At 40.0% G+C, this 240,196-nt stretch overlaps 4 protein-coding genes, 1 long non-coding RNA gene, 1 other non-coding gene and 2 pseudogenes across 14 annotated transcripts; 5 read left to right on the top strand and 3 right to left on the bottom strand.

Annotated features, from left to right (window-relative positions):
- Positions 1 to 3,802: 3,802 nt before the first annotated feature.
- GTF2E1 (general transcription factor IIE subunit 1) lies at positions 3,803 to 40,620 on the bottom strand. 6 transcript variants are annotated; one of them, XM_058731261.1, is made up of 5 exons: positions 40,509 to 40,620; positions 35,049 to 35,515; positions 16,796 to 16,997; positions 10,526 to 10,764; positions 3,803 to 5,520 (listed from the first exon to the last, which is right to left on the bottom strand). In XM_058731261.1, the coding sequence occupies exons 2-5, from the start codon at positions 35,494 to 35,496 to the stop codon at positions 5,093 to 5,095; spliced, it is 1,317 nt and encodes a 438-aa protein (XP_058587244.1). In that variant the 5' UTR covers positions 35,497 to 35,515; positions 40,509 to 40,620; the 3' UTR covers positions 3,803 to 5,092. The 6 variants fall into 6 exon arrangements, with proteins under 6 accessions (XP_058587244.1, XP_058587245.1, XP_058587239.1 ...); XM_058731262.1 differs by lacking the exon at positions 40,509 to 40,620 and adding an exon at positions 40,425 to 40,445; XM_058731256.1 differs by lacking the exon at positions 40,509 to 40,620 and adding an exon at positions 40,281 to 40,406.
- On the top strand, positions 40,543 to 78,788 carry RABL3 (RAB, member of RAS oncogene family like 3). The gene is made up of 8 exons (XM_058731263.1): positions 40,543 to 40,610; positions 44,987 to 45,078; positions 59,055 to 59,184; positions 62,703 to 62,817; positions 66,134 to 66,284; positions 70,460 to 70,531; positions 73,560 to 73,598; positions 74,165 to 78,788. The coding sequence occupies exons 1-8, from the start codon at positions 40,565 to 40,567 to the stop codon at positions 74,228 to 74,230; spliced, it is 711 nt and encodes a 236-aa protein (XP_058587246.1). The 5' UTR covers positions 40,543 to 40,564; the 3' UTR covers positions 74,231 to 78,788.
- Positions 51,161 to 52,343, bottom strand: LOC131512484 (glyceraldehyde-3-phosphate dehydrogenase-like; annotated as a pseudogene).
- Positions 78,789 to 82,184: 3,396 nt separating the features above from the next.
- HGD (homogentisate 1,2-dioxygenase) lies at positions 82,185 to 126,032 on the top strand. Its single transcript, XM_058731255.1, has 14 exons — positions 82,185 to 82,424; positions 87,941 to 88,012; positions 88,832 to 88,920; positions 92,844 to 92,949; positions 105,255 to 105,314; positions 107,005 to 107,096; positions 108,242 to 108,276; positions 109,088 to 109,167; positions 109,989 to 110,088; positions 112,163 to 112,287; positions 114,695 to 114,799; positions 117,524 to 117,650; positions 122,429 to 122,610; positions 125,686 to 126,032. The coding sequence occupies exons 1-14, from the start codon at positions 82,410 to 82,412 to the stop codon at positions 125,833 to 125,835; spliced, it is 1,338 nt and encodes a 445-aa protein (XP_058587238.1). The 5' UTR covers positions 82,185 to 82,409; the 3' UTR covers positions 125,836 to 126,032.
- Positions 121,034 to 150,628, bottom strand: NDUFB4 (NADH:ubiquinone oxidoreductase subunit B4). 3 transcript variants are annotated; one of them, XM_058731264.1, is made up of 3 exons: positions 150,327 to 150,628; positions 145,497 to 145,643; positions 121,034 to 121,243 (listed from the first exon to the last, which is right to left on the bottom strand). In XM_058731264.1, exons 1-3 carry the CDS (start codon positions 150,504 to 150,506, stop codon positions 121,091 to 121,093), a joined length of 480 nt encoding a protein of 159 aa, XP_058587247.1. In that variant the 5' UTR covers positions 150,507 to 150,628; the 3' UTR covers positions 121,034 to 121,090. The 3 variants fall into 3 exon arrangements, with proteins under 3 accessions (XP_058587247.1, XP_058587248.1, XP_058587249.1); XM_058731265.1 differs by lacking the exon at positions 121,034 to 121,243 and adding an exon at positions 141,800 to 141,883; XM_058731266.1 differs by lacking the exon at positions 121,034 to 121,243 and adding an exon at positions 143,105 to 143,226.
- A 93-nt stretch (positions 150,629 to 150,721) lies between these two features.
- On the top strand, positions 150,722 to 177,073 carry LOC131512487 (uncharacterized). Of its 2 annotated transcripts, none has more exons than XR_009262149.1 (3): positions 150,722 to 150,887; positions 152,034 to 152,134; positions 175,248 to 177,073. It is a non-coding gene; the product is annotated as an uncharacterized LOC131512487 (long non-coding RNA). The 2 variants fall into 2 exon arrangements; XR_009262148.1 differs by lacking the exon at positions 175,248 to 177,073 and adding an exon at positions 154,800 to 154,811 and having other exon boundaries at positions 150,725 to 150,887.
- A 3,360-nt stretch (positions 177,074 to 180,433) lies between these two features.
- LOC131513156 (small ribosomal subunit protein uS2-like) lies at positions 180,434 to 183,067 on the top strand (annotated as a pseudogene).
- TRNAQ-UUG (transfer RNA glutamine (anticodon UUG)) lies at positions 181,802 to 181,886 on the top strand. The gene has a single exon. It is a non-coding gene; the product is annotated as a tRNA-Gln (tRNA).
- Positions 183,068 to 240,196: the final 57,129 nt, after the last annotated feature.

Genomic DNA, 240,196 nt, shown 5'->3' on the forward strand with positions numbered 1-240,196 from the left:
TTCTCTCAACACAATACCAAAAATTGTTATGAAACATTCAATTATTTCCTCCTCAGTCATTCAGATGATTAGAAGTGAAGTACCAAAGAGAAACCTAGTTACTAATGTTTAGGATGAAGTTGGCTATATTTTAAATACTAAACCTGCCAACTACACCAGTCCTTCTTTTGATATATCCTTCACCTGGTTTGAATTGCTGTTGCTCATCAGAAGGCTTTTTGGTTTTTGTTATTAGGCCTCATTTAAAAATCTATTACCTACCACTTACCTCCATAAGATATCAGAACAGAAAGGAATCACTGTGATCCTAGCATAATCCTCTCATTATTGACAGCTGAGAAACTGGCCCAGAAAGACTGCCTCAGGTAACAATGTCACTATGTGTCTGTTTAATTGGAGCTGAGACTAGAACCTACTCTTCTGAGTTCCAGGCAAGCCAAATTGATTTATTATTTAAAAAAATTTTTTTAGTTTATTTTTCTATTTTGAGAGAGACAGAGACAGCACAATTGGGGGAGGGGCAGAGAGAGGGGAGACAGAGAATCCCAAGCAGGCTCCACACTCTCAGCGCAGAGCCCAATGAGGGGCTCAAACTCACCAAATCATGAGATCATGACCTGAGCCAAAATCGAAAGTTGGCTGCTTAACTGACTGAGCCTCCCAGGCACCCCTGGAAAAAATTTTTAGATAATTTAAACTTAATACTCCTTAAGTATAAGCAATATCCCATAAGTACTATTTGGGGAAAGCAGGCAAGTAAATAAGAAAAAGGCTTCAGGGGCGCCTGGGTGGCTCAGTCGGTTGAGTGTCCGACTTCAGATCGGGTCATGACCTCGTGGTCCCTGAGTTCAAACCCCACGTCGGGCTCAGTGCTGACAGCTCAGAGTCTGGACCCTGCTTCAGATTCTGTGTCTCCCTCTCTCTCTGCCCTTCCCCTGCTCATGTTCTGTCTCTTGAAAGAAAGAAAGAGAAAGAAAGAAAGAAAGAAAGAAAGAAAGAAAGAAAGAAAGAAAGAAAGAAAGAAAGAGGCTTCAACTTCAAGGGCAGACAGAATTAAAGCAGTTTTCTACCAGATATAAGGTAATGGATCATCTGAAGGCCAAGATTGTTATTCATCATGTTATTCATTTGACTTTTGGCAAAGTATAATGAATAATATTTTTTAGTGTAGTGGAAAAAGAAAAATGTTCCTTTTAGAGCCAATTAACCTCTTATGCTGACACTTAGCAATGGGAAGATGGCCCATTGGTTAGGGAACCATCTTGGATAGGCCACTTTGGATATAAGGGCTTTCAAGGCACTACTTGAAATAGGAATAAAACAAGTAAGTTATTTTCTCTAATACATTTATAACTTTCCAAGACCTTTGGAAAAAAAGGTGTGATGAAGAGAGGGAAACAAGAAGCTGAAATTTCAGCAAGATTTGAAGGCAGGACTTGGGATGAAACAGGTAAGGATGGCAAAAACTCTTTAAGAACAAGGATATATATGATCTACTCTTATATTTGACACTGCAGTGCTGAGATAAAACGCCCTCTCATTGCCCAGCTCCTTCCCACTACTGTAAAAACTTCAGTGAGTATCTGCTACATGGACTTGTGTTGCTGGCACTGTGGGAGTTGGTATAGGTGGTGTGGAGGAGATGTGGAGAAGCCAGGAAAGCAGGGAGGCAGAGCAGGAGAATATAAACCACACTAGCCCCCTCCACAACTCTCCCCACTAGAAAAAGAGAAACGGTATTGTAAGAAGTACCCCATAATATTACAATAAAAGTGTTCTTTACTTAAATCTTAATGGACAGTGAAAGGTTGGGACACCTGTGCAGCTGATACTAGAGTTATAATAACTCACTCAGAGACGATGAGTTCCTGGCCAATCCTTATTACAGGCTGTTGAGTGTAACAATTCCAGCCATCCTTAGGTCAACAGACACTGACTACATCTATCAACCAACTTTGCTGGTGAGCCTGCCCTTACTACAGCTTCAGAGGCTGATAATTGGCAGGGTTCCCATGTTTGGTCATGCTGTCACTGACTGGCTTTTCTCACCAGATTATTGCGCAATTCAACACACATAAATCTGTCCAATGAAATCATATCAAACTCTATCAAATCCCTGTGTATATTATAGAAATAGGGGGTAATGTCCAAAATGTTACACATTAAATTATATTTTCCCATTAATTTTGGGCATAAAATCAGAGATATTTCTCTAAGGAAATGATAAACCCAGGATTTTAAAAAAGTAAGTCAGGGGGGCGCCTGGGTGGCGCAGTCGGTTAAGCGTCCGACTTCAGCCAGGTCACGACCTCGCGGTCCGTGAGTTCGAGCCCCGCATCAGGCTCTGGGCTGATGGCTCGGAGCCTGGAGCCTGTTTCTGATTCTGTGTCTCCCTCTCTCTCTGCCCCTCCCCCCTTCATGCTCTCTCTCTGTCCCAAAAATAAAAAATAAAAAAAACGTTGGGAAAAAAAAAAAAAAAGTAAGTCACACCTAAAAATCCTAGTCTAACATAAAGTTTGCTTTTGCCACTCTATTTCTTTAATTCTACTGCATATTTTCTACAAGAGCTTCTTTAAATGTCCACTTGATTCTTTTTACAAAATGGGAATATCTTTTCCACTATAACCCATTAAGACCACAGTAACTGTCATCGCTTATTATATGTATCTTTGAATACAAATATCTACCTCAAAAGTTTGTTATAAAGGATTAAATGAGTTAACAGATGTAAAGCACATAGTAAGTATTATATGTTAGATACTTTCTTCTTTACACATACACATGTAGAAAACCAGAATCCTTCTATACTTAACACATAATGAATATCTTTGCCTATCAATACATTCTCTTTAATGGCTACAGAACTTCATGAAAAAATGATTTAATTCCTGATCGATGCATATTTAATATATTTATGTATCTATATTTTATTTCAAACACTGCTGCACTAGATACTTATTCATACTTGTGTCTTCACTTGTGACATTCTTCTGTAACACAAATTACACACACACACACACACACACACACACACACACACACACAAAGAACTAGGCCTTGAGTTATGCTTAAAGATACAACATAGATACAGCAGAGGAGGAAATAAAGTCTGAAGACTGAGAAAGAATAGCCAATGAACTAAGGAGATCCAAGACAGCATAATGGCTAGGATGTGAAAATGTTTCAAGGAGAAAAGATGGATTACTGAGAAATAAAGGGCTGTTACACTGGACAAAGCCATTTCAGTGTGGTATAGGGAAAAACACAGACTGTAAGAAGGAGAGGAAAGAAATATGCAACTAGTCTATGATTCTTTAAGAGGCTGGTAGATAACAGGAAAGAAAAACTAGAACAGTAGCTCTCAAAAGTAGAACATGCAAGTTAGATTCAAGAAAAAATAGCAAGAAACAATCATTCATTGAAATAAAGAGCTGACAGTTCACTTACAACTATGTTTTAAAACATCTGATTAGGGGCACCTGGCTGGCTCAGTCGGAAGAGTGTGTGGGTCTTGATCTTGGGGCCTGCGAGTTCAAGCCCTATGGTGGGTATAGAAATTACTTAAATAAAAATAAGTAAGTAAATAAATAACCTGATTAATATTTTACTTAAATGAACTTATTCCTAGAACTATGAAAGTTTAAAAACAATGTTTAAAAGGGTAAGAATAGGACCATATATACAAGATACATACATAAAAGTCATTCGTAAGGCAGCTTATTGCCAGAAAAAACTTAGACCACATACAACTGTATCTGTTATTTGAAAGAGAACTATTAAGAGAAAAAAGTCTGAAACACTGTTTTAATGGGAAGAGTATTCATTTTAATTATGCTCCAAGATGTTACAGAGCTAGAAATTAACAAATTTTGGTCGGTATAAAATAGATTTATTGTCAATATTCAATCATTAATACAACCCAAGTAAATGAAACATCACTTCATACAAGGCTCAGATACTCTAAAATCTATCTTCACACGTGTACTATAATATGATAAATACTTAAAAATTATAATGCAAGGAAAAATATTACAAAAAAAATACAATTGCTATAGACCCTTGCATGAATATTCTTTATTTTTAAAGTTCTGCCTTAGGGAATAATACCATGCTATACATCAGAACCAGAAGTAAGCTACATTCCTTGCGGTTACAATGTTCAACGATGCACTAGATGCATTCTAAAACACCATATCGGACAAGAATCAAAAGAGAGACAAAGAAGGCCTTCAATGATGTTGAGAAAGGAAAAAAAAGAGAGGAGTAATAATTTTTATATGCTGATTTCTGCTGGAATGGCCTCATTCAACAATTTATACCACTGTAGAAGATAGGAAAAAGAAGGGAACCAGTCTCAGCTTTCCATAAAGGATGTCCAAATCAGCACAAATTCAGGCAATTCTAAAAGGCACTGTTCCCAATGCTCTCCACTCTTCAACCCTGTACAGGAACTCGTCCTACATCCATGTTTTTTTTCCTAATTTCACAAGGGCTTACCAAGTATACATTCTGTTTTCTATCATCCAACAGCCAAACCAAAAGGCATGAAGCAAAACAACACACTATCAGTCAAGTCAGCTCGAAAGACACAAATTTTCATCGGAGTCTTATATATTGACTCCAATCCTCAACTGTGTGGCAATAAGAAGTTTTAAGATTTTTTTTTCTGTCACTCATCATTGATTCGCCTGTTGCCAAACTTCTTGGCAGCAATACCAGGAACTGTCGGGAATCCTTGGTGAGAACAAAACGGAGGTGATCAGTGAATTCGTATAACCTGTCATAGTGGGCTTCTACAGGCAGACAGGAAGACTGCCTGCATTCATTTCAGAAGGGGAGAAAAATGGGGCAAAGATTAGGTAAATTTGAAATACAGCAAGGTATTAATACTGTAGTAATAACAGGGAAAGAAATGCTTATAGCCAACCTACCTTTGGGGAAGCTTCTGGCATAAAAATCAAACTTTCTCTCCCATTATTCTTGAGCTCTTTACTTCAAGAAAGGCAGAACACCACTTAAACACTTTTCTTCAAAGGTAGGGAATTTCTTTTTGAAATTAGCATTGGAGAAAGGAAGAAAAGATAGGGAAAGCTCACTCAAAGAGGTCCTCAAACATGCGCTGTCCCATTGCTATGTATGCTTCCTTCTCCTCTGGTGTCATCTGGGCCACTAGCTCTGGCCGCTGGCTCACTTCACTGTAGGAGAATGGTCGGCCAGCCACCATAACAACGGGGTCATCTGCTACTTCCTCAAACTCATCGTCCTCCTCGTCGTCCTCGTCCCGATGATGCACTGCCACAGCTGCTGGTCGAGGTGGGGAGTCATCGTCTGACTCACTGGTCTCACTCTCCGAGTCACTGCCATTGGCAGCAGTGACAGGAGCAGCCGCCCCCACTGAGCCTGCTGTGGCAGAAGGGGTCTTCTTCTCATGAATGAGCAGTGCTCGCATGACCTCCTCGTTATCATCTGGCCCTGCACGGCCCTCCTCACGCTCCTGAAACGCATCTATATCTATGCCACCTGGAAGGAAAAACCCAGAAAATCAATATCCTTAAATATACAAGGCATTCCTTTATAACGAATAAAATATGTAATATTTTAATATTTAAATACATTATTATAAAGTAACACAGACTTCACTGGTTCCAGTTTTTGAACAACTGTCCATAAGAGATTCAAAATGTTTCTCACAAACTGGAATTTAAGTAGCATGGTTTAAGTGCATGGGTTCTAAGAGTAACACAGTCTGGATTCGAATCCTCATTCTTTTACATGCAAGCTACACTGCTTTGGGCAAGTTTTTAGTCTCTGAACTTTGGTACCTTTTCCTGTAAAATGGAGTGATAAAAACATCTATCTTACAGGGCTTTGGATAAGAACAAATGTAATTATGTCTATGAAGGAACAAGCACAGTAGCTGGCAAAATAGGAAATCACAAACGTGGCTTCTCATCTTGCTTAGAAAGTAAAAGCCAAAAGCTTTACAATGGTGTTTAAAGTCCTACGTTATCTGGAACCCCTCCTGCTCACTTACTTACCTTTTCTCTTTCCCTTTGCTCATTCTACTCCTGCCATAGTAGCCCCCATGCTATTCCCTGCACATACCATACTCACTCCTACCTTAGGGCCTTTGTACTGCCTGTTTCCTCTACCTGGGATATTTTTCCTCTATGTATCTACATAGCTGAATCTTTCATATCTTTTATGTTTTCATTCAAATGTTGCCTTCTGTTAATTCACCCCATCCTATACTCCCAATGCTTTCTTCTTTTCCCCATAGCACTCATTTTCCAACATAATAATTTATGTCTATTGTCTTTGTCACCTCCTTTCCCAGGATGTAGGTTCTCCACAAGCAGATATTTACTTTTTTTATTCAATGATATATTCCATGCACCCAGAATAGGGCCTATCACTTCTTAGGCACTGAATTAATATTTGATGAATTGGTGAATAAATGCAGCTTTATTTTTCTGAAACAAACTAAGGGTACTTTGAACTCTTTATAAAAAGGAATCTAGTCTTAGGAACAAAGCTTCTCTCACCACATACCTATCACTTTGTGTACACATCATGAAAAATTACACATAAAAAAATTAAAGAAAAACACTTGTATTCTGTATTCTGAATACCAAATATACTACCATTTAAAAAATATAAAAGAATTAGGGACACCTAGGTGGCTCAGTTGGTTGGGTGTCCAACTCTTGATTTTGGCTAAGGTTGTGATCTCATGGTTCATGGAATTGAGCCCCACATTGCAGAGCCCACTTGGGAATTTATCTCTCTCTCTGCCCTTTCCCCTGTTTGTGGGTGCACTCTCTCAAAATAAATAAATAAACATTAAAAAAATTGGGGCGCCTGGGTGGCTCAATTGGTTAAGCGTCCGATTTCAGCTCTGGTCGTGATCTCACGGTTCACGGGTTCGAGGCCCACATCGGGCTCTGTGCTAACAGCTCAGAGACTAGAGCCTGCTTCAGATTCTGTGTCTCCCTCTCTCTGCCTTTCCCCTGCTCACGCTCTGTCTCTCTCTCTCAAAAATAAAATAAACATTAAAAAAGTTTTTTTTAAATAATAAAACATAAAAGGATTAAAAATATTCTTTGGAACCTAACTCTCTGATTCAAATCTTGACTCTAACAGTTATTAGCTGTATGATTTTGGCCAAGTTACTTCATCTCTCTCTGCTTCAATTTTCTCAAGTATAGAGAGGGAAAAAATAATAGTATATCGTCACTGGATAATTGTGGGGATTAAGTGAATATCTTAATATCTGTGAAGCGCTTAGAATAAACTTGGCACTTGGATTAGTGTTATCTATCATCATCATCAACAACAAAAAGCCCAGAAATGGGGCACCTGGGTGGCTCAGTCAGTTAAGTGTCTGACTTGGCCTCAGGTCATGATCTCATATTCATGAGTTTGAGCCCCTCATTGGGCTCCACACTGACAATGTGGAGCCTGCTTGGGATTCTCTGTCTCCCTTTCTGCCCCTCCCCCAACTGTGTATACATGTATGCTCTCTCTGTCAAAACAAATAAATAAACTTAAAAAAAAAAAAAAAACCCAGAAATGACCAACTCCGGCCATGAATGAAGTGAAAGCATCTTCTCATTAACACACTAGGATGGATTAGTGTAACCCTGGACAATTTAGAAAGTGTAGAACTCCTGAGAGAAGAGAATAGGCAACTAAGAGACAGAAAGGGAAACAGGAACTGAGAAGTTAAAAGTTCAAGTTAGAGAAAGTTCAAGAAAAGTTCAAGAAGTTCCAAGTTAGAGAAAATAGGCTTCTAGTATCATGGATGTAAAAATGAGAATTAAAGTCAAACTTCACTACTTTAAAACACTGCCGAAGGCTGAGGCTCCCCTCCGCCCGCAGAGTCCTTACTGCCAATGCAGTATTTCGATAGGAAAAAAAAGACAAGGAATTGTCTCTAAAGCAATCATTGCTTTGATAAGAATTTTCCAATAAGCTTAATATTATTACCAACATACGATTTTGATTAATGTTTAAAGTAAATATAAAATTAGGGGCAAAGCAATTTAGTTTCATAAACTAAATAGTCACATCTAAAAGATTTATGACAAGGGTCTTGAGAGGTTTGGGGGAAAAAAGGAACCATTCTGTTACAGATGAAGACAGAAAGAAAATAAGGATAAATGAGCAAATTTCTGGATGGTAAAGTAGAAACACTAGTTCCAAGCACAGTCTTATTTAATAGAGTTATAAATTACAAAGAAGATGTATATAACAGGAAATTGTCAAGTTCACTGATGATGCTAAGCAATTCTGGATGCTTAAAGGCCAAACTAGTGGCAAAAAAAACATACATAAGAGGAGCTGAAAGTTGTATAAATGGCAGAAAACTGGCGGATTTCTTTTTATACCGGCAAGTGTAAAAAATCTGCCCACAAAAAAATAATCTAAAAGATATTGAAAGACCTGGTCCAAGCTATCTGATACAGGGCAAGGGAGGGTCTTTAAAAATCCCTGCACATGTTTCTGAAGTTGTTGGTCTTAATATGCTTCTAGACACAGAGCAACAAGCATCAGGTAAAAATCAGGATACTGGAAGTAAAACTCAAATCATTAATGATGAATCTATGCATGGACAACATATTTTGTTCTGGTCGCTGGATATTAAGTATATTATGGTTGGAAAAGGTCCAGAAAAAGACAATTAAAATAAAACAAAAAAATGTAGATGAAGGTGGAATGGGGGAAGAGGACTATTTATAAGGAAAGCAGCTTTCAGTATACTAATGAGCACCTGATAGAATCTATAAAATTCTGAAATATATTAAAATGACTTGAAGTCCGAGGAAAATTAAGTGTTGGACAAGGGGCACCTGGATGGCTCAGTCAGTTAAGTATCCGACTTCAGCTCTGGTCATGAGCTCACAGTTCATGAGTTTAAGTCCCCCATAGGGCTCTGTGCTGACAGCTAAGAGTCTGAAGCCTGCTTCAGATTCTGTGTCTCCCTCTCTCTCTCTCTGCCCATCCCCTGCTCACACTTGGTCTCCCTCTCTCTCTCTCTCTCTGTCTCTAAGATAAAATAAACACTTTAAAAAAGTGTTGGACAAAGAAGACTCACTTCACACTCACTAGACAGAGCCTATTCTGTCATAAAACTTAAAGAAGACAAATTTAGACATCTTAGTATCCATTTTATATAGGAAGAAATATTGACAAGTCTAAATTGGGTAAACTATGACTTTTTAAAGGCCTTTATAATTCAAATTCTATCATTCTAGGAACTGAACACATCGAATGTTAAGCTTATGAGACTTATTTTATTCAATTTTGTTTCTAAGTTCAAAGAAAAGGTTTGGTAGCTTTAAGAACAGGCAGGAGGCCAAGTTGGAGAAAACGAGACTCCTCAGTAGTTCACAGCCTCACTCCTATATAATCTAAAACAATTTGAATCAAAATAACTGAACACCAGAGCTAAGCTAATCAGCAGGAAGGAGCTAGAGAGTGCCCTATGGTTCCCAAGGAAAACTTTTTTTCCAACTAGAATTCAAACACCAAAGAGAATCACAGTAGAGGTATTAGCTGATTTTACCATCACCACCCAACTCCACACTACTTTTTTAATTATTTGCATACACAGTATGCTATAATTAGTAAAGAAATGCAAATCATAAAGGGAAAAGAGGTTAGAGAAATACCAAAACACAAGAGGTTTTCAGTTACTGATAATTCTTTACCATTACAGAACAATACTCAGATGATATGTTAGAAATGATGCATAACCTGGGAATAGAATCACATAGATTCTAATGCTGATGAAACATAACCAGAGGTACAGACTCCTTTTCATCTCTGCTTCCCAGTTTCTGAGTAATCTTTGTCCAGTCTGAGTCTTGTATTTTCTATATACTCCCAAACATCACCACCCAAAGTCTTTGAATCCTTAAAGTTTTAAAAAGTAAAATGCTGTAGTTTTCAAACTGCTGGTTATTATGTAATTTTCAACCCTTTATGGATCACTGAGATTTCTAAAATCTAATATGGAGCTCTGTCAATCTTCTCGGATGGTAAGAATCCATAATCCTTTACTCAGGTAGCTTCTTTTTTTATATTTCAGGTAGCACAAACTCCTTAATGTTCATGAGGAGACAACATATAAGAGTCTGGACTAGTGTATAGTTTTGGCTCCCAATTCAGAGAAATAAAAATGCAGAAGTTAGGGCAACAAAAGAATAAAGAAGAGGTGAATTTGTCCACTTTGAACATAATAGCACTTTTCCACAAAATTAAGACAATGAAATGGTAATTTCTTAAATCTGAAAATGGAGATTTAAAAAGGGTCTACTTATCATTTCAACTAAGTTGAAGGGTAATACAAATATATATTTGTTGGTTTTAATGCTTATTGCTGAATTTCTTACTTCCTGCTATAATGCACGTTTTATAAAACAAACATAACGAATTACCAATAAAACTAAGAACTGCCCACTAAGTCAAGTTCATTTTCTACTGAACCCAAGATATTCATTTTACTGACTTCTACTCTTACCTTCCTTCATCTCTTCAGAATTATATGCTCCTTGGACAGTGCTCTCTCTCAACCAAATGGGTCTCTCTTTGGCAGATTTCCCCTCTAGTGAGGCTCGATGATCTTCTTGGTCGTCCATGTTAATGACAACATTCTGAGTGTATAAGTCCTCATAGGAGGGACCTTTGGTGGCCCATGCTTCCCGGTGGTGCCCACCTGCCAGGCCAGCAGCTCCAGCAGTGCTTGCTGCACGGTCCTTGCTATAAAAAAGATTAGAAGAGGGCAGAAAGAAGAAAAAGTAAAGTTTTGGTGTTGGAAAACAAGTGCAGTTGTGGGGGGAGGTGGGGTGGTTACTGAAGAATTACAAATAAATGCTATCTAGCAATCATGCACACATGCTTAAACAATTCTGAGAAAACTCTTATAACTCAGTGTATCATATTTGTATTTAACTTCCTCAAACACTAGATCATCTGATATATATACAAATTAATAAGGTTTCATAATTTAAGATATCTCAGTAAATCTACTTAAGGAGAAGAGACAATAATAAAGGTGACATAATCCACTTAAAGACACTAGTCTGGCAAAAATCCCTGTTATACCTTTCGTGAGTACTTTGTTTAAAAACAAAAAAAAAACCGAAACAAACAAAACATGTTACATTTTTAAAACACTCTCTCACCTGGACCAAGAATGATTCAAAGTGGTTCTGTGTGTTTTTCCTCTTTGTGTGCCGAGAAGCTAGCAAAGTATTCTACAAAACCAGCCTCAACTTAGAATTAATGTTCCCCTCTTGCTATTCACCAAATAAGGCATATCATTATGCACAATTAACCTCTTTTCTACTGAGTTGTATCTTTCCATTTCTGTACCTATGCTGACTCTCGTATCCATCCCCAACCATTATTTCTACCCTGCAGTAACCATGATCTATTTCTCAGTCTATTTTGTTTTGCTCTTTACCCCTGCCACCCATGATCTTCTTAGCCTGTTCCAGGCCTGATCATTCCTTATCTTTCTCTAGTCACTTATGTTACCTCCTATTAGTTAAGTTTTCAGTCTTTCTGCTATTCCCTGTTTTATCTGCTTGTTTCACTTTCAGTCCATTCCACATTCTTTTGAATGTACTTGATTGTGTGTCTAGGCTTATGCCTGGTCTTTCTCTGCCTGCTACTGATACTTTTTCTGCATCAGCTTCTATGCATAGATCTCCCTCCATCTCTGTTTAGAAAGCTATGTTTTATCCCTATGAACTATCTTCATGTTTCATGAACTACCTGCTTATTTAGTGCCTGCTCTGTATCTTTTCTGACACCTTTTGCTGTATTCCCTCAGGTATCTATTGACTGATTCTTGTAGCCCATTTTTCCTTTACTTCTCTTCCATTTTCCTCTGAATCTCTTCCATGGATCCTAGACTGTGTGGAGCCCTGTCTCATCTCAGCCTAATGAACACTTCTTCACTGGCTTTATGTCCTGTATTTTTCTCTCTCTCAGAAATCATTCACTATTTTCCCTTCTCTTTGGTCCTACATCATTTCTGCTTACTACATTGCTCCTCTTCCTGGGCCCGCTAACATCTACTTGAGTTTTTTGTTTGTTTTGTTTTGTTTTGTTTTGTTTTGTTTTGACTACATGCTTATGCGAGATTTCTGTGATGTAGATCTCCATCCATGTATCTGCTTGGCCCATTACATCTCAACCTAGGAACACTGTGTCTAATCACCCTCTGGAGGTAATCATGGGCTTATTCTATCCCTCCTGTTCTCCCTCTGGATATTTACAAGCTCACTGCCACTTTTGCTATCAAAAAAATGTGCTCTTTCCAGTTGTCCAAACCATGCTGATCCGTGCCTCTGGCTGTGCCATTCTGTCTCACAGACTTTGTCCCAGTTATCTGCTCTCCCACTCTGACTCTGGGCCTACTAGGCATCTCTCTGTACCCAATCCGTCTATTTGCACCTTATAGTTTAAAAGTCTTGTTACGGTTGCAATTAACTGGTTTCTTCCTACCTTTTCTTTCTTACTGCATTCATCTAATGTTACTTTTTGCACTCTACTATGTATGTCTCAATTTAATCCATATCTGTTCCTAGTCACTCTCATAGCTATCTCCTTCCTAGTTCCATGTTGTCTTCTAAAAGGCTATGTCACTGCCTTTGCTATAATCTGACTCTGCTTGCTCTGGTATATAAGTTGCTTTTTGAATTTTGGTCTCCCTTGTGCATATACTTTCCTTTCTCATCTCTTCTCTCTTCTCTGAATACAATGATCTTCATTTATATGTTTCTGTGCTCCCTCTATATTCTGACCCTCTCCTTTCTCACTTAGTTTCCTGGACTCCTTTTAATGTCTCTTCTGTCCTTAGCCAAAATCCTTATTTTGCTGTACTTTGCCGGTCTGTCCCAAACGTGCCTCCCTGAGGTAGCCTTATGCCTTTTCTGTCTCCACCCACTCAATTTTTCTCTAGCTCTGGTCTGGCCAACTATATCCCTGCCCTTATCTGTCTCCTTCATCCAGACTCTTAGATGATTTACTCTTTCTGAAGCTATTGTTTCTCGCTATAAAATCTAGAATACATAGTATTCATCTATGCTCTATCTTTAGCATTAAGTCTGAAACCTATCTTCTGAAGGTCAACAAGTATTCAGTACTTGAGTAGAGAAGAACAAGAAGAGTGAAGGAAAAGAAGAGGACATTTAAAACAAATATTAGCAGGAGATTACTTTTAAAAAGTCTTCGTTTTCAGTACTTCATTGTAGAAACTAAATATTGGTTTTACTCCAGTTTGAAGCAGGAAGTATTTGACCACAAGTTAAACCAATTTTTAAATTTGGAAAAAAAATTTTTTAAGGTATTTTTAACCAGGGAGAATTGACACTACAGATTTTTATCTCTACCTTCACTACAGTTACAGACAAATCTAAATTATCAGCAAATGTGACACTAAAGAAAACCCAGATGAGACAGGTAGGTTCACCTCTTCTGCATATTTAAATTTCGTCTATGGAAAAAATGTACACATTCTACTTAAAGATGACAAAAGTGACAATTCAGTTTTGAATCTTTTTACATTATCTAAGAAATTTTAGAACTTTCAAGACATATAACTCACTCGGGTGAGGGAGGACTATTATTTCAAACTAAAATTTTAAAGATCTTCAAGGTGACTGTTAGGTAACAGATGACAAAAAAAGAGATTACTGAAAAGAATTCCACTTAAGAAAGACAGAAAGACTTTAAATATCACCAATGGGTTGACTTGCTAAAGGGCTATAACCGTCCATCAGCTCTTAGGTTAAGTCTACCCACAGCCCTTCACAGGGGCCTTCGGTTTTCTAACATGGGGATAAGCTAGAATTTAGTTGGTTACAGATCAGTAACCAAACTAAATTAAGTCTTTTTTTTTTTTTTGATCAATGAATTACTATCATCTCTGAGTGCTCATGCCACTCTACTGATGTTTCTTTTCTTATGCCTAAGCAAGGCAAAACAGCTATTACAGAACCGTTATCCTCCAAAACAGATCCTACAGTACAGAAATGCTAAATCCATACCCCTTTCAAGATGTCATATCCAGGCAGTGGAGTTTGTCAAATGCATGGTGAGGCCATCTCCACCAGGGTAACACCTTTTAACCTAGTTCCAATGGTCCTTCTCCTGACCACATGGAAACAACTGGACTTAGTTCTGGCTGGCAGTTCCAGATATCCCATTCTCTCTCTCTTGCCTGCCCCCATTTCTGCCTTTCTTCTCTAGTGACCAACCTGTTGGAGAGCCTTTCCTGATCATTTATTTCCTTTATTTCCTGATCCTTCTTCATCCCTGAAGTAACCATCATTCCTAAGGAGAAACCACGTGACTAGATACAGAGCTGCTGTTGGGCCTCTAGCATCACTGTACCACTAAGATTTGTCTCTGGTATGGAGTGAGGGATATCTAAATAAATGTCCTGGAATGGAGGTGAATTGCAGTAGGAGGGGAATATTAGAGGCATGATGTCAGTGGTGGTGGTGAAAGAATGCTATTGTAGTGGGAAAGCATCTTCATAAACAGGAAAATAACTGTACTCAGAGGAGGAAGCACAAGAATAATCTGCAGATAGAATTACACTGTGTAGAAAACAATTAGAGAATGTTGAGGTATATTTCAACATGAAATAAGCCACAGGCTTAGAAAATTATGCTTTTGCAAAATCAATTTGCCTCATAGGCTTCTACATCAGAGTTACAGTATTACAGAAGTCAACAGAAAAAGATATACAAAATAAATACTTGATAAGAGACCAAAGACCAGTAACAAAAATTTAAGGCTATCTGTGATGTGGATGATACTAGTTGCCTACCAATTGTGGTTTCTCTCTTTGCTTATTGGTCCTATTCAAATACAGATGGCTGTTTGCTCCAAAGGACTCAGGGGCCTTCCCCAGCCCTAGGAGGTAAACCTTAACTAGTCTAAATACCAATCATGTGATCTCACTACCTTTGTCAGATTCTGGTTTAGAAATATACATATAAATAATTCTGGCTAGTGAGATGTTAGGATAGAGTAGGATGAAGGTTGTCCTCTGGGAAAGCCTTCTTCAATCTTAAATTAGGACACCAGGAAGAAACAGTCTCTCTTTCTACATTTGGACATTTTCTTCTACATGTGATACCCATAAAGACACAGCCATCTTAGGCTAGCTCCCCTCATGGTTCCATGACAACCAATAGGCCGAGTACAGCAGAGTATAAACATAGATCCTTAAGGATATAACTAAGCTGTGAAATTAACTGAACTGTACTACCTCAGCACTTCTGGTCACACTAGACAGATTTTTCTTACTGTTCAAGCTACTTTTTGTTTTGTTTTCCATAATCACAGGTAAAGGCATCCTAACTGATCCATGATGCCAGACTAGAAAATTAGTAACAACATATAAATACTAAAGTTTCTATACAATTGGATTGTTTTTTAACTATCCAAAAGAAACTCAATTTGCTCAGGACTCCAAAACTGGCTTTTCTATAACATTAGCACCAGAGCATATAAAATACTGAGAGCACTCCTGAACAGCATACAGTTATAATTGCTACGCAAGGGTATAAACTCTTAAGCCCTTAGGTGGACACTAGAAAGAAGAAAGAAATGTGGTAGAGTAGGAAAACACCCCCTAACTCCAATTCACATTTATGATTTTCTTATAAGAATATAAACCACTTTCTGTAGTATGCCAAAACTAAGGTTGCTTCTGTAATTCAAACATTAAGGTATACTAATAAAAACAGGGAGCCACAGTAAAAAGTATTAACACATTAAAAAGAAGGTATTATCTCATATGTTACACCTACTATACTTTACTTTCAAAGAAGTTGCACTGAAAACTAAGGAAGGCAAGAAATGTATGGTTAAAATGCTTCAAAGAGGGGCGCCTGGGTGTCGCAGTCGGTTAAGCGTCCGACTTCAGCCAGGTCACGATCTCGCGGTCCGTGAGTTTGAGCCCCGCGTCAGGCTCTGGGCTGATGGCTCGGAGCCTGGAGCCTGTTTCCGATTCTGTGTCTCCCTCTCTCTGCACCTCCCCTGTTCATGCTCTGTCTCTCTCTGTCCCAAAAATAAATAAAAAACGTTGAAAAAAAAATTTTTTTAAATGCTTCAAAGAAAAAAAAAAGCTGGGGCACCTGGGTGGCTCAGTCGGTTAAGCATCCGACTTCAGCTTAGGTCATGATCTCATGGTTCATGGGTTCGAGCCCCACATTGGGCTCTGTGCTGATAGCTCAGAGCCTGAAGCCTGCTTTAGATTCTGTGTCTCCCTTTCTCTCTGCCCCTCCCCTTCTCGTGCTCTGTGTGTCTCTCTCTCTCTCAAAAATAAATAAATATTTTAAAAAGTTTAAAAAAAAAAAGAAAAAGAAAAGAAAAAACAAATGCTGTATTCTTTAAAGAACTTCATCCTTCAGAACTTGGCTAGGAAAATTCAAATATCCCCAAGAGGCACCACCAATTTAGGATTAGCTAACAACTGGCTGAGTTGCAGCAGGTCAAAGCCGAGTGAATAGTTGAAGTCAAACTTGACTATTTAAAGATTTTGCCTAAGGCCCACACTGCTCTGCATTCAGTACAAACAACTTTCATCACAGGCACAATAAGACAAATGTGGTAGAGCTGAGAATCTACGTTAACGCGTCTTACTGCGTCTTTAGTCTCCTGGGTAGATTACTTACTCACTTCTGCTCCCCAAAGTACAGGTGGTTAAAACAAGGGCAAATTTATAAGTGTTCTTCATAAGAGCACAGGGCCTACATTCACTCACCTTTGTTTTAAGGCTGGTATTTCTGTGGGTTCTGGCTCAAGTATTTCATAGGCTAAGTTCACATCCTCTGTTTCCCGAAGCAAAGCATAAATGGGCTCAATTTGTTCATTAAATCTTGCCAAAAGTGTGCGTGCATCTTTTTTGGGCATTGCTGATTCATCTTCTTCTACCTCTGTGTGGCAAAAAGTACAGCGGAAAGTTCCTACAGAGAAAACAAAAGTCTCAGGTCAGGCAAGATAAATTCTCAAGACTAGCCTTTAGCAAACAGTTTATACCTCCATCCCCCTCTAGCATGTTATTATTAAAACCTTCAAATACAGAGAAGTTGAAAGAATTTTATAGTGAACATCCCCGTGCCCACTGAGATTCTACAATCAACATTTATCATGTATCTTTCCATCTATCATTTTTAAAATCCATTTTAAAGTAATTTCACCTTTAAATGCAGCACAGCAAAGTTTTTAATCATATTTCTAACATGTTTACACTTATTTTAACTTAAAACCAAAATCCTTACAACTGACCACTGAAACCTGCACCCTTCTCCAACAGCCTTCCTTTTGCACATTACAAATTGGGGCCTGCGTTATGAGGAAAGCCAGGTAAATATCTAAAGCCAAATCTCTAGGCATCCTGTACATTGTCAGAGGCTATTTCTTCAAACTTACTAACCATCTATATCTAACAAATTTAACCTATCCCTTTCCAAATTAAAGTTCGAGAAGTCTTTATTTTTCTTATTTCTATATCCCTCACATTGAACTTGTAACTAAATTTGTAGTAATTCCTTAGAATTCCTTAGAACATCTCAGATTTTTCATTTCTGCTGTCATTTCACTAATCTAGGCCCCCACTACTCAGCTTGAAATAGCTGCCTTGATCTGGTCTTTGGCCCCCCCACCCCCACGTTCTTGGCTCTCCAACTCCAAGAACTTTTGTCCTATGCCACCACTTTTGTCCTCTCATCCCCCTGCTCTTCTTAAAGTCTATCCAGTGTCTGAATTTCTAAAGTCCACAGCATCCAATCTAAATTTCTCATCCTAATACTCAAACCCTGTATAATTTGACCCCAAAACATCAAACCCCAACCACAGTCCTTGACCTCCCAAGTAAATTCAAACACTTGAGAGACGATATCCTAGACATTAATATTTATTTTATTTGTATAGTGCTTTCTGTATATAAAATGCTTCGTGTACACTTTTTGATCTTATACTAATTCTCTAAAGTGGTATCAGAACTGAGGTTCTGAGGAGTTTTGCGACTGGTCTGAAGTCACACAGCCAATAAAAGTAGTTATAGCAGCTGTTGTATATACCTTGTACTTACTAAATTATTGCCAACACTGTAAGGCTAGTGTAATTATTGCCCATTTAAATCTAAAATTCAGAGATTCTAAGGCGTTAAGTAACTCGCTCAAGATCAGACAACTACTAATTGTGTGTAGGGGGCAGGATTCAAACCCAAACTATTATGCTGAAACTTATACTCTTACACTACATAACAGTCCACACCACTAATCCCACTTGGATCTCCAGTTTGGTTCTTATTCCCAAAGCCAGAGATATGCATCCTTCATTTCTAACCCAATTTACTTGAGGGATTAAGAGAGATCACCTATGTCCTTAGTGCCTGGTGCACAGTAAGTACACAAACATTTAGTTTTAAAAAGCTCTGTATGTGATTGATACATAACCCCCTCCAACCCCTCTTTTCCTGGTAAGGAATAAGTAAACTAGGCATCTCTGCCTCAACATAACACTAGATCCTACTGACATATTTCAAGTAGAATAAGTTTCTTTGCTGCTCCTCACACACAAACAGCCAGTATCATGTAAATTCTTTGTTCACATACCCTGTCTAAAATACTCTTCATCCATCTTCCTACTGCCAAAATGGTACCCGATCTTTTACATCTATTCCAAATAAATGAGAAAGAGAAACAAAAGCAGCTCCTCACATCTGGGACGTGGCCTAGCACTCATAGCTAGGTTGTGATATTTTTCTGTCAAACAGAATCTCACAGATCACCAACATCAGACAAGGTCTTCTGTGTCCATGATGGGAGTGAGGCAAAACCAAGCCTGTCTGAGTCTGAGTCTGTCTGAGTACAGACAAAAGCAAGGTCTCTGTACAACCATAAAAAAATCCCACTAACATGAATGAATGCTTCTTTACCAATTACACTTCTAGCTTCACCCTGTCCTCTTCTCCTAGAAAAGATTTCTTAAGACACCCAATCACAGAATTATCCCTACTCTAGAACAGCACCCAAAGCAAAGCAAACCCCCACCATTTCCCTAATTCTCCCCAAATTACCTAACAAAAACCCAAATTCTCTAAGTCTGTCCAGCTTGGTCTTACTGAGACACTCCAAGGTTCCTCATGATGTATGGGTTCCCTGCTACAGAAAGCATCAATAAACCCAACTTTGTTTACCTATGGGTGTGCACCTGATGGTCTTTGACTAATGGACACCAGAATAAAGACTCTAGCTTAAGTAACTAGACAAGGATACTATTTACCAATTAAAGAAAGAGAGAAAGAACAGGGTTTTTTTGCTTTGTAGAGAAAAGATTAAAAGTTGCTTTTTATATCTGAATCCATATATACCAATGGCCACCAAAATGGATATGTTAGAAGCCAACTTATAATAACTGCTTAGAGCTCAAGAATGGGGGTTGGAAATTCTGACAGGAGAATCAACAACGTGGAGGTAACTAAAGCCATTAAGCAGATCTGAGTAGCCAAAAAGGGTAATAGGAGGGAGCAGCATAGAAAGTCAAGGTATAAACCCAAGGAAAGAAGAAGCCTTGAGACAAATGGTACAACCAGAGGGACAGGACAGTGTTTCAAGGAGGAAATGGTATGGTGTTAATTTTTCAAGATCAACAAGAATAGAAAACCAGCTTTTACATTTAGTAACAAAGGATAATGAGTAACCTTAGCTAGAGAGGTTTTAGTTGGTATGCTCTCTTATTCTCTGACTATTCCTGGCTGCCTCAGCCTCTTCTCTTCAACGGAAATATAAATATAAACTATGTGAAAGTGAAAAATCATTTAAGTGAGGTCTAAAATCAGCTCTCAAATTCTTGAATTAAAAAAAAAAAGAGGGGCGCCTGGGTGGCGCAGTCGGTTAAGCGTCCGACTTCAGCCAGGTCACGATCTCGCGGTCCGTGAGTTCGAGCCCCGCGTCAGGCTCTGGGCTGATGGCTCGGAGCCTGGAGCCTGTTTCCGGTTCTGTGTCTCCCTCTCTCTCTGCCCCTCCCCCGTTCATGCTATGTCTCTCTCTGTCCCAAAAATAAATAAAAAAAACGTTGAAAAAAAAAAAAATTTAAAAAAAAAAAAAAAAAAAAAAAAAAAAGAAAGAAAACCACACTCAGGGCACCTGGGTGGCTCAGTTGGTTGGGTGCCCCACTTCAGCTCAGGTCATGATCTTGCAGTCTGTGAGTTCAAGCCCCACACTGGGGTCTGTGCTGACAGCTCAGAACCTGGAGCCTGCTTTGGATTCTGTTGTCTCCCTCTCTCTCTGCCCCTCCTCCACTCACACTCTGTCTCTCTCAAAAATAAACAAACATTTAAAACAAAAGTTAAGGGGAAAAAACACACTGAAGTAGAACTTCCATCACTGTTGAAAGACTGGCACTTACAGAGACCACCACTGAGAACTAGAGAATACTGCAGAAAAATTATCTAATTCAGTAGCTTTCAAAATACTTTTAAAGGAAAAAATCCCCTTCCATAAGTCAAGAAGTACCTAACAGGGGCGCCTGGGTGGCGCAGTCGGTTAAGCGTCCGACTTCAGCCAGGTCACGATCTCCCGGTCTGTGAGTTCGAGCCCCGCGTCAGGCTCTGGGCTGATGGCTCGGAGCCTGGAGCTTGTTTCCGATTCTGTGTCTCCCTCTCTCTCTGCCCCTCCCCTGTTCATGCTCTCTCTCTGTCCCAAAAATAAATTAAAAACGTTGAAAAAAAAATTAAAAAAAAAAAAAAAAAAAAAAGAAGTACCTAACAGATAAACCTAAAAGCAAGTGCTCTGGTGGCGCAGAAAGACATTTAAGACAAATGGGAACACTATAAATCCTCTCAATATATGTCTTCAAAGCATCACTACCCAGCCTCCTCAATGTCTTGCACCAGACACTTTGTTTACTCCACATAGTCAAATGGCTAGTCTCCTAACTTAACTTCAGTTCTTTACTTAAACGTCACCTCAGTGAGGCCTTCCTTAGCCAACTGTATCTAACATTTCACCACTGCCCTATCCTTTTTTTTTTTAATTGTTTTTCTCTTTTTAATGTTTATTTTTGAGAGAGAGAAAGAGAGTGGGGGAGGGGCAGAGAGAGAGGGAGACACAGAATCCGAAGCAGGCTCCAGGCTCTGAGCTGTCAGCACAGAGCCCGATGCAGGGCTCAAACTCACAAACCACAAGATCATGACCTGAGCTGAAGTCGGATGCTTAACCGACTGAGCCACCCAGGCGCCCCATGCCCTATCCTTTTTTTCCCCTTAACATTTGTCACCGTCCAACACATATTATTTATCTAGTTTATTAGATTATTTATCATTAAAATTATCATGTTACAACCAGTTTTTAAAAAAATCCTCACAAATATCCCATTTCTTTTGAAGACAGCATATATATTCCAAACTTCAGCTTTAAGTAAACAAATCAACACGCTTGTCAGTGTAGCTCCTCCATATAAAATAGCAATGCTTTTATTTGGGGAAAAGAGAAAGAAAAAAAGATTACGGTTATAGAATATAATTTCAGAATAACAGTCTTTTAACCCCCCTAAAAGGGGGGAAAGAGAAGATAGTATGTAGCCATAAGGAATTCTAGCCTCATCCAGGTAAGTTTCCAGAGCCAGGCTTAATTGAAACCAAGATTTAACAAGAGTTATTTACAGCAGGGCTATTTTGCAGTTCTGAAAAGAGTGGCTTTTATATTACTGTCGAGAACTGTGGAAGATCTGAGATTTTTACCCTACTTGTAAGCTACCAAGTTACCCTGTGGTTTCATGGATGCTGGAGAAAGACATAAGACTTCTAGGTCAGAAACAAAGAACTTTATTACTCATGGCAATAGCAATAGCCAGTGTCAGCTTTTGTGCCAATTCCCTGAGCCCCAATTCCCACTGGGTGATGCAAAGAGGGCCAGGTGACAACTGTACAGGCAGTGGGTTATGTTACAGGAGACTCAGAAGTTCCTGAACTATTTTATATTGGGCAAAAACATGCCTGTCCTCTGCTCTAGAGGGTGATGCTATATTTATTATCTTGGATACTAAGAAAGCATGGTGTGGAGAAAGACTCTATTTTTATTATTCTGAACAATAAGCAAACTTACCCTTGCTAAGGAGAGAAGCAATATATATTCCAAGGCTGCTCACTATACAAACATCCATGGAAAAGATAGTCCCAAAAAAAGGCGGTTGGTACCTCTGCTTGGAAGACATGCATATCGTGACAAAATCATGAAGTACTGTTTCCCAACAATTATCATGTCTGAAAACATTACAAGAGGAAGAGTTGGCCTGACATCTTGAGTCCTATGTTTACCACAAAAACACAGTTGTAAACAAGAACCAGCCTGTCAAAAGCCAGGTCTGGGATCCAAGAAGAAAAATAAGAAATTCTGTATTTTATGGGAAAAGACTTAAGACTACCTTAACATACCAGCAACATTTTTATAAATTTCAGGACACATTAAAAAATGTAAATCAACTTTCCAAAAATCAGAGGTGGCAGTGGAGGAAGTTCGTGGGGGGTTACTTAGTACACTTAGTAGAAGGGTATTTCTGAGTGGGTGGTGGTAAACACACATTGACACAAAATCTACCCTCAAGAAGCTTAAAGTTTAGTAGAGATGAAAGATATCTGGAGATAAACATCTGGGATCAGTGTGAAAATAAAGCACATTAAGTGTCCCGGAGTTCAAAGAACTATGACTTCTAGCTGAGAGCACAATGGAAGGTGGACCGTTTAAGGTAGAATTTACAAGAAAAGCAATGGTTACAGAGATCAAGGGAAGGGGAGGAGAACAGGACATTCTAGATCATAAGAGAATCAGGTAGTTGAAAATAATACTCAACTGTAGTTTCAGTATAGTTAGGAACAGAGGTAATAAGAAGAATGGTAAAAAACAGAATTAACAAGATAAACTAGGGTGGTCATAGTGAATCTTAAACGTCAAGCTTCATTATGACTTTATTCTTGAGTAATAGGAAAGTGATCAAAAGATTTTGGGAAAGAACATGAGATCATCAAAACTAACATTTATAAATATTGATCTGTCTTAGTGGCTTGAGATGGTCTTCCAACAAGCAGCCAGTTCTTAACTGAGTATTAACATAAAAATTATTTTTAAATAATAATTATTTTTAAATAATACCCAGGCTCTGCCAAGAGATGCTGACTCAATAGGTCTGGAGTGTGCTCGGGAATATAAATTTTAAGAGTTCCACAAGGAATTTTAACACATACTCCTGGTGGAGAGCTGCTGTTAAATAATCAATATGATAAATACCCAACTCTTCTTGTAACTGGACCGCTCTGCACTATGTAGTGTGCACAGAAGGTACTACTTAAGCGTGAGAGAACAAGTTGAAACTCAGAGCTCTGCACCACCTTTCCTTTCAAGACCAAGGCAAAAATTGGCAACAGCAAACCAAGCTACATAAGAGAGAACATGCAAGCAAGATTTAAGAATGTGGCAAGAGGGTGAAATGAGTCCTCAAAGACTCAGGCAAAGCATGATAAATGATGGGATTAGGAGAAAAATAAGAGTTCAGTGATAACACAGTTGATCATCTACTCTTAGAAACTACAAAAGAACAAAGACAACTATTCACAAATATTCCCATGTGTTCATCACAGCCAAGTCTGTGACAATAGTATTATCCAAATAGAACATATGAGGGAATAAAGACTCAGAGTCTCAAGTTTACCAGGTCATAACTTAAAAATAAAAATCGCTCAGCTTGGATTCAAATATAAATCTCCGACTCAAAAAACTAAATGTACTTCACCATCCTGAATTACGTGTCCCTTTCCCTACCTTCTATTATCCCCGCTGGCTACAATTTAGCAAACTTCCTCCAGGTACATACATAGGCTCTAATTTCTTAAAATACAAAACAGAAGGAGAGAAGATTTGTAACAAATAATTTATTTAACAAACATTAAGTGCCTATCACATGCTAAGCACTTACTCAGCTGAGTCTTTTTTCTTCTTTTTTCTTTTTTTTAATGTTTATTTTTGAGAGAGACAGAGCGCGAGCAGGGGTGGGCAGAGACAGCCCTAGACACAGAATTAGAGCCCAGAGCCCCATTCGGGGCTTGAACTCACGAGCAGTGAGATCATGACCAGAGCTGAAGTCAGACACTTAGCCAGACTGAACCACCCAGGTGTCCCTACTCAGCTGAGTCTTAATGCATCAGCTTCACCAGAGAATCAAAACACATCCAGTTGTAGATAATAGGAATTGAAAGTATGGAGGAAAAAGGTCTTTTACAAATAGATATTTCAAAACTATATTTTAGGGTTGTCTATTTTATAGTACATGAATGACTCAATTCTATGACTCAGGGCTCTTCTAATGAAGTTATCACCCCAAAATGAGAAAAGAAATGGAGACCTAACTGTGGGCATGAGAGGGAGGAGGAGGAAGAAGGGAAAGAGGTGGTTTATATCATTTTAACTTTCTCCCAAAATAACAAAATGTAAAAACAAATATGAATTGAGGGCAGGGGAAAGGGTTAGGGAGGGGAGAGAAGGGCTGGGAACAAAAGGAAAAAAAACAAACAAACAATAAAGTTCAACAAAATTCAAACAACGTTTTTCTTTTGCTCAACACAGGAGAAAATTTATTATGCTGGCCAACATCTTCCACTTAACTGCTTCCAACACATTACTCATTTTAGCAAACATCATACTTATTTTAATTATGTGAGTATTCAACTAAGGGTACAGTAAATACAAATAAAACCAAAGTGAAAAAAATGTTTATCTTCCTTAGTCTGAAAAAAAGAAAATGTTTTGGAAATGTATCATAATTGAGGAAAAGGGCAGAAGATATGAGTCAACTCCCTAAACAATTAGACATTATTTAGGATTATGTTTTTTCCTTCTTCATTCTGGTATACATCATCAGTTTAATGCCCAGAATTTACTGTCAAAGATTTGCCATAGTATTAATTGCAACTGAAATATTATTCAGCCATTTTTCTATTAAAAAAATTTTTTTAAGTCCAATTGCTTTGATATAGCACAGGTGCTGCAGTACTGAAGCAGGAGTCATGTTGCAGCCCTCAAGGAGCTAGTCATGTTGCAAATCATGTTGCAAATCCTCAAGACTAGCCAAGGAAACAGAGATCAGGTAGGTATCTGCTGTGCACAGCCCTCACCGCACAGCCCTCACCCCAGCACAGTGGGACTGATGTCCAAAAGATTTCCTACCTTTTGGCCTTCCTAAGTCTAGGAAGCTGCTTTTGTAGAGCTCACATTCTAGTGAGGAATTAGTCAAGACAAAAAAAAATAATAATAAATAACATGAGGTGTTGATAAGTATAATAAAGAAAAAGCAAGAAAAGAGGATAAAGATAAAGGAGGGCAATGGAAAGGGGTATGCTCTATTACATATGAAACTTGAGGAAGGCCCCTCTGATACAGCAAGTGAGATGAGGTTTGAAACATGTAATGGAGCCAGCCAGTCATGCAGATATTTGGCAAGAGAAAATAGCATGAAAAAGGCAAGTAAGTTGTATTAAGGACTGTGACTTTTCTGAATGAGGGGAGAAGCCTTTGGAGGGTTGTGAACAGAAGAGTGATAGAGTCTAATATGCTTTTTAAGAAGGGTCGCTGGCTACTATGACAATCAGTCCAAATGGGCAGCAAGAATGAAAGCAAGAAGACTAAGAATGGTGCGAAATCTAAGCAAGAGATAATGGCTAAGATAACTTTTCTGGACAATCCTGTGAAAAAACTAAATAAACTCCTTTCTCACTCAAAAAACTTCCAGGAAAAAACAAAATAAAATAAGGGGCAATTAACAGTTCCATGTTAAAACCAAGTAACTAGTGAGATAAAGAGGAAACTACAAAACTTCAAGACATATCACTAACATATGGGATTAATTTTACCACGATGTAAGAGTCCAACCACCATATACCTTAGGAAGCATATTTGGGCAGTTTCCCTTCCCACTGAATATTTTATGGATTAAGTATACATGGGGAAAGGGAGTGAACTGGAAGCTTGGGAAAATAAAACTGACAAAAAATGTAAATATTATTCTCCATTATGCCATAAAGTGTTTCTGAAGATAGCATAAACAAAGCATATTTTCTACATGAACACTACTATAACCAATAGTTTCAATTCTTAACCAAGGGCTTTCAAATTAACCCAAAGTGACCAACATTATCCTCTAAAAGAAATGATAAAACCCTAGCCTCTATATACTTTAAAATATCAACTATTCGGGGCACCTGGGTGGCTCAGTCGGTGGAACGTCCAACTTAGGTTCAGGTCATGAACTCACGGTTCGTGAGTTTGAGTCCCCATGTCAGGCTCTGTGCTGACAGCTCGGAGCCTGGAGCCTGCTTCAGATTCTGTGTCTCCCTCTCTCTCTGCCCCTCCCCAACTTGCGTTCTGTCTGTCTGTCTCTCTCTCTCAAAAATAAATAAACATTAAAAAAAAATTCGTTTTAAATATCAACTATTCTCCAAACCAAAGGGTGCTCTGAAATTAGAGTTGAGAGGTTTCTCAACCATATATGGTATAGAAAAGACTGAACTTACCATTTTCCACATGCTAAAAAAAAAGGCCTAGAATGATTATAGGATTCACCCAAGCTAATAATTACTAACATAACCCAAGACTAGAACTCAAGACTCTGGAATCCTAAAACATTGTCATTTCACTGTTTTATAGCCATTGCTTAAAGAAACTAAACAAAACTTATGAAAAGGACACGGCAACTGAACACACTAATTTTGCAAAAGGACCCAATGTAATAAGTATCTTAAAAAACCCTGACAATACTATCAGAAGTTGACCAATATTTATTAACCATAAGCTGTTAAAACGACAACATACTTAATCACTTAAAAAAAAAAAAAAGAATCACTTTGCTTTCTTACATTTCAAAAGGGGTTGAGGCAGTCAGGTGGGGTGGGGTTGGGGTGTGAGGGAGAACTGGAAGGGTAACCACAAAACAATAGTTGTTAACACAATGAAAGGTGGTGTGAGTGGGGACTGGGTTGAGTGGAAGCGCACAGAGTGGAAAACCTAGATGTGCCATTTTATTTGACATATTTTTCTACTATTTGGATCCTTAATATGTTTACATTAACATATTAGTTATGTATTTTTAGAAGAAAGGAAACAAATGTTATTTTTAATCCTCCAAAACACTCAACTCCCTCTTAACTAATATGCAAAAGTCACACACTCTTGGGTTATTCTTTGAAAGCATCAAGTCCTTTGTTATAACTTTTATAACTCAAAATATTCAGAGGCAAATGCATTAAAATGCTAGTCTCAAAAATCACCTTTTATTCTAATTTCTAAACTTTTTTCATAAAGCAAATTTCTTCAGTTTAATTGGGCAAGGGGAAATGTATGGAAAAAGGAACTGCTATTATAAAATAGCAACAGACATAACAAGAACATAGTTATATATTTCCTATAATTATTTGACCTTTAATAAAAAGGTACTTAAAAAACTATCCTTTAACAATTCACTGCAGAACATGTATTAACGTTTTTTAATTTTTAATTAATTTTTAATTCAGAAGATCTCATTTTTTAATTTTAATTTTTTAATTTTTTAATTTTTTAATTCAGAAGATCTCAAACATATTTGTGATGTATCTAGTAAAACCCCACACTCTATAACTCAACTTATCAATGAAACTGGCTTCTGTCCTTCCATAAATGGGCACTTGTAGATTTGGTATAATCATACAATATTCTCAGATTCTGGAACTCACTATGAAGGGGAAAAAATATACTATGCCTGGGAGGGAAAACAGCAAATTGAAGTATAGTACTTACATAAATACTAAAGTCTGCAATAAATTATCTAAATTAGGCTTAAATCGAATCCATCTCAACATGCAGTGAGCAGGCAAAAAAATCTGTGGTTTTGATACAATTCTTTGAAAGACCATAATCAATAGGATATTATATGCCAGCATCAAACTAAAGTGCAACTTTTCACAAATTAGCTTGCATATAATCAGCATCAAAATACAAAAAGGATACAACTCACCAAAAGTTTTATTTAAGAAAAAAGCCCTCAAATCCTCATGATCAAAGCAACATAATTTTTTTTTTAATCAGACCTAAAGGTTTTGAAGAGGTGAGAAGGGTAAAAGAGAGAAGACACTTGTTTCTTTACTATCTTTTGTAACTTTCTGTAAATTGCTTTTATTTTTTAACTTAATAATCGCCTCCCCTTACCCAAAACAAATCCACACTTCTGAGTTTTCCAGTATGCTTTTCTAATGAAACTGTCCTGGGCAAGATTCCAAATCAGCAAATGAGTCAAATAATCCTAGAAATATTTGTGTGTGTGTGTGTGGTTGTGTTATTAGCATTTCAGGAATTGAAAATACTGCTTATAAGACATCTCCTGTCCTAAGTAGAAAGAAGTAAGGACAGGAAAAAGTAGCCTGCTGTATGAATATAAACATCATTAACAAGTCTTAAGGAGTCTCACAAATACAGGACCCTAACAGTTGAAAAATATTGGTTAAGGAAATTGAGGAATTTTAATGATATGGGGATCAAGAAACTGATCTGCTTATAAACCAAAAGCTTTACCTGCAGTCACAAGGCAAGAAAGGACTCACGATTTAACCCCAAATTTATATATGAAGATCCCAAGTAGATATGGAGTTTACTTGATATTCCAAGTGACCAGAGACAGTGGAACATTGTAGCTGTTTTTAAGAGTTATTTACCAGACACTTATTTTCTTTTACAGTTAGTTATTAAAGACTCCTTTAACACTAATCCGTCTCTTCTAACACTATTAATACTAATGTATCTCTATTTTCATGGAGCCACACAAAACAAGCTGAATATTCTTTCCTGATACTCATCCTACAACATCCTAGAAATCTATACAGCCCCAGATTTATTACTTGGTAAGATCCTCCAAACCCTAGAGTACAGCACAAGCATGTGTAAGTGTACCCACACACACATCATTAGATGAGTTGAGCCAGAAAAATTAATCTCTAAATTCCTATTTCTAAAAACATATTATATACATAGTTATAAGATTCTTTTTTTAATTTATTCAAAAGTTTATTTAAAATGTGATTCTCGGGGTGCCTGGGTGGCTCAGTTGGTTGAGCGTCCAACTTCGGCTCAGGTCATGATCTCACAGTCCGTGAGTTCGAGCCCCACATTGGGTTCTTGTGCTGACAGCTCAGAGCCTGCAGCATGCTTCGGATTCTGTGTCTCCTTCTCTCTCTGCCCTTCCCCACTTGTGACCTCTCAAAAATAAATAAATGTAAAAAAAAATTTTTTTTAATAATAAAAAAATAAATAAATAAAATGTGATTCTCAGTCTCTAGGTAAATTCAGTAATAGGGGCTTCCAAACTATTTCTAATTCAAACACTTAATTTATCTCCTTGGGGCGCCTAGGTGGCTCAGTCGGTTAAGCATCCAACTTCAGCTCAGGCCATGATCTCTCGGTTCATTAGTTCAAGCCCTGTATCAGGGTGTATGCCATTGCAGAGCCCGCTTTGGACCCTCTGCCTCTCTCTCTCTCTCTGTCTGTCTGCCCTTCCCCTGCTTGTGCGTGCCCTCTCTCTCTCTCTCTCCCAAAAATAAATAAACATTAAAAAATTTTGTTTTTAATTTACCTCCTACTGATCCCCGACAAAACTACAGTGCCACATATGCCTTTAAAGAAATACAAAAACTAGGGGAGCCTGGGTGGCTTAGTCAGTTAAGCATTTGCCTCTTGATTTCTGCTGAGGTCATGCATGATCTCACGGTTAGTGGGTTCGAGTCCCACATTGGGCTCCGTGCTGAGAGTCAGAGTCTGGAGCCTGCTTCAGATTTTGTGTCTCCCTCTCTCTCTGCCCCTCCCTGCTCTCTCTCTCAAAAATAAACATTAAAAAAATGTTTTAAAAAGAAGTATAAAAACTATATTCTTTCACTCACTATTCCCACTACTGAGAATTCTTCTCAAGGAAAAACTTAAACATTAAAATGCCATATACATAAAAGTGTTCAAAGCATCATATCTATATTAACAAAATATAGATAAAAACAAAGTGCCCAAAAGGGGTGGAAAGGAAAATGAGGGGGGAAAAAAATCACACCTAGTAAAGCATATTTTGAACACTAGATAGAAACAGGAGAGTTTGGTACATTAAGGAACCAAGAGATTACAAACTATTCTTGGTTACCATTATAATTATAGGTCATATGCAAAAGGATAGTGGTTTGCGGGTAATTTTTTTTCTCTTCAAAATTTTCTCTGGCATTATGGCTGCATTAATTTTTAAATGAAAAATATAAAACTACTTCCATATCATCGAATCTTAAAGGAGAATACAATCTTCCCCTTCCTTTTGGGGAAGCTTGTTGCTGACTTTAACTTAGAAGGGCCATTAACTGAGGTGCCTGGGTGGCACAGTTGGTTACGTGTATGACTCTTGATTTTGGCTCAGGTCGTGATCTCACGGTTTGTGAGATGTAGCCCTACAACAGGCTCTGCACTGACAGGTGCAGAGCCTGCTTGGGATTCTCTCTCTCCCTCACTCTCTGCCCCTCCACTGTGCGTGAGCACGTACCCTCTCTCTCTTAAAATAAATACACTTTAAAAAAAAAGTGCCATTAGCTAAATCACCCATGGTTGAGACTACTAAAGTAGAAATAGAAATACTAAATCTACCTACATGGCCAGAAAGCTTGCTAAATCTAAAAGATGCTATTTTGCTGATTTGAGGGATTTCATGTCGTATGGTCTTTGTTTTGATTACATAAAATTCCCATATTTCACTAAAAGAGCTGGTTTTGCCTGATTAAGCTTCTGAAACCACAGACTAATGGGCAAAGGCTAAGCCATTCCATTTTAATGAAATAAAGTATCTATACATACTGTAATGGAAAAACCTTAGCCTTTTTTCTTTCCATGTAGCAAGAAGCCCAGTTCTTCCCTACTGTGTATTTCTTCCCTGTGTGTCTCCTTTACTAGTCACACACAACACTTCACTTCTGACACTTCTGGTCCCCAAATGTGTGGAGGTTTTACCCCAAGTAATTCCCTGTGACACCAGCTGGATGTCCTAACATTCAACTCAGTTATGGCTACCTGGAGAGAGCATCAGAACCCACAGGCTGAGGGCTTAGTCCTACAAGACTGTCCCCTCACCCCAACTTCAGATGCCAGTCACAAGCCCAAGTTACCATGGGTGCTTCTGACCAACCAGCTATAGATAGAAAGTTCCAACGAACAAGCTCCTCCTTGGATTCAGTTAATTTGCTAGAGCGGCACACAGAATTCAGGGATATACTTACTTATGTTTACCAGTTTATTAAAGGATATGATAAAGGATACAGATGAATATCCAGATGGAAAAGATGTGTAGGGCCAACTATTTAGCAAAGCGTACCAGGCTTCCCTGTCCTCTCAGAGTGCATCACTCTCCCTGCACCTCCACATGTTCACTAACCTGAAAGATCCCTGAATCCCATACTACTGAGATTTTTATGGAAGCTTCCTCATGCATGGATGATCACTCATCAACTCCATTTTCAGCCCTTCTCCCTTCTCAAGAGAATAGGGGGTGGGGCTGAAAATTCCAAGCTTGGTCTTAGCTTGGTCTGTGACCAGCCCTCATCCAGGAGCCATCCAGGACCCACCCAGAGTGACCTCATTAGGACAAAAGACACTCTTATTACCCAGGAAATCACATGGGTTTCAGGAGCCCTGTGTCAGAAACAGGGGTCAAAAGCCAAATATTAGAATAAAAGATGCTATTTGTGCTCTTATCACTTAGGAAATTATAAGAGTTTTAGGAGCTCTGCACAAGGAACTGGGAGCAGAGATCTCACACAGACCAAGCATCAAACATTTGGGGAGAGTTCAACCCAAGAATACTAATGGCAAAATCTAAATGGGAAGTATGGAAAGAACCTAGAATCTTTAGGGAAAAGAGAAATGGGGTAAGGAAAGGCTACGAACTGAAGCAAAAAGATCACTGGCTTATGTGAATAAACAATGGTAAAACAATTCTTGCTGAATTCAGAATTTCCTGAGCCTAGAACTTCTGGATGCTCATCTAGGAGTCATTATCCTTTGTCCAGTGGCAGGGAGCTGCCCATACACTTGAGTTAAAAATTTTTTTCATGGAACTAATTAAGTCTAGAAAGCTTCAAATCTAATTCCTGAATGCCCCCTAATTACTGATATAAACCACAGTTCAACCTAATAATTGTTGAGATGGAAATGGAGACAGATGCCTATCAGATTCCCCCATCATTTACTCAGAAATATCATCAATCTCCAATAACAACCTGGAAGAAATAGAATAGCTTTGTACAAGACTGGGCTTGAATGAAAACTATAATTCTATCAATTTAAAGAGAGCATAAATATTACAATAGAAAAAGTTCCCTCCTTCTCCTCTGATACACATACCAAATGTTTATTTCCCATCTTCTTTAAAATGGGGGTGGGGCATGAATAAAACAGAGGAAGGGAGCAAAGAGAAAAAGAGACCAAGATTTCTCAAGGGAATGTATAACCAAGGGATGATGTCAAGGCATTAATAGTGAAAAAACAAAACACCAGAACTGACACAAAAACTGGGGCCTAATATCACCCAATCAGCACATTCTCTCCTTAAAGGCAAAGTCCACATGAAAAACCAAATTTTAATCAAAAAGCAGGTATATTTTCAGAATGAAGTTCCCCAATGACTACAAATTTTCAATCATGATACCTTAAGACACCTTCACTAGGAGACATAAATGGCAATTAAGTTGACTGTGCTGTCTGATCAGTGACTCAATATCCTTGATTCAAATAATCTTGACTATATTTTGATATTAGGCCATCTCCCACACAGTCCAACTATTGCTGACAACTAGTTTCATTCAGACACTAACCTTAAGCGAAATACAAAGAGCATTATAGATCAATCTCCTACATACTGATTTATAAGTAGTGGAAATACTTCCCTTTAGAAAGTCTCATGAAATTAAATAAGTATCATATGAATAAATGTAGAAGCACATTACTTTAGATTACCCTCTCTGAGGGACTGGATTACACCTACTACAAAAGTGACAAAGACAACCACTGTAACACCAATATCTGCCAAGAATCACAAAACCAAAACCCAGAGCTCCTTTAAGAAATCTGCTAGAGCGAATGGAAAAAATGATGAGAATTTTCTAGTCTATTCTGAAAGAGCTCCAGATACATTTTATAACATTCCTCTACAGCACACTCAAGCAATTCTTATATTCAGGGTGGTTGAAATTTTCTTACAACCAAGATCTCTTCCTAGTTAAGCCCTTTCAAGGTAAGCAGGCTCTGACAAATTAAACATTTAATACAAATGTGACTTCTTTAAATTACTTTTCATCTAAAATGACTGCTTCACAATAAATAAGAAAAGTCACCGGCTATTTCTAGTTCTTTAGGTTAATAATCTTAATTGATATTTGGATTATTTCTCATTAAAAAATAATTGCAAAATTCTCTTAAATAGACAATACATAACATATACAAAAATTAGAAAATTAAACATACATAAATCTTTTTTTTTTTTGCAATAGAACATTTCATGTGTGAAAGTTTACATTTTTCAGATAGTTTTTTAAAAGGCAGATCTATTATCTAAAAAGTACCCTATACTCCTGAATTCTACCATAACAAGGGGACAATCTAACTTACCAGCATTGGCTCTCTCTATAGATTTTTGCCTCTAGAAAATAATACAAAGTTAATCCACCGAATAATTACCAAAACTGTAGACTCTTTTCCAGTTTACAAATGACAACAAGACAAAATTACTATACAACCCAGCACTTTAAAGTTTCTGATGTTGGGGTACTTGGGTGGCTCAGTCGGTCAAGTGTCTGACTTCGGCTCAGGTCATGATCTCACTGTTCAGAGTTAGAGCTCCACATCAGGCTCCGTGCTGATGGCCCAGAGCCTGGGGCCTGTTTCAGATTCTGTGTCTCCCTTTCTCCCTCTGCCTCTCCCCCAGTCGTGGTGTCTCTCTCTCTCTCTCAAAAATAAATAAACATTAAAAAAAATTTAAGTTCCTGGTGTTAACACTAAGCATATTGTGTTTTTAGAAAATGCATGTTTTACAATCCTGTGTTGATAAGAAAAATCCTTAAAACCTAAAGCATTTAATTAGATGAAGCAAATTACAGATCATGTTGACAATTCTCTTCCACTAATAAACCTGCAAAAGGTGCCCCTCTTATTTCATCTGGCTGACCCTTATCTTTTAGGTCTCAGCCAGTACTTCTTCCAGAGGCCTTCCCCAAATGCAGATTAGAGGCCCTAGTTAAATACTCCTAATAGAACTTCGTACTTCCACTAACAAAGCATTTAGATACATTGTATTATAACTTTCTGGCAGTGACTGATACAAGTAGACATTCAAATAAATGTTGAAGGAAGAGGTCAAAGAGGTCAGAATGGCTTCAAAGTGGTAGGGAAGCCAACCCTTCAGATTAGGCTACAGCTGCAAATAAGGGGTGGGAGCAGAGGTAGGAGGGCCATGGGTGATAGAGGACACTTCCTTGTGAATGAAAAAGGCAAGCTTCTAAAAGTAGTATGACAGTCAAACAAGAAAGTAAGACTAAGAATGACCATACACGGACTTACGAATCCGTTCAATTTTATAATGATATGCATGACTGGTTCAAAAATTAAACCAGGGACGCCTGGTGGCTCAGTCGGTTAAGCATCTGACTCTTGGTTTCAGCTCAGGTCATCTCACAGTTCATGGGATTGAGCTCCACCTAGGGCCCCAGCTCCACATCGGGCTCCACACTCTCAGCACAGACCCTGCTTGGATTTCTCTCTCTTCCTCTTTCTCTGCCCTTCCCCAGTTTGCATGCATTCTCTCTCTCCCTCTCTCAAAATAAATAAATAAGCTTTTTGAAAAAATTAGATAAACCAATTTAAGAAATACATAGTTTATTTTTTAAAATTACTTAAAAGAAAGATTCATAAATTGGAAAAAAATCTCACCTGTCATAGGATCAAAGAGCTGATTAGCTTCTAAGTCCGTAAAAGTACTACTACAGACAGGACATTTGAAGGAAGCCCGGTTGGTGGAATCTCTCTCATCAGTTTCAATCCTCCTTCTCATGTGGTCCAATTTATATTTTACCACGTTAACAAGAGTACGATAATTAATAAAGTAGTAGTTATGGCGAGTGGTTTTCCCATCTGCAGCAGTCTCTACCCTCATTCTGCATTTGATGAACTTATCTCCCTTTAAATTATTCAAAACTGATCGAAGTTGCTTCCGATCAAACTTGAGCAGCTCCAACATATCCTCCTCTTTCACACAGGGGTTCCGGATCAAGATGTCCAAGGCCAAAGCATGCTCAATGCCATAAAACCCCCGGATCACGTACTTGGCTAGCCTCTTCAATGCTGCAGGAACTTCGGTGAGGACATCTGGGTCTGCCATCTTTAGCAGCAAACTTCAACTTTAAATAAACCAAATTCAGGAAAAAAAAAAAAAAAGGATCAGAAGGACATAGTAATCATTTTAAATCTAGAATTATCAACCCAATAGGGAGCTGGTAGTTACCACCCTTTGAAGTGCCACAAAGGTATCTGAGACATCGTTTTAAGACTTATAGGGGTGCCTGGGTGGCTCAGTCTGTTAAGCATCTGACTTTGGCTCATGTCATGATCTCGCGGTCTGAATTCGAGCCCTGTGTCGGGCTCTGTGCTGACAGCTCACAGCCTGGAGCCTGTTTCAGATTCTGTGTCACCCTCTCTCTCTGACCCTCCCCCATTCATGCTCTCCGTCTCAAAAATAAATAAATGTTAAAAAAAAAATTAAGAAAAAGACTTATAAAGCCTAAGCATTTAACAGAAAACAAGATTTTCCTTTACAGTACACAGATTATACTTTAAAAGCTTCACATATTCCTTAAATGGTCATTTTCATGATCTACTGTGCTTGATTCTAAAAAGAAACTTATTACCAATAGCAGTGTTGTATTATATCAAGCCCACTTTATTTCAGAAAAAGAAACAAAAAAGATAAATGAAGCCTCACTATTCTTAATGCTATAATCTTTGGGAATGCTGGGAAACCCCTGAAAAATCTATCAGCATATCCTTAAAGTGTCTCTATTTCTTTTCTTGAGAAAAATTTTCCTACCAAAATCTATTCTAGGAGGTTTTACATAGTCATGCTTTCACAATAAAATCACAATAAACCAATAAACACATAAGTAATCACCAGATGGGTGTTGGGCAAAATTACTGTTATAAATCTGAAAGAAATTAACACTTGGATCCAGATAGCTTTACCAACCTTGCAAAGTTAAATCTGATGATCAGTTGAGTAAACAGTCAAAAAAAAACAAAACAAAAACAAAAACAACTCAAGATATCTTTAAATACTGGATCCCTTCTTGCAGGACGAAGTACCCAGTTCTCACGTCATGACCCATAAGGCTATCTTCTACAAGCCCACACTGGCATGGGCTAGATTTTCACGTGGCTGTTAAACAGCCTGTGCATTGGAATTCAGTTAGCCTGAGTTTTAGTAGCTGTGTGATCCTGAGCAAATTCCTTAAAACAACTTCAAGCCACATTTTACTCTCTGAGAAATAAGGATATTAATTACCTCAGTGAGGTTATTGTGGTGAATAAATAAGAATGTGAAGCAATATGTGTATTAGGAAACACTTGTTGATAAGGGTAGCTCCCATGTTGGTTTAATCATTAAATCAATACGTGACAGCCAGGCTATCCACACAGACTATGTCAACATTTCCCTACACTATAGGGAAATTTTTAAGAGGCTATTGAACTCTTTCAATAGAGAATCACATTCTTTTATTAATATTAGTTTCTATTGAACCTTTTGTTTATAATCAGTGGTTATCAACAGAATCAGATTTAATACCTTTTTTAGAAGAAATGTCTTTATATCCACAGTACTATACTATCAAGGTATTCCTAAACAACCAATCTATACACATATTTTGGGGGGGGAAATATAATGCCCTATGTGTAATAAAGGAAAGATAAAAGGAAAGTCAGTTACAGTATTTCAGATTGTAAATAATCAGGCAGGAATGACTATATATAAGAGACAAAGCAGGACCTAGATCCAAACCTATTGTAGTCCTAAAACATTCCTGTCATCCCAAGGCTGAAGGATGCTGAGCAAGTACCTGAGTTGAACACAAAAGTAGTATCATAGCATACTACCAGACGCATTTTGTTCTCCTTTCCAATTTGACCCCAGTTTTTTGTTTGCTTTGTTTTACACGCTCAACAGTTGGCAAAACATAACATACAGCCTCTAAAATATCTAACAAACGAAAAATGGCAGACAAATGTCAAAATAAATTACTTTTCCAGTATTATTTCCTACTGTTATATTGCCCTCCCTGACCTCCCACTCCATAAGCTCCATATTCTAGACCAATGGTTCTCAACCCTGGCTGTAAAGCAGAATCATCTGGGGAGCATTTAAAAACACCCATCCTGGGCCCCATTCCCAGATATTTTGTTTCAGCTGGTCTGGGAGAGCCAGGTTAGGCATAGTGTTATTTTATTTATTCTGTTATAACCTGTTATTTATTCTGTGTTCCAACACACAAAGTCTCTGACCACTGTTCCTGACAAATTTGGTGAGTGGCTACTACATGTCCCCCCAATACACATTATCATTTTGCCTGTCTCCTTTGCCTGAAACACCTTAGTGGGCCCTACAGATTTAAGCAGGGAGTGACATGAGGGACTCTGCAGTACAATAGTTTTGGTTTAGAATCCCCGCTCCACCATTTCCTACCGGTGACGTTAGAAAATTCTCAGTTTCCTTATCTATAAGTGATTGATAGCACCCTCCTCGTAGATTTGAAGTACAGATTACCTGAGATAATTCACGTAAAGTGTTCTGCTTTCAGGGCTAAAAACAGAAAAGTGCCATTAAATACGGGCATTGATAATAATACCCTCTATTTAGAAAAGTGACTCTTGTAACAATATGAGAAATGGCCATAAGTATTGAAGATGGAGCCACTGCAAAGCTATTAAGAGCCATGATAACCAAGCCTAAACTAAGGAAGAAAGGACAGGATGAATGAAACTTACTACAAAAACAAAATTAAAAGAATCTGATAATTTATTGGAAATGAGTTACAGAGTGGGAAAATTTTAAATAGCTATTTGGGTTTGTTTGTTTGTTTGTTTGACAACACTTTTTATTATGGTAAAATACACATAACACAAAATTTAGCAATTAACCATTTTGAAGTATACTGTTCAGTGGTATTAAATATATTCATACTGTGGCACAACTATCCCCACCCCCCATCTCCATAACTCTTTGCATCTTGTAAAACTGAAACACTGCACCCATTAAACAACATACTTAATATTATTAAATGACATATAGTTATGTGCTTTGAGCCAGTGTAGCTAGGAAGAGAACACTACTACTAAGAAAAATGAGTTAACACCTGAAAGAGGAACAGGTTTGGAAGAAATGAGGCATTCACTTTTAGATGCTTGTCTTTGAGGATATACCACAGAATGTTCTGTGAAGATGTCCAGCAGGTAGCTGAACAAATGAAACTGGGGCTCAGGAAAGAAGTCATGCTGTTCCAGCTTATGCAAAATCTCTACATTCTAAAATCATCCTTCCTGACATTTTGTTCTCTCCTCTATCATTTCTACTTCCCCACTTAAGCTGAATCTCCTACTTAGTCTTTGGATTTATCATGTTACTTAAGTCAGAGGTCTCAAACTGGCAGCTTCTGTCACATTGTTTGACCCAAAGAACATTTTGAAGATTTTCTGAATTAGTCATCAACACTGAAAAATCGTGAAATTTCACATAAATTTCAACTTTAAGCTTGAAAGTTGGAAATATCTGAGGAAAAAAGTGAGATCATGTTCCCACAGGGAAACAATAACCTGAAGCTGAAGAACAGTTGATGGTTTTAAACAGGGAAGGAGCTTGGCTGGCCTCTGGAGACTTTTGAATGTGTGGCCTTTCGGCATCAACCTGTTTCTTCTTTTTTAGCCTCACAGTCCATCAGTCACCTCCCAGCCTCACCTACCTCCCTAACACAGTCCAGACCCCCAAGGGCAAGTTGGTTTGGTCTTTGAACAATGTATTCTCATCATACAAACATTTAGCCAGGCACAGAGTTGGAGAAACAAAGTTGAAATGCATCCCTTCTCTGCACTGTTGACCCTTGTCAGCCTCATCCCCAGCCACACTGGCATTCTCTCAATTCCAATTCCATAAGCCACACATGCTTTCTCCACTTCCAGGCCTTTGCACATACTGTTCATTCTGCCCACAAAGCTAAGCTCAACTCCCTTCTCCTAATCATCTTTCACATATAAAATGACGTTTCTCAGGGAGACCTTCCCAGATTCCCCCTAGTAGCTTAAATGTTCCCCTTTCACACACAGCGCTTCCCCTTTACTTCTTGCAGTAAATAGAGTTGTACTGTCTTCATGTCCGTCTCTGAGACCAGGGCCTTTATCTTGTTCACCACTTTCTAGCACCCAGCACAGCTAGTCTAGCACTTTCATAAAACTTCCAGGAAGTCTCCTAAGCACGTGTTCAAAATGCCCACCCTGCCAGCTTCCCCCAATTCACTTCCTCCACTGCTGCTTCCAGAGTAGAAAAAGACTACTGAAAACCCTCTCCTTTAACCTCAAGTGGTTTTAAGCAGGCGGTGACAGGATTGAAATTCGCTGTTTTAAAAGGTTATGCTACAGGATGTAAAACAAAGGAGAAAGGAGCGGATGTGGGAATCCAATTAGATTATTTCAGCGTACCACTATTCTGGTTCTAGAAAACCATGGATCCTATACGTCTGTGCTTTTTTTCAGTTACCATGTTCCATGGCACTTTCCATACCTTCGTACATAAAGCGGCATAATCACCGCAAAAACTGCAACCGGCTGCCCTCCACGAGCTCGGTTCTGTAATGTTCACTCCTCCCCGCTGAGAGCCCCCGAGCCCCTAAATTCCCTCGGACTGTGCCAGGTGAGTCCTGGGGCCACACTCGGCGCAGCCAAGCCCGTCCTACCCGAGGTCGCACACGGGCCGCTCCGGGGTCAATGGTTCTTTGGAGGACCACGTCAAGAGAATAGCTAAGGGGATGCGGGTAGCTAAGGAGAAAGGAGAGAAAAGGGGGAGAAACCCTGAAATGCGACGCCGGACGAGGGAATCGAGAACAAGGAACAGGGAGCAAGGTTTACCAAAACGAATCTTCGAACACTCCCACTACAGCTTCCCTCAGCGCCTCAACTACCGGCTTAAACGAGCCACGCCACTAGTGCGACAAAGACAATTCCTTATTCCTGCGACCAGCTTTGGAATCCACCCACCACTTTTAACCGTACCGGCCAATCAGCACAGTGAGGCCTCCGATCAAGACAGTCACACCCCCGATTAGCCAATGAAATTGAAGACTGTCTCTTCCATACCCAGCTCTGGTTGGCCTACCATCCCGGAACAGGCGTTAACTCCGGGCTGTGGCAAGATGGCGTCCCTGGATCGGGTGAAGGTACTGGTATTGGGAGACTCAGGTGAGCGGCTTAATCCACCTCTAGAGTTCCTGACACTGTTGAGTTATCTGATAACCCTCTTCCTTCGCTACTCTCCCGCTTCTCCAACGAACTGGCTCTGACCGTGGCTGAAAGCCCTCTCAAGGTCTAAAAACTACACTTCCCAGAGGACTTTGCTCTGACGAAGGTGGCGTTGCAGGTGGGGGGCGCGGAGCCCCGACCTTTCTCCGCCTTCGCAGCTTTCCAAGCCGGTCTCCCGGGCGACCGCATCCTAGCTTGTATTGCCGATTCCTTTGTTTTAAGAGATACGCAGACATTGAGTATTGTATTGGGCGCTGTAAGAAAGATACAGAAGCTGGGATCGTGCCTTCAAGAGAGTTTGTTCATTACGGAATTCAAACATGCACTAAGAAAAATGACACTGTTCCAACTGCTTTACAGATATTGACTCATTTAATGTGAGACCAGCCCTATTAACCCCATTTTACAGATGAGAAAAGTGAAGAGGAGAGATATAAATGACAGAAGCTGTTTGAACCCAGAGTCTACGCACTTAAACACTAAGTCATGTTATGAAATGAAATATTGGGTTGCAGTCCTGTTTTAGTCCTGTTTTACTCTCAGCTGGGCTTCTTGATTTCTTTGTTCTCTTTAATCCTAATTGAAAACCTATTATGTACTAGGTTGTAAGAAAAAGAGCAATTAAGATAAGGCTATATTATGAAACAGCTAGGATTTAATGCTGAGCTCAATTTAATTCTAGTGTTAAAATTCTTCTTTTGACACCTTGGACTTTTGAGAACTAGAAGTGAGGTCTGCATTTACCCCTCTCACCTCACTACCATTCTCTTTCTTACCATAACTTCCAGTCCTGTGCTCATTAAGAACTTGGAATAAATGCTAACCTTGCATTTCGTGGATGTCCTTTTCTGGAGTTGACCTCTGAATGTGTGCTGTAAGCAAAGACATTATGCAAAATGCATGGAAGATATACCATGGAGAGGATACACCCTAAACAACTTGAAAACTAGCCTTACAGACTGTAAACAGTTGTGGTGGAGAGGAGGAAGTTAAGAATGTTTCCACATTGCCTGAAGATTATTTGCATTCCAAAATGTTTTATAGATAGCATTATTTAATATCCCCTTAAGAAAGTTGCATTATGAAATTCTTTTCATATAATCCAAGTTATCAACTCCAGTTCTTTAGCTTGAAGTGATGCTGAAGTTAATGAAGTCACTCAGCTAGTAATAATGGTCTAATGGGACTTGGCAAGAGTATAAGCAAGTAGAATTTGAGACAAATTCAGAGCTAACGTGGTTCATGATGTATAAAGTGGGCTTTCTCCCTCATTTTTAATTCACTTTTCTATCACATCTAACCAACGCTTGATGTTCCATATTGTTGGAATTAGTCAGTTTCTTTCTTTTTCACAAAAATACTTAAGTACCTGCTACATAGCAGGCACTATAGTAAGTGCTGAGGCTGTAACTGTGAAATCAATGCATTACATAACAGGGTTGAATTGGCTGCTGCATTAAATGTGGAAAAATGATCAGGCAATTAGTAAGCTTTTCTTTTTCCTGATAGCCTGGTTGTAAAACAGAAGACACAGTCACGCCCACTTGATTGATCTTGTCACACGTTCACGGACATTAGGCTATGCATGCAAAGTCGGTTATTGCCTTTTTGTCATTTCCCTTTTAACACTGATTTAATAACAGGTAAGGATATGCTTTTTACACTTCATCTGCCTTTGTATTCAGACTTCAAAGTTTATTTTTGAATAAAGTCTTATTTCCCCTGTGAAATGTTGAGGATTTCACAAACATATAAAAGAATGACTTGAAATGTAGAGATTTGTTTTATATCCCCTAGAGATAGTTGATAATTTAGTTAGGAATCCTGAAAGTCTCACTAATACACACATACGTTTTTCCTCTTTGTTCTTTCAGAGATAAGAGATATGCTTAACACATTACCAGCAACTATATTTGGAACTGGCATTTATTTAATTATATTGGACTTTTTCCCCTAAGCAAATCAAGGGCATTCTTTTGATCTAATTCGATTCTAATGGTAAAAGCATAGAATTAGTACCTCCCAAAATTCTTAAAGAAATGAATAGTCAGCCAATTTTCTTGGCACTTCAGTAGTTCTTACTGCTGACAATCTATCCAGGGTTAGTCAACTCTTCCCACCCAAAGCAGTTAATTCATGGAGAGCTATACAATATTAACTGCATAGAGATGTTTGCTGACACAGTTAAGCTTAACTAGAAGCTCAAACCTTGCATCAGGCTGGTAACCAAGCGTCTAGATATATGTCTCCAACATAGACAACCTACATGGAAACACCAATCAACAATATGCCCTAAAGGTCACAGATGTCAAATGCAGTGCGGTAAATATAAAGACAGAGCCAAATTTGGGTACTCAAAAATCTAAAAGTCTGTGTTGAAAAAAATAAAAAGAATTAAAAGGAAACCTGAGAAAATGTTTGACTCAACTGCATGAGACAGCTAATATATAAAGAGGTTATGTAAATTGATAACCCTAAACCCATTAGATAAATGGGCAGAGAACATCACCAGATAATTTCGTAAGAGAGGAAAGACAACTGATTAACAAAGATTGTAATGGATATCTTTACCAGAAGGTAAAGAAATGCAGACTAAAGCAAGATGTCACTTTTTTTTTTTTATCAAATTAACATAGATGAAAAAGCAACAACATACATACTCTTGAGGTGCAACAGGATCTGCAGGCTTATATGTGTGGCTGGTGGCAGAGTAACCAGATGAAAGTTGTCAACATATATCAAGAACTTTAAATGTTCATTTCGCTTCTGGAAGGGTATACTATGGAAATCATTTTAATTTGAAACAAAAATTTAAACAAGTCTTTTCTTAGCATAGTGAAAAGTTCAAAACATATCTAATAATGAGGGAATGGTTAAGTAAATTGTTATGTCTACTCTCTGAACTACTATGGAGACATTAAAAATGTTTCTGAAGAGATACCTGGTTGGCTCAATCAGTTGAACATCCGACTTCAGCTCAAGTCATGATCTCAAGGTTCTTGAGTTTAAGCCCCACATCTGGCTGGCTAGCAATCAACGCAGAGCCCTCTTCGGATCCTCTGTTCCCCTCTCCCTGCCCTTGCGCTCTCTCAAAAATAAATAATTTTTTTAAATGTTTATGAAGATTCTGTAATAACATGGAAAAATTTAACCCCTAAATAAATATTAATTAAGGCACTGTTCTGGAGACTGGAGATGAAAACAATGTGTAAAACCTAGTCCCAACCCTCAAAGAACTTAAACTGAGTGAATAAAAACTATAAACAAAGAAGTGTAATAATATGTTTTTTAAGTGCTTTGTAGAAAAATGTACAGGGCACAGAGGAGACCCAGAGGATGGTGGATAGTGTGCTTAGTTCTACCTTTGTGTAGTTGAAGAAAACTTTAGAACTAGAAAGATGCTGAGTCTTGAAAGATTAATTCACCAGGCCAATTTGGGAGCGAAAATGAATGGGCAGGATGGGGAGAATATTTCAGACCAAACCAGCTATGTAAACAAAGGCGGGTATTGTCTTTAAGTTCACCATGTATATATTCACAATAACAACCTACTTTTAGAAACCCCCTGCTAATGGTATTAAATAAACCTACATGTTGCTATTTATAGGTCTCTTCAGGCCGTTTTTCCTTTTTTAAAATTCATTCCAGATTGTCTGTAAATATAACTCTTTATAATAAAAAATAAACATAATTAATAGGTTCATACACAGTAATGCACACAAACAGGTGGTCTAAATTTTTGATACAACTAGTGTTACATAAAGATTCACCAGCTATGCTTGTTACAGTGGCATCCCAAAATGCTATTAATTGAATGAGTGACTCTACATACAGGTATACAGAAGAACTCATTCTCTTTCTTCTTCATCTAGATCTCCAAATGCTACTTCTAGCATTAATAACTACATTATCTTGAACCCAGTGGGTCTACAAGAAAATAAAGTTATGCCTTAAGGTAAAGGACCATGATGTAGAAGAGGGAATAGAGTAGTTCTATTTTCCCAAAGGGTCAAGTCTGAGCCAGGTTGTTGACTGCCTTTTAGAAATCATTATATAGGAGAACTAGAGGGTCTAAATATGAAATTGTGAAATGGTGAGTCCCTGTCACAATATTCAAGTACAATTTGAGAGAACCACTGTCTTTAACCATCTTCTCTGTATCAATAAAGCTTATTAAGTGGTTGGTATGGTATGACTACCCTTCAGCCAACCATACTTTACCTATCATTATTACTGCATATGCTCAGTCTTACTTTTGTCATAAAGGATATTTCAGCATATCTCTTACATGACTAGAGTTCTTAAATCTTTTACAGGTGTTGGGAAATCTTCACTGGTTCATCTTCTGTGCCAAAATCAAGTACTGGGAAATCCATCATGGACTGTGGGCTGCTCAGTAGATGTGAGAGTATGTGTTTCCGATATTTTAGTTTTTCTTTAGTCATATTAAAGATCAGTCCTTCAAACTACATGATCAAATTATAGTACTGTAGTCAAAACTGATACTAATAGCTAGGCTTTATTAACTACCTACTCTGTGTTAGATACTATGCCAAATGCCTTGTATGTCTTTTCTTATTTAATCTTTTTTAAACTGAGACATAACTGGAGAAACTAAGACATGGAGAAGTAAACTACCTTGATCAAATTCACTCAGTGCAAAAAAAGCAGAGTTAAGATTGGATCCTAGACTTAACCCAGTCCATGGCCATACCACCCTGAATGCACCTGATCTCTATCTATCTAAATAGTCTTAATCCAGAGACTTCTGTGTTAATTACTGTGTTATATACCCAGAGTTCACTTAACATGCTCCATAAATAATTCTATCTAATCCTTTGGCACTAAGACTGACAACTTGGGGCTAGAAATATAAAGTCAAAAGCTTCTGGAGCCTTATGTCTGGGTCTTCTTCTCTTCCACTTCACATTTAGCAAACTTGGGTGCAGTTTCCTAACTCTCTATCTTCCCAGATACTGTTGGTCTTTGCTAATCCCAACTAGTCCTGTCCAAGTGTCTCTTCTGCTAGCATACATCTCTCCATTGACTTAAGAAATGAAAAGGGAAGGAATTGTAATTAGTTCAATTGACAGTTATTTTCCTTCAGTTCTTTGAAGCTGTTGTCCCACAGACTGTGACTTATATTTCTACTGATTAGAAATCTTTTGTCAGCCTAATTATTATTCCTTTTTAAGGTAATTTCTTCTCTCTAGTTGCTTTTAAAAGATTTTTTTTTTTTTGATGTTCTGTAGTTTTGCTAACTTATGTCTAGGTATGTGTTCATTTTAGTCATCCTGTCATAAGGTTGTGCCTCTCCTGTCTGTCTTTATTTTTCAAATTTTTTAGCCACTATCTGTTGTCTTCCCTCGTTGACTCTGTCTTCTCCTTTTGAACTTGTATTAGATTTTTTTTAATGTTTATTTATTTTTGAGACAGAAAGAGACAGAGCATGAGCAGGGGAGGGGCAGAGAGAGAGGGAGACACAGACTCCGAAGCAGCTCCAGGCTCCGAGCCGTCAGCACAGAGCCCGACGCGGGGCTGGAACTCACGAAGCGCGAGATCGTGACCTGAGCCGAAGTCGGACGCCCAACCAACTGAGCCACCCAGGTGCCCCAAAACTTGTATTAGATTTTTATTCTCTGTATCTTTTAATTGTACTTACATGTTTTCTATTTTTTGTTTCTCCTTTGTGTGTTCTGGATCATGTATTCATATCTGCCTTCCAGTTAATTAAGAATTTTTTGGGGCGCCTCGGTTAAGCGTCTGACTTCGGCTCAGGTCATGATCTCAGATTCGTGAATTTGAGCCCCGCATAAGGCTCTGTGCTGACAGCTCAGAGCCTGGAGCCTGCTTCAGATTCTGTGTCTCCCTCTGTCTCTGCCCCTCCCCCACTCACACTCTGTCTCCATCTCTCTCTCAAAAAATAAATAAACATTAAAAAAAAATTTTTAAAAAGAATCTCTTCAATTATGTCTAATCTGCTTTTTAATATATCCACCAAGTTTTTCATCTCAGTAACTATAATTTTTTGTTTCTAGATATTCCTTTTGGTTCCTTTTCAAATGTCAAAATCTTTCAAAATATCCTGACCTTTCATTATGGTTTTACTTTTTATTTTATTAACATAGTATTTTATGGTTTCTTTTGGATTGTTTTATTTTTTTCTGAGTGGGTGATTGATATTCAACTTGCTGTGTATGCTGACTATACTTCATGAAAATGTATGTCTTTGTATGGTTTATAATTCTTTGAAGATGATCACATCTTCAGCAGGATATTTTTTTTCTTCTTCCCTGTGGAAATTTTGTGTGCTTATTGTGAAAGTACAGTACCTTTTCATTTCTGTTGCTGCCAGAGCCCTAGGAATTTCAAGGGTACTTACAATTTTACAACTAGGAGTCTCCATGCCACCTAGATAATGTATATTCTTTAAGTTTCCGATTCTAGTACAGGCCTGTGGTTTTCATTTTTTGTGGACCCTCTATCTGTTCTGTACCACCCCTACCTGAAGTCCCTGACAGAAAGTTTTTCCTACTTTCCTGAACCAGTGGACAGTTCTTCCTACTCTCTTTGACTGGGCAGCTCACCAAGGGTCCAGATTTCACGAAGGGAACTGTAGTCTCGTCTTTGTCACCCACTCATATATATTCTGCCTTAGAAGCCAGAAAACAGGGGCACCTGGGTAGCTCAGTCAGTTAAGCATCCAACTTCATCTCGGGTCATGATCTCACAGTTCATGAGATTGAGACCCATGTCGGGCTCTGCACTGACAGCACAGAGCCTGCTTCAGATTGTCTGTCTCCCTCTCTCTCTGCCTCTCTCTCTCAGCCTCTCTCTCTCTTTCTTTCTCTCTCAAAAATAAATAAACATTAAAAAAAAAACAGAAAACAGATCTCTATTCCTGGATGGACACTAAAACTCCAGGGACCAGCCCCTGAAGCTGTCTCCTCTGAATCTGGGTCAGTTCCCACTTCTCACTCTAATTTTAAGTTCTTCATTTCTGGCATTTCAGGATTTCCCTTTCTTTTTCTTGAACTTGTCCTCTTTATTTTATAAAAATATTTTTATGGCATTTCTGTGAATTTGAAGTCAGAGGGGACCTGTATGTGTCATTTCATCCTGCTATGTTCCCAAATTCTTGGATATAGGAGAAAAACAAATACTAGATAATGAGTTCATTTGGCAACTTGCCAATAGCAAGTTCTGGACCGAATTTCCTTTTGGACTTTTCGCAATCCCTTTCTGTGGGAAAGCATAATACTGAAAAGAAACTTAGATTTAAACTCCCACTTCCTGGGTCAGTTCCCATATTGCCTTTTGCTTCCTCAAGAGTGACTTTAGAGTAATCAGTTTACTTCTCTGAGCCTTAGTTTATCCTCTACAGAATATAGGTAAATAATGCCTGCTTTAGCTAGCCTTCAGGTTTGTAGGTTATGTTATACTGTGACTGATTTTACTGGAATGAGTCTGGTACTAATTGACTCCTATAAAGCCAGGCTGGCCTGAACTGCATTATTGTTGAAGAATGGGGCATATGGAGGTGAAAGTTATAACTCTTCACTGTGTCTTGAGCTAGTTGGTCTCTGTCTTTCATCTTTGAGAAGAATGCATTTCTTGAATGACAACATAAGTGAAAGGCATTTGTAAATGATAATCTTAAGGAAAGTTGTCATAGACATGTAAATTGTTTTGACTACTGTTGTAATAAAGTAAACGGTTCTTCCCTCTAGCAAGAATGATTAAATCTGATAAAAACCATTACCTAAATAGCTTGGAATACTTTCTTCTGTAGCAGCTTTTGTATTGCAGTTATAGCTTCTATGTTATTGAAACCAGAGAGAGGGTATCTCCAGAATCCAGGTAGATGTGTTAATACACTCTTTTCAAAACTCTTAGAAACAATTGTCTGTTTTAGCTCATTTTACATCTAAGAGCTTACTAAAAATAGAGATAATAAAGGTGATAATGTAATTGTTTAATTCAAGTATTGGGTGAAACTAATGAGCTTAATGTATGTACTCAGTAATTACTAACATTTTGGATTTAGTATGCATTGGAGAGGTATTCATAACTGAATTGAAGGGAAAAGGGAAAAGTTTTATTTTACAGTACTCTTCATTCATGACTGTCTTCTAATTTTGTTGCCCCAAGTCTAATGGGACTAATATAAATGCATGGCTACTCTTAATCATGAAAACAAGACTTACAGAATTTTAATCTTTTCGCAAATTATAAATAAGGAAATTGACTCGTAATTTATTGTTCACTTTAATGGGATTTTAACTCTCTAATTTACACATTGCATACAATCAATATTTATTGACTTCCTCTTTGGGCAGCATAATAACGTGCAAGCACTGAGGAGAAATTTAAAAAGAAAAGACAATCTCTATCCTCACTAAGAATGTGAAGTAGGATCTAGTAGGTGGCACAAAGTTCATATATATGAATAATTTTAAAAATAACATACTGGGGTGCCTGGGTGGCTCAGTCGGTTAAGTGTCTGACTTCAGCTCAGGTCATGATCTCATGGTTCGTGGGTTCGAGCCCCGCATCGGGCTCTGTGCTGACAGCTTGCTCAGAGCCTGGAGCCTGCTTCGGATTCTGTGCCTTCTTCTGTCTCTGTCCTTCTGCCTCTTTTGCACTCTGTCTCTTTCTGCCTCTCAAAAATAAATAAATGTTAAAAAAAATTTTTTTTTAAAGAAATAAATAACAATAGTACTGAATGATGGCTTACTTTGCCTAAGCACCGATTTTACAAACTAATTCAAGTGATTCCCACAACAACCTTTCCAGATAGGTGCTCTTAGTGCCCCTATTTGATACATGAAGCAGTAGAGGCACAGAGGTGTTAAATGTCTTGTCCAAGGTCACATTGCTAGTTAGTGATGGGTTGGAATTCAAACCCAGGTGGTCTGGTTCAAGAGCCTGTACTCTTGAGCACTATTCTGTACTGCCTCATGTTCCAGAATGGTATTAAGAAAAAGTATTCTGCTGTTAAATACAGTAACCACTAGACTAATTGTGGCAATTTAAATTTAAATTAAATTAAATTAAAATTTTAGTTCCTCAGTTAAACAAACTAGCAACATTTGAACTGCCCAATAGTAACATGTTGCCAGTGGTTACTGTATTGGACATTTCCATCATTGCAGAACATTCTGAGACAGCACTGATAGACAACATTTATAGAGAAGGTTAAGTGTTAATAGCAGTTCAAGAGAAAAAGTTGAGGTGCTTGTAAAGAATGGAAAATTATATTGGGTGTCAATGATTGAACAGGTGGCCTGGACAATGGACAAATAGACTGACTATTCCTCAAGAAGGAGGATATATATTATAGGTGAAAGAGAAGTAAATGATAATAAATTCACTTCTGGACATGATGAAGGGAAGTATCTATGAGCTCTCCAACTGAAACTGTCCAGAAGGCATTCAGAGATGAGGTAGGGAAGCTTAAGAGAGAATTCTAAATTGGACTCATCTATATAGATATAATCCCAGACCGTGAGAGATGGTGAGTTTTTCCAAAAAGTGAATTTAGAAAGAGAAGACCTGAGAGAAAACCTTGGGGTATATTTGGAGAGTTGAAGATGAGAAGAGAGGTCAGAGAAAGATTGATCAAAGAGGTAAGAAGAGGGGCGCCTGGGTGGCGCAGTCGGTTAAGCATCCGACTTCAGCCAGGTCACGATCTCACGGTCCGTGAGTTCGAGCCCCGTGTCAGGCTCTGGGCTGATGGCTCGGAGCCTGGAGCCTATTTCCGATTCTGTGTCTCCCTCTCTCTCTGCCCCTCCCCCGTTCATGCTCTGTCTCTCTCTATCCAAAAATAAATAAAAAACGTTGAAAAAAAAATTTTTTTTTAAAATAAAAAAAAATAAAAATAAAAAAGAGGTAAGAAGATAGCCAAGATGATGAAATACCACAAGAGTAAATGGAGATGAGAATTTCATGAAGGAGAGAATGAGTTTTGATATGAAATGCTATAGAGGTGTAAGAACTGAGAGAGAGGGAAAAAATGGTGATGATGAAGTCATTCCTGACCTTTGACCTTTGACCTTGCAATGGAAAGTTAGTAGTAGAAACCAAATGATGTGAGTAGGCAAAGAGGAAATAGAGACAAGTTTAAATCCATCTTTCACAAAGTTTAGAGGTTAAATAAAGGAGTGAATGGGTACAGAATAGAAGGGAAAGCGACAGTCTTTTTTTTAAAAACAGTCTTTTTTTAAAAAAAAGTCTTTTTTTTAAATGTGAGCTTGGCTAAAGGCAAAATAAGATTACTAGAAAGGAAGAGGCAATTAGCAGTAACCTTTATATTTTTCATTCATCCATTTGTTCCTTTAGTACATATATTACATGCCTCCCGAGTTTCAGACACTGCAAGGAATTGGAAGCATAGCAGCAAATTAGACAAGTTTGGCAGTATACTTTTTTGATGGTACATGACAAGGTAGGGGTCCCCAAACTCCTCCCCTTCTTTGGGGGGTCTGGAATGGAAACTGTATAGAGGTCAGAAGATTCTCAGTGTGTTGGGGAATGGGTTGGGCCAAGGACTTCCCAGCAGCTGAGGGCCTCTCTCTTCTTGCTTTCATTGGTGCTGGTGGTCCAGGGAGCTCTTACTCCTTAGCCCATGTGGACCATAACGTCTACCACCCATTGCCATAGCCAAATTCATTGTCATACCAGGAAATGAGCTTGACAAAGTGGTGATTGAAGGCAATGCCAGCCCAGCATTGGAAGAGTGGGTGTCACTGTTAAAGTTGCAGGAGACAACCTGGTCCTCAGTGTAGCCCCAGATGCCCTTAAGGGGTCCTCTGATCCCTGCTTCACCACCTTCTTGATGTCATTGTGTTTGGCAGCTTTCTCTAGGTGGCAGGTCAAATCCATGACTAACACGCTGAGGGTAGGGACATGGAAGGCCATACCAGTGAGTTTCCCATTCAGCTCAGGGATGACCTTACCCATAGCCTTGGTGGTGCCAGTAGAAGCAGTTATGATATTCTGTGCAGCCCCGTGGCCATCATGCCACAGCTTCTCAGAGGGACCACCCATGGTCTTCTGGGTGGCAGTGATGGCATGCACTGTGGTCATGTGTCCCTCCATGATCCCACAGTTGTCACAGATGACCTTGGCCAGAGGTGCAAAGTAGTTGGTGGTGCAGGAGGCATTGCTAACAATCTCGACGGAGTTGTATTTCTCATGGTTCATGCCCATCACAAACTTGGCCACTTCAGCAGAAGGGGCAGAGATGATGACCCTCTTGGCCCCATCCTTCAAGTGAGCCCCAGCTTTCTCCATGGTGATGAAGACCCAGTGGACTCCACAACATACTCAGCATCAGCATCACTCCATTTGATGTTAGCGAGATCTTGCTCCTAGAAGACAGAATTAGGCTTTCCATTGATGGCAAGTTTCCCATTCTCAGCCTTGACTGTGCTGTTGAGTTTGCCATGGGTGGAATCATACTGGAACATGTCCATGTTGTTAAGGTCAACGAAGGGGTCATTGATGACAACAGTATCCACTTTGCCAGAGTCAAAAGGAACCGTGGTGACCAGGCGCCCAATATGGCCAAACCCATTTACTCCAGGCTTCACCATTGTGTCTCAGGGATGTGGCTGGCACTGCATCAGAAGATGTGGCTGTCTGTCAAAGGGGGAAGAGCAGGGGCACCTGGATGGCTCAGTTGGTTAAGCGCCTGACTCCTGGTTTCGGCTCAGGTCATGATCTTACAGTTTGTGCAGAGCCCGCTTGGGGTTCTCTCTCTCTCTCTCTCTCTCTTTCTCTCAAAATAAATAAATAAATAAATAAACTTAAAAAAAAATTTTTAAATAAAAGGGTGGAGGAAGAGCAGAGAGCCTCTTCATGCTTTATAAAAGTTACAAATAATAGGGGCACCTGGGTGGCTCAGTTGGTTGGGCATCTGACTTCAGCTCAGGTCATGATCTCACAGCTAATGGGTTTGAGCCCTGCATCTGGCTCTGTGCTGACAGCTCAGAGCCTGGAGCCTGCTTTGGATTCTGTGTCTCCCTCTCTCTCTCTGCCCCTCCCCAACTCATGCTCTGTCTCTCTCTCCATCAAAAATAAATAAACATTAAAAAATTTCAAATAAAAGTTACAAGTAATAGGTAAACTCCTCAAATGAGGTAAAGCCTTTCGTACTTAGTCTTGATATAGTTTCTAATAAAAAATCAAAAGGTGAGTAAATGAGAAGTACCAAAGTGACAGCAGCATTGAGGAGTCTGGTTCCTTTTCCCACTTAATTAGCAGCATATACTGTTGCTACATTTTGAGAAAATCCTTGCTTGCATAGTTGTCAAGTCTTTAATGACTTAAAGTATCAGATACTTGATGACCTGATTTAAATATAAAACATATTTCTTATAATTTGCCATTACTCTCAGTCATGCTGGGCTCTTAGCATTGCACCAACTTACCACTTACTGTATCCAGAGCAATACTTGTTGTAATGTCAAGTTTTCCCTTGGAGACCACTCACCCATATGAAAGATATGTCATAGCTACAAACTATAAGCCACTGGTTTAAAATTCTTAGGACTCATTCCATTTGAATTAAGTTAAGCTAAATATTAGTTGAGCAAGTTGGAAAGGAAGAAGGGTACCTTCTCTTGTAATTCTGGAAGGAGACAATGAAAGAATTGATTAGGGAAGGTATTCTGTGGTAGGAAAGAGTATAGATGAGGACATCCATGTGGCTTGGGAGTGAGTATATGTAGCCAGAGCAAGCTGGCTAACAGACCTAGTACATTGCAAGACTAAGAGGGCATGCTACATATGTATTACGTGATTGCTATTCTTGGAAGTCACTGTACAGTCTTTTAGGGGAGGCAACATTAGACATTTGAAATAATTTTAGAGAAAAAAAGTGATGTCCTGCATTGATTGCCAAACTTAATTGTATGTCAGAATCACCTAGGGATCTGTCTGTAAAAGTACAGATTTTTGAGCCCCATCCCAGAAGCTTCAGGGACAGTCTAAGAATCTAATTTTTGTTTAAGAAATCAAAAATGCAACTTGAATCTAATTTTTAACAAGGTTTCTATTCGTTCTGATTTAGTTTATTTTCAGAGTTGTACTTGAGAAGCACTGGAATTCAAATAAGAAATCCAATGTAATAAACCCTTGGAAGATGAAATATTCTGAATTTATTCATTGATTTAAACAAACATATCCAAGCATCTAATATGTGCCAGTTATTATGCTATTTTCTTGGTCAACTGATATGAATAATGCATGACTTCTCCCCTTAGGCTTACAGTCTAATAGAATATACATCAGCAGATAAATTATACAATATGGTTAGTGAAATGATAGATGGATAATAACTTCTTATCAGGGTGTTATGGGAGCAAATAGTAGTATCTAACTGGCTCTGGTTGGTTTTAGGTGGGGAAAGGAGGCAGAATCAAGAAAGGCTCACTAAAGTGGCTGAGCTTTTCAATAACAGATAATTGACCCTTTCCAGTGGCTTAGCGTGGAAATATTTATAAAATATACATTTCCCTGTGTTTTCAAACAAAACTCACATAGTTAAACTTTCTTTTAAGTTTATTTATTTCTTTGTTTTGAGAGAGGAAGGGTGGAGAGAGAGGAGCAGAGAGAGAGAGAGAGAGAGAGAGAGAGAGAGAGAGAGAGAGAAAATCCCAAGAGAATCCCACTGTCAGTGCAGAGCCCAATGCGGGGCTCAGTCTCATGAACCATGAGATCATGACCTGAGCCAAAATAAAGAGTTGGATGCTTCACTGGCTATTCCACCGATGCCCCTAGTTTAACTTTTTTATTGATGACTTAGCATGATCATGTATTATCAGTTCTTTCACCATACAGCAAAATAGTGATACCTTTTATCACAATATACAGGAGTAATTTTCATCATCCACAGGGCTGCCCAACTGCTATGATTTTGTTATTCTCATTTTTCTGTCCTATCCTCTTTGTTGTCAATCTGATAATGGTCTTCTCTTGTCAATGTGATGGTATGTAGAGTATCTTACTTAAATTTTTCCTTAAAAGTATTTGGACAAAAATATGTGAATAAGTAAAAAGTGTGATGCATCCTGTTAAATATATGAGTTTTAGTACATTTTATGACATCTATTTTTAACCACTTAGCTATCTTGCTTTTTATTATTTCACAGCCACTAAGTGTATATAATACAACTTCATTTTATAGGCAAAGAAACTGAGGATCAAAAATATCAGGGATAATCAGTGGCAATCAAGAGTACAATCTAGGCCTCCTGATAACCAAAATAGTTCCATTTTATAAAATCAGCAGTTCTTAACTAGGGGTTATGGCAAAATCATTTGGAGAATGGTTCAAATTATGTATAAGCTTGGGGCGCCTGGGTGGCGCAGTCGGTTAGGCGTCCGACTTCAGCCAGGTCACGATCTCGCGGTCCGTGAGTTCGAGCCCCGCGTCAGGCTCTGGGCTGATGGCTCGGAGCCTGGAGCCTGTTTCTGATTCTGTGTCTCCCTCTCTCTCTGCCCCTCCCCCGTTCATGCTCTGTCTCTCTCTGTCCCAAAAATAAATAAAAAATGTTGAAAAAAAAAAATTTTCAAATTATGTATAAGCTAAATCCCAAAGGTCCTGATTCAGTAAGTCTGGCTTATTCTTTTTTTTTTTTTTTTCTTTAAGGACTTTTTTCTCTCTCTCTTTTTTTTTCATTGTTACTGAGGTATAATTAACACATAAAATTGTAAGATATTTAAAGTGTATATCGTTGGTGATTTGATAGACATCATGAAAAGATTCTTCTCATCTACGTAGTTAACACATCTGTTACGTACTTGCTCACTTATTTATTTATGTATTTATTTGGAACATTTAAGTTCTCTCTTAGCTTATTTCAGTTATATAATACAAAGTTATCAATTATAGTTACCATGTTTTAAATTAGATCCTAAGATCTATTCATCTTATAAACTCTGTACCTTTTTCCCAATCTTTACCCATTCCCAACTCCTGGCAACTACGTTTCTACTGTCTGTTTCTAGAAGTTTGATTTTTTATTTAGATTCCATATGTAAGTAGTGCCATGCACGATTTGTCTTTATCTGACTCTTTTCACTTAGCGTAATTCCCTTGAGGCCCATCCATGTATTTGCAAACAGCAGGATTTCCTTTCCTCCTGGCTGAATAATATTCCAGTGTCTGTGTATGTGTATGTACACACCATATCTTCTTTATTAATCATCCATTGATTGACATGCACTTAGACTGTTTTCATACCTTGGCTATTGTGCAGTGAACATGAGAGTCCAGATATCTCTTCAGTATCCTGTTTTCATTTCTTTTGAATAAATCCCCAGAAATGGGATTACTGGATTATGTGGTAGTTTAGTTTTATTTTTATTTTTTTAAGGAACTTCCATACTGTTTTTCATAGTCGTTGTACTAATATACATTCCTACCAGCAGTGCACAAGAGCTTTTTTTCATCCACATCCTTGCCCACACTTGTTATCTCTTATCTTTTTCTGTTTTTAATTTTTTTTTATTTATTTTGAGAGAAAGATCAAGAGAGGGGCAGAGAGAGAGAGAGAGAGAGAGAGAGAGAGAGAGAAATCCCAAGCAGGCTCCACACTGTCAGTGCAGAGCCGGACATGGGGCTCAAACCCACGAACCTTGAGATCATGACCTGAGCCAGAGTCAATAGTCAGATGCTTAACTAATTGAGCCACCCAGGCACCTGATCTCTTTGTCTTTTTTATGACAGCCATTCTAATGGGTGTGAGGTGATATCTCATTGTAGTTTTTGATTTGTATTTCCCTGATTAGTGATGTCGAGCACTTATTCATGTACTTGTTGGCCATTGTCTTTTTGGAAAAATGTCTCTTCAGTTCCTTTGATCATATTTAAATCAGATTGCTTGTTTTTTTGCTATTTAGTTGTGTGAGTTCTTATATATTTTGGACATTAACCCCTATCAGATATATGATTGGCATGTATTTTCTCCCATTCCATAGATTGCCTTTTCACTTTTTTGATGGTTTCCTTTGCTGTGTAGAAGCTCTTTCATTTGATGTAGTTCCACTTGCTTATATTTCCTTTTGTTGGAACATATATATATTTTTTTTAATTCTTGGAAGATTCTGATGCACATCTCCCAACCACCACACTATAATCTGGCTCTTAGCTATATTTTAATACATATAGTTCCCATATATCAGAATCTATTTCTGAATAGTTATATAGTATAGTCAATAAATGGCTGTAGAGTCTAGATCATGAGAAAGGGAGAGACTTTATTTTTTTTATTAATGTTTATTTTTGAGAGAAAAGGAGAGAGAGAGGCACAGAGTGTGAGTGGAGGAGGCACAGAGAGAGGGAGACACAGAATCTGAAGCAGGCTCCAGGTTCTGAGCATCAGCACAGAGCCTGACATGGGGCTCAAACTCACAAACTGTGAGGTCATGACCTACGCTGAAGTCTGATACTTAACCAACTAAGCCACCTAGGTGCTCCTGAGGAAGGAGAGACTTTAGAGTTTACTCTAAGAATGTCTCCTAGAGGGTTTTTAGCAGAAGGGGATGTGATCTAATTTGCATTTAAAAGGATCACGCTAATTACTATATGAAAAACAAATGGGAAGAGGGGTGCAAAGGGGGGAGAAATGAGTAGGCAAGGCTGTAGTGGGGAGATCATTTAGGAGATGATTGCATTAATTCAGGCAAAGAGAAGGATCAAGGCTTTGACCTGGATGCTAATAGTGGAGATGGTGAGAAATGAACTGATTTTTGATATATTTTTAAGACAAAAGCAATAGGATTTTCTGACAAATCAGATATGCAGTATGAAATGAGTTAAAGATCACTCTTAAGTTTTTGGTCCTTTGAGTAACGGGAAGGATGGAGTTGCCTTTTACTGGGAGAAGAATAGTCTTAAGAGGAAGATCAGGAAATTATTTTCAGATATGTTAAATTTGAGGTGCCTGTTAGACATCCAAATTGTAGTCTAGTGGATATGGTAGCCTGAAGTTCAAGGGACTAGTCCAGGATGGATATAAATTTGGAATTCATCAACATAATGATGACATTTAAAATCATAAGATTAAATGAAGTTGTCAAGAGAGCCAGTATTGATAAAGAAAAGAGATCCAAGAACTAAACCTTGGGATGCTCCAACAATTAGGGAGGTAAAGATCACCCAAATGGAGACTGAAAAGGATTAGCCAGTGAAATGGGAAGAAAACCAGGAGAGCGCAATAACCTGGAAGCTATGTACTGCAAAGCCGAAGAGTAATTATTTGTATCAGTTGGGAAGGTAAGATGAAAACTGCTCATTCGTTGATCATTGGATTTAGCAATGTGGAAGCCATTGGTGACCTTGATAAGGAATGTTTTAGTGGAGTGATTGGGGCACAAGTGTGACAGGAATGAGTTCAAAAGAGAATGAATGTAAGGAAAAGAATTAGAGACTTGAGAATAGACACCTCTCTGGAGAACTTTTGCTGTAAAAAGGAATAGAGAAGTGGTATGGTAGCTGGAAGAGGACTTGAGTTCAAGAGAAGCTTATTTTAAGATGGGAAAAATTATGGCATGGTTTGTATGCTGATAGGACTTATTCAACAGAGAGGGAATATTTGATGATAAAAAGGAGAATTGATAGAGCTACACCTTTGATAAGAAAAGGGACATAGGATCTCAGGCATAAAGAAGAAAGGGATTTGGCCTTGGGGACACAGAGAGTTTCTCTGTAATGGCTGGAGGAAAAGCAGATTATATGGGGACAGATGCGGGGAGGTGAATAGATATGTGAAGAACAGGCTGTCGAAATTCTCTTCCGATTGCTTCTGTCTCAAGAAGCAAGGTTCTTACCTGTTCTTAAGGATAGGGAAAAGATTTTGGAAATTTGAAAAAGAAGAGAAATTGTGAAATAGTTATCTAGGAAAGGAAAAGAGGGAATGGACTATGAAACTTATTAAAGGGCAGCCCCAAAGGTAGGCTGGAATTTAAAATGAATCCAGTCAGCTTGAATGTGTATTTTTCTGAGTTTCACATTCAGCTAAGCTGGGTTACAGTTATGGAATTGGAGAAAAGGTGGATAGAGTCAAGGTTCGAATTTGGTCAGATGAACACAGTGCAAGAGAGGGGCAAAGGAGTGACTGAAGTGATGAATTATGGCATTTATCCACAGGAAGTGAAGATTTGGAAATGGAGGGAGAGCTGTAAATGTTAGGATTGTTGTATGAGAGAGTATTAGAGGGAGGACTCTTGAAAGACAGGAGGTGATCAGAGAGGTGGTATGAGAATGATACGAAAGAGCCATGCTGATACGGAATGTCCAGTGCTTTAAACTGGAATGAGGGTGCTCCTAGTGTCTTTAGTGGTTATAATAATTATTTTGATGGATTGATTTGTTAGGTTCATGACTACAAAGAAGGAACCCCAGAAGAGAAGACCTACTATATAGAATTATGGGATGTTGGAGGCTCTGTGGGCAGTGCCAGCAGTGTGAAAAGCACAAGAGCAGTGTTCTACAACTCTGTAAATGGTAAAAGCATTTTTTATTTCTACTGTACATTAATGGTCTAGGAGTACAGATAATCAGATATAGAATATGCTATGGGATGCTTAGACACGTCTTATTTTAAGGAAGATCTAATGTACTGACAACTTTTTAAATTTGCATATCACATTTTATTTTTTTCTTAATGTTTATTTATTTTTGAGAGGGAGAGATACCTGGAGCAGACTTCCAGGTGGAGGTGTATAATCAAGGACATAACTGGAATGCACAAAGCACCTACTTGTCAAGGGACTAAACCACTGAGAGCTATAATTTACATATAGAATTTTTTTTATCTTCTGCCCCTTTCTTAGTTCATTTTTTTAAAGCACTTTTTTTTTTTCCTTTACTGTGAAATATAATCCCAACTTGTCTTTGATGTACAAGATTTGGTGTCTCACGGGGCACCTGGGTGGCTCAGTCAGTTAAGTGTCTGACTTCGGCTCAGGTCATGGTCTCACAGTTTGTGAGTTTGAGCCCCATGTTGGGCTCTGTGCTGACAGCTCAGAGCCTGGAGCCTGCTTCTGATTCTCTGTCCCTATCTCTGTGCTCCTCCCCTGTTCTTGTTCTGTCTCTCCCTCTCTCTCTCTCTCAAAAATAAATAAACATTAAAAAAAAATTTTTTAAAAAAAAGATTTGCCATCTCACCCTTTTCCTTCTGGTAGATGCTTAGCTCTTAATTGCACCTCATTTATACTATGCTTAGATCACATTCAATATTAGGTAAACATTGCAATTATTCAGTACCTTCTTCGTTCTTATAGCCCCCTTTTAATATCTTATCTTCCCATATCATAAGGTGTTGTGGATACTACAACAAGAAGTAGAGATGGCCATTGGATACATACTATAAAATACAGGATGAGTTGTGTTCGTTCAGACCTGAAGTGTCACAATCTATTTGAAGAAACAAAACATTCATAAATGGAACAAAACAGTTATAAGATGGTGACACTAATATATGATATTGTCAGGCAAGAAAATACATGATAATGGCATATATTAATAGAATGTATATAAATGAGAAAAACAGTAAGGTCAGACTGGTGTAGTGTTCAGTGACTTCTTAGAGAACAGAAGAGAAGGAAATGAAACCTGGTTTAGATCTAGAATCAAGTGATAAACTTGGATTATATCAATCAAATGACTTGACAAAGTTGCTACCACTCTGATCTGGCAAAGCAGGTTTGGATATACAACACTTTTGCCGTTTAGATCTTTTTGAGAAAGAGTTAAGATCAAAATTATAAATACATAATAAAGACCATTTAAATCCTAGAAACTTTATGGAGTTCTGAGTTGTGAACTTATTAAGTGCTGAAGAAGTCCATCTAAATCCATATTTATTTATCTTTTTTATACCTACTATTCATTAGTGATTTGTCTCTTCCTTGAATATTATTGAAATAGTTGCATATATATTATGTTAATAATATATATTATGTTAATTTGTATATATGACAAAACTGAGATATATTCCTCTTTCTTAAAGTTTAAAAAGAAATCCCTGTTAAGAAAGGCCAATTTTTATGTTCTTTCACCTTAGCTCTGGAACATTTCTCTTGGTAGAAGCACTGAAGGTTCTTTACTCCATCTACCATCCTTGGTTTCTTAAGAAACAGAGCAGAAGGATCACTCCATTCAAATGCACAGTCTTTACTCTTAACAGTTGCTTTCTTCCCTCAAACCCTACCTTTCTCCCACTGTGATGAAGTGTCTGTGCCCCTTTTGAAGGTTAGAACATATTCTGATTAACTGTCACACTGACTTCTTTCCTTTGGGCCCCACTGTGGCCCTTATCGCCCATAATCTACCAAGAAAGAACTTTCAGCTCATTGGAAAATAAAGAAAAAGGGTGCTCAAATGTCCTTAAAAGCTCAAAAGCCTTAAAGAGAGAGCCTCCAAAAATAAACTCCTCCCTATTCAGCTAATAGCTCATCTAGGCCTTTGTAATCCTTGCATCTCCCAACCAAAAGCCTCACCCATAATTTTTTGATATTTATATCTGGGAAGTTAGGGAGAGAAGAAAAAGCCACTCCTTTGACTTAATTCTGCTTTCCCCCAATCTTTTGCTGTTAGATTACCTGAGTTCAAATTCTGCCTAACTCACTTACCATGTGATTTAGAGCAAGTTTCTCAGCCTCACTGAGCTTTAGTTTCCACACGTGTACAGTGAAGATGCTAATTCTTACCTAACATGAGGGATGTTCTGAAATCAAATTAGAGAACACATATAAGGCACAATGTGTAGCATATAAGTGCTGAATAGATATTAGCTATATTCTTTAATGGTAGCTCTTTTTAAATCTATCCTGTATCATGTGTCCTTAATGCCTAATAGAACCCATTATTGAGGAAAGTAGAGTGAGTACAATTGAATACAGGGCAAGTGTCAGATCTGTATTTCTCTATTTGTTCCAGATGCCAGGAGGATACAGATTTATCTGAGCAAGCTGTAACTTGCACAAGCACCTTATTTGCACAAATGTCTATAAAAATCGGAGAAGCCAAATAGTTCTAACTTTTCTGCCCTTCTTTTTCAAATTGACATATCTCACATCTTGAAGACAGAGGAATCATCAGTTTCACATCATCTCTTCATAGTAGAATCTAGGTAACATAGGAAATGGTTGAGGGTTTGAAAATCTGTAGTCTTCTAACCACATGATGATACTCTAAACTCTGCTATGCATTTTCCTCTTTTGTCTACCTGCTCTGCATTTTTGTCTGCTATACCTGATTCTATGTAATTGTATTTCTGAACCTCATTACATTTTGTTATTTTTCTCAATCTCTCAGAAGTCCACCTATTTTCTACTATTCATACTTTTTGACTGGCTTTTCCTACCTTCTTCTAGTGACATAGTTCTTTTGCTCTATTAACTATCTCATAGATATCAAGCTTTCATAGCTAGTCATTAATTCAAAGAACTAAAAGATTAGACTTTTGAGTTAATTAGGCTCAGGTGATTTACATTTTGTCAGCTGCAAAATAGCAATTATATCAAATTAAATAAATATATTTTTCATAAATTTTTATTATTTAATATTTTATTAAGTAGTAGTGTATGTGTGATATCTATGACGGTACTATGCACAGTGCCGAAACAATTAGCTTTTGTAGGAATATAATTTCTTAAATACTTGAAATAGTTTTGATTCCTTTCATTGATGAGGTAGTTCTATAGTTAGGACCAGGCAGAAGAAGCACTCATCAAGTGTTTAATAAAGAAAAGCAGAAAAGACATTTCTAAAAGTTTACTGACATTTTGCCAGCCCCTATAGAATTAAAAAGGGTTATATAACTGACAAAGAAAATTTTGTAATTAATGATTTGTAGAAATTTGTAGAGCAAATTTTAAATTAATTGTGCCTGTGTTTGTTAATCATCCTAGAATGCTAGGTTTATTCAGCAACCTTGTATTTACTTAGCCTCACTTTGCCAGTTGTAAAGTGAAGAGAAATTGTTGGAGTATTGACATGAGTTTCTTTGATTATTTTAGGTATTATTTTAGTACATGACTTAACAAATAAGAAGTCATCCCAAAACTTGTATCGTTGGTCATTGGAAGCTCTCAACAGGGATTTGGTGCCAACTGGAGTGTTGGTAACAAATGGGTAAGCCCAGATTACTTCACTTTTAGTGTGAAATGTTACAGCAATCACAGGAATATACCTAACACAATAACACTTTGTAAGATGTCTGATTCGAAATTTTTTTTCTCTCCGTCTATAGATTGTCTTTTTATTCTCTTACCAGTTATCTTTCAAGCATTAGTTTTTCGTCTTGATGCAGTCTGATTTCTCAATTTTTTCTCTTACATATTGTGCTTTGGGTATCAAGTCTAACAACTCTTTGCCTAATCTCAGATCATACAGGTTTTCTCCTGTTTCTTTTAGAAACTTTGTTGTTGAAAGTTTCTCTTTAGATCTGTGACCTGGTTTGAATAAGTTATGACGTGTGGGGTTTTGATTGAGGTTGACTTTTGTATATGAATGTCTGGTTTCTCCAACACCATTGGTTCAAAAGATTATCCTTTCTGCATTGAATGTCTTTTACTCCTTTGCCAAAAATCAGTTGACCATATTTATATGGTTCTATTTCAAGACCCTCTGATTCTGTACAATTGGTCTGTGTGTCTGTCCCTTCACCAATATGACATTGTCTTCATTATTGTAACATTATAGTAAGTCTTAAAAGTATATAATGTGGTTCCTTTTTCAGAATTGGTTAGCTATTCTAGTTCATTTGCTTTTCCATATAAATTGAAACCAACTTTCTATATTGACAAAAATTCAGCTTGGATTTTGATTGAATTGCATTTAATCTATAAATCAAATTGGAAAGAAATTTTGTTGCATGTTCCAATCCATGAACACAGTATGTCTCTCCATTTATTTTTCAAAGCAAATTCTAGACATTGTATCATATCGTCTATATATACTTCTGTGTATAACTTTAAATGATAAGGACTTTTTTAATATAACCAAAATATAATTGTTCCACTTAAAATTTAATAATGATTCCTTACTATTAAATATTATTTTAATTCCCCACATGTCTCATAAATGTTGATTTGCTCAAAATAGTATCTAGATAAGATCTATTCATTGTATTTTGTTTGTTAAGTACCTTTTAATCTTACATTCCCCTTACCCCCCCCTTTTTTTTCTTTTGCACTCTGGCAGTTTGTCTGTGAAAGATAGTTTGCTTGTCCTGTAGAGTTTCTTGTATTCTGGATTTTGCTGACTATATCCGTGTAATGTCTGTTTACCTTGTTTCTCTGAATCCTAAATCTTCTCTAAAATGATAGTTAAATATAAAAAGATGGTCTAAAAGATGCAGGGGTTTTTGTTTTTTTGTTTTTGCCTAAGTGGTATTATACATATAATTACAGTACCTGGTTGTCTGTCTCTTTGTGATGTTGACTTGTTACCAGCCATATCCATCCATGATAAAATTCCCCATCTGTTTTTTATCTAATGTTTTTTTTTAAAAAAAAGAGGTTTCGGGGTGCCTGGGTGGCTCAGTCAGTTGAGCGTCCGACTTCAGCTCAGGTCACGATCTCATGGTTCGTGAGTTCGAGCCCCGCGTCAGGCTCTGGGCTGATGGCTCAGAGCCTGGAGCCTGCTTCTGATTCTGTGTCTCCCTCTCTCTCTGCCCCTCCCCCATTCATGCTCTGTCTCTCTCTGTCTCAAAAATAAATAAACATTAAAAAATTTTTTAAAAATAAATAAAAATAAAAAATAAAATAAAAAGAGGTTTCAAGATCAAATTTCAAATTGGATATAAGATTCAATGAAAAAGCGAATAAAAAGAAAAGCTAAAAAGAGAAACAAGAGAATAAGTTAAATGTATATGGCACCATACATATGTTATGTTACATATAGAATACATGTATATGTTGATTCACAACATATATATTATGTGCGATGTATGTATGTTATGTTATATGTACAAATATTTGTTAATGTACAAAGATTATACAAGACTGCAAGTGACAGAGATAGATGTCTATCAAAAATGATGACTGATAAAATACATACAAAAGTTCGTATGTGAGCCAGAGTTAGTATCAGAAATACTCCTAAAGGAGGACACTCTGAAAATTTTATTCTGTAATAAACCAGATTTCAATTTTGGACTACATCTCCTAAATCAATGTCAGTGTTGGTAAGAAGAATCAAAGGCCTTGAACTCAAGCTATTATTGGCTTGATGCAGTAAATACAACGATAATATTTTTAAGGAATGGCAGGTTACATAGTTGAAAACACTTGTGTTCCAAGGCTAGGCAGTAACTGAAGCACTGTAAGATTATTGTGAAGGGCGAAAAGATGTGGTAATTTTGCACACACACTATACACCCCCAGTTTAGATTATTTAAAGAGAAAGACAAATAATGTCAAAGGAAGAAGAAAAGCTAAGCTCAACTGGGTTGTATTGATTGTATTGTGCAATATTGATTTGCTGTCATAAAGTGTCTGCAACCAGATTTTGCTGACTATTGTAAATTGAGCTTATAACATGTCAGGAATAAAACGTCTGTTTTATTTCTCATATGTGAATAGAATTTAATTGAACAACATTGGCTCTATATTCCTTTCAGTAATAGAAGGAACACCACTCTGTCCTTTGTGTAAAAAATTGAAAAAAAAAAAAAAAAAGGATTGTAATAGCCAGTCACCCAATACCACTAACCATGAGTGATCCATATTGTCTGTCCTCTCTTTCCCATGACTCTTGTGTCAGCACAAACAACTATTTGGCTTTTAATTCTTTCCTTTTACTTTTCGTTTTGCATTTCAGCTGTTTCTTTTCCTTTTCCATTTGTTGAATCCATCTTGTCCCAGGCATAGCATCATCTGTGGTCAATTTTTCTGGCCTTCAGCACCCTTGTTTCTTATTTTCCTGAAATGATCTATTTTTCTTTACTATTCATAGACAGAAATATGTATGGTAGGTATAGAGCTTATGCATGCCCAGAAGCTTGTCATTTTCCCCTCTGGCAAAAGGTTTGAGTGCCATGCTAGGTTCTTGCATTTTCATTCCATTGAGGTTTGAATTCACTCTGTGCATCTACCTAGAAAAATTCCTGAGCTGTTAGCCTGAGAATACAGAACTTTGGGAGAGGTCAAGTTAACCTACTTTCATATACCTGGTGGACATTCAGTTATTCAAGTAGTCTATAAAGATTCATGGAAACAAAATTTGAGTAGTTAGATGAATAGTTGGAACTCTATAGATGGTGAGGATGGATTGATAAATGAATAAGTATTTGGAAGAAATTGGGAGAAAAGTAGGTTTATAGGTGATGGGTAAGCGAGAGTCAGTGAAATCTCAGTAAAATAGCGTAAGCTACTTACATTTAAACATTACACATCTACATCAGAAGGGTAAATTCTATTCACCTCTTCATTATTACTTATTACAGGGATTATGACCGGGAACAGTTTGCTGACAACCAAATCCCACTGTTGGTAATAGGGACTAAACTGGATCAGATTCATGAAACCAAGCGCCATGAAGTTTTAACTAGGACTGCTTTCCTAGCTGAGGATTTCAATGCAGAAGAAATTAATCTGGTATGTGTTTTCACTCATGCATTTTTGTGTTATTGTTAGGCAAAGCCAAAATTGAAGACTTAGGTCATATATTCTCATGAAAGAAGTTTTATACTTACTATCAGTCATTTGGGTTCTGATCCAATATGTAGTGAAAATTGGAATCAACATAGACTGTCAGATAGGGAATAGTCAACTCAACCTTCTTATATGCTGATCTGTGGGAATGTTCAAACTTTGTTCTATGAATAATGTCAACCCTGGGCTTTTTCTTGAAAAGATTTTTTAAGATCATACCAAAATCAAAATAATTAAATTAAGGTAACAAAGGTCACTGACATCTTGATTATTCTTGCTTTAGAAAAGCCTCTCAGCTTCTTAAACTACAGACTTTAACTTCAAGAGCAAAGAAATAGATAAATGAGAAAACTACAAACTGTGTAAACTAGGAGTGCTTCATGAGCAGTAATTAATACAAAGAGCACTGAGTTTCTTCCTGAGAAAATTTAGCTCAATTTGAACTGGATGCTAAAAAGGCTAAGAGAAGTTTTCACATAAGCCAGATAATGTTGCCCAGAGAAGGATCCTGGCCAGCAGCTTCAGTCATGGTTTATATGTCATTGTTCACAAGTAGGATTTCTGTAACATATTCAGTGCACTGGCAATTCCAGACATATGGTGCTAGTTGTGGTTTAATAATACTAACGACTAGGGGCTCCTGAGTAGCTCAGTTGGTTAAGTGTCTGACTTTGGCTCAGGTCATAATCTCGTAGTTCAGGAGTTCAAGCCCTGAGTTGGGCTCTGTGCTGACAGCTCAGAGCCTGGAGCCTGCTTTGGATTCTGTCTCCCTCTCTCTCTGACCCACGCCTGCTCACGTTGTTTCTGTCTCTCTCTCAAAAAAAAATAAATAAATAAACATTAAAAAAATTTTTTTAACTAATGATAATGAGTAATCTACTGAGCATTTATTACATGCCACGTACCGTTCTAGTGTTTTATGTGCATTATCTCACGTTTGTCTTCACATCAACACTGTAAGGTAGGTACTGTAATTAACTCCATTTTAAAGATGAATATTAGAACCAGAGAGAGGTAACTAGGCCGTGGTTATACAGACAGGTCAAACCAGGCACTCTGACTCCAGAGCCAGTGCTCTGCAATTGAGCCTGTCTTCCACTTAATTATTCTCCAACTAACGTTTAGAATCTTGGAACTGAAAAAGCTCTTACAAATCATCTAAATCACTAATTACCCAAACCTGACTATATATTTATACTATCAATGTAGCTGTGAAAAAATTTGAATAAGTGCTCCACCACTGGAGCTTTTTATTCATAATATCTGACAGGAGGACCAGGGCTCTATAGTTTTAGCTAATGACTCAGGTCATTCTGATGCCCTTACTCAAAATCAACAGTTGTGAACACTGGTTGGTTCAAACCAACCTCTACCCCATAACTGAATCCACTTCTGCCTGCCATTCTGTTATTTTTACATTCTGCTTTGTGGTGGGGGTGCCTTATTTTTCTCACCTGCCACCATGGAATATTCACTGTCAATGCCCCAGCTAGTTGAACTGGACCATGATATTTCAGAGGATTTCTGCTACAGAGGATATATAATGTCCTTGTTGAAGAAGTGTTGAAGTTACTTTGTTTCAACATTATTTCCAATGGGAAATTTGCCATTGAATATACTTAATTTGTTCCAGTAATTACTTTCCATATATTTTGGAATCTATCTGTTTGTAGTACCTGTGGGTTTTTGTGACAATCACCCAGGTATGTATTTTTCCTACTTTACTTGCAAAGGCAGCACCATCTTTTAATTGTTAACAAGTTATAAAGGACTCAAGTGGTGGTACTTTGGCACACATGATCTCCACAGAGTTCACATACAGCATACTTTTGCCCTGTTATCAATGTACAGCTTCAAGAATACAACAGAAACAAGAGGGTTTTGAGGATTCAGGGCAGAAAAATGAGGAGGAAAATTTGATAGGAGTTTCAAAAAGAGATAGCAGTCAGAAAGACTCAGCAAGTAGATATTAAGCCTCAAGTAAAAATGTAATGTAACAATATTAGTTACAATATTGAATTCACTTAAAACTGTTTTAAAAATAAGAATCAACATAAATGTATATATCAAAGGTGGAATCAAAGTTACTATCTTGTGCCTGAAAAAAAGTAAATTGGTTTAAATTATAAAAAGGGAAATGATTACTTATTTTTTAAAATCCTGTTAGGCTTATTGTGTCTAGGACAGATTTTCTCTGTTGTGTGTTTACTTCAAAGTGATTATATTGAAGCATCTTCCCTAGTTTCCTTCCCTTCCTTTCTCAAGTTTTGACAAGCTATTTTAAAGCTATTAATCTTTGGTATTTGCCCCCAGCCATGGTCAATGGCAGATGGCTCTTTCAACTCTAAAATTGGCATCCTAAAATCATAGGGTGTCTCTAGCCTGGTCAGTGTAAAACCGTGACCCTTAGAATTAAGCTTTGTTTGCTGTTTGATTTAGGTTTTGTATTTAGCACTATAGCTCTATCTTGAATCATCTCTGAAGTCTTTTGACATTGTGATGACTATGTAATCAATATCCATTTTGGAAAACATGTCTAACATAAGTCTACCTAAGGTTTGTGTCTCATATGCCCCAACTGCTGTATAAATGTGTTTATACATTTTTTGAAGTACAACAGTTTCCACGATGATGTTTCAGTCTCTTTACCCCATACGTGGAATTAACGTTCATTATGTTAGGTGCTTTTGTGCCTGAAAATTCAATCTGATAGCATTTTCTTAGAATGAAGAGAGAACTAATATTTCAGTATCTGCTATGTATGTGCCAGACATGCATTATCTTATATAACTTTCATGAAAATCCTGTGGGGTAAGTATTGTTATGTTATCTTCATTTCACAAATTAGTAAGCTCAAGTTGAAAGGCTTAGTAACCTAACCAATGCTATACAGTCTAGAAATGTTGGGACAGATATTCAGATTCAAAACTTTCTGGCTAATTTACTGGTTTTTCTAGTACTCTGTGATTTTTGAAAAGCTTGTTATAGTTAGTCTCTTTTTTGGTGTGGTTTTGGAAAATGCATTATAGTTTCCAGCCAAAATGAAAAATGTGAGTCTTGAAGTGTTATATATGAGTGAAAGAGGTGATTATTACACAGTTTACTACAAAGGAATCATGTGGGTTTAGAGATTACATACAAAACAGAATAAATGCAACAGTAATTGCAGTAATTGCCCAAGGGACATAGACCATCTACAACTGAAATACAAATGCCATCTTTGTAAAGGAACCTGTCTGATACCCTTATAGTTTGGCCTTAGGTGGCATTTGAGGTAAAAATCAAAGTGCTCTATCTCTTGAGGTGGCAAGTTAATGATGACAAGCAAAGGCAGCTTGACACTGGAATTCCAGGAAAAGAATAATAAACCTTTTGAGATCTTTACTGATTATTGTAATGTACTAGTTATTTCATTGTAATGTTCCAAATTGTTTTGTCTCTTCTGGGCCCCATTTTTTTTTCCTACTTTTCAAAATCCTGTTAAATAGTAATAGATTGTTACTTAATAATAAACCTACTGTTTATTTTTTATTATCAAAAAATATATTTATTGTTTATTATTATCTTTATGGCTTACCAAGAGATGTAGTACTTTGCATTCAATGAGTGAGAAATCCCTGGCAACTGTTTTGTTTGTTCTTTGCTCCTCTAACTCCTGTTTTCATGATTCCCGCTTTGTGTATGAACTATATACTACTTGATTAGATGATGCTGTTGAGTAACTCGTACTAAAAAATGAAGTGTTAAGTTTTAAGTGTTAAGTGTTAAGTTTTTATTGGCTCTATTTCTGCTTTTAGGGTAAATGTAGGTAGGTCACATGATTAGTGTCTTGGTTTTCTTATTAGTAAGATTAGCAATCCTCTTTTCCGTTATGAATTATTTGATGGTGAATACATTGGTTCAGTGTGCTCTATCATAGCATAAATGACAAAAAGCGCCCTTATCTTCCTTTAGCACTTTCCGCTTAGCTTTGTGCATTGTAATTTGAAAATTACTTGAATATTTCATGAGAGTATTATGCCTAACATTTTACTGTAGAAAAGTGCAACAGGAACAGTAGTGACTAACAAGGAGCTGATGTTTCCTGACATATGTGGATCTTATGTTTTATCTTCTAGGATTGCACAAATCCACGGTACCTAGCTGCAGGTTCTTCCAATGCTGTCAAGCTCAGTAGGTTTTTTGATAAGGTAATAGCTCCAATTAAGTTATTTTTAAACTTAATTTATATATTATGGGAGTTTAAAGTTTTTGGAGAATGCTTTGCCCTTTTATTCCTTCATCCTGAACTTCATAGCCTGAACATTTGTGTTGATCTCTCTTATCTGTTGGTATAATTGCTCAAGGCCTGCTGACGTATTTATTTTATCACTAGTGTTCTCTAAGCAAAGGATGAAAGCTACTGGATTTAAATGAGTTATTTTAAAAGAAACCTAATTTCCCTCCTTAAAACAAATTACGTTTTCCTGTTTTCCAGCTCTTCTTGTATTTATTCACATCCTCTCAGCCCCCACAAAAGGCACAGAACCCAGGAGATTCTGCCTAAAGCCCTGCGTTCTTTTTGCTCTCCCAGCTGTTATTATTCTCCACACAAATGTTATTATTACTTTTAAGGTTATGTCATCTTGATTCCGTAATTTTCCCTATCAGAAACCTTTGCATTCCAAGTATTGACTCTTGCTAGCATCATCTTATTGTCCTGAACTGGAATGAAAATGTAGAATGACTCAGCATACTGGTAATTTAGAGCACTGTTTGTCCTTCCTTCGCAAGGCCATAGGGCTCCATTGCACATAGTATTGACCAAGTTTAAGTTGTTTGCCTCATGTTGACATTGCATAGTAAAGTTAAAGAATGTATTTCTGTATGTATTATTGAAAAAGATTGATTTGTGTATTACATTTCCTTTTAAGAGGACAAGAAAAACATTTCCCTCCTCATAGCTCTTCTTTGTGAATCATTTTTCTTTTATCTATTTAGGGATCTAATATTTGGCCCTTTTGTCCATTATGTCATAACAAGATAAGCCCCACACCCCTACCCGTTTAATACGAGAACCGTTTGCTTCATTGCAGAACTTCCCAGCTGGAGTGTGGCAAATATGGTACAAGTGTGCCGAGATAGTGATGCCCTCAGTCGAAGCAGCCAGAGCCCCCCAGGCTAACTGATCGGCAGCCTCTTTCATTGAACCCAGCGTGCTGTACAAATATTAGCATTTTCTAAATGTGCCATAACATGGAAAATGTTGGGAAGCAGTGCAAGGAACTGGATTTTCCCTCCACGTGACTTTCAAGCTTCAAACATAAGAACTTCCATTTAGTTTAGATCCATGGCCTCCATCAGATACACTGTTCTGCCCCGAGAGAAACAACTTACAGATCTTTGTCTGACACAGAAAGATCCCACAATATATTGCTTAATTTGTTAATAATTTATTAATTTGAAAATTGATGAAGGGGATAGAAAGGTACAAACTTTCAGCTGAAAATTGAGTAAGTCACAAGGATGAAGAGTACAGGATAGAAAATACAGTCAATAATATTGTAATATGGTGACAGATGGTAACTACACTTAATTGTAGTGAGCATTTTGTAATGTAATAATTGTTGAATCACTATGTTATATACCTGAAACGACTATAGTATGTCAACCATACATCAATAAAAAATAAAAAATGTTTTAAATGTTAATAAGTTAGACTCTAGAGAAACAATGGGTTATAGACTAGTGTGACCTGAGTTGTCAGGCAAGACTTTATTTTAAAAAATCAGAGGGAACTTGGTTCATTTTAAGAAGAGAACAATATTTGGTAAGAGAAAGACACTGCAAGTTGAGAGTAGGGAATTAGGAGCAAAAGCAAAAAGTAGCATCATTCTTCATCACCACAGTGAAAGGTATATGGATCAGGAAGTTGGCCAGACCTCCAGACTAACATGGTTGCCTCAAAACACGGGACCTGGCAACTAAATTTTGCCCAGTTTTCTACCATATCTTCCAGAATTTAGTATAAAGATTTATTTACCAACAGGGAATCTAGCTCCTTCTCCTGACTCCCTTTAGTAGTAATTCTTCCCCACTCTAGAATGATAGGGTTTTCCTGACCTGCTGTGGAGGAGTCAGCCTCTTCTTGGTTTTTGTGGGATCCAGTATTTTGATATATGTGCTAATCACAAGCCAGGTTTTCTACCTCTGTGGCCAGTGAATGCAACCTTACACTGGGTCTCTTGTGGCTAAAAGTAACCCATAGTCTCAACGGTAGAAAGAATCCAGATGATTTGGTTGTCAAGCCGGTGAGATCAAGGTGGCACAGCCCTGGAAGGAGACACCATGCTCTTATTCAGGGGAATTCTTAGCTTCATAATTCTGGATTCCAGTGTCTTAGAGAGTTAATCTGCATCTAATCTGTATTCTTATCCAATTGGCTTTTCTTAATCACAACAGCTCTGTGTAAAGAAAATCATACCGCCTTCACAAAGGCGGTTTCTCAAGTGTTAGAACAGAATTCATTATTTTTTAAAATTATTTTGTATCATCTGAAAACACGGTACTCTTAAATTATATTAGGGCATGTATTTTTGAGGGGTTTTTTTTTTCAATAGTAGTGATGGATTTGTGCGGATACATCCACTGTATTACCGCATTTCTCCTGCTGACCAAATACAGTTCTGAAACTACTGAATTAAGGATGCAGATTAAGTCCATAGAAAGAAGCTACTTGAATGCCTTTGATGTTGTGTCATCTGTCTCCATTGAGGACCTGCCAAATTTATCGCTGCGTTTACTCAAGGGATGTGGTGGCAGTTCACTACATTACACAGACTTGGCTATAAGGAATACCTGTACTATTGTAGTAGTAAAAGTGTTCTGCTTTTATCTTATGGGTTCTGTTTTGTATCTTTGAGCTAACTGCTAGGAAACTTTGAGCCAGATTTGCTTCCGTACACTGGGAACTGCATGGGTTATTATCCCATTCTCTTATGATTTAGCCACTTTTGTGTATTCATTTAATTTTTAATCTATTATTAATGCCTTTGGGAATAAGGCAAGCTTTTATGGAAATATGCCCACAATCCTGATCTTACTAGCATGAGATTTAACTAGATGTCCATAACTATTGAAAAAACTCTTCATTTGGGTATATGCCTTTTCGTCCCATTAGTGGTAACCACAGTGAACCACTTTTGCTAAGCCCTTAAAATCTTTATTTGTTTCTCACAGGTCATAGAGAAGAGATACTTTCTAAGGGAAGGTAATCAGGTCTGTATCTATTCTTGACAAAGTGGGCTCTTAAATTTGAAGAGAGGTGATTTCCAAATTTATTTTCAGAAGTGGCTTAAAAAAGGGTGAGGCGGGGGGTGGGGTGGGGATCCTTTGTAGGCAAAAGCATTTTCTTCTGTCCTGCTAAATACAAAAGCAAAAATATCAGATTAAGGGAAAATAAGGTTCTAAGAAACAAAAAGAATGCAGGGATAAGGTTATATTATAAAATCATAGGAGAAAATCATTTGCTTAAGACTCCAGAGGGTACATATCCCAGACCTATCACAATGTGGACAATTCATGTAAAAGTCCAGTAGGCGAATGTTATGAGATTCACCTTCATCTTCCCTGATTTAGATGACACTATCACCAATTTGTTGGCAAATGTTTTCCATTTTGGGAACATTTATTTTATTATTTGAGTAAAACCTCAGAGAGATGATTCTGTAAGGGACAACAGGGTGACATAAAGAAACAGAAAATAAGGGGAAAAATTTATAAGGCTATTAGCACTTGAACTCTGCTTGCTTGAGACTTAACGTGATTATCTTTCTTGCCAACAGATTCCAGGCTTTCCTGATCGAAAAAGGTTTGGGGGAGGAACGTTAAAGAGCCTTCATTATGACTGAATTACGCCCATCCTGGAAGAGTGAGCAAGCGGTGGCAGTTCTGCACAGCTTTCTTCTTGCTGTGTTGATTATTAATATTTCAGCCTTTTAACAGAATCATCCTAAAATGCCACCCTTCAGCCTCACCCTTTAATGGAAAGCTGAAAGGAAGTGACAGCGTGGGAGGTCCAAACTTTGTCCCCATTCTGTTCCTCACCTTTCTGTCCCTGTTTATAGATTATGTAAAAGCCTTGTGGAAATATGAGATGTTGTCAAAATGATGCAGTAAATGAGCAGTGACAGAGTGCTACAGAAAAAATTTACTCTTCCCAGAATTGGAAGGTTTTTTATAGGTCTGTAACTTTCCCACACTCCTTGCTGAAGGCTTAATTAAGTACTTCAAAAATGTATCTCTGTTGTTTTACCTTCTTGAGGGGAAAGGTTATGTTAACCAGCCCTGGGTTGTCCACCCCAAACAATCTCTGTCGTTTTCAAAGAAGCAAAATGGTGTTATTTAATTGTCTCCACTCTCATCACACACAAGGATGCCTAATAATAGCAGCCCTTGTCTCCCTCTCCTCTCCTTTGCAAATGGTTCAGTGGCTAGAAGAGGCAGACTAATAGCTGGAGTTAAATATAAATAGATTAATAATACATAGAGAACAGCAGTACCAGCAAAGGAGAATTCTCCGAGAAATTGACAGCTCACTAAATCCTTCACTCTGGGTTACAGATGTCTGCACTGTCTTATTGTTTTCTATTTGGAAATAGGCAGGGTGAAATCTAAGACCTGTTCAAGGGCAGTAAGAGAGATTTACAGCCTCTACTGTTTTTATTTTTTTAAAGGAAAAGTCAACTCCTGAAATGTCTCTTAACTGTAGTCGGTAAACTAAGAATGTTATTTTCTGTGTCAACAATGTATTTATGGAGAGAAGTAAAAATAAGTTCTACAGCAACACATTTACATGAATTATGGACTAGGATTCTTAGATTTCATAATCCAACATTTTGTGAGGGTGGTGGTGTATGTGCGCGTATGCATAATTGTTCATCGTTCCTTTTTTTACCCATCTTTTTTGCTTGTTTAATTCTCTCTGCCCCGGTTCTTCTTTAATATATAGACCTGGTTTCCAAAAACTGCAATTTGCTGCCTTATTCAGCACCACCTTTTTACCCATAACCGCTCTCTGGCTCTGAGGTAGGTCTTTGCAGTCCTGATTTTGCTCCATATTAGAAAAAAATAGTAAGTATACACTTTCAGCTCCTCATTTTAAAACTAGGCAAAAAACACTAAGTTCACTTTCTATTCCATTTTAATTAAATTTCAGAAGTACTTTGGAAATCAAGGTATGCTACCAGAAGATCTTAAAATAAGAAGGTTAGCCAGTGCTTTTAGAAAGGCAGTTGTAGGAATTTGGGGAAGGATTTTTAAAACACTTTTGATCAGCTAGCATATTCTCCAGTCTGTCTTCATATCCTCAGCCATAAAACCGAGGCCTGATTTCTTTTTTGACACAAAGTAGAGCTATGCAAATCAGGATCTGTACGTGGAGTATGGCACAAGCGAGTTGTGACAGAGGCTGCACAAATGCATGCACAAAGACCCAACTAAAGCTCTTTGTAAACAATCAATTTAAAAAAATTATACATACATTCTGAAAAAATAAGTAAGTAATACAACGACACAGAAGCAAAAATACATATAACCCTTTCCTTCTCTCCCCTTTCTTCCTCTTTCTTTCCCTTAATTAAAAACCCTCTCTCAATTTCTTTATTTTCTCCCTTGCTAAAAAATAAAAATAACCCATCACTGATGCCTTTCAGGGTCAGCCTTGAAAACTTAGCAGTACCCCTCAACTCCATTTCTTCTTGCTTGTGAGGCTTGACTGAATTATAGTTTTCTGAGAAAAAATAATTTTTAATAATCTAAGGTAAATTTGTTGCAAAGTATTAGTAGCAGCAAAACAAAGCTGTTTACCAAGATGAATGTTATTAGCCAAAGTTCTTGAAAATGAATGTTTTGAAGAATAATTTTTGCTGGGATTTCCTGAGATCCGCTCATCAAAATTGCTTTTGGATAATCAACAAATGTAAATACCAAAATACTTCCTAAAGAGTATTAATTAAATCTTTAATTTTCTTTATGGAACAGGTAATTAGCAATAGAGGTTTTTTGGGGGTTTTTTTCCTGTTGTGATTTAGATGTCTAACCAATGTTATTATTTATCATGGAGGCAACCAGACGTGAAGGCATACAGTCATTCATCTGTCGCTCAGGTGGCAGGGCTCTTCGTTAAAATCCAGCCCAAGATTTGGGTTGACCTCTCCACTTCTGTGCTCTGAAAAGAATTGCTGCTCCCAAAGGGGTTGATCCGTATCACTTTATCTTAGGTTCTCAGAAGTCCCTAAACTTGAGGCATCCATAACATAATCCGTGACAGTGCCTTGACACTGCTATTTTTCTGTCCATTCTGAAAATGGACTGCGTGGAACTGATATGCTGGGCCATCAGACGGAGATGAAGAGCTCCTCACTGCTGCTATGACCAGAGCTTTTGAGTGTCCATTTCAATAGTATATGCCATAGCACCCAACCTAGGGAGGACCTTGTGTGGGTTTTTAATAAATGTTGTTCAATTGAAATTTTTAAAGCACAGGTAGCATCTATTTTAAGAAGTTTGAAGGTGTTACAGGATGTCTGCATTGATTTAATATCTGTTAAAATTCAGAGGAGGATACTGTTTGCGGGGAAGGAGGAGAAGGAAATAAAAAAATCCATTCCTCTGTAGTCCCCAGACTGAGTGAAATCACTATGGTAGGAGAGGAAAGGTTCCAGGCAATCTAGCCCTAGGAGAACCCTGAGCCTCAAATATTCCACAGTATGTTTGCCTGATGCAAAATTGGAGCTGAAGCCTACCAGGGCTGCTCCATAGAGTAGGAAGGGGGTCCGACTTCCAGTTACTATTAGTACCTCCATTTAAGGACTTAAAGCAGTGGCTTTCGGACTCAAATGTGCATAAAAATCCTCTGAAGTGCTTAAAAATGCAGATTCTGGGATTTTATCAGCCCCCCTCTCCTTGCCCAATTCTATGTATATAGGATAGAGCCAGGATTTTGTATCTTTAACAGACAAACCAGGTGATTCTGCAGTGAGTGGCCTGGGATCCACACTCTGAGAAAGATAATAAACTCCTATCATAGAGAATATGCGGAATGTACTTAATGGCACCATTATATAGTTCATCAAAGTTCATCTTGGGCTTCCTTAAATGATTTCGCCTTCATGAGCTGAGCCACTCTTCCCTCTCAAGGTGATACATGCCACAGCAATCATGACATGATTGTCCCATTCTCTATTGGCAAAACAGGAGATGTTTGTTTTTAATGTACTACTGTCATTTTTACTACCACCATGTTCTGCATTCCAGGTGTATTTATTTCTAATAAGATGCCTTGCCATCTCATACACGGTCCCTCACTTGTACCACATTTGTTTTCTCAGCTGGCTAATCACTAAGCCTTACCAAGGTCATCAGTAAGTATTGGTGAAGGATGAAACAAACCCCTGCATTCCAACAAAGACATAAAATCTTGCTCAGTACCAGCAAGTACATTTATCAATTCCATCTTTTTTTTTTGGAGACCCTCTAACTGTAACTTCTCTAACTCCATCCTGGGGTGATTGCTCTCCAGACCTGTCACACTCCTTCACATTACCCTGTAACACTACCCCAGCTCCCAGGATGAAATGTTTGCCACTTTCTCAGTGTGGATCTGTGGTCTTCCAACTGGGATGGGTACACATGTCCCCTCCAAGAGGTGCATGGACACACACAGTTTTAGGGGAATCATTTTCCAGGTCATCCATCTCCATTATGTATGTTAAAATTGTTCTTCTTGTGAATGCAGCTCAGTGCTAGTTCTTACTTCCCACCTGTGCTTTCTTTCACAATTGTCCTTTTCCCACAGTGGAAAAGGAATCTTGCTTATGTAGGAATGTGGTATATTGGCCCAGGGTGTAAATGTCTTAGGATGCCAATAAAAGGACAATTCTAAATATTAGTTTTATTTAAGGACTTTTTTCCACTCACACAATTATTAAAAAAAAAAAAAAAAAAAAAAAATGGCAGACCTCTAAAGGGAGCGGTTCCTGAGTTCCTGAGAACACAGCAAAGAGAGTTTTGGTAAGAAATAACCAAGGCTATGGCACATTTCTTCATGGCAAGTCTTCTTGCTTGGTCTATCAAAATATCAAAATAACATTTTTGTGAAAAATAATTATACAGGCAAAGGAATATAAAATTAACATTTATTTTCTCAACCCTTTCTAAGTAAAATGACTTAGAAAAGGCACATCTAAGTGAAAAGGTAACATTTAATTAAAGTCATTGATTCCAATAGCTGGGTAACCAAGCCTTTTCCAATCAGATTCCCAATTATTTCCTTGCAAAAAAATTAAAGGAGAACCTGAGTTGTTGATAGGTTACTAAAAATGATGTTTATGATAGATTGCTATGTGAGTTTTGATATTTGATTCAGAAGGAGAAGTGAGGTAATAAAATTCCTTCCATTCATATCTACTTATCTATGTGAATGAATTTTTTTTAACATGTCTTAAAACCAAAAAGTAGGATTAAATTATGTTGAATCATGTCTTATTCTGGAAATAAGAACTATAAATGAGAATTACTAATTTGTGGATATACGAACTAATGGGGGAGGCATCCACTTATTAAAAGAAGCATTTCTGGAAAGACTTTACCTTTTATATTTATCAAAATATCCAGTATGTATGGATTACTGTCCTAGAGAAGAATCTTTCCAGTCTCCTATCTGGAGGGTGAAACGTTTCCTGATAGCATTCTCAGGAAGTGCAGTGGAAGAAGGAGGCTGGAGGTTTCATCACTTACCTACACGTGGTTTTGGTCCTACTCTCCACAATCTGGTGGTGTGAATCTGGAACTCCTCTGACTTTTCTTCTGAAGCTTCTGCAGAGGGTAAACCTAATTTCTACTAGAATCTGGGAGAAGCAGATACCTGCTGTCTCCACTTCCTGGTCCTTTTCAAATTCTCCCCCTCACGCGTTCCCTGTATTGTTTCACCGAATCTATCCTCCTCTGCTGGTTTTTAGCATCTTTGTTCTTGTTGCTCACAACTTTGACAGCGTGACTCTGTTCTGATCCAGTGTGTGTTTGCCTTGTCCCTACACAAACTTCTCCCTCCACTGGGTGTCTTTTTGACACCTGCCCAGATGGCATCCCTCAATCCCTGCTTCAGATGTCTGCCAAACTTTCCCTTCCCGGTCTTCCCTCACTAGACCCCTCCACTCTGCCCTAAACACAGCACTTTGAATGCACTGCCCTTCCACTTTTCTGTGTTTGCACACGCTCTTTCCTCTGCTCAATGCCCTATCCAACTCATCCTGTGAAGCTTGGCTCAGTTATCGCCTCCTTTGGGAAGCCTTCCCTGCCCTCCTGCTGAGGACTAGGTGCCCTTCAATCCCTCCTGTAGCACCCTGCGCTCATCTCTGTCACAGCAGATACGGTTCTCTGTTGTAATAGCCTTCTCCAGTATGCTGCACTAGTAGAGAACAGGACTGAGTTAGTCATCTTTGTGTCCCCTACATCTCACACAGTCTGGCACATAGCAGGTCCTCAATAATCGTAAGATAAAGAAATGAGTGTGTGATTACATTAATTAAAGTGGAAAACCATCAGACCTCAAATCAGAGCTGTTGCTGAGTTTTATTTATTCTCCTATCCCTTGTGTGTATAAAGCACAGTGCCTGGCACATAGTTATACAAAGCAAATACTTGTTTTATGGAATCACGTTTATAAAAACAAAAAAGAAATACAGTTAAGTCAGGAGAAATCCATAAAGTTTGGTGATAGGTTATTCAATTTCAAATATTTTCAAGCTCCTGAAAGTAATTTTCATCCAGTCAAGGATCTGTGACCACTTTCCTACTTTTTCTCTTTTGTAGAAATCTCCTACACCCTAGGAAAGAGTTTAAATGCTTCTTGAATTTGCCTTCAAAGCTGATTCAATGGAAAGAACATAGGAAGCCTATGGAAAAATAAAGCAGTAAAGCTTTTCCCTTGTCTTTTATTGACTCCCATTCATTTTTTCCCTCTAACCACCAAAGACTCACTTCCAGGATAGATAGATTGAAGACTCAAAGTACTCATAAACTCAGATGTAAGAAATATTTTTTCTGGAATTTATTTTTGATTTTGAGTCTGCATACTGCAGGAATAACAAAAACTTAGCCTCAGTAAAACCAGGGCCTCCCCCAACGCATACCACTTCCTCCAGGGTTTGTATATAAATTCCAGGGAAGCAAGCTTACGTAATACCACAGTGTCATCTGTCTATGCTGACATATGCTGAGATGTCCTATAACTGTCTGGAACTCAGGCATCAATCCACACAGGTTGGTTTGCTACCAACCTGTCATTTTTTTCTGGCCCTCTCTGTGCTAACACCTCATACACAGGCAAATCATCTGCTGCTACTGCAGTATGTTGGAGCCTAGGGACCTCTGGCGATAACTTAGACCCATTTAATATAGAGCAGAGGGTCTAAGCTGATGGCCCATGACCTTTTCAAATCTGCATGTATGTTTTTTATATCAGTGTATCAGTTATCTCACCAAACCACCCCATTAAATACCATAAAATACACCATTCTATTTTCCCACAATTCTGTGAGTCAGCAATTTGGACTAGGTCTTGCTGGGGGTTCTTCTGCCATTTTCACCTGGGATCATTCATGTGTCTCCAGTTATATGACAGCCAGACTGCATCATTCAACATGTCCGGCAGTTGGTGCTGGACTAACTTCTCTCTTCATGTGGTTTCTCATTCTCAAGGAGATTTGCCCAGCTTCTCTGCATGGTAATTTCAAGTAGTAAGAAATGGACAAATCCTAAGGCACAAGCACTATTCACGCCCCTGCTTGTGTTGTGCTTGCTATTAACCAAAGTAAGATTCAAGGAGGTAAGAAAAAGACTACATCTCTTTATGTGAAGAGCAGCAAAGTCCAACATTACAAAAGAGCATGCATACAAGGATGGGAGAAAATTATGGACATTTTTGCAATCTACCACAATGGTTTTATCTAGTCATTCACTCATTCATTCATTCGCATGTTCTAGTTTCCAGTGTTTAAAAATCGGAGCTTCATTTAGAAGTCTTATCTTGAAATACCACCTAGCCTACATTTCCTGCCTGGTCTGTTGCACTTAAGTTTGTGATGATAAAGCCTAGTTTACAAGACTGTTCTTGTGAAATTAAATGAGATAATTTCTATGGAAAAACCTGGCATGAACAGGCACTCGATATATAGTTTCTTTCTTCCTGAGTACAATTAGCCACAAAGTGGATATCTAACCATGGCTAAGGAGAATAGCCAAGATGAAGGGCAAGGGAGTCATGGAAAAGGTGGCTGGAAAGTAATTTCTTGGTCTGCTTTTAGAAGGATAAAGGTATTAGAAAACAAGATTTTTAAAGAATTTATTTTTAAAAACCACTAAATATATTTAAGAAATGAAAGGAACAATAGCAAACATCTCCGTTTGCTTTAAGTGAAGCACTTCAGACTCTGGACAGTTCACCCAGCTCATCCCTTGGAGGCACCTCTGGACAGCTGTCCAGACTCAGTCCCTGTTTCAAGCAGCTGTGTGTAAACACCTGTGCCAGAGCACAATTCATTTTGTCACTGCCCAGCAGAGAATGAATACCCTGCCCTGTTCCTTCCAGGCCTGAGTCAGGACTGAGGAGAGAAGCCTCTGCCGCACACAGCATGCCTTAACTACCACGGTTCCTTTCCCAGAGAGCTTTCCATTCTCTGTCTTCAGTAATAAGCCTCCTTCTTTTCACTGGGACACATAATTGGCTAATCTTTACCTCGGCTGGAGAGGAGATAGGCTCTGCAAACTCTTCCAGAAACAGCCTAGATTTAGTGAAAACCAAAGACAATTGCGTAAGCAGTTTGAAAACAAGCATGCTGGACTTTCTTCCTAGTTGATCAGTTAGGCAATTTTTGTGGCTGGTTTGAGCCGCCTGCTAACCAGTGAGCACGGTGAAGTGGTGGGAATAACATTCAGAGGGTGGATTGGAGGAGAAACAGAAGCATTTTAGCTTCATACCCTCTCTGGGCCTGTGTTTCCTGAAGTCATCACACCTGCAGCAGAGGGAAAATGGCCGAGTTGAAGGTAAGAGACTATCTGCCAAGTTTGCGGTGGCTTCTTCAGCCAGAATTTATGGAAGCTTCTGAGAACCCCAGAGTGTCAGAGTCAGGAAGGATCTAGAGAGGCCATGTTTTAAATCCCTGTGTTCAGAGGTTTTGCCATGGTGTCCACAGGCATGGCTGGAGCTGGGGGTGTTGATGGAAAGGTGGTAAAGAAAAAAGATGAAGCCTTCATTGTCCATTTTTTGCCTTTGTTCATTTCAAATATTGTCTTGGGAATCTGTAGACATCATAAGGGCTCCCCGCCCCCCGCCCCCCAACGACCATGGGCAGACACATATCTCACTGCCTGCTTCCCAGCCCCTACTCCCTGATATCTTCCTGTTGCTACAGCTTCCTGGACTGCCTCCAGCCAACCAATTAGATCTGCCGTATCTATTCAGTTATTTTGAGGATCCACAAATTGGCCCTTGGCCAATAGAAGCCCTAGCAATTCCTCTAGGAAGTAATTCCTTTTTATTATTTAATGTGCAATTGAAAAATATGTGTGGGTTATGTGCTATTAATGAATTAACTCATATTGTAATCCTCAAAATAGATCTGAGATGTAGGCGCTCTTGTTTCTATTTAACCAGAAAGGAAAAGAAAGTTTGGAGAGATTAAGTGACTTGCCCAAGGTCACTGCTTATAGGTGACAGAGACTAGATCAGAACCTGGTTTGTCGGAATCCAAATCCCAAGTTCCAAAAGGAGATTTAGTGACATCTACTGGACCGTGTGCCTTAAGTCCAGGGAAGGGGACTGTTTTCCCAGTGTCTAAAACCACACCTAGTGTCCAGCCTGGGCTATATCAGTGCCCAACACATGCATGTGGAACTGAGGAGAACTTTCCAGAACTTGACTCAAGTCAGGTGAGCCACACTCCGGGCTTCTTTCAGGAATGCAGAATTTGAACACTTTCCTAATGCCCTTCAACTGATGCTGAGTTTGAAGAATCAAACATCGCCCCAGTTGATAGGGATCCTGAAAACACACAACACTGAAGTAAACGTTTGTTTCTTTACCTTCATGTGTGACCAAGATTCGGAAATGCTGAGAAAGAACTCTCTTGCATTCAGCAAATATTATGTGTTAGTACTGATGCCACAGGTTGATACTGTAAAGGAACCGAGTCTGGGCTAGGTGGGGTCAAGAGAAACTTCTTGAAGAAGGCTGTTCCTCAGCTGAGTCATAAGAGAGAAGTAGAAATTGGCTAAATGAAAAGAGGTGGGGGGCAGAGAAAAAACAAGTGCAAAGGCACAGCATACACAGACAGCCCAGCATATTCTGGGAGCCAAGAGAGTTTCAGCTAAATTTGAGCTGCTGCAGGGACAGCCAAGTTGACATACCCAGGAGGCAGTGGGATGTATGGATCTGGATCTCAGGGGAAGGGGTAGGGCCAGGTTAATAGATACAGGAGGTCATTCTATCAACGGTGGCAGCTGAAGTTCTGGGAAAGGGAGAGTGCCTAAGAACTTTGTTTCCTGATGAAAATCCTATGGGAGAGTTCAGCAGGGGCTGGAAACATCCTTACCATTTATAAATAAATTATATCTAAAATCCTATCCTGCTGAAATTTTTAGCAACTTATTATGCACAGCACCAGCAGACCAATGTAAATTGCATGCTGGTCTTTGTTCTCAATTTCAAAGGCTTTCTTCCCTGCCTGCTGTCTAATCTGCACGAGCAAAGGTTAGCTCTAGAGATCAGGAATCCAAACACAGAAAACCAGATTGCATCATTCTAATCAATAAACATTACATAAGTTAAAAAATATACTTCTCAGCTTTTATGTCTTCATTTTAACAGATATATCAACACAAAGCCTAAAAGAAATCACATTTATGTAAAAGCAGCACAACTGGGGGAAGAAAATTCAAAAGAGAAAATAATAAGGTTAAATTTCAAACAGACTATTCCACATTCTTAAGTCCCTTCACTTCTACAAGTCTTGATTTCCTCATTTCTAAAATGAAGAGCTGTTCAATATCCAGATTTTGGGCCCCACTACCAAATATTTTCATTCACTAGGTCTGGGTGTGTGTTTGATAAATTTCTGGAGGTGATTCTAATGATTAGCCAGAGACGGGTCCCACTAATATTGTGATTGTATTTGTTTCCTGTTTCTGTTGTAACAAATTACCACAAATCTAGTGGCTTAAAACCACACATATTTATTCTCCTACCGTTCTGGAAGTCAGAACTGTGAAATCAGTTTCCCAGGGCTAAACTCAAGCTTCCCCAAGCTGCCTGCATTCGGTGATTGAGTCTCCATCTTCAAAGCACATCACTCCAGCCTCTGCCTGTCACTGCACTGCCTTTTCCTCTTCTGTAGCTGTATATCCCTCCACCTCCCTGTACTAAGGCACTTGTGATTACATTTGGGGCGCACCCAAATCATCCAGGATAATCCCTCATCTCAAGATTCGTACTTCACTCACATCCTCAAAGTCTCTTTGAGTGTAGGAAGTTCCCAGGGATTCAGACATGGATATCATTGAAGGTCATTATTCAGCTCTACCACAATAACCTGCAAGTTCCCAACAATCTCCGTTCTCTGTTCCCAGCACAGTTCATTAGAAATACTGGACTCTTGCCACAGGAACAAGGTAGCTATCGTTCCATCTCCACCCTGACTTCTATCTCCTTCCTTTATGCTCAGTGAAAAGCAGTGAGGTGCACCATCTGCCCGTCCCATCAGGGCATTACCCAGAATCAGAGTTGGGAGAAAGCACCTCATAAGCCTACTCTGACACAGAGTACGTCCCAGGGACCAGGCGAGGATTAAAAAGCGGTATGGTAGGCAGCTGCCAGACAACTGAAGTTATATGGAGCTTGCTAATTTGTTCTTTTGTTTAGAAAGGATTCATATCATTCTCTTGGAGAAAAGTGAGATCATTTTTTTATGTTGGATCAAGTTATTCAGAAATCTGGACTGAAGAAAACATACAAACTCACTTGCTTAATGTTAGATTTTCTTTTCTTCTTGCATAAGGAATATTTGTACATAGTCACTGAACCAGCTGGAGTTGCACACTTGGATTTTCACAGCTGATATAAGCAGAGTTCAGATTCTGCCCTTGATCTCAGCAGCTTGGGAAAGCACCTGCTGAATACTGCTTCCTCAAGTCAGATACCTTCGGCAGTAAGGGACATGGCATTTGAAAGCTCTAATAAACTCATCTGTAAATTCTTCTCTCCGAGGATTAGGAAAACCGACTGACTGGAGAGTGAGTCAGCATTTTCCGCCTCCTCGTCAGCCAATGCACCACAGCTAAGATGCAGAAACAGGCTCAGAACTCACACCTCTCTCAGAGCTGGGTGGCTCCCTTCCAAACCACCAGCTGTTCTTTCTACTTTCTTTTCTATTTTTTAAAGCAGTCAGAAGCAAATGCTTCAGAACTACATATACTAAGTCTCTTTTCCCTTGTGCCAAAAATACATAGAACCCTGGACTCTGTTCTGAGACCAGCAGTTGCAAAGAATGGGGAAGGTTAATAAGTAAACCCGCCCATGACTGGAGAAGGTTCAGCTGTATGCCTCAACACTTAAAACTCCCCGGCCTCTCTTGCAGAGAGAAACAATGTGGCAGTTGAACAAAGAAAGTAAGGGCGCTGTCATGCTCAGTGGCTTGCTTCAGTCACAGATTGGTCTAAAATTCCATTCCACAGAATTGAAGATAATTTGGGGTCATTACCATTTCTCAGCAACTCCAATTCATTCCTGTTGACAGTGAGCGTGAGGCCCATTCTGAGAGAAGAAAATTGTACTCAGTGGAGAGTCGCAATGCTCTACCATTTCCCCAAAGAAATCAGTCCAAACTGCATGTCGCTGCAGTTAACCTATCTGTGTATAATATAACTCAGTGTTTTTAGTGCTGATAGATTTTCCAAAGTACAAAAAAAAAAAAATTGTGTCTGAAGGCAAAAAGAATAATTTCACTTCCATTGCTTTCTAGGTCATAACATTTCACATTTGATATTCCTTCCAAATATAGCAGTTATTGGCCTGATCGTTGCTCACACATCCAGGCATATTGCATTCAGCTCATCCGTCTCCATGCTGCTGAGAACTCTGGAGGGCTCACCCTCCACCCACTAGCATCCTTCTTATATCTTTTAAAGACATGTGCTCAGATGGTGGCATTTCACTCAGAGAGCAAGGCTGCACTTTCATTATCCAGAGCTAAAATTAAGTCCGTTTTATTAGGAACAACTATGGGCAGAAAATAGCCATTTTTTAAATATTTGAGTTAGAGAAAAGGGGGTTCTAACCCCACTTACAGCAGCATACATACACTCAGAATAGGCTTTAAGTGAAAGGCTAAATCAAACAATAGGTATCTATTGAGTACCCTCTGGTAAATCAGGCACAGGGCACATCCAGGCGAACAAGACTGCTACAGATTTCATGGGGCTTACCAACTTGCAGAGAAGCCAGACAGTGAACAAGAGCTCACAGGTATGCTAAGTGCTGTAAGAATAAATTTCAGGGGCTCCCATACTTTACTTTGTTGAGAAAGTCTTTAACTTTTTTTCCCTCTAGGTATAAAGGAAACAGCCAGCAATCAAATAGACTCCATTGTACCACTGTGGACAGACTCTGGTCTGGCACTTGTGAAAGCCACCCATATCTTCAGATTTTGGTTCCATGTATCCACAAAAATACAAATATGTACACAAGTGTTCCATAGATGAATCAGAAAATATAGGCTTCTGCCTCTCAGCAAGGCTAGTTTGGAGATCTTTCCCTCAAGCATTCTGCTGTAGACTGGATCCACATGCCTATTTTTAGTTGCTTGTTTCAGAGCATGGAGGGGAATGGAGCTCCACACACAGGGAGGTTGCAGTCTAGGCCCAGCAAGATCCTACTAATCTGGAGTTGAGGTGATGCCTAGTTATCTCCTTTCTCCAGAACTCCCTGGCAGAAAGATAATTTAAAAACCTGTTCTTGGGGTGGAATAATTAAGAACAAACCCACAAATCAACTAAGTATAGCTAAGGGTGGAAAGTCTATGCAATATTCAGGAGTCTTCTCCCAATTAATTGGTGGTCTTTTTTTTTTAATTTAAAAAAAATTTTTAATGTTTATTTTATTTTTGACAGAGAGAGAGACAGACAGAGAGACAGAGCATGAGTGGGGGAAGGGGCAGAGAGAGAGGGAAACACAGAATCCGAAATAGGCTGCAGGCTCTGAGCTGTCAGCACAGAGCCTGACACGGAGCTCAAACTCACAGACCTCGAGATCATGACCTGAGCCGAAGTCGGGCGCTCAACCAACTGAGCCACCCAGGTGCCCCTAATTGGTGGTCTTTAAAATTCACACAGAGCATATTTTCTTTCCTAGATGGTCCACATGCCAAGACATAGCAAACATATTACATATGGAACATCATACACAAACACATGTCCTTATAGAAATTCTTACCTTCATTAGACTATCAATGTTGTGAAATGCTCTTTAAATACTTTAATGACAGCCTTCGTATCTTTGTCATATGCAGTACATTTCTGGATTCGGGAATGAATGTGCCTCAGAGGACCCTCGCTGCCCAGGTGCGCTGCCAGAAGGACAGGTATGGATGAATAGAATATCAGCTTAGAGAGCTCTGATTTGTAGGAATGAATAACCAGCCCTCAGGCCAAAGTGCATCTACTCACCATTGTTCCTGGGAACTGTCTAGGAGTTTCACAACTCATTAAGATACTTGGGATACACAACAATGCCAATACAAAGATTAAAGTGGGATGGTGGTTACCTATGGCAAAGCACCCAATCTGAAATAGCAAGACTAACTGTAAGACTTTCAGGAGGATCCCCTAGGCTCAAGGTTAAGAGGACTTCCTTATAGTTCTTTTAAATGGCATGAGTTATGACAATGATGAGAAAATAATCAGTCCTAAAAAATGGATCCACAAAGATGTTTACACTAGTGTTGGTTACAATAACAAAAGTATGGCAAACAAAATATTTTCAAAAATTTTAAAGAATATTTTATGGCATGAAAAAATTGCTCATGATATAGTGTTTCTTCCAAAAAAAAAAATTCCGTGATCATTATAGGACTACACACATCATCCATCATTGGATCCTTATTTTGGAGGATAAGAATGGAAGGAAATGTACCAGTGTGACAACATTGGGTTATTTCTGGATGGTGAGATCATGGGTTATATTTTATAAATGTTCTGTATTACACATGTATTGCTTTTCTAAACACGAGGAAAGTCACCTAAACAGTTGTTACAAAAAGTATATATGGGTTGAAGATGGTCTTGTGCAGTGGACCAGAGCATCCTCATCCAGGACAGAATTCCCCCCACTGAATTGTTTGCAGGAAGGTGAGATGCTTTTCTGATTGGAGTGATGTTGTTTATTGCCTCCTTTGTTTTAGAACAATCCTCAAGTCTGCCCTTATAACCTGTATGCTGAGCAGCTCTCAGGATCGGCTTTCACTTGTCCACGGAGCACAAATAAGAGAAGGTACAGGATTAGATTAATTCTGACCTGAAGACTGTGGGATTTATGACTAGTACTTAGTGCTGGCTCCTACATCTGGGCCATCGCTTCCCAGGGCTGCCGAAGATTCTGCTTTTCACAGGCTGTACTCTGGGTAATTGTGAGGGGAGGCCTTGTCTCCAGCTAGGATCAAGTCACTGTTAGAAAAAAGTAAGGAAGCAGCTGCACAGAGTCTTGGAAAACACACATGTCCAGCTCCATTTACAAATTATCACTTGTCTCCAAAGGAAAATGTCCCCAGTAGGTGCATGGGTGGCTAAGTTGGTTGAGCATACGACTTTGGCTCAGGTCATGATCTCGCGGTTCACGGGTTCAAGCCCCACGTCAGGCTCTGTGCTGACAGTTCAGAGCCTGGAGCCTGCTTCAGATTCTGTGTCTCCTTCTTTTTGTGCCCCTCCCCCATTCATGTGCACGCACTCTCTCTCTCTCTCTCTCTCAAAAATAAGTAAGCTAAAAAAAATTTTTTTTAAAGAAAAGAAAATGTCCCCAGTAAACTGGCCTTCCCTAAAGGGTTTTCCAGTTGAATTTTCAATTTTGATTTGTTTGTTTGTTTGTTTTTAAATAATGAGTAACTCAAACTTACAGATGATTCCGTGTAATATCTTCTTCAGCTGACTAGAAATATTATTTCTTTGCATGAAAATATTGGATAACTAACCTCGGGCAGTTGAAAGGTCATCTATTATGGCCTCTTGTGGTTTGAATTAATAAGGTTTTTACTCTTTGGAATTTGCCTTTGCTGGAAACCAGCACATTCATTAGCAAAATGTGTCATGTTGCATGCTTCCTCTAATCCCACAAGCCAGGTCAATGAACTCACTCCCTTGATTTACTCCCATGGGGCAGGTTGAACGCAATAGATGTTGTGGTTTGGGGAGGCAGTAAGTGTCGTACTTAAACAAGTAGTGTCAAACTATAGGAATGTCAGGCTAGGGCATCTGTGGAGAGGAGTGCTCCTAATTTTGGAGACTTGGGGAGGAGGGCAGTTGGTCTGGTACTGCTTAGTGGATGAGACTGGCTTTACCTCCACAGTCTCCTCCTAGGGAGCAAATGAGGTAGTGACTACGACAGCACAATGGACCACACGAACGATAGGTTGTTGTCTTCAGTGGTTAATTATGCCCACTCTGGAGTCAGGTCCCCTGAGTTTAAATCATGCCTCCTTCTCCTTTAAGCTGTGTGACCTTGAGCAAGTCATCTACCCCCCTCAGAGCCTATGGTTCCTCATTTGTCAAAGAGATGACGATAGTACCTATTTCATAGTTGTGGTGAGGATTAAAGGAAAGAGTGCATATAAAGTACTTAGCACATTGCCTGGCACATGGTGAGTGCTCAATTAACATTAATTATTCCAATCACCATTACTGTCAGCATAGTAGTATTTCTCCCTCCAATACAGGGTAACCCTAGGAGGCTGTTAGAGAACTGAGTGTGAGCTATGGCATCCATAACAATACTGCTTCTGTCTTGGCAGATATGTGCATGGAGGGAAGAAGAGATCGTTTCCCATACTTGTCAAAACTCAGGGGTTAATTCTATTATCGTTTAATCACCTCTCTCTCTCTCTCTCTCTCTCTCTCTCTCTCTCTCTCTCTGCAATTCCAGTCAAGGTAAGGAAGGAACACTGACAATTCCTGTTCATTTTAATTTATGACAACCTAGCCTCCATGACTATGTTCTTGACTTTATGGCCATTCAATAATGGGACACCTGGACTCCAGATTCTGCTGCCTACCCCCATTATTCAGTGATATCTTCAGCCAGCAGGAGCTTAGCTCTCTTCCAGGAGGCTGAAAAGGAGCTGTTGGCATTTCATTAAGAAGCTGGCACCATTCCTTGAATCAGAATTAAATTTCTGTCCAGGGTAATGTAGTGCTGCCTGGGGAGTTTTATAAACAGCTAAAAAACAAGGGACACTAGGCATGGCTCACCCATCTGTTTAGAACTCTCCAAAGGTATCCACAATAATTTTTGTGAAAATGCTCAAAATCCCCAGTGGAAAGATAGAACCAGGTAAGCCTGGAATTCTTACAGTGAGTCACTTCTCATTTAAATCACAGAGTAGAGGGCCTCACAAAACTCTCAGAGTAATACCTATCAAGGGTTACTTTTTATCAGATTGTTAGCTAATCCCTCAGGTACTGAGGGGAGAGTCAGGACAGAGAATGTGGAAAATTTGGACCATCTTAAAAACCCAGATGATTAGGGGTAGGCAGACAATTCAACACACATTTAGTAAGTGAGAACTTACTATGTTCCAGGCACTCTAAATACATAAACTCTGAATCCTCACAATAATCCTAGGAGATAAGGTTGAGAAACATAACTTGCCCAGGGTCACACAGTTGTTTCTTAGATATGTATGCATGCCCTTAACTACTAGAAACTACAGAGGCTTGGTTTATTCATAAGCATAAAGTCCAAGGTCAGAGGTCACATCATTTAGAACTGGAGGAATCAAATGGAACCTGGACAATCTAGTCCTTTTATCTCCCAAATGGTTCAGTGTAGGGCCAGGCAAACTCCACCCCTTGAAGTAGACTGTCCTAGGGTTTAAGGGGCCAGAGGCTGTTTAAGCAGGTCTAGTCTCCCATTGTCAGAGGTAGTGTTCCTTTTTGTTCTGTACACTGCCAGAGTAATGGTCTCTGAAAGGACTTGGGTCCCACTTAGCAAGTTCCAGTGTCCCTCGCAACTTCTGGACGGTTCTTCTCCTGGTGCTCTTCAGGATTCCTGCATCTTCTCTTCCTGAAGCCTGAGATCTGGGTACTGGCAGGGAGATCTTTGGCTCAGACCTTGACATACACAGATAACAAAACTTGAAAAGGAGAAAGAAAGAAAGAAAGAAAGAAAGAAAGAAAGAAAGAAAGAAAGAAAGAAAGAAAGAAAGAAAGAAAGAAATTACTAACTGTAAGACTATATGGACAGATCATCTTATAATTTTGGAGTACAGAGTGTTAATGTCTTAAACCTCTTACAAATTAGTATCAAAAAGATACATAACCCAATTTAAAAAATGGTAAATGACTTGTACAAGTAATTCATAGAAAAATTACAAAGAACCAATAAACATACAGATTCTTGACCTTACTCATAATAAAGGAAATACAAAATAAAAATGAAATACTATTTTTTGCCTATAGGGCCAAAATCATTTTTAATAATGCCTCCTGTTTGTGAAGACACGAGCCATCAGTCACTCACACAGTATTGTTGTGAGAATAAAGTGGTACAGTGATTTGGCAATTTTGTTTATATATGCACTGGTAATATCTGAGAGAATATATAAGAACATTGTTAGGCTCTGATGCTTCTGATAATTGGCCCTGAAGAAATTGGAGGAGAAATTGGAAGAGCCATTTACCCTTAGGGACTTTTGAATTTCTTGAATTATTTCTACCATAGTCATGTGTTGCTTTTATAATTTTAAAGAAAAAATTTATATTTCAAAAATAACAAAAAAACACCCTATATTCTCTTGGTCTATGTAGGATTCATTGTCCTCACCTTCCAGAATAAGAAATAGTGTCCAATGACGTATATACACTAATGCTTTTCTTGGATTTTCCTGTACAGATATCCCTCAAGATACTTCCCCTTCCTTAATAGTTGTCATTGGAAAAGACAATTCTTTATTTTTTTGTCAGTATGGGAACAACCAAGAGCCAGAGGCTCAATTTGAAGAGTAATGGGCAGAGTGGAAAGGTGGGAAGAGGCCAGGGCTATGGGCAGCAGTGGCTATTAAGAAGTGATGCTGTGTCATTGCTCCTCACATTAAAGCCCACAGATCGTTGTTGACTTGAGCATCTTCCTGATGGTACTTCCTGAGCCAGTCTGCGTATCCCTAATAACACCACCCTAAGGCTTATGTGTCCTTGTTTCCCCCCCAGCTGGCTGTATCGGATTCTACCTTCAGTTTCCCACAAGCCCTTTGAGTCCATTGACCAAGGCCATGTCACTCACAACTGGGATGAAGTTGATCCTGACCCTAACCAGGTAAAATGGTCCTGTGAATTGGTGCATACCAGGTATCCAAAGCCTTGAATATAAATATTTAAGTCAAACCTTGGTCTTTGAGAAATTAGACACTTTGTAAAAAATAAATGCTAAAGTGTGTCTCTTCTTTTGCTCATACTTGGCTGGGAATTTTGGAATTGTTTGCTGGGAAAACTGGAATTCACATGCATGAATGAGTGTGTGTGTGTTTATATACCCAGTTTGCAGTAATGAGATGGACCCAGTGCTATAGCGGACTGAGCTCTGTTTTTGTTTTTTTACCTTTGAGAACTCTAGTATATTCCCATTGTCTCTGAGCTTGGGTACATGTCACTGATACCAGGTATATAATGCAGGAAGTAAAACGTACTTGGGTTTGCATCCCTGCTCCTCTACTTACTTGCTGGGTCTTTGAGCCATGGTATCTCACCTGTAAACTGGGGTGATCACAACATCTGCCATGCAGTGCTGTTGTGACGATTACATGAAAGAACAGGTATGAACATGCTTCACACAGTACATGCCTGGCACACAGGAGGCAAGACCCATGACTCTGATATAGCCATTTTGATATATTCACTTAAAGGCACCAGTGGTACATATAAATCTCGGGTTTTATATTCAGGTAAATTTGTTTTTTCATTTTATGTTATTTTAGGGGTGCCTGGATGTCTCAGTCAGTTAAGTGTCTGACTTGATTTCGGCTCAGGTCATGATCTCACCGTTTGGTTCAGTTCATGAGATTGAGCCCCACATGGGGCTCTGCCCTGACAGTGCAGAGCCTGCTTGGGATTCTCTCCCTCCCTCTCTCACTGCCCCTGTCTCTCTGTCTCTCTGTCTCTCTGTCTCTCTCTCTTTCTCTCCTTTCCACAGCCCTAGGAAATCTGTGACCTCCTCTTGGGTTACCAAGACATTATGTCTGTACCTACAAACCGCCTTCCCTTAAGTGCTTTTATTTTTTGTGGGAAACAAAAGCCAGAATAGCCATAGTTACTTTTGGTTTCCTGCTCTGCTCCAGCTTTTCCCTCATTATGGAAATCTCAGGGAACTGAGTACCTGCTTGAATGCTACTCACCCTTCTCCAACAGGGACAGGAAGGGAGGCATTCGGAGTGGAAAACAAAATGTAAGTTAACAAAAGTTTAGCCATCTCACAGCCATTTTGCAACCAGGATATGTTATCTAAATAATTGACCCTTAAACTTGCGTGAAGTTTAATGCATGTAGCAAATATCCTCCCCATTCACCACGGGCCAATTTTTGCCTCTCAGCATATGGGAAAGGTCAGCCCCTGCTCCAACCCCCAACCCTGCAGACACAGTCCCCTGCCAAGACCCAAAGCCAGATTTTCCTCTCCTGCCCCTTCCCTCTTCCTCCAGCCAGGGCTCTTGTGCAGAACACAATTTGCACAACCAACGTGGGGTCCCTGTCTCCGTCTCCGCCTCGTCGTTGAGTCTCACCTGGCCTCCTAATCCAATCCCATTTGACCACTTTCTCTCCCATCCTCAAGTTAGGAGTGCATCTGGCAGATCATCCTCATTTAACCATTTACCTCACACATGTAACGATTTAGTTCCCCCACTCATCTCAGAAAGGGCCAGAAATCATTCTAGCAAAAGTCACCGCTCATTTTCTGGGAATCTACTTGATTCCTCAATGGGTTACATCTCAAATTCTCTAATTTCTCTCAGAGTTACAATGGTCATGCTTGTTTGTTTTTGACCAATAAATAGACCTGATTACTTAATAATGGAACTCTATCTTCTAATATAAAGGACAGATACCTGTACTTTGGTAGGATTCCTGGTCAGGCTAAATAAATTAAGCATTTAATATACACTAGTTTGGGAAAGTTGAAAGGGTATTTGGGCCACAAAAGTTTCCTTATTCTTTTCTTCAGGCAACATAGGGAATAGCCAATTAAGTTTCTGACAGTTCTCTCAAGTAGAGCCAACTTTCATATCATACAAAGGAACAGGGTGGTTGTAGAATCAGCAAGTAAGACAAAAATTAAGGGCAAAATCCTTGAATTACCCATAAATTAAAGGATACATGGTTTCCTGTATGCCACCCCATATGGTCATTCTTATGTACACTAAATTTGAGAACAAACTACACTAAATTGAGTAAACTAAAAGAAGGATTATAGAAAAAGGCCATAGGTAAATGTTTGGGAATTCAAATCATGGGGCCTTTATGGTAACTGTCAAATAACTAGTGGTAAATAAGGAGGGGTGGGAAGTTTCAGTGCCCCTGACTGCTCATATCATCCACACCAGTCATCAAAACCTCTAAAACCTTAATACGTCTTTATAGATTGGCTTATGGTTATTTTATATAGTTTATTAGGGGTTGGGGGTTAGGTTTTAAGCCTAACCTAAGGAAAATGCGACACTGATATGTAACATTCTCAGTAATATCCTTTTATTAGACATTATTATTTCTATAACTATTAATGATACATTTTCTTTTTCTTTAAGTTTCAAGGGAGAGGGATAGAGAGTGAGGGAGGAGGAGGGTCAGAGACAGAGCGAGGCAGAGAAACCCAAGCAGGCTCCAAGCTGTCAGCACAGAGCCCAATGTGGGGCTCAAACTCATGAACCTGTGAGCTCATGACCTGAGCCAAAGTCAGACACTTAACTGACTGAGCCACCCAGGAGCCCCAATTATTGATACATTTTATTTAACATGAATACACCCCGTTACAGTGATTATTTTGTGGCACAGGTGGCTTATCTATGGAAGCTAACCGCATTCTGATAGATTTTTCTGGTTTTGTCTTGTTAAAAACGTAATATATACTTACAAAGCTTCAAATGGCGTAGAAATTCACAAAGTAAAAATGGAAGTCTCTCGTCATAGGTGAGCATCAAGTATGCCATCTGTGTATATTATTTTCTTTTTTTTTTTTAATTTTTTTTTTCAACGTTTTTTTTATTTTTTTATTTTTGGGACAGAGAGAGACAGAGCATGAACGGGGGAGGGGCAGAGAGAGAGGGAGACACAGAATCAGAAACAGGCTCCAGGCTCCGAGCCATCAGCCCAGAGCCTGACGCGGGGCTCGAACTCACGGACCGCGAGATCGTGACCTGGCTGAAGTCGGACGCTTAACCGACTGCGCCACCCAGGCGCCCCTATTATTTTCTTGTTTTATAACTAGTTAGCACTTTGAGAGGGAAGTTGGAGGCAACTACATTAAAAAGTCTGAGTTAATGTAGAGGCATCAACAGTTTCTGCTTGCTTTGTAGTAGACACTCAATATGTATTTGTTTCCTCTCCCTTGTGTTTCTCATTCTAGCATCCCTTGAACTTCTCCTTGAACTTGATACTTTTTCCCTGTTTTGAATTCCTTCAAACACATTCTGTATGGTGGCCACTGAATGACTTTCCTCTCCAGTATTTCCTCTTTTCCCATTTATGACCTGTGCTCACACACGGTGGGACAGCTGTGCCCCCGAACTCACCAGTGCCTCTCTGAGCGCCAGCTCCAGCAAGGTAGTGGTTTATCATCCTCTTGTTCCATGACTTACCTCCCCTGCCATCCTACTTCCTTTGCCCTGATACACACATCCTAGCTGTTCATGCTGCACCGATCTTTTTGTCTTTTCATTTGCACCTTCTTGACAAGTTAACATCTCTTTCCAATTACGCTTCATTAATAACCACAGCAATCTGCATTCATCACTTTTCCCGTCTTATAACCTCTTCCAAATATGGACACTAGACTCATAAAGAAAGTCTGAGACAATTATAATTAGGTACCCATCTGACAGTCCTTTCCCATTGAAGTCTGTATTGTAGGTATGTCTTCACCTGTCACAGACCAAAATAAATAATTCATCAGCTTCACCAACTCCCCATATTAGTCATCTCTGGGAATTTGAAGACTTAAGAATTACCTAATGTTTCCTCCAAGAGAGCATCGTGGGATATGCTATCATCACTGTCATTTTTGATACCTACCCAGGAAGATTGAGGACGATGTTCCTCAAACCTTTATTTTCCCTTAGCATCTATTTAATCAATTGTCTAAGAATTAATGCACACTTCTTTTGAGTGTACTTAGATTCAACCTGTGGACATAACACATCCAATCCATTAATATCTCTCATAAGAAATATACCTAATTTTGTTCATCATGTACCTTCCTCTAACTTTGAGAATATCAGAATTTAACAAAGAAATCTGCATCCGATTTAACTGTGATTTTGCAGATTTCAATTCGCATTCCTGAATCAACATTCCCCTTTAAAAATCAGAGTCCTTTAAAGTTTATCTTTCTTAATACTGCAGCCCTAACCTTTGGACTTTTGGAAAGCCAGACTGGAGCCAGTTAAGCCTCAGCTGAAGGAATTACTCTTAGTTCTCATCCAGTATAATTTGGACCAAGTGATAAACACCTCATAGCTAATTGAAGACCAAACCATAAAATTTCCTTTGCCTCCAAGACATGCAAATTACCAAAAATGTTTCCAAAACCTATACCCTCCCAGGGCATTTGCTGTTTAATTTGTTAAACTATTCAGATCTCACCATCCTAAAAGCCCCCTCTCTGCAAAAATGTCTTGGGTTTCCCACCTCTTTAAGTTTTTGACCAAGTCTCTCCTATTCACACCATATTTCTTGCACTTTATCACCCCCACTCACTCCTTAACCCTTTGCAGTTCAGCCTGCCCAGACCACTCGATTGAAACTACTTATATCATATATGTTATATTATATATTTTAAACAATAATGCACCCCCATTAATATATTCAAAACCTACATAAAAGTGTTAATGCCCAATAATCGCACCAATGCAGAGTTAACCACTTCTAATGTTTTGGTTTCTTTCTTTTCAGTTTTTTGGTTTTGGTTTTGGTTTGGTTTTTGTTTTGGTTTGGTTTGGTTTGGTTTGGTTTTGGTGCATATATGTAAATAAGATCTGGGTCCTATGCAGCCAGAAACCAAAAGTAATTGAAAATAATTCCAATCTTCATTTGCTTCTCTGGAGAGCATTAAAGAATACCCAATATGTGACCTACGAGAACACTTGGTAAACTCCCCTTTCCCAGTTTCCCCAGACTCCCGCCCCCTCCATCCAGAGTCCTCTCTCAGCTACCGCTCCCCAAGCTCCTCAGCCCCACCGCTGGTTCACAACTCTCCTCTTCCTCCCCTCCCTTTTGCCTCTGGAGCAAGAACGGACAGTGTAGGTCTCCACCCCCTTTCCTAGGAAACTCCCAGGAAAGATGGATCTGTATGATGAGGCTGCAGTTCACCAGACCCGAGAGGAGTGAGGATGGGCAAATCAATTTTCCAAAGGAGCAGGGAAGGGCAGAGGAAGGGCTGTAAATAATCTTGTATCAATGCTGTTTAAGAAATCAGTTATACAAACAAACAAAAAGCAGAAACAGACCCATAAATACAGAAAACAAACTGATGGTTGCCAGAGGGGAAAGAGGTGGGGGAATGGGCAAAATGGGAAAGGGAGGAGCAGATATAGGCTCCTAATTATGAAATGAGTAAGTCACAGGGATAAAAGGCACAGCATGGGGAACATAGTCAATGGTATTGTAATAGTGTTGTATGGTGACAGATGGCAGCTACACTTGCAGCGAGCATAGCATAACACATAGACTTGACAAATCACTAGGTTCTACACCTGAAACTAATGTAACGTGTGTCAACTACACCTCAATTGAAAAAAAAATCAGCTACGTATATATTAACTATAATGAAATCATGCTGTAATACAGTTTAACATTGTGTTTTTTTAATTTAAACACATTTTGTGCCTTTTCTCATGTCTTTTTAAACTCCTTGAGTATAGATAATTTTTTGAAATTATTTATTTATTTATTGAGAGAAAGAGAGAGAGAGAGAGTGTGAGCATGGGAGGTGCAAAGAGAGAGGGGCACAGAGGATCCAAAGAAGGCTTCGTGCTGCCAGCAGAGAGCCTGATGCAGGCAGGGCTCAAACCCATGAACTATGAGATCATGACCTGAGCCCAAGTCAGAAGCTCAACCAACTGAGCTTCCCCAAGTATAGATAATATTTTTAATTTTGTTTTTTAATATTTATTTATCTTTGAGAGAAAGACGACAGAGCACGAGCCGGGGAGGGGCAGAGACAGAGAGAGACACAGAATCTGAAGCAGGCTGCAGGCTCTGAGCTGTCAGCACAGAGCCTGACGCGGGGCTCGAACTCACAAACCATGAGATCATGACCTGAACTTAACTGACCTTAGTTGGACGCTTAACTGACTGAGCCACCCAGGTACCCCTAGATAATTTTTAATGTGGCATCATAATCCAATGTATGTTTATAAGATAATTCCTCTATTGTCAGAGTGTTTCCATTTTTTCTATTATAATCATTATGGCTAAGTACAATCCTCATCTCCTCAATGTCCCGAGCCGAAAACAATTGTCTTCCCTCTTTTCTTCCTGTACAGGCTTCCAAGATAGGCAATTAAGAGCCCTAATTTACTATCATATCTTTCAAATCCTCCACTTTCTTTAATATCCCCTACATACCAGCCATATTGGAACTTCTGCCATTTCAGGGCAATACCCTAAGTTTTTCTTCCGTAGTGCTTTATGCTCTTTCATCTACCTGGAATTTTCTTTTTCCCTCACAAATATTCACTCATCCAAATCCCACTCATAATTTAAGACTCATCTTAAATACCACTTCCTTCATTTATCCCTTTCAATATTTCCCAGAGTATTTGAGAATAGGATCTATGTCTCCATCATCTTCATATGACCTGAAGTGTTCAGCACATGCCTTATTCCAAATAGTAGAATCACAAGCATTTATTGACTTGACTCCCTGATAGTTCAGATCCCATCATCCTATAAACAGACTAGATTGCATTTTTCTAAATTCACTTACTTGTGTTTACCAATATTACAGTGCACTTTGCTCCCTTCAGCCCTTTGGGACAGCTTGCTGGCTCTTTTTAGAGTACATCTGCATCAGCCTACATTTCACTCCTTGGAAAGCTGTTGGAGCTTTCTGAAAACCAGATTATTTCATTGTGCATATCTTTTATTTCCCATGTATAAGAATGTTAAATAGACTCTGTGTCAGGAAACATCTTTGAGTGAACATTCCTGTTTATATTTCTCTTCCAAAGTCCTTTCTACTTACCTATTTCCTTATTTTCCTATCAGAAAGTGCCCACACTTCCAGGGTCTTCTGTAATAGATTCCCTAAGGGCAGAGACTGTCATGTTTATCTCCAGCACCTAGCATAAAACCTGACACACAGAGAGGTCCAATCAGTCATTTGATTGAATTAATAGGGGCTTGAACAATAATACTGATACCACAGGACCTTAGCAAGTTTTGGGTCCCAGGAGTCAGATTGGCCCAGGGCAACTTAGCACTGAAGGAGCAGTAAATAAGGGTGAGATTGGAAGACCAAGTCTAAGACCATTAAAGGAAGGCAAACCCTGAGTTCAGGAGCCAAGCAGAGCACGAATAGTTTGGGAAGCAAATCAAGATAGGCTCAAGGTATAGGTTACTAAGAGAGACTGAGAGAATGTTGCTATCCGTTCTTAGCAGAGAAAACTTCTCTAAACCACCAATTCTTTCATTTCTAAAATAGAGATGACAATCATAGTTGTCTCAGAAGGTTGTTGTGAGAATTAAATGTCATCCAACAAATATTAATTGAGTGACTACTATGTTTCCTGCTCTACGTGAGGTGCTGAGTAATGGATATAATGCTCTTAGTTTTACACTCAAGGGCAAGGTCAAATGGGAATCCAGGTTTCTATTTTTGAAAAAAATGTCAGTCAAATCTCATGAAGTCTCATCATTTTTGTGGCTTCACAAAAGACTTTGGAAAGTCTAAATAAAGTATATTGACTTGAATCCTCCTTACCTGAGCTCTTGCCTATTATCTCAGAGAACTCCAGTGGGCCATTCAAAGCCTGATTTTTCTCCACATAAATCATGATGGCTTTTCTCTTAAATTACTAAATTTGCTGAAGAATTCAGTGAGCCACTGTTCTATTTTATTTACCCCACACACAAATACACACACCTTCCCTAGTCTGGACTAAAACTCACTGTAGAGTAATAGCCTGGGCCTACTGGTAATAATTGCTTATACACTGTGATCACTCTGTATCTACAAGTTACTCCAAAATTCTTAGATAGACGGTATAGACTTCTAAAGATATGTCTACCTCTAGTCAGCCATTGTTGTTGAGAGTATCTAACTCATCCAATCTAATTGAGTCCCAGGCAATTTTGGAGGAAATTTCAGTAAATAAAAGAATCTTAGTGTTGAAAGTGATATTCAGACATTCTAATCCAGTCCAACTCCTGATCTTCTCACTCTGGAAACACTGAGGCCAATTCTCTAATTTTCTTTTCATTCTTGAGTATGCATTTCAAATTTTGATCACTAAATGTTGCCACTAATTCTCTGTTTTTCTCCTTTGGTGACCTTAAAAAATATTTAATTCTGGGGTGCTTAGTCACTCAGTCGGTTAAGTATCTGACTCTTGATTTCAGTTCAGGTCATGATCTCACAGTCGTGAGATCAAGCACCACATCAGGTTCTGTGCTGACAGTGCTGAGACTGCTTGGGATTCTCTCTCTCTACCCCTCCCTCACTCATCCTCTCTCTCTTTCTGTTTCTCTCTCTCTCTTTCTCAAAATAAATAAACTTAAAAGGCATCCATTTTTTTAACGTCTAATTCTAAATGTTTAATTCCCTTGAAGATGCTTTTCAAATTATTTCTAACCATCTCATTTCTAGTAAGTAAAAGTTTATTTTCCAATGGAATTTGGAGAATACAGTACAAAATATGTGGAGCAATGTTAGAACTGAAAGGAGAAACGGATAAATTCACAATTATAGTTATAAGCTTCCACATCTCTTTCTCAACAATTGATAGAACAACTAGACAGAAAATCAGAAAGGATATGGAAGAACTGAGGATTTCTCACACATATAAAAATTGACTTACGTTCTAGAAAAACATCTTTGGACTTTTAGAAATGTTTGCCAATTTACTAACTATTGCCTGAATGTCATTTGACCCAAGTAATCTTACAAATTTGCTTTAGTCTTATTCTTTGACATATTGGCAATGTTCTTAGTGCCTTACATTTATTTATTCATAGATTCAATCATTCAACAGAAATTTATTAATATCCTCTATAGTCAAGACATTGCATTGGGTACTATAATTGATTTTCACTATTTTTGAAAAGTTTAATAATTAAATTCTGGGGGGGGGGTTATTTAGCAATAATATATAGTAGAATAAAATTGTTAAAAACTTTATAGGACTAAGTCAATTAGCAAGCACTCTTTATCACTTTCAGAAGCTCCTCTCTGAAGAAAATTCTGGAATTATAGTTTCCTCTAGCACCCCACTGTTATATGCAAGAAGAGATACAAAATCCAGAGAGAGAAAATTACTTGACTGAGGCCACAGAATAAATGGAAACAGAGGCAGTAGCAGGATCCAGGTCTCCTCCCTGGCTCAGCCCAATGCACAGCCCCCTTGGGCTGGCCTTGGATCAGTGGGTTATTTTTCCACACCATGAAATTAAGCTCGACATCTAGCTTTAGCAAGAGATATTTCTACCCTCCACTTCATGGGTTCTTCCCGTTTATCCTCTCCCCAAATCTCCCTCCTCGCATTCAACAACATATTATACTGAAGCTCCTGACACAAATCTCTAGCCTGAAGATCAAAAGCTTCTTCTTGTTGGCACTGGGTTTATCAGAACCAGCTTGAGCTTTTATTATCCTTCATGATACGTTAATATAGACCCTGTGCAATCTACTGCCATCAGACTCAGCAGATAAATTACTTCTTTCCCATACCATCTCTATCATTTGAAGGGCATTATTTTGTGCATTAGAGAAGGTTCTTCAAGGTAGTATGAAGGAAGTAGTTCCTCATCTAGTATGTGGGTCCTGTTGAAGCCATGCTCCGCACATCATCATACAGGTGCCTTTACACCTGCCTCCCCCAGCTCTCTCCTCATGACTTGAGAGCTGATATGCTACAGAAAACTGAAAAACTGACCAGCACAAACCACCCAACCAACTTCTCAACCTCTCTGGTTCAGTTTTTCCCACTCACAAAAGACAAACCTCTTCTTTAGGGGTCAGGATTTTATTTCTATCCACAACAGGTATTTCAATTTCAGTAAGATCTACAAAGGTGTTGTTTCAGTGCAACGAATCAGACAGTTCTCCTATTACTGGAATTTCTTCTCTCTCTCCTTTCTCTTCCCTTCTTTTTTCTTTCTTTCTTTCTTTCTTTCTTTCTTTCTTTCTTTCTTTCTCCTTTTTTCTCTTATTTATTTCTCTTGCTCTCTTTTCTTAGGTGTATAAATCCTTATATTATTTAAACATTCTTGCTGTTTGGTAGCTGGCATGTTACTGCCACATCTGGCCAAAGTACCACAATTTAGTTGACTGATTAATTGGTTGATTGGTTGACTTAGTGGACTTTTCTGAACATGATGCTTGGTTCAGCAATACGAGAATCACAGAATCTCTGGCTGGGTGTGCCAATTCTTAAACTGTAGCTGCCCCATTAGAAGAGCTTTTATAAAATACTGAACAGATTCTGATCTAATTTGGTCTTGGGTCTCAAAGACCTTCTGGGTGACTTATGGGTAAGCAGGTTTAGAATCTCTGGATAGGTCTAAAGGTTACCCAGGCAATGATTGATCTGATGGTTAAATCCCTTCCATTGGGAAATCTGAAATGATAACTCTTCCCGAGACAAAGATGCTCAGTAGTCTAATCTTCCAGACAATCTTCCTGGGTTTACAAACTCTGCACACTGCTACTATAGAGGGAAGCAGCATGTAGTGGTTAGTAGTAGATCAGAACCTCCTCTCAAAAAACTAGCAGTGCTTAGCTGTATCCTTTCCTAATGTCAGGGGACTATCCTCCCAGGTCAGTGGTTTTCAACCAGGGGAAATTTGTCCCCCAGATGACATGTGACAACTTACGGAGACATTTTTGGTTGCTACAACTTGGGGGAGTGCTACTGGCATCTAGTGAGTAGCAGTCAGGGATGCGGCCACACATCCCACACTACATAGGACAGCCTCCCACAACAAGGAATTATCCAATACAAAGTGTCAGTAGTGCCAAGGTTGAGAAACCCTTTCCTAGATCCTTACTCTCAGGTTCTCCCTCCTGCCCCAGAAAACATCATCTTTAAAGGAATTCGTCCTAAACCTTTTCCTTCTTTCTGAGACATGATTTCAACAATGTCTTTCAAATCAACATTTTACAACCTTTTTAAGTAGTCCCCCAATGAGATAATTCTGCTTTGCTTTTAAAAAATAAAGACTCCTGCCCAACCGTGTATGTCAGAGAGACAGAATAATCCCAGTGCCAACTTTTCCACTTGCTGCTTCCTTTCCCACTTGGCTGCCTTTCTGAAATACAAAATGAGCTGAGCCTCATGACTGAGCAGAGGCCCTGCCTCACCTGCATTGACCAGGTGCCACAGCCAGTGGAGCCAGCCATGGGGACACAGGTCACCCCATGCAATGTCCTGAGGCTCTTCAGTTTATCCGCTGCCAGCCTGGCTGGGTCAGGCTTGCTGCCAAGTTGATTAATAAGTGCTGGGCCAACACTTCTAGTAGGTCCTAGACCTGCTGATTTTTCTCCCCAACTTCCTTAGATCATTTCATTATTAAATTAAAGATTGTTGTGATTTAAACTGAACTGTCAGGTGGCCTGGAGACAAACGTGGGGTTTGGTGAAGAAATTGAACCTTGGTGCTGCATTTACTAAATCCAGCCTCAGTTGGGTGCTTTCTCTTTCTCTTAAAGAAGTAATTCAGACCTCCCAGGGCTGGAAGTAGAAGCAGAACCTTCCCCTGCAGTGTCAGGAGCCCACACAGAGAGGCTGGCATGCCAGGAAAGGAAGCTGATTATAAATAGCAGAAAAAGCAGCATCAGTCAAAACTCACTGATGTGCCTGAGAAAAATGTTAAGGGAAACAAACAGCTTCTGAAATAAGAAGCAATGATCTTTTTTTATTTTTTTTTTAAATTTAAAGTGCTAAAGAATGAAAACAATATATATACATATAGGTTAAACACACATACACACACACACTGCATACACACAGAGAACCCAACTGAGACCCTTTAGGAAATAATGGGTAATTATTAATTGTAAAAGAACAAAATTACAAGTAGCCAGAGCCACACAGAAGAAACAGCTGTCCTTTCTCTGTGTAGTCGATGCTATTTGTTTAGAAAGTCTATGGTTTCCCCTTCTAAAATGATTTTCCTGTTATGTGTATCTTTTTTCCAGCTTCGATGGAAACCATTTGAGATTCCAAAAACGTCTCAGAAGAAAGTGGACTTTGTGAGTGTAAGTCAACAGCATCCACACCTGCCCTCTGCTCTTTCTTCCCCAGTGAGTGATCCAGCCATCTTCAGGCTGAATGCCAAGCGGAAGCAGACTTAGAGGCAGGCAGCAGAGACAGAACCACCTGCCTCTGTTTTCAGGGCTGGCCGAGCGATGTCTTACTTAGGCACCATATGGCCCCTGACACCAAAGGGCACTGGTAAGCTATTTACAACATCTCTGAATGGCCAGTGGAAATTGAGCATTGACCTACCTGAGGTTTTTTGTTTTTGGCTAGAAAAGGGTTCTTAGCCTTTTTCCCCCCATGGACTCCTTTAATAGTCTGGCAAATCTTGTATTTTTAAATGCATAAAATAAATTCCATAAAATTACAAAGAAGCTGATTATAATGAAATACAATGATTAACATATTAAAATAACAAATTTGGTTTGGTTTATAGTAACATATATGCTTCCTTATTAATGCACTACATCACAAGATCTATGAAAATATCTAATAACTATGGTTGTTAGAAGTATGAACATAAATGATACTCTGGAATAGCCATAATAACTATAATGTGATATAAAGAACCCATGATTTCTATCAGTGGAAAGGTTACAGGCACTTCTAATATTTCTGTGGGTTTTTGCTTACATTCATATTAATTGAAGCAAATGATACATTTCAGAGATTAGTCAAAATAAATATATAATTTTGTCCCCATCCAAGTTCATGAACTTTCTGAAATGGACCCTTGGGCTAGAATAGCATCAACTCAGGTCGACAACTCTAGTTAATGCAATGCTGGTCACAAGTTCTGCTTGGTATTTATAAGGGCTGGGAGTATTGGAACACTTGTGCTCAGAGCAAACATTGTAGGGGAGAAGGAAGGGAGCTACAATGAGGAGGGGCTCAAAGAAGCCAGTGGAGGCCTTTGCAGACCAACCTCAGCCAATGGCTTACTTAGGGAGAGTCCAGGTGCCCAGCCATAAGCCAAATTTTCTGGATCATGCAAATTCCTTGTCTATATTCAATGCTCCAAGCTCTGTGTAGACTCATCTAAATAGACCCCAAACTGGCAAACTGAGTTAAAATACAAAAATAAATCCCCCACTGTGGGTGAATTGTGGATATCTGAAGGAGCAGAGCTCCCTCCTTTCAGGCTTCTCATCTGCAGGTTGGGGCTGAGAGTTTTGAGAAGACACAGGTGTTAAGGTTTCTTGGACTGTGGATTATCAGCAGAGAGGATTACAGTTGGTCAGAATGCTTCCACTTCCCTGTTCTGGAAAAAATAGGGCTGACCCTATGTATAAGCACGGGGCTGCCTACATGGTAAGGTGTATTTGGGGAACACTGATGTGGCAACCTTCCTCCCTAGGCCTCCTAGGTGCCTAGTTTTACCTCCAAAAGAAACTCTCCTCTAGGTTGATCTTAAGCACAAAACTGATAAAATGCCAAGTAAAGTGATCTTAGCCACTGAGACAGTCCAAATCTAGGGCCATGGCTGGCAAATAAGGTGAGCCACCACCTACTAAACATAAACAGTAAATCTCAGGCTCCCCAGAGGCAGGCTGGACCCCAAATGTCTCACTTGTCCCACGGGGCAGACCCTGGTAAAACCTTGCCACATGGCTCTCAGGGACCAGGAGGAGGGCTGGTGTCTTGGACAATACTCACATTCACCCCTCCTTCTCCTGCGGTCTCTCCCAGGGCCTGCACACCTTGTGTGGAGCTGGAGACATAAAGTCTAACAATGGGCTTGCCATCCATATTTTCCTGTGTAACACCTCCATGGGGAACAGGTAAGTGGCTCAGTACTGGGCCAGAACATCCCCATTCCCTAAGAGCTACTGGTGAGAGGGTGAAAGCCAGGTTGTTGTTTTATGTTATTGTTTTTTCCCCAGAGCAACATTGATATACATTAATTAATAAAAATAAGTGAGGGCTTCAAACTTGACTGACTCCTGTAACATAAACAAAAATGTCACATAACAATGTAAATAGAAAACAGACGATGGGCATTGGGAAGGTGGAGTAGTCCAAGAGGCATTTTGACTTTAACCAGGTTTGGGTCAGAATATCTCTAATTTCTTAAAGTTCCCCAGGACTGTTTTTGAGTCCAAAGTCATACTGCATGAGAAGGCATTAAGGGCCACAAGTTGGTGGTAGGTCAGGCTGACAGACTTTGGCTTCAGGTAATAATTGTGCAAACTTAACACTCCTCAATAGAGGAGCTTAAATTTTTGAACCAGAAAAATATATAAATGGCATTCTGCCTTTTCTTGGGGAAGCAGAATCTCATGGCAGTTTTGCACTCTACCTCTGGAACCAGAATGTTACATCCAAACCCAATTCCACTCTTCCTAGCTGAGTAATCTTGGGCAAGTCATTTAAATTCTCTGAGCCATGACAAAGCACTGAAGATGTACCTTTGGGTCCAGCCTCACATCATTCCACCTTCTCTCTTTTCACTTGAGCCACAGTAGTCTTCATACAGTTCTTTCAACCTGCCATGTGTTCTCCTGCCTCACAGCATTTATTTGCATGTGCTGTTGTTTCTGTCTGGAATGTTCTCCCCACTCCCCAAACTCTTGCCTAGATAATTCCTCCAAATCTCAGGTCAAATATCTCTTCTTCAGGGAAGCTTTTGCTGACCCTTCCCATTAGAACAGGTTCATTTTTCTTCCATTCTTCTGAACTTGACTTTCATAGTGCCATGACAGTTTATGATGATATTCTATAATTATTTGATTGCTATCTGACTTCCTACTGTAAGCTTCCTGACTGTAAGCTGCATGAGTGCAGAGATTGGGTCATTTTACTCACCAGTTTATACCCAGTACTGAGCCTGGCACATGGTGGGTAGTAAACAATTTTCTGGTGTGAGTTAATTTGTCTGAACATTGTTAAAACTGAAAAATCACAGGAATTATTCTTTATGTTTCAGATGTTTTTACAATTCAGATGGGGACTTCTTGATTGGTAAGTTCTGAAGATTTCACTGTGAATTGGTCCCCAATCACAAGCTACTTTTCTATTTTATAGATATTATTTTCCTTTATCCTTCAGTCTGTCTTATGTAGTCCAATCTGCAGACTGAGGTCTAGAGGTCATTGGTGGTCTGGAAAAGATTCCTGGTGTACCTCAAAGCCCCTACTTATTCCATAGTCTCTCTGCCTTTGCCTATCTCTGCTGGGCCTTTATAACATGGGAGATCTGGCAACTGAAAGGAAATAAAGAGTAATACCAACCTGTGATTAATTTACTAAGATAACTCTATTTGCCTTCAAACCCACTCAATAATATACCATCTGTTATTGATATCTGCAGTTTAAATAGAAATTTTCATGATGCCATCTAAAACAGAATGTCTGTTAGAGATTTCTTTGGTCTGCCCATTCTATTTGATGGTTTCAGTATTGATATTTTGAAGTCAACATTTTGGTGTAGACATTAGATATGCAAATGCCAGACTCTTGCTGGAACTACCAGAAATGAGTGGTTTTCCATCCTATTTCTGCTGCCCTTTTTGGTCAATCCACAAAACTGTGCGTATACAAACTCTTTTCCTGGCAACCAAGAGTAAACAGAGTCAACTTTTTTCTTTCACTTTCTTCTAGGTAGTAAAATTGCTAACCTAAGTTGTCAGAATATCCATTTCCCTCCATGAGACTCAATAAAGCTCTTTTCTTTTGGAATGAAAAATCAAATGCAGCCTTTAAGCCTTTTGCTCTTCATGAAGTGGTCCTCACATGGGAAGAATTGCTCACTGCTGCCCTGTCTTTTTTGTTAGTTCCCCAGAAAGGGAAACTTCTCATTTACACTGAGTTTGGCAAGATGCTTGTGCAGCCCAATGAGATCTGCGTCATTCAGGTTGGTGATGTGTCCCCTCTCCCTTGCCTCTCCCTAATTTGGGAGCAATCAGATGTTGCAGCTGCTGTTATTTCCAACTCTAAAATTTCTTGGTGGATCGTGTCTAAGCAAGGAGAGGGAGTTTTAGTCATGCAGAAGGCTCTTGTGCCGAAGGGTAAGCAGGCTTGGGTGCCTGGTTTGTTTTAAAATAAGACACCATCACAAAGCAAAGAGCATTGTCAATTTGCTTTCCGAAATACTTATATGTACTTTAGACAAGGTTCTGTTCACCTGGATTGGGGGAGGGGGTGCAGTGAAGATTAATTTCTTAAAAATGTGGCTGTATCAGAGCACTGGGATCTCTGAGTCCAACGAGAGATTAGATTAGAATTGGTTTGGGTCATAGATGTGATTAGGAGTTGTACTTTTCCTTTTTTGTTTGTCTGTTTTGTTTTAAGTAATTATTTATTTATTTTTAATTTTTTAAAAGTTTTTATTTCTTTTTGAGAAAGAGCATGCGCAAGTGGGGGGAGGGGCAGAGAGAAAGGGTCTAAAGCATCTAAAGCGAGCTTCACGTGAACAGCAGAGTCCGATGCCGGGCTCATACTCAGGAACCATGAGGTCATGGTCTGAGCCTAAGGTAGATGCTTAACTGACTGAGCCACCCAGACGCCCTAAATTTTTCGTTTTAACTCATCTTTGAGCTGGTCACCTCTCAAACATACCTCAACAGACTATAGCTGTACTTTTTGCATGTGGGGCTGGCTGTGGCTCTGGGGCGTCTTCTTTATAGCTACAGGTATGATTTGGGAGTGCTCACCAGTGTCTGCTTCCCATTCCAGAGAGGAATGCGGTTCAGCATAGATGTCTTCGAGGAGACCAGGGGCTACATCCTGGAGGTCTACGGCGTCCACTTTGAGTTGCCTGACCTGGGACCAATTGGTAAATCTTCACTACAAGCTTTTAGGCTCCCTTGAGAGATAGGACAGATAATCTCATGAGAGTGACACACCCTTCTCCCCTCATTATCTCACTCAAATTTCAACTTTCCTCTCCAGACAACTTCTCTAGACCAAGTGTAGTTGAGAAGTTCAGAAACCTATTAGAACTCCCTAAGCAACCCCAAATATTTTTTTTCAGACCTCTAAGTTCAGGGATTCAGTGTCATGGCCGACCCAACTGATGAAATAAAATCATTAATTAGTTCATCGGTATATCAATCCATCAGCTAGTCTTGGCTCTTGTGTTGTGCTGAGGGTACTGACAGGAATCTCATCAAGGGTAACACAAGCCTTTTGCCATAAAATACATACATAAAAGTGAACAACCAAAGCCAACATGTTTTAAATCTCTCTCTAGAGTAGTATATAGACCGTTGAAGAGCAGACAATGTAAAATAGATTTCTGGTTATACAGTGTATATCCTGAAGGATGTAGAAGTTTGGGTTACTGGGGGGCCAAGTCACCAGGAACAGCTTTACAGAAGACATGAGATTTGATTAATCCTTGACGAAGAGTTGAGGAAAAATAAAAGGAAAGGGAACAGCTTAAGCAAAAACATGCATGTAGGAATGAGCTTTGTGAATAGGAGGGAGATCATCTTCTTAAGTCAATAGGGTGTGTGTAGACGATAAAGTAGAGAAAAGCTATAACAAGGGCTATACTCCTATGGAAAGGGGACACAGGCTGAAGTGCGGATAGTCTACAAACTTCACATTCCTACTCATCACATTCCACAAAATCTACACAGTTAACTCAGAGCTATGAAGGAGCTAGAAACCACAGCCTCTATGAGGCAGATTAAAACTTTCAAAAGTGAATCAAGGTCCCCACCCCCGATTCTTCTGGCAAACTGGAGGCAGAAGATGCAGGAGAGAAGTGAAGGTGGTAGGAGTTGTTCTCAAAACATCTCTTGGAGTGAAAGGAGTGGCTTGGAAAATGGGCCCTTGGTTTCATCTTTGGCATGTTTGCTGAAGGTGGTGGCCACACCTCCCAGTTCTTCCTTTCCTTGTCAACAGCTTTTTTAGAGCAAAACAGGCCAGGCCAACATGTGCCTTCTGGTCACTCCCCTGGGGAGATCCAAATAGTCAGAGGAAGGTGGGAGGCAGCAGAGAGGCAGCTGGAGCCACGGTGGGCCGTCTGTCATCCTGCTCACCACCCGCTCTTCCCACTTCAGTCTGGCTTCCTGCTGCTCTACAGCCAGCATAGCCTCCAGGTTCCATGGAACACGTACCCTCTGGAAAATATATATAATTTACTAACCAGCTGGGGGCTTATATTTTTTAACCCCAGGAGCTGGAAATGATAAAACACTCCCCAGGTCTCTCCTCTCAGAGTTAAATTATGTTTTTGCACTTATACTTTTTATTTTTGGTCTTTTGATTTATTTTCCTTCTCTGGAGGGAACACTCGCTCCTAAGCAAAGGTAAGCAGGCAAGTCCTGAATACTTTTTTTCCTGAGTGGCAGACAGATTTGTCAGGCTGGAGAGCAATTCTGCAGATTGATTCTGAGCTCTGTCTGAGGAGCAGAGGCATGCCTGGGGCAACAGTATGTAACCCTTCCTTTCTGAGATCAAGGACTGTAGATGAGTTCTAGAATCATCATGGTTTTCTTAACAGAGAAGTTCTAGTATTCTACCAGACCTTCCCTTTGCCTCTTTTCTAGCCTCATCCTCTCCCCTCACCTGCAGTGATGCAGTAATGCCTGTAACATGGTTGATAAGCCATACTTACTCTACAACTTTAGGAGGTGATGCTGGTGATGATGATGATGATGATGATGATGATTTTCATGATTCTTTTTACTAATCATGTTTCCTAATCTTTTTCCTAATCCTTTACCTTCCTTTTAGGAGGTAAAAGGTAAAAAGGATTCCAATGAGCATTTGGACAATGAAAACAAATTATGGAATGGCTTTTGACATGGAAGAGAGCCCTTTCTCTTTGTGCAACTGTAGGCATCTTTCCTATATGATTTCACAAGTGTCTAAAAGACTTTTGGGTTGCTGTGTTCTAGGAGCTAATGGCCTGGCCAATCCTCGTGATTTTTTGATACCCGTTGCCTGGTATGAAGATCGCCAAGTGCCAGGTGGCTACACTGTGATTAATAAATACCAGGGCAAGCTATTTGCTGCCAAACAGGTAAAGTAAGAGGATGACTGGAAAACAGGAAGGGAATATTAAGCACCTACTGATTGCTAAGGCCAGTGTTAAGTACTCGACATATATTCTTTAATCTTTATAAGTACTTGACATATATTATATTCTTTAATCTTTACCATACCACTAAGTAATTATAAATAAGGTACTATTTGTCTCATTTATAGTCATGAAAAGGGAATGACAAATAATTTGCCAAATGCCATAGTAAATGGCAGAACAAGCATTAGTACCTATATCTCTTTGACTCCAAAGGTCATGCTCTTTCTACTCACCAAGCAATAAAAATCCTGGCAATATAGTAGATCTCTATAAATGGTGTATAAAATATAATATACAGGCAGGATAGTTTGTTCTGAAAAGGGAAATGAGTAAACAAGCAGGTCACCCAATATTTATATTATCAATGGCCACCATATTTCAAATACAAGCCATGACTGATACAAAACAAGTAGAACTCAGTTCATTAGCTTGACTTAGTTTATACCAACAGCCTTGTAAACTCAAAGACAAGCAAAGGCTTATCCCTTATTAGGGATATATTAACAAATAATAACAATATGTAATCTATAATATATCAGATATATTATATTATTACTTAATATATGGAATATATATTAGCAGAAAGTAATCATATAAACAAAACAATCCAAAGATTTCTTCTGTTTACCATTATCTATTAGCATTATTTTTGCCCATTTGACATATTGCTTATATTTTTCAAGGCATATTATTTTTCTTGGACAGCATCTAGAGGGTATGCTAACCAGCAGAGGCCAACTAGTTTGGCACTTAAAATTAACCCCTGAGAGTTAATTGCCTGCCTTATTGACACATTGTCACCTTCATATTGTCTGGGTCAGGATTTCTCAGAATGTGGTTCAGAGATCATTTGCATCAGAAATTCTGAGGGAGGCTTGTTTAAAATGCAGGTTCTTTGATGTTACTCCAGCCTGGCAAAAATGATAACTTCTGGGAATGGAGTGTGGAAACCTTCGGTCATTTTAAGCATGCTCCCCATATTATTTTTGACATACAGTTGAAAGAGAGCCATCATTCTAGAGGCAGCCAGCAGCTCCATGGGTTTCCACTTCCCAAGTGGACTCTGTGCTGGTTATTCCTTGTGTGAGCTCCTACATTGATCCATTATCCCTTCTCTGCCACGATCTGTCACCTGAGAGCTTGACCTATATGGGCTCCCTAGGCTTTAGGTTGGGTTCAACCTGTGAGAGGTACTCACAGGAAATTGGAGGGCCGGAGGAAAGACAAGTTGGGGTTTTTCTTCCCCTGCTTCTTCCCTAGTTGGGACTTCATCCCTCCATGATCTCAGCTCCTGTTGGGTAGCCTCAGTGGTGTGCTGAAACCAGTTCATACTGGCATGAAAGAGCTAATATACACATTCTTCCCAGCTTTGTGTTCAGCAACATCACATTAGGAGATGAAAAATGATCATGGTGAGAGTATTTATACCCCCAGAAATTATCAAATGCTATAAAACAGAGCTTTTTTATTTTTTCCAGAGAGGCAGTTGTTAAATATATACCACCACACCACTGAACAGCCCCTTCTTCATGGTTCTAGCTCTTGCTTGAATCCTATAACAGCATTTTCTTCCCATATCCCTCAGGCCTAGGAATGGCAATGTCTTCCCACTGTTGCTAGACTCAGAAACCTCACCATCTCTAGTCAGTTCACTTAACTCTAATCATATCTGTCTGAGTAGTCCCCTCAGTAAAGTCTTTAGAACATTCTGAATTGGGTTCCGTTTCCAGAACAGATGCATAACTACAGTGGGGACTACCTTCCTGTAACAGAGCACTGATCCTCTCCTACCCCAGGGCAGGCCCAGGAAGCATCACCTTAGGATTGTTCTGGAAACTCAAGTCCTTGAGTCCTAAGGGAACTCTTAGATCCCTTCTCACCCTCCTGCACTTACCAACCCAGGCACTGCGTGTACCAGAAGCTCCTCTAGACAGCAATTACCTGGAGAGCAGTCACAGCAAGTGCACCGGGAAACCCAGACGGTGGCCCAGATTGTCTGAGAATTGCTGACATTCGCAGATTCTCACAACTGTGTTAAAAATTGTTGAAAAGGCACTACTTGGAGAATGCATTGTGCTTCTGCTGCGCATGTGATCTGAGGCAGCTGCAGCTTATGAACTGGAAAAATAGGGTTAGTGGCTTAGCAAGGGACAGTCTGTAGGCACGTGAAGCAACCACAACATGATTCAGGGTTATACTTCTCCCAAAGGATGGTATTATTAGATTGTGTGAACAAAATCAAATCAGGAGAGACAGTGATGCCAAATACAAACTGTGGAATCACAGCTACAAAAGCATTAAGTACTAAGATCGCCCTTTCCTGCTTTTTTTGTGTTTGTGTGATCAGGATGTCTCCCCGTTTAATGTTGCGGCCTGGCACGGGAACTACACCCCCTACAAGTACAACCTGGAGAACTTCATGGTCATTAATTCAGTGGCCTTCGACCACGCAGTAAGTCTGAACCATGGAGGGGCCTGGAGATAGGGTAGCCCTTGGATGGGAGGGGTCCATAGTAGTCCCCTGACGTTCACAGATTTAACGTTTCCAGTGTCACCCTTGGAAGGCCACGATATAGTCATTCATCATTATGCTGACAGGAATTTGAATCATCTACAGCAAGGCTTTGGTGAAGGAGTAAATAACAAGCTAGTGGGAGAGCCAAGCCTTCCATGTAACACTCACCCTTGAACACAGCCCGGTTCTCACACAGAGGATCACAGCAACCCCAATAGATGGCTAAAAACTTAGTTTCTTCTTGGAAAAGGCTAATATTAGTGATAAAGTGATAAGAAAGGAAAATCTCTGGATTTGGAAAGTTCTCTGTCCTGCTTACAAATGCTGAGTCTGTTTGGTCTAGCTGCCTGTTCCAGTGCCTCTACTCCTGGCTGTTTTCAGCAGTGATGGAGCAGACAACCCTCTTCTAAAGTTCCTCAGAATGTTCAGTGCTTGAATTTAAACCAAAGAAAGTGAACTTGGTCATATTTTTCACTCAATTAGAAGCCCACAAATAGGTCCCTGGTCTACAGGGCAAGCTCCCAAGGCCCCACATTTGTGATAAAGTGCTAGCTCTGAGATCCTGGGGGAAAGTTCATTTTGCAGCCTGGTTCATAATAGATTAACTTAACCCACAAGCTGACGGGATAATTAGAGCAGAAGCCAGAGAACCAGAGACAGGAAGATTACTCTGAGCCAGTTCAGTTTATCTCTAGGGGGACAAAACTACCTTTCTGAAGAGCAACAACTCGTAACAAAACCAAAAGGGAAAAGAAAATGAGGCATCAAGACCAAAACAGCATGAAAAAGGACCCTGAGACACTGATAGAGCTTTATTTGAGCCTCACTACCTTTTCTTTAACAGTTTCAGATCATTTCTCATGACGGATGAAGAAGTTTAAAGTCTCACGGCAATAGGGTTGGGTTTTTGGCTTGCCTTTGCATAGTTTCAATCTCTGTGCTGCTGCCACAGTTATTTTTCCAAAATTTTTCCAAAGTCCTATTTTATGACTCCTTCAGCACCCCCCACCACCACTACCACCACTGGCAATGCTAAAGGGGCAAGGAATAGATAGATCTCAACCATCTTTGAATCCCAGACCCTAGAATGGCATGTGAAAGCAAACATGATCATTGATTTTTTCCAAAATTAGCTGGTGTTAATTCATTTTGCTTCATGCACAGCAAGAGGGGAAAGTCAGATGAGTGATTACTGCACCTTATCGATAAGCCAAAATTCAGGTCCGGTCATTCCACCACTGCATTAGAAAACCTTTTCAGCCTCCCTGTGGTTTAGGATCATCTGAGCTCTGAAGCATGGTATCTGATGTTCTCCACCATCTGGCCCTGGACTCCTTTTTCCAGTATCAACTCTTAGCCCCTCTTCCCTTTGCCAGTGCACCCTGGCAATGCTTTCTTGCCTCTTGACAAAATCTCTGTGCACTTTGATGTATTTCTTGTTTTCTATGCTTCAAATGCCTTTTCCTCTCTTTCCTGCCTCCCTCCTTTTTCTTTCTTTCTCCTTTCATTCCTCAGGACCTTCCTCAAATATCACCTCCTCTTCGAAGCCTCCCCTGATCCTCTCAGGTAGGCAGGCACTCTCTATACTCCCTTGGATTTCTACTTATAAAGTGAAATTATCCTTGGCACCTTGCTAGGATTAGTTGTTCATGCACCTGTTTTATGACTCCTTCAGCAACCCCCCCACCACTACCACTACTAGTAATGCTAAAGGGGCAAGGAATAGATAGATCTCAACCATCTTTAAATCCCAGACCCTAGAATGGCATGTGAAAGCAAACATGACCATTGATTTCAATTAAATTGAATCTCAATCTTTCCACTGACAGATTCTAAAGTTCTTTTAAAATCACAATATTGTTTCCCTCAACACTACCACCGTCCAAACTAGTGATGTAAGTGGTGGATTTTAGACCTGAGAATCAAACAGGGGTAAGAAAGCAATGAAGATGGCATCTGGAATCTCTGCGAGGCCCCCAAAGAGAAGCACATTCTACATTTATACCAAAAGCTAGATACTACTTTATTGCTGTTTCAACCTCACTCTGAGCATCTATTCTGCCAAGAACTCCCTGCAGCACATCCCAGCTCTTCACCCTGACCTGAGGTTGAGAGGCAGACACGGCTGGTTCTCAGACCCTCATGGTAATATTTGTATGAAATGGGGGCTCAGCAGGATGAGAAAGCAGTTCCAAGTCTTCTTAGCTGGTATTAATTCATTTTGCTTCATGCACAGCAAGAGGGGAAAGTCAGATGAGTGATTACTGCACCTCATCGATAAGCCCAGGACACTTAGCCTGGCCTGTGTGGTTTGATCAGAATTTAGAGGGGCGCCTGGGTGGCGCAGTCGGTTAAGCGTCCGACTTCAGCCAGGTCACGATCTCGCGGTCCGTGAGTTCGAGCCCCGCGTCAGGCTCTGGGCTGATGGCTCAGAGCCTGGAGCCTGTTTCCGATTCTGTGTCTCCCTCTCTCTCTGCCCCTCCCCCGTTCATGCTCTGTCTCTCTCTGTCCCAAAAATAAATTAAAAACGTTGAAAAAAAAAATTTAAAAAAAAAAAGAATTTAGAGCATCAACTTGGAAACCCCTTCCAGTGTGGGGACACATGTGCCATTGTCCAGCCGCCTCCTTTCCATCGTGGGCTGTCTCCTTGTGCTTTCACAGGACCCATCCATCTTCACAGTATTGACCGCCAAGTCTGTCCGCCCTGGGGTGGCTGTCGCTGATTTTGTCATCTTCCCACCTCGATGGGGGGTTGCCGATAAGACCTTCAGGCCTCCTTATTACCACAGTAAGTCTCTCTTTTCCCAAGCCACATTGGAAACCAAAGAGATAGCAAAGCAGTGAACCTTATTACCCATTGGGAATACTACCAAGGAGTTTCCAGACACCATGCTCTGGCTGGCTTTCAGGATCCTGCCTCCCGAGACCCAGTGCTGCTCCTCAGACTTGTAGCGGCTGAAACACCACAGATGGAGATGGCAGTGATGTGTTGACTCTGAGAAAGAAGTAATTAATGCCTACAGCCCAGTTTCCCTGGCCCTGAGGAGAGGCAGAAAGGCAAAGTGCGAAGCAAGACGTTTCTTTACATCTCAGACCCTTCTTTTTAGGGGAGGGAGAATGGTGGGATGTGGTTGGTAACTTTGTTGTTTTTGGAAAGCTCTTGATCTAAGTCTGGTTCGAGAGCCAGGAAATGTGCCTTCTCCAATTATTTTGGTGGGATGAAACAGACTGCTGTGCACACTAGGGAATGGACTCCATTCTGGAAGCAGTTTCTGTGGAGTATTAGTTACCTAGAACAGAACTTACTAAATCTATTATTTTTATTTTATTATTATTACTAGCAGCTAACAATTATTAACCATTTTCCATGGCTATACGTTCCTTATAAGAATTAACCCACTTAATCCTCAAAACAGTTGTAAGAGGGAGGTAATATCATTATTCCCTTTTTTTCAGAAGGTGAAATTGAGGCATAAAGGATTAAGTAATTTGGAAAGATTGAGTAACTTGCTCAAGGCCCCACATCTAGTTAAGTGGTCGAGTCAGGGTTTAATTGAATTAAATGTGTGCCAGAGCACACATACACTCGTTACCAATAACTGATGTGCCTAGCCCAGTGCCCAACATACAATATGCATCTAATAAACATTTATTTAATTAGTAAATGCATCACCAAGAATGAATAAGGTATTTCATGGCTATATTTAATGAAGTTGGCATTTTTACTTGTGCCATAGCTAGCTGTAAATCCAACCTAAAGGTCAATGTACAATTCCACTTCTTGGAGATTGCATTTCTGTACATAGAGTTCTGAAAAGACTCTGAGGTACATTTCAGCTAGAATATTCTTTTTTTTTTTCAAGTTTACTTATTTTTGAGAGAGAGAGAGAGCAAGTGGGGGAGGAACGAACACAGAGAGAGTGAATCCCAAACAGGCTCTGTGCCCTCAGAACAGAGCCCTATATGGAGCTCTAACCCACAAACCATGAGATCATGACCTGAGTCGAAGTCAAGAATCAGGTGCCTGACCGACTGAGCCATCCAGGCACTCCACAGCTGGAACATTCTTAAAAATAAATCCCTTTCCTTCGTCAACCTCAGGGCTGTCTATATAAGCTGTCTTATATAGGTTCTGTCTATATAAGGTTCCTCCCTATATGTACCAGCTCCCAGGTGCCCCAGCTCAACAAGATATAACAGTGCACTGAATGGGTAATTTAGGCATTTATAAAAGGTGGAGAAGTAGGGCCCTAAGGATGGAAGAAAGCCATTTTATGGTCTAATTCCAGCACCACCTTTTTCAGGTGACATCATTATGGTGGAGAAAAGGATACAATCAGTTACCACCACAAAGATACTACTTTGTCAATAGAGTCAAAATAAACTATCATCTTTTCTGAAGAGTGTCAAGCCCATCATAGGCCCTGACTGTTCTGGAAATCAGTCCCCTAGAAGACCTGCTGTCCAGGAGAACTGCTTTAGCTTAGCCTGTACCTCACATGCTAGCTCTTGATAATTCACTATTTCACAGAGTTCTTGTTTTGAGGCTGCTATGTACCTCTATGTACCTGAGATGGTAGTTTTCAAATTTTCATATATGTCAGTGTCACCTGGAAGGCTTATTAAAACAGATTCTTGGGCCCCACCTTCAGAATTTCTGTTTTAGTAAGGTCCAGGGTGGGGCCTGAGAATTTGCCTTTGTAACAGGTCCCCATGTGATGCTGATGCTGCTGTTCCAGGAACCACACTTTGAGAATATTAGGGAGATAAAAATCACTTAGAATGACTCTTAAAAAAATGTATCCCCAGCACCCACTCTTGGAGAGTATAATTAGTTGGTTCTGAGGTAGAACCTCAGAATCTGCATTTTGAATTAGCAAGGCAGCAAGACCTTCTGATGCAGAAGGTCTACAGGCCACATGTTGAGAAACACTGGCCTGTGGCTTACCTCCCTACCCAGAGAGAAGGATAATAGAACTAACTTAGACAAGTTTGCTGTTGTGCTACAGCTCTCCAGCCACTCCTAGACTTGAGCTTGTAGTTCAGCCTGCCTGAAACAAATGACCTTGTGAAATGCCTCTTATAATTTTTTAAAAGTCTCTCAAGTACATTTGGCCAGGATAGATAGATAACAGAAAGGTATGGTTGCCTGATTTAGTTGGAAAAAACACAGAACCCCAAGTTAGAAATAATTTTTTCCAGATATATTACAACTATTGCTTTAGCAATATTATCAAAATCTTTGCTACTTTGATGTGACTTTATAGGAGAAGTGAAGAATTATTTCTGTAGAAATATTGCCTCCAGTCATCTTAATGTACTTTAGTCAACTGGATTCAGCATTAATCAGAGAGGCAAGGTCTACCCTCCCCCTGCCCTTTGAAATATAGAAAATGATATAGAAATGTCATCACCAAAGTCGTTGCTACCTAAATTCATATTCAGATCAAAGCTGAATTCTGTATTGCTCTCTTCTTAAAATTAAGCCATGAAGGTGACTCTGAGGACACATACTAGATTGAGGAGTGTGACAGCACATTTAAGTCATGAGAAGACCTGCTTTTAAAATATAGACACTTTATGCTTACAGTTGCTTCTTTTCCTCTCTTTCTGCTTCATGGAAAAATGAGTAGAGCTATGATTCGGGTTTTACCTTTTCTACGTGTGCCTGCAGCAGAATTTTGTTTCCTAGGCAGGATAAAAATGACTGCCTAGTCAATGACAGAAATATTTTGGCACTTGATTATACTTCACATCTAAGGAACTTATCATGCCAATGTCCAGCTTTGCAAGGGTTGCCAATGTCATAGCTCTCTGCTCTGCTCATGATCTTCATTCTCAGCACTGTCACAGAAGGGACTATGAAAGTAACTTTAAAGGGGCTATTTCTTACTCAATCACAGAACTTAGCAGAGTGTTCAATTACATCTGTGGGATGGATGGATCGGTAGACAGATGGGGTGGAGAATGGACAGATGGATGGGTAGATGGGTGAATGGATAGAAAGACACTTAAATTTGCTCAGGTGTTGTATTTCTTTAATTCTTGCTCTAAATATGTTGCTGTTCCAATAAAGAGGTTTATTTCAACAGAAACATGATTGAAATAGTAGGCACATGGTGATTTTTTTTGTCAAATTTTTTGACTCCAGAAAGCACAAAACCAACATACTTATATTAAAGCAAATTTCCATTTAATATGAGAGAACTTTCTAACACCCAGAGCTTTTCAATAATATGGTAGACTGCTTTGTTGAGTAGAAAGCTTCCATTCACAGGAGGCATGCAGGCAGACCCAAGAAGTAATGCCAGGAATGACGTAGAATATTCTTCTGTACTGAGTAGAAGTAGTGATCCTTTCCAATTTAAAAATTTTACGATTCTATAAAGAGAATATCAATGGAAATAGAAAGAAAAGAATGAATCTCAGAGGCATTTTGGAGAGTGGAAAATAAGATGGTAGATTCAGCTACAGAAGATAGTATTTGTTAGACTATATAGCATTTATGGACTGTTTTTTACAGATACTAAGATCCTTTCACATGGATTATCATTTGATAATAGACTCCAAGTCCAGCGTTCTTTCCATTATATGACCCTTCCATCAACACACACACACACACACATACACACTCCATCTCAGTTTTCTGGATTGGGAACCAGAAATATGGTGATACCATGTACTGCTGTGGGGCTATTTGGAGGAGGATTAGATAAGATGTGGGAAAGGGGCGCCTGGGTGGCGCAGTCGGTTAAGCGTCCGACTTCAGCCAGGTCACGATCTCGCGGTCCGTGAGTTCGAGCCCCGCGTCAGGCTCTGGGCTGATGGCTCAGAGCCTGGAGCCTGTTTCCGATTCTGTGTCTCCCTCTCTCTCTGCCCCTCCCCCGTTCATGCTCTGTCTCTCTCTGTCCCAAAAATAAATTTAAAAACGTTGAAAAAAAAAATTAAAAAAAAAAAAGATGTGGGAAAGAAGATCATTTTAATATGGGGCTTATAAGCCTAGATGACAGAGTACATCTATTCTTTATTATTACTTTCATTTTAATTTTTATTAAAATCGTCTGGCTATGATTTTCTTTAGATTCAACATCATTTGTTTCAGGCAATGGAACTTAAGATCTCTGACAATCCACATGGCCATCAAGTAGAGTTTTGCCTACCAAGGGTTTCACATTAATGAATGTTTTGTGGGTTCCTCCCGCCTCTGTATTCTTTAGTAATCCTAAAAAATGTATCATATTCTCCTATCTTCTTGGCAGTGCACAGAAAAAATGCTTGAGAGGTCTTGGTATTTTACAGGTTTTGCCTTAGATAATTAAAATAATATTATTTCAGGGGTGCCTGGGTGGCTCAGTTGGTTAAGCGTCCAACTTCAGCTCAGGTTACGATCCCATGGTCCATAGGTTCAAGCCCTGCATCGGGCTCTGTGCTGACAGCTCAGAACCTGGAGCCTGCTTCAGATTCTGTGTCTCCCTCTCTCTCTGTGTCTCCCTCACCCATGCTCTGTCTCTCTCCATCTCTCAAAAATGAATAAACATTAAAATAATACTATTTCAACCCTCCTAGGGAACTGCATGAGTGAATTCATGGGACTTATTAAAGGTCACTATGAGGCAAAGCAAGGTGGATTCCTGCCAGGAGGAGGCAGCCTGCACAGCTCAATGACCCCCCACGGGCCTGATGCTGACTGCTTTGAGAAGGCCAGCAAAGCCAAGCTGGCACCCGAGAGGATTGCTGATGGCACCATGGTAAGCAAGTTAAATGCCAGGCTCTGGCAGCCTTGGGGGTCCCCAACCTTGTTGAGAGGAGTAGCTGCTTTTGTATTTCTCCGTCAGAAAGAAGGAGTCAGGAGAGGAGAGTGTGTGTCTCTCTGTGTGTATATGCCCGTGTGTGTATGTACACACCCCTAAATGTATACTAGACTTCTGATGTGGTAGGGTAGAAAGATATTCGGACTGCGTCAGACCTGGGATCAAATCCTAGCTCGTTGGGGACACCCGAGTGGCTTAGTAGGTTAAATGTCTAAATCTTGATTTTGGCTCAGGTACAATCTCACAGTTCATGAATTCAAGTCCCACACTGGGCTCTGCGCTGACAGTGCAGAGCCTGCTTGGGATTCAGTCTCCCTCTCTCTCTGCCCCTCCCCTGATTGCTCTCTATCTCTCTCTCAAAATAAATAAAAATAAGCTTAAAAAAAATCCTAGCTCTTAGTTCCTACAAACCCTGAATAAGTTACTTAACTTCTCTGTGCTTCACTTTCCCCCATCTGTACAATGGGTGTGGTATTCATCCCAGCAGGTGGCTGTATTTAACCTTACGGACTGTCCAGCACTGTTCAAATATAAAGGAATATTATTAATACTATGTAATAGGTCTTCTCTTATCTGTATGCAGCCCAGAGTATATATGCTGTGTCTCAGAATCATCTCCTGCTTTTTGAGGTAATCTTCTAGGGCCACAGTACCCAGGGATGCAGGATGTCACCTTCAGTGGAATTCTCAAGCCAAGGAGGATCAGAAAGCCTTTGCCTCACTATAGTCAGGGCTTGTGAGAAGCAGTTCTCAGCTGTTTTCTCATTTTCTTTTGCTCTCCTTTGGCATGGGATGAAATTGATGGGATTTAAAATCTGTTTTGCGTTCTTTCTGTGTCAAGCTATAAACATTGAGGCTGAACACAATTGCAGTTGGCTGCGGTACTTAGTTTTACTTTATTTTTGCATTCTTGGAGGTGGAGTTTATGGACCACAAGGAGTAATTTTATGTTAAGTCATATGCAAATTTGCTTTACATTTTTAAACAAATGCCTTCAATGCTACCTGACTTTAAAATCAATAGCACAGTCCTTCCTGACTCCATGCCCAGCTTGCAAACAGACAGCATTATCTGTCTCTCTGTCCAATGCAGTTTGCATTGAACAGTTCCAGGACCAGAGCTGATAGAGCTGATCTGCAAGGGTAGGGTGCAGAGTCCCATCTGCTTGACCTTGGCTCTCTTTCCCTTTCCAAGGGCCTTTGCAAAATTTCTATGGAACTCTACATCTCTTTGAGATGTGGTTTGACAATCTCAATTAAGATATTGCTTCCAGGGGTGCCTGGGTGGCTCAGTCAGTTGGGCGTCTCTGACTCTTGATTTTGGCTCAGGTCATGATCTCAGGGTTGTGAGATTGAGCCCCATCTTGGGCTATGCACTGAGCGTGGAGCCTGCTTGAGATTCTTTCTCTCTCCCTCTTCCCCTCCCTGATCTCTCAAAAAATAAAAATAAAATAAAAAATAAAAAAATAAGCCAAGGGCTCTTTGAGGTACATGGGCTACCCCACACTTGCCACTCAGTAACCTTTGGTGCCCAACTTGGCTTTGGATGTCAGTGTTATCAGGGAGCACTGTTCTACATCAGTGAGGCAAGGACAGAGCTGTTTTTATGAGGAACAAGACTCTGGGAAATGCATAGGGCCTGGAGCACTAGCCAGAAAGAACTCTCCTATGTAAGGGATTAAGGGCAGGGGAGGCCTCGAGTAGCCAGACAGCCCAGACTACCTGGCAGGGGAGGGTCCAGCACTTTACTTAGACCTAACTTTGGGTCTCCATCACCATTTTCCATTATATAATTGGGACCCAGACCTATCTATACACCTCATCCTTATTCCAGTTTGGAATAAATGAACTTTGTATAATACCATCTTCATAACTCAGCTGGGATGGGGTTTTGTTACTACGTTCAGACAGCAAGCTTCTTAAGAAGCAGGCAGCAAAGAGGCAACAACAGACAAGAACGACCGTAATAACAACCCTTATATCTGAATAGTGCTTTATAATGTGCACAGTAGTTCCACACAATCTGATACGGTCCTCATATCAAGCCTGTGGTGAGAAGTCAGGCAGGGACAATCATCTCCCTGAAGCTAATGTATATTAGATACCAAACATTAACATGGGTTCTCTGGGTTGTGACCCAACTTTTATCTTCCTTTTGTCCATCTATATTTTTAAAATTTCCAATAATGTGAACACATAAGAATTGTAGGGTTTTATTTTGGTTTTGTTTTATTTTTAAAAGCCACAATGGTAGGGAAATCAGCAATTGGTGAAGCTAGAATGTCTAAGCTGCACAGAGCACTTGCATATTCTTTCTGTTGGGGACAAAAACCTCCTGAACACAGAGGGACATCAACCATTCAGTCTTCTGGGATAGGTTTTTTAAAAGTACTACAGTCAGTCCTACCTCCTCCTTCCCTCCTCCTCCTCCTCCACCTCTTCCGCCTCCTCCACCTCTTCCTCCTCACTCTCTCTTTACCTCCTTCTCCTTTTCCCAGGCCATCTCCTGGTCAGAGTCCTTAAGAACAAAACTCAAATCTCAGCTCTGCCACCTCGTTACTATCGCTTAAGACAAGCCACTTCCAGCTTTGAGCCAGTTTCCTCCTCTGCAAAAATGGGGGTTATGGCCTCCCCACAGGGACTTAGCCACAGTAAGTGATGGCTCCTAAGAAGATGAATATTCCTAAAACTCTTCCACCTCTGCCCTTGGATCTAGCATATTTAGCTCCATAGTGCTGCAAGGACAATGTGATGCTTACATGCCCAATTCCATTGTATAGAATGAAACTTGGAGCTCAGAGAAGGTAAGGGTCTTGCACCAGGTATCACTCGCCTAGAAGTGGTAGGGCTGGAGCCAGAACCCAAGGTGTGAGCCTGTTGTCCTCACCCTGCTAGCACACATGATTCATTATTCAAAGATTCTGCCTACCTACATCTTTTCTCTTGACATCTAATCAAATGTATTTTATTATCCACCTCACTTCTTTTTTGTCCCCTCCCCCATTTCCTACAGGCATTTATGTTTGAGTCTTCTCTAAGTATGGCCGTCACCAAGTGGGGGCTCAAGACCTCTAATTGTTTGGATGAGAATTACTACAAGTGCTGGGAACCTCTCAAGAGCCACTTCACTCCCAATTCCAGGAACCCAGCAGGACCTAACTGAGACTGAAGCAGTGCTATCATAATTGAGAATGGATTTGTGTGGTTTTGTTTAGAATATCATGCCTTCTGGCAGTATGGGGGAGGGGGTCGGTTAAAATGAGAACTCACTTTTTCACAGGCAAATAACTCAGACATTTGTAGAAATGTTTTTGGAAAGTTCTATGTCAGCTTAATTCCTCAATAAATACTTGACTGGTATTCTGTGGAAGTAGCAATTGGTCATAATCAGGTCGTGATGAGACATACCTATAGTGGCCAGGACTGGGGGCAGTCCATGAGATTGGCTCAAGATCAAGAGTCTCTTCACATGAGTTTGCCTGGATGCCCTTATTCCAGGAGTGCAAATCCAGGGTGTTTACCACAGACCACAAGGAAGGACACGCCAACATAGGGACCATGAACTGAGGCTGAAGCCAAGGCCAAGGTCCCAGGCATAGGGAAGCACAGGGGGTCAGCAGAGCTCCAAACATCCAGTGTCTTCCTAAAACAGATGGGCAGCCAGAACAGCAGGCTAATTATGATAGTCATGTAGCAGCCAGTATAGTTGGTTGTGGACAAGAAGCCCAGCCACCAAGAGTGAGCATCATTCAGTGAGGAGACCAGCAGTCCTGTTTTTTCCACTGAAAACCCCATATCTCATGAAACCCTCAGGCCCGGTCAAACCAGAGTGGTTAGCCCCCCTACTATTCATTCATTGATCATACCACTTGACAGCCATTCAATGAGTCCTTGCTATGTGTCATCTACAGAGTGAGTCCCTGGGGGTGAGAGATTGAGAAGGAAGAAGTCATCTCTCCCCTTAGCAAGCTCACAGTCTGGGGACACCAGAACCAAAGAAGATCAAGTTCCCAGCACAGAACCACAGCAAAAATGAGGCAGTGCAGTATACAAACACTATGCCCAACAGCTCCCTTCCTGTGGCCGGCATCCCTCCCAAGGACTGGGCTGTCCAAGACTCTGGGGTGAACTGATTAGGTTCTCTTGGAGAGAGAAAACAGGCAAATCAGAACAGAAAAGAATGGCAAGTGTATTTTTCACCACTCTAGTTCTATAGTTTTAACACATTCTCTCCTCTGTGTTGCCCAAGGATCAATTTTGATATGCTGCTACTAAGTTTTTGTTTAACAACAGGTAGTGAGAGTCAGCTATGTACCAGGGCCTAGGAACCAGGGCTGCAAAATAAAACAAAAGATGCCCATGTAAATTTGAATTTCAGATAAACCCTGAATAATTTTTAGTACAAGAGTGGACATGGAAACCTGTCTTTTTTTTAAGTTTATTTATTTATTGAGAGAGAGAGAAAGAGAGAGAATGAGGCTGGGAAGGGCAGAGAGAGACAAAGAGAGAGAATCTCAAGGAGGCTCCAGGCTGTCAGTGCGGAGCCCAATGCAGGGCTCAATCCCACAAATCATAAGATCATGACTTGAGCTGAAATCAAGAGTTGGATGCTTAACCGACTGAGCCACCCAGGTGCCCCAGAAACCTGTATTTTTATTTGATAAATCTGGCAACTCTATGAGGGATATGGTGGTCCAGGAGATACATATGGTTCTCGCCCTGACAGAGGTTACATTCTAAGACAGAGACTGATGAAATAAACAAACAAAATAATTATAAATTGTGAAACATGCCAAAACAAAACAAACAGGAACTGAGATAGGAATAGCAGATGGGGAGAGGAGATCATTCTTTAAAAGAGATCTTCAATGAAGAAATGACAGCCAAACCTAAAAGATAGGAAGAAGCAAATCATTGGAAGGGTAGGGTTGGGCTGGGGTGTGGTAGAGGGGAGGAGCATTCCGAAATAAAAGCCTGGTGGGTTCAAGGAACTAAAAGAAAAGCTAGTGTGGGGAGCCCAGGAGCAGGCCATTGCAATAGTCCAGGCAAAAGACAGCACTGTCCTGGACTAATGAGGTGGCAGCAGAGACAGAAGTAAATAAATTCCTGAGTGCTTTGGAGTAGACCTGAAAGACGGTGCTAGGGATCTGTATGCAAGGGGTGAGGGAAGGAGGAGTTGAGGACAGGGCCAAAATGATGGGTAGGCTTCTGGCAGTGATATCTCCTGGTCTCAAACAGTAAGGTGGGTATCTTTGAGGATGACAGAGGCCAGTGTGCCTTCCTGATGTTCCTTGTCTTTATATTAGACATTTTTATTAAAAATTAAACATTGTTAATTAGCAAAGCAGTTAATACCTTAAAAAAATTTTTGAAACTGACCACTATGGCATAAGTTGCTAGTGGCTCACCTATATCCCACCTGCAAGAACCATCCAGTGGTGACCAGCCGCTTCTAGTTGCCTGCACCACATTGGCAACTCTGCCCGAGGACCAAACCAAAACCCAAAAAAACTGCTGGGATTGTGTGGCCCTAAGCACAGCCATCAACCAATGACAAATGGGAATTCATGGATAAACACGCCAGCTCTCTTGGCCCACTCCTCTGAGGCTTGTGCTCAGCCCTGGCCCTTGCAACTTCCAGAAGGATTAAGCTCCACTGCCCATGGTGGCAAAGCCCAATAATGTACTTCTTATTAGCTTCCCTCCCCTCCTTTCCCCACTGTCCTGTGGTGCTTCCTGAGCTCTTCTCTCAGATGACCCAAACTAAGACAACCACTCAAATAGTTTATTCCCAAACTCCAGTCTTTCCAGAACGAGCTCTTCTAACTCTGCTTTTAACCATGAACCCAGACTCTCATCTATTTCTGTTCACTCCATCACCAGTTTGGTGGCAAGCCTCCCTAGAGCTGAAGAAACGTTCAGCATTTACATCCATCCAGTCCGAGCCCTTGTGCTTTATCTCCTCCACTTTATCTTGTTGGCAGCAACTCCTCAGCAAGAGACAATATTTCCCCCAGGCCAGGCTGTTCATGCTAATTAAAAAAAGATTTAGTTTCCTTCTGTTGTGCTTCAGATCAGCTAGAAAGATCTGTATCCTTTCCTTAACTCCCTATTCTCAAAAATACCTTCCTCTACCACACTCCTGAAGAAATATACCATCTCTTTACTGAGAAATAAAAATTCTTTAAAAAAAAAAAAAAAAAAAAAGCACCCTGATTAGTTCTCCTCAAATCGCAGGAGGGTTTTCTGACTGATCCCCTTGGCATTATTATATATTTTCCTGTCTGAGAGGGTGAAATAGAAGCCAACCTTCCCTTTTTTTTCTTTTTTTTTTTTTCTTTTGGAGAAACTTCTCTCACAGAAGTTTCCACAGTAGCTTGGACAACAGCAATGGCTCGAGACCAGTGATTCTCAGTAGGGTTTTGTCTCCTCCAAGACATCTGACAAAGTCTAGAGACATTTTTGATTGTCACAACTAAGGAAAGTGCTACTGGCATCTAGCAGATAAAGGTTAGGGACATTGCTAAACATTCTGTAGTGCACATGGCAGGCTCCCAGAACAAAGAATTAGCCAGGGCTGAATGTCAATGGTGCCAAGGTAGAGAAATCGTGCTGTAGCCACAGTGTTCCTCAACTTCAGCTGTATACTGAATCTCCTGGCAGCTTCCAAAACTCCAAGTGCCTGGAGTATACCACAGATCAACTAAGTTGGGAATAGTGAGGATAGAGCGCCAATGAATTTTGTTAAGTTCTTTTTTGTTTTAAGTTTTTTATTTTCATTCCGATAAAGTTAACATACAGTGTTATATTAGTTTCAGGTATATGACAGAGTGATTCAACAATTCTATACATTACTCAGTGCTCATCATGATAAATGTGCTCTTACTCCCCCCACCCCATCACCTATTTCACCTCCTTCCCCCTGGTAACCATCAGTTTGTTCTCTATAGTTAAGAGTCTGTTTTTGAATTTGTCTTTTTAATGTTTTTATTTGTTCATTTGTTTGGTTTCTTAAATTCCACATAGGAGTGAAATCTTATGGGATTTGCCTTTCTCTGACTGACTTACTTCACTTAGCATTATACTCTCTAGCTCCCTCCATGTCATTGCAAATGGAAAGACTTCATTCCTTTTTATGGCTGAATAATATTTCATTTTGTATATACACTACATCTTCTTTATCCATTCATCTATCATTGGACACTAGGACTGCTTCCATATCTTGGCTATTGTAAATAATGCTGCAATAAACATAGGGGTGCATATACCTTTCAAATTAGTGTTTTCTTATTTTTTAGGTAAATACCTAGTAGTGCAATTACTGGATCATAGGGTAGTTCTATTTCTAACTTTTTGAGGAGCCTACATATTGTTTTCTTTTTCTTTTTTTTTTTTTAATTTTTTTTTTTAACGTTTATTTATTTTTGGGACAGAGAGAGACAGAGCATGAACGGGGGAGGGGCAGAAAGAGAGGGAGACACAGAATCGGAAACAGGCTCCAGGCTCTGAGCCATCAGCCCAGAGCCCGACGCGGGGCTTGAACTCACGGACCGCGAGATCGTGACCTGGAAGTCGGACGCTTAACCGACTGAGTCACCCAGGCGCCCCCTACATATTGTTTTCCACACTGGTTGTACCAGTTTACATTCTCACCAACAGTGTACCAGGGTTCCCTTTTTCTCTACAGCCTCACCAACACTTGTTTCTTGTGTTGTTGATTTTAGCCATTCTGACAGGTGTGAGGTGATATCTCATATTTGTATTTCCCTGATGATAAGTGATGTTGAGCATCTTTTCATGTGTCTATTGGCTATCTGGATATCTTCTTTGGAGAGATGACTGTTCATGTCTTCTGTCCATTTCTTAATTGGATTATTTGTCTTTTGGGTGTTGACCTGTATCAGTTCTTTATATATTTTGGATACTAACCTTTTATCAGATAAGACAGTTGCAAATATATTCTCCCATTCCATAGGTTGTCTTTTTTTTTTTTTTTAAGTGGTTTTTTTTGTCGTTATTTATTTCTTTTTGAGAGATAGAGTGAGAGGAGAATCCCAAGCAGGCTCTGTGCTGTCAGCACAGATCCTGACATGGGGTTCGATCCCACAAACCATGAGAAAATGATCTGAGCCAAAATCAAGAGTCAGCTGAGCCACCCAAACACCCCTCCATAGGTTGTCTTAATTTTGTTGGTTGTTTCCTTTGCTGTGCAGAAGATTTTTTATTTTGATGTAGTCCCAATAGTTCATTTTTGCTTTTGTTTCCCTTGCCTCAGGAGACATTTCTAGAAAAATGGTGTTATAGCTGATGTCAAAGAAATTACCGCCTGTGCTCTCTTCTAGGATTTTTATGGTTTCAGGTCTCACATTTAGGTCCTTAATCCATTTTGAGTTTATATTTGTGCATGGTATAAGAAAGTGGTCCAGTTTCATTCTTTGGCATGTCCAATTTGTTGACAATGTCCAGCACCATTTGTTGAAGGGATTGTCTTTTTCCCATTGTATATTCTTACCCCAAATGAGAATTTTTTTTTTAAACTCCTCAAGCAATTCCAATGCACAGGCAAGGCTGAAGACCACTGTTTTGGAAACTACCTTAAGATTAGTATCTAAAACACCTTCTGGGGGCGCCTGGGTGGCTTGGTCGGTTAAGCGTCCGACTTCGGCTCAGTCATGATCTCACGGTCTGTGAGTTCGAGCCCCGAGTCGGGCTCTGGGCTGATGGCTCAGAGCCTGGAGCCTGCTTCCGATTCTGTGTCTCCCTCTCTCTCTGACCCTCCCCCGTTCATGCTCTGCCTCTCTCTGTCTCAAAAATAAATAAACGTTAAAAAAAAAATTAAAAAAAATAAAACACCTTCTGTTTCCAACCTTAGATCCTGGTCTGAATCAGGGCTTCCTAGATTGAAAGGAAGAGAAGAATTAAGGTGAAAAATATCCCTAAATCTCCCAGTAAACAGAATAAGTCTTTATGTCTGCTGATGTTTGTGCCACCTGCTGCCTCTCAGGCTTCCTGTGGAACCATACCTTGGGCCACTCGACTGACCAACCCTTAAACTTAGACTGCCATACCTCCACACCATCCCTTGTCAGCTTGAAGAAGCTAGCCGGTCATCGGTCATCGTCCCTGTTGCCTAACAGCAGTTAGAGGCCCTATTCCAGGGGGAGGAATGAGTAGGGAAAGGGTTACATTAGAAAAGGAGATAAGGGAACTTCAGGGAGGCAGGATGCAGCTACAAGTGCAAGACTGAAGAAGAGGCAGTGGCAGTGGAGTTTGGGGAATAAAGAGGATAAGATAAACGTGTTCCAGACCTGACTGGGCTAGGTGCCATGTGTGGATTCTCACAGACTTTCTGATAAGGTCCCAATAAAAAGCCAGGGACAGAAATCCCCAGCGGCAACCCAGTTGGGAGCCCTCTCACTCTTGAGAGCTTTACACTTTCTCTCAATAAATTCTATTACTTTGCTCAAAAAAAAGGTGGGGGGAGGGCATGGGCTGTGTTGGAGGTATTACCCAGGAAGGAAAGGAGCCTTCAAATGCAGTGGTGAGAAGGGCCACTGACTCCCTCCAGAAAGAGTGAAATTTGGTACCCAGGTGGGACACAGGAAGAGTGTGGGAAAGAGAGGAGTTAGGAAACCTAAGGCCTAGATGTAAATTCTTTATAAGTTAGAAGTTAATGTGTAGTTTCTGTACCAGAGTGACAAAAAAGTTATCACTATGGATTTGAAAGAAGTTCTGTCTTGGAAAGATACCTTACTACTACTTTAAAAAAAAAAAAAAAAAAGGCTTGAGTGCTGACCTTTAAAGTTCTTCATTACATTTACTGACCAACTAGCCTTCAATTTCATATAACCAACTTTATATAATTGCATCAAAAATCTGAGGCATGCCCGTGTAGTGCATAGTTAAGAGAACAGATGCTAGAACAAGACTGGGTTCAAATCCAGGCTCTACCACTTATGAGCTGTGTGACCCTGACCAAGTTACTTAACTTCTCTGAGCCGCTGTTTCCTCGGCTGTAAAATATAGATACTTCTTCATAAGGAATCCAAGACTCTGGACTCAAGACTGTGCTGAATAAGTTTGAGCAAGTGACTTAACCTCTCTAAGCCTTCCCTTCCTCATTTGAATGAAGGAAATTATCTGTTTCACAAGGATTTGGTGGGGGTGAAATAAAACCATGCACTGAAGGCACCCACACTAATCTTGGCGCACGGTGAGCATAGGGAAATATTAGCAATTATTATTGTTAGTGGCTATTGTTGCTACTGTGACACAGTGAATACTTATTCATTCCTGCCTCAGTGAGGCTGCTGTGCCACGTACTGCAGGTGACACTGGAATGAGTAAGCCAAGGTCCTTGTCACTAAATAAACAAGCATATAGCTGATGATTCTAATGCAGTAAGTAACAGAAGCCCAAAGTGTAGAAAATTTAGAAGTACCACCTCCTTTTTGACATCTTCTAGGTTTTGAAACATGAAAACCATATTAAAGCTCAATTTACGATCTCAACAGTGCATATTAATAGCTCAATTAAAGTGAAAGTTAAGGGGCGCCTGGGTGGCGCAGTCGGTTAAGCGTCCGACTTCAGCCAGGTCACGATCTCGCGGTCCGTGAGTTCGAGCCCCGCGTCAGGCTCTGGGCCGATGGCTCGGAGCCTGGAGCCTGTTTCCGATTCTGTGTCTCCCTCTCTCTCTGACCCTCCCCCGTTCATGCTCTGTCTCTCTCTGTCCCAAAAATAAATAAAAAACGTTGAAAAAAAAAATTTAAAAAAAAAAAAAAAAAAAAGTGAAAGTTAAGACAGAATCTACACTTTGATGTAAGTAGTTTGCATATGACTAGCTACAGAGCTTTTCCTGGAGGAATCTTAACTAATCATGTAGGCCTTTGGGACTCTAATTAGCCTATTCTCAGTTTTTTTAAATGCAAAATGATAGGGCGCCTGGCTGGCTCAGTCAGAAAAGCATGGACTCTAGATCTCAGGGTTGTGAGTTTGAGCCCACGTTGGATGGAGAGGTTACTTACTTACAAATAAATAAATAAATTTAACAAATAAATAAATCTGAAATGATATCAGAAACTTCGACACAACTCACCACAGCACTATTAACAGTGATACCTTGTAAAAACCAAATGTATGCAATTCTATACATTCCCTGGAAAAGAAATTTAACAGATGGGGCAGTTTTGCTCATTCACAAGCATTTACTACCTTTATTTTGGATCCTATGAATAAAATTAAAACCTGAAGGACAGGTGTACTTTATGATATGACTTCTCTTAATAAAAAGACATGGTATCAATTAAGAGTGCATTTAACTGTAAGAAAAAAAAAACCTGCAAAACTAAAAATCTAGCATTAGCTTAACAACTAGGACTTTATCCTATAAAAGAAGTCTGAGGTTGGCAGGTCAGGACATGAAGTGATCCTAGACCCAAGTTCATTCTGCTTTTCCGCTCCACTATTTTTGGCAAATTGTTTTATCTTCATTCCATTTCTAGGCCTCATATCCATGTTATTGGTCAGAGGAAAAGAAGAAAGCAAAAGGGGGAAGGAACAGAAAGGATTTCTCCTTGGGAAATTCCTTTTTTAATTTTTTTTTTCCAACGTTTTTTTTTTTATTTATTTTTGGGACAGAGAGAGACAGAGCATGAACGGGGGAGGGGCAGAGAGAGAGAGGGAGACACAGAATCAGAAACAGGCTCCAGGCTCCGAGCCATCAGCCCAGTGCCTGACGCGGGGCTCGAACTCACGGACCACGAGATCGTGACCTGGCTGAAGTCGGACGCTTAACCGACTGCGCCACCCAGGCGCCCCGGGAAATTCCTTTTTATTTGGGAAAGAAAGCCCTCCCCTGCAGATCCTCCTTATGTCTTATGCACAGAACTGAGTCCCATGTCCATACTTAGAACAATCCCCAATTCATTCCCTGGAGCTGGGATCATGTACACCTTGCCTGAGATAAAGGGAATTCCAGCAACCTCCTGTACAAATTGGGGTTCTATCAGAAGGAAAGAAGGGCTATTGGGTGTTGGTGGGCAAGCTGGTGCCTGTCAGGGATACCTTCCTGTGGGAATCCAGCAAGAACAATACAGAAGGCATTGGGTTTGAACCTAACATCTTCACTCTCACAGCCACAAGAGACAAATCTGCGAATATTTGCTTTATACAGGAAATGCTCCAAACATCTGCCTGATTCCTCCAAATACATCCTTATTAATATGCCTTATCAAGTCTTCTGTTTGTATGAAGTACAAATAGTAGGTTGGTGAGCAACTGTTTCAATTATCCCAAGTCTCATTTTTCATCACAAACAGGTGACATGGACAATCAGAGCCAGTGTTCTTAATCAAAACCTAGCATCCTGTTTTTGTGCCACTACCATATTGTCTGGCAAAAAAACAGACACATGGATCAATGGAACAAAATAGAAAACCCAGAACTGGATACACAACTATATGGCCAACTAATCTTCAACAGAGTAGGAAAGAATATCCAATGAAAAAAAAAGACAGTCTCTTCAACAAATAAAATGTTGGGAAAACTAGACAGCAACATGGAAAAGAATGAAACTGGACCACTTTCTTACACCATTCAAAATGGATGACAGACCTAAATGTGAGACAGGAAACCATCAAAAGACTACAGGAGAACTCAGGCAGCAACCTCTTTGACCTCAGCTGGAGCAGCTTCTCACTAGACACGTCTCTGAAGGCAAGGGAAACAAAAGTAAAATGAACTATTGGGACCTCATCAAGATAAAAAATTTCTGCAAAGTGAAGAAAACAATCAACAAAAATAAAAGGCAGCCTACAGAATGGAAGAAGATATTTGCAAATGACATATCTGATAAAGGGTTAGTATCCAAAATATATAAAGACCTTATCAAACTCCATACCTAAAAAACCAAATGATCCAGTGAAGAACTGGGCAGAAGACATGAATAGACATTTTCCAAAGAAGAAATCCTCACACCCATCAGAATGGCTAAAATTAACAACAAAAGTAACAACAAGTATTGGCAAGGATGTGGAGAAAGTAAGGGGAGCCCCCTTAACACTGTTGGTGGAAATGCAAACTGATGCAGCCACTCTGGAAAACAGTATGGAGGTTCCTCAAAAAGTTAAGAATAGAATTACCCTATGATTCAGTAATTGCACTACTAGGTAACTCAAAGGATACAAAAATACAGATTTGATGGGGTACATGCACTTCAATGTTTGTAGTACCATTATCAACAATAGCCAAATTATGGAAAGAGTCCAAATGTCTATGCATCCATCAACTGATGAATGGATAAAGAAGACATGGGGTGTGTATGTGTATGTTTGTATGTAAGTATGTATGTATGTGTGTGTGTGTGTGTATATATATGTACACATATATATGTGTGTGTGTGTGTATATATATATATATATATATGAATATTAGTCAGCCATAAAAAGGAATGAAGTCTTGCCATTTGCAATGATGTGGATAGAGCTAACATGTATTATGCTAAGCGAAATAAGTCACTCAGAGAAAGACAAACACCGTATCATTTCAGTCATATGTGGAATTTAAGAAACAAAACATGAACATATGGGAAGGGGGAAAAAAAGAGAAACAAACCATAAGAGACTCTTAACTATAGAGAACAAACTGAGGTTTGATGGAGGGAGGGAGGTTGGGGGGCGGGATGGGCTAAATGGGTGATGGGTACAAAAGAGGGCACTTGTGATTGAGCACTGGGTATTGTATGTAAGTGATGAATCACTGAATTCTACACCTGAAACCAATATTGCACTATAGGTTAACAAACTAGAATTTAAATAAAAATTTTAAAAGAAAAAGAAAAAAAGCCTTAGATTTCTAATCCTCAAATTAGGATTTCTTGAAGAAACGGACAAATCATTTCTCCTGTCCAAATCTTTCCTATAGAATTAGGCAGTGAGACTAGCAGATCTTTAAAGATTTTTCTGGTTCTAACATTCTATATACCTGTGGATGTGCTAGAAAATCTAGAGGTGCAAGTGGCAGTCTCTACTCTTAAAGATGCCACCTCTTGAACCCTCCAGGCTGGGTTAGGTATTCTTTCTCAGTACTGGACTCCACACAGCGTCAGTCTTTATCCTGTCCAAAGAACGGTTAAAGATATGCCCTCTGGAGTCAGCCTGCCCAGATTTAAGTTCTGACTCAGCCCTTATTAGCTAGAGGACTCAAGCAAATTAGTTAACCTCTCTAAATCCCTCTGCATCATGGGGAATTTTAAGGCATGCAGCGAGATGTGTAAAGCCCTAACTTTAACTTAGTGACTAGAACACAAGCAAAAGTTTAATTAAGTGTTGGCTGCTATAATTGTTTTTCTCCATTGTTCATTCCTCCAATAAGGAGCTGTATCTTTATTATATAAGTATCCTCAATGCTTAGTACATGACTGAGCTCAGTGATCAATTCAGAGGAGACCTGACAGCCAATGTCCTACTAGAATTCAGTAGACACAGGCTCCTTCACCCCTGTGGCTCCAGGAAACCAACCATCCCTAGAACCTGCAGACCGACAGCAGCTCATTCTCCTTGCAGACTGCACGTCTCCTCCCAAAGGTCCTGATAGGACCAAACACTTCTGTGCCACCCCTTCTCTAGAGCATGATTTCGAAGGAGAAGCTGCCTATCCAGTTTCTAATAGATAGCTTCAGGTTAGTTGGCCACCCTTATCTCCATCTACCCTCATCCAAGTCACTTCATATAAAAAATAGTAATACTCAGGGTGCCTGGGTGGCTCAATCAGTTAATTGTCCAACTCTTGGTTTCAGCTCAGGTCATAATCTCTCGGTTTTGTGAGTTCAAGCCCTGCATTGGGCCTGCACTGTCAGTGTGGAGCCTGCTTGGGATTCTCCCTCTCCCTCTCTCTCTGCCCCTCCCCAACTCACACTGTCTCTGTCTCTGTCAGGATAAATAAATAAACTTCAAAAACACTTTTTTAAAATAGTAACACTCTTTGATGCTGTCTCTATCCTATATAAAGCATAAATAAAACCCTCTCTAGCAAACTTTGTTTTCTTAAATTATGAAAATAAGTAGAAAAAAATGTGCTTACCTGTGCAGATGTAGTTTCAAGAGAAGTTCCTTCACCTTCTCCTCCTACTCACAACAATTTCATATCAGACTGGTACCCCCTGAGTCCCTCCTACATTGATTTCTAGAGCAGACTCAGCCAGTTGCCTCCTTCCTCCATTTCCACTCCCCATTTTCTTTAGAGCCTAATTATCAAATAAGAGATGAATGATTTAAATGCAATTGATGGTAGAAGTAAAGAATTGACTCAAAACTGCTAAGATAATACTCCTTGTAATTATGGAGGAAAAGAACTTGAATTCTTTTTTTTTTTTTTTTTTAAGAACTTGAATTCTAATGGTAAGTTTGTTTGCTCCAGAAATCTCAGATGTTTCACCAGCAATGTTCAAATACTGGATGTCAGACTTTAAGTTGACCTTAATCTTTTAAATCCTGAAGCTTGGCGATGAGATAGATGCACACTGCACTTTCTTGGAATGTTGAAGGGTAAATGACAGGGATCAATGTCCCTCCAGGCCACAGTGAATATCAGCAGAAGGGGAAATGGCAATAAACAAGGCAGCCAGAGGGGAGACTAGTAGAAGGATTACAATCATAACTGTTGGTACAAACGGATCCTCTAATAGCAACATGATAAGGGTGCCTGGGTGACACAGCTGGTTAGGTGTCCAACTCATGATCTCATGGTTTGTGAGTTTGGGCCCCGCACCAGGCTCTCTCCTGTCAGCACAGAGCCGCTTTGGATCCTCTGTCTCCCTCTCTCTATGCCCCTCTTCCGCTCACTCTCAAAAGTAAACATTAAAAAAAATTTTTTAAGAAACATGATAAAATTCTATTTGTTCATACAAAGGTAGAAAGTAGCAGCAGACATTTTGAAAAGCTTGAATCTTTTAATATATTTATGGTATTTTATAATTTACTAATTTTCAAGCGCTGTCCATATCTTTAAATCATGCATCTTTAAATTTTTTTTTTCAACGTTTTTTATTTATTTTTGGGACAGAGAGAGACAGAGCATGAACGGGGGAGGGGCAGAGAGAGAGGCAGACACAGAATCGGAAACAGGCTCCAGGCTCCGAGCCATCAGCCCAGAGCCCGACGCGCGGGGCTCGAACTCACGGACCGCGAGATCGTGACCTGGCTGAAGTCGGACGCTTAACCGACGGCGCCACCCAGGCGCCCCTAAATCATGCATCTTTGATCAAAATAGTTTCTCGTACAGATCTCTAATATCCTCAATTACTTCATTAATGATCTTGAAGAATGTAGCAATAACCATTACTCTGTAGCTTCCCCAAAGTCACAAGAAGACTGTCAAGTGCCCACCAGGAATGAGAAAAAAGAAAAAGGAAAATAAATCAGGAAATGGACCCAAAGAGATTTGGATCAGAGCATGAATGTAATATTTTTCACCAGGCAGGGTCCATAATAAAGGATAAAAAGACACAGTACTTAAACAAACCAGCCTGTTAGAGAAGCAATATTGTCCCAAAGAGAGGAAGGGATGATGTACACGGATATGGAATTATTAAGACTGGCTCCTCAAGCATGTGCATAAAGGGGAACTAATAGAGATAATATATTTAGACTTTCATAAAGCTTTCGACAAGTTCACATCCAAATGAGTCATCCTGGGATTAGTAGGGACTGCTTTGTTCTACAGAGAGGGCTTGTCTCAAAAATTGAAAATCATTTCTAGCCATAAGTCTTACAACAGCCTGATAACTGGTCAACCTCTAGCCTTTCTTGCCCTGAGATCCTCCTCCTCCAGAATCCAAAATGATCTTCCAGGGATGCAAATCCAATGAGGTTACTCCTGCTTAATACCTTCAGTGGCTCCCATTGCCATTAGGAAGAAGCCCTTAACTGTGATAAAGGCCTTATGATCTGGTTCTGGTTCCTTGTCATTTTTGGCTGCACAGCATTTGAACCACTTTCTTATGTTTGGGAATTCCATATCTGCCTCACATTTTCAAGCTGAACATGCCATATGCTTGCTTTTTCACCCTCCCCTGCAACAAGAAGTTTTTCAGGAGCAAGTGATGGGAAGATACAGGAACCTTGAGGAACTTTTTATGGTGGCTGTGGCTGTAACAAGCTTTAGCTTTTGGGCCAACAGAGGCAGCAATACCAGTGTAGGCTCCTGTGCCCAGTGCTCACGGCCAGCCACATCAGTCAGACACATGGTAACATTATAGCACTCAGATGAGGTGGCAATTGGTATTCTCAGCAGACCATTCTGGGTGTGATTTGGGGCATTGTTTGTGGTAGTGAGAAATATTTAGAAATTGATTAAACTCTTAAGAACACATTGCTCAATAATTCTCAATGTTAAAAAAAAATGTTTTATAATCAGCAAAACTAAAAGGCAACCTATGGAATGGGAGAAGATATTTACAAATGACATATCCAATAAAGGGTTAGTATCCAAAATCTATAAAGAACTTATCAAACTCAACACACAAAAAATGAATAATCCAATTTAAAAATGGGCAGAAGACATGAATAGACATTTTTTCCAAAGAAGACATCCTGATGGTCAACAGACACAATGAAAAGATGCTCAAAATCACTCATCATCAGGGATATGTAAATCAAAACTACAGCGAGGTATCACCTCACACCTATCAGAATAGAGAAAATCAAAAACACAAGTAACAATAGGTGTTGGCGAGGATGTGGAGAAAAAGGAATTGTTGCACTGTTGGTAGGAATGCAAACTGGTATACCCACTGTAGAAAACAGTATGACATTTCTTCAAAAGGTTAAAAATAGGGGGCACCTGGGTGGCTCAGTCAGTTAGGTGTCCAACTCTGCTCAGGTCATAATCTCACAGTTTGTGGGTTCAAGCCCTGAGTCAGGCTCTGTGCTGACAGCTTGGAGCCTGGAGCCTGCTTCAGATTCTGTGTCTCCCTCTCTCTCTGCTCTTCCCCCACTCATGCTGTGTCTCTCTGTCTCTCAAAAATAAAATAAAACATTAAAAAAAATTTTTTTAAGTTAAAAATAGAACTACCCTAAATACTAAATACTTTGTAAACAGTAACTCTTCAAACAATGAGCTTAATAACAATGTAAGTATTACTAGTATATCTATTTTAAAGATAAGAAAACTGAGTCACAGAAAATGTAAATACTTTCCAGGTCACTTCACAAGTGGTAGAGCAGGGATACAAATGCAAGGTCACGGAAGGGGACTACAAGTTCCAACCGTCTAATCAGACAGTTGGTTCTCTTGGCAACCAACCCCAGCCTTAGGTGTGGTCTGAAACTTGCCTCATTAACATAACAAAAGACGCCTTTAACACAACTCTCAGAAAATCCCCAGGGTTTTAGGAGCTCTGTGACAGAAATGAGGACAATGACCAAATATGTATTTCTTATTATAAATCACAATATCACAGGATTTCACTTTAATCGGAAACTGTGACTATCTCCTGGTAATTTGGGGCTTCTTGTGCCTGGGAAACAGTGGACAAAAGGGAAAAAAAAGGTTTCCATATTGGCAGCACTAAATGACTTTCATTACAAGGAGCTAGGGTAGCTGTTACACAATGGGGGCCTAAAGGGATACATCTGGAATGCAGATTTACTAGTGCTTCTTGATGCTTCCATGTCCAGGGATAAATGTAAATAGGCAATTGCTTCAACAAAGACCTGATGATACAGGAGTAACTAAGGTTCTGGCCTTGGCAGATAAAGGACCCAGTGACTCCTTCAAGCAAGCAATCTAGACCGTCTAAAGTGATAGCCAAGGAGGGAAAACCTAGAAAGTTTGGTGGAGGGAAATGACGAATATCAGTTATGGCTTCAGACATTTCCACAGTGCAGGACTGAGACTTGTTCCACTAACCCTCCTATGCTGAGATTGGACCTAGCCACCACCCTGAATGACATGTTACAGATTAAAGTGCACCCAGATCCAAGCAGTGTATGGAGTGGATAAGGAAATCGTCTACTTCTTGTGCCTACCTCATTTCCTCTTGACCAGTCTTTTTACTCCAACTGCTGCTGTAGCTCCTAGCTCCTGCAGGTGTGGAACTGTCAACAAGACACCTCAGCTGTGTAGCACATCACTTGCTTCCTGCCCTAGGCTTTCTTCCCCCTCCATGTGAGAAGCCTGTAAGCACCCTCAGCCATTCTGAGGCACACCCATACCTGGAAGTGAAAGGGACTTAACTGCATGAGACAACTCTCAACCAACTCGGGGACCAGCTCATGGATACTCATTTTTCGCTTGTACACATTCTGTGCACGTTCCACAGGGCTCCTCAAGGTCCCTGGTGGAATTAAGCCTGCTACTCTGAGGCAACAGGCCAATCACACACACCTGACGGGCTGTCCTCTACTCCTGCTTCACTCTTACCAGTCTCCTACTTGTTCTTTCACATCACTCCCTAATATAACCTGCACATAAGCTTGTCTCTCAGGTTCTGTGTTTCTGAGTACCCCAGACTCATAAAAGATTCAGATGAGAAGACTTGTGAATATGCTCTTAAAGTTAAAAACAATATACTAACGTAAATCAGCCCTAAAGAGCAAGCTCTTCCTGTAACACTTTCTTACTCTGCCTTCATAGGTCCAATTGTCACCCTACTGTTTCAAGACTGAACAATAAAGCATGTAGCTTTATTTTATTAGCAATACTATGTTATCTCATTTCTATCTTCATGACCTTATGAGGAAGTAGGCATTACTATCTCCATGCGAGAGCTGGGGTAACAGGAGGCCTTGTATTCCAACTCAACTGTTCAGCTTGAGCTAGGGTTCTGACCCCAATCTAACCTTCAAAGCCTATGTGCTAAACCATTTTACTTCTTTTCCTCAGCGTGGCCTCTACCCTGTCTTCTTACCCTACAATGGCCCCCAATATAGCCATACTCAACACACCTTGCCCTTTAATGCTTCCGTTTTGCCCTGTTAGCCCCTGTGATCTTCAGAGCCTTGATCAAATGCCATCTCCCTAGACAGAATTGTTTCTCCATGAGCTTCTATATCACTTTCCTGAATCCCTGTCATATCTTTTTTTACCACATTGATGTTACTGTTCTGTTGCATTTACCGCTGGGGCTGGAGCCAGACACGAGTTTAGATTATTAAGTAGTACTAGATATAATGAGCTCTCAAATAACAATAATGGAATAAAACAGTTGTCACAGTGTACTCCTTACGCACAGGGCCTAAACTTGTCTTATTGACTGTTGTCTTCTGGGACCAGAGCACAATGCCTGGCTCAGAGTAGACACTCATTTGCTGAATGACTGAATGCATCAACGTGAATTTGTTTCTTCATTAAACTGTGAACTCTTACAAAGTAGGGATAATACAATGTACAGCAAATATTTGTTGAATTAAGGTAACAGGAAGAAAGAGAAACTATTTAATGATTAATAGGAGATTTATTTAAACAATAATACATAGAGTCATCATTGCCAGACTTAATATGAAATGCTAAATGTTCGATCCAATTTTCCTTCCTGGATCAGTTTTTCTTTCCTATCCTGCAGAGATAGAAAACAAACAAACAAACAAATAAAACAAAAAACAAACAAAAAAAACTGCATTAGAAACAACACATTCTGACCCCTGTTCATTGCAACACTATTTACAACAGCCAAGATACAGAAACAACCTCAGTGTCCATCAATGGATGAATAAAGACATGGTATATGTATACAATGGAATACTATTCAGCCATAATAAAAAAAAAAGAATGAAATCTTGCAATTTCATAAGTACAAGCATATAGATACAGAGAACACACAGGTAGGTGACAGAGGCAGGAGGTGGGCAGTGGGCAAAATGGGTGAAGGGGATCAAAAGGTACAAACTTCCAATCACAAATTAAATAAGTCATGGGAATATAATGTACAGCATGGTGACTACAGTCAATAATACTATATTGAATATTTGAAAGTTGCTAAGAGAATTATTCTTAAGTCCTCATTATAAGAAAAAAGATTATTTTTGTAACTATGTATGGTGACAGATGTTAACTAGACTTACTCTGGTGACCATTTTGCAAAATATATAAACAAAAAAGTACTAGAAAATACAAAAAAACAAAGTATTCTGGCAGAACCCACAGTACAACTCTGAAACAAGACTTAAATACTCCAAAGCTAATTCCCATCCCACATTGTATAAGGGAAGAAGTAGCAGTCTGAAGAAATAAAGGGACAATGAAAAAACATTCCTATTGAAAAACATCTTATGTAGGGCACCTGGGTGGCTCAGTTGGTTAAGCATTTGACTTTCGGTTTTGGCTCAGGTCATGATCTTGCAGTTTGTGAGACCAAGCCCTATGTCAGGCTCTGTACTGACAGCTCTGAGCCTGCTTGGGATTCTCTCTCCCTCTCTCTCAATAAAGTAAAAATAAACATAAAAAAAAAAAAAATAGAGGGGCGCCTGGGTGGCTCAGTCGGTTAAGCGTCCGACTTCAGCTCAGGTCACGATCTAACGGTCCGTGAGTTCGAGCCCCGCGTCGGGCTCTGGGCTGATGGCTCAGAGCCTGGAGCCTGCTTCTGATTCTGTGTCTCCCTCTCTGTCTGCCCCTCCCCTGTTCATGCTCTGTCTCTCTCTGTCTCAAAAATAAATAAACGTTAAAAAAAATTTTAAAAAAAATAGATGGGGCGCCTGCGTGGCTCAGTTGGTTAAGTATCTGACTTTGGCTCAGGTCATGATCTCACAGTTTGTGAGTTTGAGCCCCACATCGGGCTCTCTGCTCTCAGCACAGAGCCTGCTTCAGATCCTCTCCCACTTACGTTCACACTCTCTCTCTCAAAAATAAATAAACATAAAAAAAAAAGAAAAGAAAAACATCCTGTGCACATGTTGGAATCATTTTATTACCCCACTAAAAATCATATGTCAAAAGCAAAATGCAAACACCTTCTGGGTAAGTGTGGCCTACCTTTCTGTGAAGCAGTTAATTTATCAATCAAAAAAATATATATAAGGTCTAACAGGAGAGTGGACTGGCCAGTTTAAGGCAGAGCTAGATGAGTGGGTTCCAGTCTATATGGCAACATGAGGCCTCCCGGGGGTCTAGTACTAGCTGTCAAAGATAAGCTTGGCTTTCTCTGCGATCATATGGCCTCTGATGGCAGATTCCCACCACGGGTTGCTTTTGCTTTCCTCTTGTTAGGGTATTAGGAAGTTTTAACATTAATTCACAAAATGTGACCAACATAACTAGAATTCATACAAATAGGGAACACACTAAATGACTTATGTATTCTGCTAATATTTAACCAAATAAACATCTCTTTTAAAAACAGATGAACTAAGAAAAATATAAAAATTCACAAAGATAATTTCTAAAGGTAATTCAAAATAGCAAAGTTTAACTTCTATATTAACTTTTTAAAGTTATTTCTGTATTCTCTCACTTAATATTCACAGCACAATTTCCTTACATCATCTAAAACACACCAGGAAAACTCTTTCATGAGCTCTAAGTTCAAGCCTTAGAAATTTAAACTGACCAACTTATTACTTGATATTCTAGAGCAGCCATTAATTTGAAAGTCTCAGAGACTATCATGAATTTTAGTAAAGTATATTTCAGTAAGAGTTGAAATGATAAAGCAATAAAACCAAACATGTAATCGAAAACTTTCTCTTTTAACTCTTGCTGGAAAGGAATAAAGATAAAAGAGTAGAGGGGTTAAGATGGGAGGAAGGCTGGTGGCAATGGACAAGAGAAAGAGCTGCAGCCAGCCCGGGGAACTAATCACACAGAAAGTAAATATCAGGCCCCAATACTTACTCTGTCAGTTTTGAAAACATAATACCAGAAGAAGAGGGGCCCAATTCCAAATAGAGCTCCTAAGAGTGAGGTCTTGGGAGTGGGTCTGAAATTGGGATAGATATTTGCTGATCTTGCATAGGTCCAACGAATCAAGGCAGGATCTTCCTGAAATTCATGAAAACAAAAAGTTACAGGAACTTAAGCAGGACCACACTGAAACAATCTCACCAAAACTTTTGTGGGGGAGGACGGGAGATGCCTTTTGTGCTCCACCATAGCTAAGGGTAAGCCCTGAATATTCCTAAATAGCTTTGGGGAAGACCTTTCATTTCTAGTATTTGTTGAATTAACTCTCTGATGATCTTGTTCAAATCCTTCAGAATTTAAAATATTCTTATATCACCCTTCAGCTTTCTATTTATTTGAGATTTAAGAAATATAATCTTTTATTTTTTTTAATTTATTTTTGAGAGAAAGAGAGAGAGAAAGAGCTTGAGCCGGGAAGGGACAAAGAGAAGGGAGACACAGAATCAAAGCAGGCTCCAGGTTCCAAGCTGCCAGCATAGAGCCTGACACAGGGCTCGAACTCACAAATGGTGAGATCATGACCTGAGCCGAAGTCAGATGCTGAACCAATTGAGTCACCCAGCTGCCCCAAGAAACCTAATCTTTTTAAGCTGTCAGAGAAGCCACTTTTTCTCTTTGATCTTTTTTTTTTTTTCTTTTCTGGACTTTTTTTTTTTTAGCTTCATTGTCGTTCTTAAAGTGTGACCAACTGAACCACAGTATTCCCGATGAGGACTGATTTCATATGCTCTGTCATGCTTTGTACTTTGTTTCCAGGACCCTTTCTAATGCTACCCCCCCACCCCGCCCTGTCTTTCCAGGCTACATACAAATTGCAGGAAGGTGAAGACTGAGGTAGGCTAACTCTGAACTTTAATTTCTTTAAGCTGACTTGGCAGATATTTTACAAGCAAAACTATTACATTTAACACTATTAAAATAATTTGTAGTGAGGACAAGGTTGTTAAAAAAAATAATCAGACTGTCTTGGTTTAAAAAAAGTAATTATCCATTTTAATATATTTATACTAGAACAACTATATAAGATAGCAAATCTGCCCCAAACACATAATTAAACTTAATTAGCTAAATCCCCAAATGATTTTATAAAAATTATTTGCTCCAATTAACTGATAGGCAGATTAAAAATAAGCAAATTAAATCAGTTTTAAAACTTTAATACTAAAGGAGAACATTCAAGGTCCTATGCAATGCCAAGGAAGTCATGATTGGTAGAATTAAAATAGTTAAACTGGATCTTCCACAGATACATTTTTAAACCAAAGTGTCTGCAGAAACAGTAAAGGTGAAGACACAAGATATACACAGGTTTAAGGGGATGTTTAAGGTCAATACCTGAAAGGATAAATACATCTATTCTTGTATCTATCCCTTCTACTATTAATGTATTTGAATGATTCTCCCATGACAGAATTCTCCATTTGCCAGTGGCGTCTCTACATATTTACCTGTCAGATCAGTCTTCCAGAAACAGATATTTTATTTCATAAAAACATCAACAGCCCCATGACCATAGTTTATTGAGCCTGGTACTGTTAAGAGAAATTCCAAAACACATTCCATGGGAGATAGTTTTCCTTCTTTGACACCACTCTATCTCCAAAGAACTATCAGCAGCATCTGACATGGTGAACAATCCTTCACATCATTTCTTTTGGCTTTCAGGACACACACCTGCCTGGTTTTCCTCCAAACCCTGTGGCCATTCCCTCTTGGTCTCTTTTGCTCTCTATGTCCTTATTTCTCTAAATGCTTAATACTGGACCTTAGACCTTACTGGTCTTTTTGTTTGTTTATTTTTATTTTGGGAGAGATAGAGAGCAAGCAGGGGAGGGGCAGAGAGAGAGGGAGAGATAAAATCCCAAGCAGGCTCTAGACTGTCAGTGCAGAGCCCCATTCGGGGGCCAAACTTACGAACTGTGGGATCATGACCTGAGCCATGAGATCATGACCTGAGCCGTGAGATCATGACCTGAGCCGTGAGATCATGACCTGAGCTGAAGTGAAGAGTCGGACACTTCACTGACTGAGCCACCCAAGCGCCCCTTTGCTCGTCTTTTCCATCTACATTCATTCCCTTGATGAGCTCCTCCTGTCACATGGTTTTAAATATCCATCTATAGGCCGATGACTCCCAAAATTTTACTTCCCCAGACCTCTACCCCGAACTCCAGACATAATATCCAACTACCTGCTCAACAGTCATGTTGTCTAACAGGCATGTCAAATGTGACGTATCCCAAACTGATTTCCCAATGTTCCACTCCATCTCCATCCCTGCTCCTCTCACATTCTTCTCTACCTTGGTAAAAAGCAACTTCATTGTTCTGATAACTTAGGTCAAAAACCTTGGAGTCATTCTTCACCCTTCTCTCTCTTACACCTCACATCCAATCTGCTAGCAAATCTGGTTGGCTTTACTTTCAATACATACTCATAATTCACCACTTCTTACCACCTACACTGCCAAAAAAACCCTGATAGATTACCTCAAAAGCCTCCTAACTAGACTCCTTGCTCTTGTCCTCCATAATGTATTTTTAAGTAAGCAACCAGAGAGAAGTTAAAGTATAAGGGCAGATTACTCACTCAGTAAAAGTGCTTCTTGGTGTGATCTAGTTCCAAGTACCTTTCTGTCCTCATCTCTTCCTACTTTGCTTCCACCTTTCTCCACTTTAGTCACAATGGTCTCTTCAGTATTTTTGAAACTAACCAGGTACACTCCTGTCTAAGGACCTCAACACCTGTCCTCTCTACCTAAAATGCTACTTTCCTGAGAGCTGTGTGGCTATCTCCCTCACCTCACTTCCTTCATGTCACCTTCCACGGAAGGCCTTCCCTAGGGATATCTAACATTTCAGCCGCTGTCCCTCCCTACTATATACACATTCCGAATTCCCTTCCTTGCTTTATTTTCCTTATCACTTATCACTAACATGCTAAATGATTTACTTTTTTAAGTTTATGTATTTATTTTGGGAGAGAGAGAGACAAAGAGCAAGCAGGAGAGGGGCAGTCGGAGGGAGAGACAGAATCCCAAGCAGGCTCCACGCTGTCAGCGCAGAACCTGATGCGAAGCTAGAACTCACAAACCATGAGATCATGACGTGAACCCAGGTCAAAAGTCGGACACTTAACTGACTGAGCTACCCAGGTGCCCCTAAATTATTTAGTTTTTAAATCTATTTATTACTTGTCTGCCCCACTGGAAAGAAAGCTTTATGAGGACAGGAATCTACACTGTCACCTCAGCATCTAACACAGGGCCTAGCCTATTACAGCAATTATTTGTTCATTGAATCAATCATTCTTAAAGATTAGGCAAGGAATTTCCATGTATTGATCACTAAATGATTAAGTGCCAGGCACTCATTTATTTAATTAACAGAACAACCAATGAGGCAGGTATTACTGTCTCTTTTATATGACAAAATTGAAACTGTCCTAGGGCACAGAACTGGAAAGAAGACAATCTGGGGTTTAAACTTCAGCTATCTGGCACATCAAACCCACCCGTGTATGTAAATAACACATGTCTCTCTCCACACCTTCTCAAGTAAACACCTTCTTCTCCAGTTCTAACTAGAATTGGTACAGCCAACTGGTTAAGCAGATGTTTTGGGTTACAAAGATCAAGGTTTAAATTCTGCTCTATCACTTGCTAAGGGAGTATCACTCTATGACCTACTTGTCCTTCCCATGTTGTCTTCCAATCTGTAAAATGGGGTTAATAACAGGGCCTAATTCTGAATACTTGTGACATTTGAATATTCGGAAAGGGTTTAGATAGTGCCTGCACAATTTAAATTTCCTTCAATTCTCATAACTTCCAAAAAGTCCTACAGAACACCAATGCAACTATTGGGAAAAGTGGTTTTTTGTTTGTTTTGGGGTTTTTTTGTTTTGTTTTTAGTATATTTGACATCATATTTAAACAGCTCTTGGACAGAAAATTATCAAAAAGCGCACTCATTAAATAATAGCTATCAGTCTACTGGTTATATATTAAGTGCCTGGAATGTTATACAAACTATTTCATTTAACCGCACAATGGCTTTATAAAGAGTATACTACCATTCCCACATAAGATCAGAAAATTAACGTTTGGAGAGAGTAGGCAAATTGCCTAGGGTCATATAGTTTGCCAACTTGTGCTGCCTTGGCATATGAATCCAAAGACCACAGCTTCAATAGCTGCAGTTTTGGGGTCTTTAAAAGATATAAATTGAAAAATCACTATATTCCCATCAGGAGAGAGCAGTATTGATATGAATTGTGAACTGAATGGTGGAAAACTGCTTTAAAAATAAATAAATAAATAACACACACAACACATTTTCTGAGCACTCATTACATTCATTACAGCCCGGTCACTGTGTTGGCTTGTGATGTGCCTGGTCTCATTTAATCCTCGTCACAGCCTCATAAAGTAAGAAGTGCTGTATTAATCCCATTTTCCAGACAGGAAAACCGAGGCTAAGCAGCAGAGTTGTGTCACTTTAGTGAGCAAGCCAGGATTCAAACCCAGCCCGGTGTGAACTGAGAACCGTCCTGTAGACCACCAAGCTCTCCGCCCAAGGTCAAAGGGCTAGTGGGTTGGCCTGCTCTCTGAGCCTGGAAAAGGGCCAATGTCTAAGATACGGATTGGAACGGTGGCCGCCCCGCTGCGGGGTCTCCCTTGGCCGGTCTGGGCTGCCCGGTCGGAGGGGACAGCCCGGACTCTGTGGCCCTTGATTCCCGCCCGGCCGGCCCCCGACTCACGATGAGCCCTCGGCGGCTGGGGTCGTTGTACTGAAGCAGGTACTCCCGTTTAAGTCGGGATCTTATGGCCAACCGCTCGGCTTGCGCCTTCCGGGCTTCTGGAGATACGTCGTATTCGGCTGGGTCGAGGGTGGAGGGTAGAGTGGCCAGGCGCGAAGGCTGGTACTTGGGGAACGACATCTTGGCAGTCCGGCACAGAAGCGCGCCTGCGCGACTCCGAGGCCCTCCCCCACTTTATTCTGACCTTCATCCTGCGGGAGTGCGCTTGCGCGTCAGCTGAAGGTAGGCGAGAGAGCTAGACAAAGAACTCAGCTTCTTTCCGCAACCTTCCTCGCGGTCCTGGGGCCCTAATAGCGATCTGCGCATGCACAGTGTGCTCTTTTCGCCCACCCCCGCTTCCTCCTTCTACCTACCCACAATCTGTTGCTCGTTGCCTGCTGTTTCCTAGCAGCCTTTCTCAAAGCAGAGCTTTTTATGAGAAGTTGAACTGTGTGAGACTGGCAGACACGGGGAACGGGACTGGCTCTAGTAGAGTCCTGTTTCACTGTGGGTCCCTCCAAGGTGTGTGACTTTGAACAAGTCACTTAACGTCTGTGAGTTTTCCTCCTGCTCATCCTGTGTAATGACCCCTATGCCGTTTACCTAACAAACCTTTTGTGAGGATTACATAAGATAATGGAGAGGTGCCAAAGTGCTTTGCAAAGCACAATGTCCTCTGCCAAAAAAGAGAATAAGCTTTTCTGTACATTACCACATTAGATCTATACAACGTAAGTAAAGGTGTGTTTTTCTTAGGCACGAAACAATGTTGAATAGGAGAATGATGTTAGAAATGTTGCCTGCCTGACTAGTAAGTCGTTAAAAAATGAAATATTGAATAAAGCGCGTGAAGAAACAGTATCTTGATTAAAATACCCCTTACCTAAAATCCTTAGCACTCTTCAGGTGCTAAGAATGAAAAATACCTTCAAGATACGAAAATATGCATAGAGGCATTGTGTCTTAATGTGAAAGATGATTCAGGGAGGAAAAAAAAAGTAACCCAAGGGAAACCTCCATCCCTACTGTCTTTCCCCTTTCCCCCACTATCACCAAGGGGAAAACGGAACTTCAAGTTGCACAGCAGGGTCTTTGGGTACCAGTCAGGTACTCCTCAGGGGAAAGCATGTAAACAATATTTCCATAACTCAGACAAGGAAAGCTGGATCAAAAGAGAGCTTCACCTTGGATGAAATGTCTGAAGACATATAGGTATGTTGGGAAATGGTTGCTAGGCAGAGAAGGGACCTAGAAAGTGTTGGCATTTGAAGTGATGAGCAGCACTGCTGTCACGTTTATTCAACATTTTAATATTGTTTTAAAACATTTATTAAGCACCCACTGCGTGAAGCATACTGCACACTAGTGAGTCTTAGTCAATCTTCCAGGCTCAGTGGGGGAAATGCAGAAGAAATGAAGGACGTGGTGTTGTCTTTGAGGAGCTGACAATCAGGCTGTACAGAAAGAGAAGACAGAATATGATAATATTTGCAAAGCAGTTTAATGTCCAGATGAATTTAGAGCAAAATGGGCTCATGAGAATGCAGGCTGAGGGAATGTAGAAAAAAGAAATTTGAAACAAATCGCTTATACTCAATTTTAAAGGAATGAGCATAAAAGGAGTTCTGAGTTTTTTTTTTCAAAGGTGTTTCAAAATTTTGTTTATAGATTAGACACTGATATGGGAAAAAGGCATGCAAAAGGATAAAAGAAAGAAGAAAGGAGTACAAAGACTACAGATGACAACATTTTAAAAAGACTTCATAAAGGTAAGAGAGAGGGAAAGAGAGAGAAAGACAGAATAAACTTCATCATTTCCTTTTGGATTAGTTAAGGTGTTTGTTTCTACATTTGCTTGGTTATCAAAAGGATCCCTTTAGATGATTGTCAAAAAGATGGAGTGCTAAGTTCTCTTCTGCTCTTGAAGATTTGGAACTGATCTGGCAGGGGAACCCATGTGTCTGTACTTTGTATAGTTTCTTGAGGGGATTCTTATGCCATTTTGTGTTTGGAAAACAGAGATGAGTACAAGAGGTCTTCCTTTCCCTCTTCTTTTTCCAGGAAAGGTCCTCCCAAAGTGAATCTATTTAACGTGAAGACCTGGATTCTATAGTGAAAGAAAAAGACATGATTGAGCCTTTATCTTGAAATAATGCAATCAAAAAATTATGAAAATGAATATATCTTATATTTAACATTTAAGGTCACAATTACAACTGTGTGCTAATTCTGATAAATCAAGTGTTAATTTGTGGGCACAGTTATTTTTATTTTATTTTATTTTATTATTTTTAAAAAAAATTTTTTAATGTTTATTTTTGAGAGAGACAGAGACAGAGCATGGACAGAGGAGGGGCAGAGAGAGAGGGAAACACAGAATATAAAGCAGGCTCCAGGCTCTGAGTCATCAGCACAGAGCCCAATGTGGGGCTCGAACTCACAAGAGCCGTGAGATCCTGACCTAGGCCAAAGTCGGATGCTTAACCCGACTGAGCCACCCAGGCACCCCCACAGTTATTTTTATATAGCTCATTATCCTTCACTTTGCATTTGATTTTTGCAGAGGCTCATATTTGTAGAAATGTTGGAGGCCTTTATCCAGTTTTCCCAAGGTCCTCTCTTAATCCTTTGAAACTAAATTACTTCCTTTTGAAGCACTGATGTCATCATTATTCTTACTGATTTTCTCTTTTTCCCCTTTGTTATCTAGTACAACGCTCTGAGATCCTCCTTTATTAGTGACTTTGCAGGCTGCTGCAAACATCGCTTTTATGAATTTTGTGAAAGTCCACATCTTTTGCAAGATTTGCAGTGGATTTCTATTATTTTTGAGGATTGGATATTTCCAAATGGATGGCTAAGACTTTGATAGGAGTGGATGTAGGCACTAGGGTTAGCAGATGGAACAATGCAAGTGGGGAACAATTTACAAGTAACCACTTCACCAATGAATATTTCATATTTTGAAGACTTTTTCTTTTCCTAATAGAATTTATCAGAATTTATTGGGACATGGATTACAAGGACTAAGTATGTGAAACTGTATTTGGCTGGAAGAGGGGGGATGGAGTGGTAAAGTGAAGAAGGAGAGAAATACAAATATGCAGGGATAGTCAAGTATAAGACTGGGACAGGATTTCAGGGAACAGAAGATGGACAAGTGAATACAGAAACTGTAAGAAGCAGATAAGTTCCAGTTGCAGCAATATGAAGAGCATTCCTTCTCTTAATTGGCTAGGATCATAGGTAAATTTGTGAATAAATTCCCAACTTTGAGGGGCGCCTGGGTGGCGCAGTCGGTTAAGCGTCCGACTTCAGCCAGGTCACGATCTCGCGGTCCGTGAGTTCGAGCCCCGCGTCAGGCTCTGGGCTGATGGCTCGGAGCCTGGAGCCTGTTTCCGATTCTGTGTCTCCCTCTCTCTCTGCCCCTCCCCCGTTCATGCTCTGTCTCTCTCTGTCCCAAAAATAAATAAAAAACGTTGAAAAAAAAATTAAAAAAAAAAAATTCCCAACTTTGAGTCAGGAATAAACCCAATGCCCGGAGATTTAGTAATCAGTGATTGTCAGCATCTGACATTTAGTGAGCATTTTCCTTTATTATTGTTTTCAAAAATCTTGTCCTGACGTTGAATATCAGCAAGTGATGTACTGTCAAACTAGTACAGGGTCCCCTCCTTACATGATCTTCTCCAGAACCCTGGGAAGGGCCCTAGAAATGTGTTCACATGGCCATTCTGTTTCTGTAAAATTAGACGAAGATATTTAAATCTCAGTTGCCTAAGACTGCTGTGTCTCTCCTGACCTCTTCTATTACATTTTCCCTCCTGGTGGGTGGTATCGCAGTGATCTGAGGCATTTGGGGGATCTGACAAATGAAAATTTGAATTTAGTGGGACATATTTATTTGATTCACATCAATTTCAAGTGGAGTTTAATTATTGCTAGGCATCCAGGCGTAGGAATGGCTTCCAGGGATATCATTAACACCCAGTGTGCCGGGGAGGTGCAGGATCAAAGTTTGTGTTGTGATATGAACTTGTCCTGTGAATTCTGGCCCTGGAAATATAGGGGTAGAGGAGGAGAAATAAGGTTTGAAATATACAGAACCAGAAGCTAATGTGTGGGAAATTCTCCTAGTTATCATTGGCATTTTTCCTTTAAAAAGCACCCCCCTCCAAAATTATATAAGCTTCACATCCCATCAAATCATGATCTTCCTGTTTATCCGTCTTGTTAAGGCTGCAAGGAAGAGATACAAAGTGCTATGTGAATTAATTTAATTGCAAAGAGACCTAAGAATATGGGGTAGAAGGGAAAGTCATCTCTCATTTGGTTATGTAGCCACCCTAGGAATTTATCTTCCAAAATTGAAATGAACAACAGTTCAAAGAGAGAATAAGAACAATACTTTAGAGCTTCAGTGTCCCATCTTAGCTCAAGTAAACCACTTTCTCTTTGTTTAACTAGCATCTACTCTTCCTCCAAAAGAGGATATTATTGAATCAGTTTGACACTATTCAATCTGGATTGCCTCAAAGTACCACATGGGAGGTTGGCTCTCACTCTATCCAACTTATCTGCAGCTCTGTTGATTTGGGCACTGTCGAAGTCAGTCATGAATAAGATTACACTACTGGTTTTACTCAACAGATGCACTTAAGTCACAGCAGTTTATCTTGTTTAGAGAAGACCCACATAGAACTACTTGCTTCAGAAGTGGTGGTATATCCAGCAGACACTTTAAGACTACACAGCCTGTCCATTACAAACATACATTGCTTTCTACTTGTTTCTACTATAGCTTTATAGTAAGTCTTGGTCTTTCAGGAGGCAAATCTCTCCATTTTATTATAGTTCGAAATTGTGTTAGCTACTTTTGTTCCTCTTCTTTTCCAGATGAATTTAGTATTAAGATGTTAAATTCCGTGAAAAAAAAATCCATTGGGATTTTGATTGGACCTGCACTAAATGTATACCTTAATTTGAGGAGAACAGACATTCTTCTCATATTGCATCTTCTCATCTGTAATCTATTAGTCAGGTCCTTTATTCCCTTCAATCATGTTTTGTAACTTTCTCCGTGAGGAATTGTTGCCTCCTCTAGTAGATTAATTCTGCTACATTATAGATTTCATTGCTATTGTTAATTGTTTCTTTTCCTATTACATTTTCTAAATGACTGTTGCTGGTGTATTGTAATATTATTGATTTTTGTATACTGATTTTGGAACCAGTATCCTTGGTGAACTCTATTACTTCTGTTGGCTTTTCTATTCCTTCCTTTGGATTGTTCTATGTAGTTGGCCATACCTTGAGAAAAGCAGTCTTGCCTTTTCTCTTACAAGTCTCATACTTGGTTTTCTCTCTCTCTCTCTCTCTCTCTCTCTCTCTCTCTCTCATTGCATTAGCTAGGACCTACAGTACAATGTTTTATGATAGCAGAAACTGAGAGTCTCCTATATTGTTCCCAGCTTTAATAGGAAATCTGTTCACCATTAAATGTTTGCTGTAGGGTTTGGTAGAAACCCTTTATCAGGTTGAGAAAATTCTGTTATATTCTTTCCCAAACGTTTTTTAATCATGAATGAGTGATAATTGGTCAAATATATTTCTACATTTTTGTTATATAGTCATATGGTTTGTCTGTTAATCTGTTAAAAACACAGAGAAATTTAGTAGGTTTTTTTTATTTCAAGTTTTTATTTAAATTCTAGTTAGTTAACATATATAGCAAAATTGGTTTCATGTGTAGGATTTAGTGATTCATCACTGACATATAACACCCAGTGCTCATCACCAGTGCCCTCCTTAATACCCATCACCCATTTAGCCCACGCCCCACCCACCTCCCCTCCATCAACCCTCAGTTTGTTCTCTGTAGTTAAGAGTCTTTATGGCTTGCTTTCCTCTCTTTTTTTCCCCTTCCCCTAAGTTTAAATAATCTTTAAAAAAAGTTTATTTATTTATTTTGAGAGAGAGAAAGCATGAATGAGTGGTGGAGGGGCAAAGAGAGAGGGAGAGAGAGAATCCCAAGCAAGCTCCACACTGTCAGCACAGAGCCGGATAAGAGACTCAGTCTCATGAACCATGAGGTCATGACCTGAGCCAAAATCAAGAGTCAGATGCTTAACCATCTGAGCTACTCAGGCACTCCTCATCTGTTTTGTTTCTTAAATTCCACATATGAGTGAAATCATATGGTATTTGTCTTTCTCTGACTGACATATTTTGTTTAGCATAGTATACTCTAACTCCATCCACATCATTGCAAAGGGCAAGATTTCATTCTTTTTGATTGCTGAGTAATATATCCACTCATCAGTCAATGAACATTTGGGCTCTTTTCACAATTTGGCTATTGTTGATAGTGTTGCTGTAAACATCAGGATGCATGTGCCCCCTTCAAATCAGCATTTTTTTATCCTTTGGATAAATACCTAACAGTGCAGTTGCTGGATCTTAGGGTAGTTCCATTTTTAACTTTTTGAGGAACCTCCACACTGTTTTCCAGAGTGGGTGCATCAATTTGCATTCCCACTAACAGTGCAAGAGGGTTCCCCTTTCTCCGCATCCTTGCCAACATCTGTTGTTTCCTGTGTTAATTTTAGCCATTCTGACAGGTGTGAGGTGGTCTTGTCATGGTTTTGATTTGTATTTTCCTGATGATGAGTGATGTTAAGTATCTTTTCATGTGTCTGTTAGCCAGTAGGTTGTTCTGATGTGGAATATTTTGCATTCTGAAATTAACTATTTCATGGCCATGATATGTTTTTTAATGTAGTGATTAAATAATTAAACTGAATTAAATTTATTAGCATTTTATTTAGTATCTTACCATTTATGTTCATTGATGAATTGGCTGTATAGTTTTCTTTTTCCTATTTTGTCCTTGTCCAGTTTTGGTAATTTATTTACATGAAAAGAAGTGGATAGATTAATAGATTTCCTTTTTTTTTTTTTTTTTTTTTTTTTTTATTCTCCAAAATGGTTTGTTTAAGACAGGAACTGTATTCCTTGAAGACTTTGTAAATTATCTTTTTAAAACTGTCAACTGCCTGGGTCTTCCCTTTTTATTTTCAGGAGAGACTTTTGGATATCAACTCAATTTCTTTAATGATGGTTTTTTTTCAGGTTTTCTATCTCCTTTGGAATGAAGTTTGGTAATTTAAATTTTCTCAAATGTCTGTTTATTGCTTTTAATGTTTTTTTTTTTTATTTTGAGAGGGGAGAGAGAGAGGGCATGTGTGAGCCAGGGAGGGGCAGAGAGAGGGCGAGAGAAAGAATCCCAAGCAGGCTCCACATTGTCAGCACAGAGGGCTCTATCCCACGAACTGAACCGTGAGTTCATGACCTGAGCTGAAATCAAGAATCAGATGCTTCACTGACTGAGCCACCCAGGTGCCCCTTAAATATTTTGTTTTAAACTTAATTGTTATAGAGTTTCTAATCTCATGATTTTTTCAGTCTCCACTGTTTTTATAATTATGATCCTCATTTTGCCATTAATATTGTTTGTTTTCGTGTCGTTGATAATCCCCATCCTCTATTTCTCCTATCCCTCCACCTGTCTCCCCTCTGGTAACTATCAGTTTGTTCTCTACAGTTAAGAGGGTTTTTCTTGGTTTGCCTTTCTCTCCCTTTTTCCTTTGCTCCTTTTGTTTCTTAAATTCCACATATGAATGAGATCATATGGTATTTGTCTTTCTCTGACTGACTTATTTTGCTCAGCACTATTTATCCATTTCTTATTTATCATATTTATCTATTCATCTTATGGATCTTATCCATCTTATTTATCCATTCATCTATGGAAGGACACTTGGGCTGCGTCCATAGTTTGGCTATTGTAGATAATGCTGCTATAAACATAAGGGTGCATGTATCCCTTTGAATTAGTGTTTTTAATTTTGGGGGTAAGTACCCAGTAGTGCAATTCCTAGATCTTAGGGTAGTTCTAATCTTAATTTTTTGAGGAACCTCCATACAGTTTTCCACAATGGCTGCACCAATACTGTTTATTTATTGCTTCTTTTTTTTCTTCATCCTTCTTGCTAGAAGTTTGTCTTCTTTGTCTTTACAGAGACCCCATTAAAAAAATTTTTTTTAATGTTTATTTATTTTTGAGAGAGAGAGAGAGACATACAGACAGAGCACGCGAACCGGAGAGACAGAGAGAGAGGGAGACCTAGAATCTGAAGCAGGCTCCAGGCTCTGAGATGTCAGCACAGAGCCCGACACGAGGCTTGAACCTATGAACTGTGATATCATGACCTGAGCCAAAATCGGTCACTTAACCGACTGAACCACCAAGGTGCCCCCAGAGAACCCATTTTTTATTTTGTCATCCCTAATCAATTTTTCCTCTTATACTTATTTCTTTTATTTTTCTTGAGATTACTGTAATATTCTATTTCTGGTTTCTTCAGAATACTTACCTCATTCATTTTTAATATTATGTTTTATAATTTTTTATGCATATAATTCTATAAATTTAATTTTAGGTATATAGTCGTATGTTTTTTTAGTATTTTCATTTTCATGTAATTCTGAGTATTTCATAATTTCTATTATGCATTTTCCTTAACTGATAAGTTATTTAGAAATACGTTTTTCAGTTTCTGAAGTTTTTTTTGTTTCGTCAATTTTTTTACTGTTAATTTCTAGTTTAATTGTATTACTGTATAATATTAGTCCTTTGAAATTTTTTAAGACTTTCTTTGGGCTTCCTATATGGTCAGTTTTTGTTTGATTGTTTTTTTTAACAAACCATTTTTTGAAATTTAACATACATATGGAAAGAAAAATGCACAAATCATACATATGCTGTTCAATGAGTTATTACAAAGTGAACAAAGCCTTCTAATCATACATAGCCATTTTTATTATGGTTCCATGTAAGCTTACAAAGAATGTATACTTTGTAAGTCATTGAGTGCAAGGTTAGACCAAGTTTTTTAATTAGGTGGTTTAGGTGTCTTATATCTTTCTTTATTCGCCTATGTCTCCTTGCTCTATTTCCAATATAGAAGTGCATATAATTTCCCAGTGCTATTGTGGTTTGTCCATTTCTCCTTGAGCAAGATTAGAATACACAGGGTGAATTGAAGGTGATATGGAAACATTTTAATGCACATGCATCTCTGGATTATTTTTACCAAAAGACAAAGAAACTCATACATAATGGTTCGCTCATTCCATCCATTTAGTGTGCTGTATACAAACCAACCAGGAAAAGAAGATTTCTGCTTAAAATATACAGAACACTTAGAAACACATCTGTCATGTAGACATATCCAAAAGCTCATGAATATTACATTTTGCATTTCTCTCCTTCAGAGACAGTCTTTTCATCCTAGTCTTAGCATATATCTGTTCTTATTACTAAAGTCACTTACATAAGGACATATTTGTACTTGAAAGGAACAATAAGTTGCCTACAGAGTATAAGGTGACATTTTCTTACAGCTTGTCAATTTAACATAAAAGAGGGTTGATCTGCTTAGCTGAGGCTATGTCATGCTTTTTTCTACGGTATAAAATGCTGCCCTATCATCATCTTTTGCTTGGGGAGAGCAATAGCCTCCTAGTTGGTTTTCTTACCTACATCCACCCTTACCATACTCCTATCTCTTTTCCAAACAGCAGCTAGGGTGACCTTTTAAAATACACATTATCCTAGCACCCCTGTTTAAACTCTTACATGACTTCAAGACTCGCTAAAGTCTGCTTCCTGCCTCTTCAGCTGTGCTTGGCTGTATGCTCCCCATCACTGTCTGTGCTCCAGCCACACTGGCCTCTCCTCAGTTCCTTCCTTCCACAGGGCCTTTGCACTTACTCTTCACTCTGCCTCAAATATTACACACCATACTCTGATTCATCCTGCAGAACTCACTCAGTTCTATCACCCCTTGGCTAACCAACAAGGTAAAATCGCTCTACAAGCTTTTGTAGCATTGTAGACCTCTCCTTTACAACACTAATTACAATCCTGATTTTACATTTTTTATTATTTAATTAATCCCTGCCTCACCTCCCACTAGAATGCAGGCTCTTTGAAGACCTGGTTTCTTCAGCAGAATTCTGAAGCAGGCTGGACTCACCCTGCATCCCAACACTAGCACAGTGTCTGGCCCATCACAGCAGTGGTAATGGGCTAAATGACCAGTTCCTTTCTTCATTTCAAAGTGAATATATTAACCAAATATGCCTTCACCCCTCTTGCTGCCTCTGTTTTCATCCCTCGCTTACTTCTAGTAATACTCCATACTCACCACTCCTCCCCTCTTCACTCCCCGCCCCCACTGTGAATTAAAAATTCAATTCCAAAAGCATTATCAGTAATACAGCTTTTTACTGAAGATTTTGTGTAGTTACAGAGGAGGGAGTACATTACAAAGTAAAATGCCATAACAAAGCCCTTTAACATCTCTGCTTCCCCCCAGCCTTGTCTCTACAGCAGCTGGAGCTGTCTTATCCCTCTTCTTCCCCCTCCCCCCACTGCAGGTGTGCTCTCAGAACCCCTCCAGCCAAACTGCCTCCTCCTCCACCTGCTTCCAAATGTATATTCAGCAAAACAAAGTACAGCCATCGGCCAAGCCATGACTCCTGGCTCCTTAGTTCATAGGGCCACTTGCATTTATAAAAGTTTGGAACAAAAAGTGTTGACTTTTTGTTCATCTTTTCCTTTGCTTGCTGATAGTCTTTCCTCCATCAAGGCCATCCATGCCCTGCCTGCTCTCTATGGCTGACTGAAATCTTACATCCATCAAGGTCCAGTTCAAACGCCCCACCTTCTAGAAACCTTTCCTTAAGACCCTTAAGTTGAGGTAATTTTTTCTCTTCCCTAAAAATGCACACCACTTCTTTTATTCTTACTGGTATTACAAGCTATGTTAGGATTGTCTTTTTCTCCCTCTCCTTTAAGAGCAAGTTCTGTTTCTTACTCTACAAGGTCCGAAGGGTCTGGCTCAGGACTCTCTGCACTGCAGGCTGCAGTGTTGGTAGAATTACAACAAAACATTCTGTATTTCTTTTCGTAGATTTTGGTAAAAGCCTCTTCAAGAAAGCTACTGATACCCAATATTTCAATTTCAGAGTCAGCTAGCAGAAACTACTACTTCCCCGAAGAAACTCTGTACCTATTGTGGGTGGGAATAGTATAGCTTCTGGTTTAACAAGTTTGGAGAGAAGGTCTCTATCCAGGTAAAAGATAGTGTTGACATCTTTGCCTGGATTGACTCTGGCTTTCTAAAATGCAGCAACAGTCTGGCCCCTGAAAGACAATCAGGGCTTCTGAGAGATTTAGAGTCTAACTCATGTGACTTTTTTAAAATGTCAAGGAGATGGCTAAGTAAAAATGTTGTCATATGAATTTAAGCTCTTGAGGTCTAGAGAGGGACTTACTGCTAGCAGTCTGTGTTCTGTTATCATAATTATGATCTTCAGCTGAGCAGATCTCTCACTTGGTACCTTGACCAAGCAGAGAAGGTAGAGCCCAGCGATGAGGTTTGTTTCATGTGTATGTGACTGACTGAGGACAGCTAAAATGCACCTTAGCATCACTTTACTCAGATTTTCTATCAAATTATGTTACCTTCTCAACATGAAACTGTAAATATCTCTAAATTCTTTCATTCCTATAAGCATCTTCCTTACTCTGGAAATGACATCATCCCATTTTTAAAATGTTGGGGTAGGTTTTGTTTCTTTTATTATGGAAATTTTCAATGTACACAAAGTAGAGGAAATGATACAATAAGCCTCTTAGACTCATCCTGAGCTTTTACATTTGGAAATATTTTGTCAATGTCATTTTAGCTATCCCCCCCACATGTACATTTCACTTTTCTTTTTGCTGGATTGTTTTAAAGAAACCCCTGACTCTTTCATTTTACCCATAAATACTTTAGGATGTATTTCTAACAATTAAGGAGGGTTTTTTTCCTACATAACCACAATGCTATTATCACACGTAACAAAATTATCAATAATCTCAGGAGCATTTTAAAAATAGGATTCTGGAAAAAGCAACCCAAAGGAATGAGTAATATAGAATTTCAAGCACTATGGTAAGCAGTTTGGGAAGATGCTTTTAGCAAAGAGGGTACTTTCACTCTTGCAAATGACATCACAGAGCCAGATGCCACTTTCTCCTACATATCCATAATTGGATTTACTTTCTTACCCCCAAATATATTCCCTGGTTCAGTTCAAGGCATCAGCAACCACCCAGGAGCTCAAGCTCCAGAAACAGGGTCCTTGTAGAGTTTCCCCCTGCCCCCACCCCTTTAGCACTCCCTTTAACCAGTTTTGAAGAGCTAAAACTCAGGGTGAATATTGCTCATATCCATCCCCTCCTTTGCATTCCCACTGCCACTCCTTTTGTCTGGGCCCCTGCTATCTATCTCTACATTGAGGTTATTGAAAGATTTTGATTTGTGTTCCTCCCAGAAACAGAGCCTGAGACAAGGATTTGAGTATAAATAATTTATTGGAGAGGTGATCCCAGGAGACCTGGAAGCTGAGCTGGGGAATGAGACAGGGAAGTGAAAGAAGCCAATACAGGATGTGTTAACAAGCACTGAAGGACACTGGAGCTCCATCCCACTGGACAAGTCTGGGAGACAGTACAGAATACCCCTCAGCATTATCCCAACCAACAGGCAAGGGAGCTGGGCTCTTATTTATCCATCAGGTCTCCACCTGTCATTGCCTTATGGCTGCTTTCAAGGGCAAGAAGTCCCCAGCACTTCTGGCCTGCACTGTGCATGGCCTAAGCCTACTACCAGCCAGAACACAAAGGGTCATGGGCCTTCAATGTATAGCAGTAATGCTAAGGGGACAAGGGCAGGGCACTGAGAGCACTACATTGCCTCCCTTCTCACTCTCTCCTTCACAGAGGCAGGGATAACTTTCTAAGGTGCAAATCTGATTCAGGTACTTCCCTATTCAATAAAAAGGGCATGTGGATAATGCTGCAGACCAGTATTGCTTATTTCCCCTTACGGAGGTCACGGCCTTGAGTGGTGCTGAACCATATGATCCTGAGTGCCTTTGGCATACCTGTTGCAGGTGGCCAAAGTCTGGGTTGGACTTTGAGGAACTACTTGTGAGTTCAATGAATACATAGCTTTATTCATATGTTTATAGTTAAAACCTTGTTTACTTACAGAACAGGTTGGGAGGGGAAGTGACAAATGATTGCCCCTGGTTTGGATTCCACTGGCACAGACCTTTACCTCTGAATAGTTATATATAACCCTTCCCAGACAGCAGAGTGCCTCTCTCTCCACTGGTGCACCAAAATTATTGTGGCAATACTTTGTTCTTTATGCAGTCACATTATCTGGGAATCTCAATGTGATTTACAAGCTTACATAACTTCCCAAATGAGTCAGCATGCTCATCAAGAAGGCAGCATGGTGCAGTGGAAAGAACATGGCATTTGGTGCCAGATAGAAAGTTCAATACCTGCATCTGTCACTTGCTAACTGTGTGTTAGACAAGTTATTCTACCTCTCCAAGCCTCAGTTTCTTCCAATAACGAATGCGGATGGGAATACCTACCTAAGAGGGTTATTATAAGGATTAAATGAGGTAAAGAATGCTCAGTGTGATACATAAGAGGCCCTGAGTCACAGTTCACCCTCCCCATCCTATATCCTGATTTTAGTCATCTGGCAGAGTTCTTGAACCTTACTGACCTGCAGTGAGTAGAAAATGCTGATTTCCTACTAGACAAAGCAAGTAAAGCTTTATCTCCTTTTAGCACTAGTGGATTTTAGATGAAAATCTGAATCAGTTCTTTGTAAAGGAAAACTGCTCTTGCTCCACTCTGGGCAAAGCATCCACATCATGTATGAAATAAATCCGTACCCGAAAGGGCTGGGGTGCTCCAGGAAGGGCTGGGCTGCACAGTCTGGCTCGGCACCCACGGCAGTCAAAGATTGCTGGAGTTTAGAGGTGACTTAGTGAGCACACGGCAAGACATACAGCCGGAAAAATGAAATGTTCAGAAGAGGATTGAAACCCCATCTGCATAGCTGTTGAGCGCGGTGGGGAGCGGTGAGGAATGGCGTTGCAGAATGCCCTTCGAGAGACAAAGCGGCAGCATACAAATGAGGGCACTGCTGTGCCAGCCAGGGCTGAGGATGATTCTGGAACTGTCTTTTCCAAAGTGGTTGGAGCAAATGCCTGCAAGTTAAAATAATAATAATAATAAATAAAATCCCTGGTCAGCAAATTAACACTGCTGCAAATGTTCCTCCCTGCCGGTCGCAACGCTATTAGGGGAGGATTACCAGACAAGCTGATTTCCAGGATCTTTATAGCCCGCATGATACATAGTTAGCAGTCAGCTGGGGTCAGCAGAGAGAGTGTTTATAATTAAGGGGTGATTGGTGAGTATGTCCATAACAGCAAAGAAACCTCTAAAAAGAAAAATCAGGAGCCAATCTTTGAACTTAGAAACTAGAGAATGTTAGAACATGAAAGATTCCTTCTGATCATTGAGCTGTGCTGATGATTTTTAAATGCTAAAGAAACAGTAGAACCTTTCTTTCAAGTAAAATCGTATGCAGACTCTCCCCCTGGAAGGCAAACAAAAGGAATGCTGCTCTGAGTAGGGGAGGGAAGAGGAGAGGACAGTGTGGTTCTGGAGCCCCAGCCTCTCCCACTCCCAGCCTTCACTTTAGATCTGCCCCTGTGGCCCAGAATATAATCTGCAAATCATTAAGCCCCACCGACCATGGTGTGAAAACCTCTAGGCTAGTCCACCCCATACATTGTACAAGTGAGTTTTGGCTCAAAGAGGGGAAGCGATTAGTATAAGGTCACCCAGCAGAACTGGGACTAGAGCCCAAACCTCTTGAGTTTAAATTCCTTTCTCTCTCCTAAAAACTACCTCCCCTTATAAAAAAAAAAAAAAAATGAAAAGTATCTTTAAAGATAAAGTTACCTCATGAAATAGCTTGTTAAAGTAAATGAGAAAGACAGAGGCATCCAAGTGTAAATACTGGCTTTGGAAAGAATCCAGTTCTATCTTCTTGACTGCTGGACCCAAGTGCAGCTTTTATTACATTTATTTTTAGGACTTCAGCATGGCAGTCACAAAATCCAAGTAGATTTGCTAAACTAATGGCCTCTTATACCAGGGTAAATCTAGCCAGTTTGTGCCTTCTAGAAAAAACAACCTAAAGCTACAACAGCTTAGTATCTTTAAAAAATTATTTTTAATACACTGGCATAGTAAGAAAGGAATCTAAAATGCATGGTAGATGGAGATGGCCAAACCAAAGCTCTTATACAGCGGAGCATGAGGCATTTCAGATTCCTGACTCTACTTCCCATTGTGAGACCTTGAGCAAGTCACAACCTCTCTAGCCCTCAATCTTTTTTCAAAAATCTACAAAATGATGAAATCATTAGAGTCATTAAAAGTCAATATTCAACAGAACCCTGACACAGAACTGTCCAGTGTGCTGGTCAGCCAGCACTGTGCGTGTTCACAACAGAGGCCTCTGTCTCTGAGTCAGAGGGTCTGGGAGCACAATTACTGTAGTAGAGGAGAGAGAAGCAGCAACATGGAGATGCTGTAGGTTGAAAGGAAAGAAGGAGGAGGGAAGCAGATGCAGAGAAGAGCAAAGGGCTCTCCTTTCATGCATCAGAGGATTGGATTTTGATCAGCAACCATCCTAGACATTTATGTCACACCTATTACCCTGAAGTCCTCTAAATGTTTCCTAATGGACTTGGCTTTGGGGATTCCATTCAAGGCCTTGAGCCATGTGGTCTCATTTTAAACTAGGAATGTTCAATTAAAATAGTAGCTATGTGGTAGCAAATGATAAAATGATACCAAGTTTTTATAAGGGGAAGAAAAGCAACATTTTTTAAAATACAACGTCCCACACATTTTGTTTGTTATTCAGTTTAATGCTTACTATAACTTTTAAATTAGATATCATTTCTCCCCATTTGACAGATCTAGATGCAGAGAGGCTTAGCATCTCCTTTAAGATAACAAGTATTTTATGTAGCTTTTGGGACTGTAAGCCCCCTCAGGAGAGAGACTTTCTTTCTTTCTTTCTTTCTTTTTTTAATTTTTTTTTAATGTTTATTTATTCTTGAGAGAGAGCATGAGCAGGGCAAGGGCAGAGAGAGAGGGAGACACAGAGTCAGAAGCAGGCTCCAGGCTCTGAGTTGTTAGCACAGAGCCTGACATAGGGCTGGAACTCACAAGCCGTGAGATCATGACCTGAGCCGAAGTCAGACGCCCAACCTACTGAGCCACCCAGGCGCCCCAGGAGAGAGACTTTCTTGTTCGTGCTTCTGTCATCAATGCCAAACACAGTGCCTGGTGCATAGGTGATTGGTGCACATCACTAAAGGAAACTGAAGGAAAAGGCCAAGCTTTAAATCCAGATCTGCTCAACTCCCAAATCTACTTCTTACTACCACCAAACTTATACAATTTATTAAAAACAACTGTTATTTGGCCAGTTGTTCTTAACCCCTTCTTTACTATATAATTGGAAGTGTTATGAGCTCTGGTTTCTATGCCTGTTTGAAGCTCTAGCTACCTAATTAGTTACTGAGTTCCATCTCTTGGCTGAATCTATAATTAAGCAGGTTTTTTTAAGACAGCCATAGTCCCAGGTTCCTAAAATGTATAACATTCACCCAGAGGACCACACTTGAAGAAAAACACAGAACTGGAAAATATTTTATCATACTCCAGTATCATTGCTCTCCTCAGTCACCTTAAGCAATTACAGAACAAAACGGTGCTGGTTTTTTTTTTTTTTTCTAATCAGTAAACACAAATTTTAAAAGGCAACTTTCATAGAGTTTCTTCACAGTACATCTTAGAAATGAAGCAAATCCTGATACAAGGATGCTAGTACACAAAGATGGTAACACATTGCAATTTATGTCCAGGACCTGGATGAAGGTAAGAAATTAAAGACTTGTCAAGCATGTTGTAGTACAAGGGCACACTCAGGTGTGCCTGGGATCTTGCTCTGATTAATGCTTCAGGACTCAGCAAGGCAGGCCCAGTGATCTGTGGGTGGGTGCTTCTGAGAGAGTGAGCGATCAAAGTCATGTCTTCTTGTCTTTCTCACTTAGGGCCACTTCCTCTCTGGTGTGTTGACCAAGGCTATACCTGGTATGGCTTCAGTCATCCCAGGGTACTTCACTAGGCCTTTTCAGTTGTGTGCTCATCTATTTCTTCCTCCCTCCACTTTTCGCAAGTATTGACCAAGGGCTCTCATGGGCTTAGCCTCTGCAAGGTGCTGTGGGAGCTACAGAAAGAACAAAGTATGCGCTTCTAGACTCTTGTGGGCATTACTGATTATATACCTGGAACTCAAGTGTGACCACGAGGCCCCCAGCGAGCTGAGCTGGTGACTTAATTATTATCACCTTCCTTCCTCATCAGCTCCTGAGGTCTTAGAAAGTCTGTCCTGTTATCGTAGCCTGAGGAGTGTAATTCTCCCTTATTTCGCTCCACACAGGGGTGCACCATGACATCAACACAAATGCAGCCCTCTTGCCTTGAGTGAAATAGCACCCATGTTACCATGCCTGCACAATCAGAAAGGTGACAACCCTTTACAAATCAGTCAGCTGGAGAAGATACAGGGTCAGTTCAGCTTTGTGGATAATTCTACTTGCTTTCTATACCGGGTTTGGTTACCTCTATTTCCTGCCTGCACTGAACTACTATATGTATAATATATATATATATAATATATATATTATATATATATATCTTTGCTTGGTGGTAGGTCTGGGTCTCTCAGAAGTCAAATATTCTCTTTATTTTCTCCTTATTTCCTGCTCTGATTTTCCCTGTAGAACATCTGCCCTGGTCAAAATCTTTTTTTTTTTTTTATGACAGTTTTGTAGTGTACAGTTCAGTGCTTTTTAGTGTATTTTCAGAGTTATACATCACCACTATCTAATTTCAGAACATCTTCATCACCCCCAAAAGAAATCCCATAGTCATTAACAGTCACTTCCCGTCTCTCCCCCCGCCCCTTCCCCTTGACAACCACTAATCTATTTTCTATTTCTGTGACTTTGCCTATTCTGGACATTTCATAAAAATGGAATCATACAATATGTGGTCCTCTGTGACTGGCTTCTCTCAATCAGGATGAAGGTTTCAAGGTTAATCCATGTTGTAACATGGATTAGTACTTCATCCCTTTTGACTAAATAATATTCAGTTGTACAGACAGACTGCATTTTATTTATCTCTTTGTCAGTTAGTGGACACTTGGGTTGTTTCCATTTTTTGGCTATGAGGAATAATGCTGTTATGAACTTTCATGTACCGGTTTTTGTGTGGACATATGTTTTCACTTCTCTTGGGTATCTATCTAGAAGTGGAACTGACAGGCTGGCTAAAATCTTAAGGAACCATTTCTAATGGTCTTCATTCCTATCTGTTTCCCAGGGAATACAGTTTCTCTATATTCATTAAACAAAAGGGAACGATCAAAGCAGGAACTTCTTCACCAAATCCTGGACACAGTCTTTGCTTTTCCAAATCAGTTACAAAGCCCAAACATCTCCACTCTACACAACATGCAGCTTCGAGTAACTGTGGCAGGCCCAGGACGGGGACCAGTCACTGCAGTGATTCACATTAAACAGCAGCTTGTAGCACCCAGAGAGGGTACACAGAACCAGCCTCTTCTGACCAGGCTTTAATCTTATAAACAAAGGAACATTTATAGTCATGTCATTCCCTGCTTATAACTGATTCCTTGAAATCTAGTCTCTTGTATCCTGTCCATAATCTTGGACTATGATCTCAGGGTTATGCATGGCCTGGAATAAGCAAGGTACAACCTTGGAATCCTAAATTGCCCTTTCCCCACCAACTGCTCTGCAGGTTTCTGTTTATAACTGAAGTCTGCCCTCTGCTGGTCATAGCCGGCCCTGACCTGCAACATGGAGCTGCTGAGCAGATTTCTTCCAAAATCATTTCTTCTCCAGGAGCATTTAGGAAATTGCTACCATTTACTCAGCTTATAGCAATACAGAGAAATGACATCTTCTGCAGGGTATTCCTCTTTTATTTTTTTACTTTTTGATGTTTGTAGATTTTTCCCTTTTATTCAAAAGTAAGTTTCAGTTACTTATGAGCCACTTTCATTTGTGATAAATAACCATTATTTGTATTTATGCAGTGCCTGCCAAGACCCTTCTGTTCCTGTTGACTCATGAGTCACTAATATACTCTTCCATGGTAGAAGTGGGCAAAGGCTACTTGAGATAGAACATAATATGAGTTGTGGGCTATCATCTTGCCTAGTAGTTTTCCAGAGGTGGTTTGTAGGCTGCCTTGAGTAAAGAAAGACCCAGGGACTGATTCTCCTCAAGTTTTGTGGGATATCCCACTTGCCCTGTTGGAAAGCTGCAGGGCATCAGACATTTGGGGATCCCATGCAGACATGGCAACCAAGTGGGCAATCTGGCCAGGGAAGCAGATCCAGGAGGGACATGAAAGATAAGTGGGGAAGGAAGCCAGAGCCTAAGGAGACCAGGAGACAATGTAAGCAAAAGGCTGAAGTGGTGACAGGAGGAAAGAAAATAAAGTAGAGGAGGGAAGGTGGTTTTACAAGGGCAGAACAGGGGACTAAAGAAGTGACTGCTTCCCTGAGGACCATTACTGCTTTCTGCAATGCAGTAAAAATCTGTTTAGTTTTTAGGTAACAAAGGAGAAGGAATCCTTTCGATGTTTTTATCCAGAGTCCTTGAGAATAACTCTATGCCTCTGAACTCATGTTTTAGGAACATTTTAACTTTCTTCCCTGAGAGAAATGCAGCACTTTCATGAAAGAAAACTTAATTTTTAGAGACACAGTTTGTGTTTCTAACATCTGAGTAGCTGGGAAGGAGGGGACTCACAATGATTCATTATGATGAGCATACATTCTAGCCAGAGTTCTGGAAATCTGTCCCCCTTCCCGAAAGTACAGCCATAGTGGGGACTCCACTGCCTAGAGCCCCCACTGGTTCCACTGCTCATCCCAAGGCCACCCCCCAAAAGTCTCACTGTCCTTGTCAGTCTCCTTGGAACCACAGAAACCAGGGCTCAGTGTGTAACAGAGATTCCTGTGTCCTGTTCGATCTCTTCCTTTCCATCTTCCTCTTGCCTCCACCTTTACCTCCTTCCCTAGTCCTCTGGATGCAAGTTCTCTCCTCCTACATCCCCCCTCTCTAGGCTTTGTGACTTGGAACTCAATCATTTTAGAAACGACAGGGCTTACTGTGTTCCCATGCTGGATGCTGCCCCTTTAAAATCAACCTTAAGTTGGAGGGAAGAGAGAACCAGGTCTTCTGCCTTTCCTCCCAGAGATAAAAGCTATTCTTAGCAGTCAAATCGGCTTGGCATTTGGGGAGACTTGTATTTTTCTCCTTCCCACCCCAGGGGTTTTGCCATTGCAATTCCTCTTCCTCATAAAGAAAAGGAGAAGGGGAAAAAAGGAAGGACGGGCACCATCGCTGCTGCCCCAGTAGGCTCTTCTCAGGACTTATTGTGGAAGGCTGGTCTGGTTGGAGCACCCTCACCCCAACCCCATAAGACCGGTTTAATTCTAGCAGTCATTTTTCAGGCAAAAAGACTAAAGGCCAAATGAGCTCCCTTCAGGCCTTTCCACAGCACTTTGTATGTGGCACGTGTTCATTAAATATGTTTGCTCAGCCAGCCTCCTGCCTGTACCCTCATTAGGGTGGGTCTCTCAGGACCGCCTTCACTGGGCATTTAGGGCCATGGCAATTTGTCAGGGCATTTAAAACCCAGCATTAAAGAGCAGGCTTCGGAGAAACCAGGAACTAGGGAAATAAAAAATTTTTTAATTTTAAAAAAGGAAAGGAAAAACATGGATGTGCAAAGCTCCAGAAGACTTACGTAATCCGATTCCGCTTGGACCCAGATGGTGAAATTCTGCAGAGCGGCCAGCAGGGGGAGCTCAGGCAGTGTGTCAGAACGCCGGCGCGGAGGTTGCCTGGAGCCAAAACTCCGCACAAACAAAACAATGAACCTTTGTGGTTTCTCTTGGATTCTTAATCCAGGCCGGCTCAGTCCAGGATGGCCTGATCATCATTGTAGGGGACTCAGCTAGCATCTCGCAGAACACCGATTTCATAAGTCTGTCTGCCTGCCTCTGTCCCCCAAATTGTTTCCTCTGTGTTCTGTTCGACCTCTAATCCTTTTTCTCAAACTCTCTCAGTAACCCTTTGTACCTCTTTTTATAATTCTTGTTTTCTCTGAATCTGTGTTTCTGTCTGTGCTTCTTTCTTGTTATTTCTCTGTATCATCCTAGGTCTGCTAGTCACATAAATGAAAAATAAATGGAGGTGAACCCACCCAAGAGCTGAGCTTTGAAAGATTTTGAGATCTTGCAAAAACTAATACTTTGATTAAAATGTACGCTGTGCCACAAAAGTGGTTAATTCTGCCACTACTTAGCTGTGCAGTCACGTCTTTCATGTCTATTCTCTAGTCTCTGTCCTTCAGGCCTGCTGCCCTTGCCACCCTTCAGTCTCTCCACTGCCATTGGTTACTGCTAACCTGTTGCCCACCTCCCCCAACTACTGACCTCCAGTAGTTGTCTCCCTCCCTGACCAACAGGATAAGGTTTTCCAGGTCTTTTAGAGAAGATGCCCACACCTGAATAGCTGAACCTCTGGTGACACAGTGTTTCTTAAATAAGACCCAGCCCCTCATTTCCAGAACATGAAACTCTTGTGGGATCAGGGGTTGAGGGGCTCCAGGGGAGAAATAGAGGGACTCAGCTTTGCACTCTACATGGAACCTCTTGTTATCTAATATTCAGGTGCTGGACTGGATCTGGTCCACTCTGTCGCAGTATCTTCATTCATGGTGACTTTCTCTCAGGGATCTTCCTCATTGTATTTCTTTCCAGATTGACCCTCAGGGACCTTTAGTTTATCACACAATCTGTATATCTGAGTCTGTGGGGTAACAACCAAAAGATTGAATTCTTTTTTCTGGGCTTTTGAGCACTGGAGATTCAAGAAATGCAACTGAGTGTATGTTTTAAGGTTCCAGAGCATCCTGGGACAGTCAAGCACCCCGAGCATTTGATGGAAGGCAGCTTTGCCTGGAGCCCAGAGAGGCCAAAAGAGGACCCTGAGCATGCACAGCATACAGATAGCTCCTGGGCAGTGATGCTCAGCAGGAGCTATTTCAGTTCCAGCCCTAAGTACTGTGACTATGGCAGTGGCAGTGATGTATCCTCATTTCTACACACTATAGTCTCTACCTCCAAATCTATTCTGTTCTATCCAGGTTCTCATTATTTTTAAGATCCAGTCATATGTGTCCCTGAGAGGTGGATTCTAATATTAGATCTGGTAGGACATGATACTCTTCAGTACCTTAACTTTCAGTACCTTAACTCTTGTTATCTTAACTTTCTTTAAGCCTCCTGGATTCAAGGATGGTAGTGGTGCTACGATCAGATCAGTTATCTCTGCCCTGCTCAATTCTTGGTAACCATCATCGCTTCCTAGTTCCAGAACCTGTTTGGAACCAAGTTTAAGACTAAAGTAGGGAGTAGGGGGACAGACAGGCAATGCAATTTAAAGATATTTACCACTTTCTTGCCCTTTCTAGGCCCTGGCCATACAGAGAGTCTGAACAAGACATGGGCCCTGTCATCAGGGAGCAAATGCTTCTATTGGAGTGACCCACTGTCTCTCTGATGGGAATAAAAATGAAACTGCTGCAGAAAAACCCAGCACTGCAAAGTGCTAACATCATCAGGCAGGTTGCCTCTGCAGTGCAATCTATAATCTCTGTGACTTCCAGAACCAAAGAATTGCTATATGAGTTTCTAAATTAGGCTTTGCGTTACTTTGGAAATTAACAAAGCATTCCTTCCCACAGACTCTGTTCCCAAATTAAACATTTTGTGCTTGTACAGCTGTTCAAATGTTGGTGAACTGAAGATGAAAAGGTTCTTAGGAAGGGAAGAGAGGTGGGTGCCTAATAAGGGGAGGGGAGCACTGCGGGGGAGTTCTTGGAGGGGGAGCTGGAGGTCAGGTAGCAGAGATTACAGAACAGTTGGAGAAGTTTATAATCCAGTTAGTGAGCACATAAAATGTTTTTTAAATTATTAGGTCTAGATAAATGTAGGTTAAGGGGGCCCACTATGATCAAGTATTTAAAGGCATACTTTTAAGTGGAAAACTTGAGAAGTGGCTATTCCCCTCCTCTAATCAGTAGAAGCCAGAGGAAACAGGAAATAAACAAAAACTGCTAAGATGGCATCTTAAGGTCATTGTGAGGCCCACTTTTCAAGATCTGACAACTGTTAAACACTAAAATGGGTCACAGAGGATGGCTGTCACCATGGCTGTGACTCTCCTCCAGAGGTATTTATGGAAAGAACAGAGCCTTTGTGTTCCACAATGCTGCAGGTAACATCCAGGGTAGACACAGAGGCATGTCCTGAATGAGCTAGCTCCCCAGGTTCTCTTCTAGACTGGGAAAGAAAAGAACTCTTATGGCATTAGAGGCCTTTAGCAGCAGCTAGAGAGAAATGGACAGATGAAAGGCCCACGGTCCCCACTGGCCCACCTCTCACCAACATGCCAGACCCTTCATTAAGCCGCCTCTGTGTCATTTGTTTCATGAACTTGTACCTTGATCTTTGCTTACAGGGATGTGAGCCATCTTGGCAAATGTTTTTTTAGAAAGCCTTTGCTCACAAAAATTCTGTCCGCAATATTTGGATTGGCTACCAGGCCTCTCATTTTCCACACAGGTTGTTCCCAACTTATCTCTGGGTCTCTTCCAGAAAGGCATGAATTATTTGGTGGTGATGTAACTTGAAACCCAGATTCCACTTGGAAACCATTTTCATAGAGGTTGGCTGGGTGGTAAGGAATGGAAATGGGGACTAGAGAAGAAGAGAGTGAAGAGGTTTAAAAAAAAATCCAAGTTTAGCCAGATAGTATTTTCCATGCAGCTGAGGGAGCAAGAGGCCCTGCCTTCAGTAGACAAGGCCCCAGGGCTCACAGAGTCAGAGAGCTGTGCTGGGCACTGGCTGTCTGGCTCCCCTGCGGTTCCAGAGCATGGCCCTGGAGAGGCTGTCCTCTGGTCTTGGCTATGACACCTTTTACCTGTATGGTGCTTTATGGTTTCAAAAGCACTTTCACACACTTGTCTTACATGATCCTCACAATTATGCTATGAGAGAGGTAGGACACAAATTATTCCCCCCATTTTAGAGATTAAGAAACTGAGGATCAGGGCAGTCAGACAATGTGCTATCACACAGATAGCAAGTGGAAAGCCAGAACTCCAGCCCAGGTCTTCTAACTTGAGCTCATTTACTCATCCTTGTGAGCAGTCCAGTGTGCCTTTGAAATCAGAGAATTCTGGACCTTCTCTCCAGAAAGATAAACTTGGAATTTTTAGATGCTGAAACTCAACATAGACTCCAGGTAAAATTCCCATACTTTCAGCCACCCTTATGAATTCTTGTGAATGTGTGCATGCCTTGCTTCCCTGACCAGACTGCAAGCTCCTTGGAGGTTCAGGCTGTGTGTTTTCTCTTCCTTCCCATTCGCTCTCATAACTGTCACAGAGCCAAGCACCTAGCCAAAGCTGTTGCATTGCCAGGAAGAGGTAAGGCAAAGTAAAGAAAGCAAACTAAGTAAGTGGGACAGATGTCCATTTCCACATTTGACCACATGTCCTACAAGAACTGGTATCCTTGTACATGTTCTGTCCAAGACAGTCATCTGCCAGCCACACTATTTCCCAAATCCTAGAATACAGCAGTTTCCCATGGTGGCAGCAGTAATATCTTCCTCCTCGACATAATTTTCCAGGCACAAGATGGGCTCACAAGCATGAAGAGGTAACAACCTCAGTGATCTCACACCCCAGGATCCTGATGTAAGTAAAGAAGGCAGACTGGCTGCCTTAGCTGGGGAATAGAGGTGGGTCCATGGGAGGGGCTGTAATGAGCTTAAATTGAGAGGGAGGGGTGGTAGTGAAGCAGGAGCAGCAAGAGCATCCAAGGAACACTGCTGAGGACATCTGGGTGACCAGAAGAAGAGAGTGCCTTCTGGCAGTGGGAGGGGTAAATGTGCCTGGGGGATGCCTCAGTAAGGCGGAGCCCAAGGCCAGTGACATTCTCTGACCACAGTGTTCACTTGGCACCAAACCTCAGGGCCATCTTGCTTCATCTCCCTAGAACTCATCAGCAACTGTGACTCCAGTTTTCTCACCAAAGCTACAGGGAGGAAACACTCAGTGATAATCCAAAGGCAAGGACAATTGACTAGTTAAACAGAGATGGCCCCAGTTTAAGACCTTTGCCCCGTTGTTACCCTGCCACCTCTTCGTTACCCTGTATCGCAAGTCCTTACTTTCCCAGGTTTGGTGGAGAGGGAAAAGGATTCCAAGACTGTTGTAAGCAAGCGGGGCCACTCCCAATAAATGAGACCATCCCGTACCCTAGGGACTGACTCAGTTGAGTTTCACTGGTCAGAAGAATCTGAATTTCAGACAAAGGAGGTCTCTGTTTCTTACCTTGTAGATAACAATGGCTCTACTATGAGAACAATTCTAGGGTGATACAATATTACAGAGAACCAGGACCCTAGAGATTATTACATATTCATCCAACAACCTCGTTGACACATGAGGGGACTTAAGAAAATGGCAATGGCATCAGTGTCCAAGCCAACCAGGAAGTTGGTGAAAGAATCTGCACTAGAACCCAGAAGTCTTGACCCAATACCACACTAGCCCTTCTCCTATCTTACCCACCCTGGCCCTCTTAGATGGCAAAGGTTTCCACCCAGGGGCAACTCTGAGCAACCAAGGAAGGAAGGTCTGAATTTGCAAAACTGCTTTGTGGAAACTACTGCTCTTTAGGAGACCTTCTTATGTTGCAGCCAGCCCTGGGACTGTGTCCTTGCCTCCCTGCATCCTGTAGGGAGAGAGAGAACCGAAATTTTTGTTCTAAAAGCCCTTCCGGCCACCAAGCCTGCCCCCTCTGGCCAAACCCAGTACCTGATTTCATCCTAGTGGATCTCCACCCACCAGTCTCGGTGCCTTCTCCTGGAGCAAAGGGGCTGATACCTTATCAGGTACAAGGTGGAAGTGGAACATGTTGCACAGACATCCCATAAATGCTCTGCAAGTGAATAACTAAGGTTCCACATCTCCTACACTGCATCCAGTTCACACTTCCAAAAGCATCCAGCAAACTTGCGTTCAACCTGTGGATCAGATTAGGTCAAATAAACAGATATTTATTGAGGTATTATTGGAAAGGCAATGTACAGGTGCTGAGCTCTACACAAAGACATGCCCGAGTCCCTGCCTTCAAAGGACTCAAAAGCTAACTGGGGGAGACCAGGTGATATTTCATTTTAAGTTAATATCGCAAGGTAGTGATACAAGAGGTGCCATGAAGCAACAAGTAACCATTTGCAAAATTACTGGAATAGAAAATCTGTGTATTGGTACACAGGAAAAAACACTGTGAACTGAACAGTTCAGGGAAGCTTGTAGAAAAGGAAAAACCTCATCAGGGCTTTGAAGGATGGGTAGAATTCAAAGGAGTGGAGAGAAGGTTTGAAAGAGTGTTACAGAAATTGGTAACTGAGAAAAGATACAAAAATAGGAAAATGCAAGTGTGTTGAGGGTAGTAAGTAAAGATAATTGCAATAGTAGATGATGCTTATCATGTATCAGACACTGTTCTCAGCTGTTGCATTGTCTCAGCTAACATTAATTCTTCTGATTCTCATGCAGTTCAAATTAGTACTATTATCGCATTTTTATAGTCAAAGACACTGAGGCATAGAGAGGCTTAAGTAATTTACCTGAGGACAGTGCTTATAAGTGACTGAGCTGGAATTTGAGCCCAAAGGCTACATATTTGGCCACTGCTTCTCTCACTGTGGCTAGAAGGGTTGATTTCTTGGAAAGGTGTGTTGGTGGCAGATCATAGAGGATCTGGCATACTACGTTACAAACTTGGACTTGACTTTGTGGTCAAAAGGAGAAACATGAAAAGTTTCTGAGCAGGCTGGCGCCTGGGTGGCTCAGCTGGTTAAGTGTCTGACTCTTAATTTTGGCTCAGGTCATGACCTCACAGTTCAATTCATACAATCAAGCCCCACTGTCAGCACAGAGCCTGCTTAGGATTCTCTCTCTCTCTCTCTCTCTCTCTCTCTCTCTCTCAAAACAAATAAATAAACATAAAAAAAAACCCAAAAGCTTCTGAGCAGGGAAGTGGATCTCAATTTAGGGCATTAAATTGAGACACTGTACACAGGAAGGAAATCCTAAGGACACCTTCACATTTTAAAAAAGCACAGAGAAATATATTAGTACATAGGTACAGATGCCCTTCCTTTTCGTAGAGAACCTTGTGCTGTTACTTCCATTGGCTTCTCAGATCTTAAGCTAAAAGGGGATAAATCCTTGGTTGGTGGCATGGAGGGAACAACCAAAATGTAAACAGACCTGAAATCTACCCAGGTACGTGATCAAAAGCCAGGGGCTGAGATAGGCTTAGAGGATAGTGTTTACAGGGAGATAGGAGACCTCGGATCAGGAACAGTGGGGAAGAGTGGAGGGAAGAATATGTTAGACAGCAAGTGAGAGCTCAGCAAAATGAGTTGGAACCCTGGGTGTATAGTTCAGTGATATCTTAAGCATGATTGAATCAAAGTTTCTGGAAGAGGCAAAAATATTGTCAGCTATCTCCTTGATTATTTTGTAATAGCAGATGATCTCTTTAGTCCCTTCCCTCTTTTTACAGGCTAAAATGGAAAATCTTTTCTCATGCACAGAATGCTTTTATTTCTCTCTGTGTCTTTTAAGACTCGATTTTGCTAATACATTCTATCCAGCACTATAAAGCCGAGCTTGTTCTCATGACCATCCACTCTAATGAATGTGGGACAGATGAAGTAATAAGAACTTTGAAAGGGTGGTGATGGAAATAAGAGCATCTTTTTGTATTTTCCAGGAACTGTATGCACAAAGAAGCCTGCTCAAGCCAATAGAGTAAAAGCATTGGATAATTTGATTTCTGAGCAGAGATTAGATAATTGTCATGGATGGGACTTTGGGAAGGGTCACAGGAGATGAAGCATCATCCTGTTGAGATGGTCTTCAGGGAATATTGGGTGTACGTGAGTGTTATTTGGCTCCTGAGTCACAAAGCATGGGTTGTAGGGCTGGCCTTAGCCCAGGCTCCAGGAAAAATTATGTATTTATCCTTATAAATTGTGGTATTCAGTGTAACAATTGCCTTGATTTATGGCCACGCCTTCATGACCCCACTTTTGGAAATGGACTCCAAATCTGAGTTCCAAGCAGCTGTTTTATGTCTACCCACAGGAAGCCAATAAATAAATGATGTGGGGGTGGGTGAAATGGTTTGTGAATGCCCAAATCTGTTCTCTTGAACATGCATTTTTGTTTGAAAAAAGAGTTGATTAGTTTGTGTTTAAGTGAGGGCAAAAAACACTCTAATGTAAGAAAATCAAATGTGTAGATATCCCCTCTCCAATCACATGTGTGGCATTGATAAACTGTGGCTGTTGGTCTTTCCTTCCTTTGCTATCTTCTCATCTTCTCAGCTGCTATGATTTGAGAAGACTTAAACCCAGGCCTAATGCTGAATCATTTCTGGCTGGTGCTGTGCACAAGGGGTTTGGAAATAAGTCACATACCCAGACCCAAGTGCTAGGAACCAAGTGACTACATCCAGGCTCCCATGTTGACCACAAATTCTTCCCTTTAAGCCAGGTCTTGGATAACTACTACCCAGAACTAACCTGGGTACATGGGTGGCCCCACAGCCAAAGTTCTATGTTGGCCCTTCCCTGTATGTTGGCCCAAATCCCAGAGGTGAGCTATTACCCTGGTTTCCTCTCCTAAGTTCTTACTTCTTTCCCGATTACTTCTTACTTACTTTCTTCTCCTTCTAGAACTAGATTCCATCCATCCTTGTCCCTTCTTCCCACAAGCTGGGGTTTTCTGATGCCAGGTCATGGAATGATTATGCCATGGGACAGGGCACCTTTGTCTAATTGGACCCTCATATTGAGTCCTGTTGATTTAATTCAGTGTTTCTCAACAGGAGTGGAACCACCCCTGAGGGATGTATTGGAAACTCAAGGGGGCATTTTTGATTGCCACAATTATTGGGAGGGGCACTAGTGGCATTTAGTGAGAGGGAACCAAGGATGCTATTGTGCAATTGTGTGCAGCACAGGCACCTTAACCAAGAAATGTTGTGTGTCCCGTATAACCTTCAAAAGTCACACTGGACATTTGTGTGCAAAAATCTATTTATAATTGTCTGGATGTGGAATTCAGTCCCATTTTACTTGGAAATACAAGTTACTTTTGCATAGTTTTAATATACATGGAATTTTCCATACATGCCCTCTAAGCATTTTTAAAGAAAGAGAAGACTGTACTGTGTTTGGTTCAGAACTTTACCAGCAATAGTCATAATTTCAGAAAAGTATCTCACTGACAGTGACATCGTTCTTGGTATTTGAGTTGCCAACACACCTGTCTCTGTCTACATTTGTCTCTGCCACATTCACTGTGATCTCAAAGCAATGGACTACTTTATTCTATCTTCTAGTTAGTCATCCCCAAGCATTAATATACTCTAATACATATTAAAATTTTATTACAAAATATTCCTCTTCTAACAGTATTTTTCTTTATTTTTATAGTTAGGATGTTATATTAAAAATATGTATATAGGTGGTTTATTATCTGTGAATTTCTTTTCATAGTAGTAAATGGGACTTAACAAAACATTCATTTAAAATTAGGTCATTGGCTTTCTGCGCTACCCAGGGAGGGGTCTATAATGGCGTTGTTTTATGTTCCCATTGTAACTTAAAAGGAAACTTTCACAGTGTCTGGAGCCCTTGACGTCCTGCAAATGAAGGAGTAGGATGCCCTCAAATTCCTTGCAGCAGGAACCCAGTTAGGTGGTACCAACCTTGTGTTGGTATTCCAAATGGAACAGTACATCTACAAAAGGAAAAGTGATGGTACCTACATCATGAATCTGAAGAGAACTTGGGAGAAGCTTCTCTTGGCAGCTTGAGCCATTGTTGCCGTTGAAAACCTGGCTCAGGGGTGCCTGGGTGGCTCAGTCGGTTAAGCGTCTGACTTCAGCTCAGTTCATGAACTCACGGTTTGTGAGTTCGAGCCCCGTGTCAGTCTCTGTGCTGATAGCTTAGAGCCTGGATCTTGCTTCAGATTCTTTGTCTCCCTCTCTCTCTCTGCCCCTCCCCCACTCACACTCTGTGTCTCAAAAATAAACAAACATTTAAAAAAAAGAAAACCTGGGGCGCCTGGGTGGCGCAGTCGGTTAAGCGTCCGACTTCAGCCAGGTCACTATCTCACAGTCTGTGAGTTCGAGCCCCGCGTCAGGCTCTGGGCTGATGGCTCGGAGCCTGGAGCCTGTTTCCGATTCTGTGTCTCCCTCTCTCTCTGCCCCTCCCCCGTTCATGCTCTGTCTCTCTCTGTCCCAAAAATAAATAAAAAATAAAAATAAAAAATAAAAACGTTGGAAAAAAAATTTTTTTTAAAAAAAGAAAACCTGGCTCATGTCAGTGTCATATCATCCAGGAATACTGGCCAGCAAGCTGTGCTGAAGTTTGCTGCTGGAGCCACTCCTATTGCTGGCTGCTTCACTTCCAGAGCCTTCACTAACCAGATCCAGGCAGCCTTCTGGGAGCTGAGATTTCTCGTGGTTACTAATCCAAGGACTGACCACCAGCCTCTCAGAGAGGTGTCTTATGTTAACCTGCCTACCATTGTTCTGTGTAATAGAGACTGTCCTCTGTGCTATGTGGACATTGCCATCCCTTGCAATAACAAGGGAGCTCACTCAGTGGGTCTGAAAATTGATGCTGACCTGGGGAGTTCTGTGCATGTGTGACACCATTTCCCATGAACATCCAGGGAAGGTCATGCCTGATGTCTACTTATACAAAGACCCTGAAGAGATTGGAAAGGAAGAGCAGGCTGCTGCTAAAAAGGCTGTGACCGAAGAGGAATTTCAGGGTGAATGGACTACTCCAGCTCCTGAGTTTATGTGATTCAACTTGAAGTCACAGACTGGTCTGAGGGCATGCAAGTTTCCTCTGTCCCTATTCAGCAGTTCCCTACTGAAGACTGGAGCACTCAGTCTACCACTGAAGACTGGTCTGCAGCTCCCACTCCTCAGGCCACTGAGTGGGTAAGAATAACCACTGAGTGGTCTTAAGCTGGTCTTCCACAAAGGCCAATAAAATGAAATAAGGTTGATGGAAAAGAAACAGTTTCTTTAAAAAACAATTAGCTCATTGGCCTCATCAGATTAAGAATCCTTTGGGGCGCCTGGGTGGCTCAGTCGGTTGAGCGTCTGACTTTGGCTCAGGTCATGATCTCGTGGTCCTTGGGTTCGAGCCCCGCGTCAGGCTCTGTGCTGACGGCTCAGAGCCTGGAGCTTGTTTCAGATTCTGTGTCTCCCTCTTTCTCTGACCCTCCCCTGTTCATGCTCTCTGTCTCAAAAATAAATAAGTGTTAAAAAAAAAAATTAAAAAAAAAAAAGAATCCTTGACCTCAGTGGATATTGCGGCACTGTCTGTTGAAAGCAAGAAAAGACTGAAGATGAGGTCAGTGCCTTCCCAGGGGAAGGCTGTGGCTGCCTATCAAGGGGTCTCATAGGTAGTATCCCCTTGACCACCTTCCAAATTTTATTGTTTATGCTCATCAGGATCTCAGAAGTTTCCAGAATTCAAGGTCACTTGAATCAGGCAAAACCATAAGTTTACTCAATAGTCAACTTACAAATTTACAGTGGGAGACATTTCTTCCCAGGGACTGAAGGTCTTATGTCCACTGTCCAAGGCAGCCAATCCTAGGAACAAAATGAACATGAATGCTGAACAAAGAGTGCAAAGGGTACTGAAGAGAGATCAGAAGAGACACTCCAATCCCCCAGCAGAGCATACTTCTCCAGCAGCCACAAAGGGCAGGGTCTCTCCTCTGCACAGTGCTTGGGTTTTCACTTTCCGTAGCCCAAGTTGATTACTTCCCCTTCTGGCCACACCGCCATCCACTTTTCACCCAGTCTTCCTCCAGGCAGTGTACAATTCAATTGATTAAATATCCTCTGCTAAATGACCTTCACATCCTGGACTTGGCTTCCTCTGATTGCACCAAATCACCTATCTTGATTGGAGCTTTGTGAGGTCCACGCATTTTACAGTGTCTTGTTTTCCTCCCACAGATGACTAATCATATCCCCATTGTCTGTGAATTTTACTAGTTCAACTCAGAAGGTGACCTTATGTCCCTATCTCCAAATTCATGGAGAGGCAGGCTTCCCACTGTTGCGTCCATATCCTGGTGTCAGAAATGAGGGCTGAGGCTTTCTCAGAATCTTTTCCTGCTCTGCATTAGTCCCTCTAGCTGGGACAGTTTTTCTGATTCTTATCTCAACTTGATAAAGAATAGTCCTGCCTCACTCCAGCTTCCCACTGATCCCTCTGCCCCCAGCCACCCTAGGTGGCAAACTTCTATAATAGATCAAGCTGGAGGCCACCCAAATTATGATAGTAACTGATTATGGGTCAGAATAAATAATACAGGCATCAGGGTATTTGTGGGATTTTTGGATTTGGGTTTATGGTTTGTTGCTTTTGAATATAGAGTGATTTTTACTTACATAAACTGGTCAGATGGAATGATAAGCTGATTAACTGAACTGTTTAGTTAATTAAGAGATAGTATATATGAAATAGATGAACAATGATTCTCACAGAATTATTAATGAAATATGGTTAATTCAAAATCTAAATCAACTGTAGTTATTTTCTCATTTTTCAGAAGAGTTCAGGGAAGCATTCTTGCCCCTCTGCACCTTTCATGACTGTATTATGGACTGAAGTAATGTTTCCTCCAGCTTTTCATGTCACCCAAACCTTCTCAAGTCCCTATTAGTGTTCTCTGTATTCTTTCACTTTCCAGAGTTGAAACTTTAACTATTATATTTGCATCAGTAAGAACCTCACTTACTTATTTATTTATATTAAAGTTAGTTAACATACAGTGTAGTGTTATTGGTTTTAGGAGTAGAACCCAGCGATTCATCACTTACTTATAACATCCAATGCTCATTCCAGCAAGTGTCCTCCTTAATGCTGGTCACCCATTTAATCCATCTGCTCCCCCCTCCGGCAACCCTCAGTTTATTCTCTGTATTTAAAAATCTCTTACGGTTTGCCTTCTTCTGTGTTTTTACCTTATTTTTCTTTCCTTTACCCTATGTTGATCTGCCGTGTTTCTTAAATTCCACATGTGAGTGAAATCATATGATATTTATCTTTCTCTGACTGATCTATGTCTCTTAGCATGATAATACTCTAGTTCCATCCACGTTGTTACAAATAGCAAGATTTCATTCTTTTTGATCACCGAATAATATTACATTATATACACACACACACACACACACACACACACACACACACACATACACACACACCATATCTTTATCCATTCATCAGTTGATGGACATTGGGCTCTTTCCATAATTTGGCTAGTGTCAGTAGTGCTGCTATAAACATTGGGGTGCATTTGCCCCTACAAATCAGCATTTTTGTATCCTTTGGAAAAACATCTAGTAGTGCAATTGCTGCGTCATAGGGTAGCTCTATTTTTAACTTTTTGAGGAAACTCTGTACTGTTTTTTCCCCCAGAGTGGCTATACCAATTTGCATTCCCACCAACAGTGCAAACGTGTTTCCTTTTCTCCACAGCCTCACCAACATCTGGTTTCCTGAGTTGTTTATTTTAGCCCTTCTGACAGATGTGAGGTCATATCTCATTGTGTTTTTGATTTGTATTTCTCTGATGATGAGTGATGTTGAGCCTCTTTTCATGTCTCTGTTAGCCACCTGGATGTCTTCTTTGGAAAAGTGTCTATTCATGTCTTCTGCCCATTTCTTCCCTGGATTTTTTTGGGGGGGTATTGAATTTGATAAGTTCTTTATAGAGTTTGAATACTAACCCTTTATCTGATATGTCATTTTCAAATATCTTCTCCCATTCCATCAGTTGCCTTTTAGTTTTGTTGATTGTTTCCTTCACTGTGTAGAAGCCTTTTATCTTGATGAGGTCCCAATAATTCATTTTTGCTTTTATTTCCCTTGCCTCTGCAGACATAACTAGTAAGAAGTTACTGCGGCTAAGGTCAAAGAGATTGCTGCCTGTTTTCTCCTGTAGGATTTTGATGGTTTCTTGTCTCACATTTAGGTCTTTCATCCATTTTGGATTTATTTTTGTGTATAGTGTAAGAGAGTGGTCCAGTTTCATTCTTCTGCACATTGCTGTCCAGTTCTCCCAGCACCATTTGCTAAAGAGACTGTCTTTTTTCCAATGGATACTTTCCCCACTTTGTCAAAGATTAGTTGGCCATATATTCTGGGGTCCATTTCTGGGTTCTCTGATCTGTTCCATTGATCTATGTGTCTGTTTTTGCACGAGTACTGTCTTGATGATTACAGCTTTGTAATATAGCTTGTAGTCTGGAATTGTGATGCCTCCAGCTTTGATTTTCTTTTTCAACATTACTTTGGCTATTCAGGGTCTTTTCTGGTTCCATATGAATTTTACAATTGTTTGTTCTAGCTCTGTGAAGAATGCTGGTGTTATATTTATAGAGATTGCATTGAATGTATAGATTGCTTTGCATAGTATCAATATTTTAACAATATTTGTTCTTCCAATCCAGGAGCATAGAATATTTTCCCATTTTTGGGGGGTCTTCTTCAATTTCTTTCATAAGCTTTCTATAGTTTTCAGCATAGACATCTTCTACCTCTTTGGTTAGCTTTATTCCTAGGTATCTCGTGGTTTTTGGTGAAATTCTTAATGGGATCAATTCCTTGATTTCTTTTTCTGCTGCTTCATTATTGGTGTATAGAAATGCAACTGATTTCTGTATGTTGATTTTATATCCTGTGACTTTGCTGAATTCACATATCAGTTCTAGAAATTTTTTGGTGGAGTCTTTTGGGTTTTCCATACAGAGTATTATGTCATCTGCAAAGAGTGAAAGTTTGACTTCTTCTTTGTAAATTTGTATGCCTTTTATTTCTTTTTGTTGTCTGATTGCTAAGACTAAGACTTCCAGTGCTATGTTGAATAATAGTGGTGAGAGTGGACACCCTTGTTATGTTCCTGACCTTAGGGGGAAAGCTCTCAGATTCTCCCCATTGAGAATGATATTAGCTGTGGGCCTTTCATATATGGCCTTTATGATGTTGAGGTATGTTCTTTCTTTTTTTTAAAAAAATTTTTTTTAACGTTTATTTATTTTTGAGACAGAGAGAGACAGAGCATGAATGGGGGAGGGTCAGAGAGAGGGAGACACAGAATCCGAAACAGGCTCCAGGCTCTGAGCTTTAAGCACAGAGCCCGACGCGGGGCTTGAACTCACGGACCGGACCGTGAGATCATGACCTGAGCCGAAGTCAGCCGCTTAACCGACTGAGCCACCCAGGCGCCCCGAGGTATGTTCTTTCTACCCCTACTTTCTTCAGGGTTTTTATCAAGAAAGATGCTGTATTTTGTCAAATGCTTTTCCTGAATCTATTGACAGGATCGTGTAGTTCTTATCCTTTCTTTTATTAATGTGGTATATTATGTCGATTGATTTGCAAATATTGAACCAGACCTGCAGCCCAAGAATAAATCCCACTTGATCATGATGAGAAATTCTTTTAATGTTCTGTTGAATTCAATTTGCTAGTATCTTGTTGAGAATTTTGCATCCAGTTTCACCAGGGATATTGGCCTCTAGTTCTCCTTTTTAGTGTGATTTTGTCTGGTTTTGGAATCAAGGTAATGCTGGCTTCATAGAATGAGTTTGGAAGCTTTCCTTCCATCTCTATTTTTTGGATAACTTTGAGAGGAATAGGCATTAATTCTTCTTTAACTGTATGGTAGAATTCCCCTGGGAAGCCATCTGGTCCAGAACTCTTGTTTGTTTGGAGATTTTTGATAACTGATTCAGTTTCTTTGCTGGTTAGAGGCCTGTTCAAATTTTCTGTTTCTTCTGTTTCAGTTTTGGTAGTGTGTGAGTCTCAATAATTTGTCCATTTCTTTCAGATTGTCCAGTTTGTTGCCATGTATTTTTTCAAAGTATTCTCTTATAACCGTATTTCTTTGGTGTTGGTTGTGATCTCTCCTCTTTCATTCATGATTTTATCTATTTGGGTCCTCTCCCTTTTCTTTTTGATAAGTCTGGCTAGGGGAAGAACATCACTTTAACCTCTCTATAGCTTCAGCTCATTCTTTCATTAAGTTTGTTGATTTAATATAGAGAAGCCTCCCCCACCAAATCAAGAATTTATATTAGTGTATTTCTGTAAGGCTTTAATTTAATGTCTTCCATTCTTCTCCATTAGAAGAAGATGACAGTAAATATAGCACAAGCTCATAATTTTCCTAAGAGTTTTTAAATATAGGATGAACATTAAACTGAAATTGAAGTGTAAGAAATACCTGAAATTGTACTGCATTTATTCATCATTTAATTATTCATTACATGAACATTTATTAAGCATCCATCATGTGGCAGACACTGTATTAGGAAATAGAAATAGCAAGATAGCAAGTCATGGCTCCAATTTTCTCAAGGAGCTCCACAGTTTAAAAACGGAGAGACACATATGTAAAAATAAAATTTCAACTCAGTGTAATGGGTATTACTATGGAAGTTTGATGAAAGCTCAGTGGTAGCACAAAAAAAACTAAAGGACCAACTCTACCTAAGGATAAAATTTTCCTAAGGAGGAAAGTAGCCTCCACAGAGGAAGATACTTATGCTGAGTTTTGAAAGAGAGGTAGACATTTTCCCACTAGACACAGAAAAGAGGGATATTTCAGACAGAAGAGCATGTGCTAATGTACAGAGGCAAGTAACAATAATGCAGCTTCTGGGGACTGGAAACAGTTTCATGGGTCTGGTGCCTAAGACAAGACCTCATAAAGATGAAGCTGGAAGGTCTAGATCCTAAATGGTCTTGAATGCCCTGACAAAGGGTTTGGATTCATTTATTTGGTAGTGGGCAGTAATTGATGAGTGCTAAACAGGGAAGTGACACAATCATATCTGTGTTAGGTAAGATCACAATGGATTCTATGTAGATGGATATATGGTAAGACTGGAGGTAAGAAGTATAACTGAAATAGGTGGCTGGCCACTGAAGATTTATGATTCAGTGATTCAAGATTCTACAGTATTGAGTGGATTCTGGGAAGCCTTTGCTTCACCAGGGTCGACCTATCCCAGCTCTCTCCAAGTGGAGCCATGTGACCAGTTTTTGCTAAAAGAATGTGAGTTAAAGTGTGTAGGTCATTTTGAGCCAAGGGGGTTAAGTGAATCTATCCTATACAGTTTTCACTTCCACAGAAAACCTGAAGGCCTCATGTTGAAAATGTTTTTATCACAAGATGGAAGGAACCTGAATGCCTGAGTCAGAAAAGGAGTGCCCAGGAGAGTCACCCAGCCAATTACACTTATGTTGAACTTCACATGAGGTAAAAAAAAAAAATTTGTGTGTATTAAGCCTCAGAGATATAAATATCATTTAAAAAATACCTTTTGGGTTACCCTGACTAATACAGGAAGAGTATTAGGAGATGTTTGTGATACTTGAGGTAAAATAGAGACTTTGCATGTTATATGCTGAAGTATAGGAGCCCTTGAAGAAGATTAAGTGGAAGATGGAAGAAAGAAGGATAATAATTTATAGATAATGTTAAGAAAACAGAAGGAGACAGGATCCAGAGCGCAGGAAGCAGTAGCTCCTTCAACAGGAGAAGGGAAGGAGCGATATCTATTTAAAACAAGAGGAAAACACTGCTATAGGTAAGCAGTAAGAAACTGCCTACTAGTGACATTTTCTCTGTGTAGTAGGAGGTAAAGACATCTGCTGAGAAAGTGAGAGTATGGCAGTAAGAGTTTTGAGGAGCAAGAGAGCTGTGCAGAGATATTTAACAAGTGAAAGACACCAGCCCACATGGTTGAATGAATTTTCTTCAGCCCAGCTCATCATTCTAGGAGTAGGGGTCAAAAAGGTGGATTTTAGGATTAATCCAAGATTAAAGGATTGCAGAGTAGGTGCAATGCAAAACAAAGGAATGATGGAAATGACCCAGTAAGTCTGGATGGGTTTCAGTACTGTTACCAAGGACCCAACAATAATTCAGTGGCTCAAACAAGATAGAATCTTCCCATTCTGGGTACACTGGAATAAACATAGTCCACACAGGATGCAGGGAATAAAAACCTGGATAGATGGGATATAGCAGCTTTTTCAAGGACTCTGAAAATTAAATAGTAGCTGGTGGTTGGGGGAAAGGACTAGAATTTGAAGTACCATCAAACTGGTGGTGAGTTTATTATCCTTTCCTTCCAATATATCAGGGTGAACTGTAAGCAACACAAAACTTGGAGGTGGGCATCTGCACAGACAGAGAGAGCTCCAGGAGAAGCTATCTATTTCTGGCCCCCAAAGCATGGAAGTCTCCTAATTCTCAAATGGGGGAAACCCCTGCCCCTTATCTTTTCCTCATTCTTTCATACCCCACCCTCTAAGAAATCCCATAACAGCAGTGGCAGTGGCAGCAACTGTAGTGACAACTGGCATGCAGGATTCTAAAAGGCTGAGGGAGGGGAACCTTCCTCTCTGATTAGAGGAGCTGTGATTCTCAGAGGGTTAGACAAACCCCCATTACTTTTTATCTTCTCTGTGTTATCATACTGGTTAGCCCTGAACATCATTGTAATTACAAAAAGTGTGCAACATAGTGGGTAAATATAACCCAAATTCTTGCTGGATAACTCCAGGTAACCAGTAAGTACTGAAGAAATTACCATAGGGAGGATATTGGAAAAGCCCTATAAAGTTGCTTATGAACTCATTTCCAAGTATACACACATGGATCTAACCCTAAACAGCATGCCAGAGACTGTAAGAACTAATCTACAGAATTAACCACTGCCAGGGTCCCAAACTATCCACTGGGTGGTGCACATGCAAGACAGATCTGAATAGCACTGAGAAATCTTTGCAATTAGACATTATATTGAAGCCACAGAAAGCTGGTTGGAACGTGTACCTGAACCCAACTGGATTGGTTGTCTGTTAAAACAAAACAAATACCCAGAATCCCATAATAAAATATTCAAAATGTCCAAGATACAATCCAAAAATAATCAACACATAAAGAACTAGGAAAATTTCAACCCTGTGTAGTAAAAGATAATCAATATATGCCAATGCCAAGATGACACACATTATCTGATAATGAAAGCAACTATTATGAAAATACTCCAAAAAGTAAAGGCAAACACTCTTAAATATAAAAAGCTAAAAAGCCTCAGCAAATAAATTAAAGATATAAAGAAGAAACAAAGGGCAATTTTAGAATTAAAAAACACAAAATTGTAAAACAAAAACTAAATGGGCCCAACATCAGTAGTGAGATAGCAGAGGAAAGTATAAGTGAACTTGAAGACAGATCCAATAGAATTTACCCAAAGTGAATGAGAGAGGAGACAGATTTTTTTTTTTAAGAATAGAGTTTCACACACCTGTGAAATAATAACAAATGATCTAGCATTGATGTCTTCAGAGTCCCACAGGGAAGGATAGAAGTGGAGTGTAGAAAAAGTATTTGAAGAAATGATGGCTAAAAACTCCCAAATTTTGTCAAAGGCATAAATCTACAGACTCAAGGAGTTCAGAAAACCTCAACAGGATAAACCCAAAGAATTCTGTGCCCAGACACATTGTTAGCAAACTTATAAACTAACCACAAAGAAAAACACTTGAGGGTGCCCAGAGGAAAAGGACTTATTATTTAAAGGCAAACAATAATTTGAATAACTATAGAATTCTTACTAGAGACTATGGAGGACAGAAGGAAGTGGAACAACATTCATAAAACGCTAGAAAAAAAAACACTGAAACCAGAATTCTATATCCAATAAAACAATCTTTAGGAAGGAAGATGAAATAAAGACATTCTCTCTTTTTTTTTTATTTATTTTTACTTTTTTTATATTAAACATAATTTATTATTGAATTGGTTTCCATACAACATCCAGTGCTCATCCTAATAGGTGCCCTTCTCAGTGCCCATCACCCACTTTTACCTCTCTCCCACCACCCCCCCATCAACCCTCAGTTTGTTTCTCAGTATTTGTCTCTTATGGTTTGCCTCCCTCCCTCTCTGTAACTGTTTTTTCCCCTTCCTCTCCCCCATGGTCTTCTGTTAAGTTTCTCAGGATCCACATGGGAGTGAAAACACATGGTATCTGTCTTTCTCTGCCTGACTTATTTCACTTAGCGTAATACCCTCCAGTTCTATCCACATTGCTGCAAATGGCCAGATTTCATTCTTTCTTATTGCCAAGTAGTATTCCATTGTGTATATAAACCACATCTTCTTTATCCATTTGTCAGTTGATGGACATTTAGGCTCTTTCCATAATTTGGCTGTTGTTGAAAGTGCTGCTATAAACATTGGGGTACAAGTGCCCCTATGCATCAGCACTCCTGTATCCCTTGGGTAAATTCCTAGCAGTGTGATTACAGGGTCATAGGGTAGATCTATTTTTAATTTTTTGAGGAACCTCCACACTGTTTTCCAGAGCAGCTGCACCAGTTTGCATTCCCACCAACAGTGCAAGAGGGTTCCCTTTTCTCCACATTCTCTTTACCATCTATAGTCTCCTGATGTGTTCATTTTAGCCACTCTGACTGGCATAAGGTGGTATCTCAGTGTGGTTTTAATTCGTATTTCCCTGATGATGAGTGATGTTGAACATCTTTTCATGTGTCTGTTGGCCATCTGGATGAAAGACATTTTCAATGAAGGAAAACTAAGAGCAAGCAGACCTACCCAAAAATAATTGCTAAAGAAAATCCTTCAGACTGAAGAAAAATGTTACTAGAAGGAAACTTGGGACATCAGAAATGAAGAGAAAGCAAGGAAATAGCAAATATATAAGTAAATATGAGTATTCTCACCTTGAGTTCTTTAAAATACTTTTCTAAAGCAAAAATTAGAAAATATCTAAAACTGAACAAAAATGAAAATGCAACATATCATAATATGTGTATGCAATTAAAGCATTGCTTGGAGAAATATTTATAGCATTAAATGCTTTATTGGCAAAGATGAAAGTTCTCAAATCAATATTCTAAACTCCACCTTGAGAAACTTAAAAATGATGAGTAAAATAAAACTCAAATAAGCAGGATGGAAAAAATAAATATAAGAGCAAAAAATCAATGAAACTGAAAACAAGACCAACAAAAAAAAAATCGGTGAGATCAAAAGCTCAATAAAATTGATCAATCTTTAGCCAGAGAGGAGAGAAATTGCCACTATCAGGAATGAAAGAGAGGATATGACTATAGACCCTGCAGACATTAAAAGAATAAGTCTGGGTGGCTCAGTTGGTTTGAGTGTCTAACTTTGGCTCAGATCATGACCCCATGGTTCATGAGTTTTAGCCCCTCATCTGACTCACTGTTATTAGCGCAGAGCCCACTTCAGATCCTCTGTCCCCCTCTTTCTCTGCCCCTCTCCCACTTGCACACTCTCTCAAAAATAAACATTATAAATAAATAAATAAATAAATAAATAAATAATAAGGGAATACAATGAAGAACAACTCAACACACAAATTTTCAACAACTTAGGTGAGATGGACTAACTTCTTTAACCTACATAGTACTATAGCTATTAAAGAGATAAATTCATAGTTTAAAATCTTCTAAAGAAGAAAGCTCCAAGCCCAGGCAGTTTCACTGGTGAATGTGCAAAATGTTTAAAGAAGAATTAATATTATTTCTACACAATTTCTTCCAGAAAACAGAAGAGGGGTAACACTCCCCAGCTTACTTTATGAGGCTAGCATTATCTTGATATAAAAACCAAACAAAGTAGTGGAAAAGAAAACTAGAGGTGAATATACTCCATTATCAGAGACATAAAAATCCCAACAAGATATTAGCAAATTGAATCCAGTAATATATAAAAAGAATAATATACCAGAATCAAGGGAATTTATCCTGTTAATGTGATGTTGTTCAATATCTCAAAGTCATTCAATGTCATCTATCATATTAATATCAAAAAAGATGAAAAGGCAAACCACAGACAGAAGATCTTTGCAAAATAAAACATGTATCTGACAAAGGACTTATATTCAGAATATATTTTAAAAACTCTCAAGACTTGACAGAGACAAATTGAACAAAAGATTTGAGCAAATATTTTACCAGAAAAAGTATATTGATGGCCCACAAGCTCATGAAGAGATGTACCAAATCATTAGCCATTAGGAAAATGCAAATTAACAGTTTACTCAGTATGGTGGCTGAAATTTAAATACAATATTAAGCCTTGGTGAATGTAGAGCAACTGGAGTCCTCATATATCACAAGCAAGAATGTAAAATGTAGAACCACTTTGAAAATCAGTTTAGCAATTTTTTAAAAAGTTAAGCATATACTTACCATATGGTTCAGCAATTTCCCAGATATCTACCCAAGAAAAATGCAAACACATCATCACAAAACCGGTATATGAATATTTACAGCATAAGCATTTATACTAGTCATAAATGTAGCCATATAAATGTCCAACATCTAGTGAATGGATAATCAAAATACAGCATATCCACACAATGGGCTATTACTCAGTAATTAAGAGGAATGAGCTACTGGTACACATAACAACATGGATGAATCTCAGAAACACCGTGCTAAATGGAAGAAATTAGTCACAAAAAGCAACATACTATATGATTCCATGTATATGAAATTCTAGAAAAGGTAAAACTACAACGACCTAAAGCAGACCAGTGGTTCCCTGGGGCAAGCATAGACTGCAAAAGGGCAGAAGGAAACTTTTTGTGGGTAATAGAAGTTTCTAAACTGGATTTGGGGCGGGGGGGGTGGTGTATGGATGCACATATATATGCAATTTACCAAAGTTCATCAAGCTATACACCTAAAATGAATGAATATTATATGTAAATCATGCCACAGTGCAGATGGACAAATAAAAGTGAAGATTAAATAAGGAAGTTTTCACACAAATAAAACTTCATGCCAGCAGCTGTGAACCAAAAGAAACACTAGAAAGTTCTTCAGGCTGAAAGAAAATGATCTCAGAAGGTAGCATGAAAGGGCACTGGAAAGGGTAAATACATGGTTAAATATAAAAGAATATTGACTGTTTGCATCAGAACAATAATAGATGCATATGTAGAAGTAAGATACATGACAAGAATAGCACAAATTGTGGTGGGCACTAAATACAGTTAAACTGTTGCAAAGGTCCTTGCCTCATTTAGGGAGTGGTAAAATCAAGAGTACTCATTTAAGGTAGACTATAACACATCAAGGATGCTTATTGTAGTGTCTGTAACAACTAAGAGAACTATGTAAGATGTATAACTATAAAGTGAACAGAGAAAAATGGAATAATAAAAAATGTTTTCATAATGCAAGAGAAGGCAGGAAATGAGAAAAAAAAGGAACAAAGCACAAGAGAACAAATAGCAAGGTGTTAGACTCAAACTCTACCATTAATTATTAATAATTTTAAATGTCAGTAGTCTATAATCCAATTAAAAGACAGTTTGTCAGACTGCATTTAAAAAACACAAAACCCAGCTATATGCTATTTATTCACCAGAGTCACACATTAAGTAAAAAGAGGATGTTTGAAAATAAAAGGATGAGAAAAGATCTACTACATAAACACTAATTAAAGTAAATCTGACAAAATTAAATATCAGCAAAGTGCACTTGGAGGTAAGAAGTATCACTAGAGACTAAAAGGGATATTTCGTAATTATGAGAAGACATTTTAAAATACTACCCATTTCTATCTTCCTTTCTTGTGTTAAGTGCCATAATTATCTAATAATAGAGTAACTACCTTATGGTAAGATGATGATTCCAAAATATCTTGTCATTTCAAGCACAAAAATATCATGAAGCCGGTTTTTAAAAAAGTATTGCCCATCCATGCATCACATTAGACTTTTAAGAATGGCACCTTTGAAAATGTTGGGACTGTTACATTTGCTGATCACCAAGGGTTTTATTTGTACCTATAGCATTAACATGTGGAGAAATACTCACTGTATCTGTCCTATTTAATAGTCTATTTCCTCTTTATTCTTCTGAAGTCATGGGTAATAAATTCACTCAAAAAAAACAGGAGTTAGTTAGCACTGTCCAAACAGACTAGTTTCATCAGCTTGATGAAAATAGTTTGGAAAAAGATGAGACCTTCAACAGCTGTTATGTGTCTTGCTTGATCAGAGTTCAGTCATTACCTGTCTTTAAAAAAAACTTTAACTTCATGTTCAGCTATTTTCTTTTTCCGGGTCCACACCTAGCTTCTAATGTATCCTCAAATAGAAAACAATGAATGTAAAGCTATAGAACTTTGTATTAACGTCAGGTTCTGTTACTATTTTTCACCAGACTCTGAATGTCATCATTCAGAAACCACATATGGCTCAGTGAGGTGCTTTTGTTCATAAAAACCCTTTGGTTTTTCTCAGTGAGCAGTAGCCAGAGGTAGAGACACTCTCTAAACATTGAACCAGGAGCTATTCAGGTAGGACACTGTGTAGGATAAGCAGAACGTGTCCATCATTCAACAACTTCATTTGAATGAGGACCAGCAACAAAACAACAAAATGGAGGGGCAGTCATGTCTAAGCTTTGATGTGTTATAAGCTGGTCAAAGCAAAATTAACTGTATGGCACACTGAGATTGGAAGATTTGGGGAGATGTGGCCAGGGTGCAGGGCTCTCAGAGGAGGAGGAGCTAAGATTTCTGAATGATGGAGCAAGAAAGAGCTAGGGAGGGGAGCATAAAAACCTTGGCCTCACTTGCCTCCCTGTTTTTGCCTCCGGCCAATACTCCCTGTGGGTCAAACACAACTGGAAAGTAGAAGGCAAGTTGGGGCAGCCTCTCCAAGTGCAAAGCAAGATGGAGAAAGGTATAGATGGCATCTGGATGGGCATAGGAAGCTATCTAGCACAGGAGGCTGTTGCAACTGTCTAGATAACGACCACCTACTGAACTTGAATCTCCATTCTGCCATAAACTGTGTGCTCTGTGTCATTGTGAAAACCATTTAACTGGTCTGAGCCACAGTGTCCTATTCTGTTAAAATGTGGGGGAATATAGCTACCTCTCAGAGTTATTGTGAGGATAAGGTTAATACTCGTAACATTTAGTGCAGTGCCTGGCACAGAGTAAGAGCTAGACAAATGATGTTACCTTCTCTTCTCCATTAAATATATTTTCTGCTTGTCTAGAGATCTTTCTTTTTAATGTTAGCATGCTTTAGAAAAATCCTCTTATTCCTAAAGACCCAAGGGAAGTGTCAGGATCATTCCTATGTCAGATACATTACAGTAATAATTGCCTTGGTCAGGGTACTATTTAAGCAGAAAAACATCTTTTATTCTTGAGAAATGTTGCATTACACTACAAGGGACTAATTTGACCCTTAGCAAATAATTCAATTTAAGCTCCCACTTATTTACCAGAAGCAGCAGTTTATTTCCTAGGACTGCTAGGCACTGGCATCAGCTGTACCCTATTTGTTTGTGTCAGGTAATGAGATGCTCTGCATGCAGAACGCTTTCATTTGGGGAGGCTCAGAAGATTTGCCATAAGCCAATTGTTCATTCCAAGGATTAGAAGAGCATTTTTTATTGTAAATTGCACACCAATTTGCAATGTCATTTCCAAGTTCTGATGGAAAGTCTATAATGTATTCCTATAATCATCTAATGTTTTTATCTATGATCCCTCAAGCTGGAATATTTTCTGCCATTCCATTCACCCAGATTAATTCCAAAACAATGATGTTTGCCCTGCTGGCAAGGCCTCCAGAGGAGTATAGACCATGCCCAGGCTGCAGGCTTCCCCTGTGGGGTGCTCTGATGACAAGGGAAAAAATGAAGGTATTGAATGCAGTATGGAGAAAGGCTCACAAAATGATACTAATGCTTCTGTGTATATCCATTTTCCACTTTACCCAGCAACCTCACAGCCACTATGTTGATTGATGATTACCTCCTTGTTTTTTACAAATGAGAAAACTGACACTCCAAGATCTAAGCAGCTTGCTTCCACAAGTTGGGTTGACACAAGGATTAGAATACAGAACTTCCTATTCTAAAGTACTTGTCCGGGGATGAAAACGTAAGCTTACATCCTAGAGTAACCTGCTGACTGTGTGCTGTCTGTAAAGCAATAAGACAAGACCACCAGAGCTTCACCAGTAAAAAAGAAAGCAGACTTTAGAGTTTATTTATTGGCCTGACAAAAAGACACTCATCAGTTAAAAAAAAAAAAAAATCATTGACTAGTTCGCTGAGGGGGAAAAGTCAGAATTTTGTAAGTGCTTTAGAAAAGTGGAAGAGATTCAAGATGTTTATGCTAATTAAGGATTGGAAACTAATACTCTGATAGAATGGAGCCAGTCCAAAGGTCTTATGTGATTGGTTAAAACAAGTGCCATTGGGGCACCTGGGTGGCTCAGTTAGTTAAGCGTCCAACTTCAGCTCAGGTCATGATTTCACCATTTGTGAGTTCAAGCCCTGCATTGGGCTCTGTGCTGACAGCTCAGAGCCTGGAGCCTGCTTTGGGTTCTGTGTCTCCCTCTCTCTCTCTCTCCTCCCCTGTTCATGCTCTGTCTCTCTCTTTCTCTCAAAAATAAATAAACATTAAAAAAAATTAAAACAAGTGCCATTGTTCATTGGTCAGGAGAGCCTTCAGCTGGATCCAGTAAGGGTCTGGAAGGGGTGGGGGGGATCACTAGAAGTTAATATTCCTTTTTCACCTTCATCTGGTCACAGTAGTTTAAGCACAGCATTCAGTTTTGACATCTCAAACTCCCAAACTCCTCAAAGATTCATCAGAATCACACCAATGGCTTGCTGAAACATTGCTGGGCCCAACCCAAGTTTCTGATTCAGTAGGTTTGGCTTAAAGTCTTAGAATCTGTATTTCTAACAAGTTCCCAAATGAAGCTTTGCAGCTGGTCCAGGGTCCATGCTTTGAGAACGACTGTCCTACTAGATACATAATGCCGAAAAGGGGTAGTTTTAATTTTAAACCTCATTGACATCAACCTCCTCTTTAGGATCTAACTACCAGATGACTCTCTCACAGAGGTCTCTCCTGACAATAACTTTCATATTCTACTTATGGAAGACCTGCCTTTTCTTCTGACAGTAGTTCTCAAAGGAGGGAACTATTTTTATGGGGGAGGAGGGAATGAAGAAATTGTTCATGGAATCCAAAGTCAACACAACTTTTACCACAACTTCACACCCTGTATCTTTTCATTTCCCTTCCTTGGGAAGAATCAGTACTGAATTGTTTGACTCGTCTTTAAAAAAAAAAAGATAGCATTACATGCATTGAATGTGTCTCATGACATTTAGAGTTTGCTTTTTGTTACCCCACCTTCCCTGATCAATAATCACATTTTTCCATGCTCATAACTTTGTCCTGTCTCATTTTTGGTCAGTGTCTGATTTATTTCTGCTATGACTCAGCCAGATAGTTTTCCAAGCTTACACTTCTCCTTGTAAAAATCCAATGTTCTCCGGTTATACCTTCTTTGTTCCTTTGTTGGGCATATATCTCTCAGTGCCCCATGGAAGTTATTTGTGTACTGGTTTGTGTCTTCCAGTGGATTGGTGTCTGTGGAGAGAGGGGACTAATTATAAAGCTTTGTTTTTCTCATACCACCAATCCAGGCCCTGCTCATAATACGTGCTCAACAAACATTAGTTTGGATTCGTTGGCAGTTTTAAATCAGATATGCCTTTACTGATTCTTTTTTATTCACATAAGTAAAATTTATATTTTTGGCATATTTCTGATTCATAGAGACAGGTAACCACCACCACAATTAATATACAGAAGAGTTCCATAAACTTCTCACATATGCTTCCCCTTTGTATTCAAAACTCCCCTTTTGTGCCTGGGCTGCTCAGTCAGTTCAGTGTCCAACATTTGATTTCAGCTCAGGTCATGAGCCCAGGGTTGTGAGATCGAGCCCCATGTTGGGGTCCGTGCTGAGTGTGGAGCCTGCTTGAGATACTCTCTTTCTCTGTCTCTCTCTGTCTCTCTCTCTCTCTCTCTCTCTCTCTCTCTCTCTCTCTCCCTCTGCACATCTCCCCCATTCATGCTCTTGCTTTCTCCCTAAAACAACAAAAACAAACTCCCCTTTCCTTTAGTCCTTGGCAACTACCGGTCAGCTCTTTGTCCCTATAGTTTTGCTCTTTTCTGAATGCGATATAAAGGTGATCATGCAGTATGTAGCCTTTGGATTTGGTTTGGTTTCACTTAGAAAAATGCATATGAAAGTCATCCATTTTGATGCATGTATCAGTAGTTCATTCTTTATTGCTGAGTTGTATTCCATTGTATAACTGCACAACGTTTGTTTATCCATTCACCAGCTGAAAGATACATGGGTTGTTTACAATCTTTGGCAATTATGAATAAAGCCGTTGTGAATATTTGCATACAGGTTTTTATGTTAACATAAATTTTCATTTCATTTCAATGAATACTAAGAGGGGATTTCTTCATGTTATGATAAACGTATATATAATTTATATAATATATAATAAAGGAACTGTACCACTTCATAGTATTCTTATCAGCAATATTTAAAAGTTTCAGTTACTCTATATCCTCATTAGCTCTTGGAATTGTTTGTTGTTAGACATTCTAATAGGAATTTAGTGTTATTTTGTTGCAGTATTAATTGGCATTTCCATAATAATTAATGATATTGAGCATCTTTCCATGTGTTTATTGCCATCCATGTATTTTCTTCTATGAGAAAGTATGTGTTCAAATCCTTCACCTGTTTTTTTAATTGAGTTGTTTGTTTTCTTTCTGTTGAGTTTTGAGAGTTTTATATATTTTGGATAAAAGCCATTTGTCAGATATGTGATGTGCACATATTTCCCCGCAGTCTGTAACTTATCTTTCATTCTTTTAACAATGTCTGTGCAAAGCAAAGTTTTAAATTTTAATCAAGTCCCATTTATCAATTTTTTTCTTTAGGGATGATGCTTGTGTCGTTCTAAGAATTCTGCTTAACTCAAGCTCACAAAGATTTCCTCCTATTGTTTCTTCTAAAACCTTTATAGTTTTACATTTTATATTTAGTTCTGTGACCCATTTTGAGTTAATTTTTATATAAGGTTTGGAGTATAATTTGAAGTTCACTTTTTATGCTTGCTGGCATCCAAGTGTTCCTGTACCTTTTGTTGAAAAGACTGTCCCTTCTCCATTGAATTTCATTTGCACTTGTGTCAAAACTCAGTTGGCCAAATTTTGTGGGTCTATTTCTGGATTCTTTATTCTGTTCTACCAATCTATGTATCTGTCTTTTCATCAATACCACACAGTTGTGATTTCTGTACTTTTTTTTTTTTTTACAACTTTATTGGAGATATAATTTATATACCATACAATTTACCCATTTAAAGTTTGGGGTGGTTTTTTTTTTTGTATTTCTTATTATCTTTTTTTTAAATTGTTGAATTTAAAATTTTTAAATTTAAATCCAAGTTAGTTAACATATAGTGTAGTATTGGTTTCAAGAGTAGAATTTAATGATTCATCACTTACATATAACACCTGGTGCTCACCCTAACATGTGCCCTCATTAATGCCCATCACCCATTCATGCCATCCCCCACTCAATACCCCTCTAGCAACCCTCAGTTTGTTCTCTGTATTTAGAAGTCTCTTATGGTTTGCCTCCCTCTCTGTTTTTACCATATTTTTACTCCCCTTCCTTTATGTTCATCTGTTTTGTTTCTTAAATTCCACATATGAGTGAAATCATGTATTTATCTTTCTCTGAGTTATTTTGCTTAGCATAATATATTCTAGTTCCGTCCACATTGTTGCAAATGGCAAGATTTTGTTCTTTTTTGATCTCCAAGTAATATTCCACTGTGTGTGTGTGTGTGTGTGTGTGCGTGTGTGTGTGTGTGCACTGCATCTTCTTTATCCATTCATTAGTCTATGGACATTGGAGCTCTTTCCATAATTTGGCTATTGTTGATAGTGCTGCTATAAACATTGGGGTGCATGTGCCCCTTCAAATCAACATTTTTGTATCCTTCAGAAAAATACCTAATAGTGCAATTGCTGGGTCGTAGGGTAGCTCTATTTTTAATTTTTTTAGGAAATTCCATAATGTTTTCCAGGATTACTGTACCTTTTTAGTAAGCTTTGAAGCCTCCAACCTTGTTCTATTCCTGAATCATTTTGACTTTTCTAATTCCTTTGCCTTTCCAGATAAATTTTAGAATCAGATTGTGAATGTCCACAAAAAGTTCTACCCTGGGTTGATTCTTAAACTGTTTACTTTGGCTAACCTGTGGTTCTCAAACTTCAGTGTGCTTAAGAATTATAAAGATGCATGTGCTTGGGCTTGATTCTGAATATTCTCATTCAGTTGTTCTGCCAGGGGCCTAGCCATTTGCATTTTTGACACTATCCATAAGATGATCTGATGTGCATGGTCATGGACCATGATTTGGGAAACATGGTCCTGGCTTCCCAGAATGTAGGAAATGTTCCACAGGCTTTGAAGAATCATATAAATATTATATCCATGAACTTGGTGAAAGGACATTGCATTGACTTCACAATTAAGTCTAACAACTGATAACATACATCATACAATATTATGACCAATCAGTATTGTCTAGCCTGTGCTGAAACACAAACCAGAACCTCAAAGATGTCTAACTGTCCTGCTTAAGGTGATGAAACCAATGATGTGTGTTTCTATGTCCTATGAGTAGCTCTTCTGGATATTTATCCCATGGACCAATTCCATGAACATTTTCTTATACTCAGGACAGAATTCTTAAACCATTTTCAAACAAGGAGAAACTAGATTGGAGAGATGTACAAGGTAAGTAAGAGAGTTACAAGGAAAAATATTAACCAAATGGATTGAGTCTCTAGAGAAAAATTAGATTAATGATCATAAATATTAACTTTGTTTTACGTTGAAATATGGATTGACCAGCTTGCTCCGGGAATTGGACATTCTTGTTAATTCAATTTTCTGGGTAATATGAGATGGAAGGTTAACTGGAAAAACCTTCCAATAGAAAAATCTTTCTAAAATGAGTTAGTGTACTTTCCATGTTAATTTATTACTAAGCATTCATTGCTTTGCTTGTTTCCTAAGGGTAGGAAGTAACAGTACATAAAAAAACCAAAGTGAATTTGAGAGGCTTCTCACAGGCCCCTAGACTAAGAGGCTCACTAAATGAAGAGTCCTGACAAACAAGTGGAAAGAAATTAATAAATTATTCTAGAATGCCACTGGGGAAATAAGCTCCTTTCCAGGTGTCAATTGCTTTGCTAGGAGGCCATGGCTACATATAATGGGGAGTGGAGAGTAACAATTTAAAGGGAGACCAAAGTTCAGACTGAAAAGAGTCATCTCAGAAGGACTAGAATTAGCAGCCTTCATGAGGAGGACTGACATATGGCATGTTGGTTCCCATTGGGAGAAACAAAAGGGTGATCCCTCCCAGCAAAGGACCTTTCTTTGGCTTAAATTTTATCAAGTGACCATCTATTCTTGATTCTTCCTGTAAGATTTCTTGAGGCACCATAGGGAGGCTTGAGGAATCTTTAAAATTTTTTTTTCAACGTTTTTTATTTATTTTTGGGACAGAGAGAGACAGAGCATGAGTGGGGGAGGGGCAGAGAGAGAGGGAGACACAGAATCGGAAACAGGCTCCAGGCTCCGAGCCATCAGCCCAGAGCCTGACGTGGGGCTCGAACTCACGGACCGCGAGATCGTGACCCGGCCGAAGTCGGATGCTTAACCGACTGCGCCACCCAGGCGCCCCTTGAGGAATCTTTAAATGGGCAGTGTAGTCTAGGAGTTCCTAGGGGGACTTGGAGCCAGGCTGCTTTGATCTACACCTTGACCTCACTGCCTGCTCTCCATATGAACTTGGAAAAGTCACTGCACTTCTATAGTCCTCAGTTTCACCATCTGCAAGATGGAAACAACAGTAAATGGATTAAACTCATTAATCAAAAGGCACAAAGTATCTGGCTATATAAAAACCAATACCCTCTATATGCTGCCAGGAGGAGAGTCATTTCATCTCTAGAGACACACATAAAGTGAAAAGATGTCAGATGACATTCCAAGCAAACAGAAACAAAAAGAAGGTTACATGTAGCCATATTTACACCAGACAAAATAGTCTTCCAGCCAAAAAGGGCAACAAGAAACAAAGAAGGTCCTTATATAATGATAAAGAGGTCCATACATCAAGAAGACGTAACAATAGTAAATACATACACTCCCAACACCTGAGCCCTGAAATATGTTAAGCAATTAATAACAGATATTAAGGGAGCAGTAGGCAATAGTACAATAATTGTAGAGGACTTCAGTACTCCACTATCAGCAATAGATAGGTTGTCTAGACAGAAAATCAACAAGAATTGATATGGAATTGAAACATACTTTAGAATAAATGGACTTAATAGACATATACAGGACCTTACACCCAACAGCAGCAGAATACACATTCTTTTCAAGTGCACATGGAGTATTCTCCCACGTAGGTCATATGATAGGCGATGAAACAAATCTTAGCAAATTTAAGATTGAAATCATACCAACTATCTTTTCTGACCACAATGGTATGAAACTAGAAATCAACAACAAGAGGAATGTGAGAAGATCTACAAATATATTGAAACTAAACAACACTCTTCTAAACAACCACCGGGTCAAAGCAAGAATCAAAAGGGAAATAAAAAATGATCTCAAAACACACAAAAATGAAAACATGACAAATCAAATATTGGGGGATGCTGCAAAAGCAGTTCTGAGAGGAAAGTTTAGAGGGATAAACACATACATTAAGACATTAGAGGGACACCTGGATGGTTCAGTCAGTTAAGCGTCCAACTCTCTGTTTCGGCTTAGGTCATGATCTCAAGGTTCATGAGTTTGAGCCCTGCGTTTGGCTCTGCACTGATAGCATGGAGCCTGCTTGGAATTCTCTCTCTCTCTCCCCCTTTCAGCTCTCTCTCTCTCTCTCTCTCTCTCTCTCTCTCAACTTAAAAAGAAAATAAATTAGGAAGATCTCAGATAAACACTTAACTTTGCACCTCGAGGAACTAGAAAAAATAATAATAACGAATTAAGCCCAAAGCTAGCAGAAGGAAGGAAATAATAAGGCTTAGGAGAAATAATTTAATAGAGACCAGAAAAACAATAGAAAGTTTCAACAAAACTAAGAGCCAGATCTTTGAAAAGATAAATAAAATTGACAAACCTTTAGCTAGACTTAACTAAAAAAAAAAAGAGAGAAGACTCAAAATTAGAGATAAAAGAGGTGGGGTGCCTAGGTGACTCCACCAGTTAAACAGTTAAGCATCCAACTTCAGATCATGATCTTGTGGTTTGTGGGCATTGGGCTCTGCGCGGACAGCTCAGAGTCTGGAGCCTGCTTCAGATTCTGCCTCTCCCTCTCTCTCTACCCCTCCCCCACTCACACTCTGTCTCTCCCTAAAAAATAAACAGTAAAAAAAACAAAAACAAAAATGAAAGAGGAGACCTTACAACTGATACCATAGAAATATGTAGAATTGGGGTACCTGGGTGACTTAGTTGGTTAAGCACCCAACTTTGGCTGGTCATGATCTCACAGTTTGGGGGTTTGAGCCCCACATTGGGCTCTGTGCTGACAGCTCAGAGTCTAGAGTCTGCTTCAGATTCTGTGTCTCCCTCTCTCTCTGCCCCTCCCCTGCTTGCTCTCTCAAAAAAAACAATTAAAAAATTTTTTTAAGAAATATGTAGAATAATAAGAGACTACTATAAGCCAACAAATTACATAACTTAGACAAAATGGATATGGTTCTAGAAACACACAATCTACCAAGACTGAATCAGGAATAGAAAATCTGAACAGATTGACAAGTAAAGAGATTGAATCCATAATAATAAAAAAAAAATTAAAAAAAAAAACAACTTCCAACACAGAAAACTTGAGGACCAGATGGCTTCACTGGAGAATTCTATCAACATTTAAAGAATTAACGTCAATCTTCCTCAAACTCTTCTAAAATATAGAGGAGAAGGAAACACTTCCAAACTCATTCTAGGAGGCCAGCATTACTCTGAAACCAAAACCAGATAAGGATACCACAAGAAAAAAAAGTATATAGACGAATATCCCTGATAAATACAGATGCAGAAATTCTCAGCAAAATATTAGTAAACAAAATTCAAGAACACATTAAAAGGATTACACACTATTATGACCAAGCAGAATTTATCCATGGGATGCAAGGATGATTTAACAGGCAAATCAATACATGTAATACATCACGCCAATAAAATGAAAGACAAAAATCACATGATTATCTCAATAGATGCAGAAAAAGCATTTGACAAAACACAATATCTTTTCATGATAAAAACCTTAACAGGGGCACCTGAGTGGTTCAGCAAGTTGAGAGTCCAATTCTAAGTTTCAGCTCAGGTCACGCTCTCACAGTAGTGGAATTGAGTCCTGTATCAGGCTCTGCAATGGGCATGGAGCCTGCTTAAGATTCCCATTCTCTCTCCTCTCTCCCTCTCTCTGCTTCTCCCCTGCTTGTGGTCTCTCTCTTTTGAAAGAAAGAAAGAAAGAAAGAAAGAAAGAAAGAAAGAAAGAAAGAAAGAAAGAAAGAAGGAAGGAAGGAAGGAAGGAAGGAAGGAAGGAAGGAAGGAAGGAAGGAAGGAAGGAAGGAAGAAAGAAAGAAAGAAAGAAAGAAAGAAAGAAAGAAAGAAAGAAAGAAAGAAAGAAAGAAAGAAAGAGAAACAAACTTAAAAAAAAAACCCCACCTTAACATACAGGTATAGAAGGAGCATACCTCAACATAACAAAGGCCATATAAGACAGACGCACGGCTAACATTATACTCAATGGAGAGAAGTTGAAAACATTTTCCCTAAGATCAGGAACAAGGCACGGGTGTACACTCTCACCACTCCTATTCATTATAGTACTGGAAGTCCTAGTAAGAGCAATTAGGCAAGACAAAGAAATAAAAAGCATCCAAGACAGAAAGGAAGAAGTAAAATTGTCATTATTTGCTGATGATATGATCTTGTATGTACGGAATTCCAAAGAATCAGCCAAGAAACTGTTAGAATTAATCAATGACTTCAGTAAAAATGCAGGATACAAAATCAACATGCAGAAATCAATTGCATTCCTTTACACTATTTATGAAACATCAGAAAAAAAAATCATCCCATTCAAATAGCATAAAAAAAAACCCCAAAATATTTAGGAATAAACTTAAGCAGGGATATGAAAGATCTGTACAATGAAAACCACAAAACTTTGCTGACAGAAATTGAGGAAGACACAAACAAACGGAAAGACATCCTGTGTTCATGGATCGGTAGAATTAATACTGTTAAAATGACCATAATACCCAAAGCCATCTACAGATTCAACACAATCCCATTCAAAATAACAAAGGCATTCTTAACAGTAAATAAGTTATAGAGATCTAATGTACAGTATTGTGAATATAGGCAATAACATTGTACTATAATTAGATAATGTGATAAATATCGCTACACTGGCAATCATATTACAATATACAAATATACCAAAGTAAGCGCTGGACACCTTAAACGTATACAATGTTGAATGTCAAATTTATCACTTTTTTTAAAGAAAAAAAGCAACAGCAGGACATCCCACTCCACTAAAAACTGAGGAACACATGTTCTCTTCACGTCCTAGAAAGATAGCTTCCTCATAAGACTGAATGCTTTATTTTACAGACAAGAGCTTCCTCCCTCCACCTCAAACTAGACTTTTAGGCCCCCTGATGACACATTACCTTGTAAAACCATGGTCAAGCAGGATGTGTGACCGTGCCATCAGAAGGGGGTGCGAGTTGGCTCCCCAATGCCTTGGGGCCTGCGTTAGCATGCTGGAGCAATGGTGGGGGTGGGGGCTACGGATGGCACAGAGGCCTTTGGCTCAGATTCCTGCTTCAAGAAAGAACTCGCCACTGCCTGCAGCTGCCGTACCAAGGCAGTGCTCCTGCCAGGCAGCCCCAGTCAAGGGCTGAGCATGGAGGGGCCAGAGCCTGGCCACTCCCACCACATGCAGGACTCCTGTAACAGATCATTTTTGATGCAGAGCTCCCATTGGGCTGGCCAAGACTGTCAGATCCACGCTGCAGCCTGATGGTCTTGCTCCCCAATCCTGCTTCCTTCCCTCTTTCCTTTTGCAGATGTCAGATCTGCATCATGGTTGAAAGGCTTGCTCTACCTTGTTCTTCCTCCTTCCCTTTATCTTTCTCAGGCATTGTTCCCCCCCTCCCACCTCCCATAAATGTCTTACACTCCTGGCTGTGTCTCAACATCTGCTTCCTGGAGGACCCAGTTGCCATAAGCAATGTAGGCAAGGGTTCAAGAAAGCAGATGATAAGATGAGGTGCTGTGTCTCTATCCTCACTGTCTCACTGGCAATGAGAACCCCATTCTGGATGGTATTGTGCACCATGTAGGCTGCATTTCTTCCACTAGTCCCCCTCTTCTACATTTGCCTTCAGGAAGAGGGGTCCACTGGAACCATGGAGGGACTGCTCCCTGAATATGTGTAGAGAAGGAGACCCTAATGCCAGAGGGAGGACTATGGCAGCCATGGAGGTACACCACTTGGATCTCTCATCAAGAAACAAGTTACCAGTCAGATGCAAGGAGTGGTTCTCTGACGCCCTCCAGCTGTAGCACCTTTGGGATCTGCCTCAACATTGAAGCCCAGGCCATGCACTTCGCAGGCAGTCCCCAGTCAATGAGCACCCTGAGCAGGTGTGCTAGGGCCCAGCCACTTGTGCCCATTGCAGGACAACCCTAATAAGCAGTCTTTGCTGCAAATCTCCCCCACTGGACTGGCCGAGACTTTGCTAGATCTGCAGCACAATCTGGGGCTCTGCCCAATTCTGCATCTGCGCTACTTTCCTTTCACAGGTGTCAGAGTACTTCACAATCTGAAATCTTTCCCTGCCCCAGCCTGCTTCCTCCCTCTTTATCTTAACTCCTGACTCTGTCCCATCATGCTCCCCAGAGGACCCAAACTGACACAGAGGGCTCATTGGCCCCCAAGAACCCCTCCAATGATGTGAGCCCACTGGACCCTTCCTTGACAGGGTGCCTCATGCTGAATCCTCTCAGTGGAAGACCCTCAGACAGAGGACCCTGCTGGTTAGGGAGGGTGACAGGCAGAGTACCAACTGCACCAGCACTATCTTGGCTCTTCCGGCTGAAAGCTGTGCCTTTGGAGGATTAAGAAAGTGAAAAGCAGGGTGCCTGAGTGGCTCAGTTGGTTAAGCAACCGGCTTCAGCTCAGGTCATGATCTCACAGTCCATGGGTTCAAGCCCCGCATTGGGCTCTGCTGACAGCTCAGAGCCTGGAGCCTGCCTCAGATTCGTTGTCTCCCTCTCACTCTCTGCCCCTTCCCCATTCATGCTCTGTCTCTCGAAAATAAATGAACATTTAAAAAAAAGAAAGAAAGAAAGAAAAGAAAACCTGGCTCATGTCAGTGTCATATCATCCAGGAATACTGGATAACACTTTAAGGCTCCAATATTCATGTTTCAACATACAAGATAATACAATGTAACTGAAACTTTAAAACAAGCAGATAGTCCCAGGTTGGGTTTCTCAGGAAGCAGACTCTGAGCTGGAGATAAGCTTGCAGGGAGTTTATCAGAGACTGCTCTTGGTGTTAACACCTGCGGATGGGAAGGAAGAAGCAGAACTGAACAGAGGGGGAAGTGGTGCTCTGATGCCGTCTCCATGGAATGCCTCAGCCAAACCTGCTGAGTTCTGAGGATGTGATCACCCTCCAGAGCTGTCCTGAACTGGAGCAAGAGGGGCTGACCTTTCATCCCCACATTAATCAGTCATTGGATGCAGGCCACCTTGCAAGGGACTTGTCTTGGGAGATGAGGCAGCTGTCTTCAACTAAGGCAGTCCTAGAAGAGACCAACGGGCGAAGACCCGCTTCAGTGACACTCCAGGAGCTGGAGTAATAATTCCTTTGTTAGTTTTTTAAATATACGTTTTTATTTTAGAATAGTTTGAGATTTACAGAAAAGTTGCAAAATTAATACAGAATTCCTGTATATCCCACATCCAGGTGCCCCTGTGGTTAACATCTGTATCTCTATCATACATTTGTCACAACTAATGAAGGGATGTATAATACATTATTACTAAACTCCATACCTTATTTGGATTTCATTAGTTTTATTTTTTCTGTTCAAGGATCCTAAGATATCACATTAAGTTCCAATCATGTGTCCTTAAGTCCCTTCTGGCTGTGACAATTTCTCAGACTTTTCTTGTTTTTGATGAGCCTGACATTTTTGAGGAATTCTTCTCAGGTATACTGTAGAATGTCTCTCAATTTGAGTTCAGTTGACTGGGGAATAATTCCTTTATTCCTGAAGGGAAATGGGTAATACATCATGTGTGGATACACCACACGTATAAATACAATTTCCTAGATGTCCCTGAAACTTGGGGAAATAGAACTGGTTTAAGCAATGAAATGGTATATGTTTTTCAATATAAACAGATCTGATAAAAATGGATATATAGTACCACCATGTGTCAAAACTGCAAAGATATGGAATCCACAAGTACAGCATATGGAGAAGATTAAACACAAGTGAGAGATTTCTGCCATTTGTAGGAGCGTGCTAAGAAAGCCAGGCTAAGAGGAGGAGCTGGGGGATGCTTTCCTAAATCAAATGATAAAAATGTCACACAGGCAAGATGTAATATTGATGTGTTACTTCAAGTACTTAGACATCTGTTCAAAATCTCTGCAACAATCTTAGAATTTAATACATTCTTGACTTGCCTGCCTGATCATTTTATCTTTCAGAAAGTACAAGAAAGAAGGAAGGGAAGTGCTACCCTAGCCTCAATTCTGACCAGAAAAGAAGGCTTTGCTGGTGATGTTTATATGATGAAAATATTTCAACGAACATATGAAATAAAATGTAGTCCTTGCTTTCCTGGAGATGAAAGAAAGAAAGCAGGTCCTCCTAGAATCTGTAGTAGAAAAAAAAGAAGAACCTTTGGCTATATTAGACATGTAATTGAGGCTTTAGGAAAACAAACTTCCAAAGGCTCATGGAAATATAAACATAACCCCAAGACCAGAGGCAATCAAAAGGAATATATTGGGTTTTTTAAATTGTGATATTCTGAAAAATTAAGCTCTCTAGTATAATAATTACCTGCAGAAACTAATATGACCCACCATAGAGTTCTCTGATGAGTCTATATTTTGAAATGACACATACAAACGATAAAAGAAGACACCAACCAAAGTGAATAAGAAAATTGTACAAACCCTGTAAGAAAGTGACAGAAGGCTGTGAAGAGTGCCAGATGATAAGAGCCACAGAGAAGGCTTTGAAAATACACACAGTTTGAAGCAAGAAGATGAAGAAAAGTATAAGCTAACTACTTAGAGAAGATCCTGTTAAATGATAACAGAGAAAAGGCAGAGTTACTCAATTGCTTCTTTCTTCTCCAGCAAGGAACGTGATCTTCAAACTGAGGAGGGTATAACAGATACCACAGAGAATAAATTGGAGTCCTACCTAAATGAGGAGAGTCAGAGAGAACCCAGTATACAGGCTTTGCAGACTGAATCAAAGATTATAGGTCTCAGAAACACTGCCTCGTGTCTCAGTGAAACAGAAAATGGGACAGGTGCCAGAAATCTAAGCCAGGCAAAAACACAGATTTTTCTAAAAACAAAAAAAAAATGGATTATGGAATCCTTAGAGTGAGCAAGCTTGTATTACTTTCTGCAATACCCTGGGATGCATATTACATAAACATTGGTGAGCTAACGATTAAAACAGGTTAAATTGACTTCATATTATTTTTTGATAGAGATAAAAGATAAGAGTACCAGGCACAATTTTTTAATCACAATATTTTGCAAAGATGCTCATAGTATTTATTTGAGCAAGATGAAAGGGTGTTGCCCAGTTTGTAAACGGCCTGCCAGACAATTGCATTCAAAAATCTGTTAGTGGATCAATATCCAATCATAGAGAAGGCCTCTAAGGCTAATTACATGTCCTTGCTCTGTACATATCCTTGTCTTATTCAACAATTTTTTATGAGGTGTATATATAGACAATATAAGACATAGTTGAGAAAGTATTATGAAAAGGATAAGAATAAACAATTGAGGAGATGCCTGGGTTGCTCAGTCAGTTAAGAGTCCAGCTTCGGCTCAGGTCATAATCTCATGGTTTGTGAGTTCAAGCCCCATATCGGGGCTGTCAGCACAGAGCCCAGAGCCTGCTTCACATTCTGTGTCTCCCTCCCTCTCTGTCCTCCCCCGCTGACACTCTCTCTCTCTCTCTCTCTTAAAAATAAAATAAACATTAAAAAAAAAAAGATTGACTGGTCTAAGCTGGTTGACCAATTAGGAACAATGAAATATATCATACAGAAACATACCAGATTTCTCTGAACTTCTCTCCATTGAATGGCAACAATTAAGCATTTAATATTATGTCAATAATTTTCACTGCCATTTCCATTATATTGTAAGCTCTTTGAGAGTAAGCACTGCATAATATTTCTTCATTTCCCATAAAATTTGGAGAAGATCTAGGCATGCAAAAGGCATTAGTAATATTAAACATAATAAAACAATTTTTTGAGATCATAGATAATGTAGTTCCGTCATCCATCATTCTGAAGACCCATGATCACATACATAACTCCAAGAGTAGATAAGGAAGGGGCACAGTTGAACCTATACTAACAGTTGATTTTTTATTTGTGACCTTTATTTGACCTTGTTTCCTTGGAAATTTTTGTAAGCCAAGTGGAGTAGAATTTCAATTGACTCATTATATCATATTAGTAAAGGTTTCAGGTGTAGAGGATTCTATGTTACAGGTGGCAGAAATGGCTAAGACATCTGTTAAAAAGTGAGAGAAAATTATCCATCAATCAGAAGCAACTGGGGAAAACAGCTATTTCAGCAAGGAAGTCCTTTGTAGAGTTTTATGAGAATTCAGACACACAATTTTTCTCTCTGTAAAAGAAAATCCACTCAGGGCATTAATTTTAGCCTCCTCATAGTTGTGGTACTTTGAAGGAGGCAATATGTCCATTGGAATATGTGGAAAGGTGGGGCGCCTGGGTGGCTCAGTTAGTTAAGCGTCCAACTTCGGCTCAGGTCACGATCTCGCGGTATGTGAGTTCGAGCCCCGCGTCGGGCTCTGTGCTGACTGCTCAGAGCCTGGAGCCTGTTTCAGATTCTGTGTCTCCCTCTCTCTCTGACCCTCCCCCGTTCGTGCTCTGTCTCTCTCTGTCTCAAAAATAAATAAACGTTAAAAAAAAAAAATTTTTAAAAAGGAATATGTGGAAAGGCAGGAGCAGTATCTATCATTTTGTATTGTTTCTGTGACTCCTTCATCTTTAACATCTTTGTGTTTGCCTCAGGACCAGCCAAAACACTTTTTTAAAAAGATATATATGACCCAGTCTCCCTCTTGGTCTGAAATGGAAACCCAAATTCATGATTTGGTTGGGGGTACTTTTTATGATGCATGGCCAGGTTATAGCTATAGAAAATAAATTTTGAAACCCTAATGACAGATTTTTCCTGCTGTCATATTTTTAAAATATTATTTTCATAGAATTCAATTATCTGTGATTTGGGTTTGAGAAGAAAACAAAAGGAAATACATTCTAGCACTTTGGCGAGATGAGAAAATAAGATCCCCAGCATATGTCACATTGGGGATGGAGATATTATTCAGGATCCTGGCAAGGAACTGATAGAACATGCTAATAGGATAATTGAGGAGAGTTTAAGTGAAGCTATTTATAAGATGTGGAAAGGGGAAAGGGAAGCTACAAGGGTTGGATAAGTGCCCCAGGGCTAGCAATAGCAAGAACCTGAAGGGGCAGGAAAAAGGAGTGGTAGTCAGAACCGCAGCTGTAAAAGAGGATCACCCCACAGAGACCTTTCAGGAGAGGAACAACCTGCAGTCCAGCCAGGAGGGAATTGGAGGACTGAATACCCAAACCCCGCCCTTCTACAACCTTTCCATTTCCTGCCAGCCCCTCCCACTGACCAAACCCAACAGGAAGCAGAGGGCAAGGAAGCTGGTTGATGCAGTCCCTGTAGATCAGCCTCCAGATGGCACAGGGCAGGGTGGAGAAGAGTGGAGAGTGATGTCAGAGGAGTAAATAGAGAATATTTAGCGCTGGTCTTGCCCCATATGCAACCCCATGAGCATTTCTTCTCCTTCATTTGTTTGGAAAGTGTATTTAATTAAATGTAGTACATGTTAGCAAACTTCCTAGTTGCCTGGTACCTGAACATGGTTGCTAAATTTGGAGACATTTCCATATTCAGAGCCAGGGCAGAAAGAAAACTTGCTTCCCAGGCCCCTCGTTTACAGCTAGCTTATTAGCATACAAGCCAGAGTACATCAATTAGACATGCAAGCACAGCAGATCCCCACTTAAAAGAAGGAAGCTCTGCATAGAATCCATATTGCTGCAGAAAATGGTAAGAGGAGACTGGTTTTCAGGATCAGCAGGGTTACTGCTCAGCTCCCATGACTGCACAATTCCAGAGGTATCATTCACAGGATGGTATGCTCTGCACACCAATGGCATTGACGCTGGGGACAACTGTAAAGCCCAGTTCCTATAAGCATCTGGTTCACTATACCAACTAGTGTTCAGTTCTTCAGCAGTAGTGATTGTCTCAGCAGGCTGGCTCTACAGTTTGGGGCCCCATTTCTGAAAGCTTATCCCATGGCCTGATTCTTTTTTTTTTTTAATGTTTATTTATTTTTGAAGGAGAGAGAGAGACAGAGACAAAGACAGACAGTGAGCTGGGGAGGGGCAGAGAGAGAGGGAGACACAGAATCCAAAGCAGGCTTCAGGCTCTGAGCTGTCAGCACAGAGCCCCATGAGAGGCTCGAACTCACGAGTTGTGAGATCATGACCTGAGCCTAAGTCTGACACTTAACCAATTGAGCCACCCAGGTGCCCCCATGGTCTGATTCTTTAGCCTTTCAACAATTTTATGAGCTACACAAAATCCTTGTAATAAGTTACTTTCTACCCAGAGTCATCTTCTGAGGCTTGTAACTGTAGACCCTGAAATATTTTCATATCTATTCTTATTTTTTATTCCCATATTGATCTAAAATACTTCATGGGATATAGCCATGTGAAGGACAGAATAAGGAGTGTATTGGCTGACTCTTTTCTATTACCAAGAAATGCTGGTACACACATATTTTCATTTGAAAAACACACAGTAGATTGAAATCGAGACCTCTAAAAAGCTAGATGTGGTTTGTTCTGTAAAATGCCTCCACTTTGTAAATAATTAAGCATTGTAGTGGATGTCATTTATCAAGCAGCCTAGTCCTCTCACTTCTGATATATACTGCGGACAACTTTGTTGAAGAAATGCAAATCTAGGAGAACCCAATTATTCAAGTTCCAGCTTTGCTACCAGGTAACCTTGAGCAAGACCTTTAATTTCTCTGTCTCCTTTTCCAGGTCCAGAAATGAGGAGCTAATGATATATGATCTTTGATGTTCCTTTGAGCTGTAAAATCCTATGATTACATATCTTTTTAAAAATCTTAAGAGAATATCCTTAGCTTTTTCTGGATTTTAAGTCTTGGGGGACCACTGAATTTGCAAATTGACTCAGATATACAGTTCTTGATCCAGTAAGAACAGTTTAACCTTGATAAGGAAAATCATGCCTTATTATTTTTATAGCCAGCAAGTTGTTCTAATGCTAAATATAAAATTCTCATTTAATCCTTAACATTACAAACCATGGCCAGTGTATTAATTAAAAGTTACTCATCTGTTACAGAAAAGTAAAATCATGGCAAGGTAAATGTTTAAAAAGAGGTGCTGGACTTTTTTTTAATGTTTTACCTTACTTTTGAAAGAAAGGACATGAGTAGGGGAGCAGCAGAGAGAGAGGGAGACAGAGGATCTGAAGCAGGTTCTGAGCTGACAGCACTGAGCCCAACGAGGGGCTCAAACTCATGAACTGTGAGATCATGACCAAAGCCGAAGTCGGACACTCAACCAACTGAGCCACCCAGGTGCCCCATGGACTTTTAATAAATGGGACACGGAGTTCACATTGTGGCATTGCTGTTCTTCCCCTAACATGTGGCAAATATAAACTATAAAAAAGGAAACAAAAATGACATTACAGAGTTCCGGGGGAAAGAAAAGATTGCTATCTCTGTGGACAAGGAAAAGCAACAGAATTCCAAAGACTCAGTTGGGCTGAAGCCATGGACCTGCTGGTCTCCAGGCCCAGAATTAGGAAGTGGTGGCTGCTAGACAGGGAGCCTACTCCACTTGCAACAAGGGACCTAAATTGGGGTGACCAACTGAGAGAGACTGCCTGAGCTATGTATGAGTTAGGAGAGTCTGTGTACCTGGGGCGATGAAAAGCGATCTAGTCATGAAACCAGGAAAAGAACCAAGCCATGTGTTGGCCCAGTGACTGGACCCAAGTTATCTCTGACATCACTTTGGCCAAGAGCCTTGACCTGCCTTTATAGCAGCTGGTTCTGAAATGGAATTCCAGGGGGCCAAGTAAAGAGACAACTATAAAACCAAATGGATTTAGAGAAATAGAAGAGAGGGGGAAAAAGCAGATTAAAAACAAACAACAGTAAAAATATTCCAATTCAAAATAAGCTTGCAGATCAAAATTCTAAAATCCATGAAATCCTAACCTAAAAACATACAGTCAATAAAGCATTAAATCAGAACATGAATTCTCTGCAGAAAAAAATTAATTTTAATGGATAGCATAACAAATTGTTTAAAACAAGGAAGCTGAAAGAGATAAGAGACTAACAGTTATAAAAAGCCATATGTGAACAAAATCAGGCATAAATGAAGCAAGAATAGATAGATGTGCAAAATAACCAATAGAACTCTTGAAAATGAAAAGGTAGCCCTTGGAATTTTAAAAACGACTTAATAGGTGTAATGAACTTTAGACTCAGTAAAGGAAGCACCGGTGACTGGCAAGATCAAACCTAAGGTGCTCACCCCAAATTCAACAGAGAGACAGAGAGTTTAAATATACAAAAGAGTGATTACATGCATATAACATGAGACCCCAAAAAAAGAGAATGGAAAGAATGACAGAGAAGCCATGTAAGTTGCTTTGCATAAAGCAATGGCTAAGAATTCCCCAGAGGGAAAGAAAGCCATAGGTCATCAGATTTAAAGTTTGCTCTTGGTGACAAAAGGATAAATAAAAATAAATTCCCACCTTGTAATGAGACTTAGACCATAAAGAATAAAAGGAAATCTTAACGTGCCAGAAAGAAAATACAGATTCTCTCCCTCTCTCTCTTTCTCTCTCCCTCCCTCTCTCCCTCTCTCTCTCTCTCTCTCTCTCTCTCTCACACACACACACACACACACAGAATACTACCAGATTTCTCAGAAACAACATTAAATGCCACAAAATGATGGAAAAAGCAGCTTCAAGGTGAACAAAACTGGATGAATAAAACTCTCAACTTAGACTGATCTATCCAGCTAAACCACCATTTGAGTGAGGGAGAAAAATAAACATATTTTTCAAACACACAAAACTAAAACTATAATCCACAGATCCCTGTCCAAAGAACCTCTACTTTACCCACCAAGCCTCCCACCTGACCGTCTAGCAGTTCTTCACCCCGCCCCCTGCCCCGGGGCCACCCACCCACTCTCCTCCCCACCTCTGCGCTGCTTGGTGACCCGACCTTGCCCACGTTATTAACCCCCTCTCTAGTCTCCCTCTGTTCTTCCTCACTTTACTCGTCCGCTCCTCTGACCTAGATCTCCTTATCCCCATGGTAGGGGCACCCGGCCACTGCATCCTCCTGTACCCCACCACTCCACGCCACCCTGCCATGCCTCTGTGGCCTGGAGTTTCTGCTCTCTCCTTCCCTAGAGCATGCACCCAGGGCAACCTACGGCTGGAAGCACAGAGAAATGCTGCTCCATCATCCTTTTTGCACGTTGGAGTGCAACGTGGAGGTAGGAAACATGAAACATGACGCGCCACCACAGGTCCTGGGCAGACAGCTGTGGTGGGAGGAGCACTAAGGACTAAGTATTGCTGAGTCGTGATTTTAGAATGCCCCTCTTTGTGCTGTTTGGGGGGGTGGGGGTGGGGATTGAGTAGGTTTTTTTTTGACACATGTGTCTCAAATCAAGAGCAGCTAATACAGTACCACTGTAGTTTCCCCGACAATCTTGGATAATAGGGCTTAGTAGGATTTCCCATCTAACCAAGAGTCATTCTCATTGTGCTGTGAAATTGTGCACAGGGATCCTCCCACACAAGAGTGGTTTAACCTAAGGCCTGATGTTCACCCAGATCGGTCTTAGGGATTGAAGCCTCAATCCTGCATCTTCAAACAAGTGGTTTGATCTGTGCTCTGCATGCAGGAGCACTCTGGCTTAGCATATATGTCTTCTTTTGAGTTTCTGGTGTTTGTATGTTGCTTCGAGGGTAGAGTTTATCCATGGAGGTTTTTGCAGTGATAAAAAACCATTTTATTTCAGTGCTGGTGGCCTCTTGACCAATCTAACAGCCTGTTCACACCACCTAACAACTTTTAAAGAGGTTTCACACAGAAACAAGATTAAGGCTTTTCTGATGACTTTGACAAGGTCAAATTTAATTTCCCCAGGGCATTGTGTAAATGGAGAGCAGAAAACTTCCAAATATGATAGGAAATGACAGATATTTTTAAACATTGATGAGAAATACAAAAGTAGATGAATCTCTAAAAAGCCACATAATTTGAGAGTTCTAGTTTAAAAATAAGAGATTAAAAGATTCACCATCTCTTGGCAGATTTTGCAAACAAAATATATTTTTGTGGCATTTATTTCTCTTTTCTTTGATTACAAAGGATTTATAGAAAAGGGCAGAGAGAAAAATTCAGCTTTTTTGGCATTGCCCTAGAGACAGCCACGATTAACTTTTGGAGTCTGCTATTTTTTTAGCCTGCTTTTGTTTTTCTCTCCATATATAAAAAGTAGCTTAATATATCATAAAATTTTCTAGGGCGCCTGGGTGGTTCAGTTGGTTGAGCCTCCAACTCTTCTTGATTTCAGCTCAGGTCATGATCTCAGTTGGTGAGTTTGAGCCCTGCATCGGGATTCTCTCTCTGCCCTCTCCTGCTCATGCTGTCTCTCTCAAAATAAATAAATAAACTGAAAAAATATATTAATCATAAAATTTTCTTCTGAGTTTTAAAATTACAACATAACATTATTGTATGATTGTGTAGTATTTCATGGTGTAACTGTACCATAGTTTGTTTAACCAATCCCCTTTCTGGCTCTTTGGCTGTTTTCAGTTTCTCACTATGATAAATAATGTTGCAATAAACACCCTTCTACAAAAATTGTTTCTGTATATCTTGGATTATCTTTTAAGGTGACTTCTGAAACTTTTCTTCTTCCAGAAGGCTGGAGTAACTGACTGGAGAGAAAGAACTTATAACTGACAGTTTTTTCTAGCTCATACTCTCCCTGGAGTGTTAACCTGCTTCACAGTGGTGTCAAATTCTACCAGGCTTGATGTTCCTGGCTGAGATGGCTGCATCATTCTTAATAAATGGGCTCATGAATAGTAAACTCTTCATTTCCATCTCAAAACCCTAGAATTATTTTGCCATTCTATTCAAACCAATTTAAAAAAATCCTGGATTGACTTGCATGCCAGCTTTTTGATGCAGCTGAAATTAATTCTGATGTGTTTAATATGAGTTTGAGAACTGTTCTCTGAGAACTGTTATTTTTAGAGTTTTAGTAGCTGTTCCTGTGCCTTCCCAATGCCAATTTATTGTTAAGTTTATCAGATCTATAATGTACATTTTAATGAACTCCATGGTTGGGCCAAGTAGAATTCTGCAACACTTAATTGAAATGTTGGAGAAACTTGCTGTATCTTAACACACAGTTCAGTCCTATTTAACATGAGTCAGAAAAAAAAGACATCTTTGGCTCACAAATCTGCCGCCCTTACATTAGCAGTCTCTCCGAAATCCCAGCAGGCAGAAAATGAAGTCACTTTGGACCAAAGCCCAAGAATACAATGACTTCAGAGCACAAATCTTCACTTAGGAAAGAATAGTCATCCTAACAAGAAGAATTTAAACTCCCCTGGACATTAATAAAACTGTTTATGTTCAAATAGCCAAAAAGGGGCATGGGGAGGAGAGGGGAATCGAGTTTTCTCCTATACGTTTCATTTCATTTCATTTCATTTCATTGTTTTTCTTTTGTTAGTGCACAATATCCAAATGCAATATCATGGGATATAATAGTTCTCATAATGTAATCACCACTAAAAAAGGGTGGGGGGGGGGATGCAGATTTATCCCAGCTGACCTAATTACTGGTAAAGTAAACCTGATTGATTACAATAAAAATTTTTCCTGAATATAAATAACAATGGTCTAAGTGTCTTAGGTTCCAAGGTGCAGCAGCTAAAAATTAAGTTTATGGCCTATGGCAAAAGCAAGCAACTTAAGATATGTCAGATTTTCTGACTGTAAACAAATAAACTGGGGGAAATGAACCATTTGAAGTGTAGAGTTTTCAAGTCAATTCCTAATATTTTTAGCAGTCCTTACCCAGAAAAATTCTAATCAGTTTTTAATAAAACCTATTTCTAAAGCAGCAGTATGAGAACTTGATGTTCATGGTCTCTTTCACAACCAGGGCTTGCTTTCTTACAAACCTCTATCGTGGAGTTTATAAAAATCGGATAATGCTGCCTGGCTCATGAATAGTTTACATGAGTCCAGACTGAAAGGATGCCAGAGAAAGAAAGAGAAGCCTTCAGAAGGGCTGGGAAGGGGACTCAAAGGAGAAATAGAGGCTGTGTGGGAGAGCTGGGGGGACTTGGGGCATGACTCCAACCACACCCTCCTCTCTGACACCTGAGCCAGAGCAATGTGTGGGGAGCAGGGAGGGACTGCGGGAATACATGCTCCCTCAAGTTCTCTCTTTATAATCAAACAGAAGAAAACTATGTGATCTCCCATCACCCGTGTTTAACTGAAGGTGAATCCAGGTTGGAAAATGAGAGAAAGTGCCTGGGGTCAATGTGCATGGGCCTCGCTAGGACTTTGAGGAGGAAAAGCACAATCAGGACCTAATGAGCCTGGGCCTCCTGCCAAGGCTGGCCAGGCTACAAGAACAGGATTGGGCTTCTCCTCAGGAAATATGAGCATATAAGTCACCAGCTGACAGGGCCCTGTTCCCTGACTCAGCACACAGAACATAGGGACCACCAGGGGAGAGTCCATGGGGTTTATATAGCAACAACGAATAAACAGCACCAGCACTTTAGAGTTTACAAATAACTTTCATCTTCTTTTGTTTTCATTTTTATTCCATGGACTCTTCACATTTCCAACCATGGGTAAACTCTTAAGAGAAATAATGCCTGAAATACTGTTTAATTTCCAAGTTGCAAGGGAAAGATTCAGTAAGGTGTTCTACATATAATCACGTGAGACCTGGGTTCTGAGGAAGTAAGTGGTCAGCACACACTGTGGACTTGCTGCACTGGTGGGCTCACTCAATAGGCTCAGTTTTGTTCTATACCCTTGCGGCTGTTCAGAGAGCTAGGATGTTCCACCACGTATAGAGAAGAGCATGTGCAGGCTAGTCCTACTCAAAGTATGGCAAAAACCTGCCAGATGGGACTGGGCAAACCTTGCTGTCTACAAGCCTTCCTTCCTCTCTCAGGTGGATATGTGACATTTCCAGAGGAAAAGAACACTGTTCATCCATTTTCCAATCTAGTAAAGCTGACATTCCCAAATAGGTGAGTCAATAACCAAGACTAAACTCTCTCCCACACTTTAGACTCCCAGTGCATGATTTTTCCCTAGGGAAGAAGTTTCCATGTTGATACAGTCCCCTTCATGAAATTTTACAAGCAGCCTACAACTTTCAATATCTACTCTTGCCTTCAGTGTCATAGCTCTGTGTGTTGCTAACACAAATCTACTCCACCTATGCAAGGCATGAACTCCTGGAGAACCATCTCATCCAAAGCAGACAGCTCTTCAATGTTAGTACCTGCACCAAGGTGCTAGCATTTGCTTTGGCCTTGAAAATCCTGTGACCCTAAATGGGTCCTGGACCATGAATGCAGCACCACCAGCTATGGGACCAACAATGTGAGCTATTTCAGGCATTAATTCCTTCATGGAGGCATAGAGGGATCCTTAGCTTTAGAGGATGGAGAAGACATTTAATAGAGACACCTCACATCCCTCTCTCTCTCTCTCTCTCTCTCTCTCTCTCTCTCTCTCTCTCTCTCTCTTTCCTCAAGCTCAAGTAAACCCACATTTGGCCTCAAAGCCCTGAAGGTAAGTGAGGAAGCTCCTGGGTCTGCCAGAGGTGGGTTGGGAGTCCCCCCAGGCTTTGGGATTAAGCCTGAAAATTAGTCAATTGAATGCTAATTTGAGATTGGGTGATAAGGTAGCAATAACTGCTGGGGACCCTGTAAAGCCTGGCCTGTAATTTCTGTAAAGTGAGTGGCAAGCAGTGCTTCAGAAGCTCCCCCTCAGGTCATCCTACACAGCTGGGCAGAACCTCTCTGAGCTTTCCGCTGCTCTAGGTGCCACCTGTGTCATCAATTAGCAGTGATAAAGAGAAGATCCCTGAGGGTGATTCAGCAAGGGAGAAGAAATAAAAGCAAAGAAAAGCTGGAGGATAAGCAATTTAAGGGAATGTGGGGAAGAACAAGGAGGGATGTTTAAGAAAAGAGTAGTTACTGTAGCTGTACCCCCGCTGTGGTCCTCAGTGTCTGATACACACTATTTGCATCCCATCTTTTGACTAAACTTCTTAAAAATTTTTGCATTAATGGGTTGGTGTTCTTATTTGCATTTCATAGATGGAGACATGAAGGGTGGAGACTGAAGTGTCCTTATCCAACAGCATACCATGAAACAGAGATCTTCCCAGCCCTTCATTTTTGTCCTTTGGCCTTTGAAGAGTAAAATACCTGTTGAGTAAGCCGTATCCATTTTATGTTCTTTGAACCCCCTCCCTGAATGGGTTCCAAGATGCAATTTGCCATTGCTGACCTGCACCCTTCTTAATTAGAAACCATCATATCATTGTTTTTTCGGAATTGTACTGAAACATCAGAACAATGAAAACAATTACAGAACCTGAGATATGGAAGCAACTTTTGAGATCATTGAGCTCAATCTCCTCATTTTCTAGATTGAAACTGAGTGCAGTCCAGTGAGGTGAAGAGGTTTACTGAAGTCACAGGCTATGCAGAAAAAGCTGGGACTATGATCTAGATATCTTGATTCCAAAAGTCATAACAGACAAATTTGTTTCTTTTTTTATACAAAATCCAAAGTATTTAGCATTCCCAGAGCATTCCAAATGGGTGAACAATAGCAGAGAACTCAGTGTGATCCAAAGCAAGGATCTTCAAGAGTATTTTTGGCTTTTAATCTGTTAGCCATAAGGAATATTGAATTTAGCAAAGTACATCGAAGTTTTCTAGGCAGCATGTTAAGAACAGCTGAAACCAATTAAATGCTAATCTGTCTGATGCAGAGTGGAAAAAATGTTCCAGAGGTCTCTCCACCCTGAGATGTTCTTGGCAATGAGTTTCTGTGCTGTGGGCCCCCTCCCATCTCTCTTAGTCATATACACTCAGGAAGAGAAGACCCAGCCAACTCCCTTTAAATCTAAGAGGAGAACAGAACCAGCCCAAACTTTCCTCTTGAAATAAAAGTGCATCCTAGGAAGAGAAGGTTGTAGACTCTGGGACAACGTACAGCTCAGTTGTGAGAATACAAGAGACTGAAAAATGCAGTGAAGTCCAGCCACATCAGTCAGTCTGTGGTCACTTCATAGACTGATTAAGCATCTCTGTTTCCTTATCTCCTAACACTACTTTCCCCAGAATCCCACCTTCTTCCATGAGAGATAGGTAGCAAGGCAGATTTTCAAATCCAACAAACTGAATTCGGACTTTGCAATTATTAGATGTGGTCTTAGGCAAGCTATTTAACTTCTCTAAACCTCAATTTACTTATTTGTTAAAAGGGAGTAATAATACCAACCTTTAAAAATTAAATGAGATGGGAGCACCTGGGTGGCTCAGTCAGTTGAGCATCTGATTTAGGCTCAGGTCATGATCTCATGATTTGTGAATTTGAGCCCCACATTGGGCTGTCTACTATCAGCATGGAGCCCTCTTCAGATCCTCTGTCCCTCTCTCTCTGCCCCTCCCTGACTCATACTCTCTCTTTCTCTCTCTCTCTTTCTCTCTCAAAATAAATTTTAAAAAATTAAATGAGATAATACTTACAGAGTATCCAATTCATAGTATAATATCAACAAATGCTAGTGTTCCACACCATGCTTCCTAATTTTTTTTAATTTTTTTTAATTTTTTTTCATGTTTATTTATTTTTGAGACAGAAAGAGAGCATGAATGGGGGAGGGTCAGAGAGAGAGGGAGACACAGAATCTGAAACAGGCTCCAGGCTCTGAGCTGTTGGCACAGAGCCCGACATGGGGCTCAAACTCACGGACTGCGAGATCATGACCTGAGCTGAAGTCGGACGCTTAACTGACTAAGCCACCCAGGCGCCCCACCATGCTTCCTAATTAATTGTTCACATACTCTTTTCTTATATTAAAACCATTTTTAGTTACTTTTCTCTTAGTCTAGTTCAAGTGTGTCACAGGGAGTATGTGTTTTATCTGTCTGACTACCCTGCTGTATCTGTCCTAGAAGAGAGATGGATAAGAATATGTGTATTAAGAAACTAAAAGGCAAAGTGCCCTGATCTACTGCCTGCATGCAGAATAGGAAACATATTACTCTTGATTCTGCCCAGGACTTTTGGCCAGTGTAACTATCAGCTTCTACCCCAAGGACTGAGAGCCTCTAGAAGATACCCACGGTTCACCAATTTGCAGCATCAGTGTATACATATTTTTGAATCTGCTAACTTTCATGTGATCACTTGTATAAAAATATCTATGTGGGTAGATAGACATGTATCTTAAATTATATCTTTATTTTATTTACTTTTTTCTTTAAATTGCCTTTTGATTAAATATATTTATATTATTAATTGATTAAAAATATATTACTAATTTGGTGCTTTTATTCTTTTGTATTTGTGCGAAGGGTAGGAGTAGAAAGGGAGGAAATGATAAACTCAAGTCAAATCACCAAGTGTTTATTAGCATTTAAAAGATACCTGTGACTTCTGCTTCCACGAAGATGGAGGAGATGTACTTTTCCCTATTGCTCCCAGTAAGCACAACTGAAAACCCTGGACATAAAATATAAAACAAACATAAGAGTACTCTGAAAGATGGAGAGAAGAAAGGACTTTGAGATCCAAGGAACAGCATGGTGGTGAACTCCCTGGGTTTTCTTTTTGTTTCATACAACTCAGAAATGGAGCTGAGGAAGCATGCAACTCAGAAATGCCAAATAGTTGCAGACAAAACAAAAACAAAAACAAAAAAACCCTCATCAAAAGCCTGTTCTCTTTAACCAAAGGACCAGGAAATGGGCATTGTAGCAAAACAGTTTTTGGGCAAAACACCCTCTACCTCAAGCAAGCACCAAAGGAAAAAAAACATGCTTCAACCCCTCTCATACCAGCAAACTCCAAGTGGGGAACTTAGACTTGTACCTTTGGGAGGCTGTAATGAGACACCCAATCTCTCTGCTGGGGTGGTACAACAGTGTCAGTGGAGACCATGTGGGGAGTCTGACTTCCATTCCCACCCAGCAGTAATGAGACATCCCTCAATCTCCTTGCTAGGATGCTATCTTAAGAGGCCTAGTGTAGAGTCAGGAATCTCACCATCACACTGCCTTGTGGTAAGCAAGACACCTCCAGCACAGTGATGGTGGAGAACTCATAGAGAATCAGAACTCCCATTTCTGTCCCACAGTAACAAAAGGCTCATTGCCTTGGGTATCATTGGAAACTGAGTGAGGAACCTGGATGTCTACATCCATCTGGCAGTAACAAGATGTCAGTCCCCTTCTCCTGCCAGAGCAGTGTCCTAAAAAGCCAGACAAAACAGAAGGTTTGAATAAGATCGAGGGACTCATAACATAATATGAAAATGTCTGGATATCAATAAAAAATCATTCATCATACCAAAAGCCCAGAATATCTCAATCTGAATGAAAAAAAAAATCAATAAATGTCAACACTAGGATAACAGAGATGTTAGAATTATCTGAAGAAGATTTTTAGGTAGCCATGACAAAAATGCTTCAATGAGCAATTAGAAATGTTTAAAACAAATGAAAACTAGAAAATCTCCAGCCAACAAGAGAAGGTCTCAGCAAAGAAACAGATTACATAAAGAACCAAATGGAAATTTTAGAACTGAAAATACAAAAACCAAAATAGACATCTCAGTCAATGGCCTTAATAGCATAATGGGAGTGGGGGGGGGGGGGTGACATAGGAAAGAAACAATGACATAAAATATAGAACAATAGAAATTACCCAATCTGAACAACAGAGGAAAAAAAACATTCATTGGAAAAACTGAACAGAACCTTGGACTTGTGGAATCATAAGAAAAGATCTAACATTTGGGTCATCAGAGTCCCAGAAGAGAATAAAAAGGATGGGGCTGAAAAATTATTCAAAGAAATAGTAATTGGAAACATCCCAAATTTGGCAAGGGACATATACCTCCAGATTGAAGAAGCTTAGCAAATTTCCAACAGGATAAACTGAAAGAAACCCATGCCAAGGCATATCATCATTAACCTTTGGAAAACTTAAGACAAAGAAAAGCTCTCAAAAGCAGTCAGAGAAAAATGACACCTTACCTATAACAGAAAAATAATTTGTATAGCAGTAGAATTCTCATCAGAAATCATGAAGGCCAAAAGGAAGTGGCACAATGTTTTTCAAGTTCTTAAAAGAAAAAACTTTCAGGGACGCCTGGGTGGCTCAGTTGGTTGAGTGTCCGACTTTGGCTCAGGTCATGATCTCGCAGTTCGTGAGTTCGAGCCCCGCGTCGCGCTCTGTGCTGACAGCTCAGAGCCTGGAACCTGCTTTGGATTCTGTGTCTCCCTCTCTCTCTGCCCCTCCCCCACTCATGCTGTCTCTCTGTCAAAAATAAATAAACGTTAAAAAAAAATTAAAAGAAAGAACTTTCAGTTCCAGAGTCCCATACCGAGCAAAAATATCCTTCAGGAATGAAGGGGAAATCAAGATATTCTCCGGTTAAGGAAAACTAAGAAAATTAGTCATCAGAAGACCCACACTAAAAATGTCTAAACAAAGTTCTCTAAACAGAAAGGAAACAGTGAAAGAAGAAATGTTGGAACATCAGCAAAGAGGAACACAGTAAGCAAAAATATGGGTAAATACAATAGACTTTTTCTTCTCTTGAGTTTTTGAAATTATGTTTGATAAGTACAGCAAAAGTTATGACACTGATGTCTCAAATATAAAATATTTAAGACAATTATATTATAAATAGGAAAAGGTAAAGAGACATAAAGGGAGTTATGGCTTCCCTAAGATTACTCAAACTGGTAAAATGATGACACCAACAGACTGACAAGTTAGATATATATAAGGTAATTGTTACAGCAACTACTAAAAAAGCTATGCAAAGAGATATACTCCAAATCACTACAGAAAAGTCAAAATGGAATTCTAAAAAATGTTCACATAGTCCATAGGAAGGCAAGTTTAAAAAAAAAAAAACCCAGAGAAATGAAAATCAGAGAGAGAAAACAGAAAATAGAAAACAAGAAGTGTTCAGGGTACACAGATGAATATACAAACCAGCACACAAATGCCAGGGCCACTAAGTCACCACTGCCACCTGCCTGCTGGCCCAATCTCACCACTGCCACACTCACAGGTTGGCCCCTGGCTTCACCCAAGTGCTGTCTACCACTTGTGGGGGGAGGGGAGGCATGTCTCACAAACTTAACTTGACTGCACAAATGACCATGGCTTCCTACAACAAGGCTAAAAGCATCTATTCACCTTTTACCTTCATGGCAATGTCCATACAGTACTGAATCACTAAAGGCCACCATCCCTGGGCTACACCCAGGAAACTGGGAATAGCCAGGTGCCTTAAAGCAATTATACAGAGTTGCTGGCCCTCATTGAAGAGTTGGGGAAAGTGATCAGACTCACCTCTGCTGAGGCATCATTCATGCTAGAGGACTCCTTTTGGCCTGGGCATTTCATGGAAATTTCTATCACTCCCTGTCGCAGGGCACTTAACTCAAGCATTTCTAGTCTAAGTGGTCATGGATGATTCCTTTCATAGCCCTCAGAAGCCACACTTCCCTCTAGTTTTTCTTGCTGGAGTTTCTCCTGGCCACTCAGTGGAAATACCCAAGATGATCTGACTACACTCCAGCTGTTTTTCTCCCAAGTGGCCTACATCTGGTCCACAGGAATAGGTCACACCTCCTTTGTCCCCCAAACTCTAGGAGTATGGCCCAATCCTAACTTTTTAACCAGTCTTTCTAACTTCCACCCTTTCTTAGATAGAGTCAGTTGCCATTCATTGTTCTATGTCCCCTAATTGCAGGGAACACCTTCTATAGCTTTCTGTGTGTTTCCAGCAAAGTTTGTCACACTAGCTTGGAGGAGAAGGCAGTACGCCTTCTCTTGGGTCTCTGGCACCAGACCCCTCCTAAGAGATCCTTCACAGATCTTCCTCTCCCTCCACCCTCCGACTCATTTTAAATATCACTGATCTGACTAAGGGATGCAAAAACCATGGAACCAGTTATCCCCATTTTCCTTTGTAAACTTGCATGGGAGGAGTCCATCTATACTAACTCTGGTAATGTATCTATTGTATATTGCATTGGAGCCTCAGTCAAAATGGTGGTTAAAAGCCACATTCTAACATCCTGCTACTTTTATTTGTATGATTAACTTCTATTTAAGGATAGAGATATTAGTTTTTCACTTATGGTAGAGACAGGTAATTTTTTAAATTAATGTATTTAATTATAGAGTGAGTTGATTTTTTCAAAATATTAAGTAATAAAATACAGGTGATACATAGATAAGGCTAAAAACACAGAAATTATATATGAGTAATAGTCATTGTAGATTATACATCAAAGGTATTTCACAGAGACTAGGTGAAAGTAAGAAGAATAAATGGGAGGAAGGAGAAACTAGTTTTACCATGAATCCTGAAAATACACACAAACACATAATCATGAAGAAGAGTTACTAGATGGCATAGGGAGCCTTTGGAAATAGAATGCCCTCTGAGAATTCAAGTACGACACAGACTGCGGGGGACAGTTATGTCCTTTGCCATATTACCCAACTTTCAATTTATCCTTCCCAAATGAGCATAAAATAAAAGCAGTATGTCCAAAGGGGCTTCCTTCCCTAGACACAGTTGATTGTTCCACAGTAGGAAACTGACTTATTTATTTAGTTTTTGTTTTAAATATTTATTTATTTTTGAGAGAGGGAGAGATAGAGTGTGAGCAGGGGAGGGGCAGAGAGAAGGGAAGACACAGAATCAGAAGCAGACTCCAGGCTCTGACCTGTCAGCACAGAGACCGAAGCAGGGCTCAAACCCACGAACCGTGAGATCATGGTCTGAACCAAAGTCGGACTCTTCACCGACTGTGCCATCCAGGTGCCCCAGATATTGACTTAAAATTTTTTAACTTCTTTCTTGGGAATTTGAAATTAGGACCAAGCTACTACTCCTCAGTTTGACTGCCCCTTCAGGGATGAATTTACTATTAGTGTGCTGGCAAATTATATTCACATGCACAGTGAGAAATATAATGATCCACAAACTAGATACTTTGGTGTACAGATCAGCCCATTCTGTCACTGGTGGTTAATCTACGTAAGCAGCCAAATTATTAGAAAGTTCCTTGAAATCAGAACAAGGGATGGTGGCTGGTGCCTGGACCAGGATAACATGATGTATCCATCTCCTCCAGGGGGCTATACCGACCTGGAGGGTCAGAGCCTGTGTTCTTCATCGAATCTGGTGCTTCCACTGGCTCTGCCTTTCTTTACCATTCCACTGCCAGCTATCAGTGTTTTAAACTGGCATTTTGTTTTTTAACAAAATGTGGTAGGCTGAATGATGTTCCCCTGAAAGATATCCACATCCGAATCTGTAGAATCTGTGAATGTTACTTTATATGGCAAAAGGGGTCTTTGCAGATGGGATTACATTAAATATCTTGAGATAGAGAATTATCCTGGATTATATGACAAGGCCTTAAATGCAATCACAGGCATCTTTACAAGAGGAGGGACATTCAGTGCACAGAGAGAAGACAACAGGCAGAGACTGAAGTGACCATAAGTCAAGGAATGGTAGCAACCGCTGGAGACTGGAAGAGGCAAGAAACAGATTCTCTCCTAGAGAAGGAAAGATCTCCTCTGTGGAAGGAGCATGGTCTTGGAGTGAGCATGGCCCTGCTGGCACGTTGGTTTCAGCCCAGTGATCCTGATTTTGGACCTCTGACTCCAGAACTGTAAGAAAATACATTTTTGTTGTTTTAAGCCACAAAGATTCTGGTCATTTTTTTTACAGTGGCCACAAGAAACCAATACTTAATTTCAGCTAGAAATTCACCTTTTTCTCTTGCAGGTGACTTTACACACCTGAATCCTGATTCATTATGTGTGTGAGGTAGCACCCGTACATATAATCAATACTGACTTTAGCTACCATAAGGGAAAAGGGAATTTGTCATTAGGGTCCAGGAGGGCCCCAAAGAGCCTGAAGGCAGGAAAGCAGATGGACCTCAAGAATAGGTGGAACCAGGGGCACCTGGGTGGCGCAGTCGGTTAGGCGTCCGACTTCAGCCAGGTCACGATCTCGCGGTCCGTGAGTTCGAGCCCCGCGTCAGGCTCTGGGCTGATGGCTCGGAGCCTGGAGCCTGTTTCCGATTCTGTGTCTCCCTCTCTCTCTGCCCCTCCCCCGTTCATGCTCTGTCTCTCTCTGTCCCAAAAATAAAAAAATAAAAAAAAAAAAAAGAATAGGTGGAACCAGGCAAACGGCATTTTCTTTGACCATCTCTCATCTCTGCCCCTTTCTGAGTATTTCTCTGCCTCATGGCCTCTCTTGCTACAGTCAGGCTTTCTCTGTTGCTCAGCTTGCATAGCAGATAATGGCTTCCTCCAACAGCTCTTAGCTGTAAATTGTGTTTCCTCAGCTGTTAAATGAAGAAGTTGGATACCTTCCTCTGCAAACTCCCTCTAGCTCTGAATTTTTTGTTGTTGTTGAAGCATAATTGACATACAGTATCCTATTAGTTCCAGGTATACACCATACTGATTCAATATTTTTATACATTACAAAATGGTCACCATGATAAGTGTAGGTACCACCTGTCACCATACAAAGTTATTACAATATTATTGACTATATTTTCTGTGCTGTACATTGTATCTCCATGACTTATTTTATAACTGAAAATATGCCTCTTAAATTTGATGGAATTCTATTAGGAGTCCCGTGTGGTGGCTGCTGAGAGGGATCCTGAGGCATGGAGGGCCAACCATGTAGGTGGGAGGGAACAGAAGTGCTACAGGCAAGGCGGCTGCAGGGTGAGGCTTAGAGTACTGAGTTGGGATTTCTTAAGGGGTCCAGTGAGATCACAGACTTGGCCAAACTGGAGAAGAGATTTTGACAGGTGGCATGGAGGGGGGCTCACCCTGACACTCTACCTTCAAGCTGGCACTATCCACTTATCCCTGATGGCCAACAGAAACTCCAGCTAAGTTGTCACTTACCTCTAATTAGCATCAATTATTTGTGAATTCCTTCCTCTTTTGAAATGAATCATATTGTTTTATTCTACATATGTATTCCCTCAGAGTACTTCCTACCAACACTGGAGCAAAGTTCGGTCTGGCCCTGGAACTACAGTGTCACTAGACATATCTGTGCCCGTGCAGAGCTCAAGAAATCCAACTCCACCACCTGCCAAGACCAAAACCCCACTCTGGGCCTGCTAGCTACTTACTGAGCCTGTGGGTTGGAGTCAGCAGGAAGCCCAAGGGGCTTTTTGTTAAAGCCATACCGGGCTCCAATGTTGGAGATACCCGTTTCTCTAGATCTGGCTTCCAGCTGGCTCCTGCTGCTAACCAAAGAATTTCTTACGTGGATTCCTCCAAGCACACCTCCCTCGCCTCCTCTGCTAGCCTCCCACACCCCCAACAGTTGACACTGTCTACACCAGCCAAACTAAATCGCTTCTAGTCTTCATTCTCTCTCTACCCCCTGGGCCTCTGAATTGCCCTAGGCTTGGAATCCTCACTCCCTGCCCATCCCAACAGCCACACCTTTACCTGGATAACTCCCACCTGCTTACATGATACCTCCTCTGGGACCCTTTCCCAGACCCCATCTCATCTACGGTACCCCTTACGTGTACCCAAAGCCCCCCCTTACTTCTCCTTGAGATTATCATCCTGGCTGGCAGTCAGCTATTTACCAACCTGTGGTTCCAAATTGTATCTTTTCTACATGCATCTACTGCGCCTAGCACACAGAATGGAACATAATAGAAGCTCCATAAATGTTGAATGATACGAGGGTCAAGTGACCCATTTACCCACCTTCATTATGCTACTCTTTTGACAGAGACCACTGGCTCCTTCTATGCTTTTTACTTTCATATTATGATCCCTTTCATGTTGTAATGAATATTTCATTATGAGACATAGTAGAAAATAAGATGCTTAGTACCATAAACAGAGAAGAAGCAGTGTTTTCTTAGACGAGCTTGATTTTCTTTTTCCCAAAGAGATCTAAATGAAGTTTTTCCCAACATGGCAAATGTTCTGGGAGATATAGGAAGGGATATAGGGAGAAAAGCCAGCCCTTCCTGCTCCCAACTAGACCCCGAAGGAAAGCCCTCCAAACATCCTACCAATATTGCTGTGAGATAACATACATCCACCCTCTCTGAATTGCCCTGTGTCTTTATTTCTCACGTTCCTATTGTTTAAGAAACAAAGTGAATTCATTTTGAGACTTCAATGTACATGCAGCATTCCAATGATTAAATCTATCTTGGGAAACATCACTCACTGGCCTGACTGAGGCTACTGTGTGGTTAGCTCAGCACATATTTCCAAGTGTGAAAGGAAAGGGTTGATGTGTGGAGCCTCAGAAGAAATATCTTATCTGGCACCTGCTCCAAACTACTTCCTCAGAACCACCGCACCTCCAGGCAGACCTACATTCTCTCAGAAGTCTCGGCTCGTATCCAAGGGCCCAAGAGTTCAAAGTTGCCGTGTAGCACCTCAGAAGGGGATCTCAATCTGGAAGGGGGCATTCTTCTTGCATGAAATGAGGGAAAGAGCCCCAGTTTTACAGGACTGAGATTATGACTTTGTTTTTGTTTTGTCTTTTCTGTGTAGCATGGTCATAATTACTGCTTCTGTTGATGTCACATTGATACTTCCATTATCAAAGTGAGTGTCTGGGCTGAAGAAACGGGATAGAAGCATGGATGAGATCATGAGGCAATGAGGAAGTGCCCCTCATTTGGCTCTACACAGCCAAGTGTTGGGGGACGTGCACACAAATAAGTGCTGCCCTCCCAATGCTTTTGTCATCCTGGACCAGGACCAATTTTACCCTCCAGGCAACATCTGAAAAAATCTGGGGACATTTTTGATTGTCACAAGTTGGAAGATACTACTGGCGTCCAGTGAGAAGAGTTTAAGCATGCTGCTAAACGTTCTACAATGCATAGGACAGCCTTCCACAATGAAGAGTTATCAAGCCCCAAATGTCAATAATGTTCTATTCTAGACACTTTGACTTAGTGACCTCATTCCTATCCAGGGCATCAACCACCTTCTCTAACTCCAGCTCAGAACAACCTCCTGAGCTTCTGCCTTACATACCTGCTGTTTAGCAGGTATCTTCACCTCAAGGTCTCGTCTCAAAGGCTCCTCAAACTCAACATGCCAAAAACTCATCCTCATTCTCAATCATTCAGCAAAGGTAAATAAGAGCTTACTATGTGGTAGGCACTATACTCACAATGAAAATAAAAGAAGTAAAGAAGATAGAGTTCTCTGCCACCTTAAAAATTCTGGTTTGGTGGAGGGTTTAAACAGTTAAACAGGCAAGTATAATATTGAGTGAAAAGTGGTCACTAGTCCAATAGAAGACTGGGTTTTAGAATTGGTAAGAACCAACACTCAGATAGATTATATGCAAATTTTACTTGGCTGCTGTAGGCTTAAAGGCTACGGCTGTCAGGAAAGGATACACTCTATCAACTAGAGATACTTGGTAGGCACAAATTTGGGATCTCCTCTAGGCCCTCCTGACACATGCTCTCTGGTGGTGGCGATGGCCAGCCTGGGGTGGGAGTTGGGAGGTGAGGTCCTATCAGGGTATAGAAAGGCCCTTGGGCACATTACCCTGAACATTTAGCTTAATTGCCTACATTGGTTGTAGTTCCTGTTGTTTTTTTTTTTTTAACCTCAAGGTTCAATGCATGCTTTCCTACTCTGCCACAGATGCCATCTTTTTGCGCTATCCAGAGGCTATAGAATAATAAATAGACTCTACACAGGGGCCAATAGCATTGCTTTTACATAAATCACACTTAGCCTGAGGACATAGAGGATCATTTAACCACCATACCAGACGGAAGGATTAAACGTGGCAGTCTAGGAAGTGCTTTAAAAAGGAGGCTCTCGGGGCGCCTGGGTGGCTCAGTCGGTTAAGCATCCGACTTCGGCTCAGGTCATGATCTCGCAGTCCGTGAGTTCGAGCCCAGCATCAGGCTCTGTGCTGACAGCTCAGAGCCTGGAGTCTGTTTCTGATTCTGTGTCTCCCTCTCTCTCTGACCCTCCCCCGTTCATGCTGTCTCTCCCTGTCTCAAAAATAAATAAACGTTTAAAAAAAATTTTTTTAAAAATAATAAAATAAAATAAAAATAAAAAGGAGGCCCTCTACTTTGAAATGACCAATAAATAAATAAATAAATAAAAATAAATAAATAAATAAATAAAAGGGAGGCTCTAGGGGCACTTGGGTGGCTCAGTTGGTTAAGCATCTGACTTCAGCTTAGGTCACGATCTCACAGTTTGTGGGTTCGAGCCCCATGCCCGGGCTCTGTGCTGACAGCTCAGAGCCTGGAGCCTGCTTCAGATTCTGTGTCTCCTTCTTTCTCTGCCCCTCTCCCACTCATGCTCTGTTTCTCTCTGCCTCTCAAAAATAAATAAAAGTTAAAGAAATTAAAAATAAAAATAAAAGGGAGGCTCTAACTCGAACTTGGAGTTTAGGGGAGGATTCTGGAAGAAGTATCTCTCTAAGACATGCCCTGAAATACCAGGGAAAGTTATACTCATGAAGGCTCTGGTGGTTCATGGGTTCCTGGAGACTTTCCTTTGTTTTATTGATATTGACCTTGAGGCCAGCACAAGTTTATACTTAGAAATTATACCTAATTTCTAAGGATGCCATGATTTGGATACCTACCCTCACTCTCAGTCCTGGCCCTCAATATTCCCAGCTTTCTTCTCCTCCGATGCCCTGGCCTGCTGGTGAGGTGTCACCTACATAACACCTGCTTGCATCCGCATCCTTAGTCCACCACTTACTGGCTGTGGGACATCAGGTGGTACCATGTTTCTTATTCACGTTATCCTCCCCAAGAACATAGCCAAACCAAAGTACCAAAGGACTGTTATTCCCGAAACCAATTAATTTAGACTTCAGTGTATTTATTGGTCTGTTGCTCATCTGTTCTTCTTCTAAGGGTGATGTCACATTGGAATCACATGAAGTTTTGAAAGCTACTTAAGTTCCCAGAGTCTTACTTAATTGGTATGAGATTCATACTGAACAGCAGGATTTTTTTTAAGTCTTCCCAGGGATTCTAATGCGCAAAGTTTGAGGATGACAAAGCCCTATCCAAGCCCTCTGGGCCCATGACTCAGAAACAGTGAGCTGATGGTCTATAGTCCCCCATACACAACACACCCAATGCACTCCACCCTAATCTGCCAGGCATATGCCTTGTCCATCTGTTCCCACTGGCCCTGCCTTGGTCCACATGGTATTGTCCAAAAACTACTCTTAACTTGGAACAATGTTATTAATTTCCTCCCAGTTCAGAGTCTGTTCAGCTTCCTCAGTCACCTTCCCATCCACTCCATTCCACCCAAGTGTGACGTTACAACAAAGGTTCTCCCACAACAAAGGACTGTTTACCTGTTTATCATGTTCCCCTGTGTATTAGTTTATTGCTGCTGTAGCATTGTACCACAAACTTGTTAGCCTAAAACAACACATATTCATTCTCTTAACACTTCCGAAGTTTCAAAATATGAAATGGGTTTCACTGGGCCATCATCAAGGTGTAGGCAAGGTTGCATTCCTTTTAGAGGCTCTAGGAGAGAATCTGTTCCCTCTGACACTCTCCCTTCTAGAAGCTGTCTGCATTGTGGACCCTTCTTCCATCTTCAAAGCCAAGAGCATAGCATCTTCTAATCTCTCTCTTTCTCTCTCTCTCTCTCTAGCCCTTCTTTCATCATTGCTTCTCCTATTCCCTAGTGGTTACATTGGATCAACCTGGATAATCCAGAATTATTTCCTTATTTCAAGGTTTTTAACTTAATCATATCTGCACAGTCTCTTCTGCCATGTAAAGTAACATATGCACAAGTTTCAGGAATAGGACATGGACATCTTGGGAGGCAGGCATTGTTCTACCTACGACAGTTCATTGGAGGGAGCTATCGTCCTTGTGATCTGTCAGCTTTCAAATATCTAAAGATACTGAGATCCTTAGAAGATGAGGACATTGCAACAGGACTGCAGTTTCTAACAAAATGAGGAAGTTGGCTTAGACAAACGTGGCAGGGGATAGCGGTAGCAGTGGTGATTTTGCCCCTCAGGAAAGATTTGACAATGTCCAGAGATACTTTCAGTTGTCACAACTGGTCCAGGGTAAGGGAGTGTGCTACTAGCATCTGATAGAGGCCAGGGATGCTACTAAACATCTTTTACAACACACAGGAGAGCCCCCCCTAAAACAAAGAATTAGCTGGTCTAAAATGTCAATAATGCCAAGGTTGAGAAACCCTGAATTAGACCATTCCTACTCAAAATGTGGTTTGTGGACCAGCAGCCCTGAAGTGACATCGAAGTTTTTAGAAATGCAGAATCTCAGGCTCCAGGCTCAGAATCTGCAGTTTAACAAGATTCCCAGGTGATTCCTATACATATTAAAGTTTTGAGAGGCCCTGAATGAGAGCAGTGACTTTCGAAAATGGCTGCACATTAAAATCACCTGGGATCACCTGTCTTTTAAAGAAAGACACTGATGCTTGAGTCTAGCCACAGACCAGTTAAATCAGTTAAACCTCTTGGAGTTGAGATCCAGGCATGAATATTTGTTAAAAGCACTCCAGATAATTCTAATGTGCAGCTAGTTGAGAACCTCTGCATTATGATCCCTAAAGCTTCAGTATTCAGTGTGGTCAGTGGACAAACAGTATCAGTATCACCTAGGAACTTTTTAGAAGTGCAGGGCCTTAGTCCCCACCTCAGACCTCCTGAATCAGAATCTGCATTTTAACAAGATGCCATGTGATTTGTATTCACACTGAAGTTTGAGAAGAACTGCTAAATTTTTTTCTAGCCTGAACCAGTTTCTCCAGAAAAACAGAACCAGTAGGATGTAAATATATATAGAAAGATTTAGTATAAAGCATTGGTTTCACATGATTATGGAGACTGACAAGTTCCAAGGTCTGCAGGGTGAATTGGCAAGCTACAGACCCAGGAGAGCCAATGGTATAGTTCTAGTAGGAGTCCGAAACCTGAAAAACAGCAGTTCCAATCTGAAGGTCAGCAGTCTCGAGGCCCAGAAAGAGCTGATGTTTCAGTTTGAGTGCAAAGACAGGAAAAAGTTGTAATCTCAGTTCAAAGATAGGCAGAAGGAATTCTCTTATTCAGGAAAAGGTCAGCCTTTTGGTTCTATGCAGGCCTTCAACTGATTGGATGAGGCCCACCCAAATTAGGAAGGGCAATCTATCCAGTCTACTGACGTAAATGTTAATCCCATCCAAAAACACCTTCACAGAAACAACCAGAGTAGTGTTAGACCTGATATTTGGGCACCTTTTGGCCCAGTCATGTTGATACATAAAATTAACTGTCATACCACTCTAAAAATTACATTTTTTTTACAAAATGTCATATAATACAAACTCCACTGAGACCTCTCACTGTATCCCTACATGGTAGAAAACTATACATGATCTTGTTTAAACAATGCTCTTCTGTTTCAAAATATTACATTTTGCATGACTATATTTAGCTTTCCTGTTCATAGGTAATCGTTACATTTTAAGAAACTCATAGCTTGTTAGCTTCCAGGAACAAGGATTTCTAAACAAAGTAGTGTGTGGAAAAGCACTCTCCCCTGAGACGTGGGGTATGATTTGCAGCAAGATACTTGGCCAAGACTTGTTTGGGAAAGTAGGGTCTCTACAGGGACACACCCAGATCGTGTTAAAGGGAGCAGAGAAACAAGTTACAGAGGGAGGGGCAAAAAGAAACCCTAGTGGCAGCACTTAGTTAGAATAAGTGTTGCAGAGAGCGGTTAGTGGAGGTGTGACTTTCCAATGCTCAGCACAACCCTTGCTCTATCTTTTCATCCAAACAGGATGAGAATAATAGAGTGAGCAGGAGAAGGTGAAGGAGCAACATGTTTTATCTTCTCCTAGGAAAATACAAAAAAACAAAGGAAGAAGAAAGGAAGGAAGGAAAGGAGAAAAAGAAAGAAGAAACAAAGGAGAAGGAAGAAAGAAAGAGAGGGAGAGAGAAGAGAATTGAAATTTTTTTTTTTAATTTTTTTTTTAACGTTTTATTTATTTTTGAGACAGAGAGAGACAGAGCATGAACGGGGGAGGGGCAGAGAGAGAGGGAGACACAGAATCGGAAGCAGGCTCCAGGCTCTGAGCCATCAGCCCAGAGCCCGACGTGGGGCTCGAACTCACTGACCGAAAGATCGTGACCTGAGCTGAAGTCGGACGCTTAACCGACTGAGCCACCCAGGCGCCCCGAAATTTTTAAAAATATTATCTCACTTAATTTTTGAAGTAGGAATTACTGTATCCATTTCCTAAAGGATAAAAATTGAGGTTTTGAGGGGCGCCTGGGTGGCGCAGTCGGTTAAGCGTCCAACTTCAGCCAGGTCACGATCTCGCGGTCCGTGAGTTCGAGCCCCGCGTCAGGCTCTGGGCTGACGGCTCAGAGCCTGGAGCCTGTTTCCGATTCTGTGTCTCCCTCTCTCTCTCTGCCCCTCCCCCGTTCATGCTCTGTCTCTCTCTGTCCCAAAAATAAATAAAAAACGTTGAAAAAAAATTTTTAAAAAAAAAATTGAGGTTTTGAGAGATTAAGCTACTTGCCCAAGGACATAAAGCTAGAAGTGGACTAACCAAAAGTTAAACACACAATTTTCTCTAATTGCTACTCGTTATGCTAAAGGCCACTGTTAGGGGGCTGAACCGTGGCCTCCTGCCGCGTCCTGCAATATCTGTGTGGTGAAGTCTTAACCCCCTGTACCTCAGAATGTAACTTTGTTTGGACATAGGATTTTTACAAAGGTAATCAAGTTAAAGCAAGGTCATTAGGGTGAGCTCTAATCCGACATGACTGGTGTCTATAGAAGGGGGAAATTTGAAGACAGACACACACAGAGCGAAGACAGAATAGCGACATAAGATGGCCATTTACAAACTTCCCTCCTAGCCCTCAGAAGGAACGAACCCTGCCAACCTTGTTTCCAGACTTCTAGCCTCCAGAACTGTGAAACAATACATTTCTGTTGTTTAAGCCACCCAGTTTGGGGTAATTTGTTATAGCAACCCAGCAAATTAATGCAGTAACTCTATAGTAGGGATTTAATCAAGAAAGCAAAAAACACAGTTGTGTTTTTTTTTAATAGAATTAACCTGAAGAAACTGGCTAAGCAGGTGTTGGGGACTGGAAGATAAAGGGGGAATACTGAGGGAACATAGAATTGCAGGAAGCAGCTACCATCCCTAGGGCTAAGGGGGAAAGGGAAACGTTCGGGGTTGTCAGAGTCTAGAAACTTAAAGGACAGGCTGCTGACCTGGGGCTGAGACCTGGGGGTTGCCTGTCAGTGTTGGTGTCTCCTGAGCTCACTGGGGGAACACTGACATCTCTAAGCAGAGGAGACCAGCTGGCTAGGGCTGGTGTCTCCAAGGTTGGCTTGGAATTGTAAGAAAAAATGGGAACTAGAACCAATTAGCATCAACAGGGTGAAGAACCTTTCTTAGGTGACACTGACAGGAACAGAAAGCAGAACAGTCCCAAGAATCTCTTCCAGCCTGCCAGTCTCCCTTTAGCATCCTTCAATGTCACAATGTCATAGGGAGCCAGCTGGCCAAGAAGAAATGACATCTCCCTTTTTATAAAGTTCTAGATGATCTTCCTTTAAAAGGACCCTGCTTACCACCCCTTCTTTCGTCCCATTACCAGTCACCCTAAAGTTTGGCGAAGCTTACCTGCAACATCTAGCATACCAGCACTTTAAAAATGTCCTAAAATACATTTATTATCACATTCTTCTCCCCAAAAACCTTTAGTGACTCACAATTGTCTCTATAACCCTATTTTCTCTCAACCTTCATCTCAGCCCTCACTCGCAATGGTTTCACTCATCCCTATCAAATGCCCTTTCTCACTCTCCACATGCTCTCCATAAGCCCTTTCTCCAGCCCATCCCCCTCAATCTCAGCAGTTGAGATCATTTGTCACCAAGAAAATGAGCTATGAGACAGTAACCACTCAACCTCTCCCTCCTCTACCTCTAAAACTTACTACTACGTCCGTGACATTCCTCTTTTCCACCTGTCCCAGAGGAAAAGCTTGCAGCCCTCCTGCAGTCCCAGGCTAACTCATCACCTGTGTGAGCCTCAAACCCAATTCCTCTTCCTCCCCCAGTCCTTGCTCTCTTATCTATTTTTATCATCTCACCCTCTCTGGGAGCTACTTCCTTCCACCTATAAGTACATCCAAGTCTGCTCCCATGCAAGAGAAGGCTTCCCCCAATCTGGCTCCCTTGCCACAGTCATCCACGTGTGTCTGTCTGGCTTTTCTGTCACTCCTCCACCCACGCACGCTGGCATCTGCCACTATCACTCACTTAAACGCCCTCCATCAAACTCAGCAATGACCAAACTACCAAATTCATCGCGGACTCTTACTTAACCCCTTGGTAGATTTTATGATGTAATTCTTTCCTGGTTAAAAATTAATACCTAGGCATTATAGACATTTTGGGAAATTCCAGAAGAATAAAATAGAGTAAAAAGAAAGTTTTGAGGGGTTCTGAGAAGCTATGAGTCACATGTGAGAGAACCAGGGTTCTTGGA

Source organism: Neofelis nebulosa, chromosome 5 (assembly GCF_028018385.1).
Source record: "Neofelis nebulosa isolate mNeoNeb1 chromosome 5, mNeoNeb1.pri, whole genome shotgun sequence".
Classification (NCBI taxonomy): domain Eukaryota; kingdom Metazoa; phylum Chordata; class Mammalia; order Carnivora; family Felidae; genus Neofelis; species Neofelis nebulosa.

What these genes read in the sequence shown, in the direction of transcription:
- GTF2E1 (XM_058731261.1), bottom strand. Translation starts at nt 35,496, where the DNA reads ATGGCAGACCCAGATGTCCTCACCGAAGTTCCTGCAGCATTGAAGAGG. An exon ending in GCTCTTTGATCCTATGACAG is followed by an intron (nt 16,998 to 35,048) that starts GTGAGATTTTTT and finishes TTTTCTCTGTAG; the next exon opens with GAACTTTCCGCTGTACTTTT. An exon ending in TTCTGAAGAGATGAAGGAAG is followed by an intron (nt 5,521 to 10,525) that starts GTAAGAGTAGAA and finishes TTTTCCTTCCAG; the next exon opens with GTGGCATAGATATAGATGCG.
- RABL3 (XM_058731263.1), top strand. Translation starts at nt 40,565, where the DNA reads ATGGCGTCCCTGGATCGGGTGAAGGTACTGGTATTGGGAGACTCAG. An exon ending in GTTCTACAACTCTGTAAATG is followed by an intron (nt 59,185 to 62,702) that starts GTAAAAGCATTT and finishes TGATTATTTTAG; the next exon opens with GTATTATTTTAGTACATGAC. An exon ending in TCAGTAGGTTTTTTGATAAG is followed by an intron (nt 70,532 to 73,559) that starts GTAATAGCTCCA and finishes TGTTTCTCACAG; the next exon opens with GTCATAGAGAAGAGATACTT.
- HGD (XM_058731255.1), top strand. An exon ending in CGGAGCACAAATAAGAGAAG is followed by an intron (nt 88,921 to 92,843) that starts GTACAGGATTAG and finishes TTTCCCCCCCAG; the next exon opens with CTGGCTGTATCGGATTCTAC. An exon ending in AGCTATTTGCTGCCAAACAG is followed by an intron (nt 112,288 to 114,694) that starts GTAAAGTAAGAG and finishes TTGTGTGATCAG; the next exon opens with GATGTCTCCCCGTTTAATGT.
- NDUFB4 (XM_058731264.1), bottom strand. Translation starts at nt 150,506, where the DNA reads ATGTCGTTCCCCAAGTACCAGCCTTCGCGCCTGGCCACTCTACCCTCC. An exon ending in CCAGCCGCCGAGGGCTCATC is followed by an intron (nt 145,644 to 150,326) that starts GTGAGTCGGGGG and finishes CATGAATTTCAG; the next exon opens with GAAGATCCTGCCTTGATTCG. An exon ending in ATGTTTTCAAAACTGACAGA is followed by an intron (nt 121,244 to 145,496) that starts GTAAGTATTGGG and finishes TTCTCTTTATAG; the next exon opens with AATCGTAAAATTTTTAAATT.